The sequence below is a fragment of the Lagopus muta genome, chromosome 1, assembly GCF_023343835.1.
Source record: "Lagopus muta isolate bLagMut1 chromosome 1, bLagMut1 primary, whole genome shotgun sequence".
Classification (NCBI taxonomy): domain Eukaryota; kingdom Metazoa; phylum Chordata; class Aves; order Galliformes; family Phasianidae; genus Lagopus; species Lagopus muta.
In genome coordinates, this window is record NC_064433.1 from 117,284,132 (window position 1) to 117,572,489 (window position 288,358).

Consider the following 288,358-nt stretch of genomic DNA (forward strand, 5'->3'; position numbering starts at 1 on the left):
CAAAAATGAATCTTACAGCTTGTCTACCCTCCAGCCTTTAGTTAGCTGGAACTGGTTTTTACCATTATAGCTGCTCAGCTGCAATTAAGAGGGCATCAGAGTATTTGGGAATTCCTTGGGCCATTAGTTTGAGCAAGTCTAATTACGCCAGGAAAGTTTTTTTTTTTTTTTTTTTTAATTCTGTCCTTTTAATTACCTAGAAGCAGTTTATTTGAGAGGAAACTATCTGGATTGGTGAGAAATTTGTGTTTATGGGTACCCACTATTTCAGTGACACAACTGTAGCTTTTAGTCAGCGCTGTACAAAACCCATCAGTTTAGCTTTGGTGGACCATTTGTGAGAACTGCCATTGTTTCATGCAACTCTGAGTGGTTCATAGTTTTGTTTCATCCACAGAGCCAACGGCGGCCCTGTTCCAGCTGTATGTAGCTGATGTAGGTAAGCAACACTGTTTTTATGAGAAAAGCCATTGGTGTTCTTTTCCCAGGGAAGCTGAGGTGGATGCAGGCTCCTGATCCTGTGTGGTGACACACTGGAACAGGTTGCCCAAAGATGTTGTGGAGGCCAGGTTGGATGGGGTCCTAGGCAATCTGCTCTGGTGGGTGGCAGCTCTGCCCACAGAAGGGGGCTGGGGTTGGGTGGGCTTTGGGGTACTTTGCAACCCCAGCTATTCTGTGATTCTATGATCTTCTGAGCTCAGGAGACTCCAGATCTGCAGCTCCTGGCTTTTGCTCATCCACATGCAGTCCAAAAATATGTTGCTGACCGCAGATTCCACCTCACCAGTCTAAGGCTAGAAAAGTTAGAAGAAAATTCCTGCTGTTCAGAAAAGGATATCTTGCTTTTGATTTTATTACACAGCTTTTGTGTTGTGCCAAGCTGCTTTTGTCCAAAGGCAAGACTTTCCCTTTGATTCTGAAGACAGCAAAGTGTTTTTGAGCCTCCAAAAGACTAGTTAGAGGAGGCTTGCCATTGACATCAAATAGCATTAGATCCAAGGAAGATCTTTCTGAAGATACTGTAAACAATTCTGATTTTTTTTTCAAGCCCTACATTGTAATATAGATGTTTGCATCACATCTGGTCATTCCAAACTTTTTTTTTCTTTTCTTGAATTTAGAATTAATAGATTTCTCAGGTGTAATATAAATGCATAAATATAATGCTCCAGTACCACTTGTGGGAATGCTTTATCTCTGTATTTTTAATAGGTGCAGATATTGTCAATATTTTTTATTGTAGATAATCGTACTGAGACCAGTTAGCATGCATTTATCTTGAATACTATTTATTATCCATTCTGAATCTTAAAATCACATTTATTTTTTTATAATTCAATCATTAGCTTTTCTGCGGATTGGCTTTTTCAGAGAGCAGAATTTCCTGCATGTCCTGAGTCTTTTGTCATTGTTTCAGTTATGATGGAATTTACAAGAGCAGTTCACTCTGTGTTTTTTTTTTCAAGGAACAGAAGCCAGCCAGGTGCCATCTGGACAAAGTGCTAACTAAGCAATATTACAAAAAAGAAGAAAGAAAACTTTGACAGTGAAGGTAAGCAGCCTGTGCTTATCAGTCCAGTAGTAGCAGGGCAGTCACATCCACAGCTGCTATCTGTGACTGAGTAACCACACTGGTGGAAAATACTGAGAATGGAGTAAAGAAGGCTGAGCATCTTTTCTCAAAACACTCAGGGCAAATTCTGTCAGTTCTGTTCTTAGTGCGTCCTCCTTGACTGGTGTAAACTCTGTTACAGTACATGAGTGGAAATGAGGGTTTCTAGCTCAACTGGTGTGCAGTGATTTACAAGGGATGCTTGCTTGTTGTTCTTCGGTGACTGCAGAGTGAAAAGCTTATTTGATGAACAATAACAATCTCTCAAAAGGATAGTTCTGCTCTCCCCACTCTAGCATGTAAAATACTGCTATACATTACTGGGGTCTGGATAGTCAACTGTGGCTGACAGTGTGGACTGTGCAACACCAAGAACAATGGAGAATACAAGAGGATGTGCACTTCTACTATAGAGGCAGCCACCTCCATCACCTCTAGTGATGGAGAATGTGAACAGCACACAGCAGTTTTATTCAGCCCTACAGTGCTGGTGTGGGTGTCATGGAAGGTCATGTCATGGACACATCTCAGGGGAATGACGTGGGAACCGGCTTTTCTTTCAACCTGATGGGCAAATTAGAAGATAGGCAGAAATCTAGCAATATTGCACATCAGTGACAAGTGGCTTGGGCTTGTTCCCCAAAGGAGTGAATGACTGGCTGGTGATATTTCAACAGGCCTTTTTGTTAGACTGTCATGCACTATTGTTTGTGATCTTGCACTGATTTTGATTTTGAGGAATGATCAGAGAACAGTCCTGCTTGGATCTTGATCAGTTTCATGAAAAAGCAAAACTTCTTATTTGTATTGAAAGATCTGAAAGCCTTTATCACTTAATTTTTGAACTCTGAAGAAGGCCTGAGTCATAGTAGTGTTGGCAAACTTGAGATGCACCTTTTTTCCTAGGTCTAGGAGCTTGTGTTTACCTGATTATCACTGAAACAGTGTGCCATAACCAGAAGCTACTCTGGATATATCTATGATCTAAGAGTGGTATCTCAGAGACTAACTACACCATTATGTGACTACTTGACATCCCTAACATTCAAGTCAGCCTAACCTGTGTGATGCATATTACTGCTCAGAGCACTCAGTGCACTTCAGATAGAGCCTCGTTTTTGCTTGCTAAATAATTAAATTTTCATTTTTACAGAAATTTTTCTGTGCTAAATCTAAACCATTGCAAAGCTAGATGTGTAGTCTAAAGCAGGCTTTGGGGAGTTATTTCATATATTTCCGTCATCTGTTTCAGGGCAGAATGTGTTGCCCTCTAGAGTGTGCCCATCTATCTCAGTTGACTACACAGGGACAAAACCTGCTGATTTTAGACTACAAAAAAAAAAATAGACAGCTTCTTGTGATGAATCTCACCCTTAGTGTACTGGCTCTCAGTTTGAAGAAAACGGTGATGCAGGGGCAGGAAAGCATCTACTGAATTCATACACAACATAACACATCAAAATAATTGTCCTTGTGACCTTTTCCTTTTTGAGAAAGACTCAGTCTTGCAGAGAGTTAACTCTCCCGTCTTGCTGAAAGCTTTCAGCAGCAGCAGGGGTTTCTCTACAGCTCATGGGCAGTATGCAGCACTTCCCAGGATTAGGACTTTGGTACTCCCATGCTGCTTCTGACAACTTAAAGCATCTCTTGTTATGAAAGACCACAAAAGGCCTGGAATTGATTTATGAGCAGGTGGAGCACGTAGACACACTTCTGAGAGCAAGGCCTATTGTTGTAGCTGTAAATTACCCGATTAAACATTAATCCTAACCATGTGGGACCTGGCACACCAGAGGTGTAATTATTTAATCTGTAAATGTAATGACTTTAGTACTGTAAAGAACCATCCACCTCGTAATGGGCAGATGATGGGCAAGCTGCAGACACAGATTTGCACTACGAATGTACTTGTGAGCCCCATCACAATGGATCAGTTGTTCATTTATTTGTTTTATTTCTGACTGGATGGCACACGTGCTCTTAAAATTAAGCAAAGGAGAACAGTAACACGTATCTCTGCAGGTAATAACATGGCTGCTAAAAACTATCTGCAATTTTGAGCAACTAAGTGCTATTCAGTTAAGTACAGATGGTCAAGTTGTGAAAAAGCTTTTTTGTGGAGAAAATGAGCCTCCCTTGTTTTTTGTCCAAACAGTTAATTTTGCAATTTTTATATAGCTCTCTCAATTTCTGCTCGCAAACGTATCTTCTTCTGACCTTTGGTAATTATACTATGTAACTCATAACTTAATTGACTTGCAGAAATAGGAGGAATCAGCAAATATATTCTTGCTTGCATTGTAGCTTGAATTCCATCTCCTCGACTTAAAAATAGTATAAAATGAAATGGTCTGTCAATAGGAATGAGTTCTGTTTTTTTTTCTGTTGTGTTCAGCGATTTTTTTAAAGCTTTCTCTTTTTCTCTCTCCTTTGTCCTTCTAGTTTTAACTTAACTTAAAAGTTAATTGCCTATCTTAACCAACTTGAAGACACCAGTTTAAATCTGCAGGAGTCTTGTTCTAATTTGTTTTTCCTTTTTAGGGAAGGGAAGCACAGCTAAAATTATCACACAATTTGAATCACAAGCATAGAAGAGAAATTGCACTGGGAAGAGGGCAGCAAACTTCAAACACACAGAAGGCTGGTATTCCAGGGAGCAGCCTTTATTTCCAAGTGAGCAATAGACATGACAAAAAGTAATGAACTTAATTTGTAGGAAGACAACAAGAAAAAGTTTCTAAGCATAGATGAAGTGAAGGACTAGAATACATTTCCTGAGGATGATACTATTAGAGATCTCTAAGAAGAAACTAGATGGGCATCCGTTAACACTAAGTTAGATGTGGTTAATTGGACACTGGAGGCTGAGGTCCCTTCTTCAGACTCCATGATGTAGAGCTTCCTCTTTGCCATGAACTCATCACTAGGAGGGTTGGGCTAAATGAGTAAAATCTCTTGTTTGGAATCACCTATGTGGGAATAGACAGTTGAAATGAGGGTGATGAAGGTAAGTGGGATATCCTGTTGGCAGTGCAGGACGACTTTGCTCTGTTTGTGCTCCCAGGGCTTCAGCTGTGGCTGTGGCTGCTCTCAGTCCCTGCAGCACCTTCCCATCCAGTGCCTGAGGATTAGGGGATGAGAAATTACTTGTTACTGTGCAGGTAAGTCCCCATTTATCAAGTGGAGCATTTACTGGCTATCAGTGAGCAGATCTTGACAATGTTTATTTCTTTGAGTTGGCCTGCTCCTGAATTTTATGCAGCTTAGATTTTATATTACTCAATCAGCAGATCTGATAGAGGAAATCTGCACAATTAAGATGATTAATTTTCCATGCCACCTGTCTTAAAGTATATAAAGTATACCTGTTCTGCCATGAATGATAACTACAGATGATGGATCAGCAAGGATAGGCCCATGTTTAACACTTTAGTTTGTGATTTTGTTATAATCTATGACATGACTGATTATGCCATGGCCTGGAGCAATTTATTGAATTAATGAATTACTTACTAATACATGAGCGTGATTAATTGAGATGCCTGTTTGGATCCTATTCTGCGTAATGAAGCTTGAGCACTGACAGATGCAGCCTGTGGGCCTGATTCTGTCTTTCAAGAAATGATGGGAAGTCACATGGGATTATACATGCTAACAAAGGCTGCAGGACTGTGTTGAGTACAGTCCCAAGAGGAAGATACCAAGCATCTCTTACTTCACCTATCTGGGAGATTTGCAGCCAGACATTTCTCATGAGTGAAAACATATTGCTCCTATATTGCTACCTTGTTTGCCTTTTCCTCCTTCAGCTCTTACTTTTCTGACTGCTTACTGTGGTTTACTGCCAACACCTGCATTGACAAGTCAAGACTGGTAAACACTGGTGTGCCGTGGAAGACTGGTATGGGATTCAGAGCTGCTGAAAAGAAAGCCTTTGTAGTGCCTGGTTGGGCTTGTTCTTGAATATATGTGTTTTCAGGAGTGGTACATTAACATTACAACTTTAATAGCACATGGGCAGAGGGATGGGAAGGCCTTATATCCTGGGATGGACTCTATCACTCTTCTCCTCAGCCTGGCCTGCATCACCACTGTGCCAGTGGCAGGTAGCTGTGAGTCAGAGGCCTTTGCCTGTCTAAATTGCTTCCCCTGTTGTTCAGATGAACTGTGGAGGAGCTAATCTGAGGAAGGTCAGGAAATCTTGCTGGATGATAGGAAAATTGTAGGCTCGATACCTTCCCTCTCAGAAGGGTGATTTAGGACTGCCTTGGTAGTAGTGAGTGGTGTGAAGCAGCTTGAAGGAGGAATCAGATCTCTGTACACTTTGCTTGTGTGGCTTCTGGGAACTGGAGAGTGAGAAAAGGGGACTAACAGCTCCATGGTCTAATTATCATGCCTGTATGGAAGATGTGTCTATGGATCATTGCTATTTTGCTGAGGAGCTGAGTTGTAGTAATGACTAGAAAGCCACTGAGCATATTGCTCCATGGGGCAATATGCCCATTTCTACAAAATGGGCCATTAGCACTTGTGGCACAATGAAACTACTGTTTTTTCCAGGCCCTCATTACAATACCTTAACTTTAATTTTCCTTTTGCTATCTCTTTTACTGAATTGAAGGAAAGGATGTTAGTAGGGTGGTCAGATAGTAAAGCCTGATGATAAAGTTTGGGCTTAACAAGTTATTTTCGTCTTCAGAATAATTGTGGGCTTGAATTCAGCTGAGAAAGCTTTCTTTTTTACTGAACAGCTTTACTTAAGGTGCTCCTTGTTATCCACTTCCATGCCAGACCCATTTTAAGCCTCCCACTATTTTTCAACACAGTCAGCACCATGAGCTGTGCATTTTTGGCAATGATGACCAAGACCCTGCATGCCACACTTGTAAAAACCTGCACCAGTAGGAGTGACCCACTACTGCTGTTACCATTGCTGTAACACACTACCCACCACCTCAGTGTGTTCACATCTACTGGTTGCTGTCCATAAACATTCTGCAATGTATGTTGTGGGCCAGCAAAATAAAATAGGAGCCATTACTTTTGGAGCAGCTTTCATACCTGTCATGCCAGAATAGTTGCTCTCAATTGGTGTGGCATTAGAGCTCAGATGAAGTCATTCATATGAAGTACTTCATATGGTCCTTTCAGACTAGGATCCCAGAGCAGAGGATACTTCCCCTTAAATTACACCAGAAGTTCCTGCTCAGCCTCCCTTCCTCCTACTGTGACTGCATCTGAAGCCACAGTGCTGTTAGACTGAATGGTCTCACCATTCTGGCCTTTGAAGGAGAAGCAAGGTGAAATGCATGAGGCAAAGCTGTATGTCAGAGGCAGTGTGTGGAGTCCTCCAAATACCCCTCTTAGGCTGCTGAGATTCACTGATGATAACAGAAATTTGAGAAGCCTGCATGACTCATGGTGGCTGTTTGGATTCCTGTCTGGAAATCAGGACTGAGAAATTCAGACTATGCATCTGTTAATGAAATGATCTCTTGAGAACAGCTTTGCATGTGAGGGATGTTTATTTTGCGTGTATAATTTGTAAGGCCGCCATTAACTTTTCTCTTGACCCCTATTCCCAGGATGGTGGAAAACAGTTTTATTTGCAAATAGTATATTTCAAGGTCTATGATTTGAAAAATCTTCTTGAAACAGCAATGCAAATACTGAGCACTGTCTCTGAGGTCCAGAGCTTGCACAGTACTTTTCTGATTGTATTCGTGTCTTTGAGTATTCTCTTGTACAGATTCCCTGCAGCAGAGATATTGAAGAAAGATCCCCAAGATTCGAAGTTTAAATGGCTGTGGGAAAGAGTAGGGAAAAGTATTTGGAGGAGAGTGGGAATCGTAGTTTTCTTCTGTTGATGTGCTGTATGGAACAATGGAATCTTTTTTTCGCTCTAATCCATGTGAAATAGACATTCTGTGAATTTGGAGGCTGAACAAAATACCCAACCAGTGAGATAAAAGCAAATGCAAAAGGAATAATCTCAACGAAAAGAAACAGAATGATAACCAGAGGTGTGCAATAGAGTAGGATGGCAGTTAACTGCACGAGCACAGCTGTCTGTGTTTGCAGGGGATTAAATGTCCTTCAAAATGGATACAGACCTAAGAGCAATCACTTAGTGTGGGTGACCCAAAGGCATTGAAAAAAATGTTCAAGGTCCTAACAGCACTCAGCTCAAATGAAATGCTTTGGCTCATTATTAAGATTTTCAAAGGTTTGCAGTGAAACAGAAATATCATTTTATTACAGTATTTTGTTTAAATCAAGTCACATAATATCAATGATTTGGGGGTTTTGCGTTAAACGATTGACTCCCCACTAAATCATATTTCAAAATTTTGAATCTTAAGCATAGATGAGATTTATGGGATGGAGTTCAGGGTATATGGAGGAGGAAAAGAGCAAAAAATGTGTGGGGGCAAATAGTTCTTCGAATCTTGTGTGTACCTAAATCACCTCACCAGGAAGGGTGGTTAGGGATGGAATTTGAACTCTGGATTGGAAAGAAAGAGCCATCTTGGGTCTGAGGAGGAAGATGTGTTTTGGATTTAGGATGAGAATAATCCTAGAATGGCTCGAGTTGGGAGGGACCCCAAGAATCATCAAGTTCCAATCCCAAAATAATGAGAATAATAACACACCAATATCCTCGTTGTTGCTGAACAGTGCTTATACAGAACCAACAACTTTCCATCTTCTCGTGCTTCTCTGTCAGTGAGGGGCTGGGGGTGCAGAAGGAAACAGGAGGGGACAGGACCAGGATAGCTGAACCCAAATAGCCAAAGGGGGATCCGATACCATATGTTGTCATGCTAAGCAATGAAACGAGGGGAGTTGGTGGAAGGGAGTGCTGCTGCTGAGGGACTAGCTAGGCATTGGTCAGTGGGCAGTGAACAATTGCATTGTACATCACTTTTTAAAAATATCTTTTATCATTACTGTTATTCTGTTCTATTGAATTGCCTTTATCTCAACCTACTCTTGCCTATCCCACTGTGGGAAGCGAGCAAACGCTGTGTTACGCTGGGCTGCCTGCTGGGATAAACCATAAGGCAGTGTTGGATATCAGGGTGAACCCTCAACACTACTTAAGAGGTGTGTGAGAACAAAACTCCCAATTTCTACTGCATGGCCATGGAGCAGACTCAGATGCACAATCAAGAAGATACAAGACCTGATTTCAGATGCAATAGGTTTCCTTCTGCTGCGTTTCTTATACATCAGGCACAGATTCAAAACATGCATACTGTTACAGTTTGCAGTAGTACCCTCTGGATTCTCATCCCATTGAAACAACTGATAACTACAGAGAGAAGCCACTGAAGTGTGTGACTTGACCTACCTTAGCTAAGTCAGTGAAAATAGCAAGAAGGAGAGGGAGTGCTAAGCCCCCTCCAAGGTGATGCCTTGGTTCTGCTCCCTCTGCTCCACCAGGCTCTCCCTGGCACTGTGCTTTCTCCAGGCTCTGAAGTACAACTGTGCTTTAAAAACCCCATAGATCCAGAGGCATTTCCCCCCTGCCTTTATTCACTTTATGTGCTGATGTTGCTTTGTAGAAAGAAGTCCTCCATTGCAGAGTGTGTTGGAAGGGAGGTTCAAGCTGCACCTTCCGTATGGAGTGCTTGAGAATCAAATTCACTTTGCTTTCATGAGCTATCCTGCTGCATGGGCAAGCAAAATATATTACTCCCCACGGTTGTGGGTTGCAAACACATGAGTAATGGCACTGAGGAGCTATGAAATAGCTTTATGTATCATCAAATACTGTGAAGGATCAGAAAACCCAGTGAATACCAGGGTGTTCAGGCTCACAGTCAGGTTTCTCCTTTTCAATTGTGCTTTCCCCCTGTGGCGTTAAGAAGTCAGATCTCTGAGCAGCAAAACCTCCTCCTTTCTCCCACTCTTACTCTGGCTTTGTTATCTGCAATGGGATGGGTTATGACTGTCTCTCAGTTTGAGATCTGGAGAATCCCTTGCCCTGAGATGGAGAGGAACCTTCCAAACCCAGGGGAGGACACCTGACTAACGGAGTGACCAAAGTGCCTTTGTCATCTGCTTGGGGACATCAGGATGCTTGACTGAAGGGGAGCCAAGACCAGATGGGAAGATCTGGCCACCCATTGGTTTCAGAGAAGGCTGTGAGCCTCTGTGTTTTCTCAAAGAGTCACAGAAGATCCATTTGGTGGGGAAAAAAAAAATCACAAAAATAACTTCTCAGCACAGTGTCAGATTGTGCTGGGTAATGACAATATCCTATGTTTCAGGGAACTCCCTTCTTCCTAAATCTCTGCAAAATGACTCAAGGAGTGTACTGCAATCAGCTGGGGATTGTTGCCATCTGATAGCTCTGGAGCATCTGTCCTGATTGACTATAGCACCCTTGATCTCTGCAAGTAAGTATAGAAGGAGAGTAATATGCCAGCCTGAGCAGAAGTAGCTTTTTGCAGTGATAGGGACAACCCAAATGTGAAGTGTAGTAGTGATGATTTTGGAAGAATGCATCCACAAGAACTAATAAATCAGTCCAAAATGCGCATACTGCATCAGTGATTAGTGGCAGCACCAGGTGGATGTATTGCAGCACCTCCAGCCAAATTGTGCTGTCCAAGGTGGTGAGCTCAACTTGTTACCAGCTTCTCCTTCACTTGAAGTTGTGTCTGCATTGACCTTTCTGTCACCTTTACCAGCAGACATTTGCAGCTGACTCAGAAGCTGCTGTCTCAGCTGAGAATGCCCTGCTTTGTGAGTCATGCACTGTCTCTACAGGCAAACTGCTTAAAGGGCATGGTTGAAAGTTGGCCGTTTCTGTGCTCCTTAAGCATCATGCTGCCAAGTGGATTGGAAAGTGTCAGTAAATGTTGCATCGTATATGATTATTTTCCTGAGTATTCTTCTAAAGGCACTTCCCACATCAAACTACCTTGCTCTCTGATTCTAATTTACATATGTGCTTGATGGAGAGGTGGAAAAGTCCTCCTTTCAGGCTGGTCTTGTGATGGGTACCGCTAATGTGTCAGACAGTGACTCATCACAAATTTATTTGATTTTGTGAGGTTAGGCTGCATTTTTCGAAGTCCTCCCAATGGCCATAGTTGCTTACTTGCACATCTGACTTCAGAGGAATTATCAAGACCCATAGAATTCTCAAGATTCATAGATAGGCACTACAGAGGAGCAGCACATAAGAGACGTCCGCTTATTCCACGTGGTAACATCTAAGCTCTGCCAGTCATTAGCAGTCAAAATGTAATAGCATTCAGTAATGGAAAAGGTCACATCTCTGTCAAAATGTTACTAGAAGCACTTTTATCTCGTATCATATCCGTATTTGAACTACACATGCATGTATACACACACACATACTCATATATAAATATAATCTGTTAGGACGAGCTGATGTCCTGGGTGTATCAATCCTAAACATTCATGGCAATGGCTGATGTTACAGGTACCAAGCAGAAATCATGAATATTTGTGAAAGTCCGATGAAACAAATACCTTAAAAAGTAGTGAAGCAATTTTCCAAGACTATGGAGAGGAAACAGTGAAAATTCATATCATCAAATGAACCTGTATTCTTCTTGGTATTAGATTTGGTTGAATAAACTGCATATTTTTCTTGTAATTCTTTTAATTGCCAGGCACCTAATTTTTCAACACTTCATGTGTAATTATAAAAATGAGTGTGCTGTAACCTTTATGTACAAGCAAGATGATTAGCCTGCTGTCAGTCACAGTGGCCTTTGTTGTAGAACTGCGCATGGCAGATTTGTTACCTAAAATGCTTTGTCTTTCTGCGAATGAAGCATTGGCTCTTCGGGATGAGATTTGCTAAATAAGATTTCACAGAGATGTGGTAATGAACTTGAATTACTTTCTGGTTTAGTAAAAAATTTTAAATCTGTTGGGTTTTGCTTGGAGACGGATTTTTTTTTTTTGGTTTTGTATTTTGCAAATGTGTCCAAAATTATAATTCCTTGCATTTCAATCAGAAATTGGCAACAACGGGTGTTAAGCACAGAAAATTAAAAATAGTTGTGAAGATATGTAAAGAATTACTGTTTCTCATAGCAGTAATGGAGAGTTTAGGGGAGGCACTGAAGATGTGAGACTACTTTCCCCAGTGTTACCTAGAAGAACTCTTCTCTCTGCTCTAAGCTTATCTGGGATCCAGTTGATTCTTGCTATTTCATCAAATATTTCTAGTAAACTCTGCCTTTGAATGGAATAATCTCATCTGGGAAGAGTGTTCAGGCACTGGAACAGACTGGCCAGAGAAGTTGTGGATGATAGAATCATAGAATGTCTTGGATTGGAAGGGACCCCAAGCATCATCAAGTTCCAGCCCCCCTGCCCCATCCCTGGAGATGTTCAAGGCCAGGTTGGATCTAAGGAAGTCAACCCTGTCTGTGGCACAGGGGTTAGGACTGAATGGTCCTTAAGGTCCCTTCCAACCCAAACTAGTCTATGATTTTACCATTCTTCTGCAGCAGAAGCAACTAGAAAGTGGTAATTTGTTGTTTAAGTATACAACTGAGGCCATTAAAGTGGATGCTCTTTCCCACAGTGAGGGGAACCCATCCCAAAGCTGGTTGAGTAGCATGCGGGTTTGGTGAGATGCGCCTGGTGACACCTCAACAGCATGTGAACCAGTGTGAGCTTGGAGATGGAACAGGTAGGTCTTGCTGTGTTAGCTTGCTGTTATTCTCCAAGGAGGGCAGGGAAAGGTAGGCCCTGCTTCTTCTGGATGCAATAGAGTATAGCATGTGTTCCTCCAAATGTGACATATGGGTGGCTTGCCATTTTGCTAGTTATGAGCTTGTCTCCAGTTTCCTGGTGTCTAGACAAGCTTGGTTACAAATGGCCTAAGGAAAAGCTGTGCAAAGTGGCTATTCAGAGTGCATTAGTATGGAGCCTGCTGTAAATTGCATTTGGAGAAGACTCACAGCCTTCTTTGGCAGTGAAGGAGGCTAGACATATGTAAGTTCAGACAGCCTGAATGTCCTCCAGAGATTTTTAAGCCTGGATAAAGCTCTATGGCTATTAACTTTGTGCTCTGCAATAGAGGTAAAGCAAAAGGGCTTGGCCAACAATCCTGCACCAGGCCTCTCAGTCTTGTTTGGGACCAGACATGTCTCCTTTTACAAAGAATTCCAGTGTGTATTTAGAAGATGCAAGTGATAAAGAATACTTTGTATTCCTAAGTAAGCTGTTTCAATGATTAATTACCTGCACAGTTAAAAATTCACACCTCATTTCTAACCTAGCTAATGTCTAGCTTCAGCTTCCCGGTACTGGGTCTCTAACAGCTGGTAGAAAAAAGACACGAGATCCATCTGTGTCTCAGTGAAGCCCCTTGTAAATTGTGATCAAGCCACCTTTTAACCTTAGATGAACTGCACATATAAAGATGCCTTTCACTGCAAGGAGAGCTTTTCATGTTTTTTTTTTTTTCTTGGCTCTAGTCATTTCTGAGGGTCTCTCCTGGGTTATTATCTCTGGCAAGGTGACTTCTGGGTACATGCAGTAGCTCTGTATGCTATTCCTCAGTGTTTCCACATTCCCACTCCAGGGGCTAGGAGCCAGGCGCCTGCAGCAGCCTGAGAACCAGGAGCCTGGCCGCAGAGCAGGGGCCAGAAATGGGAAACCAGAACTGGCTTTGGTGGATTCAGAGACATTTTGACATTTTCTTCACCTTGCTCTTTGATAACAGGTAGGGGAAACCTTCCTAAAGCTTTTCTGGACAGCGGAAAAATATTGATAAAGTCCTTAATTTGCTCTCTAGAAATGCTCTATGATATGGAGGGACAGCTAGATTTAGGAGTAATTGAGGAAAATGGGAATATCAATCCTTTTTACTCTTAGGCTTGGCAAGTATTTGATTGTCCTCAAGCAGCATATACCATCAACATGAAGATGCCAGTTACCTTTGGTTTGGTCTGACTAGTATTTAGGTGGAGATGATAGCCTCCCTGAGGTTTGGTGACCATGAATTTGGTTGAAAAGATCTGGAAGGCCATTTTATCTAAGATCTTTTGACTAAAGCTTATCAGAAGCTTCATAGCCATCACAGGGGCTGTGCCATGCGATAGGACCATGTGGATCTAGACGTGGACACTGTGCACTTGGGTATTGCCTCCACTGGCCTGGAAGGAGGAAGACTCTGTGCAGGCTCCAGCCACCACGTGCTTACCTGGGCTCTGCTATGGCTGCAGCAGGCTGCATTTGGAATACCTTTTCTACTCAGCAGCTCCAAGGGGCATAACTGCAAAGCTCCCCATGGGTCTCTGGTGCAGAGCATGCATGGATCATTCAGAAAACGCACTCTGTTGAGAAGCATTGCTGGTGTAATTTTGGGGATCGTGAGTGGGCATGGTATGGCAGGATATTAGCAATTCTTTGTCTCCTGGGATTAGCAAGGCACATAGCTATCATGCTACTCTCCTATGCAAGTAATTTGCACAGATTGATGAAATTCAGGTGAGAAACCTGTGTGCTTTATTGTGGGTAAAAAAGTGCCCAGGAATAAGCAGTCTGTGAGCAGAAGCAGCTGTTGCTGACTGAACTGTTACTTGCTCTATGAGTGAGCTCCAGAGAACTTTTGAAACTGTGAGATATTGGCCCAATTACTCTTGGTGTGTTAAGTGGGCTGAAGGTGTAGAATTGGTTTTATATAGCAGAGGCTATAAAGTCACTGTGACAGAGTGCATCAGATTCCACCTGCCACAGCAAAGCCCTTACTTTCTTTTTCTGGGCAGGTGTGAAAAGCCCTGTGGTAAAGTTTTCAAATTGCAAAATATCACCAGCTGCCTGGGCAAGAGGTGAATATTACAGTCGTGTTCTCCTGACTTGCAATTTGGTACTGAAGGCAAATGGCTTTCATTTCCTTGTCAGTTCCTGAGGTTGTATCTGAGCCTCACGGAGAGGTGACATGCCTGTCAAACGTCATGGGAGAGACATAATGTCTGACAGCAGGGCATGGACTGCACTGTTTGAGAACCTGGGGCTGATCATGTTGTCACTGAATTCACCCTGATGTGTGGGATGAGAGACCCTGGGGACAGCTGGCCGGAGCCTTCCTGTAGTTTGTTAATGTTGTGTCTCAGTGTCAGTGCACTACACATAGCTGTCTGCTGCAAATCCCCTTGGATTTCCTTTAAACAGGGTAAATGTGAGCCAAATGAACTGGCTGGTCTTTTTGTAAGAGTTTGGCTGAATTCATTTTTGTGTTGACTGCAAGTTAGGCCATGCAGACAGCACACTGTATGTGCTGTGATGAAATGTCTTTATCTATGAATGTTCAGATGCATGTAGAGAGATGCTGAATTGTATTCTCAGCCTTGAGAATTGAGAGATGCTGAATTGAATTCTCAGCCTTGAGAAAAGAAAAGAAGACTGAGAGGGGACCTGATCCAGGTCTATAAATATCTAAGGTGTGGGGGACAGAATGGTGAGGCCAGACTGTTTTCAGTGGTGAGTGGAGACAGGACAAGGGGAAACGGCCGGAAACTGCAGCATAGGAAGTTCTGCACAAATGTGCGCAAGAACTTCTTTACAGTGAGGTGACGGAGCACTGGAACAGGCTGCCCAGGGAGGAGGTGGAGTCTCCTTCTCTGGAGATGTTCAAGACCTGCCTGGATGCCTACCTGTGCGACCTACTGTAGGGAACCTGCTTTGGCAGGGGGTTGGACTCGATGATCTCTGGAGGTCCCTTCCAACCCCTACAATTCTGTGATTCTGTGATTCTGTGATTCTGTAGTTTTGGAACTACTTATCTAGAAACTAGTGTTTGTGCTCAGATAAACAGGTGCCTAAATGGCATTGGAAAGTCCATGGTGAATGAACAACAAAGTGTTAGGATATCCCTGTTTATCGATACTAGCAGGACGTGCCTCTGCACCCTCTCCTCACTTTTCTCTCTATGGCATGTCAAGCTTCCCCTTCTTCTCAGAGCAATTTGTGCTCAGCATAGGGTCAAACACTTCAAAAAGGAGAAGTCTGAGTATTTGCCACAGGAGATTTAGGGTCTGAGACTCAGATACAGAGTATAGATGCTTGGACTGCTGAATATACACTTGATGCTGGACACCTCGGAGCTTGGTGAAGGCACCATGGAGTCATTTCTAGAAGAGATGTTTTTACACTGAAAATACTGACTGTGAAGATAGTGTTGTAGGAATCAGGTAAACACCTCTTTGCTGTCAAAGGCAGCTTTCTGCTCATCTGGTGCACCCCCTTCTTAGCTCTACACAGCAGGTAAAGCCCTGCTTCAGTGCTTTGGCTTGGAGCTGGTCAGTCTGCTTTAGGCATTCCTACCAACGTGTCTCCAGTATTTCCTCTTGGCTCAGTGAGGTGTCTGCCATAACATTTGGTTATTGAGCAAATAACATCTGAGAAGATGTTATTGCCACGATCCCTCTGGCCTGGATGCCAGGAAGGCGTCTTGTTTAATGGAGCTGAAATACTGAGTCACTGAAGAAGTTGTTCTTCTGTGCCTCTTTTCTCTCTTGCCCATTGTGTTTGGACATTTTTTTTTCTTGTCTTGGGGCGAAGCCTTTTGGATGGCTCTAAAAGTGAGATGCAAGAAGAAACAGCAGTCACTTCCCTTTTTAGTCTTTTCTAATAACTGTTTAAAAGAACTTGCAAGTGGATGACTTGACAAGAGCAATGAGATTGACACTGATGTAGGAGGGAATATTACCTGTGTCCCTTTCAAACCCTTCATTCCACATCCATTTCATCCTGGTGACCAGTGGCTAGTTCTGTTGAGGACAAATGGATAAATGGCTCAGTGCTGTGACCTCTTGTGGCGTGATGTGTCTCAATAGCTCTCATCTTGAATTGCTTCAGGAGAACTAGGACGGGGCTTATTTTTCATCCCCTCTTCTTACCTTATTGTTCCTAAAATGTTTTCAGGCCTTCATTGGTCATCATGAAGAGAGGCACACACTCTTGCTGTTTTGAGGTGATAGAAAAAAAATGAAGGGAACACCTTTCCAAGCTGCCTGTTAAAGGAATTTTTGGTGGCAGCCAGCGACGTAGAGCTGAGGAGGTGTATTTTGGTCAACTCAGACATTTTTCTATGAATCACCTTCTCTTTTTCATTCAATTCCACTCTGCTCCAAGAAGCCATCAACAAACTCAATAACTCAACAGAAACAAACCATATATATGCTCAAGAACAGACCATTAAGTCTGTAGCATCCTGCTTCTGAGCTGTATAGCAGTGGATTGGTTCCATATAGTTAGGGATCTTGCCAAAGACTTTTCAGAAGTGACTAATGGTTCTGTGTGCATCAGTTCTTGGCACCTGAACACCCACCCCCTGAAAGTCTCATCCATTATACATGCTGTTATATAACAAGCAGCCCAGTCCTTCCTCATCAGGGCAGCACTCTGGTTTCCAGGGGGAACAGATTAAGCCTTTAGGTTTCTCTCTCCTTACATTTGCCAAGAGTGTTCCAGAAATAGCGTCGTCCCTACGTGCAAATCCTCAAAATCCATCTGGATATCTGTGTACTGCTTAGGGTAACTTCAGTGTTAGGATCATGCAGAATTAGAGCAGATTTCTTTTTCTTCTCTTTTTTCTTTTTCTTTCTTTTTTTTTTTTTTTTAGCAATGCTGGCAACATTTTATCTAAATGCCATTTCATTTTAAAAATATCCCTTCCTCTGAGTTGTTTGGTACATTTCTCTGGGTTGCTTGCATAAATTTAGGTATTAAGAAAAAAGCAGAATGGGTTGGAGAAAACCAAGACAGCGCTCTTTACCCACTTCTCTTTCAGCAGCCAGCCACCATTGTTTAGCACAGCCCTTCTAGGCATTTGCTGTGTGTTTTTCCAAGCAGAAGGAGCAAAGCACCAGCAATTGCTGGGATGATTGGGAAATTCATCACTGTGTTCAGCAGAGCCAGGAACGTACGTCAGGTACTTCGAAACCACCCTGCAGATGCAGATAATTTGGTGTGTTGGAAATGAAGAAGATTCTGATTCTGATCCATTTTCTTCTTGTCCATCCTTACTACCAAACCCAGATGTTGGCCTAGAAGGTAGATTACTTCTGTAGACTGCTTCGCATTCCAGGAAGTCCAATGCTTTGGGATGCCTGCTGGCCAACTTCCTGGACTTTTCTCTGTATCAGTAAACTTGTGGTCTGTCCTTCTTCCAAGAGAAGACATAACACAGTTTTGCCCATATTTATAAGGTTCCACAGGACTGCTCTGCCTAGTGTGAAGCTGCAGAGTCTGGAAGTCATTGTCCGTTTTGTGATGAAGCCAGTCTTGTATTGCAAGCACACTGTTACATTAAGCAAATCATCATCAAACATATCAGAATGGACTTCACTAGTTAGTTCGCTTACATAAACTTAATGTGGAATGGCCAGTGTTTTTGCAAAGCCAGTTGATAATTATCAGCTGAGCTTGACATTTCTGCTAATGGATTAATACAATTTATTGTACTGTGGAAGAGACCTTTCCTGTAAAAGAAGCCAATTTCACTTTCAGTTCTAGTTGGAAGATAATACCCAGCATTTTTTTTCTAGACATCTTCATTTAAAGTCAAAGATAATTTCAAATATGATTCACATTCTTGCAAATCTTTGATCTTTTGCTTGGCCAAAAATACAGTTATTTACTTTGCGATTAATCTGAAAACATCTCTTTTTCTCTTTAGGTTAGCTGTTACCCTTTAGGGAGATAAGATTGAGGTTCGGTCTACCATTAATTCTTTTTATAAACACCCTCCAATGAAATACATTTGAAAAACACACACAGAGCACTTCTTTTCCATAGCCACAAATCCATCATACTCTGATTAGCAGCTCATATCTGGTCTCTCATCTCCTTTACAGATTGTGGTGTTTGACTGATGGATAAATTTTAATAGTTGTTTCAACCTCCAATACTAGGAAGAGAAGGAAAATTTTCTAACAGGACAGATTAGTGCCATGTAATGCTTTATTTTATTTACTTGTTATTGTCAACGACAGTCAAGAAGACTACAAGCCTGATGTCTAGGAGGGAATTAATTAGTTAATGAAGAATGGCTATGCTATGCCAAAGTACTATCTTTTTTTTATACCAATTGGTGAATAGTTCTTATTGGAATCTAAGGCTACTGAAAGCAAATCCAAGAAGTCTTAGCAATCAATAGGTGTGTGGTTATTCTTACAATATTTGCAATGAAGCTATTAATGTTTTTTTAAAACTTCAATGATTTTTCATACTCCAAAATATCTTTGTTAGGCAGATAACAGTAAAAATGTTTTTACTTTTGGTAGTTATTCTTGCTTGCATTTTCACTGCTGCCGTGTTCAAGCAGTAAGGCAGGTTTTTTTTTTTGTTTTTTTTTTTTTTTAATGATTTTTTTTTTTTTAAATGCAATTATTTCCTAAAAAATCCTGCTGGCCCAAAGTCTTAAAAGCTTTATTGCATGACATTTATGTGTAAGGACAAATTTGATTCATGATTTTTGAAACAAAATAAGCACTCCTCTCTTCTTACACTGTTTGTTATTGCCTGAGTATGTCTACTAAATGGGCAGATTTACTTGATGTTCCATGAAACAAAGCAACTAGGCAGAAAATGGCATTGTCTGCTCTATGTGGAAGAAAAAACTTTCTCTTATGCAAAGATTTGAACTAAATCTCTTGCCTTTTGATTGTAGGGACACATCTTTGGCTTTTACTGGGCTGTCCTGGCTCCACCTGCAAAGCTCTGTGACAATATAGACTGCACTGCCTCTTTTTGAACATGAGTGTAAAGTACATAATATGGTTGTACAATGTTGTCAGAAAAGGACATGCCCACATCATTCAAATTAATGTTCTCATCCAGAAGTGGCTAGTTGGTTAGATATTAGAATGATTGCTGCTTGGCCAAGAGAATTTTGTCTTTTTTTTGCAAGACTTTTTATCATGGAACTGTATTGAATATCTAGTTTCCAGGAACTCAATTTGATGTTTCGGAGGATGACAGATTTATTTTAAGGAGCTCAGATGTGAAGCCCATTTTTCCTCTCTCCCCAGTAGAAAGGATTAGCTAGGGGAATCAATGGCTAAAGGGAAGGCTGGATTCACCATCCCTTGATATCTTCATAGCCTGAATGGCAGGCAAAAAAGGGTTAGCTGGCTCTCTCCAGCAGCAACTGGGTGATGCTCTGTGGCTTGTATGATGAACAAGAGGATCTTGGCTGCTCCAATGGCCTCTTCTGGCCCTCAGATCTAGGAGCTAAGGACCAAGCATTCTCAAGAAGGTACACACTGTCCTGTACGTGGGTACTGCACTTTCCTGGCCTGATGTTACATGGGGCAGCAGTGCCCCAACGGTGCTGAAGACTCTTGGGCCAGGGCAATGAGAAGAGCCAACAGTACAGACTTTGTACAGAACAGGGATGCTTCTGCCCTATGCAGGCGTGTTGGCTCCCTCTGGAAGTTGTGTCAACTCATAAGTTATTCTCCTCCTGCCCTTCGTATTTTCTCTGTTTCATATTGTTCCTGTCAGTGTCTTCTTTGCCTCCTCTCTCTTGACTGTCTTCCAGTTCTCTCCTAAATCATCCCACTCTACGAAGTGGTATGCCTTTCCCTTCCCTAGGGTATCCCACACTACTCCTGTGCCCCACCACTTCCCTCTCCTATTTCTGTCTCACCTTCCCTGGAGAGCAGAAAGTCTAGCTTGCTACTTTGTGCTTATTTGCTAGGATTGCCTTTTAGGTTAGTGCTGTAGGAATACACAGAAGTCTGTGTTATTTGACCTGTTTGTTCCTGAGTGGGCCATAAGGAAGTAAGCACGCAAAGCAGAGGTAGGTCGATCCCATTTATCTGCATTAATGCTTGGTTACATCCTCATTAATCCTTGGTGTTGCAGTTCCACTGTGGAAAGTGTGATTAATAATAACAACAATAATAATTTGTAAAGATTTTTATGTAAGGTGGAAGGGGAAGAGAGAATTGGAAACTGATGTAAGTTATTGCCCAGATCATAAGGCTGAAAGTTACTCTGAAATTAAAGTTGTGATGAAAAGTTGTTTAGTTCTGTATTATTCTGTCTTTGCCTTAGAACAAAGGTTTCTCTTCAAGGTCATCGCTTGCACTTGATGCCTCTACAAACAGAGGACCGTTTTTCTAATCAGCTGGTCTGTTCATCTAGAAATGGAGAAATAAGTAGTTCTGATTATGGTGTTGCATCCTGCAGAACATCCTTGCAGGAGCAGGAGAGGCAGTAGTGCAAGCTGGGGTTCAGCACTACCTTTCTGTATAGGGTCCTGGTTGTGCTTCCTCTACCCAGTGAGAGAGGAAAGAAAATAATGTCAGCAGAGCTCGGAGATCTAGTCTCACCCTTGCAGTCTTGGGTTTAAGAGAACCTGAAATGTTTTCTGAAAGACGTACGTTGTATCCCCACCTTGGGCTTCAACAAGAGAAGCAGCAAGAGTCGCTCTGGTGTCCAAGACTTCAGAGTATGTACATGAAAACTGGTTAAGGGGGGAGGAGACAGAGGAAAAAGATTTTAGCCATTCCTTCAGACTTTTTTTCCCTAACATTATTATTTTTCAAGCTGACGATTTGGATCAGAAGATTTATTTTGTTTCTGAGTTGTTTCCCTCTAAAGCCAGTAGATAGGGAGTGCAACTGCTGGCAGATGGCAGCATGAGCCCCTTCCACCCCCCTTCCCTTTGCTGCATATTGGCTGCAAAAGTGCACGTTGTTCTCAACATGGGGACAAGGGACCTACACCAGTCAGTTTGGAAAGATAATTGATTGACTTTGAGCTGATGATTAGCACTGTGACTATCATGTTTGATGAAAAAAACAGTGACTTTCCCTAGTAGGAAATTGTAGAAATGATGTGGAAGTGGTAATTTTTTTTTTTTTAGAGCATCTCTAAAAGTGAACTAGAGAGAGAGAAAGAGAGAGAAAAGGGAGAAAAGAGATTGCAACAGAATAAAAAGTGACTGTATCTATTTTCTTTTGTAATATTTGCAATTGGCTTTAGATATTGGGAGATTAAACTTCTGTTTTTAATGATATTTGCCAGAATGACACAAATTGTGCTCGTCTTTTCTGCCATGCTTTAGTGGCACAGGAGCCTGTGTAGCCCATTTTTTTTGCAGCAACTTTAATATTAACAGTGATGTGTGCGTCACTGGGAGTGCTGTGGCAGGTAGGAGAACACGTCCTCTTCTGGGAGAACTATGTTGCTGCTCTCTATTTTTTGGCTATGCTCGATCTCAGCGCAGTGGTACAAGTATATATTTTTCTAATGGCATGATTTTACAAGTGAGTTTGGTTCAGATTCCCAGTCAGATACAGTTCTAACTGTATAGGTGTTTAACCCCGTGTGTATCCTCTGTGTGTACAACGCATATTGGCGTTAACAAACATTTTGAGATCTTGAAATATATTTTCAGGCCATGCTTCTGACAGCAGTGGAACTCTTTGCACATGCAGTGGCGCGGGGATAAATTGGATTTGATCCTCAGAAGATTTTTGATGCACCCTATTTTTAAGCTTAAATGAGAACAGACTAAATAAACTGTGCAGGAAATGGGGCGTATACAGGAGTGAGCTATTATCACCTATATTCAGAGACTTGTATCCCTAGGGTATCTTTGCAGTCAGTGGAGGTAGAGATATTACTCCAGAGATGACTCAAAGCACTTAATTTGGCACCTCAGGAGACTAGTCTTGTAATTTAGGTGCAAGAATTAGGTGGTGTGAATAGCCCTCCCTGTTTTAATTCCTGGATGCAAGTCATCCAGAAAATGGTTGTTGCCATGCAAATAAATAACAGGAGCACAAACAGCACCTGTGACTCCAACAGGGACTCCCTACACCCCCTGGCAAGCTAACTAACCTCTGCATCTCCATGCCACAAAGCCAGGACATGAGGCTCTGCAGGCTTTCTTGAGCCGTACTCATAAAACATTGGCAGCACACCCTCTGATCCTGGGAGGGAAGTGGGGAGAGAAGAGGAAGTGTTTTAACAGTATGCAGCTGTTCAATATCTTCTCTGTTAATGGGAGGTGATAAATACAGCACTCCTTGGGAAGTGGAATACTGCAAAATGGGTTTCCCCCATGGGTGAGTGGGTGAGGAGGAAGGGCAGGAGCGGAGGTGGATGCACATATGAGTTTGAGGCAGCCAAGCACACTGCTGAGGCAGAGAACAAGGAGCCTGGCAGAGCACATGGCGATGCTGCAGCAGCAGCTCTGCCTAAGGGGCTGTATAGTATGGCAGGTTTGGAAGAAACTGGCTCTAAAAGGACCCAAACGCCCTCCATCTGCAGGTGTTCTTCTATGAAGGGAAGGAGAACACAGTGTAAGCATACCACCTTCCCCTGGAAACAAGACTAAGCTTGCCTGTGAGTCCCTGTGTAACCCCATATGGTCTTTGTCCCAGGTGTGTCCCAGTGCACAGAGCCTGTCAGCATGCTGCATGTGTGAGTTGCCCTGCCAGGGGACAGCTTTGCTTTGCAGCTGCATCTATCACCAGTACAGGGACAACACTAATGAACCTGGTGTCCCTGCTGCAGCCGCCAGCCTGAAGTTGTGCCAAGCAGGATGGTGGCTGCCATAAAGCTGCAAAGGTGTCAGCACTTGAGACTGAAATGTGCTGGATGGGAGTATACTGAAATTCATCTCTCAGTGCCTTGAACTTGAAAATTAAGTCTTTTACTCTTAGAAGTCCCTCTAGCAAAGAAAACTGGACTCAGCGCCCAGCAGGAATCCTTGCTGCAGAGCAGAAGGTGAGTTACATATTTTTTTCCTGCTGTTTTCAGCCTCCCCAACTTTCATTTTTGTCAACTGACTGTGAAAGGTGTTGGTTGTCTCTGAAGCAGTATGGGCAGGCTCATGCTGAAAGGCTTAGCTCTCCTATGAAATGCAGAGTGGGAGGACTGGCACAGAGCTGAGTTTGATTAGTATTGAGCGTAAGTTTTTCCTTGACAAGGCTTTGGCACATCTCTGATTCTTTACTTCTCTGTGCCAAGTCCTTGCAAGACATGTACTGAATGTCCAGTGCCAAACAATCCTTTTAAATATTAATCACTAAGAAAGCGCATAAAGTCTGTGGTGCAAAAACAGTGTGTGATCTGCTCCAAACCAAAACAGTGCTGGGCCACACTCAGTTTTTGTTTCTTGATTTCTGTGTTTTCCGTGTTTTAGATTTTCTTCCTCTTCCTATTAGCCATTAGTCCATGCAGATCAGATGATGTCTGTCATAAAATCATAGAATCATTTGAGTTGGAATGGACCCTTACATGTCATTAAGTCCAACTCCCTTTCAATGAACAGGGGCACCTACAGCTTCATCAGGTGCTCAGAGCCCCGTCCAGTCTCACTTTGAGTGTCTCCAGGGACAGGGCAGCCACCACCTCTCTAGGCAACCTGTGCCAGTGCCTCAACACCCCTACTATAAAAAATGATTTTATGATTGTATGCTCTTCAGTGCCAAGATCTGAAGGCAGGAGATCCTTCTGATTGGAAGCACTCAGTGCTGCCAGGGAGGGAGGGGACACTCATGGACACCAGCCCTGGCCTACAGAATGCCTGAGCTGCTCTCTCTCAGCAGCTATGATAGGCAGGGCTTGCTCTCCTGGTGCCTTCTCAGGGCTGGTACTCTTGCTTTTTATATCTTCCTGTTCTCCTTATTTCAAAAACATTATTCAAATGTGTTTCTGATATTCTGCATGCTCTTTGATGCTCTGGGATTCAGTTCCTCTTGGGACACAAAATCGCTACCATATTCCCTCTTATTTCTGCTCTCTGGGATGCTGTTACCCATAGGAAATCAGTTTTTATGGCTTTCCTGTGTGAAAGTTTGGTTGTGTTTTGCAGTAGAAGTTTCTAATATCGAAGTATAGGCCCTTTCTAAACTTACAGCCTTCTTAGAAAATGGTTGCATTGGTTGCTTTTCACAATAAGATGTGGAGGCTGAAACTAGCACAAGATAGGGCAAATATTTTGCTTAAAAGCAGAAACTGGAGTTATGACTAATCCAAGATAAGGCAAATCTGCAGGGTAGGCTTAGCATAGGACAGAATGATCATGATAATCTCTAGCACAAGACAGAACAAATGTGATAACCCTAATCTCTAGAACAAACGCAATAACCTTACGAAATATTGCCCTCCATAAAGAAATACAAGATATACTTAAAAACAACAGGTTGGTTACAGACCAAATATGGAAACATTCCTTAGTAACTGCGTCGAGAAGATTGTGAGCCTGGGATGCTCAACCAGTGAGTAAGTAAGAGAGCTGATAACGTGTGTTGGGAGAAAGGATATATAATGGTATTTTGCTGGCAGGGCATGCGTTCTCTCTCTTACTAAAAGAGTGTGCATCTGTCATTGCAACTGTGAATAAAACATGCTGCCTCACTAACATCCTTCCCAGAGTCAAACTTATTGACTGAGAGTGTTTCTCAGGCGTGTGGGGGCAATGCCTTTTAGAAGATGTGAAGCCATGTCAGCCTTGTTTTACAGGACAAATGCAAAGCATTTGAAGCGAAGCATAGAACATGGATTCCCCTGCCTTTGTGCTTCGACAGTGTCTGAAGCCTGCCAAAAAGTCTTTGAATTTCACTTATGACAGAGGAGTAATCAGATTAAAATTTGCCTTTCTCCTATTGGCCTATGAAACCTTGTGCTCTCTGAGGCTTGTTTCTGTTCAGCTGGCAACGTAGAGGAAGCTGCTGCCCAGCCTTCACCATGAAATTCAGTTTTGCTTGGCTTCAGAACAAACTCCAGAATTTTCAAAATGTCACCTTTGCAAAAATTGTTGGGTGGGTGGAGTTTCTGAAATTTTCATTTCAAAGTCCAGAAATGTGTTTTTCCTGTCTCATGTTTTCACTTCTATTTTGTTATAACTGGCACTCTTTGTGACCTGCCAATGGCAGTAGAGAAGTAGTATGTCCTGATCTTCTTGATTATTGCACTGGAAAGGTAGAAATATTTTAATTCTTTTTGTGTTTTTGCCTAGGGGTAATTTATCACAGGGATAGCCATGTGAGACCAAAAATGTATAATAAACTCTTCAATTAAAATTTGAAATCACAATGTTTCATTTTAATTGTCACATACGAATACAAATCAAAGTGAACAAATTTCATGTAGTATCAATTTTTAACGAATGCCATCTTTTACCAGAATTTTGTTGCAGTTTTACTCCTTGGCTTCTTGTTAGAAGTTGCAGTTCAAAGCCATAGGAAAACCCTACGGTATTCTACAATTTGATAGAGTTTTTTTTTTTTTTTTTTTTAATCTAAAAACGAATCAATTTTTCTTAAAAATGCAGCCAAAGAAGACAGCAGATAAGTGGAGATAATGCACATCTATTTTGAGCAAAATTTTGTTTGAGTTTTTCCATTGTGACCCCTCAAAATACGTTTTATTTATCTCTGTACTGTTACTAAAGCTGCTGTAACAGCAGGATAATCCTTTTAAAATGCAGAAGTTACACTGATGTGATGAGAGTCCCAAAACCATTTGTTGTGGAAATGCAGTCATTCTGTTTCATCCCAGTGTCCTGACTTGTGTGTCCAAGTGAAGTGAGGTTAGCTCACACATGCAGGTTGTAAAGTAAGTTTCAGGCTGACAAAGGTGATGGAGACAACTAATAGTGTGGTCCAGCTATGGGATATAGCTGTTCACTATAAGTGTAACCCCAGGAGCATATCACTGTCATGTTGTATTTTGGTCTGCAGATGGTTTCTGTGGGACTACCTCCAACAGAATGTGTGAATGGAAAATTCATTAAAAAAATTTCAGTGAGCTTTGCTGAGAATAAGGAAGCATGACTTCTATGCTCTTGTGAGACCCCACCTGGAGTACTGCGTCCAGTTTTGGGGCTCCCAACACAAGAAAGACATGGAACTGTTGGGGCAGATCCAGAGGGGGACCATAAAGATGGTCAGAGGGCTGGAGCACCTCCCTTACAAGGACAGGCTGAGAGAGCTGGGGCTCTTCAGCATGCAGAAGAGAAGACTATGGGGAGACCTCATTGCAGCCCTTCAGTGCCTGAAGAGGACCTACAGAAAAGCCGGGGAGGGACTTTTTATAATGGCAGGTAGTGACAGGATGAGAGGAAATTGACAGAGGGCATATTTAGACTAGATATTAGGAAGAAATTCTTTATGGTGAGAGTGGTGAGACACTGAACCGGTGGCCCAATGAGGTTGTGGATGCCTCCTTCTCTGGAGGCATTCAGGGCCAGGCTGGAGAGGGCTTTGAGCAAACTGATCTAGAGGGAGGTGTCCCTGCCTATAGCAGGGGGGTTGGAACTAGATGGCCTTTAAGGGTTCCCTTCCAACCCAAGCAATACTATGATTGTTGCCAAAATATCTGTGTTTGACAGTATGAAGTGGAGGAGGGGAGAAATGTGTGGAATTAGTCATGGTAATGCCAGTGCTATGTTAGATGAAAGCATCTCTGTAGGTTTGTGTTTTTCAAGGTCTGTACATTGCTACTTTGGACAAATGACATCTCCAAGACTCCCCAGTTAAGTTTGAAAGATCCAGCATCTGTTCATCTCTACTGAAGTAGTTTCACTCTCTTACATCCTTTCAGCTGCTTGCCCCTGCAAATTGTGAGCTGATCAAGTCACCTGCTGAGGAGGAGCACTGGCATTCTCAGCCTCTGGCAGAAGGAGAGGAGATGGAGGTCTTGGGATTTACTCTCATTCTCTGTCTTCATGCCATGTGATGAGGCCAGCCATGGGTTTCAGGGAGCAGAAGGCCTCTGGCTGGAGCACAGCCCCAGCCAATGCTCTTTGTAGCATTTCCTGGCATTGAATACCCCAAAGTTATAGGGAAAGCACTTGGTTCTTGCTACTGGAAGATGGGAGCACCATCACTTCATAAGGCCTGGGAAAAGTTTGACTTTCCCCAGGAATGTGATTAAAAAATTGATCCCCTCTTCACCTCCTCCAAATAGGTTAAGTGCTGAACTCCTTCATGTATCTGATATTATCTTTCAGATGCTGTTGCCACACTCAACTGGGATATTTGCAGTGGAAATACTCCAGGAGAAATTAGAGCAGTTTTGGTAAAAGTAAATATCCAGAACTCAGTCTCCTCTGCATTGCATTGTGGTGGTATTTGGAAAGAATAAAACAATGTGTGAAAGAAAGAACTCGGTATAAACAGGAAACTTCTGTGAAGCAGGACAAACTGGGCTTCACAGCTCTGTGCAACTGTTCTAGCACAGGAGTTAGTCATTTGAAAGCCACCTGCAGTGCAAAATGCCAGTCAGCTGCTGAGGCTTCCTCTGCATGTCTCTCTCTGCTGCTGTCATGAGAGTTGTACAGCACTGTTCCCTAGCTTCTCCATGTCCTGGTATGCTGGAGGCAGGCTTTCTCACCCTTTTAGTCAATATCAGTCAATAGAAAGTTCTTTGTGCCTTGTTATACTGCATGGTTGGCATGCAGGTGTGCGTATGTGTGCACATACTTTTCAATTCACTTGCATATGGTTGTGCAAAACAGACTGAGGATGTTCTCATACAGCCTCAAAACAGGAATATAGCCTTAGATAAACAAGGGAGAGAGGACTGGGGCAGAGGGAAGCTTGTCTGTGTCTATTGCAGCATCTGCTCCTCAGAAATGGGCTCCTGCTGAAGAAGGTCTGCTCTGATGGCCTGATAACCACACTGGGTGTGCTGTCTGTTCTCATAAGCAGGGACCCAAGGAAACTGTACTGTATACATACTATATATATATATATACATATATATACATGTATATGTATATATATACATGTATATATATGTATATATACTACTACTGTATATATAGGGCCTTCCTGCAGCTCCTGGAAAGTCCTGTGCCCTCACACTTTTTTTTTTCTGTTATTTTTTATTTTTTAATTTTTTTTTTTCCCCAGAGCCCTCTAAGAATGACAAGTGCTGATTATCCAAATAGATGCTTGTTGAAAAATATTCTCCTCTCCACAGAGCAACTTCCATTTGTACTCTGCTTTTCAACAGGCTTCCATTACCTTTGGGGTACTGATATGTTAGCAGGATCCCATGTGATAAGAAATATGCATGCTCTCGGCTTTATAAACTTACTTCTTATCTCTAAACTAATTTACCACTTTTGTACACAGAGATGCATTCCCTGTGGGGACAGGCTGAGAGAGCTGGGGCTGTTCAGCCTGGAGTATGAGAGGGCTGTGGGGAGACCCGGGAACGGCCTTTCAGTATCTAAGGGCAGGGAGGAGAGGCTATAAGAAGGAAGGGGACAGACTCTTTTGCAGGGTCTGTGGTGATAGGACAAGGGGAAATGGTTTCAAACTGAAAGAGGGGAGATTTAGATTGGGTACAACGAAGAAGTTTTTCACAATAAGGGTGGTGAGGTGCTGGTGCACATTGCCCACAGACGTGGTGGATGCCCCGACCCTGGAAACACTCAAGGTCAGACTGGATGGGGCTCTGAGCAATCTGATTCATTGTCCCTGTTCATTGCAGGGAAGTTGGACTTAATGATCTGAAAGTGTCTCTTCCACCTCAAACCATTCTATGATCCCACTTCTGCCACAGGGAGAGTTACCCTAAAAAACCCTAAATGCTCTAAAATCGTACTGTAGCCTACCTGGAAACAGTTGATGTTCACTTGCTTTAGTGAAGTGAGGCTCTGTGATCAAGATGGAGAGGCAGACAGATGGCTGTACCAGCTCCTCTGATGGCTGCATGTTATCCTTCGAAATTGCTGTCTCTCAGGCAAAGGATATTGAGTTCTGGCTTTCACACACATTGGCCAGGAGACTGTTAGACCAGACAGCTAAAATACATTGGTGGGATCAAAGATATTCTCCCTGGAAATGTGCAGCTGCTAAATAAATAATGAATGGTTTTCTTAGAAATTTGGTTTCCTTCTCTAGGTGGTTGAATGTCTTTCAGGATTCAAATCCTCTGTCTGTGGCCTTTGACTAAACCCTGGAAGCCTGGTAGAAAACAGAACAAATTACTGAAACAAGCCCTCCATAAACAAAGCAGCAGCAGCACCGTTTCCCCTCCTACTGCAGCATTTTCTTTAGAATGCTAGATAGTATTTGCCAGATTTGTACATATGTCTCTAAGGAACTCTGAAAACACTTTCAGAAATACCTGTCCCTCTTCCAATTATTTCCGTTCAGTAAGTAGCACTATTGCTGCTCAGTGGGGTCTGAAACATTAATGACATTTCCCAGCAGGGGCCCAGATGGATGAGGCAAAGTATAAAGAATTGGTTTAGCCATGGAAAAAAGCATTGAAATCAGAAATCTCAAAGTTATGGTAAGTTTTGTAATTTTATTAGTTAATTTAACAGTTCATTTAACAACTGTTAATAATTTTTTGAAAAATAATTCTTCTCTCTAATTAGAAACACTTAATATTATATTGGTATTCTTATTTAAACCTCATGGTTATCTTCCAGTATGAAAACTGTAAATTTAACTCTTGATATTGAACAGTGATCCCCACCATTTTGAATTTTATAACATAACCATTAGATGTTCTGTGTAGATACCATTCTTAAACTATTACAACCTTATATCAGGGGAGTTGGAACTAGATGACCTGTAAGGGTCCCTTCCAACTCACACAATTCTATGATCCCATAGAAGAAAAAAAATTAACCTTCTATAAACTAAAGGTTTTTTTTTCTGAAGAACTTTCAGGTGTGTTTACTTGAAACGAATTACTCTACCTTTTTTTGTTGAACTTGCATGAACTCAAATAGACTTTCCAAAATTTCAATTAATGTTAATCATCTAGAATTTTAGAAAGGAAGGGAATGATCTGTTTTGTCAATGGAAAATGATCCCATCCCATCCTATTTCCTGGTTTCATGAAGAAACAACCGAGTGCTTTCCATACGTATATTAAGTAAGCTCTGTTTATTTATACTTGTGAGTTTGTTCCGGCTCTTATCCTCTCTCCCCAAGGGTGGGAGCTGTTTGAGCTGTTCAGTTTCTGAATTACAGTGGGCTTTTCCCCCTTCTAATCTAAATGTAGCTGTCACTCTGTGTTTATATGGGGAAAGGAAAAATGATGCTTGCAGCATTGTACCTTGCAATCAGAGGCTGATTTGATGAGGCTGGCAAGGGCCTTAGTCTTTGGGTTTCCACTTGGACATCAAAACAAATGAGAGAGACCTTCATGTCCTGAAAAGACAGTCTTTGTCCTCATGCAACAAATTCCTGCTGCATCTCAGGCTTGTTTTCCCATCTTAGCAGGAAGCAGGCAAGTCTTTAAGAACCTGAGTGTGCAAAACACTGATTATCCTAAGGTTCTGGAGAAGAAGTGAAGTCTTAGATGCTCAGTGTTTAACAGGGTGGATTTTTACTGCATTTAGTGTACCTGTCCATGAGATTTTTTTGTTTTGTTTTGCTTTGATTTTGACAGATTTTAAGGCTTTCTCTCTTGGTATCTCATGAATATGTTATTAGTAATTCAGGTACAGTCTTTTCACTAAATTCTCCTGAACTGTTGTAGAGTAAAAAACATGCAGCTTTATTGCTGCTGCATAGAGGCGAAGGCCTGGAGCCATCTGATCCTATCTAGTTGTAAACCTTGCCAGGGCTGCTTATACAGGGATAAAAAAGCAATGGTAGGAATAAAGGCTCTTGAAGTTCTATACAGAGCAAGGGAGACTGAAGGCAAGGAGCTTCTGGGCTCACTAACCTGAGATATGCAGAGAAATTGCTTTGCTGGCCATTTTATCTGAAGAATGAAACAGCCCTTAAAATATTTAGGCTTGGCGCTGAATTGTTAATAAGCTTGTTGACATGAAGTTAAAGAGATTTGGGAAAAAAACAACATATGGACTAAGTTATGATAAGGACAGGGTGCCTCACACTTGCAAAAATATTGAGATTGTTATACGCTCAGTGATTACATGGAATTTCTTGAGAGTGTGTCTTGTCTTATTACCACCTGCCTTTTTGCAAGAGGAACTCAGGATAATACTCTGAAGGGAGATCTCCTGCTGTTTCTTAGTATCAACTTGCAACAGGAAAACTTCCAACTTGCTGGTTGGAAACAGCCCAGCACCTGGAAGTGCCCATGTTGTCCTGGCTCCAAGCTGTATGAAAGGCTGCTTAGCTTAGAGATATTATCTCCATGGAAGTAAAATGTCCCTTTTTTAATTTTTTTTTTCTTTCAAGAATCGTATGAGTCACTTTAAGTCATGCTTTCAGAGAAAAATTAGCAAAGTAAAGGGCTAGGTTCTTGGTTATTTATTAGCAACAAGGCCACAATACAAAAATATGAATGAATAAATGAATTCAGACGTACCTCACATCTACATCTTGCTGTCTGTCACATAGGGTTTCTTTGTGGAAGCCAAGGAGACATTTCTGTCCCTGAGACTTCTGTCAGATTTGGACCTCAGGTGAGACTTCCCTGTGTCCCTTCTCGCTGATACTGCGTAACAAGCTTTTCTGCTGCTGAATGCAAGCATCTGGTCAAATAATTTCAAAAATCTTCAAACCCTTATCCAACCCTATTTTTTTCACTCTAATCTGCCTCTTAGTTTAATCTGGTATCTGTTTTCTTTATATCTATTAAAAGGATTTTTGCCTTTTTTTTCATACTTTCTTCTTCCTCAATTGAAATGCAATTATGCATCTATCATATAGCATTTGTCTAAAGCTTGTCATAAAGGTTCTGGAAAAAGTTTAGATTGTTATTTGGATACTAACCTGCTGTGGATAGTAGCTATAACACAGATGCAAGGAGTATGGGACACAGAACAATTATTTCTCTTCAGTGATGTTAATTTTAGGGATATGTTTTTTTCAGATCCAGAGTGGTCCAATCATATTTATGAATACTTTTGTGTAATCTGAAACTTGCAGATTAGCCTTATGCTTTATAACAATGGAACATCCTGTTATCTTTACACACAGTTTTATCCTAGCAGTACTTAAATTTATACTAAAAATTTATACTAAGATTTAAATCCAGATCTTTAAAGAAGGAAAAATATTGTCCTGAACTTAAACTAGACATCCTGATTACCAATAGAGCTTTTATCTGGTTTTCTTGCTTTTGCCTCTACATGGATTCTCGTAGTACTTTATGACTGCTGCATCCCTAGTTCTGTAAATAGAAATTTACTAATGATGTCACCATAACTTTTCTAATGAATATATTCACCCCACCTTTAAGAGCTGCTAATAAATTTTGACTCTTCTAGCACATAAATCTGCAATATGCTTGCAGTTACTTTCCGAAGTGAGAGAAGCATATTGCTTACAACTCACTATCATTCTTCCAGGCTAGTTAGGGTAAGAAGTTTGAAGATATGATTCATCAAGATGTAGATGAGATGATGCTCTCAAATTCACCCTTGGCTCCATCTCTTAATATTTCCACTAAATGCTGAGCTGACAGCTCATGTTAATGCACAGGCTTTGAATTTTGCCTTACTGTTATGGGACTTTGTTAGCTCTCTGCAATAGTAGTAGCTTTTTCCATAATAAATAACTAGTTTAAAAAATTAATGTTGTATGAGGAAAGTTGCTGGAAAAATAGCATGTTCCTGAGAGGTCAGAATATAGTTCTATTGGCAGAAAAAGAGTCTGGTGTACTGTGCAGAACATTCTGTGCAAATTAGATCTTATTTATCTGTCAGAAATAATCTTACACATAGGCTAATAGAAACATGATTTGGGAAAAGGCTGAAAGAGAGGTTGTCTGAATAGGTAGGCAAGGATATAATTCTAATTCCTTGCTGTAGGAAATACTCTGCATTTTCTGTAGCAAATTTTAGTACACATTTGCTTCCAAAACATTGACCCCGGTAATGAGATGTTAGAAAAAGAGTGACAAATAGGAAAAGAGAGAGTGAGAGAGAGAGAAAACCTTCCTGAATAGCACTTTTGGTCTTATTAATAAGTGATTACTTCTTGCCGAGGGACAAATATATAGAGAAATCAATACTAATTCATTTGGATCACTCAACATTTGATACGATGTACCACAAATTCATGCTGTGTTCCTGATGGCTTTGCTAGGGGTAGATACTTCAGTAATTAAGGTACTCCATGACTTCCTTCTTGAAAACCAACATGAAGCAAGTGAATTTTTTTTTGACCTGAAAATGTTATTTGCTGTTCAGATGCGTTTGAAAGCTGTTAGACAAGGCAAAATTCTCTGAGATCTTGCTAGTAGTAGGTGCATTTCTCACCTTCTCTAACCTTAGGGTGGTTCTGTGTGACCCTTGGCAACAGGTTGAAATTTATAAATTCATTAGTGATGGTGGTAGATTCCTAGAAGCAGTAAGGGACATAAAAAGGGTTGAGGACCTCTGTTCTTTCTGTTGACATGGGTTGGAGACCTCCTTTTTTTCTGTAGAATTTTTCACACTTTCTATACACAGTCGGAGGTATTTGCAAGTCTCATCACTGATACAGGAACTCAAACCATTTTTTTTTTCTGGGCTGTCATTTCTATATTTAGCCATATACAGGCTGTCTTAAAAAAAAAAAAGGATACCACCATCGTTAGCACTGAAGAAAGCTTAAATGATTTGACTAAGCAGGATGTGGGTGGTGGACTTATGTGAGTACTGCTCAAACTCGTTCAGAACAGATTTGGCATCTGTATTTTCTCACAGATTAGTTGGTACGATTAACTTTGACTTGTGAGGTTGTTTATGAACTGTTTACTTTAAAAAATAGCTCTGATTGCTTAGGTTATATGACATTCTTTTTTCCTCATCGAACTACTGAGAACTTTCTGATTTAAAAACTATGAAATAAAGGCCTTGTGAAAACATTTAACAGCATATTACATTCCATCAACTCTTGTGAAAAGACTTCTTTTTCCTCATGTTCAGTCAGAACTTCTTGTGGCTTAATTTGTACCCTTTGCCTCTTGTCCCATCACTGTGCATCACTAAATAGAATCTGGCCCCATCTTCTTGATATCCTCACTTCAGATACTTATATGCATTGATTAGATCCTCCCTTGGGCCTTCTTTTCTCCAAACTGAACAGGCAGAGCTTCTGGCAATGCTTTTCTTAAGGCAGCCAAGGATACCATTGGCCTTCTTGGCTACAAGAGCTCATTGCTGGATTATGGTCAACCTGTTGTCTACCAGGACACTCAGGTCTTTCTCTGCAGGGCTACTTTCTGGCAGGTCAGCCCCCTGTATTAGTGCATGGGGAATACCTCCTCAGGTGCAGGGCCCTGTACTTGCCTCAGTTGAAGAGATTCCTTTCTGCTCATCTCTGCAGCCTGAGTGAGAGAGATCCTTCTGAATGGATATCAGCTGCTCTTGCCAGTTTTGTATCATTAACAACTTGCTGAGGAGATTGCCTTATCCCTTTGTCTGAGTTACTGATAAACAATAACAGACCGAGCAGTGATCTCTGGATGATACTGCTTAGACTCAGTGCCACTGATTACAACTCTGAGACTTGCCATTGAACCAGTTCATGCATATGAGGATATCATGGGAGACAATGTCCAAAGTCTTGCTGAAGTCATGGCAGGCAACATCCACTGCTCTTCCCTCATCTATCCAGCTAGTTGTCCCACCATAGAAGGCAATTGGGTCGATTATGCATAATTTCCCTTTGGTGAATAACCTATGCTGACTACTCCTGAAAACCTTCTTGTCTTCCACATGCTTAGTGGTAGCTTCCAAGATGAATTTTTCCATCATCTTTCCAAGGATTGGCCTGTAGTTTCCTGAGCCCTCCTCCTTGCCCTTTTTGAAGACTCAACTCCAGAGCTAGGTGTGCAAAAATGAATCATTTTTGTTGAATTTTAAACCCAAGTGGTTCTGTTCAGTAGCAAGGATTTGGTGTGAAATATTTTACTGATTCTGCTTAGAGAAAGCTACATTTCAAATAACTTTAGGACATAATTCAGTGTACCAATTTAATAATTACTTGATTAGAATATTGATTCCTGTGGAAAAGGCTTCCATTTTCGACATTTTAATAGATGTGAAGGACATTCCAATTCACATGCGAGGGTTGGAGTTCAGGGTTTGAATTGTCTGAGGTATATATTTCTCACAGTACAAAGCTCTTTTTACCATGCTCTGGTGTAGATCAGATCTCACTTTGAAGGCATAACATAAAGTTTACTCCCTTGAGATTTCTCATGTTCCAAGTGTAGGCTGGTAGAGCTCTCTTAAATACTTCCCATATTTTTGTGTATCAAATTGTTCTGGAAATGCACTGGGTATGTTCTTATCACAAAAAAATAGCAGTGAGAATTTTTATAATAAATGGCTGAATCAGTATTTTATGAGGGCCGTTTACATTAGATGAATACTGACTAATCTTACGCCAAAGCACTCTCTTTTGGACTATTAGCAAAATAAAAAGCTCATATGTTTTGATATCTACAGTCTAGTTAAAGATATCGGACTGAAATACACTGGAGTTAGATACAGCCATATTTTCATATGGGATTTGTCAGCCAGAAGTGCATGGGCCTCAGGAAATGAAATAACAAGCTTAGTAATGGTGGGAGCTTAGAGGGGGAATATGGTTAATGTAATTAGCAAGAGTTTCAATCAAGGAACAAGTTCATCTTACAAGTGTTCTTCCACAGAGAAAGCCCTTTCCATGAATGACTTTTGCTGCCCTGGCTTCTTGATCTTCATGCAGAATTAACTAAGACTCATCAAAATTTCATGGCCTATAAGCTAAGCCACTTCAGTTTAGTGTCACCGAGATGAAATATTGAAGTGTGACCATGGCACTTGGTAATAAACATTTTAAAAGAATAGGTGGGGAAACCTGTGGTGCTGAGGAAATAAGCAATTGAGAATGTATCAAAGAGGAATCACAAGAAGGAATTTAGATTCCAAGGAATGAAAGAATTGTGTGGAAATAATTAAAAGAAGAAATGTCATACTAACCTTTTAAAATATTAAAAAATTAATATATCTGAAATACCATCAAAAACCCAATCCTATAAACAAATCTATATTCATGGACCATCATGTCTGTCTTAAGAGTGCTCTTTAAAGGTGCGAAGCATTTATCTGGTGACCTAGGGAGAGCGTAAGAGAAGATGTCAGAGGAAGTTAAAACTACATGGAGAACACTGAAATTTCCTGATCCCCTTTTTAATTCTGGATTAAACTTTGGATTAAATATTAATTTATAGCCTATGGTAACACCCAGGATATCTTTCAGGAAATTACATTCTGAAATGCCTGTTTATAGCTGACACAAATCTATTTAGCAAGCTTGTTTATCAGATTTACTTACATTTCTCCACAAGTGAGAGGTGTTGATAGATGTAACGTGTCTGCTAAGCTCCCAACAGCTGTTTGTTGTGCTAGTAGTGCACATGAATGCTAGCTGGCAAGAAGTAAATGATTGATTATTTAATATCAGCTTTTTTTTTTCTTTCTGTGAATTTGTATGAATATGTCATCACCTTTGGGGATCATCTTTGAGCAACGGTCCCAAGCCATCAAATACTGCTGGTGCTCCACCTCTGTCATCTGGCAATTTGCACACAAATTCTGCTCAAAAACCATTGGAAAGCAAGTTATAAATCCCTAGCTGATGCCTGTGAAGTGTGATGTGGCATTTGTAGTATTTCTGAATGTAAATCATTCATAATCCGGTATCAGACTGAAAAGAGCAAATGAGTTTGTTTCTGTGGTTAAAAAGAATAAGGTATTGATTACCATAATGAATTAACAAGTTGAAACCTGATATATGTCCTCTGAGTGCTGAGAGCTCTGAACTGGAACAGTCATGTATTACACATTAGTCTCATGAGATTTAAAAGCAGTTGCGCTCTAAGAATAGCTAGTTATTAGAAGAGTTCTGTAAAAATGATTTTAATGGCTTTCACTGCAGGGCTAGAACAACTACCAACCTGCAAAAAAATGAATAACTTTTCATTAATTAAGATAGTTGAACAAGAACCTGTCTTCCCAGTTTTGTTGTGGGGAATTATGCTGGGTGTATTTTTGATGTCAGGAAAGTACAGGGCAGTGTGAATTATTGCAGGATGGTGGAGGGAGATAAAAACTGCTTGGCACTTCCCAGGGCATCTGCATTGAGATGGTCAGACATTGGCATTTTATGGGACTGAATTTGCTGTGTGGTGTGGAAACTTATAGGGAAAATGAACCCAGATATCTGGGGTTGGAGTGCGGGGAGTTTAAATCCCGGCTGATAAGTTCTTTAACGGTGCTTATATCTGCTTTGGATTTTCTCTCCTTTTTCTCTCCTTTTCTCCCCCATCTGATGAGTGATTTCACCAGCTAACAGAACAAGATTATGTGAAAGAGCACTGGTCTGAATCAATATCCACCTTTAGCCAGCAAACTGCTTTCAGAATAATACTTTCAACAGTGCTAAACCTATCCAGGAGTCTGGAAACTGTGAAGGAACAGGGCGAACGTTCATTCATATTTTAAAGGAACTTCTTTTTGACTGTACTTACACTTACTCCCTGTCTTGTTTATGGAAATGGTTTTGACAAGTGGTTTGTTGGCAACAGCATCCATGGAAGTTAAAAAAAATATATATAGCAAGTACTGCAAACGATGATAGATCTCATTTTTCAGATCCACGTTAGTGCCTGCAAGGAAAGCCATGAATTACATTCACAGTCACAGAAAGAAAACACATCATTTGATTATTCTGTAAACCAAAATGCTTTTATTTGAAGATGCTCAAAACTTCCAAGTTATACTTCGCTGATCAATTACAGATAAGAATTTTCCATCCAGGCTATTGCAGCTACTTTGCACTGCACTTATTGTGGTAGACATTTTGAAAATTCAAAGAAGGTGTTGCTGGTAGGCAATTTGAAAACTCATATGTGTGTTATGAGTTGTTTAGCTGGCCTTATGAGCTATAAATGAACTTTTTTCTTGCTTGTGTATTGAAAGAAACAGCTGGTAGCCCTGAAGCCAATGCAGAGGTTTTTTAGTTTTCTACCCAAAATGAAAGCCTTTTTGCCCCTCTTTAACCTTTCAGTGATAAGCTTTCATCTGGAGGACAATGTTGATTCATGGTATCTGATGGTAAAAATTGAGTTCAGTCCTTAAGTCATGAGGGACAAAGTAATAGAACAAGGAGTTTGGCAAAATAGAGTTTTCTGGTGAATTCTAGTGCTCAGCAGGACATGATAGAAGGTGAGGAAAGTTTAGTGAGTGTTCAGGGAGTTTTGACTGGGTGGAATTTCCCTCTCTCCCCTTGACACATCTCACAAAGTCCTCATCTGATCTGATCTTGCTTGGGTGCAGTGTCTGACCCTAGAGAAAGTTGGAGCCTTATAAGTTGTTTATGGAAGCTCTTGGGCTCTTGATGACTTTCATGTGTGGAGATTGGGAAACACCTGGGAAAGCTGCTGCTGTGGTTTTGAGAAACTTAAATTTTCTGAAGAGTTACTTATTGGTGACATAAGACAAATTGTTCTATAAGGGCCAGATGTTTGCAACTTAAAAATAAAGCCCTTCTGTGGGTGTCATGTTCAGTTGATAGACAGTGCTCTAAATAGGCTTCCTTGAATGTAAAGCATTTAAAAACTAATTCAAATTATAAAAATCTGGCGGAGATTCTGATGAACATTACTGCTTCTTCACCTTGCTACCTTGTATTTTCTATTACTATCTGTTGTAGGCACATTTCTCACACGTTGAAGTGCGGTTAGTTCATGATGTGTGGAATTATTCACTGGTGTATCTGCCCGAGGTGATGAACTGATGAGTGCTCCATCTTTGTCTTCTTGGCTGGGCACAACACCAAAGGTGGACAGGAAATGTCTGCTGTCTTTCTAGCTTGCATCCATAGATGACCCAGTCCCACTTCAGACTGCAGGAACTTTTTCATTTGACTTCAGCTGAATTGATTTCTGACCCAGCATTGGTCGAATCACGTGCCATCCTTGTGCACGGCCAGATCAGTCAATATCATTGTGTGACTTTCCTGTGACTAATCCTTGATCAAAAAAGTTGAAAGTGGATGAAATGTTCTTTTTCACTTTGATTGCAATAGGAAATAGGGTTTCAAATAGAACAGCTCAGTGGAAGTGCCCCTTGTACCCAGAATTGATTTGGAATGACAGTGTAAATGGGAGAAATCTTGGCACGGCAGTGTTCACATTCATACCAATTTCATAAGATACAAGTGGAAAAGCGTTTTTTTAATTAATTCACATATTTTATTTTTAAGGGGATCACCTTGCTTTATTTTCTCAGTGTGACCTGGGGCTATTGCAGATTGGATGAGGCTTTGGCTGGAACATTAATAACCCTGCAGAGCAGTGATCTGGTTGTGCACTGTGAATCGCTCATTTGTTACTGCAGCCAATGTAGATTATGCTGCTGGTTGATGGAGTTGCCTTCTCTGTGTGAATCAAAGCACCCACTCATTTCCACTTCTGGGAGGAAATTAATATCCTATTCATGTAACTGTATATTGCTTTTAATTGGTTTAATATTAAACTCAACTGCCTGAATGAAATGTTGTGGGAAGTTTGTTTCTAGAAGGCAGTTTGTCTCTGGACAATTACAGAGCATTTATTTCTGTGTTATTGAATCATAGGAGGGAATATCTTGTATAGAAAACAATATTTTCAGGGGAATTAATGACTCTTTCAGAAAACAATAAGCATTTTTTCTTAAATAATACCGCTGACAAAAAATGCTACCATCAATTTGCGTGGTAACTCATGTGTCCAGTAAAAGTGGGAAAATACTTACGAATTGTACATCAAGAGCAACCAGGGAGAACTGGCAGCTTGAAGCATGCAAAACATCTTTGTTTGACTTTATCAAAGTCAGACCCATTATTAACTTCTGATAACAGAGGTTCTTAGAGGCAGAAAGCCCTGCAGGTGGGGGCCTTTCCCCTTAGTCACCAGCACTGAGATGCCAGCTAACTGTTTTCCCATGAACATCATAACGGAGGGCCAAATTAAAATGGCTCTGCCAGCTGCTTGGAGCTGCAGTGGGAGGGTGGCCTTTGCTGCTAATTTCAGAGTGGGGCTCTAATGACAGCACTTATGTGGAAATGCTACATCTGTGTGCTTGAAGAGGTCTGCAAGTGCCAGTGTGGATGTTACAGTATTGCAAGTGGTGATAAAAAATTCAGTGCATATCTGGGTATTTCCTCTCAGGATACAGTGCTGCTGAACAAAGTTTAAAGCTGTGCTCAGATGATCTGTAGGTATTAAAGATCCCACAGCTTGTTTTGTAAAACGTGGGATATCCTGTAATCCTTGGCACATTTCCATGTACATAGGTATGTCTCAGGAAACTAAATCCCCCCCTGTGTTTTTAATTCTGACAAAGAAGAAAGGCATAAATTCTGAGTATTTAGAAGAGAACTCAACCTATTCTGCTAAGAGTACTGGGACTTGCAGGTCTATGTATATCACCTCAGTACTCCTACAGTGATCCCAGTAATGTGCTTCTGGAGAAGTCGTGTCTTCAGCAAAACATCCCGTCTTGATTTACAGACCTGTAGAAATGGAGAATCTGTCACATCTGCCAGATTTCCTCACTGGCCAGTATCTTCCCCTTTAATACCATGTGCCTAATTCCTGATCAGCCTCAGCCACCTAATAATTATTTCTTGACATGTTTTCACTGGTAGAGAGAAGACTCATTAAGGTTGGAAAAGGTCACTGAGATCATCTTGTCCAAACATCCACCCATCACTACCATGCCCACTAACCATGTCTCTCAGTGCCACATCTCTCCCACCTGGCAAAGCTTCCCCATGAAGCTCCTTAGATACTGTGATCAAGTGACATCTTGATCTTCTTTCTGATGAATTTTTAAAGTGCCTTGTGGTGTGCTTAGCTCCAGCCCTTGAATCATTTTTGCAATTCTTTTCTGAGCCTTCTGCATTTTTAAAATTTATTTTAAAGGTTTTGCAGACTTGGTGTGATACATAGTAGGGGGAGAGTCATATGTAAGCACATATTATGCAAGTGATATATTTTGATCTGATTTCATCTTAACTACTGTATGAAATAAAATGGAGGTACAGCCTTTCACATATTAGATCATATTTAAAATTAAGATCTCTATCCATGCATCTGAAACAACTGTCTTGAAAAGGTGCACAGTAATGTAGATAATGAGTGTTGTGCTTTTGTGGCCAGCCCACAAATATTGAGGAGTTCCTGTGGTCTGATCTGAAATTTGTATTTCTTTTTGGCAACATGTATTAAAAACAACTCTTTCAAGTTGACCATGAAATTTTCTGAAGCAAAAAGTTTTGTTCAAAAAATGCTAATGCAATTTTACACTTCTTACATTTTTCTCCATTTTCTACTGCAACTAATTGCAGTGCTGGACTGAGTAATCTGTAAATGAGAGTACATATCAGTTGGTAAGATTTTGTACATTAACAAAGGAAGTTTGCTAATGTACATCTAATGGTAATGTACAGCTGAATTCATCAGCCTTGTTTGTAAGGCCGATTTGAAGTCACAGCTCCCACAGTGAAGATGCAGACTGGATCCTGGACTGATACAGGGAGCCCCATCTCCCAGTGCCTCCTCTTGAGTGGGCAGAAGGAACTGGTAGGTTGAGAAAGTCTGAAGATGGTGAAAGCTGGCCAGGAGGGTGCGAGAGATTTAGGCAGGAAGTCAGAGAATAGGAAAGGAAAGAGCGGGAAGGAAAGGGAAGGGGAAAAAAGCATGGCTCAGCAAAGAGAAAACAAAAAACCAACAGAGATGACAGCAAAAACTGAAAGGGAGCTTGAGATTTCATGGGAGTCTGGTGTGACTGGGACTGGTGATGGGGCAGGTTGGCCTGCAGGGAGGGAGCTGGAAGGAGTCAGGGCTGATGGAAAGAAAACATTTCCACTGCTTCAGTTCAGCAAATGGATGACTACAATAAGCACCCAGCTGTAACCACCTACAAAGCAGATAAGTGCCACTGGCTATGACTGTGACACTTGCATTTGTCAGGCCCAGGCTGTTGTGCCATACCAGCCTGGACCAGAAAAAGACACTGCTAGAGATAATGCAATGCAGCTGAAGACACTTGCCTTATACTACGTCAAAACTCAGCAATGGTATCTGACACACCAACTGATTCAGTAGCTCTCTGGCCAGGACTGTATGCTTTCAGCAGCATTGGAATCAGTGAAGTCCAGAGTGAAGATAGAGATTGTCCTAGGCTTTGGTATCACTACAGACCACGGTGGATTGTACTGAAAGCAATGGAGGCCTGGCGGTATGTGGAGGGTGCTTCTTGAGCACTTTGAATGGTGACCACCACTGCTGAAGCCTTGAGTGTTGTCCTCTTGCTTGTGCTCCCCGTCTGCCATTGATTTGGTAGATCTGCTCCTTGGTTTCTTATTTCCTGGGCAAGATGTAAGTTGCATAAGAAAAGTCTGCTTCTTTGTACTTTGCCCTGTATGCAAGCTGGCACTGATTCCTGATGGGAGAAAGGTATAGAGTGGTTTAGAGAATTGCCTTTGAGAAAGAAACCACTAACAACATTATTACCCTTCAAACCTCACTCCACAGACCCCAGCCAGCCGCTTCTGCCTATCCAGGTTTAGATGGCTCCTGCTCAGCTTGTCTTTTTCTCCTAGCATGCGTTTCCAATGCCTTCAACCCATGCAGCAGCCAACTGTTGCGACTGGGCAGTATTACTGCTATTACCTTCTTCTGCTTGGCATGCATGGTGGTTGTGTTTTCTCTTGAGTTACAATTCTTAGTATTTTTTTTCCCCTGTGTGTTTGTAATGGGGCTTTAAAATTGTGCTCCATTTCTGCCTGCAGCCAGTTTGTCAAGAAGGAGAGCCAAGGGACACAAATTGTAGTGAAAGGGACAAGACGGGGAGAAAGTTAGGACTGGGTTGCTGTACTGTCCCCTCCTGGTAGAGCTGGAACATCTAGTTCAAGCTGAAGCAGTTGGAATGTGACTGACTGGGAGAGAGTGGATGACCAACAAGTTGTAATGGAGAAGGAACTCATGTGAGTTTTGGAAAAGGACATATGCTTTCTGGCTTTTATGTAACCATCTCAGTCCTCTTGCTTCCTTCAGGTAGAGGGGTCTTGTGCTGACATCCATGATTGTATGTGGGTGAGCTGAGAGAGTCTTGCACATGCTATCTTAAGCTGGAGCAGGAACCTCTTTTCCCCCCATCTGCCCTCTCCCTCTGGACATCAAATTTCTTCTATAATCTGAAAATGTGTATCTGCCTTCCTTCTTACAAGGAAAGGGTGGAAGAATGTGCAGGAACATGGAAAAGGCAGTGAACTATATCACTCTGTCTGGCTCTAAGCCTTCCCACTGCAGTGATTCTAAATCAAGGAATATGTTTGTTTATTTTCGTTGTAACTTTTATTCTTTATTTGGCATTTATTAAAATTCTAGAACTTGCTTTCATTGTAAATATATATGTAGAAAACATGGTGATTAACCAGCACTTGTTAGGGAGCAAGGAAGCTTGTGAGATGGTTCAATTTCTGTTTGAAGAAGTAACAGAGGCTTACACCGGTGTCCTACTGTGAATACCAAGACTTTATTTTGGACCACGTAAGGGTAAACTCAGTTAGTTTGTGTACAGATAATGCAACCATATCATCAAGGGTTGCCTGAGCTATCCAGATTACTTCAGAAAATCACTGCAGATACTGCTGCATCTTCCTTTGGCCTTGTACTGCTCAGGTAGAGAGCTTTCATCACGCAGGCAGCATTGTAATACTTGTTATTCAAGCTGTGGCCCTTTAGTGTGCATAAATAGAAGACATCCCTGCTGGATGGTACTTATAAGGCGCTTTGCTACGGGAATGTACTTTTCATTTTCAGAGATTGAAGTAGGCTGCTGATTTTGTTTGTGTTACCCTGCTGAGTGATGACAGGAGAGCTGTTGTGTCACCCTCGTTCCCTTCACCCTTGTTCCCCCCTGGAGAAGGCCGCAGATGAGCTTGTTTTGAATGCAGATGCATGTGAAAACATTGCCAAGGAAAACATTTTCAAAGTTATCCAGGAAAATTGTAAGTGAGACAGGGTAACTGAGCTGGCATACCTTAGCTATGCTAAAATGGGTGAAGAAAATCTCAGCATCTAGGAAAAGTGGAAGATTGGTCTTCAGTTCCAAATCAAAATGTGTACATTTATTTGTTGCATTTTGGAAGCACAGTCATGAAAGTTACTTTTTCTTAAAATAATTGATGTTTCTCCATAGTACATTGAATTTTTTCCCCTCCCACAGAGAATACTGCATGGAAGAGTAAGTGTTTCTTTGAGCATTGCTTAGGAAAAAAAGTTATTTAAAAGAAAATGCAAAGCAAACGAAAAACTTGTTCTGCTTCTGTCTTCTCATAGTCAGGCAGTAAACCAGTCTTCAAACAGACTTTTGATTGGCTGACAAGAGGTCTCTCCTTCAGGTGCAGTGGCTGAACACAGCTTGATCTTAATTGTAGCAGATATATGTTGGAGATATGTACTGTGCTTTCTATGCAGGCAAAAGAGAAGTCTTGAAAACTGCAGGCTGATCTTTGGGAGAGCTCAAATGCTGAAGTTTTAGGCAGCCATAGGAAGCCAGGGATGAGCACAGGGTCTGGTGTATTTTGCGTAGCTCACGGAAGCACTTTGCAACAACTGCAGAGCACCATTCTCCTCCCAGGGGCTGGTAGAGGGTGGTCTGCCACCAGCACAGCATGTTTATCACCTGTGGTTTCAACAGCCCACGTGGATAGAGGGGGCTGGTATGCTAGCTCAGTGCTATCTGGGGATTTGTGCATTTTGTCCACTTTATTTTTAATATTGTGACATCGAAGGAACAGGCCAGGGTGGTTTCCCTGGCCACCGAGGCCTATTAATGCCAGATACTTTGAAGTATCTTGTAGACTGGTTATGATCATAGAATCATGGAATAGCTTGGGTTGGAAGGGACCTCAAGGACCATCAAGATCCAAACTGATGGAGGTAATGATTGTGATCAATCTGTATACAAAGTTCTTTAGCCTCAGACAGAGATGGGCATGTGTTGGTGAGGCAGATACACACGGTAGGATTTCTTTCCACCAAAGTGTAAGCCCTGATCTCATATTAACTTCCAGCACTATTTCTTACAAGTCTGTGGCTGCAGCAGTGCTGTGTTCAGTCTAATCAGTTACGATAGCCAGCACAGATGAATTACATGGTGTACATGGAAGTGTAAGAGGACTGTCTTTGAGATATACCAATTCCTGGCTCCTGACTCCTACTGGTCCAAAATCTGCAAGTGTGATGGATCCTGTCTTACCCCAAGGCAATATGCCTAAGTGAATTAGCCATAGCATCTTCCTTTTTTGGGGAAAAGCCCTTCTTAGTTCCCACTGTATTTATACAGAGGCTTTCCTGACCATGTAAACCATTGGACTGCTGGATTAAAGTAGACAGAGCCACCACTTACTCTACTTCTTTCAAGGCTGGTCTGACTGGTGTGCTCTGAGACAAGATATGACTACCTATGACTGACTGAAGTAGTTCAGATGAGGCACGCAGCAGCCTGTCATGACGTTTGTGCTCCTGGACATGTACATGGACAGATAAATCCCATGGCAATTTGGCTGCTAGGCCCTCCTGAGCCTGTGGTTTGACCACTGGGAGTGGGAATTTGGTGGGAATTGGGTCTTGGATGCTTATCATTTCATGAGCATTTGACCCCACAATGGTAACAGTCCATGAAGAAGCCATTCTTCATAGGTTGTCATGACAATGGGTCCTATTCAAGACTTAAGGGTGACAGTAATTGTCCTGTAGGCACTCCGTTACCAGTTACTTTGCTCAGCTAAGGCTTTAGCCCCATGTTTGTATTGCCAGCAACTTTAGTAGGGTATAATGAAGTTGGAACTGCCTTTCCATTTTATTCAGAGGTTGGGCCAGAGTTATGATTGTAATTTGGACCTGATTCTGAAAAGAATCTCAGATCTTTGTGATAGGGCACATGATTTAATTTAGTTTAATTTAATTTTGACACTGGCAAGATTCTCATTTAAAGTGTACATTTCCAAGTGTATAAATCTATAGGAAAGACACTGGCTTAGAACCTTTAGTAGGCAGCCTGTCATAACTAGTGCCTATTAGTTAAATTAATGTAACAGCGTGCACTTTCAGTGCTTGAGAAAGAATCTGCTCCTCAAATATAAACCACAAAGACCTACAAATGATTATTTAATTAAACTCATTTTTTCTTTTCAGATACTTTTTCTGAAATTTCCTTCTTTCCTCAGGTATAGCATTCTTACAAGAGAATGTGAATTTAAAACACTGAAATCAAGGAAAGTCCAAATTGTGCTGTAATGAGACCATTAAAACTTATTCAGTGCTCCTCTCTACTAAGTGAATTTATATTTTTTATATAAAATACAGAGGAAATTGAACTCATACATCTGTCGTGAAAGATGAACATAAAGTCTTCACTAGGAACTGATGTACGTAAGCAGCACATGGGAATTTTGTTCCTGTAGTGTCTTTCTGAATTGCCTGGAAACTTTATGAATTATTATCACGTCAGAACATCTTAAGTTTCATTTCATTCATTGAAATCTACCCATTTTGCTTCACAGTGGTTTTTGAATGTTTCCAGATAGTCAAGAGAGGCCCAGAAAGTTCAGGAATCTTAGGATGCATCTTGAGATCATGTGAATTATTGCAGGTACCTTCAGTCACTGAAGCACAGTGAATTATTCTGGTCTCTTCCACTTAAATCCTGATGTATAGGAATAAGAGCAGCGTAACTCCATGGTGGGATCTTTGTCTGGTGTGTTTCTGGAACTAGCTACCCTAGTCTGATGATTAATAAAAATATGCTTTTGCCAGAGAATTCAGAGCAGATATACCCACTGTACATCTTAGGGCCTTGTGCTGTTATTACACAATTAGCAGAAAGTATTTAACATGTTTTATAAAGGCCACCATGGATGTTTTCTACTTCGTCAGGAGTATAAAAAATGGTTGTTTACTCAAAAGATTAGAAGATCAGATTTGGGTAAGAAATAGAAATTTGTAGCCAGAAATAAATATGTAGCATGTCCACTGTAGGCTTTACAAATGTGCTAAGTACATTGAGTTAATTGGTAATTAGCTCAGGGTAAAGCCTACAGATAGTCTAAACATATTGATTGCCAACTCTTCCTTTTCCTGGAACAGAATCACGGTGCAATGCTGAGTTGAATTAAAATAAAAGAGTGCTACAGAATATCTTTTCTTTTGCAGACTGATGACATTTTCATGGTGTGGCATACAACTGGAGAAGGACAGTAGTCTTAAGGAACTGTTTAGAGGCATGCAGCACATTTTGTGTTCTAGAAATCAGAAAGAGCTGTAGGGAGCAAAGGAGACAGGATCACAGTGAAACTGTGATTTTATTATAAATGGCCATGGCTAGAATTGCCCTCCCATATCTGTGAAAGGACTGAATTACAGAAAGAAAACAAATTGTCCTCAAAGAATATGTTTGCCAAACATTGGAGCTCCAAGCTGGGGCATAGGAAAAAGGAAAAAATGCCTGCTTCAGGAAACCACAAATGCCAACAGATAAGTGTTCTGGGAAACCACAAATGACAGAAGATGTGTAAAGGACTGCTTCATTAAGTTATATGCTATCCTTTGATTTGTTCAAGAAGAGCGCTTATCTGGCTTTTTTTTTTTTTTTTTTTTTGTAAATGAATATAAAAATCTGTGGCATATCTCAATGAAAAAGTAGGTTGATGAGAATTCTAGTTTATTTCCTTCATTTTACATGAAGGTGATTGTATCCTTCACTGCATTCACACAGAATGGTAGACAAATCTAATACAGTTCAGTCACAAAAGGTGAGCCTTTTCTCACTTAATTTTATATGTGTCCACAAAGCAGAAGTCTGCATCTCAGCCAGTTGTCTGGCCTCCTTTATGACTGTGGAGACAATGGAGAGGCTGGAGATGTTTCTAGAGAATGATTCATTTGCTCTATTTCAGACATCTGTCCGAGGAGGAGATGAATTACGCCCTGGGAGCACCTATTTCTCCTTGACTATAAAGAAAGCCAGACAACTAGCTCAGATGAAGATGTCTGTGCTATAATTGTCTAAGATCAAGCAAAATGAATGAGATGTGAGGTGACACAAATTAACATTGTGTGCACCCTTGCTGTGGCACACTTCTGAAAGCCTCTCTCTGCATCTCTAGTACATTTGCTTGTACAGCCAGATGGGATTTCCTTTTCTTTAGCAAAAGTGGCATGGTTTCCTAATTTTCCTCTATAGGTTTGAAATGTAAAACCCTGGTGGGCACTTATGACCATAAGAATTTCTGGCTTTTGAGGTACAGCCCACTCCTGAGGAATTCCCAAGACCTCTTCTGACCGGAAGAAAGGTGAAGGGGCTTCCCACACCTCTTCAGGTTCTTGTTAAACCATTGTGGGCATTGCCCAGTGCTTCTGAGTTGCTGTAATGAGAAAAGCTATCTGCAGGCCTAAATATTCCCATTCTGAGTAGCTTCCACCCTCCTCAAACAGCATCCCTGGGTGTCTTGATTGAGTACACTTTCAGAAAGTTCTGTGGACAACATCAGATAAAACAACAAGCAAAGTAGAACTCAGCTGCCTGACTTTTCAAAACATGCTACTGAGATATCTGAAATATTGTCTCTTGCACAGCCTTGCTCCTCTGAGAGATCCAGAAAGGAGTTCATTTTCATACTCTGTATGTACTTTTGCTGCTTGAGATATTTCTTCCTGCTTCTCATTAATGCTCTTTCCAGTCCCACAGGGAGAGTGCTAGGTAAAGTGACCAAGAAAAGCTTTCTTGATGCTCTTCCCAACTTCATGAAATATTAATGCACATTGTATTTCTGCCTTTTGTTTATTTAATATTTGCCCAGGAAGGGAATGAGCTGTCCATATTGCTTTCCATCAGAACTTACCAGTGAAGAAAGAGGGAACAATATAACTTAGTATCTCCCTTATTAATATTTTTAATACAACAAGACAAACTCAATCCGATCCCGCTATATATCATTCTTGTTATATATCATCTTGCAGTGTTTGATGTGGCTTTCCTTTCTGTGGCTATTAGGTTAAAAAATGCTGCAGCATTTTTAAGATAAAATCCTGAAGTTGGGTGGTACAATAAGAGAGCTAAAATATCTTTTTGACCACATGGTCCTTTGTCTGTGTTGAAGAATCACAGAATCACCAAGGTTGGAAAAGACCTTCAAGATCATCCAGTCACATTATCACCAATAGTACTCACTAAACCATATCCCTCAACACAAAATCCAAACGTTCCTTGAACACCTCCAGAGTGAGTGTGAGACTACTCCATATCCTTCTGTCTCCTCAGCTGTTGTCCCTATGTGTGGTGTGAGAGACCATGGAGAAACAAAGAACCACAGAATCATCTAGGTGGGAAATTACCTACAGGATAACCAAGTGCAACCACCAACCTGACCCACTGTGTCCCATCACAATACCATATCGATTAGTGTCACGTTCACATCTCTTAAATACCTCCAGGAATGGGGCCTCCACCTCTTCCTTGGGCAAGCTGTTCCAATGCTTGAGTGATGTGTTGCTCTGGAATTGAGTATAGCACTGGGTTCTGTGAGAAGTGCTCAGCAGAAACACTGGGACTTCAGTTACAGCTCTGGTTTCTATTTCTTGATGGGAAATGATAAAGAAGGCAGATGAGGTTGGTGTCATGGATGCATATTCCTTCATCTCTTCAGTTTCTCTTGTTGGTAAGGATGGACACAGAGATGGATGAGAGAAAGGAGTGCAAATTAAGTGGCTTGATTTTTTGAAAATCTTGGGCAATTTTTGGAGTAATTTAAAATAATGTTATTTAGTACTTTTAGTACAGCTCAACTTATTTAGAAGCCACCACTGCAGTTAGATTCCTGCTGTAAGTGGATATACTGTCTTCTGCTACATTCTTTAATGCCAATGTGATGCACATGGTGATCTACTGCACTTAGAAAAAAACCTGTAATAAAATGAAGTTTGGAGCTAATTTTGAATGAATGCAATGGATGGCATTTCCATCCTTGGTTAATACTTAGATGTAGTCATGCTTCTAAGCAGTAGATTTTTCTGTAACTTTGAAGCCTGCCATATTTGTAATACTTGTGTTATTATTATTAGTGATAACAGCAACCATAATAAAGTAGTAGTGTCAGAGCTAAATATGCCACTGAGATTCAGACTTTTATTATTGCTATTAATGCAAATTTGTACTTAGTCCTCAGCTGTTTTCCCCAAATAGATGCTGAGCTTAAATACGAGGGCCAGTAAACTTTCACATTTTCTCCAGCTGCCTTGGCAAAGATATTACCAGTGGGAGCCAATGAAACATTTATCACATGTTACTCCTACTGTGCCACTGTGACATTTTTCTGAACATGGCTGTGTAGAGAATAAAGGTATACTTATTTGTTTAGTTTGTCACATCATTATTATAGATTAAATTATCTTGTGCTAAGTGGCATATGATAGATTTTCGTGTTTAATTCTCAAAAAGATGCTTCATACTGTATACTTCCACTTTTCACTCCTGGCATTGAATTGGCCTGTAGTTGACACAACCGAACCATTTATTGCTTTCAAAATATTATACTTGCCAACTGGTTATGGAAAAAGAGTGGTGTTCAGAGCTAGGACAAAGATTTGCCCATTTGTTCCACATCATTAAAGACCACTGTTATATTCTTCATGGACATTTCTCTTTGAAGAGGAAAAGCCCACATCCACCCAGTTGCTCTGGGCATAACTATTCCATTTTGTGGCATGTCTTTGCTTTTCTGTGCCTTCCCCAGGAGGCAGATCACACACCTGCTGTCCGTTGTGGCATGAGGCAGGGTGGCAGTGGCAGCTGTGTGTGTGATGGCCACATCTGTGGATCTCTCCTAGGGGCATTGGTCATCTTCTGCTCTGCTGGCACCATGGAGACCTCTGGGACAGGGAGTGATACTTCATCTATTTTGTCATGCAGTTGCTTCTGCAGGGTGCTAGACTGCACGTTCTTTAATTTGTATTCTTAAGCAGGAAAAGGAAGAAAAAAAATTAAATCTGAGATTGTGTGATGTCAGTGGGATGGAACATGCACTGTGTGGAGGGATGTAATTAGGACAAAGAGGGAAGAAAACCAAAAACTTCGCAAGAACCTGAGAACTAGGGGTGTTTGAAGAGCAGTAGCAGCTGCCTAAAAAAAGTGAAAAAAGTTATATGGGGGAAAGTTATATTATTTATTCAGAAGTACTCTTTGCTACTTATGCAGCCAAGAGAAGACATATCTGGCCAACTACAGACCTGGTTAGAAAAGTCAAAAAAAAGTCCTTAATTGCATAGATTATGCAGTGAGGGAAGCAAAGGAATTCCATCCAATGTGTCTGTCTTTTGTAAGGGAACAGTTGGGGATGGTAAGGAAATTGCAGCAAAATTAAACTAATTCCTAGCATTTATCTTCATCGCAGAGGACAAGGGAGGCATACCTGCTCCAGAGCTTCTTTTTTTTGCAGGTAATAAGGATGAGGAACAATTTAAAAATGCAATTAATCACTAGTGCCAGACGGTATTCATCCAGAAGTTTTGAAAGAGTTTAAGAGTCGTTCATCTGTCAGCAAAAGTATACGAATTACCATTAAAACCAGCTACCATAAAGAAGGACTGGAGTGTTGCCAGAGTTACAGTTCCCTTATTAAAAGAAAAAAGCAACTTCACTTTACTACATTACTGGTTAAATTAGCAAGAAAAATAATTAGGGACGTGTGCAACGCTTAAATGATCACCACAGGCAAAACCTGTCTTTTCCCAAATTACTTAAGGGAATTGATTACCTAGTAGGTGAGGGCAAGATGGCACATGTGAACTTTGGAATAGCCACTGATAAAATGCTGCACTGGAAGGTGAGAAGCCAAGTCCATTGTGAGGTAGAAAGCAATTAGAGCAAATAGGCAGAGCAGGAACAAACCCTCAGCTCCGCATCTGGAGGGCATCAGGGTGAACAGCTCCAAGCTGAGTGAGTGGCCTTGACTGGAAACTGGAAATCAAGCAGTGAGCCTGTCTACACTGTCCTTCCCTGTCAGCAGGAGGATGCTTGCATGCTTTTAGGAACTTTACATCATTTTTAATTTCCTATAAGTTTACTTTGGAGAAGTAAAAAAAATGGAAAAAGGGGAAAATACGTGACTCTGAAAGCTGTCGGATTTGGATTTTGGGTTGCAGATTTTTGGTTGGAAATATTTGTGCAGCTTCTGATCTCCTGAGCATCAAGGGGTGTTGCCTGCCAAACTTTGCCTCTTTCTCTCCTGGTGTGTTAGCTCCCTGCAAAGCTGCTGCTGATGAGTGCATGGAGCTTACAAGATCCCTACTTTCAATGCTGCCTCTCAGGTAAGCCACGACTTCTCAAACTTGTTTTTAGCTCCCTAGGGACTCATCTGCAGGTGATAGATCTGTGCCTGTCCTTCCTGTTGGAGTGAGTCCTGCAATCTTATTTTTGATCATGTCACTGATTCTATTTGCTAGACATTTTTTCCTGTAGGTTTAGCAGGCTTGGTACCTGCCTACATTTCTGCAAAGAACCTGAGAGCAAGAACCAGATGTGACACAGATGCAGCCTCAATTTCTATCTACCAGAAGTATCCACTGAATTTCTTCTTCAGATTTTCAGCAAGGGTTACTGTGCACAAACTGTCCCAACAGGTTTTGAATAAAGACTGTCGCCCAGGAATGAGCATTCTTCTACTAGCTGTTACATATGCCTCTTCAGCAGGCTATGAAAATGAATACCTACAAGGCATGATTATTGTTGTTTGATCGTCCTGGAAATTCTGCAGCTGCAGAGATAGGCCTCTGTATGCATTTGAGCAAAATTGTTTGTCCACGTCCTAATTACACCTTCTAATTATGAGTAATTCCAGGCACAGGCATAAGCTGTTTTCCTGCCATAGACGTTCCAACAAGATTCAGACATACTGTCAACATGTTTTAGCAGTTTAATTGCAGAGCTGGAAAGCAAAGAGTTGCAAGCTTTGTTCTTAGGTTGGCACATCCCATTCTCAGTGGTGACGGTGCAGATGCTGATTGTCCAGTCAAGCTCATTATTTGGGCATCCTCCATGGCCACAGGTAATAGGCAGGTGCCTCAACAAGATGGACCCAGACACCGTGGGATGGAGTATTAGGGGTGTCTGGCTGGATGCCTTGCTCAGGATGGGCACTGAGCTTTTGGGTAGGCGGACTAGGTGACATCAGTTATACCTTTGTATGACTGCATCTATGACTCCAGTATAAATGCTGCATCCTCCTTGTGCATCACAATTGCTCATCTACTTGCACATCGTAGCTGTACTTCTATTTCTCTTTAAGATCTTCATCAATGAAATAGATAGTGGGATTGAGTGGACCCTCAGTACGAGAAATAGGATGCCATTCAGAGACCTGAACAGGCTGAAGCAGTAGGCCCAGAGGAACCTCAGCAGGTGCAAGGTCTGCACTGGTGAGACCTTAACTGCAGTACTGCATCCAGATGTGGAGTCTTCAGTACAGGAGAGACATGGACCTGTTTTAGTGCATCCAGAGGAGGGCCACAAAAATGATCCAAGGGATGGAACACCTCTTCTCCAAAGACAGGCTGAGAGCTGGAACTGTGCAGCCTGGAGAAGAGAAGGCTCTGGAGAGACCTGAGAATGGCCTTTCAGTATAAAAAAAGAGTGTTGTAAGAAAGAAGGAGACAGACTTTTCAGCAGGTTCTGTTGTGACAGGACAGTGGGACATGGTTTCAGACTAAGAGAGGGGAAGTTCAGATTGGAAATAAGGAAGAAAATTTTTACAGTATCGGTGGTTAGACACTGGCACAGGTTGCCAGAGAGGTGATGGGTGCTCCATCTCTGGAGATAGTCAAGGTGAGGCTGGAAAGGGCTCTGAGCACTCTGATGTCGCTGTGGGTGTCCCTGTTCATTGTAAAGGAGTTGGACCAGATGACCTTTAAGGGTCCTTTCTAACTCAAATCATTCTATGTTGTTGACTCAGTGATGAAGTCTCCCAGCTGAGGCCTTTTCTCCAGGCAGTGGGCATCAACAGCCTCTGAAGCAGCCCCTGTGGAACCCCCCACAGCACTGCACCCTCTCCTTTTTGTCCAAATGAGAATATTTCAATAAAGAGGAAATAAAAGTCTTTAAATTATTTTCACTCTGCTGACACAGATTCATTAATGTAAAGATGACGTCAGAATACTTATTCTGAACAAGACAAGTGGAAACATCACTTTCCTGTTCTCTTGGTGGCAGTAGGCAGCAGAGTTATCTGTGCTTTTACACTCAGTATTGCTGGTGACTGATGCACAGCACTGCATTCCCAACAGGGCCTGCCTTTTTCTTGCGTTCAAATGAAAACTGTTTTAAAGCTAATTTTCATACACTTTCAAAATCCACTTGTGCCATGGTACAGCTGGTGTCTTGCATTAACAGCAAGGTGTTTTTTTATTTTATTTTGGCTTGTTGAGAGCTTAGTTCTGCTCTTTTACTGCTTTGTCACTAGTCATCATAGCAAACCTGCCACTTCCAAAATCAAGGATGGCACAAGTGCAGCTGAACCAATTTCGTTGTGCTTTGTTTCCAACCCCCCAAATCCCTGCTAATCTCTTCAAGACCCCAGATTCTGCTGCACGTAGGAGTTTTCCTACCAACGTGCCCTACAAAAGGCTCTTGTGTGTATGAATTATGCAGACCGCTATGATCATGTAGCTGAAGTAGAAGGCAAACGATTCTGAAAACAAGCTGCATAAAACTGCACTGTGCCAGTTTCACAACAGCATAGTGAGATTTAACAGTAATTAATTAATATTTCATACACAGATTTCTAAACCTTGAGGAGATGCTTCATATCAAAATGACTGATGCAGGCCCAGTGGATGACCCTCTTGCACTGTCTGGAGAAGCATCAGGCAAAGGGCAGAGTGAATTCCTCCATTAAACTTCAGTTTTCTACTGTCTGTAGTACTTCGTCCTTCTGCCTTGCTAAGATCACCAAATACCTTGCTGTAGGAGGGAGAGCAACACAGTTTAACGGAAATTACCCACTGAATCCAAACAGGAAGGGAAATATGTATGTGTATGTATAATGTATTATATACACAGAAAGTAATTGTGTACGCAGCCATTGTGGGCAGGGAGACAATTCCTGCTCTTAGTGGGCAGGCATTAAGAGCAGCACACCTGCCTGTTACATCTATGAATAAAATCTCTGCGGTTCTTCCTTTCAGTCTGAGCATGTGTTTTCTGGAGCAGCTGTCTGCTCTGGGAGAAGAGCAGAGAGTCACCCTGTGGTGGTGACTGCTTAATTTACATTGGCACCGATAGCGCTCACACAGGCCATCCCCTGTGCCAGCTCCTGGCACAGCAGCGGGGGAATTCAGCTGCTAGAGATAAAGGGAAGAGATTCCTCCTTTGCTTCACATGGGCTCTTGCTACACTGAGGAGAGGTTCTGTTTGAAGCAGAGTACAGCAGCCAGGATGTTTACTGGGGACAAGGTGTCCCCTGCAGCCATGCCATCAGAGTCCCCAGGTATCCATCCTGATAGGTGAGGGAAGCCTGAAGCACGGTTTTTCTTTGCCCATTTTGCTCTTCAGCTCTGCATTCCAGCATTAAGCTCTTCCTTTCTCTCACCTAGACAGTTCTGGAGAACTGCTGCTGATGGCATGAAGGAGTCCTCATCTCTTGTCTTTGTTTTCATCAGACACCACTGGGAGGACACTAAGGAAATCTTGATATCTAATTTAGTTTGTCTGGGAAAGTATATATCTAGACCTGCAGGCACTCAAGGCCAGGTTGGATGAGCCGTGGGCAGCCTGAGCTGGTGGGGGGTAGCCCTGCCCACGGCAGGGGTTGGGGCTTGGTGGGCTTTAAGGTCCCTTCCAAACCAAACCATTCTGTGATTCTGTCTATGTCTAGGGCTTCCTCCTACTGTATAAGCACTTTACAAGGTTCCATTTCCAGCCTTTAATAGAGTGCTTAAGGCATGGCTGTCCAACCTTTTGGCTTCCCTGGACTACACTGAGTGAAGAGGAATTGTCTTGGACTGCATATATGTTGGTCACTCTGAAAGTAATGCCTCCTGTTTATTTCCATGGAAACTACAACAGCTACAAAGAGCTGTATGAGATTATTCTTTTACACAATTGTCTCAAAGCTTGCTGGGGACACAAATGAACAAGTCCAAGCAAGTCCTGGGCAAGGGCTGTGAAATCCTTTGTCAGAGGGACACAGATGGACAAGGCCAGGGGCAACGAGATAGAAAAAAATAAACCACAGATTAATAGCCAGGAAGCAGTCTTTTGTGTGGGCTTATCTCGAGGAAGATGGCCATCTCAGGAGGTGCTGCACATGACTCTTACCCAAGTGCCCAGGAATGCCACACTGTCAGAAGAAGGATAAAAAGGGGAACTACAACCATGAGGTTGAGGTTTTCTGGCAACAGATTCCTCATGAAGAAGAAGAGGTTTCTGACATAAGAAGCCTCACAACCTGCCTCTCTCCCTCCTGGACTTGCTCTGCGCTCTACCTGCATGCTGAAGAACGAAGGTGTCTGCCATCAGATTCCTCACTGCGGAATTCCTGCATGCTGACGGACTCTCCTGGGCCTGCTACCTGAGTCCTGCTGCTTCCTCCCAGACTGGCTCTGCGACTTCTTCCTGCTACCTGCTTGCTGCCCAAGGCCAGCCATGCTGCTGCTGCTCTCCCCCCTGCTGCTTTTGCCTCGGACCTTCATACGGCATGCAACGGGACGCTGCTGGATCCTGGTGGTGACTATCCCCACTTCACGCGATTCTTGCTTCTTTCACATCTTTTCTATCGCCCTCCTTCTCTTCCCCGTCTCCCCGATTAGGATTTATAATAAACTGGTTGGACCAACATTTGAACTGTTGTTTCTTAATCTCACACCAGGTATGTTATATTGAAAGAACCTCCTCTCCCTCCTATAAGTTGGAGTGAGACAAGAGTGCAGTAACACTGCTTGATAGAGCAAATTCTCAGCTACAAAGCATTATTTTTCAAAACAGTCAGTCACCACAATTAGCTATGCATTTTTGCCAATGATGAACAAGAGCCTGCATGCCACACTTGTAAAAATCTGCATCAGCAAATGTGACCCACTTTCACTGTCACTGCTGCTGAAACACATCATCCACCTCCTCACTATGCTCACATCCACTGGTTGGTCTCTACAGACATTCAGCAAGCGTCGATGAATATCAGTGGGTGCCATTTTTTTCTGCATGGAGGAATTCAGTGGCACACTTTTATTTATATTTACTTCCATGTCAGATGAGATTGTGTCAGAGTGCCCCTTTTCTGCCATCTGTCACATGGGCAAGAGAATGTAATGGGATATTTGTGGGAAGGTTCAACCTATATGCCATGCCACCGACATCTGCCTTGAATGTTATGGACCAACATCATAAAATAGGAGGTGTTACTTTTGGAGCAGCCCTCATAAAATATACAATATAGCTAATGTATGTAAGTAACAAAACATTTTAATTTTTAATTAAATTAATTTTTAATTAAAACATAAAAAGGGAGAGCAACAAAACCATAAAACTAGCGGGACATGTGATTCTGTATTTCTGAAACTAATGCTTCAGTCTGGTTCAGTGGCAGTGGCTGTGATTCTCAGTATGATCTCAAGGGGTTAATCAGAGATTTTTGCTGAATTTTATTTTTCCTGTGCTTTAGTCATGAAAACAGTTGTTCACAAATGTATGTACTCCCAAAAAGCAATGACATGAATAAGGTGTGGCTGTGAAGTGAGGGGTATTTCTCTCTGCTAGGATAGGGATTATAAAGGTCTGGTAAAGAGATATGGTCAGATTTTTGAGTTGAATATCTGATTGCAGCTCTGTGCATTCCATTTGAAAATTTGCAGCTACTGTATTTATGTCAACTGAAAGTGGAGTCACAAACATACAAAAAAAAAAAAAAAAAAAGATTCTTTAGCCATCTTGAAACCTGATTTCAAATTTCTGTATCAGAAAGGAAAGCGTGGCTGCTCATGACATCAAGCTGTGGGGTACAAGCACACCAGAGGGATAGGATACCATCCAGAGGGACCTAGACGTGCTTCAGCAGTGGGCCCAGTTGGACTTTATGAGGTTCAACAAATCCAAGCGCAAGGTCTCCCACCTGGATTGAGGCAATCTCCACTACCAGTACAAGCTGGGGGATGAAAGGATTGAGTGCAGCCCTGCTGAAAAGGACCTGGGGGAACTGGTGGATGGGAAGCTGGATATGAGGCAGCAGAGTGCCATCTTAGCCCAGAAACCATATCCTGGGCTGCATCAAAAGAAGTGTGGCCAGCAGGGTGAGGGAGGTGATTCTGCCTCTCTACTCTGTACTGGTGAGGCTTCACTTGGAGTACTGCGTCCAGTTCTGGGGCTTCCAAAACAAGAAGGTCATAGACCTGTGTGTCCAGAGGAGGGCCACAAAAATAATCCAAGGGCTGGAATACCTCTCCTACGAGGACAGACTGAGAGAGCTGGGGCTGTTCAGTCTGGAATAGGCTCCAGAGAGACCTGATAGTGGCCTTTCAGTATCTAAAGGGGAGCTATAGGAAAGACTTTAGCAGATTCTGTTGTGATAGAACAAGGGGAAATGGTTTCAAACTTAAAGACGGTAGATATAGGTTAGATATAAGGAAAAAGTCTTCTACAGTGTGGGTGGTGAGGCATTAGCACAGCTGACCATAGAGGTGGTGAATACCCCACCCCTGGAGACAGTCAAGGTCAGGCTGGACGGGGCTCTGAGTGCACTGATCTATCTGTATGTGCCCCTGTTCATTGCAGGGGAGTTGGACAAGATGGCCTTTAAAGGGTCCCTTCCAACTCAAACAATTCTACAATCTGTTCACATGCCAGAATGGCTGAAAGGAGTTATTGAAATTGCCCGTGACTATCAAAAAGAAGCACATTTGATGTTTCTAATTCTCCATCATTTGCTAACTGCTGCTCTCATTCAGATAGGATGATATGCAACCAGGTAACAAGTTCAATCTCATCTGCCTCAGATGGCCAGTTGCAATCCACTAGCAATTACCAATAAATAAGGAAAATGAATAAATTAAGAGAAGCTGTGAGTACTGTTGTTGAATTTTTGGACAGTAAGTAGTCAGTAACACAGTATTTTATGATAATTGAGATTCATGAGTATATAATTACTAGACAAAAAAAGCCCGATAGCTCTGGAATTTGTGAGGAGTGTGAAGTATAAAGTCATTAATTTCAGCATGGGTGTTTGAAGTGTTTTTCTTCCCATATGTCTAAATTGGGTAAGATGTGAATTGGATTGATTTGCCCCTCAAAACAAGAAGAACAATGGAACTGGTTCCCAAGTTTGACATCCATTCTGTTCGTCTTAAAGTACTGCCTTTCAAAATATATGGCAGTTCTAAAAGTACAAGCCATATCATAAGTTCCAACCATAATACTCCATCTTTGAGTGTTACATATACAATTGAGTGCATGATAAACTTCTGTCATTACAGTAGAAGAATTAGCCGCCATATTAATTAAAATAATATTTCTGGTTTTCTTCACAGGGAAAACTCTGTTTTCAGTGGTATAGATCTTTGTTTACCCTCTCTTCAGATTTGTTTTCTGAGCCATGGTGAAAAGCCGGTAGAAAAAAATCACATAAAACATTTTTTTCTATCAGAAACAGTGGTTTCATCCAAATAGAAATTTGTAACATGAAAAAAGACTTTGATGAAATTGTGCCTATGAAAAATGAAAAACAATGTGTGATTCTTCTTGTGGCTGAGTCAGTGTGAAACACCACAGGGTGTTCCTAGGCTTCCTCTGTGCACGAAGGCTGTGGAAAGTACAGCCTGGCAGGGCATGTTGCCCACATGGGAAAACAAGAAGAAAAGGGGGACACAACTCCTTGAAGGTCTTTGGCAACTGGGGTAGACACAGAGATTAACACTGACTCATATAAAGCAACATATTCATTTCAGGCCAGTAAATTAACAAGAAAAATCTTTGTTCTTAGATTGCCAGTAAAGGCTTTATTTTAATCCAAAAGTTCCAAAAATTCTGACTCACAGTTGTGCAAATTTTTCGTTTTTTCCATTCACACATTCCATCTTTGTCATTTTTGCAGAGAACAAATACAACACAATCGTCATCTTTTGCAGCATGGAAGTCCCATGTCTTTGTTCTAGTTCCTCTGCTGTTAAATGAATTTAGTGACAGCACTCGCAGCATTTTCATTTCTTAAAATGGAAGGTAGGACAAATCTGAAATGTTAGCAGCTCATAGTATTTTCTTTCTCAAGTCAAAGGATGTTCTCTTACAGTCATATGCTCAAAATTCACATACCCAAGGCTGATAATGCAAATTTGCTATTGCCTTGCATCTTGCTTGAGTTATGGAGCCATTCAAAACGAAGTTATTTCAGCAGTAAGTTGGAACCAGGATTTTTTTTCCCCATTTACCCTCTGATGTCTTGTAGCACAGGCTACCAAAACCTTCACACAAGGCTTTATACAATCCACACGAAATAGCAGACTATCTTCTCAGGCAACCCATGTATCATAGAATCATAGAATGGTTTGGATTGGAAGGCACCTTTAAGATCATCTAGTTCCAATCCTCCTGCTATAGGCAGGGACACCTCCCTCCAGACCAAGTTGCTCAGAGCCCCATTCAGCCTAGCCTTGAATGCTTCCAGGGAGGGGGCATCCACAACTTCACTGGGCAACCTGTTCCAGTGTCTCACCACCCTCACAATAAAGAATTTCTTCCTAATATCAAGTCTAAATATACCTTCTTCCAGTTCAAAACCATTTTCCCTCACACTGTTGCTACATGCGCTTATAGAAAGTCTCTCCCCAGCTCTCCTTTAGACCCTCCTTCAGGTACTGGAAGGCTGCTATAAGGTCCCCTTGGAGCCTTCTTTTCTCCAGGCTGAAGAGCCCCAGGTCTGCTCTCTCAGCCTGTCCTCAGAGGGGTCATCTCTGATCATCTCTGTGGCCTTCCTCTGGACCTGCTCCAACAACTCCACGTCCTTCTTGTGTTGAAGGCTGCAAAACTGGATACAGTACTCCAGATGGGGTCTCATAAGAGTAGAGTAGAGGGGCAGAATCACCCCCCTCAACCTGCTGGTCATACTTCCCTTGATGCAGCCCAGGGTACGGTTGGCCTTCTGGGCTGCAAGTGCACACTACTGGCTCATGTTGAATCTTTCATCAACTGACACTCCCAAATTCTTCTCCTCAGGGCTGCTTCTTACCCAAAATAGAAGGGTGGTTGTTGTGGGGAGGGGGACACAGGTAATGTCTTCTAAAGACTGAGATATACCCTCTGCCTGCCCAAGCCCTGTTCTGAACAATAGCTTGTATAGCTCCCTTGAAATCCTCATTGCGTTCATTGTGGAAAATTAGATTATTCTCCTATCAGTGAGTTTCAGCTGCAGATTTCTATTTAGTTCATTAATGTGCCTTGAAGTTGGATGGAATCAGGAATGTATTTCTCACTTTGATTGAGTAGTTAGGGTCGATACTTTCTTGCTTTCATGTTACTCCTTTTAAAAGACTTTCAGCTGTGTTTTTGAAAATGAAGTGAGTGAATTTATCATATTTAGACATCAGAAAACACCACATGGGAAAGACAGCTCCTCTGGAATCCTAACGGGCTCTCAAGAATTATCCTCTGTGATTATCTCCACGTCTGAAGGACCATATGTCACAGGCTCTGTAAATGGCATCTGGTTATATCACACAGAGAGGTTTCTCCTATCTATTTTGCAAGCAGCTCAACCCAAACTGGTGAACAAATCCCTGACTATAATGAAAGGAGCTGGATTCCTTTGAAGTGTGTTATTGAAAATGATGTATTCTGTGAGCCGGGTGCCCGTTTTCCCTTAAGACAATCTAATTCTCTTATTGTTACGTGTTGTGTCATAAAGGACACGTGATAAATCGGATGAGTAGCTAAGCCAGTATATCGGGAAAATAATTATGAATGATCTTTTTCTTTTCTAATTACAAATGTTATTCAGAAATGGGAGAACCCTTTCAGCTCCATGATAGATCAGAGTACGTGTAATCTAAGAAGGCAGTAATCTTTTAATGGTCATCAAATGCCACTTCATCAAGCAGTACCATAATTACCTAAACAGTTACTATAGTGATCTGAAATTACACAAGTCAGCCGGATAGTCTGTTTTAGGTGATGGGGAATTGTGATGCTTTTCTGCAAGCTCCTTCTTCACTCAGTTCAGCTGACTCCACAGATCTTACCTTGAAGGTCTTGCAGCACTGGGGCTACCTGTGTGCTGCCTGCTAGGTCTATACGCTGATTATGGCCCTGCCTAAGCATATAATCAGGTGAAAACTGGTGATCTAATCGCAAAACTTAAGCAATATAGCCTTCCCTGCCTCTAATCTTCATTGTAAAATACTACATTTCAAACCTTTCCAGAGGAAAGCAGCACATACAACGCTTCATATTCTCCTAGCTGAATAGTTTTTCTGTGGGTTTCCATAGGTTGATTGTGGCTGATGTTTATATTGGTAAGTCCCAAAATTTTGGCTTGCACAGAAACACGTTCACTGTTTGATAGATAAAAATGATCAGAGGAGTGGGTCTGACTCACCTCTTATGTTCAGGTGAATTAGGAGAAACTCAGGCAAGTTTTATGGATATCTCACTGTGCAGAAACAGAGCAAGGATGCAAATGTCCTACACGAATACTTAAAGATAGACAGGATGCAATGTCATAAATCTCAGTCTAATGCAAATGGTGCTTCATGAAAACATGCCAGAAGGATACTGGAAAGAAAACCTTTACTGTGTTAAATTTATGACTTTTGGTTTGGTTATAACATTTCTTTGGTGGCTCTCTGAACTTGAGACTGAAGACTGCACTCATCAGAAATGTGCTGCCACACCGTGTGTTTTTTTGTTGTCCAGGTAAATTTGCAGTTCCGGAGACATCTAAAAGGAAAGATTTGGTACCCATGCCTGCCCACCTCCCTTGCTGTTTCTACCCTTACCTTTCTGAGATGAGTCCATCCTTGTGACTATCCCCAGCTTGGATCTGCTGACCATCTCCAAGGTGTGGTTGGGACAGGGCCATCAGGAGAGGTGCCTGCCTAAGGTCCTGCCCCTGCCTCCTCTGACTGGCAGACCTGGCAGCAGGTATTTAGCTGGGTGAAATTGGTTTGAAACATTTAGCACAGGTGAATGAGGTAAAACCCAAGCCTGAGCATTGAACTGTCAGGCAACAGCTACGAGGTTTTAAAATGAATGCAGAGTCCAAACAGCGAGACTGTGAAATGAGGAAGATTACTGTAGCGTTTAAATTAATGTATTCACAGAGATTTATACATTTACCACAGCCCTCCCCTACTAGCACATATACATGTATGGGTATAAATGTGTGTATTCCAAGGTTGAAATATGTATATTACTCATTATTGTGAACACCTCACCAGTCTTTTGCCTGTAACCACATCTAGCAAAATGCTGTGCTTAACAGTAATTGTCATTGTAATTAACATTGATCTGTAAGATGCCTCTTACATTTAATGTTAGGCTTCTGTGACTCACTGGTACTGATACGTGATCCACAGTTGCATAAAGAGCCTGTGTAATATATGGCCTGTCATCTCTAATACATTTTGATGCATTTTTCTGTGTTTTGCTATTTTGGGGCTTCTATCTGGTTTCACAGACAAATGGCCTAATTCTCTGTTCTTTGTCATTTATTTGTATTTCATGCAATTTTTTTTTGCACAGATCTAAACTAAAGAAAGGAAAAAAATCACTCTGTAGAACCTCAGCGTCTCATAATAAGAGGCTGAAACCAGCTCTCATAACTTTCATTTCAATCAGCCACAAGAGGAAAGGTTTAGTCCATTTGTTTAAAATATTTGTCTTTTTCTCCCTATTGGTAATTTCCTAGTGATTTCTTATAGTCGTGAGGAAATGCCTACTAGATAGGTACATATATATTTGCTTCAGTACACACAGACTCCTTTGTACGGGAGTCTGAAATCTGTCACTGTTTACTGAGTGTGCAGTACCACCTTAACTGGTCCAGTCCAGCATATGTCCACTCTCTGAAAGGACATGGGGAACTTCTCACCTTGCACTAAACTCACTTTTCATCATAAGGAGCTTAGAGAATTCACTCGAGAGTTATCTCAGAGGGACCAGAAGAGAAGATTAAACAGCTTTCAAGCTTCAGAAAAGTATCTGGTGTGGTGGGCTGAGGCTTTGGGGGATGTAGGTAATAAACTATGTGGATAATTTTTTAATTGAAATATTCAAAACAGCTATGTGGAATACATGGGTATTGTATATTAATGAGAGCTCTTATGTAAGAATTTAAACTGTTCAGCTTATACCTGGGAATTAATATTTTACTCCTTTTCCCCTACTAGCAGCTGATTATGGATCTTGAGATTAGCTGTGTAAATGCATCTGGGTGCATGTGCAAGTAAGTATACATGGTATTCATATATGCTCATGTATGTTTGTACACAAACTGCAATCATGACAGCAAGAAGGGGCAGCCCTTGCATTTGGTTTGCCTCTGAGGATCATGCTTCATTCAATACTCTTAAATGCAAACTCCATTGACTCACACGGTTCCTCTTCACTGCCACATTGGCAGCTACCAGTTCCCAGCCCTGTTTAAGGAAATATCTAGTGTGCTGGGCTTCTGTCACTGGACCTCCTCAGTCCTTAATAACTCCCAACTAGCCACTACTGGGGTATGGTCTGCCTCCTGACCCTGGAGGCCAAAGAATTGTTGGTTGAATCTTGGCTGGGATAGAAAGTAGGATGTGTAGAGGACCAGCAGCCATTTGAAGGTTTGACAGGTATCTGTTGTGCTGTCATCACTGGATGCTAGTTAGAAAACCTAGTCAGTCTTAAAAAAAACATCTTCAGTTTTCAAACTGCTTCTTGACAAAAGTGATGTAACAAAAATCTGCAAGTAATTTCACATGACAATGAGAGCTGAACACAGCTCTGCAGTAGATAAGTCCTTTTAGAAAGTCTTGGTAGAGAGGAAAAGTGACTCCCAGAAGCACCAGCTATGAAAACCAGATGAAATATGGCTGGGAATTCTGAAATATTCAACATGTTGGTGATGTATTGGTAATATGGCTGATAAATTCAATGCTTTGGGTACTCACACACGTATGTCCTCACCATTTTTCTCATGCATGAACATAAATAGTTTCCATTCTGGTTTATGCATGCACAAACTTAATTTTTTGCTAACTCTGGAAAGCCCGTGGATATTGCTAAAGTAAGTCTTGCCGAATTGACAGCATTGCTTTGGGAAAAAAAAGTTGCTAGTTCAAACACAGAATTGAAGGCCTCTCAAATGTTACACTGCTCATTTCCCTGAACCTGCATTCACCCAGCAATCACCCAGCAAGTTCAGCAAATAAATGCTTGAAGTTGATGAAGATGATCTGCAGGGGTCAAAAGCCCAAAGAACAGGCCCTGAGCCATTCAGCCAAGCACTCCTCTAAGTACAACCTTTAAAGATGAGTTCAAGATCTTGACTGCCTCAGGACCAAACTATAGAATTAGCAGACCTTCTGTTGGCATTTGCAGCAACAACACAGAGATTATCAATAGCGTGCTCTGAAGGATCGTTGCCACTCATTCTGTCAAGGGTCAAGATATGATACCACACATTTTCAGGGACCCAACATTAAATCCAGAGGCTGTGAGCAGAAAGCTGCTGTTTCATCCCATTTATCATCAGCCTACTGCCATCAACTTACTTTGATGCTTACAGCTTTGTTGGGAAGCTAAAATCCTGTGAGGTGTTGAGTGGGGTTGAGCCTATTTAAGGTCAGTCCTTTCTGTCTTCAGATCAAATCACCATTGCTGAAGGTCTCCCTTTTTGCTGCTTACTTTTTTTCCTTTAGAGAGATGTATCAGTGTCAGGTAGTGATTTATCCCTGGACTGCATGAAATTTGTTCTGGTTTATAACATACCAGTATTTTGAAAAAATACATTTAAAATATATTTATAAAATATAAAGACGCAGAACAAGAGCAGTAGAGCTATAACTAATTCTGAAGTGTTTGTGCTAGGGAAATAGGAGACCAGAAATGGTTTGCTTTTGCATTAAGTGATAAATTCAGTAACACTGGGAAGGGTGATTTAGTCTTATCTGCGCTCTCTTTCTTTTAAGCTGATTATGCATAATCTCTGGAGAAGACTGATGGAAACCTTCATCTAGAATTCTGTAACATCAATAAAGCCATCCAAGAACAATTTTTTCATAGTAAGCTCTCAATTTTCTAGAAAGCAGGGCATAAGAGTGTAGAAAAAAAAACTGGAAATGGGCAGCCCCGGCTATATATAAAGATGTGGGGGCAACAGACTGGAAAGCAGGACCACAAAAGGGATCTGGGTATTCCTTGCAACTTTGGATATTCGATGAGTCTTTGATTTTATGTTTATTTTCAGAAGGTAAACCTTCTTGTTCGGAAACATCCCCAAACTTCCTGGTAAATTTGTGTTTACCATCAAGTCATGGCATTAGTCATTGAAAACCCCTTTGCTGCTTATGATAGCTTACTCTTTTTTTCCCAGCACACTTTTAATTCTAGATGTCTATGTCATTTTTACCCAAACATTTCTCTATAACAACTTCTCACTGAATGACTTCTGAGTGAAACCAACAGCTCTGTGGTTACATTTTCTTACTCTTCTGCCAAAGTAAATCTGGATTAACTCCCCAGAATTTGCTGAAATTGTTATTTCTTTAGGAAGGAATGGGAATTTAAAATCCACATAGTCACTGTAATATATAGGACATTGCTCTGTGATCCACTTTCATTTGGCATCAGTGCACGATGCTCATGATATGTTTTGAATATTGCAACTGAAATGGAATGAATTATAATTGACCCACTCGGGCTAGAGGTGCTAGCTAGCTTGCTTGCTTGCTACTTTTATTAACCAGTTTTCCCCTGTTTTTTCTCTTTCTAAGGAGAAAATTGATACTTCCTTTGAAAAAACATTATGAACTCAGTCCAGTTTTTTGCACTGAATTATGTATGGAGTCACCATAATTGCAAGTATCAGTCAATGCCTACACTAAAATGCAAGGCTAAACAAGTAATGGCTTTAGGTAAACACACATTTAGTCATATGGTGGTTATGGTAACTGAGTATGCATTTTGTATGCACAGTGGGATGAATGTTATGACAGCTTTCACAGCTGAGTTCAGTTCAGACAAGAATGTTGTTGTTCTTCCAGGATTAGCCTAAAAAGAAAGTGGTTCTTCTACTTTGGTCTTGTCTTTTAAGACACATTGTATCTCAGACAATCATAGATAACCAGAATTCTCCCTTAGTCTGATCCTGTCTGAGATATGCTCACATGATTCTTGACAAATGTTTAGCCAGTTCTTCAAAATCTTCAACCTGAGAAGTTCCACAACCTCCTAAACTACCAATTGTGGTGCGTTACAAACCTTACTGTTAAACACCGTTTTCCCACTATTGTGCAGTTCAAGTCTTCCTTGCTGTGTAATTTGTGCCTATGTGATCTTTCCATAGCACTGTGACACAGGGAAAAGGTGAATTCACCCTCTTTGCAACAAAGCAATCTGTTAGTGTCTCAAAAGCAGTAAGAAGCTCTGAGGTCAGTAGAATAAGGATCAGACTCCCAGTTTTCATAGAAAAGGGTATTAATTAGACATCATTTTGGCAGGAGAAGGTGGTCCTTTTCTACTGCCTTTATCGTTACAAATTTTAAATCACTTCAAAATTCAGCAGGTAAAAAGTCTTAGATAGGCTTTCTTTCTGCAGAGTGTGTAACTGTAAAACTTGAAGCCTTATCAGAAGCTTCCTGAATGATGGCTTGCATTTATTTTGAAAAAACATTTCAAATATATTTCTTGTATTTATGCCAAGAAGAAGTAGAGGAGGATTTTTCCTTCACTGTAATAGCTTATAGGGATTTTAGTTTAGTGACTCCCTTGGCGGGTACAACATTAAGAAGACCGATGTGAGATACTCCTGTCTATGTTTAGGCTCATAACTGAGACAGGAGATCACAGAATCATAGAATGGCTTAGGTTGGAAGGGACATTAAATATCATTCCAAACCCCTGGCCATGGGCAGAGTTGCCACCCACTGGATCAGCGAATGGGAGCCTCAGTGCCCCACAGCGTGGAGTCTCCAATTACTAAGACCCTTCACCATTTGGTGGCACTTGTTCCCACTTGGGTACTTGGTTGGACCGACCAAGATTGTCTCTTCCCAGGTCTGAAACTTTATCCACATCCTTTTCTCTTTCCATTCCCAGGGCTTCATACTGTTGCTTAGAGGGACTTCAGGGATAAGGGGGAGACTCCTCCTTCTGCTCCAAGCAGAGTCTGGGGTCTAGTCTCCCTCTCCTTGCATGTTTTTGCTGTTTTTCTCCTCAGAGTTAGAAGCTTGCTTACATTCTTCCCCTTGCATGGACTTAGGGCAGGGCTGTCAGTCTGCCCTTGTCATTGCATGATACCATGCATCAATGTCTCTCTGACTGCTGGTTACTTCTCAGATTAGTGATTTCCTCGTATACCTGCTCAAAAAGTTTGTCAATATGGGCACATTTGCACTCATGATATCCCCCTCTTTCCTCAGATCCCTGGAGGACTTGCAGATTTCCCTGCAGCTGAAGGTCTGGACAGCTCTGTTACTCCTTGAGAGGTACATCTGGTTGTAGGCATTAGCACAGAAAGGTTGTGGCCCCTCTGTCTGGGTTTCTGCCTCAGCCTGACCATTGTGGTGAGTGCTCATTATTTTTATTTCAATAGAGTATGACTCCCTGCTGCTCCTATATGAGAAGAAAGTTGTCCACCTCATGCTCTTGTTTTCAGGACCCCCTCACAATCGTGACTCCCTGCTTTCTGCAGAACATACCTGCAGTGGTGCTGATAGCCTTGAAAAATGACCATGAGATGGAAGACTATCAAGCACAAACATCTGTCCAATAAGGGATTGTTGAATGCTTGTATAGGATGGGTAAAGTTGTACCCAGAATGGGAGGAAGTAATCCCTGACTGAAAAGAGCCAAGAAAGACAAAATATAAGACACCTGTTAGGGTGGATCTGGTCTAGTGCCTGATGTAGTGGTTGGCAACTCTGCCCATGGCAGGAGCACTGGAATTAGATCTTTGAGGTCACTTCCAACCCAAAACATACTATGATTCTATTCTACATAGGCAAGGTGCTACCATTTGTGAAGCAGGATATACGGCCATGCATGAAGCCTGTTCTCAAGACAAAGGTTTTTAAAATTTATACTTCATTTAGGCTATGGTTTTCATAGCTAGTGTGAATGCAAATATCAAGTGAAGGACATTTATAGTCACTCCCTTTACTGAATACATTGCGAAGATGGGAATGGCATAACTTCCAACTTGTGTTTCCCACTCACTCAGACAAATTTGCAAGTAGCCTTCAAGTTATTTGTTGCATGCTATATGTCAAGTCACTAACAGAGGTGGGAACAGCAGCCTTGCCCCCAGGTGTGTTTCTTTAATCATTGGAGTGTATATCTTCCCAGAGCAACGAGTTACCACTTCATCTGTTTGTTGCTACAAGAAATATTAATATTGTAATCATGTCTGTCTTCTCAGAGGAGTTGTATTTTATGGCAGCAGTTCAATACTGCTCAGTATTTGGAGTTAAAAGAAATACAAGAGTTGGGGACTTCAAAGGCCTCCTCTGAAAAAAAAAAATGCAAAAAGCACTCACTGGAAATCATCTGTCTCCTCAGTTTAAAATCAAAGCAAATACACACACACAAATATTTACACATCTGCATATTACACAAGAGATTCAATTGAATGTATATGTGTTTGTCTTTCCAGGAAGTGGACCTTGCCCAGTAAAGAATACATTACCAAAATGTTCCAAAGCTAGTTAATGCAGATATTGTAAGCTTATTTTACATGATGGCAGATGGATACAAACAGCTTATAACATTAATTTTCTTACTGGATCTCATCTGACAAAATCCCCAGTTACTTGCAGTCTCTCATGAACCATCACTCTTTTGCAGATACGCGCCTAATAAGCTTAAATTTCGAAAATGAATATTTGCACTTACCAATATCAAGGGAGAGTTAAAATCAAACATTGCAGTCTTCTGGGAAAGTCAGCAGTAATGCACTGCTTTCAATAATCAATAAATCAACCAAGCAAATCTCCAGTCTGTTCTTACAAGCGGATATGTCATCAGGTGAAGCAAAGATTTGCCAGAGAAACCACTAAGTAAACGCTTCTGCCACTTAGCAGTGCTTTGTTTTGCATTGTCAGCTGCAGATGAAAGCACATGCATGCACAGTCCTGTTTTGCATCCCAAACAGAGACAGTGCCTGGAGCAAAGCAATCATACATTGCCCTCAGTGGGTTGGGCTGAGGAGATACCCTCTATATTCTCTTTCTCCATCTCATACTGTTCCATCTCCATTTTCTTTGCGCCTGCTGCATTTTGTATTTTGCTGCATTTAAAATACTAGGGAAATGCTACTGGACTCTTTTACAGGCTATCAAACATTATAATGGTCTTACACCTTGCTGATCTGCATCCACCTGTGACAATTAATGCCCCAAAAGCAGCTTTCCTCCATAATAAATGTCCAAATGAATAGCAAGAATGTGAGCTATCTACTTGCAACAGTACCATCATTTTCTTCCACAGTATCTCAGAAAACACATACCAGAAAATAAAGTCTTACTAAAATATGAAAGAGCTTCATCGCCTTGAACAAAATACATTCTGTGCTGTGCTGTTTTTGTGCTTATACAGCAGGTATTGTGCATTTACTAAATTTTGTTTGAATCCTAGCTTATGGATTGAGACCTAAAATCCTAGGTAGTCAGCTAACTGCCCCTAAGGGTCAAATACAAAGGTTTAGATGTACATGTTATTGCTATCCCCAGCCCCTGTTCGCTGACATTTATTTTCCTTACTGTAGCTGCTGAGCTTTGCCTCTGTCTCAGAGGGAATATGAATGACTCATTGTTTATCGATAAAAACTCCTTTTTCATTCTCTAATTCATCTCTCTTTTTTCAGATTCCTTCCCAGTGAATGTGGCAAGAAACCAAGGAAGCAGACACGCTACTAACATTGAGGTGCCCTTCTGAGAGCTGCCTCCCCTTCACAGTCAGATCTGCCAAGATTATCAGATGGACAATGTGGACTCTGATCATGAACGTGCATTCTAGGATGAAATGTGTGTGCTTTAAGCAGCTGAGTTGTGCCTGCGAGTGGTTGAAAACAACAGGGGCTTGTAGCTGTGACAGATGCTGTGTATGGGACAGTAGTATAGGTATATAGGAACCTTGGTACTGTGGGACATGAGCAACGAACTCAAAGCTGGAGGCAGTTTTTCTCTTTCCCCTCCTAGCAGATACAGCAGATACACAGGATACAGAGGATCTGGCAGCTGCACCCCCACTGCATTGCAGCTGATGCCACAAGAGCCTATTGTCACATAGAAATATATGTTGCTGTTGGTGATGGCCTGGAAACTTTTTACATGATCTTGGAGTCTTTTTGTGACTCATCAACTAACCTTACCTGATGGCTTTATAGTGTTGGTATTTATCAGTGTATACTTGTTCTGTCTTTTCGTTCTACTTTATCTAATTTTTGTATAGAAGGCCTCCCTTCCATGACCTTTGCCTTTTCCTCCTCTTACACCCATTAGCTGCTAACTGCCCTCATCAGAAAAGGCTAATTTCTTTGTATTGGCAAGACCAGGGCCTCATGAAATCAGAGGTGAAACTCTTGTTGAAAGCTGGAGTAAAAGTGACTTCTTTTAATCAAAGGACTAGAGGAGAAAAGCAAAACAGAAGATAGAGACAGTGAGTTCAACCTATGGCAAACTCCAAAATGATCAAAAGCTGACAAAGAGCTCCAGTCTTCCTAGATATTCATGCATCCAGGGTGACACGGCTGCTCTCAGAACCAAAGCCTATTACAGTTACCACCCTCTCAATAGATACCAATCTAATTATAATGTTCCTTCAAATTTGGAGTGTGTGGGCACTAGGGCTAGTTCACTATTGGCTGCAATATGATTTTATTTTCAGTGACTGGTATTCATTGGTCACTGCACAAATTTCCTTCCAAAGTCATAATTTCTGAAATGTGGCACTTTTCATTAAGATGACAAATGCTGGCATTTGGCGGGATGTGGTACTGATTGCATCAAGCTCTGAAATAATGGCCAGGAGCAGAACAACACAGAAGCCAACAGTGCCAGGCTGGATCTGGATGCTTCCCTAGGGCTTTTTTTTTCCATTCTCCACTGTATTTCTGACTTACTGTGAATAAAGTCACTTAACATGCTGATTTGCTGAACTATCTATCAAGTGAATTGTTCAAAGCAGAGATGGGGCCAAATGACATAAACAAAGAAAGGGTACTGTTCTGAATGACAGAGGCAGTTCTCCACCTGCAAGGATTTTATTACCTACTACTGCAAAAGTGGGTTTAATTGAACAGTTTCAACTAGATGAAAGAAGGGGTTGGAGACCTTTCTGCAAACATACACCACAGGGAAATGCACATTTAGCAGTCCTGACTCTTTTAATTGCTAGTGAATCTGGACATTATTTTTTAATCTCTCATAGTTCTCTTCAGTGAACTCAACCAAAAATCTCTGGTTCTGATGAGGAATCCAAATAGCCATGTTCTGATAATCTTGTCCCTGAAAAACTCTGTGAGAGTCCACTCTTTTCTGTACAAAATGAGAGATCATCCCTTATGCATAAATGTATTTAATATCAAGGAAGATACGAGCAATTAGGCTGCCTTCTGCTCAAGACTACTAGAACAGTCAAAGCAAAATAGTTGTGGTGCCTTGTGAGCTCAGTAGCCAATTTGTTTCCTTGCCTGACTGTTTTTCATCCAACTTTTTCTTGCTTCATAACAAATGACTGTAATGTACATATATACGTATGTAAATGTCTGGGCTGAAAAAGTAGAAAATACTGCTAGAAAAAAAAATCTATTGCTTTTCTTAAATGATCAAAATTGCCTTTTTTTTTTTTTTTTTTTTTTTTTTTTTTTTTTTTTTAAATAAAAGCTTCCCCCAGTGCTGTAGAGATTCCAGAAAATAAACTTTTTTTTTTTTTTTTAGAGAAGATATATCACTTTCTGGACTGAGTTTCTAAATGGTGTTTTTTATACTGTTGAAAGTAACTGGTCTTTGTCATCCTCTAATGAGAATCATCTCCTACAGAAAGCTCTTTGAGATCTATTTATGAAGAATGCCACCTAAGAAACTGATATTGATTTTTATTTAGTAACTTTGTTTATGCATTTCTGGCAGTTATAACTCTTTTATTACCTCTAGACTGAATGGCTAGGCCTCTTAATATGTTGCTGTGGCTCTTGTTTTCCAAACATCTCTCACTTTTGTTGCTCTCCCCTGAATTCTTGTTATTTTCCTCTTTTTTGCTTTGAACTTTCTTGTAGTGCTCCAAGACTTAAACAGGTATTCTGCAGAATAAGGTGTATTAATGGAATATAATATTCTGCAGAATAAGGTTATATTGCATAGAAGGAGAAAAATACAAAGTTTAAGAATGAAAACTAGAGGAAAATAAAGTGTGAAGGCAAAAAACATGTAGAACTCCGAAATGGACTGCCCCTTATCTTGTACTAATTCTTGTTGACTGATTACTTGCTTCTCTAAAATTTCCACTTGTGTCATTACTGGAGAAAGAAATACCAGGAGAGACTGGAGGGGTAGATGATGGTGTTTCAAGCATTGTGAACCACATCACTGCATCTAAGAAAGGATGAAGAGATGTGCCTCTACAAGAGCCCTATGCTGCGTTGGGTGCCCTCTCAGCACAAACAATATTTGGATTAGTTTGACTCTTTCTCTTCTATGTTTTGATGGTTGAGCCAGGTGACCATGGAGGCACTTGGTACGCCTGGGAACTCTGGCACCAACCCTAGCACAAAAGGTAGCCACTGGCACTGGAAGAGTGGTAGTGGCTCAGTGCAGCCCAGCTCTTCTGGCAGCCAGAAACACTTGGGAGTGAAGATGAATTGTAGGAGAAAAAAAAACACCTCCAAAACGCAACCTTTGTGATCACACTTAGTCTGTGTCATTCTTGGTAGAAAAAAAGATGAGGGATGGAATTTGACATGTATTCAATGAAAAATTTCAAACAACTTATTTTCAAACTCTGAAAAAAACTTTCTGGGTACTTTGTGGATGTGAGTGCCTGTTTAGCTAATTACCTGCTTAGAAAATAAATGTATATTCAACAACTGTGAATATCCATACGAAAATATGGCAAACTTGTGTTGCACAGCAGTATGTGGAGAGGTACTGTATAGCTACTCTCATCTCTTTCCCTATGTCATCCCAGGAACAAAAGCCAATGGTAAAGAGACACAGACCTCAGCTGATCTGGTCTGATTTCCAGCAGTAATAATAATAATAAAAAAAAGTAGACACTACGTCAGTGGCTGTACCCCAGTGCTCTCCGTACATCACCCAGGCCTCAGCCCTCTGAATCACATGGCTGATGGAAGCCTTTACATCGGCCAGCTGATTTCAACACTACAAATGTGGGCAAATGTGGGCCAACTTAAATGTGTGTAAAATAACATTAATAAAATCTTTTTGTCCTTACTTCAAAACTACACTTCAATGACAAGCCCTGCACAGGCTCCGTGTAGCACACCGAGAACCAGTCACTATTCTTGCTTAAAGCTGCAATGAGGCCATGCTTAATTTCATGTTGATACTGGAGACACAGGTATTGAGCCTCAGCAAGACTGCTGTGCGAAAACAACTGTTTTCCACTGAAATTGTTCAGTTCTCTGACAGGATCAGCAGCCTGCTTAATCCCTGAACATAAAGCTAATTGGATTGTCCAGATACAAGATATGATCTCTTATATTCTCAGAAATAATTATGGAATTACAACTTTTGTATGGATTTAGCTGTATTCTCCACCCTCACTCTTTTAAAAGAATTCAATCCTATTTCAGAAGATAAAATTGAAAGAATGAGGAAGGTATGCACTTTGACTCTATCTTAATAAAAGTCTGATAGGAAGGTTTAATTAAGAGAGAGAAAATAACCAGGAGCTATCACAGTACTTAAAGCAAAATAGACCTGGTGTAAGTGAAGTAAGATTCACAAATGTGATTCAAAACATTTCCTTGCAGAAACAGAGCAGAGTTTCCCACTGGAGCATGAGAAAAGATCTACAATAGCTGCTCTCCAATTTCCAGCTATGATGGCAGTTCCTACCCACACCTTCTCTTCTTGGGTCTTGGCTCACAAGGTTAAGAAAATTTCTTTCCAATTTTTATCTTCCTTGGACTCACTGCATTTGCTTTCATTTCCTGTGATGTTGTGCTGCAAAGGTTTTGCTGTTGGATATTCTTTGGTGATTTAAACACCTGCCATTTCAACTAGTCCATCTCATAGCTCTTTTGCTGCTTTAGAATAATGGAATGTAAAGCTGATAAACCCACCGTGTTTTACTAGGCTCAGATATTTTCCTCTATACACCGTCACACAAAAGCAAAAAGTGGGAGGAAATGAAGAATGAAGAAACTTAACTTTCCTGATCTGATAATATCTGTCTTCTGTGATGACTTCTGTGTGTGCTGGTCTGTTCATGCATACATGCATCAAGCCTCTCCCACCCCAATAAGTTTAGTTGTACAAAGCCTCAAAAAATTCATGAGTATTATATTCAAGGGATTTTGGAGCTAGAAAAGAGAAATCCAGCTATCTTATACATTCACAGTTGCATCTTTCCCTTGAGCTTCCCAAGTTTTCAGTAGGCAGGCAGGCTTGCTGAAGGAGTTCTAGGAAACAATTCTGTGTCACTTCATGCAATAGGTGCGAGACTCAAAAAATGCTACTCTTCATGGGGATGGTCTTGAGGAATCTGTATATAATTGTAGATCAATTATATGTAGGTAAATTATTAGTTCTTTTCAGATTTTAAAATTCAAACTTAGAAATTCCTGTTGCTAGGATATGTTTATATTTTGAATCCAACAGTACTATGGTGACGTTTTCATGCAGCACTGAGCATAATGAGAAGCTATTGTTAAGATTCCTATATGTTGTTACATAATGTGAATCTGTTGAGATTCCTAGATGTTGCTATGACAGGAATAAATAGTAAAACAACAACAACAACAAACCTCATAAATTTATCTTTAGCTGACAGACTAGTTTGAAAGTGGGGCTGTCCACTCAAAGGCATCTTTTGCTCAAATTGGATTTTTTCCGTTTTAAGGGAGAAGTTTTAAAAGCAACAAAATATTCCCAGGATAATTCACACACAGCTGACTGAATAATTCATCATGAATAATGTATTTAGATTTTGCCTCTCTCTTCATAAGGAGATTAGGATATTCTCAGATACATTCATTATTCAAACTAATACTGAGCTTTCTCGTCCCCTCTCCATGGGCTCAATTCTGTCACCTTTACTCAAGTAACATTTTGTGTGGGGAACCATGTTGATTTTAGTGGCAATTCCTGCGCAGCATGGTATGAGAGATAGCATCTGGACTTAAGTGAATAGGTTACAAGCATTTGTGAATATTTGATGGCTGTACTTTGAAGCTCCTCCTGCACAGGATTGCTATGCAAATCCTAGAAGGTACTTTTGTTAGCTCTCATAATTAACCACCGCAACCCCAATTTATTCAACATACAATTCAAATTTTGATTGCAGCTGAGAGGCAAGCTAATGTCTTGTTTTCCATGAGCATCGGAGCTTTGCTTTGAATGTTTTGCTGTTTACAGAAAGTGAACATAAAAAATCAAGGCTAAATGAAGGCTAAAAGAAATGTATTTGCACGTGCAGTCATTCAGAATTTCTTTTGTTACTAGTGTTGTGTCTGGAGATTGCCCATAAGCATTTTTTTCAGCACTGAAAGTATGCAGAAACTTTCTTCACCTTCCTGTTCCTTGTGACTGCAGATCTTTCTAGCAAATGTTTTTAATATATGCTTGGCCTATATTGGGCAAGATGAAGCTTGCTTCTTGGCTTCCAGCAGCAGAGCCTGAAGGCAGAGCTACAAGCGCAGATCATGATGTAGCTCTACTGCAGTATGCTCTCCCAGATGCTCTGCAGCCACAAATGCTGGTGGCTCGTATGCTGGTTTTTCCCTCTCCATGGCCTTCCCCTCTCCCAGCTCACATCCTGTTCCTCCCATCCAGCTGATGCTACAGGAATAATTTCAGTTCTGTTTTACTGCCCTCGGCAAGAGTAGGTGTAGGATGGGGTGATGGCTTCCCATTCGCTCCCCAGGACCTACTGCCTTCTATGCAGGTCTCAAATGAAGAACCCAAGTTATCCAGGACTTTGCGTTGTTGGCAGAGGTGAAAGGGCAAGGAAAGACCCCTGAAAACCCTTCTCAGAAACCACGTCTTGGTTGACAGTTTTGTGTTTCACAGCTAGCAGTTTTAGGCTGAATTGAGTAGTCTGTCTGAAAGAAAAGGATGACCTTTTCCTAAAAGTCATACCATCTCTTTCAATGATTGGGTTAGAAAATCATTTAAGACTCTAACAAGATTTCTCATTCTGATGCAAGTTACAACAATATTGTTAAGCTTGCTAGTGTTCATTGATGGATACCCCTGCCCTGCAATTTTTGTTTTGATAAGACAAAGACCTGTGTCTCTGAACTAAGGAGATAAGGAAGTTTTGCTGAGTCTTTGTACCAAGCAAATAGGAAGCGCTGCTTTGAATCAGTCACTGAATATGTAACATATGTAACACATGTAACGACTTCTGCATATGTAACACAAGTAATGTGTATAAACTGAAGATCTTTCGTGTAAGCTACGCGTGATTACCCCCATGCATCCAGTGCTGATATTAAAGAATGTCTGCTTTCTTACAAACACTCCAACTTGAGTCTTTAGAGAGTTTTGTGATCAACTGTCTTATGGTATCAATCCTTCCTGAGTTCAATACTAGGACTACCTGGAAGGGGAAGATTTTAGACTAAATATATTCAGTGTTTTTACATAGAAGTGTAAAATGTTTTATGTAAGAAGACTATGCGTGATTTCATACACCTCCACTTTTTTTTCCTATGTGGGGGAGATGAGCTACCTGAAACATTCTGCCAGTGTGAAGTACAAACCCTGCAACAAATTCTTTGAAGCAAGGCACCATGCCTCCAGCACAAGGACTGCAGTCTTCTATACAGTGGAGAAAGTGCATCTTACCAATACACTTATTTACAGCTGATATGCTTGCAGTGTCTGCGCTAGAAAGTGGTTGTATGGTTCCATTAAAACAAAAGCCAGCCTTGAGTTGGCAGGTTTCAAGTACTTTGAACCCAGTCCAAAGCTTAATTTGATGGACAGGATTGGAAGAAGGCAGTTTAGTCTGTGACAGTAAAACAAATACAAATAATCTCCTGGCTCTCTGATGGTGTTTACAAGAGCATTAAAATGATTTCCCACTAATGATACACAGCCATAAGGATTGCAGCACTACATCATCAGGGTAATGCTGCTGCCACTGCGGTGTACATCTGGAGACATCCAAAATGAAATGCCAGTAGAACAACTGGACAGTGACCAACACCAGGAATAGTGATCACCAAAACAGAGTCAAGATACTCTTGTTGTACTTTCAAAAAGAGAGAAGATAAATGCATGAAGTGTGCCTTCAGGTTGACACTGCCTTGATGCTTTTGTGATTTATTTGTTCTTGTTTACCCAGCAGAGATAAACCTGCTTTTAAATGCATCTCCTCTCTGAATGGCCTAAGAAACTGACTCCAAATCAGGCTCCTCATTTCTTGTGTTAATCCATAATGTGCTTTCTGTACAAAAGTGCTCTTATAGTGCACATTTAGGTTCAGGAGGATATTAGAGATTTACTAATTTTGGCTTGATACTATGGTAATAAAGAAAGTTTAAAGCTTACTTTTCTGTAACACAGCAAAGCAATGTTCAAAAGTACTTTTACATGAATATATTTTGCATAAATGCTGTCTCAGAAAGTAGAGAAATTGTGTGAACCCTCTGGGCCTTTGCTCTGCTATAATTCAGGCTCTCATGTGACAGCAGTGCCCTTTCTCCCCTCTGACACCAGCAGTCATCCAGCTCAGAGGGAACACAGAAGACCCTATTTCCATTTGCCCAGGACAGAAGTTGTGTTAACCTTGCAAATGCAGTGAATGTCAAATTGGTAAAATGCTGACTTGCTTGTATCTGCCATTTCAGTCTATTTATGCCATGGCTGTATGTTAAAGAGCACTGTAAACCACTTATGATTTGACCCATTCATTGCAAACGAAGCAAAATCTGTACACAACACAAATCATAATTCCAAATGTCAATAGGTTGCAGATTGCTCCCAGAGTATTTTTAATGAAAGATGAACAACAGACTCTTATCTCATCAATAATCTACTTACTAATTATATTAATAGTACTGAGCCTTGCACCTCATAAATACCAGTGGATGTTATGATACTGGCTTAGCCATAAGTACTTGATGGGTTATAAATTACTTTAAATTATCATTAGATATGAGTTTCAGTGGAGCTGTACTAAAAAACTCCTCCCAGTAATGTCCCTACGATAAACCAGGAAGGCAAGGATTAAACTATCATGTCCTAAAGAGTTGTTATAAAGCTAGGGCATTCATATTGCTTAGAAAAAGGCAAAGAGTCAGGCTAGAAATAGAAGATTTTGCAATTTAGGATTCCCTCTGTCTTTAACTTTCCTGCTTTGGGGTGAAGTAGACATAACTTTATGCTTGTGACAAAGGGGAAGATACTGAAAAGGATGATTAGTCATATAGCCACTGGAGTTACAGGAAATTTAGCAAGAAATGCTAAAGGAAATAGAAAATAATTACAGTTTTTACAGATGAATTTCTCTGTGTTCATCTAAAGCTTATTTACAGTGACACCACCCATCAAGGTATTACTTCTCCCACTGCTTTTTTCATGGGCAGACTGCCACGTGCCAGTGACTGGGTGGCTTCACTGGGTTTGCCATGCTGTTTTTGTAGCTGTCCTGTGCATGCCATGAGGCAGCCAGCAGTCCAAGGTGACATTGGGTTTATGGAAGTCAGCAGCAGAAACAATAATAAGTGCCACCACTCCTTGGACTCTTTTTCAAATCTCAGCATCTGACCTGTTAAACAACAACAAAAAAAAGTCTGCTATTACCAAGGAGTGTAATTTTGAGTTCTGTGCTTTCTCTGCTGGTAATAGCCAAAATTAAGAACAGTTCCTGGGTTCCAGCTCCCCTGTCTGCTCCAGTCTGTTGCCAGGATTTGCACTATGTTGGGCTGCTGTAGCTCATGTTCCCTTTGCCCTGAACTTCCCTCTACATTAACTGATCACCAGGATTAATGCATTCCTGAAAGAAGCCTGCCTCTTTGACAGCTGGAGACAAACTCATAATAAATACATAAAAATAAACATAAATAGTTAGAGCCACAGCAGATTTTGATGGCAGTAAAGAAGGGTTTCCTTGATGCTTTAGGAAAATGAAAGCTCTATCTTCTTTCGCTGTCATCATTAGAGAGCCCCATTAATCCGATCTCTGAACATGATTATCATTTATATAAACACAAAATATGCTGCTTTAACTACAAGCCCCTTCCCCCAGCTTAGTACCATTGAAAATAATTGCAGTGAAAGTGCAGATTCAGATGACAATAGAGCATAAATTCAGCAGCTGGTGTGATGGAAGGAGGAATGCTGTTTCCAACTGCTTTTCTCCAGGTCAGTTGCTCTTCATCTGGCACCTGGCTGGTGAAAGAAACAACATCGTAAATGGCCATGTAGGGTGGAAAATCACTGTGTATAGGTCTTCCTGGCCCTTATATTCTATGGGACTTGACAGAGGTGACTGATGTGAAACTGGCAAAGGCTCATTGCAGCAATACAATGTTGTACATATCTTCTTAAAATATGGAAAACGATATAGAAATATTAAATGACTGACCAGCTATAATTGTTTGGCTAGCAATAAACTAGAATGATGTATGTTAAATTTTATCCCACCATCCTAAATATACATCCATATAGCAAAGCAGCAAACCCGACCCAACACTAACATTGTCCAATGGAGTTGCCATCTCTGGGAATTTGCTGAATCTGATCACAATAACATCCAGCTGTCTTCTATGCCAGATGAAGCTATTTTTTGGCTCCAGATGAGTTCTTGGGGGACAACTGAATGCTTCAGACTTCTGTGAAGCAAAATATTTAGAAATGATGTACAAGTGCTGTATGCTTTATGCTTGTTGACTTTGCATCTAGCTTTGCTCTTAGTTTGTAAGTGTTAGATATAGCGCTCACTTCCCTGAGCTCCTCATAGTTCTCTGACAGCAGGAAATGAGAATAATGCTGGTTTAACTGCCTGCCTCTGAGTTTCTCCTCCATGGCAAAGTGGACTCCTGCCCAGGTGGCACAGCAGTAGTAATTCTTTGTACCCATGGAAGCAATCTAGTGTGAGAAATATGATGGAGAGGAAGGGACTTTGCTGGAATAATTCAGATGTTCATGCCTCTGGCCCAGCTTCTTTACACGGCAAGAAACTGGATACCCTGTAGGGTCTTCTGGGGAAAAACCAGATCAGAGACTGAAAGAGGCAAAATGAGGAATGAAATGGACTTTTCTTGACTTTCCCTACCTCTTTGACCACTCTGGCAGCAGCTTTAGTTACAGATTTAGACTTAAACCTGCTTACAAATTGCTTAGTTCCTCTACGGACTGTTTCAAGCCAGGTGCTCTGACATTTTTCCTTGTGGCATGGGCAAGATCTTATGGTAGAGACTGAACTGAGTAAATGACCAGTCTCTTCAATATCTTCTGGGTTTTCTCATTGGACTGCTCTTTGTACACAGATCATTCAGTACAGAAAAGAGGACTTTATTTGTCTGATGGACCAATTCTACTGCCAGTATGGTAAACAATACAAAATCTGATGGGCTGGCTTCAGATTGTCTTCAGAAGATAACATTTAAGACAATGTTATAGGTGTGCAAGGAGAAATCTTGTCCTGCCTTCTCTTTCTCTTGTTTCACATTGCCAGATTTTTGGTCCCATTTTTGTTGCTTTCTTTTTGGTATAGGTGAAGGGCTTGCAATCCACACCTAAAAACCCCCACAAGTTTAGAGGCAGAAGCACAAGCCAAAATTTGCCTGCATCTCTTCTAAATCTCTTCTACTGACAGCATGAATAAACCAGTGCAGGTACAAACCTCCCGAACTGGGTTTTAATAACTTTCCACAGAGAACAAGGAAGTCTCAGTAACTATCTGGTCCTTTCTTTTCTCCAGGAATAGTGCAACTTCATGCTGTCTTTTCCCTTGGGCAGATGGTGATTTGGATGATAACCTTGCAGTCAGTCCCTCCTGCTTAGCTTGTTCACATCATAACAGGGAAGTATTTGCCATGTGGTTATGCTGAACTTATTTTTAAGGTATGGATAGCAGGGCTGTGTTGAGGTGAGCTGTTCAGATTTCATCTAAAATCTTAAAAATAGCACTGAAAAGAGGAACTTGGAATAGCTATCTCCGTCTACAGTGTACTTTGCATTTCCTTTCACCCTGCAGCCCAGCCTATCACTCTCATGTGGTGTTATGGTTGCTATAGCATATGTTAGGTACTGGACCACTGCCACTGGTTTCCAGTGAAGTAGCACATAGTTACTGCACATAGCCCTTCTGATAAAATCTTGTGTGTTTCTCTGCTGTGATTCAGTAAACGGTATCCATCTTGTAGGGCAAAGATGAAAGAGTGCCTGAGATAGATGATTAACATATCTAAATCTTGTGATGTTCTGCAGGTACCTTGAAAAAAATAAATCAGAATTGATGCTTTTGCTGTATGTGAGGAAACATGGCAGATACAAATCTTTATCACTGGGTAAATTTTAAAAGATCACCTGTCATCTGAATGTCAGTCACACATACACACACAAAAAGAGCATATTAAAAACTATCAGTAATTCTTTTATACTCCTTTTAATCTTCATTTCACTTCTGGTCTTTCATAGTGAGTTCAGATGAGGTGACGAACTGAGACCTTAAATAGTCTCAGTTTCTCTGACATTTCAGGAGAGTCATGGTTAAAAAGTTTTTAAAAAAATCCCCAAGGTTCCTCCTGTCTTTTGTACTCATTAGAACTAAACTATGTCAGGTGTTTCTGCAAATGAATAGTAGCCATTGTCATTTCAGTCGACTACTGGGAGTACTCAGAATTACTTTTTTTTGTGAAGCAATAGTGATCAGCGGTAAATAGTAAGAGGGAAGACAGGCAGTCTTACGTTCCAGAATGATAATAGTCTTTAACCTCCTCAAAGATATTATAATTACCAGGTAGACACAGTTGTAATCTGCTGACCTCACTCCGAACTGTTTGGGTAACTGCAGATATGTTTATAAGACTTAAGATTAAAATCAGAAAGTCACGTTATACTGAATCTAGGGTAACATTAAAGTCTATTACACCTGGAAGATCAAAAAGGCCAAAGCTGCAAATTTTTCAATACAGTTGATTAAAGCAGCAGCAACAATTGTAGTAACAGTATAAAATGCTCTCCTTTTTGACACCATAACTTGAATTCTCAGAGAAAATGGGTTGTAAGTGTCCCCATACCCTGTGAAAACCACTCCACTTTCTCAGAAGTGCTTATTAACCTGTATCTTATTAAATTGTACTTAACAACTATATCTTTTGTGTTGTATTTGAGAGACATGAAATAATTATGCAGAAAAAAAAAAAAAAAGAAATGGAATTACTGATACTTTATCAGTGCACATACAGCACATGGCATGTGTTTTTCTCATCCACGAGAGTGCTTTTAGACCTGCTGAAACAAGGGAAATATATAAAAAAATGCCTTCCAGGTGAGTGTGTGTGGGGACTGAAGATCTAATAGACTCTGAAGAATGATACCTGTGGTGTATCTTGACACAGAAACTCTGTGCAAGCATTCAGCACATGCACTGAGTTCCCCATTTTTTATCTAAGTCTTTGATGCTTTTTTATAGTTTTTAATGCTGATGTGGCAAAACAACCTCAGAATGTACAAAACCATAGCAACTGCCCCAGGAAGATGTATCTGGAGACAAATAAATGTTCTCTCTGCTGATTTTACTGCACTTCTTCTCCTCCAAGCTAATGATGGTAGTCCTTCTACCAGCAGGTTTTGTGGTGGGTAGGAGTTTTAAAAGGGAAACAAGCCCAGTGGTATAGAGGAACTGAACATACGCTGAAACCTGAAGTGATTTTTTGGGGATAAGTTAATACCACCCATTGTCTGCTGGTTATTTCTTGGATCAAAAGGTCTGTGGGACAGTAAACACTATCATAGAATTATAGAAAATTTGAGTTAGAAGGGATCCACAAGGATCACGGAGGCCAACCCCTGGCTCCACACAGCACCATCCAAAATCAAACCCAATGTCTGAGTGCGTTGTCCAGACACTCTTTGAACTCTGGCACTGGGGGCCGTGCCCACAGCCCTGTGCATCCTATTCTATGCCCACCGCCCTGTGGTGCAGACCCTTTCCCTGACCCCCAGCTGCCCCTCCTCTGACACAGTTCCATGCTGTTCCCTCAGGCCCTGTCACTGTCACACAGAGCAGAGCTCAGCACTCTGTGTGAGGAGCTGCAGCCACCACCAAGCCTCTCCTCAGCTCCTCTGCTCTGGGCTCAGCAAAGTGAGGGCCCTCAGCCACTCCTCATTCATCCTGCCCTCCAGACCCTTCATTATTTTTGTAGCCCTCCTTTGGATTCTCTGCAGACTCTGCTAGGCACTCCTGTTCTCAGAGGAGCATGAGGTACCAGTGCTGCCCCCTGTGCCCACAGTGCTGTCTGATGGCTTATCTAGGGGCTATGCTGGTTTGTCTTTCAACTGAAGTTGGTTCCAGATCGAAGGTGCCTTTCTGGTGAAATTTCGGCTGAAAACTGATGTATCTCTGTGGAAACTTTCCATTTAGCAGAGCCTGCCTTTCTGAAAGAGAGAAATAAATAAGTGATGTGAATGATGGTTTGTATGTCGTTATTGTCAGCATGTCTTAGAGTCAATAAAACCATACACGTTCATTTCCTTGCCATCTCCTTCCAAATACATGCAGTCATGCTGCTCTTGCATTTTTTTAAAGAAGAAATGTACAAAGCTGCTTCAAACACCTTGTGTGGGAATTGTTAATTTCCAGTGCTTACAGAAAATATCGGTGTAACGAACGGTGTGAAATTGTCCAATTATTGTTTACTTACCTTATCATAAAACTTCCTAAAGATTTGGAAGTAAAGCAGCCCCACAGGGATCCCTTCTGACAAACGAGGCCCATCTTTCTGCTATGAAGGAGAGGATTTGGTGAAGGACGAAAGTGCTGCTCAAGGACTGGGTGCAGAGGTGAACGCACACGGGCAGGCACTGCAGCCCACTGTAACCGCAGCGAGTCTGAGCTGCCTGCAGTCCGGCTTTCATGTTTCAAAGCCTAGCTCGTGGCACGGTTGCTTTAATGCAGAGCCTCTGACATACTGAGGGAATTGAGGAGTTATTACCTCTAAGGAAAAGTGTTTCAGAGCTGAAGGGAACGGTGGCAATTTTTGAGTGGCATTGCAATTTCACCCGCCGTATTTCTGGGACGCCGGTGTGCTCTTGTGCTCTGGGTGGGGGAAATTGCAACTGAGCGTATCTCTATGCATCAATCACAGCCCTCAGCAGCCTGTAGGCTTTTATTGCCAAACAAAGAAATTCCCCGCAGAAAGAAGGCTTGTGCTATCCATTTGTTCAGATAAAATCTGCTTGCGATAATTTTTCCACCTGCCCCATCGATCGGTGGCGAGGAGAGCTAGATGTGATACCCGGCTCTCTCGCGGCTGCCCACACAACGCTAGCTGCGGAAGCTGGCAGCTCCGACCTGAACGGCAATTTCTCTTTTTGAAACAGATTAATAGACGAGCGGGTTTTATTGCGTCCAAAAAGAGGGAGAAATCTATATTAAACAAAACAAGCCCTGCACACAAAAGCCTGCTCGCTCACCCCCGCCCCGGCTGCAGGCATACCCTCCATCTTCCCCTCAGCCCCTCCCAGCAGCCGCCGCCGAGGAGACCCCGGGGTTTCCCTAGCAACAGGTGGGAGCTGCGCGGCGCCGGGGCTTCCCCAGCGGCGCTCCCCGCACGCCGGCGGCGGGCCCGGGGCTGCCCAGCCGGGCAAGGCTGGGGCATGCGGCCTCCTCAGCCCTACGGGGCACGCTGGGCGAGGAGCTGCCCCCGGCCCGCAGCGGGAAGGTAAGAGGCGTGCTGCCGGCGGCGGGGGGAGCGGAGGGGACCGCGGGCAGCTTCCCGCTGGGTTTCCAGTGGCAACGTAACGCCTTTCTTACAGCTTCCCGTTCCTCTTTCCCCGAATGGCAAACCTACAGCACGAGGAGGGGAACAGAAATAACGTGTTCCTGAGGAAAAAGAAAAAGAAAAAAAAAAAAATCTTAAGAAAACTAAAAAAAGGATCTTTAAAAAGGATCTTTAAAATCAAATTCTCCTCTTTTGAAATTCGCCTGTTTGTAACAGTAATGCTTCGTTAGTGCATGCTGCTGAAGTTCAGCATCAGATTGTTTTTCCAGTAAAAGTCCTCAAGAAAACGTGACTGATGGGTGACCTCAGGCACAACAGCAGCAAAAGGGCCGCGTCATCTCAGGCAGAGGTCCACACTGACCTTGAATTTCAATTCACAGGGTTTATCCACAGTGTTTTTCTGGCAGAGAAGATTTTTGCACAGCACCGTGTCCCCGTGTTTCTTTGTGTTGTGTTTGCAGAAAAAGGGGCACAAAGCTCCCCTGGTTTTATTAAAATCAGAAGCTGTTTACAGTTGTGTGGCTACAGAGATGTTTCCTGATAATGTCAAAGTCAGTTCAGAAGGGAAGTAATGTGTTGCCTTGCATTGTTTCTCCAAATAACTTAGGGTGCGATAACCAGATAACAACATTTCTATCACACCCTCTGTTAAGTGCAGTTGTTGTGTTCCCAAAAATAGCTGGTCCTCAAGTGTGCCTGAGGTCTGCAACATGGAGGTCAGTTCTGTGCTATACATGGCCTTTTCTGTCAGACATTTTGCCTCAAAATTGTCACAGGCTTTTCCTCTGCCTTTATCGCCCTTACAGCTTTGCATCATTCTGCAAAGCAGATGCACACTTACAATCAGAGAAAGAGAAGCCTGTAATCAGAAAGTAGACAGCAATACTTTGATGCCAGAGAAAAAATGTTCTGAGGTTTGAAATAAGGAAAATTATCACTTTTATGGCTTCTGGCGCAACTCCATGACTAAGTTCCTAAGAAATGTATCTGTTAAATACTGAACAAATATCTCTTTAATCCCTCCACACAATCACTTTTAAAAAAATTTATTTTAAATTTTTAGTGACTTACAGTAGTTTAGCATTATCAGGATTGCTGATAAGAATTAGGCTTTCTTACTGTGGGAATGTCTTTGCAAAGAGGGCGTATGGTAAATGGGCAAAGCTTGGGAGAAGCATGCTTCAGTGGGAGCTGGGGCATTGGGGCTGTTCCAGAAGGAGCAGGATGCTTTGCCTTGCGCTTAGCCTTAGGCATGGACATGACTTACTCCTTCCCTCTGTCAAAAAAGCAGCTTTAGAGGCTTAAACATAAACTCAAATGGCTGCTAATAAGACTGTTCCGACTCCTTATGCATTTCAAAATGTACATGCCATGTTTCAGTCTTGAGCCTTCTGGGTGTTTCTATCTAATTAGGCTGGAGGGCCTCCAGTTTGAGATTACCTATGTTGCTTGGTGCCCAATTTCTTTATATGACTTTGGCAATAAAGCAAATTACCATGGGTTTTTGTGCAAGCAAATTAGGGACAGATGTAAGCATTCTTGTAAGCCCTACTCCTGCTTTCTCAGCACTGATTGAATTATATTGTTGTTTGGTTCTCTCTCTATAGAATGACAACGTGCTGATTATGGCATATATGTAACTAGGGGTGTTCTGCAAGATGCAAGGCTTTTAAATACTTTATCATTTCTTGCTTTTTTTTTTTTTTTTTCCTAAGGGAGAAACTGTATGTTTTCAAGAAAAGTTCCCAGTTCCAGATTCAAGTAATGAAAGAGAGGAAAGAAACCCGAGCTGAACTATGTATAGCACAGCAACAAGTGCTTTGGCTTTGTTTAGGTGTTCCTAACCACTTAGAGTAGAATGAAAAAATCACAATACTTAGCACGTGAATTGGCATTTAACACTATGAAGTATTTTTCCACTGGTTGGGGTTGCTATTTATTACTAAGGAAAAAAAAAAGGCTCCTGTGCATTGAAGAATTGTGAAAAGACTGTTATGATTGTCTCCTTGGCCATTGCTAAGGAAATAAACCAGCTTAATTCTCTGCTTTGTTGTTCATATGCCAACTTTTTGAATACTAGGTACACTTTTAGGATGTTATATCTGGTATTGTCAAGCCAAAACTTTAAGTGAAATCCTATTTCCAGTCATTGGGACAGCAAACTTTACTGAAAAGTGCTTTCATCTTGGATGCTGGGAGAACTGGATACATATTCAAAGGTAGATCTCACCTTATATGAACCATAAACATATTTAGAAATAGGTGTTAGAATGTGATTTGAGAAATGCTAGGTGGCAGGGATGAAACTGAAGCATTAAGGTACTCTTCTAAATGAATTAAGCCATTTTTCAGGATGGTATCAAGTATCTACAAATCTTTTTGTCCTTGGCATCCTGCACTCTTACATAACTGAATGTTGATTTTAAGAGCCTAACTTCAGACATCAGTGGATGAATATTTTAGGTTAATTACAAAAAAGATAGTGCGCTCCAGAAAACATCAGCTGTCACAGCTATAGTTTTGGAATATTAGAATTTCAATTTAGAAATACTGCATTTGAAAACAGAATTCTTCATGACCTCATTAGGAGGGCCTAAGAATACCCATCTTCTGACAGTCTCCTATTTAAATATGGCTTCCTATATCCTAGGAACCCTGAACAGGTTCCCCTGTGACAGCTCTTCAGAAATGTTCTGCCACTGGGAGAGTAAGAAACGGTGTACCTTTAAAAGTGTCTTCTACCTGTTCATCTCCCAGGTTTTTGCTTTTGATTGGGCAGTTTACAGAACCCATTTTATTTCTTTGAAGAAAAGCAACTGAAGATGAAACACTGTTACTAAATTCTTAGATTTAGACCTTACGACATTAGCTGAACGGTTCCACGTTAAATACTCTAAAATACTCTAAGAAATTAAACACCTCTTATTTATAGGACTTGAAGCCATATAAACTCATTATTCCTAACACTGCACACATTTTGAAAGAGGAAAAAGAGACCACGTGAATGTCAACTAGTGACAAATGTGTACATCTAACTGAAATGCCACACAGCCACCCTTTGTATTAAAAGGGAACCTTGTATTAAAAGCATTCCATTCTTTCATGAGCTGCTGAGATAGCTGAGACAGCCAATCCTCTCTGAAATGTCTTTTTGCATCGCTAGAGTGTGGAGGAGGAAAAAGCAAGAAGGCATTGCCTGGTGGCAAGGGCAGCTGGAGAGGCTTCGTCTTGAATGCTCAGAAATGGATACATCAGTCTTGGTGAGGCTCTTGTGCCTTCTCAGTTCCCTTCCCTCCCCAGACATTGCTGAGAGATAACCTTGCAGTGTCTTTGAAGGCTGTGTAGGAACCATATACCTGGAGTCTGTATCTATTTAGGAATCCAGTAGCATGCGTTGATGTATTCTATGTTCATTAATTTTCATAGAAAACAAAGTGCCTGCTCAATAATAGAATGTGTCTTCAAAAAAAGCTGAGCTACTTTTCATGGAAAAACTAACACTTTAAAACTCCTTTGTCATCCAGAAACACTCCAGAGATCAACATAAATCTGCAAGTATTAGCCATGAAAATGGATCTGTTTTATACTCAGATGTGAAGGTGAAAATGCAGGTGTTCTTGTATCAGAGAACAGACTTAGGAGACCTCAGAAACAGCAACTGGGTCCACACAATCTTCTTTGAAATAGTTTTCTATTTATAGAGGAGGGCTTCAGAAATATTTCAAGGTAAATCAGAAAGGTGTTTTCCTGTGTTTCACAGTGTAAATGAGACAATGAATGCCTTAATAAGTTAGGCAAGGCAGTGGCCTCATTTGTCAAAAAAACAACAAGAACTGAGATGACAGAATTACCAATATTTTGAAGGGAGAAAGCTTAGATCAGAATGAAGCATTGTACTACAGTGGGTTAGTCGCTCTGTCTGTTGGTCTCAGAACACTGACCTGAACTCTGATAAAGCATTTGGGGAAGAAGTGCTCTTAGAGACCCATTGTGGATTTAGTGTGTTGTTACAAATAAAATGCAGATGGCTTTTTTTTCTTTTTCTTGTGCTTGTGTGTGTGTATAAAATGGGAGTAGGGCTTTGTGGCTCGATTAGTTGTTCATTTTTTCAGCTCTTTTGGAAATCATTGTAGCTGTATGTTTGGCTGTCATGTTCTACCTCTAATTGGAAGCTGGCCAAGTGGACGGCAGGTGAGCCTGTTCTTTGGAGGTCTGGACATGATCCTGCTGCTCTGGGCCCTCTGCAGTATTACTAAACCACAAATAAACTTCCTGATATATTTTTAATGACATTATGGTTTAAGAACAATCAATTTAAGCCTTCAGAGCATAGCTGTTGTGGAATAGAAAACAAAATCCATGGGCATCTAGCAAATAATGCTTTCTAGCTAAAGAAAGGCTTGTTGTATCCTTGCATAGCAAAAGGAAGGGTGCTGGGATATAGTATAGTCAACAAACTACCATTAACAAATACAGCTCTTCTTCTGTAATGTCTGACACATACTGGTTAACAATCTCTTTTTCTCACTCGATCTGCATATGATATTTATTGAATTGTGTAGAATGGTCTTGATTTTGGGATCATACCTTGAAGATGCTGTTTGAGTTGCTACATATACTGTGTATCTCAGCTGGCCAGACCTAGAAATTATTCCTTAGTTTAGTGAGGATCTGGTCAACTTTCCTTGCAGGGGGATTTGTAGGCACAATTGCTGTGGTGTGTTTGCAGAGGAATGTGGGAAAAAGTAAGCCGTGTAGAAACCAGCAGTGTGGGAACTCTGCATCTGCAGGATGAGCCTGGAGCCTTCCTGGTCTGTACCACTTTCCTTGAGAAGTTGAGTGACGTAGCCATGGGATTTGGCAGGATCAGCAAGAGGCCCCCGTCTGTGCTTTGAGCCTTTGGTCACTAGCAGGCTGCAGGTGAATTCTTTTAGTGGAAAGATGGGAACTCGCAGGGTGTGTGTGCAGATAAGGCTCTTACTTTTTGGTGTAGGTCTGTACTGAGTGTTGTCACAGCTGTAGTCAGAAGGATGTGTCTTTTCTTTTCTTACACTGTATCTGTGTATGATGTACAAATCATGAATAAGTAAGTAGGCTTACGTGATCACAATTTTATTGTTTGCTTCTGTTCTCACTGTTTTTTTAAATTAATAATTTCATAGTGCTGAAGACAAGTTTCAAGACAAAAAAAAATGATGAAAGAGTGTCTTTTGTTTGGTCTAAGAATGTTAAACACATTAAACCAAGCAAGGAAAACCCAACAAATAAAAATTGTAACAGTGGAAATCTCTTAAGTGAGGAGACAGGGTTGTGAAAGTTAACAAAATAAAAGTGAAGGACTAGGAAAAAAGACACAGAAATCTCAATGACAAACCAAATTACTATGGTTTAGTATGGTTTTTTATGGTATAGTATGTTTTTTTTTAAAAGAAGCATAATAGGAATGTCAGAAGACGGGAACGGACCATTGCTGATTGAGAACTGTCCATTAGAATTAGAATGAATTGAAGTACTTCTTCATGTATAAGTAAATGGCCGGCTGCTGCTTCTCTACTGCTGGTGATCATGAAGCAGTGTACATCCTGCTCTACCTTTGTTGTGCTAGAATTTTCATTATGGGCATTATTAAAACGTTTGGATGTGACAATAAATAACCTAAAAGTTTTTAAGGAATTCGCCGAAGAGTTTTGTGAGTTATGAAATTTGAATCTTAGATATGAAATAGAGAAATTGTGGAGAACCAAGACATTTGTCACCAGTGCTTTTTGAAAAGGAATCTTCTGGATAATTACAAGCATATCAATTTGGCTGCGGTCCTAGAAAAAAAAAAAAAAAGCAGCAGAAATCTTCGTATTGGGTGGCATCTAAAATTCCACTCATTATTTAAGACCAGTCACCCGTGATTTTTGGAAAACAGATTTTATCAAACTCACTCTTTATTCCTTTCTTTATTCTCTTACTGGAGAGAGAACAAATATAATTTGACCCATGCCACAAGACTGAAATAATACATAATAGGCTTCTGCAAGGCATGATTTTTTGGTCAAGTTGCTAGACTGAAATGGAATCAATGCAGTGTTTCTTAAATGGGCTAAAAGCTGGCTGTCAGGCTATGAAACATGACTGCAAATGGGGAATCTTAGTTGAGTATGTGCATTGCTGTTGGATCCTATAAGAACTGGTTATTATCAGTAACTAGGTAGCACTTTTAGCTGGTAACATTGGTTCTCCATAGGAATGGAATATTAAGGGAAATTTAAGAAAGAGGATTGCTATCTGATGCAGTGAGGTCTGTCAGTGTTAGTAAAGCAAGTGCAAGTGGTAGTGAACCGTGAATGAGGTTTTAGTGAGCTAAGGCAGCTTGCGGGTGCATGCCTGGCAGTACTGAGTAAGAGCAGAGAAATATTTTGCTTATGCAATTCGTATTTCTACAAATGAAACCAACATGGCTTCAGAAAGGAGAAAGGGGAGTCAGTACTGCCATTATGAAAAAGGAATAGGATGAATTGAACTCCAAGGTCAGTGTCTACTGGACTAACAAAGAGAGGTGGCTCAGTATCGCTTGCTCAGTTCATGTACCAATTCAGGTTCATCACAGGTAAGAGCATTTTTCAGTGTAGCCAACAAAGGCATTAGAAAAATTCAATGTTTGGAAAGCAGAACTGGAGCCAGGCAGGGTTGCCTTTATAACAGCGAGGTAAACCAACTCCTGGAATACCAATATCAGTAACAGTGTTATTTAAAGAGAAATTCTAGTTCAAAAGGAGTTGTGATTCTGGGAAGCCTTGCATTTTTTCAGCTCTGCATTGTTAGCGGGCTCCTCTCATGTAGGAAAATACTACTTAATTCAATCATTTTTGTGTGCAATGCTGCCTTTCCTAAAGGAGTGTGGGTCTTTTTCTTCAAGGGTTTAATTGTTTAGGAACTTCAAAGCTCTTCTTGGGCATCTGAACATGGATGAAACTTTATTTTAGTCTCTTGCTCTGCCTAGAATTCGTATTGAAGACGCTCTTCACTCTTGTTGCTCTCTTACCCTGTAAGCAAGACTTCCTAAATTACTGGGACAAAGAAAAAGGGAATTTAACATATTTCTTTCTGTTATTCTGTTATTATTCCTGAATGTTGAAATGGTGTGTGGCAGAATGCAAGAACAACTTCAGCATTGGAGCTTGGACATCTTGGTTAGTCAAGGGGATTTCAGACCAGGCTCTGCTCTACTCAATGACCTCAAGAACCAGTAAAATTTAACTTCTAGGAAGTCCATTGCAATTAAATACAGTCCAGAGTATCTGTCCATTTTCTGCTTATGCTCTTCTGTACTGAAAGGGTTTGGAAATAATGCAGCTAGAACAGTTAATGTTCATATGCATTTTCTAATTGCTTTTTGTTGATTAAAACACAGCAGTGAAAATTACTTTCCAGTTCAGCTCCATCTCTTTTGTCTACTGGATGGATTTATCCTCCCATTCCACTAAAACTGAGAATAAGGAAGCTGGCCTGCTTTGCAGAAGGCTTTGAAAGGACAGGATCAGATCTCCTAAAAACAAAGTATCTTTGAATTTTTGCCCCACCTGGAGTACTGTGTCCAGGTGTGGAGCCCTCAGTACAAGAAAGACATTGAGATTTTGGAAAGGGTCCAGAGGAGGGCGACTAAGATGATCAAGGGGCTGGAGCACCTCCCCTATGAGGACAGGCTGAGGGAGTTGGGCTTGTTCAGCCTGGAGAAGAGAAGGCTGCGGGGTGACCTCATTGCAGCCTATCAATACCTGAAGGGAACCTACACCCAGGAGGAGAGTAAACTCTTCAAAAGGGCTGACGACAGCAGGACTAGGGGAAATGGTTTTAAGTTGAAGGAGGGAAGATTTAGGTTAGATGTTAGGGGGAAGTTCTTTACTAGGAGAGTGGTTAGGCCCTGGAACGGGCTGCCCAGGGAGGTTGTGGATGCCCCGTCCTTGGACGTGTTTAAGGCCAGGTTGGACGGGGTCCTGGGCAACCTGATCTGAATATGTATGTTTGGTGGCCCTGCTAGGCAGGGGGGTTGGAATTACATGATCCTTGGGGTCCCTTCCAACCCGGGTGATTCTGTGTGATTCTGTGATTCTGTGAATCTCAGGCTGCTTTTGTACTCACTGGGCTCTGCTGATGACACCACAAAATACAGAAGTTGGGAAGTACTCAAGAGAAAATGCATAAACAAAGTTCAGGTCTTGCTTTAAGAGCATATTAAGAATGTATTTAAAATGATGATGATAAATTCTTACTCCAGTAGAATTTATTTGAATTTATAAAGCTTTAAACAGAACATCTTACCCTTCATGCTTATTCTTAAAAGCAAATCCACTTTTTTCTTCCTAAGACTGTACAAATGCTTGCATTTTTTTCCTATTCCAGTTACTGCATCAGAAGCCTACCATTTGCTCATCAATTGCATCTTCAATTCTCATCCTCAGCCTACCTGTTGCAGCAGCTTACAGCATGCTATATATATTCTGCAGCAGTTGCAGTAATATTTTTACTTAGTTGCTGTTTGTAATATCAGCAGGAGCATCCCTTGTGCCTCTCTGAAGTCTTGGCTCAGAATGATCCTTTCTCTCAGTATCTGGCAACAATTGTGTTTCCTGTAAAAGCTGATCATTTTTCAGCAGACTTAGAAAGACCACCCAGTTGCATTCTCTTGCCTTCCTCCTGGCTGTGCTAAGATGTGTTTTCTTATTTTAGATTTGGTTTGGAGGTGTATGTTAAATATATCTGTGTCTTTTATATATCTGTGTATCTAAAGGGCTGTCTGTTACTGAAATGGGACTTAGTGTAATGAGATCTTAGCCTTTTGTTTAGGTTTTCAAGTGTTACAGTCTGCAAGTTACCATTCCTGTCTCTTTTTCTTCTTTTTACTGTGTTTTGCTGAAGGAGTGAACATGACTGTCCCAGTCATAGCCAGTACTGTCTGTTTTCTCACTGAGTAGAGCAGAGTGTTCCTGCTGTACATGACTATATGCCCAGCGATAGACAGTGTAAGTTCACCTGAGGAGACATCTGTTTGCCTGTCTGACACCTCTGGTCTGTAGATCCTGGTTATTAAAGAGCCTGTATTAAAGATAGTGGCTTATATTTGTCTACTAAGGTTTGCAAATCTTGTTGAATCAGTTTGATCTGTGTAATTGCTAGTATCTTTCCAAAGACACTGGTAGGAAGTGGTATGCCATTAACTATTATCTGAAATATTTTCCCATTTCATTAACAACAAGCTTAATTAGAATTCCATAAAGGACAGTTTAATCTCTTTTTTAATAACTGCACCAACCTGCAATACTGTAAATCAAGATTTTATCATAATTCAGCAATCTTGCCTTGTTAGTTAAGTGATTAATCATCTACTGTGCTGAAAAGAGGATGATATTTCCTCTTAAACTTGCAGCTCATCCACTAGCTAGAAATTGAAGATGTTGCCTATCAGTGACTAATATCTTAAAATCCTGTTTCCATGACACATTGCTGTTGGCAGGAGTCCGTCTTCTGCAAGCTTCCAAGGAAAAGTGTGAAACTTTCTGAAAAAAAAAAGTCAAAATTTCACTTATTACTCTGAGTTGTTTGCACACAGAAATACATCCAATATAAATTTTATTATTTTATGTTTAAATTTAAAAACAAGACAGGATTTATTTGTCAAGTTTACAACTAATACGGTGAAAGACACAAAACTGGTCAGAGTTATCATGTGGTTTGTTAAATAGTGATTGAACTGATGCAAGGCTTGTATTTTTTTGATGCAAGAACAGGAGTGTATCATGTAATCTGCACTGTATGATTCTGTAGTACATAAGGTCTGATCTACTGGGGCTGCTGTGTCCAGATGTGGATTCCTCAGTACAGGAAGGACATAGACCTGTTGAAGCATGTCCAGAGAAGGGCTACAAAAACAACCCATGGAATGGAACATCTCTCCTATGAGGACAGGCTGAGAGAACTGGGGCTGTTCAGCCTGGAGAAGAGAAGGCTGTGAGGTGACCTGATAGCGGCCTTTCAGTATCTAAACCGGAGCTACAGGAAAGAAGGGGACAGACTCTTTAGCATGGTCTGTGGTTATAGAACAAAGGGAAATGGCTTCAAGCTCAAAGAGGGTAGATTTAGGTTAGATATAAGGAAAATATCTTTTACAGTGAGGGTGGTGAGGCACTGGCGGAGGTTGTCCAGAGATGTGGTAGATGCCTTCTCCCTGGAGACTTTCAAGACCAGGCTAGATAAGGACATGGGCAACATTATCCAGCTGTGCGTGTCCCTGTTCATTGCAGGGGAATTGGACTAGATGGCCCTCAGAGGTCCCTTTCAACTCTAAGGATTCTATGATTGTATGATTCTATGATAAATTGTACTGTAATTCACTTCGGTGTGTACTGGCTTCTCCTGTTGGTGCACCCCTCTTCCCTTGCCCTGAATGTAGTACTAGGACAGGAGTTTTGCAGGATCCAACTGGCTGTCTCTGGCTGGCAGCCCCATCTGTTTGCAAGGAGGCTACTGTGGGTTTGACACAGAGTGACCAATCTTGATGAAACAGAAATACACGCCAGTGGCGTACCTGTACATGCCAAAAGTGAAATGCTCATTAGGAGTCTTCTGCTAGCAGCCTAGAACCCACCCACAGGCACATCAATATTTGGTATGTCCAAATGCTATGATAGATGTCTCCTAAACAGAAGCACTGAAATTATTAGCAAGATGTACAGTGTGTGATACTTTGCCTTTTCCACAAACACCAGGGTCAGAACAGTAAAGAACTGCAATGAGGTCATAAAAATATTCTGTTTTTCCAGGCTTTAAAGATCAGCACTATTTGTCATGGAGCAAAATGGCTTGACAATTGAACTTCTGTTCCCAGAATTGTGTTTAGGAAGTGCTCATGAAACTTGAAAGACTTATGAGTGATTGTAAGCAGCTGAATGGAAACAATAGACTTGAGATAGCTGTTGGAGATGGGTGGGCCCCACATTCAGTATATCTGTGCTGTTAAAAGTTTGTGTGGCAGGTAGGCTATGGCAGGAGCTGTGGGACGTTAGGCTTTTGTGGTGTGTCACCTTCGGTTCCAGCTGTGCCTTAGTTGCTCACACACTCTGAAGAAATACATTGAACTAAGTGCCTTTTACATGTATTCTTTTTTTTAAAGAGGCTGAACTGTATCTTCCAATGATACAGATTCACATCTAAGAACATGCTGATTGTCATAGCTTTGACCCCAGCCCACCGTCTTAGATCAGAGAAGTATATGTTGCCAGCTCCAGCCTGGTTCAGAGAGCATTAAAAAAGATGGGTACCTGTGCATATGTGTTCCTGTATATGTTTATGGCTAAATGTTTTATTAACATGAGTACAATTAACTGAAGAAAAGCTAACTCTGGAGAAGCTGTCTAGGAGTGAAGATCTTTCTTGTTCAAGGGCAGACAAACTTAGAAAGAGATAAATTTTCTTGATGTCAAGACCTCACTACTCAGAAGATGAAGAGAAGATACAGGATGGGGGAAACAGGATAGAAAAAAGCAAAGTGGTGAGATTGTGATTGTGGTAACTGAGGACAGACTGATAAAAGGAAGAAGTTGCTTATAATTTACTGCCCACTTACAAATTACAGAGGGAAAGAAATAGCTATTCAGCACAACCTGATATGATAAAGGCTCTTACTAACAAAAAACTACTGCTGTTTTGTAATTTTATGTAACTGAATCAGAATCAGTAATACGTTTTGCTTCTTTCTTTTAAATTCAATTGCCTTTGGGTAGAAAATATTTCCTATTGTCTCCTAAACTCTTAAGTAGTGCTTCTGCAAATGCATGAAGATGTACTCCGCACAACTTAATCACAACTGCAATCTAAAATCTATATTCTGAAATTATGTTGTCAGATAAATTTCATTAGAAGACATGACAAGCTAAAAAGTTAACTGCATTGAAAAGACATTAGATTTAAAGATTGTTACAATGCTAAATTACGTTCTTACAGTTTTAAAGGAAATAGTGTGTTGGTCTATAGAATAATGAGAAAATTTCAGTTCTTTAAAGATGGTTCTGGAAATACAGTAGGTATGGCTTAAAAGCTGTTTATGAACAAAATCTTTAATGTCTCTGTAGTAAATGCAGTGCATTCTGTCTGCAAAAATCTTTTGTGGCTTACTGTTAGATCTGAACACCACATAATGAAGAGTTCTGTGTGTGATGAATTTTTGCGTAATTGAAAGCCCAAATGAAGAAATTGCACCAGTTATAAATAAATGGATGCTCTGAAGTTGGTATACGTGATGCTTTTTATTTCTGCAACCCTGAGTATAATTTCAAAGGAACTACAAAAGACAGAAATAAATTGCAACTACTGTCACACTCAAAAGGTCTATGTGACAAAAGGCAAGTGAAAGAAGAAAGCAGACAGTGAGATCAGAAGAGATATTTTTTGCAAGAAAGAAGAGACTTTAACCAGGCTACAAGTGAAAATGCAGTAAAAAATTACTGGTCTTCAGACCTGGGTGCCTGAAATAGCTGAGGGAATCCCATTGTCTAACAAGTCTGTGCAGGTGGGGAAGGACTGCATCTGATTTATTGCATTTTAATTTCTGTGTCAGTTGTGGTACGTCATTTTCAGAAAAAGAGATTTGATTATCTGTTAATTCAGACAACCCCATATGGCATTCGATTTGCAACTGCGTATGACCTAGCACATTTCACTAAGTAGCTGATAGTGTGAGGAAGGGTAAAAGCTGTCAGGTCATTCTCCTGCCACGCTGCGCGTCTCTGTGGGATGGGCTGCAAAAGAATAAGCAAGATCTGCGAGTCAGGCTCCTGCCACTATGATAGGAATTAAATCAGTAGTGGATGAGCATGGATTTTCCTAGTCCATGTTTTTCAAGGAAGTGCTCGTATGACAAGGATTTGATGGGTGGAATTGATAGACTGCATCCGAGTAGTGCTGTAGAGGAGCATAATCCCTGGTACCCTCAAGTCTCCAAGGAGAGCAAGACAACAGAATTAACTATTAGAGTGGATTTGCTCTGTAGTGACAGAAATTCTTGTATCCATGCTGGGAACAGATAATTGATGTAAGAACAGATAGTGCAGACTTTGGGATCAGATTAGTTCAGATTTTTTTTTTCTATTACAGCTATAAAAATGAGAGGATTGCTCTGAAAGTAATGCCTCCTATTTTATTATGCTGATCCTCAACATCAGAGGCAGATGTTGGTGGTATGGCAGCAGAGGTTGAACCTTCCCTCCAATATCCCGTTACATTGTGTTGCCATGTGACAGATGACAGCAGAGAGGCACCTTGACACAATGGTGTCTGACATGGAAGTGCAGATGAAGTAGAGGTGTGGAATTGAATTCCTCTGTGTGGAAAAAATGGCACCCGTTGATATTCATCAACGCTTGCTGAACATTAATGGAGACCAACCAGTGGTTGTGAGCACAGTGAGGCAATGGATGATGCATTTCAGCAGTGGCAACAGTGACGGCTGGTCACCTCTGCTGGTGCAGGTATTTACAAATGTGGCATGCATAGCTCATGCTGGTGACTGTATTGAAAAAATAGTGTTTTGTAGCTGAGAGTTTTCTCTTTATAACAGTGTTATTGTGCTCTTTGTATCTGTTGTTCTTTCCATGAAAATAAATAAGAGGCATTACTTTTGGAGCAACCTATGTAAATATACTGTATGCTATTTTTGTTTCCCCTACAGTTGTTAATGCTGGAAGTGTTATCACTTTTGATTTTCCCAATTTTTGCACTCTTAAATCTGACATAATTATTTTGTCATCTTATGTTCTCTTTGAGTCTTTAAATAGAAAAAATATCATTGGTAGAATTTGGTTGGAAATTATATTCTTCCCTGACAAGTTGAAGGTGGCATTCTTTAAAGGAGTAATAATTTTTGTTGGGAAGCCGTTTTCATTAAGACCTAGTTTGAATAGCCAGTTAAGCACAAGAACAAGTGATGAGGAGTTTTCACGTATGCTATGCAGAGATGGTTCTGTATTGCTGTTGTTTGACTTCCCTGCGTGAAAACAATTCAGCAATTCTGGCATTGGTATCTGACTCCAAATGTCTAGAAAGTCATCTAGCTTTGATCTGCCGGCGGCAAATGATGGAGTGGTGCTCTTTGGAGGGCAGTCTGATGAATACTTACTCCGGTAGAAACCACTGAAATTGAAAATAGCTGGAATAACTTTCTATTTGTGGGATGAACTCTGTGTTGCAGGCATTCAACCATAAAAATTGTTGAAAAACCTGAAATTTTTAGGAAGGGATGGTAGTTCCAAAGAAGTAATTGACAGATTTTCTTTGGCTTCTGTTGTACAGAAATTCTCATTTCATAAGCTCTTGGTTTTCAGCACACTTACCTTATTTTTGGACTGAAACTGTCTTAGTTTTGATTTATAGCAACTGCAGTTTTACAATCTTTTTGTCTTTTGTTTTACTCAACATCAAAATCATGAACAGGGGTGGGATGTCTATTTTTGGTGTCTGCATAATTTGTAGGAAGCACAGATGTGACTCAGGCCATTCGCTACCTTCAGTTCCCATCCCAGTTAGGGTCACGGGGATTGAAACCCACACAGAATTCTTAATTGCTTGTAATTGCTAAAGAATATTAATAGGGTAAAGATGGAAACCAAAGATCGGTGACATTCTCCACTTCTGTAGCGTAAGCCCACGACAATAGCAAGTTCTAAAGCCTGTGTCTTTATTGTCCTTGAAATGAAGCTACAGACTGAGAAATACAGCAATAGATATATAGCTGTTAGGTATCTGAATAGTATTTTTAAGAATTGTATGTTGGTACAGGTATGTTCTTGGAGTTCACTGGTATCCTGCTGATTAGATACTGTTATGTTACATAATATATATGTATGATATATGTCTTCTGTTCTTACCACAAGGTTTCCTGGATAAGGTGCATTCTTATCTACTGTGATGTTAAATTCCTACACTGATCTTCTAACAAACCTGTACGTTTATTTTTGTGCATATGAAAAGCCTTAAAGTAGCTTAAAATGGGCTGCCCCCTTTTGGAGACAACCAGACTTTGTTTCAATGGCTTTTAAGAGCAATCCTGAGGAGAAATACCAATAATCTAAATACAGCATCCTGAGCAGGGCAAGCCACTGCAGTGCAGAACATAATTCATAGAAAGCATTTGACAATAGCATTTTTGATGATTCATTCTCCTGACTCAAATGGCAGAGAGTACCAGGCATGGCAACAGTATATTTTTGTTGTGATGACCCTGGAAATGGTAACAGGTTGCTCTGATGTCCGTTCTGTGCAAAGTTGTGATGGGTGGAGGGGAAAGAGGGGAAAAACGCAATCAATGTTTAATCAGTAAATGAAGGAATACAATATAAATTAGTGGAGGATATGGAACAAATGCCTATTCTAGGATAACTGATGACCTTTTACACATTTGGCTGATAATGATAATTTCAGTTGCCACAGGTCACACAGTATTTTGTAACATCCTAAGTGCTTCTGTGGGATAGGGTTGTTTTCACAGTGATATGTCTTGCATTTGTATGGCCCTGTGCCTGTTAGCAATGGGGCCCATTTGAAGCTATGCACTGCCAGTCTTCCATAAATTCTCTCTGCCCCATGAACACTCAAGTATCTGAAATTGTGCTTGGTTTTGTGGCATTATTTTTCCTTTTGCAGGGACATTGATTTGGGCCTCCCATTTCTGCCTGGCTGCTTCTGCCAAGGACCGTGATGGATTTCAGTAGCTTTGTAACACTTTTATCTTTGCCAGCTTCATCTGAAAGTAGGTTGCATGTTTAAATGCATGGGGACGGAAGCACCAGTGTTTGGACAATCCTGTTTATGAAGAAATCCAGCCTAAAATGCATCATAAGTGTCATTGTAGCTCTTGGTAACAGGGTTAACACTGATTTCCTTAAAGAAATGCCATGCATTTGGGAGTTTTGCAACTTAAAGCGGCAGGCATATACCAGGTGTTCTGTGCCTGTATTCGCATAGGATGTGGTCTAGCCATGACAGCTCTCAGCATATGACAGATCTGTGTCTGGTGGCATGGTGAGTCAGAGACTTAACGTGACTGAAGAGCAATGAGATCCCTTCTGCAGGGTGCTTGTACACATGCTTTTCATCTGGAGAGAAGCCCTTGCCCAGTGTGCTGCTAAGGAGGCCTAAAATAAGAGAATGTTCAGCCACGGGATGGCCAAGTTGCTGTGGTAGCAGTACTCAAAGCATGGTGAAGGACTGATCAGAGGAGCTAGGGAAGATGTGGTGACATAAAGGCTGAGATCCTGCCCTGTCGCTGTAGGGAGCTCAATGGATTGCTCAGCCACAGGAGGTTGGTGCCGGCATTATGGACAGACACTTGAGGTGAAGTGGGAAGTCGTGATATGTTTACTGGCTATTGCCACTCCGCACAGGTCTTCAAAGGATAGCTCAGGCTTATTTTTGTGCAGCAAAGCATAAGAAGATCCTTGAAACCCAGGGAGGGTGGAGGGAGCTGGGATGATACAGGTTCCTCCCCGTCTTTAATTTTGTACTTTCACTTCTGTCTCTGCATTTGTGCACACTGACTTCATAAATACACGGCAATCCATAAGCTTTACATAGTCTTTCCTTCAAAGTTGGCTTATTCTGGCTGGAGAGTCTTCTGCAAGACTAGATGAGTCACAAAAAGTAGCAATATGCTAAGTTAAATACAGTAAATGATTTATCTCCTCTCCCTCTGGTTTGTGTTTTGAAATGTACGCTGCGCGGTTTGATAGCTTCCTACCACTGCTGCCAGGCCACCTGTCCCACACCACGTCCAAGTCTTTGTCTCCAAAAATACCACTGCAGCTCAGACAAACAGCTTGGCAGCCATGCCTAGGGAAGACCTTTTAAATGACAATCTCATAACGCCACAATGGGAGTGAAGGATGCGTTATATATCTGACGCAACGCCTGAGAGCTGCAGAGCTGGAAATACCACTCCACATTTAAAATTCAAATAGGGAATTGATCGGCGTCTGAAGCAGGCATTGTGTGGCTTTAACATCGTACTGCTGCTTTCTGTGATATAGGTTGCTTTTTTTCTTTATTTTTTTAAATTTCTTTTTTTTTTTTTTTTTTTTTTAATCAAATCTCCATCTATTAGCTATGGCGAATTAGGCTTTAATCACTTGCCACAAACCTAGCAATTTTTCTCTGCTTACTCCTGCTTTCCTGCCTTTTAGTGAAGCTATTGTGTTAATGCCATGTGATGGCTGTGGACTGAGACTTAATGTTTTCAGAAGAGTATGATTAAGTGCATACAGACGAGTAAGCAGGTGGCACACAGAGATTTAGGTCTCCAGGAGCAGTAGAGCTGCCTCTATGATGATATTATTATTAGTTTGGTTTACATGGGCTGTATAGCAACAGTCCAGAAGACCCGCAGTGGCTATACCCATACTGATAGCAATGCTGGACTCAATGTGGCTATTCAGCATGGAGCCCTTGACTGCCATGGCTGGACATTGAAGCTACTGATGGCCCTGAGACTGGCCCATGTGGGTTGCTGTCACAGTCTCTGGGGCTACAGATGTTTAACTTCTTCTGAGAAACAAAGAGAAGGTAAGAGGATGGAGTTTCAGGTGCTTGGGATTTCTTGAACTGGTGTAATTAAGCTCTTGTCTATGGAGCTGCATGGTGGAAAAAAACAAGTGGGATGCAAGACTTGGTCAGCAAGCATTCTTATCCTTGGAGAACTGCATCATCAGATGTGGATGACACATCCTCTCCACTGTGCTATTCAGGAGCTACTTTGCACGCCATTGTGATGGCTGTCTGGGAGACTCTGGGCCAAAGCCAAGATAGACTGTGAGAGAGATGTGGCAAAGGCACTTTGGAAATGCACAGCATTCAAGGGAACAGCATCAGTTCCTTCTGGCTTAGATGTGGGAGGCAAAACTTCTCATGTTTCTGCCTACGTGCAGATAGAATAAGCAAGTACGTCTGTTAAAACAAAAAAGGTCTGTGTTGCTTGTTTGGTTTTAAGAAACTTTCCATCCTCCTATTGAAATAAGTCCTTAGGGTAAAGTGAGCGCAGTTGTGATGGTTTAATATTGTTGGCTTCTGTTTCTACTAAGGTTACATAATTGCTGTTTTCCTGGGAAATGAAATCATGGAAATGAAAAACTAAATTCACCAGAGCATATGTAGGCACAACTTTGATTTCAGGCACCTGTGTGTGCCAGTATTTAATTTGGCACAGGAAAGGTAGCATCAAAACGAATATAAACAAATAGCACAGGAATAATGGAACAACTGGCATTCAGACACTGAGATATAAAAGCAAGCACATCACTCCCCAACTTATAAAACTTCACAGCTTATAGCTTGTGGGAGAACAAGGCTAATACAAGATCAAATAAGGAGGGTCCTGTGCAGAAGGAATGGCAGGGGGTTTGGGAAATGCAATTGCAGAAACCCGACAACTCACACCTGAAATGAATTGCAAAGAGCGTAGGGCAAGCCACAACCAAAGAAGAGAAGCTGGAAGGCTGTTGGACCTTTCCTGTGTCTCGCCTTGGTAATTATCTCTTGTTTGCAGAGCTTCCATTAATTGGAATGCATTTCCTAATGAAATTAGGCTGGCAGCCAGTATTCAAGTCTTTTTACTGCTAGGGAAAATTTGTTCTTTCAGCATCTCAGCCATTGATTTTTGTTTGTGTTTTCATTCATCATGAGACTGTTACGTGCCAAAAATTCCATGCTCCATCATATTGACTTGGACAGTATGAGTTATTTGATTTATTCCTTTGCTCTCTGCTCTTGAAAGCTGAATTCTACAGCACTGCCCCATTTGTAGTTACTGAGTTATGTGGTTCTTCCCCTCCAACACCTCCTTTTTGTTTTGTTTTAAACAATTGTTCTTTTAACTATGTTATCTATTAAGAATGGCAGTGCAAAGACCCAGGGTAAAATGTAAGGTTTGAAATGACATTTGTGTTGTGAGATTTCTTAATTTCAAAGGATTCTCAAGTTTACCTGGTTTATTGAGAGTACAGGAGCTCAGTTATATCAGTACACAAGAGCACAGGTCTTTATTTTTATTTGAAGAGACATCTTTCTCAAAGTGAAATTGGTGCAAGTATTGCATATTGAGCTGGGAGAGGGCAAAACCTGATCAGACTACAGACAGTTTTTGACCAGTGCTTTCCTTATCTCTAAATAATGGTGGGACTGCAAAGATTATAGTGCAGATTATGATGTTATTTGTATATGGTGTCCTCTTAGCTTCTTCAGCCAGGTTGGGACTAGGCATTACTCACGGGCGTGCAAACAGCCTTGTCTGTCTTATTTGATTTATTGATAGTATCTATGTATATACCATATCCATCAGTCTGAGTTACTTTCAAGAATTAATCTCTCTGCTACATCTCCACTACACATGATATATACCTGTACTGATCATCCAGCATAACAAATATGAATCTTATAAATTGTATGCAGCCATTTTACAACAGACTTTAAATAATTGATCTGCTTTTCTCCTATCTCATTAAGCATGTAGGAAGGATACTGAGAAAGGATGAAGGTTAGATGAAGAGAGAATAATTTGAGTTATCTCTGGCTCAGTGTGATCAAAAATATGGGACTGGTTTTAAAATTAGTTTTTGAAAAGCAATGTGCTAAAAATTCATCTTTACCTCTTTGATGTTTCTGTCTTATGAATGCAGTCAATTTACTTTTACAGGTTTGTCTCAACACATGCTAACAGAAATGACTGTGAATTAAACCTTAGTCATCCACCATCTCCAGCAGCTAGAAGTGTGGGGATAAAAACAGCACTGTAGGACCTGCAACTGAAATCGCAAGAGGAAAAAAACATACATTTTAGCACTTTATTACAGTTTCTGAGACGCTGACATTGTTTCTTTAACTGTCTAAAGTTTCTCTCTGAGAGTGTATATTAGACTGTATGTATGCATGGAAGCTCACAATTTGTGCTACTTATTTAAACGGAATTAACTTTCTTAATTGTATTTGAATTCTTTTTTCTCCTTATGCCTCAAACAGATTTACTTCCTGTTCAGAAAGCAGATAATGCAATAGTAGTCATCTTCACAAAAAAAGACTCTTACTGGTAGAAGCTGCATTAAGACATTATGCTAAATAGCCAAATAGCATGTCTGTTATGGACAATGTAAAGAATTAAGTGTTGTTGCCAACACACTGATGGTGAGTGTAAGGAAACTGTTATGTCACATCTAGAATGGATGATTGAGCACCTGGTGGAGGAGGTGGCTGGCCCAGGAAGCATGGGTGCAAGCAAGTCACCTGTGTTTCCCCAAAAGACCAGAAGTCGTGGACCCTGGATCCTTCTGGGTCTCCCAGCCCCACCTGGGCTCATGTAAGGGCTAGCCTCCAGAAAGAGGGAGCTGCTCTCTGATAATGAGGACTGCTTCCTCAGGAATGTTCTGATAGCTAGAGACCCTATCACCAGTTGGGTGAGTTCATTTTTTTTCATATATGTGATTACTGACATCTATTATGTGATTACTGACATCTCTAATTGCCCGGTATTGCAAAGAATTTATCAGAAGCAGTTTCGCTGCTTTCAAGGACCAATAGTGAGAGAGAAGGTCAGCCAGCTTCCCAGAACTGCTGGGCTGAGACTGTGATCTCTGTGTAGCACTTAGAAAATGGTGTGTACAAAGGGTATATGTATCAAGAAGGACTTCTGGACAAGTTTAATGGGATGTTCAGCTGGAGTATTCCACAAAGAGAGGTAGATCTCAGGTGAAGATAAAGATCCTTTTAAGATTATTGGAACAAAGGAAGAAGGCTTTAGGGATGTATATATAAGGGCAATTATAGAACATGTCCTGAATTGGAAGAGACTCACAGGGTCATTGAGCCCACTCCTGGCTCAATGCAGGTCTGCTCAGCAATCAAACCATATTTTTAATAGCATTGTCCAAGCGTTTTGTGAACTCTGATTGCTTGGTGCAATGGTCACTGCTCTGGGGAGCCAGTCCTGGAAAGGGAAAGAAAGAAGGCCAAGCGTATCAGGATATTTTAAGTGTCCTCTTATAACTCATAATAAAAGATCTCTAGCTGTACAGGTAACTTCCTGAACTGCTCTTCTGAAGCAATATGATTGTCAGCTGCTTAGTGTACAGTATCAGAACTGCTTTAGATTTTATGGCCACACAAATGGACCATTGGTTCATTGCAAACAATGGATGGCATTTTCCTCTAATGCTAGAGTTGATTAAATTCTCCATTGCAGTGGTCTCTAACAAGTCTTGGCACTATTGGGAAGCTCACAAATAAATATCTTAGTCAACCACATTTTCAGGCTATTAATTACTTAATTAATTAATTAACCAGCAAATAGTCCTCAGCACTCCTATCTATAATGAAGACATTTTTCTATGTGTTATTTAGTTTTTTCATTATTTACTCCCTTCTGGTCTTGGGAGATGGTAGAAAGTCTGTCAGGCTATAGTGTGTAGTGGCAGTCTTCTGTATGTAAAACAAGCAAACTGGCTGTCTTCTTTTCCTAAAATGACTTTCATGTATTCTTTCTCTCTCAGTGTTCAGCTGGTACCTGTCTTTCTATTCCCAGCGAAGTGGCTATAGCAAACAAGGTGTGCAGATACAAAGGAAAATAACTGTAGGAAGGACACAATATCTTAGTGATGCTAGAAATACATTACCATTGGGGAATGTGCTTATGTATGCTACTGAAATGAGCAACTCTGAATTTAGGATCTGGAATTCCATGACTGCTGATGCATTTAGAGAGCAATTTCTGCTTTTTCCTATGACTGCATTGTATACCTGTCTTGGATGCTGTGGATAAATATGGAAGAAGAGAAAAATACAGATGCACAACATATGCAGGTGTCTGAGACTGTGTTGTGAGACTCAACTAGTGTACAAACAGTGTGGGAACAAGATCATGTTTGACTGCTGGAACATTTACTTTTCCCAGCAAAGCGTTTATTTGCTTTTCATTATTATTAATAAATAGAGAAAGGACACATATTTGTGTTTTGCCTGCTTGTCTTTCCCACAAGGTGTTTATCTTTTATGCATAAACCCACAAAATAAACCAAAAGTCAATGTTTCAAAAGAATGCCTGATGGTGAGAAAACAAAATTAGAGCTGAGAGGATTCCTGTAGGATTTTCAATACCAAGCAGTCCTGCAGAGGACCAGCTGCCACTTTGCTTTCACAGTATGGTACAAGTGTGCTCCAGGGCATCACAGGGAATGGTAGGGGTGCTCCAGCATTGTCCACGTTGAATGATTAATCACATCGTACTTGGTGTCAAACTCCACTTTTCTTTCTGAGGCTGTGTCCCAGTGCTGTTATGGAGAGGTCTTTTGATTCTCCTAACCTAACAGGCAGATAGTTCATTTTTAAATAAGTGATAGTTATCATACCTCGCTCTAAATTTTTGTCTTACATTGACCATCTCTACTTTCAGTTCTTTTCCACTGACAGAAGTTAAGCAAAAGATGGTGTCAGGGTACTGTGTGGATCTCCTTTCTGATGCAGACTTTTTAAAATAAGTTTGGTACAGACATATTTAAGTCTGTATTGTGGAAAAGAATTCTAGTACATGTTCATCTTTAGAGCAGCAAACTCATCTATGCTGAGGGAGAGAGTGGGAAGAAGATGATTTGGAATTGAAGATGGGAGCCCTGTAGAGTAGAAAACTGATCTGAACTGAGCAATAGCAGCAGCTGGGCTGTTGGTGTTGAATGGTATCCCAGGAAGTGGTCACAGTGCATCATTCATGTGGTTTCTCTATGCTGACCCAACAAATTGTGGAAAAAATGGGGTATGTGAACTGAACCATGACCATATAACAATAATATAACAAAAATAACCACGACCCGATAACAATAATATATCATGTGAATGATATATTATTGTTAATGATGTTACCCAGCACAGCTGTGACTCAATGCTTTCCCAAGCATCTTGAGATCCTGACAGGCACCAGCAGAAAATGCTTGAAAAATAAATTTGTCAGGTGACAGGCCTGGTTTGACATTATAAACATGAAACATTTCTTGCTATGGGGATTCTTCCTGAATTCTTTAGGCTAATGATGACACAATGGTGTCTTCACTGGAGACAAGATGTGGTGTGAAGGAAGTTTTTTTCCTTGAAGCAATTAGCTGCAGACTTCTCCAAGTGGTGCTCACTGAAGGGAATGGCAGCTTTTCATGTGCTGCAGGGATCTGCAGGGCTACTGAGGTAGCCGTGTCTGAGACAACCACAGTGGATGACATACAGAATGGCTTTTCGAAACAGCTGATCAGAAAGCAGTGGAGATTTTTAAATGAGGTGAAGCTCAGTCCTCAGATCTTTTATTTTGCATTGAGACTTCCCTTCTCTTGCTGTGACCATTGCATGCCTGTGGTTTAGGCCATGCAAACAGTGGCTCTTTTTTTTACTTTTTTCACCAGCAAATTGTTCCAGTGTTTTTGATAGTAATACCATGGGTTTTCTAACTGATTTCTTCTTTGAGAGAAGAAATTTTGGTGCTCTGAGATGGCAAGATATTTTGTAGGCCCCCCAGAGAATATATCTGTGGACTTGCAGATCTAGAGCAGACCGTAGGAGAATGCAGAAAGGCATAGAAATGTGGGAAGTCAGAAGCATCTTCAGACAAACTTTCATGTTTTGTCCCAGTACCCCTTGTGGGACAGCATCCTTGCGAGGGCTTTGATACTTCAGCACAGAAGGGCTGAGCCTGATGTATTGGTGCCGGTAGGCCTAGATGTGCCAGGGCATGTAGGCAATGTGTTCTAAACTCTGCCATGAAGAAAGAAACACTCTTTGTAGGTTTTCTGCTGTTCTCCAGTAGCGAATTGCTGCTTCTGTAACCTTTGTTTTTCTTCCTGGAATGAACTGTGTGCAGCATCCAATGCTCTGTCATCAGGATTACATGCTGATATCAACCTGATGCCTTTCTCTCTTTCTCTGCTTTTTTCTTAGTACATGGAAGCCATACCTTTTAGCAGCTGCTGTGTCCATCTTGCCCATTCACCGTTAGCCTTCCTTGTATCTTCCTCCTCACCACACAGTGTGGACATGCTAGACTATTCCAGAGCAAAAGAGTCATAACAAAAAACTGTAGAAAATAGTATCTAGGTGCTTTTTTTTTTTTTTCTCTTTGTCTTTTTTTTTTTTTCTTTTCTTTTCTTTTGGGAGGTGTTTCCCCAGTCTCCTGGGAAGGCTGTTGCCTCACTGACAGGATTGTGTCTGTTAGGCATGTTCTGGGAGCATACTGTGGTAGGAGCTTTGCAGTTTCACTAGCAATGAAGCCAGTCTTTCCCTGGGCTCTGAGAAGTCACGGGGTAGTAAAATGTATTCTTGCTCTTCCTCAGCGCGGAGACATGGGCAGTGGTTGCTTTATGTCCCGTGCCTGGTCTAGTATTAGATATGGATATTGGTGGCTCTTCCTGCAGCTGGGGGGTTGGAGCTTGGTGATCCTTGAGGTCCTTCCGACCTAAGAGATTCTATGATTCCCACCTGAATACCTTCATTTCATATGCTGAGTTGCGCCTGAGCCTATTCCCTTTTTTTCACTGATTATCCACAAAGTTAAAAGGTCCTGCCAAGGAAGCAGTGTATTTTTCTGTGTCAGGAAGCAAAGTGCTTCTGTCCTACAGATCCATTTACTCATCAAATGACAGGCTGTGTGCAGACTGAGTTGGAAGAAGCTGCTCTTGTTCCACTGTCATCATCCTATCTCAGCTGGCGGGGAGAAGCTGCTTGTTTCCTACCCAGGAGAGTTAGGCAGGTGGTCAAGCAAGCTCCACACCCTCTATGACAAAGCTGATCCTGGTGCTTCTGAGTTTCTGCATAATGCTCAGCCACTAAGTTCTCATCAACTAAGGTCAGTCGTTTGTTTTTTGTTAGCCAGACTTAATGTTCTTGGGATCCAATTAAGAAAAGAAAACAGAGTGCTTACAGTTGCAAGTTTTTGTTGTTGATGCAATAACAGAGAAAATGCCAAGATTTTTGGGGAAAAGAAGATACGGGTAGTATTACAACTGGGAATATCCAAAATCAGTGGAAACTTTTGGCTTTACATGTCCTGTGCTGTGTATGTGGACTATGGTAATACTATTTTGCCCAAGGGGTTCTTATTGCAGCAGTGAGCTCCCTTGGAAAGGATAAGGGCACCATTAGTTTTGCATTCAGTGTAAAGGCATGAGGCAAATGGGAAACTGATCCATATGTGAGACAGCAAGCAGTTAGAAGTTAGCTTGCAGTACTTTTGTACCTTGACAGGCTTCAGCCCTGACCTTCCTACAGATTTGGGCAGAGAGAAGAAAGTCTTAGCTGAGGGATAGTGGTCCCACCTGCCTTGATGTCTTATAAGTTTGTCTTCAGCATAAAAGACAGAGCAGCAAAAGATAATTTGCCTCCAATTGCTGCAGAATACTAACTCATAATTGTAAAGTTCAGTGTGTCTGGGTTTCCAGCGTAAAAGGAGAGGGACCTCAGTACACCTACAGTGCAGTGGCAGTGGTTCCTGGGGCTACAGCAGCTCCCCCTGCCTCTGATGGATATAGGGACACTTGCCGGTATGTATCTCCTTGGTGGCAGGAAGCGGATAGCTGAGCCGGATGATTTCCCATCACTGCATGTCAGGCCCCCTCCCTGGAGCAGGTCTGGTCGCTTCCTGGGCTCGAGAAGCGACCAGCTGTCATGACTTCTGCAAAAGATTACAACTCCCTGGCCTTTGGTCAAAACTCAGGCTCAAACAATAGCTGAACGTCTTTGGAAATTGTTGAAGCCAAGGGCAATGTGCATCAGCTCTTCTCACGGCACTCATTTTGTAACAAACTTTCTCTTTTTCGTTATGCATAAAGGGAGAAAAAGAAAATGGAAGTTTGTCTTTTTTGGTGCACTAATACGTATGTATTTTTTGGCTGATGATTCTGGATGTACTTGGCACATTGACCAAGGTGAAAGCAAAATCATCATCACATTTGATTTCTGTGGATTTTTTTTTTCTCCCCCAAAAAACAAGTCTGTTGCCTGAAATCAGTCTTACTTGCAAATCATGTTTATCTTCCTTTTAGTTTTAATACTGAGTCAAGCAGAATTTTGGTCAAAATTTGGCATGGAATTTACTCACTGGTCTTTTCTGTTCTTCTCAGTATGCCTTCATTGTTTGGAACTGGAAGGGTGAAGATTGTTGTCTTCACTCAAATGAGTTTTTTATTCATTTGTCAGTGGAAAAAGCTCAGACTTCTTACTTTATTGGTAATAAAAATGCAATTTTCCCTTGCTTCTGCTGTGTATGCAGTATATTTTTACAGTACTGCCTCCATCCTGTTCTGAATACGCTAGGGAAATTGTGACGTACTTGCTCAGAAGCCTGTGGGACTTCCAAACTGTTTTCTGTTTTGTTATGTTTGGTTTGTGTGTTTCCTCTTTATAAATTTATGCTGAAGGTGCGTTGCAAACCAAACTGTATCCAGTGCAATTGTAAAGCGAGAAATTTTCTTTTCTAAGCAAAACCCTTTCCTTCAATCAGTATGCTAGGCTTGAGGTCAGAGTTAATCCTTATGTCTTTGAGCTGCATGTCAGAAATCTGCATGTGACAGCAGTATGTCTTTTAGCACATTAAATGGTGTTTTTGAGATTGCCTGGATGTGTATAGTTTCTCATTTCTCACTGTTCCCTTTGCAATGCAGAACAGCCTTTTCTCTGTTTCTGCTTATAAACCAGAACATGTCATTCATTTGTATTCTCTGTTCCAGTTATGCAGGCAAGTATCTATCCTTTAGTTTGCATCCAAGTTGTTTGCTTCCTGGAATGTATTCTTTTTCTTTTCTCCCGAGGGTTCGTAGCTGTGTTTCCTATATAAGCATAAGAGTGGGACATGGATCAGAAAGCTCTTTAATCCAGAAAAGCTGTCTTCTTTCTTCTGGTCTAAGTAGAATCTTAATGAAAAGTCTCAAGCGAAATGACTGAACAAACAGACTTATAATTGTCATTGCTTTTGGGCCACCCTTGAACTACATTAAAATCATTTTCTACTTTGGTCTTTCATTTAGTGTCTTCTTTACCCTCTGGCTACCTTTCTTACCCCTTCTTCCCTGCAGAGCAGGGTTGAATTGTGTGCAATACTTTTGTGTGAGTTTCCCAGTCGCAGAAGTGTGTATGTTTGCTGAAAGAATATATTTTTTAATTTTAAATCCCTGTCTTGGCATTGCCAGTTACCATATGGAATGAGTTCTAATAACCAGCCAAGATATAAATAAATTCAGCAAGAACATTAAGAGCAAAAAAGCCAGAGAAGTCCCTGATCTTCCAAACAGGCTGTCAGGCTTCAACTTCATTGCAGTTGGGAAGAGAAAAGTATCTAGGAAGAACAAATGCATGCAATTAAAATGGCAGCTTTCAAAGTTATATATGTGAGACAGACTCTGTCAGAAGATGTTTCCCCCCACCAAGTCTCCAAAATTGTATCTTGTGATCTCTCATCCTGACTGTCCTGCTGTTTGTAGCACTACTGTTGAAATTTCAGCCTTATTGTTGGCTGGTATTGTTGCATTTTCTGTGCACCTTTCACTGGCCTGTGGTTTCTCATTTCATGCACCTCTAACAAACTACAGTGGCTCCAGAAAGGCACATCAAATCATACCTAAGTGTGCATGCATGTCGTACCAAATTTTCCACTGATGCCCAAATCTTTGGGAACTTGGGTCTTATATAGTGTTACATGCAAATGTTACAGTCTAGTGATCAACCTGTGTTATCTTTGTGTAATATGCAAAAATTTTGCTTGGAGAGAGCAGAATTAAATCTGCTGAGCCATCTCTGATTTAAAAACAAAACTCTTCAGAGTTCTCCTATGTCCTGTTCCAGTTCTAGCTCTTCTTTGAAGGTGCTTGTTGGCTTGCTCTATCTGTACTGCAACAGCAATGTGGTGATTGGTTTCCTTGAGCTGAAAGCAAGGATTATCCTGAATCTTCAGAGAATCTGCATTTGCAAGATTCCACGGCAGAGTTATACTGCCCTAAAAAAAAAAAAACCTCTCAGTAATCAACTTTGTGATGAATAGTTGTAGATAAGTGGCAGGGTCAGGATTACCTGCTCTCCAGTGAAGCTGCTGCCAGAGATTCTGTGGAAGTGATGAATGCTGCCAAAAACCAGCATATGAATGAACAGCTCAGAGGCCCAGCAAATCCATGGAGTTCACAGCAAAGTATCACTTTCTCTCCAGATGGTAGCGAGTTCCAAGGAGCTGGTTCTCATTTCCACACACCGTGACACATGCCCTGAGGTTGTCAGGATTCTAATGCTTCCAACAGGGTTTTTGTTAGACTAAGTGTTTTTAATTTTCATCATTTTGGGGAAAAAATACCTGTTTTGCTGGAAAGAAACCTAGCTGAAAGCAGGGCTCTGTGTTGATGTTGTTTCTTCTTCTTCTTCCCCCCCCCACTAGGCTAATACACAGCTGCTGCTCCTGCATCTTCCTTGAATGGCCTCATCACAACACCCTTAGAAGCAGGAATGACTCATCTTGATGGGGGTCTTCCTGTTGGGATACTGGAAATAAACAGTTTCTGCAGGGGACTTAAAGTACAGTTATTCTGTACACAGGATGATGGAACTTGAGGCTTTGCTGGGTGAGGAGAGGCTGCAATCAGAAAACTGTCAGATGCAGCAGAGAAGCCCTGGGGGAAGAGACGAGCAGGGTAATAAGATATGTCCAGAATGTTTTTCTGTTAGCTTAAAATATCGTGGAAATAGAATATTGGCTATCAGTTAAATCATGCAGAGACTTGGAAAAAGACTTGGAGAAATGTACAGGCATTATGCAGGTTTGCTACAACAAACACACAAAATACTGCAGCTTAGTAAAGGACCTTGACTGCTGACAGCAGTAAGCATCCTGCATATCTCCCTCTACCATGGGCTTCACGTGTTTGTTAGAGCAAAATAGATAGCAGGAGTACTGAGCAGTTAGTCTTGGATTAAAAGCTCACCTCTTCCCTTCCTTTTCCCTTGCCTGTTGAGATGCAAGTGAATCCTTAGGAATGTCCTTATGGGAAATAAATTAATGTGCACTGGATAACATGTAGCAGATTTGTGCACATACAACAGTCATTCATTTTTTAGCATAACATTTAGAGCCTCTGCTCATACGTACTGCTGAATATCCAGCAGTGCTAGACAAATGGCTGATAGACTTCTTTTTGCACACACACATTTTGCCTTGATTGTTTTTTGTTTTTATTTTTTATTTTTTTTTTAACTCAGGTATTGCTATTACAGGGAAACTGAAAAATTGCAAATTTTTTCTGATGTCTATCAGAGTTCGTCATGTGTAGCTCTCCCCTGCTTGATGCCTCATTCTGCTACTATATCCTTTCAATTTTTGCAGCATCTACTGTTTCCCGCTTGTCTGCCCATCGCCTCTGTGGGCTCTGAGGTTCAGAAATATGTCCTAGAAGGGAGAAAAGCATGTAGGACATACAGTAGGCTGTTCTGCGTCATAAGAACAAGCTCTCAAATGCAATCTTGTGGGGAAGATTTTCACAAAAGAGGCAAATATTTGGCTGTTCTTTGTAAGATGGAAGCATAAAATTCTGGAATGCCTTCTTGCCTTCTGGCACCTGGCTGCTGGATGTTGAACCATAAAAGAAGTTCCCTGATTCAAGCTCTGGAAAGATGTTTTCCATGTACATTGTAAAACCTTGCTCGTAAGTCATTGTGCTGGGACTGCTGAGTGCATGCAATAACTGGAAGATTGTTGGAATACACTTGAGCACTCAAATCTATATATGACTTTTAACACAATATTCTGCTACTACTGGTTTACTCCTTCCATAACAAAGTGTTAAAGGAAATGTGTGGCAGATGGATTTCATGGGGGATGCTTCTGTTTCTCAGCAAGATACCCATGCAGCCTGCTCTTCCATTTTGCTGCAAGGGAGCAGTTTGAGGAATTGACTGTTATCAAGGGAGAGGAAAGCCTGGATATGAAGACAAAAGGCTTCAGCTTCATAATTTACGAATCCAATGTACAAAGGAGTGCCAATTTTGGAGCAGGCTTGTGCTGGAATGCTAGGACCTTGTGCCTCTAGAGGAAAGAGGAGTTCTGTGATGCAGTAAAGCCCACAGAAATTGAGCTGCGTTCCCAGGGGGCTGTAATCCACAATGCAAGTGTTGTTGCTGCTGTTAATATATGCACAATATAATGAATATTATTACTATAGTTAATCATTTTCATTATAGTTAATGTACATACAAGTAGAAGCCTATTGAAAAATAAGTTGTAGAGTAATGAAAAGAGCAGGTATTACGCAGTCATTGTATCTCAACAAAGCCCAGTGTTGTGGAATTTTACCCATCCCACAACAAAATAATCATAGTGTCAACCAGCAAGTGCAGTTGTATGGTTGTTGCATTAAATATTGCTCTATGCTTATAAGCTAATCACAGAATGACTGAGTAAGTACAGACATTACTCAGAAAAAAAGTGTTAGAACTTGACAAGGAAAAATATAAGTGGTTCTTTGTAGTCTCCCCATAACTCCTTTAGATCAGATTTAACTTTTTAACTCCTGGAGATGTATGAAGATAAGTGTGTTGCTCAAAGGTCTGCGTGATTTGTCAAAAAATGGAATTATTGTTCCTTTCTCTGTTAGGTGGTGCCGTATCACACTGTTACCAAGTAGCAGTGCAGTCTGTAGTGTGAATATATTAAGGTTAGATTCTTAAAATGTAGCATTATTTATGGAGCCTTGTTCCGTAAATACTTGGCATAGGTGCTTCTATTTGAAATCTACCAAGCCATAATTTATATTTGGGCATTCAGCATTATCTTGAGTGTGGAATTCAAATTTACATTTATCAGAATTCTGAGGAGAAAAACTATGTAGCAGTGTTGCTTCACATCTTCTATTGAATTGTGTGGATGATTTTTTTTTCATGGAGAAATTTTTAAGAGCTTGTATAACACAAGCTTCCTTCCTCTCTGGCGTAATTAATTTTATGGTAAGTTGTGAAAGATGCATTTCATTTAGCATACTCAGAAATACCTCCCTTTTAAGCTTAAGCTTACTAACCTATTCCATCACTGAAACTCAAAAAACACATTCTCAGAAAGAGCAACAACAAAAACAACAACAAAAAACTTCAGATTAAATACTCTCCAAAATAAAGGAAAATTTGACCAATAATATTCCAGTCTAGTTCAAAGGCAAAGCTTTAGTTAAGACTCCTTTAGAAAATTACTGAGATTTTTTCTTTATTTTTATTTATTTATTTATTTATTTATTTATTTATTTATTTATTTTAGGACACGATTCAAAGCAGTAGCTTCTTCAAAGAGGGAGAGAGAGAATTCATGGTGAGGTACAGGATAAAATTTTATTTTTCTCAGGTGTAGAGGCTGCATGGGTCGTTAAAACAAAAGATTACACGCAGAAAAAGAATGAATTTCAGTAACCAAAAGAAGCTCAACATCAGCATTGTGTCTCTGAGTCTCTTCCAACTCTTTCATCTTAGTTTAAGATAAGTAGCACACTGGATAATTGGCTTTGGCAAGTGAATGACATTTCTCTGCTTACATCTTCCTGATTCTTTCATCATCACAAGAGGGGGTTAAAATAACTTTTTTTTTTCTTTAATTAAAAAAGATAAAATATTTATATTCCCTATCTCAAAGGAAGAAAAAAAGACAAATAATAATAATTTCCTCTACTTTTATTGATGTCGCGGGATGTGATTTGAGATCTCTTAAAGTAAATCCTGAAACATCTTACTTCTGAGCAGTGTGGACTCTACCTGCTTAATGCCTCGGTTCTCATAAATAATTGAAATGAAGATCGTGCATGTATCCTTTGGGGTCTCAGCCTGTGAGTACCAGTTGCATTTCATCCGAATGACACTGCTGACTGTAAATAGAAGTGTAGAATCATTGAATTGCTCAGGTTGGAAAAGACCTTAAAGATCATGCAGTCCAACCACAACCTAACCATCCTACCCTAACTAACAACCCTCCAAATCATGTCCCTGAGCACCACATCCAAACATTAAACACATCCAGGGGTGGTGACTCAACCATGCCTTGGAGCCTATTCCAGTGCTTAACAACATTTTCTGTAAAGAAATTTTTCCTGATATCGAACCTAGTAGTGTTTTGTTGATTGGATTTGTGTGTACTTGAAGCCTTAAGTTGTACATATATATTTTTTTCCAAATCCTAGTGACTACGCATACTATAGTCATGAATGTCAACAAGGAAATGAAGTTCAACTGCAATAATAGTTACCGAGCTCACCCAGTATCTAGTTTCTAAGCAGCAGGTTGGGCTTGACTGTTACTGCTTGCTAAGATGAAATGACAACCAGGAAAATCTCTCAACCCAGGAGGAATCAATAGAAATAGTAATGAGGAATGACTGATTGTACTACTGTTCCTATTGAAATTGATTACAAAACTCCTGATCTCTCTCTGACAGAGAAGAAATAGGCTTTTTGTTTGGTATAACGGGTACACGTAATCATCTGAGTGATGGCATCTGTTGCACAAGTGTTGCCACAGTAGGAAATAGTAAGTTACTATGTGTGCCTTGACCCAAAGAAAAAAAAGAATTTACATCAAGACTTTCATGATAACAACTACAGGAATCCAACCCTGCTTCCCCCTAACCCTAACCCCCCCCCAAAACTCAAACAGCTTTCACACTGTATCAGCAGCCTGAATACAATATCTCAACTGGCATTAGGGTTGTCATGCAAACACTGAAGTGCTTACACACTTTTTTCCATTTTATTCAGATGTTTCAGTACTATCTTTAAGCTATATGGAGAAAAGGGGAGAAATTATTAAAATGTTGAAAGATCTGCTGGTTTTAAACATGAAGGGAAGTAACCCTGCTTGTGGCAGGGAACTAAATTATCTTTAAGGTTCTGTCCAACCTAAGCCATTCTTTGGTCACTCCTCAGGGTGAATGGGATTCATTTTGACAAACTTTACTACAGCCTGGAGGTGTCTACCTCTCAGCTATTCTAGGTTCCATGTTTCATCAGTTGAGAAAAGTAGACTCTTTTAAGGCATGACTCATAATCTGTTTCAGACACCTACTCCTGGATAAGATGTCCATACAAGAGGCAAGGGTGTCTGGCTCAGATGTATACCATCTATGCTTGGCCAGATGAATCTTAACTCAGTATGTCTGTGTTGCAAACTGCCAAGAAACAGGATAAATTTAGCAGCAAAGAAAAAAGAAGCTTTCAGTAGCTAAGTCAGGTATTTCCATCTCTACTGTGTTATTTACCATATGATGGTGTCCACCTGACATATCAGAGTGCCTCATAGAATCCATAAATCAGTTGTCTTGTTTTCCATGACTGCCATCTCTAATTGCAGCCATGGTGTGGCTGGGAAAGTCTGGAAAATACTTAATTTGCAATAGGAGGCTAAGGAAGCCAAAGTGTTTCTGTACATCTATGATGTACATAGATCTGATAGGAGTTAGAGGGTGATATTACATATGTAGTGGTCAAACTATTAGTCCAGTTGTGGTGCTGATGTTTTAAATGCTTCTGAAATTATTCCAAAAGATGCTGCCTATCCAGAAAGGCGAAGAAGCTCAGTGTTTTCATTTTGGCAAAGAGAAGGTTAGAGCATTCCTTTATCATGGTGTAAGAGCTGCTGCAAAGAGACATTTCTGATACAGGATGGCAGTTCAATATAGTGAATGAAAGCATGATGACATTCAGTCTTTAAGGAAAACCAGATTAACTCAAACTACAAAAAGGAACATATTTTTAACAGAAAGGCTAAGTAACTGCCAGAATAAGTTTATCGAGGAGTTTAAAAGAATTTCAAGAAGAATCTATTAAATTTAAATATGGTATACCAAAAATGATCTCTTACTGCTTTAATGGAGAAATTAAGCAATGAAGTGCTATGCCTGTGAAGAGAGACTAGGCTCTGAAGATATCCCTTCTGGCCTAAATATCTGTTCAATGGGCCAAACTCAGTACCAGATCCAAATGTCCCATAGTTCTGGGAAATGTATGTTTCGGATAGACTTGTGCAGCCTTTCCCATTTCCAGTGCAATCACTATCAATCAATCATCTGGTCCTATCTTCCTCACACTGTGATCCTTTAATAGATTTGTAGATCTGAGCATATGCTCAATGAACTAGCTTTCTTTGAATTGGACTTGTTATATAGAAATGTAGATAAGAGAGCTGTGGAAGCAGAATGAACTGGAGCTGAAAGTCATGACTGTGAGGTATGTGAGGCTCTATGTCCTGAATGTAGACTTGAAATGTTTTAATACTGATTCTCTCCTAGCTTTTTTTTCCCCCACTGTACCAGAATAACTTTGGTATGCCAAATATAAGCCTCTCATTTAATTTTGGCAGAGGGTGAATACTGCTTTTACACTTCAGGCAGCAGATGTAGGTCTCCATGCTAGGAATGTATTCTATCTTGGCTTCTTTTAGTTGAGGAAAAAATTGGAATTCATGCTTTGCATCACTCTGAAGGATGCTATAGTGATGGCTAAAATTATGGGATATGAGGATTTGCCAAAAGTTTATTAAATGATAGGTGCATCTAATAATCAATCTTCCCCATAGCCTCCTCTTCCTTTTTAAAGCCTACCTCTATACCTTCAGTACCAATGCTAATGTGAATTTCTCTCCTTCCCTCTCTTTTTCCTCAGACTTCAGCTAGACTGTGAAAGATATTGGCCGTGACTGAATTTATCATCCTGTGAGATAAATATGATTCTCATTTTTTAATATTTTTAGCACACACTGAAGTAGAGTGTTTCTGTTAAAAAGCATTGCCTTAAAATTGCATATAGTCCTCATGGTTTTGCTCTGTAGATGTTCTCTTTGCCCTGGACAAAGCATGAAGGGCACACATTTGAAATGAATTCTGAAAGACACCTATAATATGTTCCTGTGTCTTTACTGAGATGCTAAGAAGGGGAATACATCTTGGAAGATGTATTGCAGCCAGAGTACACAGCCCCTAGAGAAATGTAGCAGCACTGATCATATGAACTAGTTTCTGAAACTGATATTTCTTTTGGAGTGGAAGCATCTTTTGGTTTTTGCACGATTGGATTTTCTACTTTGTAATTAAATAAAAGCGCTTCTGCGGAAAGAAAGAACAGTTTAAAGAAAATTTATAGAGGATGAAAAAGCCCTGTTGTAGTTAAATTTAATTTTTTTTTTCACGGATCTCATTAATTTCTCTTTGACAGAATGGAAATATCAGTCATATACTACAACAGCAGTACTCTCATTTGCATGACTGAGAGGTTTTGAAAAACATGTTGTCTAGAAGGCAGCCCTTTTGCATGAAGTCTGCAGATGACTCTGCACTCTAGCAGATGAACCCTATGGTATGTGGGAAGCACTGCTGCTGTGTCAGAGGAAAAGTACTGCCCTTCCTCTCCCCTTGCAAGCCCCTGCATTCTGTGCATCCCTGTTTGTCTCCCTCTGGTCTGGTCTATCAGCCTTCCTGGCTGGCTGAGGGTGAGCCAAGGTTCCAGTTCACTTCATGCCTGCTTCTGCTCTACACTGTGGAGGTGGATGAATTCTTAAGTCCCTTTCCTATGCTTTCTTTTCCTAGGGGTCCTCTTTTTCCTTGCCAAAATGCCTTTTGATCTGCCTCTTGCAGCCAAAACATTCATGAAATGTGCATGGCCCCTTGCAGTGCACTTACTCCTTGCTGTCAGCTTTGAAAAAGACAGCAATGCTGATAACTAAAATCTGTTGTGGTGTTATCAAACAACAGTAGAGTCTGGGCACTGGAGTGGTTTTCTGGTGGAGTAGGGCTTACACTGCTATATTCCATGAGATGGAATATTGACAAATCACAAGAAATAATGAGGTACAGCTGAGAAAAAATTAGATGTGATTGTGCTCTTTTTATAGCTGTATATGGAAATACCAGAGGGGATGTGCAAGTAAGAGGATAAAGTTAAGGCTTTCACTGTAATAAAAGAGCAGTTCATAGAGTCTGAAGTTTTCAACTCTTGAATTAAACATATACTGTACATTTTAGTGCACTAAAATAAGCATTATGGCTATACATCAGATTTGAAGGGTGATGTGAATTGCACCATTAAAGAACATCTTTGCATTTAGATTTGTAACTGCTATTCTGTCAAAACATAACTGCAATTTTACTCCCCCTTGCTTTACAGAACCAGTTCAAAATTAAGAGAGGAATTTAACTCGTATGTTTAGCTTGCATATTATCAGCAAACATTGTCAGTAGCTTGGGAGTCATCTGTCCTAAGTTTGGTGTTTAAGCCTGAGACAGTCCCCTAAGCTCCCTTTGTAGGCAATGGAGTGAATAGACAACTCCAGGAGGTGATGCCTCTCATAACAAGTTAGCTCAGATAAGGGAGATAAGTTGCTTTTTACAGGTGCTTTTTTCAACTGTCAGCTAGAATAAAGGACTAGGCTAGGATTAGATCTTTGTTTATTTGTCTTTGTTAGACATCTCAAGTTAAGAGGATAAACCTATATTTTGTGGTAGATCAATGGAAGATCTATCGGGTTATGTTAATTTTTATGAGATAAGGTTAATTTGTTATAATTGCAATTCTTTGTAGTAATATTGTTGTTCTGCAAAAGAAAAGATCAGGGAAGGTAAAGAAAAAGAGCAAAAGTTGAAACGACCTAATGTAGGATTTCCCAGTGCTTGTTCAGATATCTCTTTCAGTAGCAACAACAGCCCTTTGCGTATGGGAAAGGGTCTGGTAATGGGTCACCAAGGTAGTTGGAGCCTAAAGCACCTGGTCTGCAGGTGCTAACAGACTTATGGGTCTGGTCAGCAATACAGAGGTCTTCAGTGGAAAAGATGAAAGGCAGGGTGATAACTGATAACAGCTGATGTCTATTTAAAGTTCAGTTATAGTGATAACAGAGGCAAAGTCTTCCTGACAGAAGCAAACAATATGGTAAGGAAAAATGGTCACAGCCTGAGGCTTGGAAAGCTCAAGGATGTTAGGAAGAGATGCATCACAGATGCAGTGGTGTGGAACCACCATCATCCCAGAGAGATGGTGCAGTTTCTGCCCTCTGGACTGTTCAAGTCAAAGCCATGTCAGAGCTGCTCAGGTGGCTTTCTTTTCTTTAAGTTGGAAACCAGTCTTTTCCTGTGTCGTTCTACCCCTCAAAATCTGCAGCCTAACCCTGAGCTCCCATTCTCAGCCCTGCTGCATTTCTAACTCGGTGCAGAAGGTCCTTTTGAAGCATCGGTGCAATATGGTAGTTCACTGCTACTGTTCCTTCATCATGGTCAATTTTCAAATTGCTCTTTATATCACTGTATCACTCCCTGTATGGCACAGCCCTGTGACACCTGGCTTCAAATTCCTACTGTGCTGAATATCAATCAAAGATCTGAAATTAGATTTCTTGTATGTAATGTGTTTTAATGATTAATCTATTGTCTTTTTATTGGGAAAATCAGAAATGACACTGTAGCTTTCTCCAGGTGGGAAACTGGTTTGTGGGATGAAAAAATTGTTAGCTTTAGATGTGAGCTGGGATTGCATAATCTTAATTTCTTGTCGGTAAAGGTACCTCTTAAAAGTAAGCTACCTTGTAAGTCTGGTCATTTTGAAATGATGGCAACTCATAAGGATTTGAGGGGAAAATTAATGAAAGGTGAGAAATGTGGTTTGGAAAAGCACTATTTTACCATTGCTGTTCAGCATGAAAAAGCACTTTGAAATCCTTCATAACTTCCATTAAATCATCTTGAAATGTTCTTCTATGTCATTAATCCCAACCTATTTTCGAAAATACAAACAAATGCTACTTCTTCTGAATGTTATCACTTCAATCCCTCATCACACTGAATTCACTCAAGGAAATGATGTTTCCCATTGAAAGATGGGAAGATAAGTCCATCTCTTTGATATTGGAATGAAGTTATTTATTAATTTTGTTGCATTAGTCATATCATTCCTCTTGACTTGCAGGCTAACCATTGTATGATGTATATTTTTAAATACCAATTTATCATGTTCAAGGCTTGGAGAAATTTGTGGAAAGAACTTGTGAGTCTTCAGTGGTCCATCAACCTTATACACTGTTCTAGTTCTTTACTCTCAGAAAAGTTATATTTTGCCAATTTTAAACTGCATTTTTATTTTATTGATCTCGCCAGTAACTATATTACTTGCAGATTGCTAGCATTGCATTGTGGTACTGAAAGTTATGCATTGTTGCTAGTAAAATATACCAGTAAAAAAGTATGTATTAAAGGCAAATAGAAATCTTGCATAGTCTGTGTGTTCTTAAGACAAAAGCATACTGGAAGAGTCTTCCTCTTCCTTTTTTTGAGCTTCATCAACACAGCAATCTGTCTCTGTCACACGTGGTTTCTATTTTACTTTCTAATGACCTTCCTTGCATAGGAACATTCAGGCTTTGGAAAGAGACAAAAAGAAGCAGAGACGGGGCGTGGGGCTTCTTTTTGCTTTTGTTTTGCATAGAAGGGTGTACTGAAAGAGAGCAAGAAAAGCCAAACACTTCCCAAATAACATCAGGCTGGAGGAATGGTTGGTACGTTGGAGGGCTGGACTTCTGGCTGAAATGGGTTGATGGGGTCCTCCTGAAGCGAAATAACAGCAAAGTCCTGCACCTGGGATGAAACAACTAATCTGGAAGTACAGCCTGGGGGGTGGTGGACCATGAGTAAAACATGGGCAGAATGGCATTAGAGCACGGGCATAAACCTCAATAGTTATTATAGAGGAATAACAGAGTCAGGTGTATGGGAACTGTTGAATCATGGCCTGAACTTCTGATTGATCAAGTGAGACAAGCAATGAGTCAGCCATGGGAGCACAGGTGAAAGCAATTCACCTGTGTGACTGGAAGGAGTGGAACCTGGTTCCACCTCTCCTAGACCCCATTTAAGGGCTGACTGCCACTGAAGAAGGATCTCTGTCTGGAGACCACTCCTCTTGGAGTCTTTTCCTGTACGCCTAGGACACAGGTAAGCTTTTCCATTCATTTCCTGATTGTCCTTCTCCGATGTGATAATCTTTCCAACTATACACTCTTTAAAGATCAGTCTAATTTCTCTGTATATTTGTCAATTATACATTTGTATATTTGTTGATCAGGAGATTTTTTTTCAAATGGGAAATATGTATACCGATTGAGAACTGGGGTTCAGATTAAGTTGCTTTTCCCCTGGGGACTTGACTCCTCTCCACGAACTATAGATGCTAAGGACAGCAACTTCTGAATGAGGTATCTGTGATTATAAAGCTAGGCAAGGTGGATTTGGGTAAGTTCTAGGCTGGACTTTGTCAGTAATACTGCAATCAGGATTAAAGCTCTAGGGAGTTTACACTTACATTTCGCTCTCATCTCAACTACATCCTTTCGGCACAGCCTGGATTTTAATGACTCACCACTACACTTCTAAATGTCAGGCCTGGACTTGTTAAGTCATATGCCTTCTTCTTAAGAAAGGAAACTAATTTATTTTAAATAGTTAAGCTTTAAATTTACTCTTTTTCTTTTCTTAAACCTACGATGCTGCAGTCTGAGAAAGACTACGCTTGATTGTTGCAAGCGTATGGTCCTTATGTGCTGAGCAGCAGTAGTATCAACAATTATTCATCAAACATGAGAGGTGAGGCCAGATTGGCGTATGAAAATACTCTGAAAATGTAAGGACAGCTACCTCAGCTATCAGCTAAACCAGAGGATAGAGAGTGCTGTTTCAGAGTCGTATCTAATGTGTTTTGTGTGTGCTGATAGGACCTCACTGCTGGCTCTATCTTGTTTGTCACTTGCCATTGCTTTTTAGTTTGTTCTCGGGTCATCTGTCCTGTCTGCTGTGATGTTGGTAGTCAGCTAGTGCTAGAGCCATAAGAGTGGTGGAAGGTTATCTTCTGTAAATGCTCGTGTCTGCCAGCACAGAGCTGCTACTCTGCCAATAGATGGAAGGGCCTGAGGCACCAAATCTCCCTTCAAGTATGTTTGTGCTGTGGTTTAGCTGCCTGGGCACTCTCTGAGATGGTATTTAGCCCAGCCAATCTCATGTTGACTGACAGGCAAATTTTCAGTGCATAAAAGCACAGAAGAATGAAGAGCCATATTTTTGATGTATTAGGAGTTGTAACCACTACTGCAGCCAGAATGTAGGCATACCTAAATAAAGGCAGACTGACACCCTAGGTGTGTCTTGACTGGACTTTCCCATTCCCCCAAACCTGGGTAATAGTGCTGTCCTTTTCTCTCCCACTTTTTTTTCATTGTCAGTAGGGTTCAGATTTGAAAGGAATGGAGCAGCATCCAGGGTGTTTGTTTTCAACTGCATCTAGATATGGGCAGTGAAGATTTCATGATCTCCAGTGAAGAAAAAAAACCACAAAACAAAGAACTCTGCAGCTCTAATAGCTGGTGTGTTGTTTGAGTTTCATTTTTAAAGGATTAAATACTACAGAACAGGGACAAAACTCTTGAAATCATGACCCAACTACATGCATTATCTGGCAGACTGGAAGATAATGACAGATCATTCATAAAATGTACTCTGTTTCTCTTAGTATTTTAAAATAAAACATTATTCTGCATTGAGCTCCTGAGACGAGAAGCAATTTACAAGTGCTGATACATTGCTATTCTCAAAGCAACAAGGCTGTCTACATCATCTTGTGCACTCTGCATTAGGATATAAAGGATTGTGCTAGGATTATATACTGAGTGAATGCTAGACTTTTGATCTTTTGCACTGCTTAGAATTGAACACACGAGAAGCACCTTATGGTGTCTTTGTCATCCCTTGCTTCACCACATTAAGGGCTTTAGCACAACTAGTAGATGTAGACATGACTTGGATGGTGGTGTGATGAACGGGACTTGAAACAGAGCATACTTCATGGAATGGGTTGTCTTCAATGAGGCCAGCCTGGGATGGGCTAAAAGTTGTAGTGTTATCCTTTGTGGCATACTGACAAGCAGATAAGGATGGAAAGCATAGCTGGTCCCCAGTGTGGAGTAACTTTCTCACTCATCATAATTTTTTAATATAGGGATGTTTACCCTTGGAAAAGGGGAAAGGAACTCTAATGGCTATGCAGGTTGAAGGATGCCCTCTGGTCCTACCCAAGTATCCCACTCATACATTGAGGTTAGCATTGTCTGGCCATCATTCTGGGACTGTATATGATATATGTGGAAAATTCATGTGGTATCTGAGGATCACAGTGGATGCTGCACAGTTGGCCACGCAATGGTCAGTCTTGACTCACTGCTGGAAGAGATGCAGTGCAGACTTGGTGAAGGTACACCTGCCTCTAGCCCTCCAATGGGAAGCTGTTGGATCAGGCACTCATGGCCAATGAACAGCATCAATTGATCTGAGGCTGGATGTCACACAGCAATGGGTTTGAATAGCTTTTGCAAGAGCCAATTGAAAGTACAGTCTTCAGAATCTTAGAGGAGCGCTATGTGGAGAACAGCAAACACCTGTCAAGCTCCATTTTGTTTTACATATTCATAACTTGTTAGAGCAGGTCCTGCTCTGTAGCTGTAATGACCTTTGTGTGTTCTACATTTATTGTTCTTTGTTGCACGGAGGCAGAACTGCCAGCTGCTGAAATCCCTCATGCAGTTGTAGTGGTTCTAGTCCCAAAAGTAAAGAAAGGCCTGAATGTTTAGTGTAAAATGATGTGTTTATTGGCAGCCTTGCTGGGTAGCCACAGCATAGAACAGGCAGAATCTGTTCTGTCAGAAGAGTTGCCATAAAGGCTGTTTTTTCTAGAAGTGGAAATCAGATAAGCATGCTTCTATTGACTGAGAGAAGACTTGTGCAAATGTCTGCCACATCTAAGCCAAATTTACAACCTCTAAAATAGCTAGTTTTCTGGAGCCTCAGAGGTTTAATGTGGTAAAGTCATTAGAATAACTGCTAATGAGTTAATTACAGTGGATTCATTAGTTAAAATTTCTGCCAGAAACTTGAATGTTGTAGATAGCTCTACTGACAAGTGACTTATGCTGCTGGTCAGATCTTTGTCTGATTTATGATTCTCCTCACAACTAAATGGAGTTCTTGCCTGATTATCTCAATATTTAGTTCTAGTTTTATCTTATTTATAAAAATTAACTTTAGGTTTTGAAGAGACTTCCTATGTGCTGCTAGAGTGCTTTGAGCTGCTGTCATTGAGCTATTTCTGGGATACTTCTCTGAAAGGGACCTGCCTGTATAACAACTATTCTTCTCAAATATAGACAGTTATCAATCACCCTTGAAATCGGAGGCGTTGAGAGTTCCAAGGAAAAATACATCCGATCTGTATCCTTTGAGGATAATTTTGTAAGAAACAACAAGGATTTTGCCAATAGAAAAAACCACAACTGTAATTCAGTGCTTGAAATCTTTCCTTGTGGGAACCAACTTAATCACTTGGTACTTAAAATTCATATCTAGAAGTGATCTTTCTTGGTTTTTAATTGAAAGTTACAGTAGTTGATTGGAGAAATGCATACACTGGTCTCTTTCTTATAAATGGCAAATGTATATTCAAACCTCAGCCTTCAAAACCAATTTAGATGCCAAATTTCAACTTTGTCAAAATGTTTTTCCCTGACAGAAATTATAGATGTAAGTGTTGAGCCCTTTGGAAGCTTCAGATTTCCTGAATTCCTCTGGTAAATCTTCTAGCTCTTGTGCCAGGTTTGTTTAAATACTTTCTATTAACTTTTTGATTAAGCTCAATGAATATCTTCTTTCTACCTTGGCTCAGCAAGAATAACATTTCAATTTCTCTGCTGTCCAGATAGATATACCCTTGACCTGAGGGTTTAATCATTATTCAGGGTCTGACAAGCTCTTTCCTTGGGAGAAGGAATTGATACAGTTGGTTTTTTCTTCTCTACAAATCTGTTATTTCACACACCTACAAAATCTCCTCTCTGAACAGAGTAGGAGTCTAGTTTTGCTCATAGTTCCACACCTCTTTCCAGCATGCACTACATCTGTAAGAGTTTCTCTCATCTTAAAAACTTAAGATCACACTAATTACATTCCTGCTGCTGACACTTTCGTGGGCTTTTGTTGCCTCTCTCCAATGTGTGCGCAGGCACGTGTGCAGGAAGTACTGAGTCACAGCATTCAATCCCTGAGGAAAAGCTGTCTGTCCCATCTTCCTTCCACCTGCTTCCATTAGCTGAGTTTCAATGGAAGCATATAATTCACATGATGAGCTATTAAAATTATTTTTCTTATCTTTGTCAGTTTACTACCTTTTAGAGAAATACTTTGAGTAGTGGTGAATCAGGGGAAACACATACCTGTCTTCAGAAGGCATTGAATTGTCCTTGTTCCAATGAGTCATTATTTCCTCTTGTGTTTAGTTATGCCTTCTACAGTAGGCATTTTATTGTGATTTCTGTAACACACTTAAGAAAGCCATGTGAAACTTGCTTCAAGTACCTGATGTGTTTCAAACTTGGGGCTAAACAGGCTTTTAAAATTGTTCTATAAATTGCTTGTATCTTGAGTATGAAAAAAGAGGGTCAACATCTAAGAGCAATGATCTACGCAGTGAGAATGGCAATAAACATGTGGCTTCCATCTAGATGTCACTGTGAGACTCTCAGAGGTCTTTGAAAGGTCATGGCAAGGAGAGGTTACCAAGGACTAGAGGAAAGAAAATGTTACCTCAAGAAAGGTAAGAGAATATCTGAAGGGCTTCAGCCTAGTCAGATTCTATTATTTGTTTTGACAGAGGAGAAATTGATGGAGCAAATAAATCATAGAATATTCTGAGTTGGAAGGGATCATCAAGTCCAGCTCCTGGCTCCGTGCAGGACCACCCAAAAATCAGGCCATGTGACTGGGAGCATTGTCTCAATGCTTCTTAAACTCTCACAACCTAGGAATGTGACCACTTCTCTGAAGTGGTGAGTTCTGAGCCAGTTCAGGGCCTGACTGCGCTCTCGGTGAAAAATCTTCTCCTCGTAACTTGGAAACCATTTCAAAGCATGTTAAGGACAGGAAGGTGATGGGAAGTAGTCAACAGGGAAGAGACAGCTTAGGGGGATCTTATCCATTTGCATAATTGGATAAGGGAACTAAAGAGTAGGGTTGGAGTAGGGAACTAAAGAGCATAGAGGCAGGCACCTCTGTGTGATGCCCTGTGATCGGCCAAGAGGAAATGGGCACAAACTGAAACACAGGAAATTGCATTTAAATGTTTACTCTAAGGCTGATCAAACACTGGTTGCCCAGAGATATTGTAGAGTCTCCATCCTTGGAGATACTCAGTGTGTTAACTGGACATGGCTCTGAGTAACTGACTCTGGGTGACTATACTTGAGCAAGCAGTCTCCAGAGCACCTCCCTGCATCAAGCAGTCTGTGATTAAAAGAGTAAGATCATTTTTGCTTTGTTTCCTTGTAAAAATGATGCTGCAATCCAGGCATGCATACCAGTGAAGGTTCATCTGCTGTTGATGACTTTGACATTTTATAGTTCAGTCCAGCGGCTTCGATATCCACGCTCGTGTTGAACTGACAAGAGTGAAAGGTATCTACTTACTGAAAAGGTCATTTCTGGTATCTTTTTGCTTGAGCCATAAGCAGAAAAGCAATCCCTAACTAGAGTGCCTTAACTTCAACTTTGTGCATGTGTTTGTGTGTTGCTTTTTTTTTTTTTTTTTTTTTTTTTCCTGCCAATATGTTTTTCTGTCAAATCCTGGTTCATGAACTACTCAAGGGAAATGTCTACCATGGGTTTGGCTGAGCTACTCTTATCTATCATTTTGGAAAAACAGCAGGGCTGTCTGCCATTGTCACATTAGCAGTGCATTAGAATGTGCTGGCAATAATAAAGCAAGCTCCATTTGCACATTTGCTAATAGTTCTTTCACAGCCACTGTTATTTTCTTGATAAACTCCAATAGATCAGTAGGATGACAACTATTATGCTATTTAGTTGCAATTAATCAGTAGTGCTGTTATAAAATGCTTTGGTGGGAGCTGCAAGGTAGTTATGTGTTATTGATCACAAGCACCACTGTTCCTGATGATACATTGCCATAGCTATGGCTGCATCACCACTGGTAAGTGGTGCACAGTTTGTTAGTTCTGTCCCAGAGGTACACACTTTGCTGATTCCAGAATTGGAGGGTGTGCACAATCATCACAAATGCTATTTTTTTTTGAGATAATACTATGAGGCAATGTCTGTAGCGGATGCTATGGAAGTGTAAGGAAAGAAAGTAAGGAAGAAGAAAAAGATTTGTTTGAACAGATGACTGTACAACAAGAAGCCTGTACCTGTCCAACTTGGATTCATACTGGCTGGCATTTCTTTGTGTCAGGTTTGTAATATAAACTCTAATGTGGGGATTTTCTACCCTGGGTGGGATGCTGGTGGAATACAGCCATGGGCTGTGGGCCTCCAGTCTTTAATCTTCAGAAGCTGAACTCCTGGAAAGGAAGATGGGATTATGGCAGCTCAAGGTCATGGTCTTCTCTGTGGCACATTGCATACTTCCAGCTGATGCATAACCAGTGTCCGGTTGATGACTTTGTGCTCCTGATGCAGATGGTAAATATGCCACAGCTGTGGCCAGGCTATGTAGCTTTCATCACAGGCCCCCCTGCGATTGCACCCTGTTATTACTTTTGCATAAAACTTCAGTGTGCAGACTTTAGTCCTAATTGATAATTGTCAAACATTTCAAGCTTTCCACAGGGAAATGCTGCATGCCTCCTGCATCCCATAGAAATCACAGGGCCTGGGTGAGCTTAGCATTTGTGGAGGTTGGACTATATGGGTCTTCAATGTCCATCAGTCCACCTTAGTGGCTCCTGCAGTAATATCAAAGGCTGCCACAACACTGTATGAGAAGATTTTCAAAGATGAAAAATGCTGTCTGTGGAAATAAATGAAATAAACCTCAGCTATACAGAGCTGAGTCTGAGCTGAGAGCTGAGAGTGGCACAGGATTTTTCATATGGAGAGTTTTTTCCCCTGTCTGATAGCCTGAAATGTTTCAGATTTTGTTTCAGGGAAACATTCATTAAATCGTCATAGTCAGATATCTGTTAGGTGGTGGGTGAAACAAAGTTTATGAGCTGATCCATATCCAGAAATGTTATTAAAATCCAAGAATCTTGTGTAACATTTCGTTGCACAGATACCAGTTATTGCTAGTCCCAAGCATTTTTATACAGGCTAGGCCTCCAAAGTCATAGTTATTTCTTCAAATGGAAATTGCCATAAGCATGTTCAGCAGCAGCTACAAAAATACTGTAAAAATACAAATGTAAAAAAAAAAAAGCCTCTGTCATCCCAAGAATCATGCTTCTCCAAGTGTTAGTTGCTCTTTTCCATTTTGCACCTGTTTCAGCTAACTTCCCATTACATGCCTATCTATTTCCTTGAGGATATAGGAGGAAACAATAGTATTGCCAGTGCTGCTGCTGGAATTTAAGTATTCAAGAGCAACAGCCAATACCTCCACTGGAGTGCAAGTGCAGAAGGACAAAGAAATTTGCTGAAATACTACTTTGCACATTTTGTAACTAACAGCTCTTGTATTGAAGCTGAGCACTGAATACAAGTAGAAACTGTCCTTTGTGAAAGTCTCTTCAAAGAAATTGCAGGTGGTGCAGAATCATCAATATTTACAGTTTGAAAGCCTACTAGTAAAGTGAATAAGAATGTATGGATTGAAGAGCCTTGACTTGCAAACAGGTCCACTCAACTGGTCACATGAATCCAGCAAGGGATCTCGGTTTAAGATTTTCATATGAAGTTTTCAATAGACCTAAGAAGGGCTTTGAAAACTTATTTATAGACAGTAAAGGACAGAAGGGATCAGCAGAATGGTTGAGTCTGACCTCCTGCATAATCCTGCACCTCCTCCACAGCAGGACATGAGCTGCTTTTTGTAATGAGATGAAGTGAAGCCAAAATTTGGAACGCTGGTTGCTGCTGCTATTTGAGTTGCTGTGTTGTGCATATGCCTCCCTGGATTTGGGAAATGACCCTGTGAAACTCAGGAGTATCTGGACACATTAAATTTATCTCCTAGGAAAGTATAATAAGCATTTCTAAAGCTAACATGTTGTGCATGAAACAGGAGAAAACCCACACTTAAATTTATTGCCACTGGGTCTCAGAACCCTTCTGGTGGGTGAAAATTTTTTGGCTATGGAAATGTAACACTCACTGAGGAGCTTTCAGTATGAAGGCAGGATGCAGCACAGTGCTGAGATGCACAAACTAACTTTAAAATAGCTGGGTCGGATACCAGGAGTAACAGAAATACTGCTGGAATACTGAACACTGAGGTACTGCTGTTTTATATTCCTGCTTAAACATTTTAGGAGTTGGTGCAGAGACAAAAATCTATATATTCAGTCTATTGTTAAGAGCAGGGTGAAAGTAAAATGATTTTCTCCTTTACCATAGGCTAGTTACAAGCTTACACTTGAGGAAGTGTCTTTACTGAGACATCAGCTTCAGAAGGATCTGGACCACAGCTAATTGTGATTCTTTTCTCAGTGTCTCTAGTGGCACAGGCTGTTCCATAACACCTCAGGGAGGAAAGCTGCAGAGCATGATTCTGCCTCTAAGACCTCATAGGAATGTTTGGAGATCCTTCTAGAGGAAGTGATTAGAATCTGCTAAGGAAAGAAAATAAATTCTGGCTGGCATGTATGGGGAGATGAAGAGAGAGCTCCTGTATGGGAACATCATTCATGATCCCAAAGTCAAAGGCACCGGAGACAAGTAACTCAACATCTCTAGAAAGGAAGTTAGTTCATAAAAATTACTTACATATATCCATTTGTGGCGAAAAACAACTGTGGTGGTTTTTTTAAGTGCACTGTCATAAGAAAAGATCCCACAGCTGAGGATATGAACAAACATGGACACGCCTTAAGGGTGACGGAGGTTGGGTTGGCCACTGGTAGCAACGTATTTGAGATGCTCAGTTCTTTCCAGGACATACACATATTTGCAGGGAAAAAGAGAGAAAGTGGCTGCTGCTCCTCACTGATCCAGACACAGATTACAGGAGTGGATGTAGTTGTGGCAGCAGAGGCAGAATCGTGCTCTGCAGCTTTCTTCCCTGAGGTGTTATGGAACAGCCTGTGCCACTAGAGACACTGAGAAAAGAACAGAATCTACAGGAAATCGGTTAAATGCTTCTGCAGTCTATTCTACAGCAAATTAAAAAAATTAACTTTTTGCCTGTATGGATTGTACAAGTTCATTCATTTTTTTTTTTAGCACGTTCACATTAACTGTATGTATTATTGTTGTGGAATGAGTAGATCTAATAGGAACAATTTCCTTACTGTCATATGTTGCACAGCTATGGGGGGGGGGGGGGAATAAAACTCCCACGTTTATGGAAGAATTATAATGAACCGACTCATATGAAGGTTGCTTTTATACTAAAACTAAGCAAGTTCTGTGTCTCAGGTTGCTCAATTAAGAGTCTTCTGAAAGCCCATACATGAATTTCAACTCAGGATCAGCGTTTGACTTCAGGTTTCTCAAGAGGCCAGTTTCCTTCAACACCATTGGCAAGGTTTTTTTTGAATCCCATACTGCTTTCACATGTGCTGTTTCAATTCTCTTCTTAACTCTGATTGATTTCTTCTTCACTTTGTCCTTCGGAAGGATCTGTCTACTTTCTCTCTCCTCTCCCATTCCCTTCTAAGTTTCCACAAGATGCCCTTGGATATTTCTTCTCTATCCTTTTGTTTTTCCACCCCAAATTAATTAATTCTTAAGACAATCAACAGTGATTCTTGCATTGACAACTTGCAAATCTATATATTCTCTTATACAGTCTTGTCTCTTTCTTTCCAAGCTTTTGGCCCATCTCTGGCTCTTACCAGTGGCTGTCAAGTTCAAGGTGGTTCTCTGTGTAAGCTTTTATGCTCTTTTCTTAAGTGGATTGCAGTGAACAACACTATCCTACCACCTGCATTAATCAAAGTGAAAATCTGACCCAGAGCCTTTTCCCATTGCTTTTAAATTTGTATGCAAGACTTCCCCCTGCAAAAAAGATCATGAAAGCTAACCTCCCTGTTTTAGATCAAGAGTCCGTTAAATCTGTATCCATTTTGATACCTTGCATCTTAAATTCTTTTGAAGTAACGATGAATTTGGAATAATCTAGATGATTTAGAGTCAGTCTTTTTCCAAGATCTACTTGCAGGCAGAATGAAGCAGTACTCGAGAAGAACCTAGTAAATAGTCTGTAGTGATTTTTTTTCCCCGAAAATTAATGATGTCTACACAGTTAAACCTTTGCTGCTTAAGTTGTCCCAGTAATTAAGAAATAGTGATTGTTTGTGAAAATTAGGGTTTAACAAACTGAGCAAGAGGAGGTTACTTTACAGTTACTGAAGTTAAAATTGCTAGTTCCTGGATCTTGTGTTTTGTCTTATGAATAGTTCTGAGTTCGTTATTTCCTGTAGCAGTCTCTTAAGCTGGCTTTGAGGCAGTGGTCTTGACATACCTTATCTCACACATAAGGATTCTTTTCTAAGTGGTGAAAAGTGTTGAGATATTTGTGTAACTTTCAGATTTTGAATTATGGCAATAGATGAACACTAAAATTTTTTGTTGGTTGAACTATTATTGAAAACACACTTGTGCCATCAATGTGATGCTTAAGAAGATGATATACTGTTGACCTGATGTCAGTTCTTGTGAGTTGTGGCTTTTTTTCTTTTTTTTTATGGGAGTCTTCAGAAGATGGAATATAAATCTGTTTTAAAGATGAAATTGCTAGTTCAGCTACAGCTTTCAGCAGTGCTTTCCTGTACTTGGACTGCTTTTAATATCTTCTTGTTATTTCAAATAATCTAAATTGGAATTCACTCAGCAGCTTTCTTAAAGAGTAAATGGATGGCCAAGTCAGGGAAGAGAGTCTTAAATAAGGAAGTCATGTCAGTCATCCAGACTGTAAAGTATTTTCTACAGAAGTATTTGCAATATATGGAGCAGCAGTGACAGCGGGGAAAGCTTTGTAGCTGCTGGACTGCTGTGCCAGAGCTTTCTGTGCTCCAGGCCAGGTCTCTGGTAAGAAGTAGCTATTTGAGGAAGCTTGGCTGGTCTTGGTGGTTTTGGAGGAAAAGCTGGAAGAAGGCTCTGCAGAGGCTTCTTACTTGTGCTTGGGAATGACTTAAAATTCAGGTCCTTAAGCTTGCTACCCAACTGGGCTACACCACAGTAGTGTTGCAGCTGCAGTTGAGCTATGCCAGGCTCTGATGGGGGGGACTCATTTCTCGGCTTCAGACCAGGCTTATCTGGTGTTCTGCTCAGTCACCACGCACGTCGTGGTGGAAATGGGCTTTTGCCAATACCGCTGCCTTTGTTCATCTCAGGTTCCAGTTCCTACCTCCCTTTTCACCGTAGTACAGCCTGCTCTTGCTGCTTCCTAATATGCAGGACCAAGGAGCGCCATAGCATGTTTATATGGGGCACAATTACAGACACCGCTCCCTCACCGTGTAAGTGAAATGACAGGTACCAGAATCCTCATTGTCTGAGAATAGCTCACTGGCTGTGCCACTTTCAAGGCTGAAAAACTGAGGAAGAGAATCAGAGACAATGTCCATTAAAAATGTTGCAAAGACGAAACAAAGTTACATGTGCCTTGCTCAGGCACTCCTTTATTTCAACTTGCTGACTTACGCTGCTAGCTGGTCTTTCTGTGATTGCTTTACAGAATTGCATTTGCGACTCTTTATCATAGGCTGGTGTGGAAATCAAGAATATAGAATAGGTTCCTAAGGGTTAGAAAGATAAAAGGCTATAGGCTCTACCTCAAGAAATCAAGAACTACTCAATGTGAAAGTTGAGAAAAGTATGTCAGAGGACGAGTAATTCTGCACTTGTGTGGCTTGCTTAATTCTTTCTCTGTTTAGCCATTGTGGATCATTTGTCATGGACCATCCAGTGTTAGAAATGGGCTCTTGATATGATGGAACATTCCTTGATGTGGATAATATTCTGCAGTACTGGAATAATATTCTCCTACTTATGAATTTTGGGGGTGTTGTTGTACAGGAGCTGTTGCTTTTTTGCAATAATGCTGTCTTCATTTCTCTCCAATGTGGTCTGATGTTACTTAGCTGTTGCAATCAACACAGGTGCTATTAGTTTATTCCTCACCTGAATGCTTGTAAGCAGTCAGCAGAACCAGACATATTCTCCTGGGGGAAAAACATGGAATTAGGTATGTACTCACCAAAACTTATTTGCACCTTCAGGGGTACAGGCACAATGTGGAAGGTTGCTACATGTTTGTCCACATGATATTTGGAAGGCAGTGTGGCCCACTTCTGTTACTCAGCCTCCTAGGAAAATGATAGCTTGTGCTCCCAAGAACTCTGTGTATTCCTTTCCTCCTTGTAGTGTAGGGTGGGAAGTTAGAGTCTAGGAGGTGTTGATCAGGAAATAGAAATGGCTCTCTTTTACCATTCTGTTTATTTTTGTAACAGTATTTTAAGGTGATACGCTGGCAAGTGGCAACTAATTCTCACACATCACTAAATACCATTAATGTCAAAAGAAAACAGAGTCAAACACAAGTAGAAATGTTGTAAAGTTCAGTCATCATGGATGTCATGAGTCATGTTGTGTGCTCCTCAGCCACACTTCTCAATTACTGCAAAAGCCACTGCTATTTTTTAACTATATCTGTGACATAGAAAATACACTGAGGTTAGTGTGAGAGACTGCCATGGCTCAGTGCCTTAAATTGTAGCCATAAAAAAAAAGGACAAGCAAGGATTGAATCCTTGCTGGGAGATAAAAGTCACGATCCATCAAATTAGAAATGTGCTGGCAAAACATCTTGTTTTCTTGGTGTATATGACAGGGCCATAGTTGATTGGTTAGTAATAACATAAGAGCGTGAAAATAGTGCTGAAGATGTATCCTAGCATTACTTTGGCTAAGAAATATGGCTCCTGCTTTCAGGTGTATCCTTTTCTATCACAATGTGTACAGCATCTTTACTGTACAAAGTCACCAGACTAGCTTTGCAATAGTGTTTTTCATTTCTAACAGCATATCTTTTTCTAGGTTGATTTTCACTGGCTGCTGTAAGGGTTTTGTCAAATAGTACATCAAATGGAAGCCATGTCACCTATGCTCTCCCTCTCTCTGCGACCTAATTAAAGTAGATTGGAAAGAATCAAAGGCCTTAAACAATCAAAATGCAAATAGCTGGGGCTGTCCAGAACAGTTGTTGCAGAACATGATAAGTGCTCGAAACAGGTATTGCTGTTTGAATATCTAAATTGCCTTAGTAAACATTATAAGGCCATTAAAGGCACTCTATTAACCCTCTGAATGATTGTTTTTTTTCTTCTTTTGAATTACTGGCATTCCATCTTCTGAGAGGGTTCTATCCGTGTAAAGAGAATTAAAGCAAATGTGTATTTATGATTGGAAAACGACACAGCTTAAAAACATAAACTAGATTTTAAGCTGTTATCATCTGTTGAATTTTACTAAAATGAGTATAGCTATGCTCATTTACCACAGGCACAAAGTGGGAGGGAGGCACCTGGCCTTTCTTTTCCTTTCTTATCTATGTAAAAATATGAGGATTATAAAATTGTGTGTATTCCACTTAAAAATGAAAATTAAATTAAAGTTCAGACTTGCAAAATATTGACTACAAAGTTTAAAAGAAATAATGATGTATATATGAAGATGGTACTTAGCCTAGTACTGCCTTTTTCCTGTTCTCCCTAGGCATTAGTCTTTCCTGTGCTTTGCTCAATTATCTTCATAGATTTATAAAGATTTGTGAAGATGATGTCTTCACAGATGGAGGGTATTTATAAGTGCAGTCAGTTTATTCTTGAGATCACAAAGGCCAAAACTAGTATTGCAGTGCCATTCTTTAGTTCTTAATATTAACTCACAAATTACAGGGTTGTGGTGTTTGATACATGCTTGGTCAAGGAATTTTGTTGCCATTAGAAGTTCCTATTAAAAGTAGCCCACTTCATAGTATGCATCTGGAACCATATGAAAAAGCTTTATTTTATTTTTTTTTATCATTATGGTGGTTAAACACTGGCACAGGCTTCCCATAGAGAGTGGGAGGTCTCCATCCTTGTGGTACTCAAAACCCAATGTGGTGTTGTCCTGGGCGACTTGCTCTAAGTCATCCTACTTGAGCAGGTTGGACCAGATGGCCTCTAGAGGTCCCTTCAATTCTTGATCATTCTCTGATTCTGTGGTTCTGTAACCTTAAAATAAAAAGGCTCTTCTTGTTTTTGTATCTTCCCCTCCACCTTCCCCCCCCCATTTTCAGATTGAAGTTAGGAAATGTGTGGGTGTGTGCAGTGTAGAAATTCAATGTCAGCAACACTGTCTGACAGGTTTTAAATAGGAAGCCAAAGTTTGCTTCACCACTTATACTGAAATTTAGTTCCAGATTAAGAACCCTATAGGTATATGCATACATGTAAGGAATATGTCTAAAATTCCATCATGATCAACATACAGTCAGCATGGTTAGTTGGTGACACCTTGAGAGTGATTCAGGTCTTTATAGAATAGAAACCTAAGGGTTAGGGAGGTAATTCATCTGCAGACTCCATTAAGCCTACAGCAGGACCATAGCAACCTACCACACGTACATTCATTTGTTTTAACCTGTAGCTGAAACCCTCTCAAATCATCTCATCAAAATGAGTGAGAGCATGTGAGCTGGAAAACAAACCTATCTATTCAAAGTGGAATTTGGCTAAAAGAGAAAGAGTAATAGGAAGGGTATTCTGGTAAGACATGCACAGTAATTTAGGATGTTTGATTGGTCCAGTGTTTGTGTATTTTTACCTGCTCAGAGACACTACAACTTCAGCGGTAAGTTGCTCTTTCCTCGGACATAGATTTAACAGTGATTTAACAGATGGGCTTACTTGCTCTAACTATTGATGTATTTATGTTGTTATGGTTCAATCAAGAAAACTTGGTTATAAAAGAATTTCCGTTAATCTCTGTGGTCTCTGCGAAGTCTGCAGTTACCACTGTCTCAGTAGAAATGCAGTGCCTATGTTAGCCATTATTTGGTTCAACTGAGAAAATCTTTATTTAGTCCTCTATCATCTCCTGATCTGTGGCAAAAAAAGCGAAAAGAGAAAAAGCTCCAAACTCTACTTCTGCAGACCTAGTAGGAGGATTCATCCTGGTTGTACTCTTAACAGTTAACTGAATTGCAGTGATGTTAAGTTGTTGTGCTTGTTTCACTGATTATTACAGTACTTTCCCTATCTTTCTATTGGTGACAATTCTTGCTGACTCCATCTTTCTACCTGCTATTATTTAGTAGTCCTTTTATTTTCTTTTCTTTTTTTCTCCATAGCAGGACTATGCTATACTAGTACACTATTAGTGTAGTAGTGCTCTACGTACACTGTTTTATGCCTATGGAAATTTAAGATCCTGATCTAATTTTTTTAGATGTTGGAATAGGTCTCTGTAAGCTTCAGCTGGCTTTGGATGAACTTTCAGCCTTTAATTGTGCTTTCTGATAAAAATACGTAATTACATGTGTTGAATAACTTTCAGGTATCCAGAATCCTCTTTGTTAATTTCATTATAGGTCTTTTGCCCATAGATGTATCCAGCATGAAAAATGGAATTTCCCATCTGTGCAACACTTATCACTACTTTTTTTTTTTTTTTTTTTTTTTTTTTTTTTTTTTTTTTGAGGATGTACTGGTATACTCTAAGCACTGTTTTGACAAAACTATCAGTCATCTCGAGGGAGAGGGGAATCATCATGCAAAGGTTGTGGATCCTGCTGCCTTGAGAGACTCTGAACAATTAAGGATGTAGTACAAATGTTTTACTCTGTTTAGAAATAGGAGTGATAAAAATGGCACTCTGTGCTTTTACCAGGCTTTGTTGCCAAGAAGACATTGTACTCTACCATAAGTTCAGAAACCACAGGCCAAATCAACCAGACTTAGAGCTGCAGTAAGTCATTTATAAATCTCATTAAAAAATGTTGGGCTGATATATCTACATACTCAGTTTGTTATGTGTAGCCATTAAAAATTGCTCTCTCTCATGGAGAGAGAAAACCTCTTTTCATACCGTAAACTCCAAAGAGATTTTCTTAGCTTTAAATGGTTAAGATCTGACTAAACACTTCATGGATTTTAGAAATATGTGTCGTAGCCCATGAGGAATATCTGACTTCTGTATGCATACTCCATGGCTCAGGAACAGGATTTCCATTGATTCTGGGAATATGCAAGTTTAGATTCATTAGAAATATTACAGTGACTTCTGCATGTATTTTCTGTATTATTTGCTCAGACAGAGGGTTGTAGGTTATACTGTCACTTTCCTGCTGTAACAGGAGGTAGTGAGAAACAAATGCAAATTTCATTATCCTTCATCTAACAAGCTACCAATCTGACTGTTTTTACTGAAGATACAGGTCTTCTGTATCTCTTAACTAGATAATATCTACTAGACTATAAAGAAATGTGTTCTCCCGCATGAGGGATAAACTTTGGTTCTTTAATATTGCAGTGGAATAGAAAAAAATTAATGTTTTTATCCACCATCAAGGAGGTGATTTCTGCATTAAAACTCCAACCATGTTGTGCTGATTGTCTTTCAAAGTTTTGAGTGGATTCTGTTACTCTTTTGACTTCTCTTGATATTTAATTTTAGTGATAAAATGTGCTACCATAATAGTGTGTTCCTTCAGTAACTGCATGCTGACATCCAGTGCCAGCAATCCAAACAATTAGTGTTACATAGGAATACTGAGCTTTATCATATGTAAAGAAACAGTTGGCAAGGAAGTACATGGAGGTTTTCATAGATCGAATGAAGTTACCATATGCAGTAATGTTTGTATGAGGGGGTCACATCCTGGACATCTGATTTCATACCACACCATTAATTTCAGCTGATGTTTGGTCAGCTGCTAACTAACTGAATGCAGTATATGGACTGATAATTTTCACTGTAATGGTCCTTGAAAAAGATGGATGTATGATACGTGTGAAGATGATGGAACAGTGAGGGTGTGTTAAGAACTCAATAATGGAAAATCTTGTTTTTTCCCAGGAGGGAAATTGCATCAGTTTACTGAGCAATCTTACAAAAATATTAAAAAAACATATATTTGAAGCAACTTGGTCACCTGCAGGAAGAATGGTCCCAGGTTGTAAAGGTGTCAGTCTGAATGTTAGTACCCTGTGTTGCCCTGACTGATAGAATTCAGGAAAGCGTGATGTGCAGAAAGGACTGAAGAGTACTCAGGTTCTCATCTTAAAAACTATAACAAGTCTTTAATGTAGCACCAGAACGAAGATACCCTGCCAGGCTTGTCACCAGCGCACACCTGGTTTGTTGTTAACTTGTTCCAAGCTTCTCAGAGAAAGAGCTGTCATTATAGGGGCTACTAATCATCCATAATACGAAAGTAACTTCTCTGTGAGGCTTTTGAAATAAGCTTCTTTGTGACAAAATCATGAGCTTATCAGTCATAGGGTTGGTGCACTTCATTCACTAAATGTTGCATTCTTGCATTTGTTTACTTTTTTACGTGACTGGAAGGTGGTGAGTAGGTTGGGGGCAGAAGGGAAGGAGGAAAATGTGGCCTTAGAAAGTACTTGAAGATTCCAGGAAATTGCTAGGCTGGACTTGTTAATACTTGTGAAATGGTTTCTGACATAGTCTTTCAAATGGAAAAATGAAATTTTAGAAGGATGATAGTCTTTTGTCTGCTGAGGAAGATGGATGGGTATGACTTAAGATGTCATGTATATGAATGGTGCTATAAAGGGATCGTTCTAATGACATGCTGTAAAAGACAAGTGTCAGAAATAAATTATTCTTCTCATCTGATGATACTGATGATAACCTACTCAAATTCCCCTGACACGTTTCCTCACCTAAAGTTAAAAGCTTTCCCCTAAAATGTTTAATGGCCACAAAGGTCTTTGTTGTGCATTTTCAACTCCATGAAAAACATTGTTTAGTGGCTTGCATAAGAACAATTTTGCCTGCAATTAGTGTGTTTGCATACAGGTATACAGACTTTGATTAAGCAAAGGAAAGTACTTAAGTGCATGTGTAAGTACTTCCCAGTGTGGGAGTAGTGAAGCTGAAATATGGAAGAAAGTATTACTTGATAAGTAACAGAACTGGTAAGAACAGTTCAGAGCAGCAGATCAGCCCAAAACTCTGGTGGGGTTGGAAATGAGTGTACGTAGCTGTCTCTGGAGATACCTGCACTAAAGGCACACCCTATATGTGCAACTCACAACCAGTACTGTACAGTACTTTTTCTGAAGGAGCAGCACTATAAAGACATGGAAAGAAGGACTAAGAGACCAAAAATAATATGGGTGGAGGTAGTGACCTGTCAACAGGTATTAATCACTTGCTGCATAATCACAGAATGGCCAGGGTTGGAAGGGACTTCAATGATCATGAGTCTCCAACCCCCCTGCCACATGCAGGGCCACAACCTCCACGTTTAATGCTAAACGTGAATGAATGGCTTACTGGTGAGCATGAAAGTGAGGGCCTGCAGGCTGAAGATTCATAGAAACATAGAATAACCTGGGTTGAAAGAGACCCACAAGGATCATGGTGTCCAACCCCTGGCTTCACACAGCACCTCCCAAAATCAAACCCAATGTCTGAGAGCTTTGTCCAGACTCTCAACTCTGGCACTTGGGGCCCTGCCCACAGCCCTGGGAAGCCTGTCCCATGACCACCATCCTCTGGTGCAGACCCTTTCACTAACTTTCTGCTGGCTGCCAGAGCACACTGCTGGCTCAGATCCAGCTTGCATTACTCAGAACCCCTGATTCTTTTTCGTGGGGCCGTGCTCCTGCCTCTTGTCCCCCATTTTTTAGGTGTATCCAGGGTTGCCCCATCCCAGATGCTGGATTTGGCATCTGCTCATGTTAAATTTCATATCGTTCAGCTCTCTGGTCTGTCAGGATGTTTCTGCAATGCATCCCTACCCTCAAGGCAGTCAACAGGTCCTCCCAGTGTAGTTTCATCTGCAAACTTGCTTAGTATGTGGGCATCCAAGTAATTGATGAAAACATTAAAGAGAACTGGCCCTAAAATGGAGCCATGCAGAACTCCACTAGTGACTGGCTGCCAGCCTGATGTAGCCATATTTACTCTAGTTTTTTGAGCCTAAATCATCAGATAATTGTTCACCCATTATATTATGTTTTTATATAATGATATACTGGACTTTTTTTTTTTTTTTCTAGAAGGATACCACAAAAAACAGTATCAAAAACATTGCTGAAATCAATTAAGAATGCATCAACTGACTTCCCTTGGTCAGCTAGATGTGTAACCTTGTCATAAAAGGAAATTAAATTTGCTAAACAGTACTTTCACCTCATGAACCCATGTTGGTTGTGACCACTGACTATTTTCTTTTGGGTGTTTTTCGATTACTCCCAGAATAATCACCATATTTTTACCAGGCATTGGAGTGAGACTGACAAACCTGTAATTACTTTACTTGTCTGTCTTGAAAATTGGACCAATGTTCACTAGCTTTCATTTGACTGGTACCTCTCTAAATTTCTAAAGCCATTAAAAAAATAAGTGAGATATGTCTCACAGGGGTATCGGTCAGCTCTTTGAGTACTCTGGATGAATATCATCAGACCTCATAAACTTATATGCATCCACTTAGAGCAGCAAATCCTGCATAAGTTTGGGGTTGGCTAGGATTTTGTCAATGCTGTAGTCATGGTCCTCCAGCTCAGTGCTCTGGAGATCCCAGAACCTATCATCGATGTTGAAGAAGAGGTGAAGAAAGCATTAAATGCCTATGTCTACAGGGTAAGGAAAGCTAACCATACACTGCATTGCATTCTTGTCAGTGGTTTCTCCTGTAGTTGCCCACGATTATAAAATTTGAAATGTGAAGATGCTGTTTTCATGCAGCTCAGCACTGCAAGGGCCTCATGGGGAATGTTGTGTCCACATGTGGGCAGCAGCCCTCTGTAGAATGACCCCCAGAACAAAGGGACATTTAGGAGCACAGGCATGATCATGATGGTACAGGGACACCCTGAGAGGCTGCAGCTCATGCGCAGCCCATACTGGGAAAGGGAAGCTAAGGAACAGTGTGACAGGAGGCCATTAATTGTAGAACAATAGAAAGAAATGGTAATTTACAATGTGACAGCCCCCTGTGATTCCTATTGCTTTGATGGAGAAATTTCGTTGTGAGATTAAACACAGCTAAAATTAGGGTATTTGAGAAAATGAACAGGTAGGACAGGTCTCTAAGTATTTGCATTATGGTTTGTGTCTTGTCTTTTCTCACTAACTGAATTGGTGATTGCAGGTTTATGTTAGTTGACGGTAAATTAAGTAAAATGATGCTGCTTTACCTTCAACAGAGCGGTGCAAGAAGTGATAGGCTAAATTGCAGTCAGGGAGATGTAGGCCAAGCATTTGCAGAAGTTTTCTAATGGTAAAGGAGGCTGATCGCAGACTGGATTTCTGAGGGAAGCTGAGGAGTGGCTGGAGGATTTCAGAATGGATTAAATGAACTTCTGTCAAGAACAATTTAGAAGAAATTGATCCTGCCTTTGGGACAAAGAGGTGAATTAGATGACCCTCTTGAGGTGCTGCTGAGCCCTGTTGCTTTGATATCTGTGACACTGACACAGTCTTCCATACTCCTGGGAGAAAAGAGGATACTGAGCTTAATTATTGGAAGGTGGTTTCAGTCAGCAGGAGGTGTTTTCTTAGAAGAGATGGTTTAGATGGCTTGAGACAGAATGATGGGAATAGTAAATAGGTGAACGGTACAATTAAGTGAGGTTATATAATTCAGTAATTGCAGTTAAATTGAAGTAAAAGTGAATGGCTTTTCATGTGACATAGCAGTGGCCATATATCTCAAAACAGCCTTCCTTAATTCAATGTATATTAAAAAATCAGAGCCTCAAGTGCCTGTAGGTTATTCTGTGGGCAGGGAAGTGCTAGCCTGAACGCAGTGTAAGAACTGGGGGGGCATTGTGGTTGCACTCACAGGCTCCTGAGGCTGCAGCTGCTTTATCCATGGTGATCACTGTCTCCATCCTCTGACCCAAGCATCTTATGGCAGTGCTCCTGTAAAAGAGAAACAATACAGTTTCATCCTTCTGCCTACCATATTATCACAGACATCCGTTTTGAGGTTAAGGCCATGTTGGCTTTGAACAGCTGCTGATAATGAACACTTGGTTAGAGTTCTGCTTTATTTGCAGGTGACTGGGGCATTATTGTTAATTATTAAACCTTTCCTTGTAATAATTATCTTCCCCCCCCCCCCCCCTCCCCCATTTTATGGTGAACAAGCATTGCAGTTATTTCCTGTAACCATATTTATCATACTAATTGTGTCTTAACAAGGAAGAACCTGGATCTGGAGGAGTTGTCTACCACAGAACAATTTTGGAATATAACTTCCTTTAGTAATGAATACAGGCTTTAATGACTAGATCTGCTAGGTGCTGTATTTATCATGAAGACTTAAATGCGATAAAAATTCATCATATGGAGGCTGGCTTACAAAACACAATGAACTGCAATAGTAAATATAGAAATATGCAAATAGAGTATGAACAGATGCAACATTTCTTCCTCTATTATACTTTTGCCACACAAAGGAGTTAATTCATTCTCACTCAGTTTTACATGAAATTGGATGTGGATCATGGTAAAAATGCTGCTCTGAGGTTGTGGCTTTGGGAGGAAGACTGGATTTTGGTTGCTTATGCATCCTTCCTGATCCCTTCCTCCTCCAGCAATATTTCACTGGTTGCACTTCTGCAGAGCCTTTTGGTCTGGCTGCACCCTTGACATCTGCTGGGTTTGTGAGAAGGGAGCAGGGAACTGGATCTGATATCTCACTTGTGAGTGAAAAGAAAAATTGTGTTCTGCTCCAAGCCACAGATCTGTCTGCAGGTAATGAATGACCTTACAGATAAATAAATTATAATACTTTCCTCCTACTTCTATTACTTTGCGAAGATTTTAATACAATAGTTTCAGTACAACTAGGGAAACTCAACTGAATATTTTGGAGAAAGTAGCCCCTTTGGTTTGGCACAATGAACAATCCACTTAAAGTTTTATTGAAGTATTCAGTAAATATAGGTGAAAGTGTGGGTTGTTTTTGAAGTCTTACATATGAGAGAATAGCAACAAGTAACCTCTGCAGACAGGAAGAGTGAGATCTGAATTTTTCTTGTCTCTCTATGCTCAGTAATTCGAAAGTAGTTCTTACAATGATGTGATACTAACTATTCAGTATTAACCAATATCCATAGAAGAGTTTCTCAGAAAGACTAAGTGAAAAATAGTTTTTCAAACATATTTGATAGTATGTGCTGTTTTTTTTTTTTTTTTTTTTTTTTTTAATTATAGTGTTTATTTTTAATTAAATGGGCAATGAAGAGAGGAAAAAGTATATTTCAAATATTTCTAGCTAGCTCAGAAGAAGCAAAGAGGGCATTCATTCAGCAACACATCCACACTACTCAAAGTTAGCAGTGAAGTTGATAATTGCAGATTCCGATCTGGTGTGTATGTAGCTAGAAGTTAATTTAGACCAGTGTTTGGGTGCTAGGATTAAAGGTAAAGAAACACATTTGTCAGATGTAAAAGGTAGGAGAACAATATTGGGGAATGAGCTGGAACAAGTTAGACTATTTTTATACTCATAATGGTACTTTGAATGACCTTCAGTAGTTCTTTCAGCATCTTTTTCATTTGCAGATGAAGTCACCTAGAAGCTGCAACAACTAACTGGAGTCCCATCTGTCTGAGCTGAGCTTTATTGTAGATTTTCTTGTCTTTCGACTCCTTGTGGTGCTGCTGTTTTGATGGAGTGTGGCATGTAGACAGTGGTCCACGTCCTGTGATGTGCATGACCAACTGTCACAGTTTTGTCTGGGATATAGCTAATTTTCTTCATAGTGACTGGTAGGGTGCTGTGTCTTAGATTTAAAATGAGAATAATGTTGATAACACACCAATGTTCTAGTTGTTGCTGAGCAGTGCTTACACAGAGCCAAGGACTTCTCATTTTCTCATGTTCAGCCTGTTCAATGTTCAGCCTGGAGAAGAGGAGGCTCAGGGGAGACCTCATTGCTCTCTATAACTTCCTGAAGGGAGGTTGTAGTGAGCTGGGGGTCGGCCTCTTCTCTCGTGTCATTAGTGATAGGACCAGGGGGAATGGCTTCAAGCTACGGCGGGGGAGATTCAGGCTGGACATGAGGAAGTATTACTTTTCAGAAAGGGTGGTCAGGCACTGGAATGGACTGCCCAGGGAGGTGGTGGAGTCACCGAGCCTGGGGGTGTTCAAGGAAAGGCTGGATGTTGTGTTGAGGGACATGGTTTAGTGGGAGCTACTGGGAATAGGTGAACGGTTGGACTGGATGATCTTTTAGGTCTTTTCCAACCTTGGTGATTCTATGATTCTATGCTGCCCTGCCAGTGAGGTGCTGGTGGTACTTAAGGAGCTGGGAGGGGGCAGAACCAGGACAGCTGAACCCGAATGTCCAAAGGGGTGCCCTGTACCATATGGTGCCATGCTGGGCAATGAAACAGGGGGAATTGGCTGGTGAGTGCTGCCACTGCTAAATGATTGGCTGGACATTAGTAAACTGGTGGTGAGTAATTGCATCGTGCATTTCAATACAGAAAGGACATTGAGGTGCTGGAACAGGCGCAATCAAGGGCAATGAGGCGTGTGAAGGACTTGGAGAATATGTCCTATGAGGAGTGACTGAAGGAACTGGGGCTGTTTAGTCTGGGGAAAAGGAGGCTGAGGGGAGACCTTATTGCTTGAGGGGAAATGGCCTCAGGTTGTGCAAGGGGAGGATATCAGGAAGAACTTTACAGAAAGTGTGGTTAAGCACTGGAATAGGTTCCCTGGGGAGGTGGTTGAGTCACCATCCTTGGATGTGTTTAAGAACCATTTGGATATGGTGCTCAGGGGCATGATTTAGCAAAGGGTTGTTGGGGTAGTATGGTTAGGGTGCAGTTGGACTTGATCTTTAAGATCTTTTCCAACCTGAGCAATTACACGATTCTATAATCTATTGTTTTATGACTGTTATTAGTATTTGTTTTACCTTTTATCTCCCATTTATCTGTCTTTATCTCAACTCACAAGTTTGACTTTTTTTCCTGACTCCCTTCCCAATCTCACTGGGAGGCAGGGAAATGATTGAACGGCTGCGTGGTGCTGCCGGGTTAAGCCACAGCATCAGTTACAAAGTGAAATTTTGAGGTATGAGACTGCAATTGTGAGAATGTGAAGAAGGCTCTCTTTTTCTCGTGTGACCATAGCAGCCATGATGTGGTAAGAGCTGGAACTGGCTGTTGTATTATTGTGGAAGTGATTCAAAACTCTGGAAACGTGGGGAACTTGTTTCTGTTCTTGGATGTTGGAAGAGGTGGCGATGATCAGTAATAATCAAAGCTGTGCAGCCCTGTCTTTTTCAAGATGGCAATCAGATGAAAGTATGTGATACCCTTGCTGCGTGTATTGCTGGTTTCTGCTTTGGAGAATCTTAGACTATTCACATTCTTCTGACAAAATGGGCTCTGTTTTCACACTAAAATCTTCTCTTGGTTCTCTCTGTGTATGTGTTTGACAAGAATTTCAGAAAAGATACATGCAAGGATCCTAGTGATGGCTACTTTGTAATGCTTCAGTTTTAGACTTGAGATTTGGAGCATTATCTTTAAATATTTTATTTCAAATATCTGGGAACCTCCTTCTAAAATGGTGTTATTGTTTTCAGACATTACAATTCTCTCAATGTGGAGAGACGGTCACCAATAAATGTCCTTAAAAAGATACAATATAGCAATTTGTTCTCAGGCTATTTTATTTCCTTGTTCCTGGTTGGATTTTTGGTCTCCTGGACCTTTGATGGAGAACTCCATGACTTATTTTGCATCCTCCCACCTTACGTCCTGCTTGTGCTGTAAAATGCGCGTCTCATCTGTGCTAACAGGAACTTCAGTTCTCTTGGCTGAGATCCATAATCCTAAAACCAGAAGAGACATGTTTACTGCCTTTGCTCTTCAGTGTGGTGGTTCTATTTTTATTTTCTGTGTTGTTGTTTTGTTTTGGGTTTTTTTTTTTTTTTTCGTCAGAGGAGTGTGTATGTGCACATCGCCATTCTTGGAAAGCTTTTAGACAAGAAGTGTCACACTCCTCCACAGGGGTGAAATATGGATCTGTATTCAGCCACTGTAGTGGGCTAAGAGAGCGATCAGAAAGGTTTCAGGCTGGCAGCACAGCAAAATCTTCTGTTTCCCAGAGGAAACACTGCCTTGCCATGTGCTTCAGCCCTGAGTGAGAGGTCAATAACCGTGCCAACTCAATCGGGCAGATTCCCAGGGGCGGCTGCGCAGCTGCTGTTTGTTACCTTCCCATCTCCTCTGTGCTATTTTCTCTCTCCTGTGGTGTTTCCTGTGCTTTTCTTTTTTTTTTTTCCTCCCCCAAACTACCTCACTGCTCTTCAAGAAGAGAAGGAAAATATTTATTGACTGGAATCTTGGTAGTTTAGTTACATAGGAAAATTTTGAAATACGTTGCGTTTTGTTTCCCAGATAAGAACAGAAGCGTTGTGTTGTTCCTCCACCAAGTCAGCAAAAATTCAAATATCAGTACCCAGAGGGAAATGTGAGTGTCTGGGCATGTGGCACTGCGAGTGTGAGCAGCACTGTCGGCACGTGGCCACTGCTGGTGTTAAGCACTGCAATTTTGTGAGGCAGCCAGGAGGGCATTGACTGAAGAGCTGCCCAGACCACTCGAATTCAGCAGCCCTGAGGATGTTACAGACAATCCATGGGACACAATAAAAGCTGATGATCTGCCTCCATATTTTTGTAAATGAACAGGGTGTGCTAGGTAGCTTTAAATTGATTAGCCTTTTATCGGTTCTCAACAAATCATGAGGAGACTGATAACAATCCATGTAAGCTATAATCCCTTCATTCTAATGAATGCCGTTCAACATGGTTTTATAATAAACAGTTCATTTATTTCTTTGATATCAGTTTTAATTAAATTACAAATCCATTTGATAAAGGCGACACTGTTGTCATGGGCTCCAGTAAAACATCTGACTTTTGGCAGAACAACATACTGATTAGAAAAATAATTACTGCAATGTGACATCCATATAGCATATAGTAAATGAATTTAAATGCAATAATTAAGACGCTTCAATGAGCAAGTTCTGATGCTCAGTTTGCAGTGACTATGTTTGTCCTTAGCAAGGGTGGGAGATGAGGAAGGTAGGGTAAGGATGCTCACATTCTTGTCCACAATTTTTTTATTCATTTTTACCGGTGTTGAACAAAATAATTGCTGAAGAATTTATAGAGAATGAGACGTTAATGAAGAATTAACGAAGGAGAGGGGTTACTTAGAAGTACCAGGGTCAAGTACCAGCTCAAATTGAGCTTCAGTTATGGGGTGGTGTCTGAAATGACAAATGAGGTCCTAGCAAATTTCAGTGGGATAAATATTGAATGAAAATACAGCAGTGCTATTACTGCTTTGGCATTAATGAAGGCACTGCCAGAGTACTCTGTGTAATTGTATTGTCTGCATACTTTAACAAGGATGGCTAGCTGGGTAGAGTTAAGAAAAAAATCACAAGGTCTTGCAAGGAGGGAGGAAAAAAGAAATCTAGCTCACTGAAGAGGAAATTTAGAAGTAGATAACTTGCCTATCGGCAAGAGGCTGTCTCACAGTAAAAATGTGATGAGTTTAGGAGATATGTTATGAATGGAGAACTGGTAGCTGAAGCTTGGGAGCTGCAGGCTGCAGTGTGGACAGTGAGGACATCAGCTGGAGTAAAAACTTATTAGTCTTTTCAAGAAATTGTACATTGTCCTATGAGGACATGGGAACTTCAGATGTAATTATTAAATCTTCCAACTGTTCTCATCCTGTCATTGTCAGTTTTTTTTTTCTAAGGCAATAACAGTGAAGCCTACAATTCCTATTTGCCTGCCCATTAGCTTGAAATAATGTAAAAAAGCCATACACACTTCTTTATTTGTGATAATTCCATGGGTTTTTTTTGGTAGTTATGCCAATGATTTATTCAGTCATCTTGTACTAGAGCATAACTAGTCTGTACAACAGGAATAACTTACAACTAATAAAAAAAAAAAGTTGTATCCTCTCTTTTTCTGTGTGTGACAAACCTAAACTTTTCTCATTTGTTTTCTATTTAGTGACTGTGCAGGAAATTGTAATAATTAATTTGCATTTACCAAACTGTTTTAATTGCCATGGTTTTCCTTGTAAGTGTAATTGCCATGGCATTTCTATTTTCAGACTGCTCTGCACTATAGCTTTCATGTTGCTTTCCTGCCTCTTTGCATTGTGCTGTGGTTTTCCAACAATGCACTGAGGATAGTCTTTTAAAAGCAGACATTACAAAAAGCTCTCATATATAGAACTGTTGCTTCTTTTTACTGGCAAAGCGCGTATTTAGGTTCAGCACATTGCTACCTTCTGTTGTGTTGTAGAATAATAGGATCATTAAGGATTGGAAGAGACCAGTAAGATCATGTAGTCCAACTGCAGACCCATCGCACCATGCCCACTAGCCTTGTCCCTCAGTGCTACATTTTCACAGTTCTTGAACACCTCCAGGGATGGTGACTCCACCACCTCTCTGGGCAGCCTGTGCTACTGCCTCACCATTCTTTATACGAAGAAATGTTTCTAGTATCAAACTTGGGTATCCCCTGGTGCAACTTAAAGTCATTACCTCTCATCCAATCCTGTATGAAAAGGACACAGAGCAGTTCCACAAAGAACTTCTTGGCAGATGTTGCTTGTGGTTGGCTCCACATGCTACACCTGGGTGATACTGGATTTGTGCGATTTACAGCTTGGGAGAAGAGGGTCTCGTGTTCAAGTAAGCAATGATTCATGCCCAAATGAGAACAGATTTCTCCCAGATGAAAGTGATGTCCTCTTCCATTATTTCATGACAGCTTTGTAACAGTTTTTTTTACCATCTTTAAAACATTTTTGGCACAAAGCTTATCTGCCAGAATTTTTCAGTTGCTGACCCTGTTGTTTACCTCTCAGATTTACTGCAAGTTTTCTGTGATTAGTATTCCCAGCCTCTGCCCATTAATATAATGTCCAGAGTTCCACAGGCTCCATCATTAGTAATTTTTATAAAACCGTGGGACTCTGCATTGAACTTATTTCTTCTGTCTCATCACAAATATTTATCCCAATTGTCTCCATAAAAATTCTGAGTCATCTCCAGTGCTCTGCTTATAAAATTTTTTTCTGGAAAAACACACGCATGCAAAATGAACTGAACAACAACAACAAAAATCTTTCCAAAAAGAAGAAATGCTTGCATCTAACTGAAAGTCAAATCCTTTATGCATAGTGCACTTATTTAATTAAGTTACCAGTGATGGCAATTGTGGGACCAAATAATTTTTAAATGTTCGTTGCTTTTATAGTTCCTCATCTCTGTTAATAAACTTTCTAGTATTCCTGTGATATTTTGGAAGGAAGCAATATACTTTTACAATCTGTGGCATGTGCTAATTACCCTGCTTATTCAGAAATACTGACCTAGCTTCTTGTTGGGCACTTAGACTATGTCTAAATCAGGGACATAACCAGGGATTTTTCTCTCACCTTTCTTTATTTTGCAGTGCTTGGGAATCTGCAGGGAGAAGTTGTGCAGATCCTGCTGATTCACTCTTGCAGATGCTAATAGTTAAATACATCCTGCCTTCAAGGATGTGGGATGGTCTCAGCAGGAAGCAAACAAAATTAAATTAGGTCTGGTCAAACTGGGGTAAATGGACCTTTTTTTTTTTTTTTTTTTTTTTTGCTATTATTTTAAACACCAGAAAACCAACATGGAGGCATTTTATATTGTATGTAAATTGCTCTGAAAGTAATGCCTTCTATTTATTTCTGTGGAACTACAACAGATACAAAGAGCACAATTATACTCTTTGCAAGAACACTCAGCTACAAAACATTATTTTTCAACACAGTCACCACCATTAGCTCTGCATTTTGACCAGTAATGGACAAGAGCCTGCATGCTGCACTCATAAAAATCTGCATGGCTGTCTGGAATGTGTTTGTCTTTTACATTGCTGTTGCCAGTGCTGAAACGTATCATCCACTGTGCTCACATAGTTTGGTCTCCACTGTTTGGTCTCCACAACCATTCAGCAAGCATCAGTGAATGCCAACGGGTGTCATTTTTTCACATGGAGATATTCAATTCCACACCTTTGCTTCATCTGCTCTTCTGTGTCAGACACCATTGTGCTGCCATTGGCCACATGGCAACAGAATCTAATGGAATATTGTTGGGAAGGTTCAACCTCTACTGCCATGCCACTTACATCCACCTCTGACGTTGTGGGCCAATATTATGTAGTGGGAGTCATTACTTTCAGAGCTCTCGTAGGTATGTTACAATTTTTTAGATGAAGACTGGCTGTTTAGTAAGGAAACAAAAGAAAAGATGGGTTAAAACAGCAGTCTGCACTTCCGTCTAGGCCAACTATCCCAGGAAAGATGGTCTGACGGATTTTTATGAAAGGTGAAACACCAGTTTTTCTCAGCCTAGTGTGACTTATTCCAACTCTGAGAGACCTTTTTGCACCTGAAATATTAATGAGAGGCATCTGAAAACAATATAAGAGCTAGCTGCAGATTGAATGTGAATGAAAGTATTATTATAAATATACCACAGTCAGGTAAGATAGATAGAAAAAATTTAACTTTGGGAGTAGGTTACAAAAGTATTCACAGGTAACAATCCATTTTCTACAGGAAATGAAGATAGATTGAACTGAATTTAGTGCCCAGAATATTACTGCAACATGCTATGTCATCAACACTCAGCACCGTTGCTATAGCAGAAGAGGGGGTGACAACAAAATAAAGAGACAGAAAGATCAGTGAAAATGGTTCTTCTCCTCCCACACGTTCTTTTGTTATGGGATTTCTCTCCAGAATGTGGCTGTCCTTCTATATAAATTCATGTGAATTTTGAAGAAAGGTTTTCAAGGGACAGAACAGATAATTGGGCTCTGTCAAAATAACTTGCACAGTCTTAAATTTGTTCTAGGTAGAGTGGGCTGGAATTTCATCTTTGAAAAACACCAACTGTTTAAAATGCCCCCTTTTTAACAGGGAAACATTAGGATCAATGTTCTTTCCTTAAATAATACTTTTTTTTTCTTCTTGTAAACCTAATGAAAGGCAGTAAAATATTTTATGGTAGCTGGTCCTGAAGGTACATGATTCAGAATAGGAGCTGAAACTGAGATCTCTCCAAGCATTCCCAGGTGAGCTAACAGAGTTACAGGCAGTTCATTCTGAACTATGCCAAAAATTCAGGCTATTTCTAAGAACAGGAATGTTACCATCTATCAGAGCCTCCTCTCCAATCCCAAAGATGCACAGAAAGGATTAAAGCTCCCACAAAATCCACTTTGGGCTGTTTAGCACCACATCAAATATTTGCAGTATTTGCATGGACACCATCTAGAAAATCATAAGCATTCCCTTGGAAATTAATTCTTTCCTATCTGTACCGTAAAAGAACACAACATATTTTAATCCCTTTTTACTCTAGGAAAATCCTTCCCTGTTGAGATTTAAAAGAGAAATCTGTCCCAAAACAGTGATTCCAGAACAATTCACAACCCTCTCAAACTCCCCAGCACTGTTTCAGGAATAATTGACAATACAATTACATCATCAGTGATATTAAGGGCTCTATTTCACTGTATCTTCAGTGTCTTATGATTTAAATGCGGCAGGTATTTATTGGAGTAAATAAAACCATACAGTAAATCCTTTGTAACATTGTGAGGTGGGGAAAAGAGATAATATTTTCAAAGGGATTCACCTGGGAAAAAAAAAGGCCATAGTTAAACTGGGTAAAAAGACTTTCCCTGCAATAATCAATCATCATGCAGCAACCACATGCTGAATTTTTAGATGAAGTGTGTGATAAGGATGCTTTGTTAGGAATATATATCAACAAGTCAAGCACTCCACCGTCAGAGATCCTGATCGTAAATACAAAGTGATTCAAACCCCAGAATTCACAAGATGTCATGGGAAATTTTCTTTCCTTACATTAAGTTTTTAACAGGTTAGCAGCATAGTGGAGTCTCAGTGTTGAATTGCAATCATATTTTAAAATTCCTTACTGTGCAGCGCAGAAACACAGTGCAGAGAAGCTGGGCAGGGAAAGCTATGCAGTGATCTGGTATCTGGGCCAATAGCTGCTTCATCTGCAGACTTCTGCGTCTATTAAGAATGATAAATATTTAAAAGCTCCATCACCAGCTCCAATGGGAGGGAACAGAGAGATCTGATGTTCTGATTTGGCTTCTTATAGAGCCAACTTTGTATAACGCCACAGAAGTTGCTGCCAACTGCACTGATAGTACCAGCCATTGAATTGACAGATCATGTCTCGTTATTACCAGAAGATGCATAACACTGTATGGGTACTCCTACTGAGAGTAAGGGTAAAAAGCTGGCTTTAGTGGATGCAATAGTAAAGTTTTTTTTTTTTTTGTCATCAATGGGATCGGGGTATGAGGCCCTGGGCAGCCTGGTCTAGTATTAAAGGGGAGGTTAGTGGCCCTGCATGTGGCAGGGTGGTTGGAGATTCATGATCCTTGAGGTCCCTTCCAATCCTGGCCATTCTGTGATTCTGTGAGTTCAGAAAACATGCCCTACTGCATCATTCCTTAACGTATACAAAGGATGCTCCAAAAGTAATGCCTCATTCTTTATTATGTTGGTCCATTATGTTGTGAAAATAATGACTCCTATTACATGATATTGGCCCACAGTGTCAGAGGTGGATGTTGGTGGTATGGCAGTAGAGGTTGAACCTTCCTGCCAATATCCCATTGTGTTTTGTTGCTGTTTGACAGATGGCAGCAGAGGGGCTGTCTGACAAAATGGTGTCTGAGGTGCAATACCTCCATGTGAAAAAATGGCACCCACTGGCATTGATTGATGCTTGCTGAATGTTTGTGGAGATGAAACAGTGGATGTGAGCATAATGAGGAGGCGGGTTGTGTATTTCAGCAGCGGTGATAGCTGGTGCAGATTTTTGTGACTGTGACATGCAGGCTCTTGTTCATTGTTCATCTTGTTCATTGTTCATTGCTGGTCAAAATGCATAGCTAATGGTGGTGACTGTGGAAAACAGTGTTATGTAGCTGAAAGTTTGTTCTAGCAAATAGTGTGATTGTGCTCTTTGTATCTGTTGTAGTTTCCATGGAAATAAATAAGAAGCATTACTTCCAGAGCAACTGGTGTACATTTCTATCGTGGATAATGGCCTTGATGTGGTCTATGTCACTGAAACCTAGCAGAGTGAAATATTGCCCTTCCCCCACTTTTGACTGTATCATCAACTTTGCATTATATCAGGTCATCTAGGAGCTGCTGCAGTAATCCTTCATTCTTATTCTAGCTGTCCACTAGTGGCCTCTTATGTTTCATCAAGTGAAACACTGAAATAACAAGGTGTGTGTATTTATAGCCTCATTGTTGATTAAGTATAGTAGCCAGCTTCTGAAGAAGCTGTTGGAAAATAGGGTCTTAAATCAGAGCTCATTTTCTCCCTTCACCTGGGATGACAAAATAAATGAGATATTCCTAGTAGTGTTGTCCACAGCTGGATATAATAAGGAGGATAAGGTATGGATATTTGATTGTATTAATTAGCTGTTCTTTATTGCTACACATCTGTCAACTGGTGACTGCAGCAGCTTCTGAACTTCATTACTTTAAGAAGATATCTTTAATTTTTTCATTGGTTTCGTTTTTGTACTGACCTTCCACATAGAATGATATGTAGTAAAATGATGTCTTGTTGTTCTGTGAAATTGTCATTTAACACCCCTCCAAAAGAAATAAACAACAAAAACAAGAGAAAAAAGCCCTCAGAACCATTCCTACCAATGAAGACAGAGTGCACTGCAAAAGGCATTTTTACAAGGTAGCAGCCATCAGACTGTGCAAGACATCTGTCTCCTTCATTTGGAGGTGTATCTGTGTTGTTCACAAACTGTCCTTTGGCCTCGTTTTCTCAATTCTGTAGCCAAAAGTCCAGCTAAGATCAGTGAATAGAGCAGATGCTAAAATGCCTCTGTGATTCCCCTGACAGTGCTGTCATCTTGCAGCTACAGGTGTTCTTTACGGCCCAGAGCCAGTATGGATGCTGTGCCCATTCCTATATTAGGGTGCTGTAGGAAGGATTACCACGTTGCTTCCTCTTAGTGTGGAGGTTTGGGATGAAGCAGCCAGAAAATCCTTTTCTCTCTGGGAACTTGGGGTGGTGGTAGCCCCAGGTGCTCAGCATGGTCTGTGCGTTCAGCTGCTGTGCTGCAGCTCAAGGAAAACCATACTCAGGTCCATCTGCTCTTTATTGCTCACCAACATGAATATTACATCTCTTGCCTCTCTAAAGAATATTCAGGCTTCCCAGAAGCTCTTTTTTTTTCCTTCATTTTTTCTCCCGTTGGCTGAAGGCTATTTGCACCTTGCTGAGAAAAATGCCTGACGATGGAAGGCCATTTCTCAAAAGGGGCTGCAACAGAGATCTCTCCAGTCACTCTGCAATCTCATTTCATGCCTCAGTAGGGTATGAGCTGTTCTTGCGTATTCCTTTCCTACTTAGCATTTTCTGTCGTTGTTTTCTATGATTGTGATGTGTGTGGTAAATGTGGGCTGAGGCAAGAGTGGGCAGCTTTTTTTTTTCTTTCATCTCTGAGGGAATTCTCAGTGCCATTGATGGCTGCTCTGCCCCACCTCAGTTGTCTCTCCTGGTAGAGTCCTTACCTGCCTTAGATGACTGTTTTCTCTCTGTATGTTTTCTCAAGAGATTTTGATGGTTTGGCTTTACCTATTTGTGTTTTCTTTCTGTTTGTGCCAAGTAACAAGAAATAATCACCTCATTATCAGGAAACTATGTTCAGTTTTGGGCCCCTTGCTACAAGAAAGACATAGAGGCCCTGGAGCATATCCAAGTAAGGGCGACGAAGCTATGAAGGATCTGGAGAACATGTTCTACAGTGAGTGGCTGAGGGAGGTGGGATTCACAGAATCACAGAATCACAGAATTGTAGGGGTTGGAAGGGACCTCCAGGATTGTTCAGTCTGGAGAAGAGGAGGCTCAAGGGAGACCTTATTGCTTTCTATGACTCCTGAAAGGAGGTTGTGGTGAGGTGGGAGTTGGCCTTTTCTCCAGATAATGATGATAAGACGAGAGGGAATGGCCATAATTTGTACCAGGGGAGGTTCAAGTTGGTTATTAGGGAAAAAAAATATTCTCAGAAAGTGGTGATGCAGTGTCACAAGCTGCCCAGGGAAGTGGTGGAGTCACCATCCCTGGAGGTGTTCAAGAACCACGTGGATGTGGCATTGAGGGATGTGGTTAGTGAGCATGGTGTGACGGGTTCGTGGTTGGACTACATGATCTTAGATGTCTTCTCCAACTGTGTTGATTCTATGATTCCATGGAACAGGAGATCTTTAATTTGTTTAATTTGTTTAATTTGTTTAGCACATATCATTTGCTTAATTATTGCAAGAAGGCTGCACAACAGCGCTACTATAGTAATGTTATGGCCATGCATTAAACCTGCTTTAGATGCCCGGTTTATGGTGCTATATTCTTGCGGAAACAGATCCTCAGATCCTTTCCCCAGCTTCCTTTCTATTAGCAGGTTCAAAGCCTGTCCTGCCCCAAAGCAAGTAGTAGAGCCTATCCACAGCAGAGCTAGGAATGCTTGCTTCAGGCCCCAGAGCTCTTGTAATAAACAGTCAGCCTCTTGCTTTAGTTCTAAAGTTATGAAACTTTTTGTTTACTCTCCAATAAACTCCTGTTTAGTACTCCTGTTAAATATAGATTAAGCCTAATGCTTCTTGTACCACTTTCTGAGTGTTGTTTTGAATATAGGTTACCTTGGCCTGCCTAACAGTACATGGAAATTGGAGCATTTCTACCCTCTTACTGCTCTAGCAACTTGATGGTATGTTTGTTTTTAATATAGAAGATGTAAATCCTCCTGGTCTGAAATGAATAGTTTTTGAGGCTGGGTTTCTCTGTTGTGCGGTTTTCTTTTTCTGCTCTACAAATACTATGTATTTCAGTTTGGGACTCATCAACCTGAAAATCCAGAAGGCTGGGATGAAATGAATATTACTGAGAAATGATTAAGCAGTGTAACAAATGCAAATTAAGTTTCTGCACTAAAACATTGCCTAAATTACTGTAAATCCTCATTTGATTAACTGCTGTGCTACAGGTACCTACTTTTCTGTCAGTGAACCAGAATATATTAGAATGTTTACCTTCCAAAATCAGCTAGTTGTAGGCGATATCTGTTTTTTAATGGAAATGAAATTAGACCATTATTGCCAGTAATGTGCTAGAGACACCGGGGAAAGTGTTGCCATCAATGTTGCCATGTTCAGTTTGAGTATGTAAATATTACACAGGAAAAGAGTTGCCTGGAAGGTTACAGGAGAAACATCCCATGAACCACAACCTCTTAAGGATGTGGCATGAGAAGAATGACAAAAGCTGAGAGCAAACTGAAAGGGCAAAAGAAGATGTGAAGTTTACATCAACACTACAAGTTGAAGTACATGTAGATGCAAAACAACTGAAGTGAGTGCTCACATCACCGTTAAGTGACAAAATGTTATCTAAGGCCAAAAACAAGGCAAAATTCAATGATGGACTGATGGACTGAGCACACTTTATAACCAGAAATACGGTGTTTCTTGTCACCACTTCCCAAACAGTAATTTTCTGATACTCCTAGGACAGATTTTTCCAACATTATCTCTCAGTAATAACAATTCTACTCTCCCCCTTTGTTTTTCCTACATATTCTTTGACTGAATCATGTCAACATATGTGGGCTCTTATTTCTTATTGTCATTAAAATAGTTCTGTTTAAACAAGATCATACAAATACAGTTTGACAAAGTGCATAGGAAGCACACAGAAGAAAGGAGAAATATTTGTGTGTTAACAGAGAACATTTTTACACGGAATAGAGGGAAGAGAATGCAGGCTGTGGTCTCAGTACTAAAAACAAAATGACTGTGTGGTAATGTTTTCCCATTTTTGTGGTTTCACTTAAACCAGTCATAAACATTCACTGTGTCTAGGCCAAAAGCAGAAATATTTAAAGTCTATGAAAAGCCCAAACTGTGACATTCACTAGAAAGAAATGTGTTTGGACCAGAACATTCCTCTAATTGTCTTTTGCCCGGCTATGGAAAAGACCCCAAAGGCTTTTGTTCTCATTCTGTTTCATGGATTAAGGAATACATTTGGCTAAAAAGAAAAAAAAAAGCTTTACATTTTCCTTTGTTTCAAAAAGAATAAACGTATACTGGTTTTCTATTAAAATTCATTATAGGAGATTTAGCCTTTCCTATTATTTTCTCAGCCTATTGTGCATATTTTGGAATGACACTACTTTTTATTCTAGTCAGAACCACATTTTATATTTTCTGGGAGGAAGCAGAACTGGTTGAACTAATCTGACACTGGGAATACTCTGAAGAAGTGAGGTTCCTAGCTGATTGCTTAGAAGTAATTAATGCTTCCAGAATTGTTTTGTCATGCATACTCTGATTTAAGAATAGTATTGTATTTGTAGATGCGATGCTCCCAGACCACATTCAATGGCAACACTGTATAGTATGAAAATACCCTTATCTCCAAACAAAATAGTTTGCATTATAAGAGTTGTTTTATGTAACTATGTCCCAGGTACTTCAGTTGCTACAGCACTGCTGTTCGGGTGGAACGTCCTTTCACGGGCTGGCTCACTCAGCAGTGATGGCTGTAGGTCATAGGAGACATAGCAGTCTTTACAATTCATTATAAAAAAATACCTAATAGAGAATTTTCTGGAGCTGAGCTTCTTGCCATTGAATCTCTTTGCCCAAATGTGGGATAGTGGCACTTGCAAAGTGTGCTAAGCAAGCAGAGGCAGTACAGAGCCATGAAGTGGTAAGCACTTCCAGAAATAATAATTCCTGATCTAGCTTGTAGATGTCAGATTGGGAGAGTCTTTTGTTTCTACCTCAACAGCCAATAAAGCAGAAAATGCCAATAAGTCCTGCATGCAGGACTTGTGAAACAGTTCGATGGAGTTTGTAAACATCTGATAGAGATGTGGACTGTAACAAACATCGCCAACTGTGAGTGTAAAGCGTTGTGTTCTCATATATGAAAGATATTTGTCCTGCTGACTTTGTGTAGCCCACTGCAAGTAAAGAGGCTATGTTCAAGCAAATGTCTGCTGCCTCTCACCTTCATTCATATTTGCGCGAATTTGTCCAGGTTAAAAATGGCCATAACTCAATCTGTGTAATCAGTATGAATTTCTATAATATACCTATTTAGGTAAAGAAAACTTGAACCATGATAGAAATTAACAAATTAGCTAAGGAGAAAAACATCTTATGTGAAGGTTGGACATTGCTTAGATGTTCAATCAGAAGAAATGACCTTGACTTGTCAGGCAGATAATTCTGAAAAAGACTGGATCACCTCGGATAATGAAACTGTCTCTATTCTTCATCTGCTAATGGAAATGAATCTTACCTTATCCTCATGCTATCTTATCTGTTCAGGTAATAAGCCCTGGGAACAGGACTGTCACTTAAGAAAAGTATGTTCAGCACTCAGTTTGTACAAGGGGCCTTTAAACACTAGGGGCCACAGTCACAACAGGATGTAAGTACTTCTTGCCCATTGTGTTTAATTGAATATATTTGTGGGTCTTTGTCCTATGAAATATAAATAAACTGTTTCAGGAGAAAAAACTTAGAAGAGTGTTTAAAGAATTGTGTTGAAAAGGAAAAAGAAATGGCAGAAAGAAAGCATAAACTCTGAAAGATGTGACACTTTTTAACAGTAATATGTAAGTTTCCAAAATTTATACAGACCAGAGAATATGCAGAACCAATGCTTACAGTGCATTTAAGAAGATGCTAGTAGGATTGCTTCATTCATTTATTTTTTCTTTCTATTATGAAGAAGATCACTAAGATCTGCGATTTTCAAGGATTAGAAGATAATCCAGGCTGGCCGAAGAATGTAACTGCAGTATGTGTATGAGGAGGCTTTTTCCTGCTGCTGTGCTACTCTGCGGGCAGAGCCTAAGCCCGAAGCTTAATCATGTGCTGTGGTTAAGGTCTTGCTAACAAGTGGATTGATTATGTAGAAAATCTCAGGCTTCATGTTTGAGCACAGTACTGAAATAGATAATGTAGAAAATAAAGATGATCATGGAATTCCACTTTGAGAGGTCTGTGTCATTGCTGTTGCTGAACCAACAGTTGGCAAGTGTGGTCTCATAAAGCAAAATTCTTCATAGCCCATAAGGATTGGACTGAATTTATTCTGCTGCATACTACTCTGTATTCTATGGCTTCACACTTGGCCTGACTGGGGAAGTAGTGGAGGGCAAGCGTGAAGTAAATACATTGCTCAGCTATTGCTCTTCCATCTTGAGCTGAAGAGGGCTGGCTCAGATCTCTAACATTCCTACACTTCCATGAGTATAGCCTCCAATAATTATAGACTAACACATGAAACCTTTTGAATGTGAAGACAATCATGTTATTGCTTGTGATTTTTAGTCCACCTGCTAACAGTCTCCTATGGCGGAGTAGGGAGACTCATGAAATCAGATGCTTCAAGAATTTGTGTGCAATACATAGACACAGAGTTGAAACAGAAAGCTTGGGAGAGGTGTACAGCCATTTTTTTCTGTCAGGACAGATTTCTGACCTCGTTTGTTTTATTCTCTTCGGACAGATATGGGTTGTTTTTACTTACTGCTACTGACCATCCTTATAAGTTAAAGGATGGGAATTTAAAGTGATGTCCTAATGATGAAAAGGCATAAATTTAACTTCGGGGAAATATTAATTTCACTGCCATTCATGGGAATTTATACTTCTACCTATTTGAATCCTAGGATTCAAAGAAGAAACTAGCTAACTAGGTGTTCAAAACCTGCCTGAAACCAGGCAAAGAAACAGCTGTTGTGCTGCACCATTACTGGAAATAAAGGCAATTCTCCCATTTCATTTAAAACTGTGGACCAACAAAGAGGGAATTAGAAGTGTTTTGTTTGCTATTTTACTTCTTATCTCTCAAGACACTTCATTGAATCAATGTTTTATTCAATACTAATATAAAATGAAAAGAAGAACAACAAAGAATTGCTCTAGCAGTTCAGGTCTGGAAATCCTATTAAATTCTATTGAACCCTGCAGTCAAACTGAAGCTTTGTAGAAGCAGATCCTACACAGAAGGTATCAGGTAGCAAGATAGCTCTCCATTTTCTCAGCTGACGCTTCTGCACTGAAAAAAACGGAGTCGTGTTAAAAATACAAGTAGTAAATTTGCCACCTTAATTTCTTAATATGACAGCAGCACTTATCTATTCAAGTGTCTTTCTGCACTATTAGGGAATTATTGCTGTGTTATGCTGGTGTGGTTCAATGAAGCTGTGACTGAAGTGCATAGGTCCCTTGTTTAATTATTTGGATACAACACATCATAGCTGTAGAAATCTGGCAGTGGTGAATAACATTATCATAAGGGAACAATTTGTATTTCAAAATATATGGTAGAAAATTTTAGATTTGCAGATAAAAGGTACTATTCCAACTGTTCAGGCAAAACTGATTTTCTTCTTCCATATAAATATCACAGTTCCCTGGAAAACTATCTTTTATAGATGTATCTGTAAATAGCTTCTCAGTCACAGTAGTGTGATGTCAGATCTACAAAAGTTATGGTGTCCAAATAATAAGCTTGATTTACTTTCTGGATGTATAAATTCAAACATGTTCTTTCCAAATCATGACAATTTTTCTGTAATCAGAAGATATTGCAAGCAATTTCATTGTCACTTAAACTAACATGCACAAACCTAAAAAGCACAGACAAGATAGCTTTCTGTTCTGTAGGGAAAATAGCCTGCTGTTTGAAATAGGTGTAAATTTGCTAGGATATGTTGGTGCTCTGGTGGAGCATCAGATGAAAATCAGTTCTATGCATCAAGTTTGCTCAAGTTCAAAATCTTCCTCACTGTCTTACCAGTTCAGATTTTCCTCCTTAATCTTATCTAATTCTTCATTCATCTTTGTTGGATGTCCAGCTAAGGAATCAATTCAGATTCCATTTTTCTATCAGTTAAAAAAAAATTGTAACATTGGTAGTGATGGAATATTAATATTAAAGATAATGTATTGTAATGATGTTCCTTAATTTTCTTGCACATAATCTTTGAAAGGTGATTGTGCATTTTCTTATTTTATTATATTTATTTATTTATTTGTGTGGAATAGTATGTGCAAAATAGTATGTGCAAAAATAGCTGAAAGTGATTCTGGAAGTAGTCATTACAAGCAGATGTACTGAAGGTTTGTTTTTTTTTCACCTGAGTTGAAGCATCAATTTGGTAAGTCAAATGTAAGCATGGGAGGGTCTGGCTTTGTTGTTCCAACAGGACCTAATTGTTCAAAAGGTTAAGTTTCAGGGTTATTTTGGTTAGTAGGGATTTTCATGCTTCTCTTTTTGTTTTTGTGTACTTTTGGTGGGAGGTATTTTGGACTAAATAACTACATAGCAGATAATTAATTTTGCTCTCAGGACCAGTGATGGCTTGTTATGGAGAAACCTAACACAGTTCCTGGTCAACATTGCATGTAGTCTATTTCCAGGAAAAGGGACTTTTTCAAAAAACAGCTTTCAAATACGGATATCTGACCTGGATTAATTGCCTAAACCTATCGTGACAAACAATAAGAAGGGACATGCAGTCCTTATTTGCAGCAGACATCTTATCTGAAGTGTCTTCCAGATAAAAACCTAGGTACTGGCTACTGTAAGCCTTCTGCTGCAAATTAATTACTTATCTAAAATTATGTAGATGCCTTGGAGTGCAGATATTATTGAAAGACTGGTCTTGAGAGAGTGGTTCCAGACCAAGAAAGGTGCGCCATTGCTTGGGGTAGCCTGCTATTCCTAGTGGCTGCAGAACAAAGAAAGGAACATCTTTACACGGTCTTCTTAAGTGCTTCCTTGGAGCATTTGTGGTCAGCACCTCTCCTATGAAGAAAGGCTGAAGAAGCTGGGCTTGTCTGGGAAGAAAAGGGTCCAGGGAGAAATCACTGCAGCCTTCCTGTACTTGAAAGGAGTCTATAAAGATGAGATGTCTATAAAAGATGACTTTTTATGTGATCTGATGGTGACAGGACTAGGGGAGAATGATTTTTAACTAAAAGAGGGGAGATTCAGGTTAGATGTTAGGAGGAAATCCTTTACCCCTAGGTAGTGAGGCACTGGCACAGCTGTCCAGAGAAGCTGTGGTGCCCCATCCCTAGAGGCACTCAAGGCCAGGTTGGATGGGGCCCTGGGCAGCCTGAGCTGATGGGGGGCAGCCCTGCCCATGGCAGGGATTTGGAAATATAAGATCTTTAAGGTCTTTTCCAACCTAAGCCATTCTATGATTGTGTAATTTGCACTCTCCTTGGATTTTAAATGCTGTGAGCAGTTCCTTTCCCCTATTACAAAACTGCTGTCAAGATTGAAGAGGCTGCAGCAAGGAACATTGTAAGTGCTTAGGACTGTGAGGATATGACTTATGAAGACAGATTAGACAGACCTAGCTACAGGCTGTAGTATATTAGACAGCATAGATAAATTGAGGCTAAAAGGGCATCTCACAGTGGGATGAAATATACTGAAGGAATGCTATAGATTGATACCTCTCTGTGCTCTAAAACTGGCTGCTTCAAAAGTGAGAGGTTGTATACCATGAAGATGACAAGTAGACTTGAAGACAAGCCTTTGAAATAGAATGTGTTCATATAAGGGGAGACTATGTAAAAAACTGTATGATCAGCAATAAATAAAGATTGTTTGAGAGGATATTGGATTAAAAGTTTGAAAAAGGGAAATAAATACATAGTTCCAGATGAAAAAGGGTAAGAGGACTGAAATAAAATAAACTGAACCCCTCTTTAAGAAAATATATTTTAGTTTTTATTCCCAATAGTGAGATCTTCCTTTAATCTTGCCTTACTGACCTTGTACAGTTTTTACTCATGTTTCAGTGAATGTGGCTGAGTTTTTTGCTGTTAAGGTTCCCCCGGGATATGTAAAATAACTCAAAATTGTAGTGTGTTAGAAGGATTTTTGAAATATTTTTGTTTTAACTTACTACATAATAGCAGTTCGTACACACATTTTACACCTAAATTAAATGTAATCTGTTTACCAAGGTTAGCTTATGTACCTGCAAATAAAAATCTTAATCTTCCCTATTGTAATGGAAGTGGTAAGTCATGGCCTGAATCAGTGATTGAGCACCTAGTAGGAAGGCAGGCCAACTCAAGGGAGCTCAGCTGCACACAATGCACCTGAGTACCAGAAAGGGTGGAGCCAGGATCCACCTCTTCCAAGGCCTCATTTAATGGTTGGCAGGGGAGGTGATGGTATTTTGTTGGAGATCCCCGTGTGCCTGAGGCCTTATAAGGATAAGCAGGTATTTCCTTTGTTTCTGTGTCTATAGCATTTGAGTATGCCCTCGCCTGATATAGTCTAGGACTTTGCTTCTATGCTGTCATTACTATGCTTTCCATTGCATTACACTCATTTGCTGTCACTTATAATTTCAAATCATAAATAAATTATAAATAAATAACGGTTATTTGTAGAAAGCATTGCTTCTTTCCTTCTACTGCAGTACAAGAACTTTTTCTTATCCCACTAACTTTACAAGCAAGCCTATTGTATGTGATCTTTATTGTGATCTGCTATACATGGTTTCGAAAAACTCAACTCAATTCTAGTAGTCATTGTGCTTCTTAGTAACAAGGTACAATCTTCTTCCCCAGGGGTGACTATTTGTAGAAACAGCTTCTTCTGTTTTCTATGTCCTCAGCTTGCATCAGCAGGTTCAGGATACCTGTGATGTGGTAGGATGAAACCTGAGAGATGGCAGCACCACGTGTTTTCTGGTTCATCCACTCTGAGTGTGGGAATTATAAGCAGTGAATTGCTCACACAACTGCTCGCTTACTTCTCCTCCTCAACAGTATGAAGGAGAAAACAAGATGAAAAAGATGATGGTTGACATAAAGACAGGAATGTCACTTACCTGTTACTATCATGGGCAAAACAGATATGGAAAATTAGTTTCATTTATTGTCTGTTAAAATAGATTTGGGTGGTGAGAAGTAAAATAGATTTGGTGGAAGACAAAAATAGGGACGGGGTAAGTCCATGGCAGCTTGCTCCTTCCTGCTTGCCCTGCTCTAGCCTGGGTCATCCCGTGGGCTGCAGTCCTTCAGGACAAACTTGCTCCAGCACATGTTCTCCGCAGGCTGTAGCATGGATATCTACTCGACTGTGGTGTCCTTCCCAAGCTTCAAGGGCATCTCTGCTTTGGCATCTGGAGCACTTTCTCCCACTCCTCGTTCTCTGCCCTTGATGTATGCAAGGCTGTTTCTCATGCAGTTTCCCTTGCTCCTTATGTGGCTGCATAGCACTTCACCCTTTCCTAAATTTGTTTTTCCAGAGGTGCCACACATGTTGTTGAGAGACTCAACTATGCCCTGGGGAGAGCCGTAGGATGATAAAATTTGTTGGGTTGGAAGGGACCAGAGCCCGGTCCAGCCTGACCTTTATTTCCTTTAGGATTCAGCTGTAGTTGAAATTTCCTTTTAAACCAAAAGGAAAGGCTTTCTATGGCAAAACACTTCTTGAAAAGTTAAATGTTTTTTAAATACTTCTGCTTTGAATATTCATTGAATAAATCATGCGACTGCTCCTCTCATTTCATTGGAGAGGTGACCCTGGTTAATCTGGTTATATATTTCTTAAATTAGTTGCTTAAGCGCTGCCAGATATCTAATTAAGTCACCAATTATTATAAATATTCTATTCTCAAATGGCTTCTTACATTAGTAAATAGTTCTCACAAGGTCGCTGATTCTTCTACCCGGTATATAAAAACTTTTCACTTTTTTTTTTTTTTTGGAGGGGGGGGGAGGGAACAATGACAGTAGGAGATCGAGGCATTACACCATTACACTGAATCCTTGTGCTTAAAAAGTCCAGTAAGTATCACAACTGAAAACATAGTGCTTACGCTGCCCATGTGATTATTTGTACAATATGATCACACTAGAGATTAATTCTGCATCTCATTCACCTCTGACAAAATTTGTAACTGGCCTGTAATCATATTCAGAAGGAAAACTTTATGTTCTCCTCCTTTAAGAATATAAACATTAGAATACAATTTAAAATAGTGGGCATTTTTACCTGCTTCTGAAATTATAAAACCAAAGTTTGCCACCAGTCGTGTAATGCAAACTTCTTATCCTATCTTATCCTGTTAAGTTTGTGTACCTGCTTTTTTTCCCAAAAAAGAAGCGTTTCATTTCTTTTCTTTTGGCTAAGCCTGGCATGCAAAGCACAGCAGCTGTGGTCCAAAGATAGTAGAATTATGGGTGTGTGTTTTGCAAATGTGGAGAAAGAAATCCAGCCAAAGATATTTCTATTATCTTAGAAGTTGCTACTCAATTTTTCTAGTGTACATAAGTACACAACAAAATACAGAGGCTCTGTTCTCGTTTCCAGTATTCTTTTCATATATATATCTCTAACATAAATACCAGTTCAATATTTCATTTTCCAATAGATTATTAACATTAATATTACATTTTCACTTGCATTTGCAACATGTTCATCTCAGTGGTGCATCAGCTTTGCAGTTGACTCTTTCATCCCTTCAGAGGGAATGAAGCAATCTTTGCTCCAGATTTTTTTTTCCCCACATTTCTATTAGTGCATTCTCTCTTTACTGATACAGAGGATTAGAGACAAAAAACGAATACAGAAAGAATGAGAATAAAACAAATACGAAAAATATGGAGACAAATATATGAAATAAATATAGAAAATAAAGCTCAGGAGTAACCTTTTTTGGATTATCATACTTTTTTTACAGAGGAAATTTGGGAATTACGAAAAGTTGGTTTAGGAAAAATGATGCTAAGACAATTTTCCCAATTCCTTTTGTGCTACTGTGACAAATAATATTTCTTTTGCAGTAATATATTATGAAAATTTTTAATTGCATCAACATGCAATTATGAATGCTGTTATGCCAGGAGACCTGGAACCTACCTCCTCCTTGGGCAGTGCTAATGTGTGAGGGTGAGGGTTTGCGTGAACACTGCAGCTCACTTAAGGTCCTTGTCTTTATCTGGATTGTGAAGATTCATTTTGTTTATTAAAACACCAGTTTTCCTCATACCAAGTATTTACGCTCAAGCAACTCTTGGATGTCAGGGGGAAATTCTTTACTATGAGAATGGTGAGGTGCTGGAACAGGCTGCCCAGAGAGGTTGTGGATGCCCCGTCCCTGTAGGTGTTCAAGGCCAGGTTGGATGGGGCCCTGGGCAGCCTGGTCTAGTATAAAATGTGGAGGTTGGTGGCCCTGCATGTGGCAGGGGAGTTGGAGATTCATGATCCTTGAGGTCCCTTCCAACCCTGTAATTCTGTGATTCTGTGAACTCTTGCAGTCTCTGGGCTCTTTAGAAGAGTCTGTCAAGGGAGAAAAGTCAGTCTGGACTTCTGTAGCTGAGAGAATGAATTTTTCCTATGGGCTGACTAGCATTTGGAGGTGCTTAGTAGCCAAGAAGAGAACTTGTGATGATGGAGCCCAAGCTAGAGGTATGTTTCTTAAGTGAGTGAAGTCTGTGGGATGAAACCAGGTGTTGGTGTGAAAGCTGACATCCTTTTTTCGCCCAAAGCAAAAAGCCAAGACAGAATACATCTGAATAAGGATGAGAGCTGTGACTGATGTTGTGCTGCACCTTAAAGTATAGGTCTTCTGTACAACAGCCTGTGTGTGGCATATGCTATTTCTTCTTCCATGAATTATGCAGTTACATGCATATTGAAACGCTTGTTTTTCCCTTCTGTAATTCAGATGCTTTTTGTTTTTTTACTCCAATTAGGTGCCCAAGTCTCTTTGGAAGCAGACTTTTTTTTTTTTTTTTAATAGGAAAGAGGCTCCATTTGTTTCATATACAGGCATGATTTTGATTGTTTCCTGGTAAAATACCACCTGCTTTCTTTGCAAAGTCCAAACAGCCTCTGGATGGAGGGCGGAATTTATAAACTGCTATAGCTAAGACAAAAATACCTCATTCTCCGCTATCACAAAGCAGAGACAAATCAGGTAATGCAGAGAAAATATCCTTTCTGCAGCTTAAAGTGAGTGAAAAGCTCAGATAAACTGTAATTCCAAATAATTCTTAGTGGCAATACAAACTGGACAGGAACCTCTTAAAAGGGAGGTATTGTATTGCATTTTGATTTCAAAGGCTGCTAAGCTTGTAATTCCTAGTGGGGGAAAAAAAAAGTGTCACTTAAGGATATTTTTAGTATCTACAGGTGTATTTTGCTGATGGTAGTAACTAGTGATGTGTCAGAATATATGTTGATGGCTAGATATTGAAGGAGAGCACCAAACTGTATATATTATCACATTTGATGATCAGCAGCTGTAAGCACGAACTAACATAAATTAAATGTGTATCACATTTTTCTGCACCCTGGGGAAGTGCAGAACAAAGTCATGCAGTGATTACACTACCACCAGCATGCCATTAACAACTCCAGATGGCAGCACTTTAACTGCAAACATTTCCAGGTGTAATGAGAAGGCTAAAAATAACTAAACAGCGAGCCATGACCTAGTGACAGTCTAATTTGCAAAAGGAATGAAAAGACAACAGGACTTTTAGCTGCAAGCTTGTGGAGGAAATGGCTTGGGCCATGAACAGACTCATAAAAGTACAATCTTTTCCTGAGGAAGGACGTATGTGCAATCTGTCACTTCTTTCCACATAATGGATAATGAAGATAAAGTGTATGTTTGTTCATGTGCTAAGCTGGTACATTCTAGCAGGTAGGAAAACGGTAAGTCAAAAAAAGATGAACCATTTTCTGGTAAGATTTGCCGTCAATGTGATAGAAAAAATAAACCTTAGTGTTTATTTTAGCAGACTTATTCTCTGTTTGGTTGGTTAGTTTATTTGCTTTAAGGCAAGGTATTGAAATTTCTGTATATGCATTAAGAATCAAGGATTTTTTTCCTTTTTTTTCCTTCTTGCCCTCAGGAATTCCCGAATAATTACCATCCATTTAAGTCTGAACGCTAGATGATAATTTTATTTACACTGTCACTTAGGTGCTAACAATCCTTGTATTTATAGATGTGAAGTGGATAGGCTGCTATTGGACTTAAATAGAAGTAGTAATTTCTATCAAATACTTGCAGTGTGCTCAGAAAAGTTATCGAGACTAGAACATAGGCAAGAGTGCAGAGTGCTGCCAATACGGAAATATATGACAGAAATGGAGTTATTTCAGGGAGAAACTATTATCATTTATATAAAGTTCAAGTAAGTCAATCAGAAGTAACTGCTTCCTACCTGTCTGCCAGTGGATGTGGCTATTTGGTGAAGAGCTTCTTCTGAGGAAGAAAGAATATCTTAAAAATAATCCCATTTTCTCCTGTGGTCTGTAAGTTTCCAATCTGCTTTAGCACTAACATAACTCCCTACAGACTTACGTGGGCAGGATTCTTTTTACTGCAAGCGATAAAACTTGGGTGACTTCAAATTGTCAGTAGTGACTTTATTAGTGTGATCAGTATGGATCCTGAGCTGTCTATAAGGATCATACTTGCATGTTATAATGGAAACAGTTTGGAAAGTCTGTGCGAGCAAGCACAGAGAGAAGTTACCGTGATTACTGCAGGAACACTGTGGGTGGTTCAGTCCAGTCTAGTTAAACCTCGGCCTCTAACTTCAGCCAGCTCCTGAATGTGCATTGCAAACAGCCCCCAGCTGTGCTGCAGTCCCCTCTGCTGCAAATTTGGCCTTCACCATTTCACTTACACTGCTTCTTGTTGTATCCCTTCCTCCAGCATGTAGCCCACAAAAGCAGGGTCTCTTTCTCTCCCTCAGCACCAGATTTGAAAGCCATCGTTCCCCTCAGGGACAGCATGCTCATGATACTGTGACCAGTGTGTCGTGTGGTCAGCAGCCCTGTGTTGGCTGAGACAAGGAAGAGAAGCCTGTCTATCAGTAAGATCCACTTTTTGAGATAGTGGGAAACAGTAAATTATTCAGAGGATGGGGATACTGGATGATCTCCCTTGTGCATCTCTACATTTCTAGCTTTCAAGGCAGGTGGGCAGAAGAGATGCCATTCATGATAGCTGTCTTTCAAAAATAAAAAAGGCATATTAAAAATATGATTTTTCTATTCTGAGCACTGACAAGAATGACTTCTGCTGCTGTTGAAAACATCTTAGCTAAAATCCCATTTTGCATGGCCTGGACATTCCCTACCTGCAGCAAGAGTTTGTCAGGAACTCATATATTTCTGCAGGATTGAAGAACTCAGGAAAATTTGCTGAATTAAGTAAGGGTACGTCTAAGTCTGACGTACCAGGCTCAAGAGGAAATCGAGCAAACACCAACACTTGGACTGCTTACCCAAAGTTACCCTTGTACCTTCTGAAATTTGTTTTTGGTTCATTTTTCCAATGCAGGAAGGGAAGTCAGTGAGAGGCTTCCCTATATTAGTCTTAATTAGTTTTGAAGATGTAATAGTTCAAGCACTCTGTGATAGGCAAAAATTTGTATATATACACAGTCCTATCATTGTGTTAAGAGTTTATTATTCAAATATGTTCTTTTTGGACTCAATTTTTTTTTAACATCCAAAAGAAAAATTGAGACTGATGATTTTTCAGGGTTCTTTCTGTGAATTAATGTCTCAGTGACAGAAAATGTGGCTGCTTGGATTTGTTTGTCATGAGGAACAGCAGCCTTCATTGTATATTGAATATCTCTGTCTCTGCAGAAGCATTTCTATTTGGAGTTCCAGCCCGCTTTCCCTTTTACAGCCACAAGCCTAAATACTGGAAGATGTTTATCATTTGCCACTTAGAAATTAGTATTCCACTCTCTCTTCAGTGCCTATGAAACCCTTGTAATGCTGGAGTTTCACTAAAGTGGAAATGATTGTACCAAGGGAAAAATTTCTCTCCATCAGGTTTGAAGTGTGTGCCTCAGGGACAGGGGCATCATCTTCCTTTTTGCACACAGTCACTCTTCTTATATCTACACCAATTACAGGGAAGGTTCAAAGCTTGACTGCGAGTTTGTTCACATTCAAGCCTGCTGAGAACAAGCTGTCCCTTCCCCTCAGCAGACTCTCATCTCACACTAGAACTCCCTTTCGTTTTCATAGCTGCAAAATACATGGAAACTTTCTCTTTTGGCCAAAGGCTTTGAAAAGACATAATTTCTGGTTAGTTCTGCGTAACCTTTCAGATAATTCCTCTGAAAATAACCTTTTCTATTAGGCTGTCAACTCTTTCGAGTTTGTGTGCACCATGAAAAATTTTGGATGGGCAACACCAGGTTGTTACTTCACATGTACTAGGAGAAAAGCTCTCACGTGTGATGACTGATCTCTGTTATTGCTGATTTCTGTTCTGTTCTCTGTTCTGTTGTCCCTGTTCATTGCAGGGGAGTTGGACTAGATGACCTCAGAGAGTTCCTTTCAATTCAAACAATTCTATGATTCTCTGATCTCTCTCCACGTAAAGGGAGAGCAGATTAAAAATTCAGTTTGAGTGTTTGAGTGAGAATGAACAATGTTGGAGCTGTCTTAACATCTAATATCCTCTCTGATAAAAGTGTTTAGGAGAATGGCTGCGTTTAGAGCTTCTTCAGTTCAGGTCATTTTAATTTACAAATGATAATCCTCATCATGTTCTACTGAGGAGAAATAAGGTAGGTTGTCAACATGGGTTTGTGGTGTTTGGCTGCACCATGGTAATCTTCTGTTTCTACATGAAGCAAAATGAGTTTCTGCTAAAAGCAAAGCAATCTCAAACAGCAGACTTGTTTCTTGCACTGATGCCCTCAGTTAATCTTAGCTGGGTTTTTTTTTTTGTTGTTTCTTTGCCTTGAATTCATCCTGTTAGGAAATTCCTGAGAACCTTCTGGGAAAAGGCAATCCCAAATTAATTGACAGCCACCTAATTCCGTGCAGGTAGTTGTTCACAGAGTTTCACAGCAGCGTATGTTTCCGTTAGTTATTGGTAGGTGAGAAGTCAGCGGAAAGGCAAATATGCTGCACTGCTGTATTGTAATCTGGCAAAAAGTACTTTACAAGTTGGTTACTTATCTGCTGAATGCTTCTTTTGATTTTACAAAATTCACCCAGATTTTTACCGAACAGAAAAAGCTTCCTATATCAGCCACTTTTGTGTTGGACTTCTAGACTTTGTGTCTAACTTGGTGGTTTAAGTGAAAAAGAATGTAGCAAAACTAACTGGAAAAAAAGTGAAGTCCTCATCCACTTCTGATATTTATAGGAGTATTGCTAAACATTATTATACAGCCCTTCTTTATCTGAATCACACGGTGAAATATCTGGCCTACAAAATGTGACCGGCTTTGCAGTTTCACTTATTTTTAAGGAAAACCAACCCAACAAAAACCCCACCAGAACGTAGCACTTGAATGCTCTAAAATTACATTTTGCTTAGGAAAAAATAATACATTAGTTACTAGAAAGTTGGCAGGGAACTGAGGTGAACTGAGTGGAGTTCAGCTGATCTCAAAAGACTTAAAATTTTAACAACGTAATTAAACTTTCACTGAGGGGTGGGAAAATATCTTTCCCCTTAGTGCTATGATCTTACTGCACATGAGGAGTTGCTATTTCCCTTGCATGACACCACTACTGTATTTATATCATGCTTGAAAATGTGATTTTGAGGGACTTGAGGGTAGAGGATATGTTCAAGACCCAGCTGGAGTTGTGTTAGAAAAACTAATGCAAAATTAACAGTTCTTTAAGACATTAGATGTTCATTTAATACATTTGCCTGGAGAAGAGAAGGCTGCGGGGTGACCTCATTGCAGCCTTCCAGTACCTAAAGGGAGCCTATTAACAGGAGGGGAATCAACTCTTTACAAGGTAGATAATGACAGAACAGGGGGAAATGGTTTTAAGTTAAAGGAGTGAAGATTTAGGTTGGATGTCAGGGGGAAGTTCTTTACAGAGAGAGTGGTGAGGTGCTGGAACACCAGAGAGGTTGTGGATGCCCCATTCCTGGAGGTGTTCAAGGCCAGGTTGGATGGGGCCCTGGGCAGCCTGGTCTAGAATTAAATGGGGAGGTTGGTGGCTCTGCCTGCGGAGAGGGGTTGGAGCTTGATGATTTTTGGGGTCCCTTCCAACCCAGGCCATTCTGAGATTCTATGATTAGTGTTTCTTGCCCATGTGTTTTCTTCTTACTCCTTCTATGAAAGTCCAGACTAAGTAGTTTCTTCAGAATCTACTCAATTGGATACTTTTTTTCTTGTGGTGGAGCCAACCTGTTCCTCTTTTGGGCTTCTTAAAGTACTGGACTGCAGACTAGGGAATAGTTAAAATATTCAAGGTGCATGCACTAAAAATCTCATTTGACATGAGAATTTGATATTGTATCCAAATGATTCAGATAATATATGAGAATAAAGGGAGGAAAATGTGTTAGTAAATAGATACTGTGAACAGTACAAAGGTACAAATTCAGTGCAATAAATAGCAAAGTTGTTCACTGAAGCCACATTTTAGCCCTAACACAATATACTGCAAGACATTCTCCCTGTGAAGAAAGCTGCAGTTGTCTTCTATTTCGGAAAAGAATAGCGTTTTAAAAAATGTCTGTGAAATGTTTGACATGCCGTTACTTTCTAATGCTGTTCCTTGCATGAATTTGTGACTAAGCTTTTTGGTTGAATTTTTCTCCCTACCACAGAATATGCACATATACCAGTGAATGTATTAATTCAAAACCTTAAAACACTTAATTTTTTCTTTCTTAAATGCTCTCCCAACTCTGTTTTGACACCTTTTTTCCTTACCTGCTGAGATGCAGAACAATTTATGGGATTGTCTAGTTCCACTTGGCATAGCAAATCGTTTTCATTTCTCATTATGGTTAAGGCAGTTTAAGAATTCTCATTGTGCTCTGCCTCTTAGTTCACTGTTAATTCATTTTACACAGGGCATGAGAAAGTAAAGCAAGGATAATACCAGTTTGGAATTCCGAAAAAAGGGATTGCTGAGTTTATACTGCCACTGAAGAACAAGTAATCTCAACAGGTTTCATATGTTAAAACAAAAACAAAACAAAAAAAACCAGAATATTGATTTTTATTTTTATTTTTTTACTTTTGTCACATACACAGTAAAATGGAGCCATTTATCTGAAAAAGTGGATTTTCACAGTTTCAATAAAATGCCTTATTCATATAAGCAATAATAATACTGTTTTGTCTTTGTACTGTACAGTAAAATCCTTCAGAGTAAAACTCTGAGGTTTAGAGCTATTTCTTGTAGCAATGCTTAGAGTTTAAGCTAAGAGAGTTTTCACAAATTACTGATGAAGAAAAAAGTAGTGTTAGCCTACTGTGCTTTTTTTTTTTTTCAGGAGATATTTTAATGATTTAAATTTTCCTTTATTTTCCAGGTAAAAAACAAACATCAGATAAACAAAAGGGCGTAACTTATCCTACAGAGTATTTTCTCTGCAAAATTAACTTGGGTGACCAAAATTGAGTTGGCCTTGTTTGGGGAGAACAGCACCTTTCTCATTAGTGCCTTCAGTATAAATCCACTGGCTCTAGTTCTTCCCCTAGCAAAATACACTCCATTTAATGCATTGCAACGTGACATTCGAGACAGCAGAATTTTGGTTATAAATAAGTAAGGGCAGGAGAAGGGTGTCAGGTTGTTTTCTCTGGTGTGACTTTTTGGGGACCCACTTACTGCTCACTGATGCGTATAATTGCGCTATCTCACAGTACAAAGATTGGGTTCCTTTCAGATAAAAGAAAAAAATCACTAAAAAGTAGACTCCAAGTAGCGTACTTGATGTATATCAGCCACATCTGGGTTGTTCAGCCACTGAAACCAGACCACAGAAAGTTTGAAATAAAATTCTCAAACGCGTATGGCATAGGCAGCAGAATCTCTGCAGATCCGTTGCTGGTGCATCGTTCTGCTTGCTAAGGCAGACATTGTGACAATCTCTGGGAGATCTTATGTATGCATCAACCCCAATGCCTTTCCACCTCAACTGCAAAACTAAGTTAAAAAGTAAACTTTGTGTTACTGAAGAGGAGACCCAGTCAGATCCAATCTGTGCCAGACAGCGCACACTGCCTACAGAAGTATCCTGCAGTGATTCCAGACAAAGCAAAGTGATGCAGGTAGGGGCTCAGATATGCTGTGTTGTGCAGGGTGCCTAGGTATCTACTGCTAGAAGAAGCAGCTGTTGATGTGATAGGGTAGGGGGCTGTGGAGGAGGACCTGCTCCTTTTCGAGGCACTCTGGCTGTTGAAATCCTGCTCTGTAAGATAGGCACGGGGTCAGTCCCTTCCTTCTGGTAAGTATCCAGGGAGTGGAAAAGCTGAAAGGGTGTCAGCTAAGAACCTCTGCCCCGTGCTCTTTATCTGAGGTTTAAGTGAAGCAGCATGGTACTGTCTCACCCTGCAAGCTTTCACTCATCCCCAGATCCCATTCCTCATGAGGAAAGGGGCTGCTGAAACTCAGAGAAGGTCTTTGGCAAAAGTCCATCCTCAAAAGCTGCTTCCCTTTCCTACCACACAGCATCAGCTTGATGTGGCTTAGAGGTGCACAATTTCTAGATGTCACAGGAGGGGTGTTGACCAAGCTCTGCTCTTTGAAATAGGTAAACAATATGCATTTCACATCAGTATGAAAATATCACTATGGAAGTTTGGTCCATGATGTAAAATTGTGTGTAGGGAATGCTACATCCTATTGCTTATTTCTTGACAGGTACTATATTGTGACAAGGTGTGCCAGCAGTTGATGGTTTAAATAATTCAAGATGCGTGTAAGAATTGTAGGAAGTGCACATTCTGAAACTGGCCAGATTCCTTATTCAGAATAATCTCCCTGATGGTTTTGGATGTTTTTCTTAGAATGCATTATCTCCAAATTTATGTATTTATTTTAACCATAGCTATATTGATATCTACTGCATAATTATTTGTATGGTTCTAAGCAGTGGATTTATGAGTTAATGTTACTTTGATTTTAAAAAGTGCTGGTTGATCGAATGTTGACAGAAAGGTTCACATTAGATCTGAAGCATTGTTTCACTGATTTAAACTCCTTTTTTGGCTACTTGTCTTATTTCCTCCAAACTGAAAATGTGTGTATGCACGTGCTTTGAAATCACCTTGAATAATTCAAATTCAAGCAGAGGAGAGCTGCTGCATAAACGATAATGCACAGTTTGTCTGAGGACCTAAGTACTGCAGTACTACAGATAAGAACATTCAATGAAATGAAACCCATTCTTGCCTACTCTCAAGTATTGGGATCACCACTCAACATCCTAAGTTTGGCACTTCTAGTTTTTAAAGACTGTAGTGAATTATATCCCCCTCTTCTGCAACAGAAATCTCATGGGAGGAAACCTCATTCCTGTGAACTCTTCCTGACCCACTGGTGATGGGCAACATGAGGATGTGAAAGAATATTTCAGGAAGAATAGCAACTGAGGAACAGTAACAAGGCCTAAAGAGCAGGAGATCCTGTAAAATGCAGACTTGAATGAGTATGTAGTTAAGCTTATCTTTGGGTGCCATGCCTCCTTCCTTTATGAGGAAAATAGGCCTGGATACCAAGGAAACTTTGAAATCAGTTGTGAGTGGAAGGGAGAAGAGATGAAGTCTTTGAGAAAGAAAGACAAGTGTGGTGTCCAGTGAAATGTACATCCTAACTGTCCGAAAATTTTCTTCAGTGTAGTCAGAAAATTAAAAAAAAGAAAAAAAGAAAAAAATGTTGCTGCTGTTTCCTACTCCTGAGACTTCTAGGATTTTCTTTGTGATGACTCCTTGGCTGCTTATACAAACCTCCTGAAGGTTTACTTTTGATATTTTACCTCGTGGTCATGTCTAGAAGATGCTCCATCAAAATAAAATTTTATCATTTTCAGAAGTTTATGAAGCAAAGAATTGGAACAGCTTAAAATACACAAAATATTCTAACATCACTCAGTAGTTTAGATATAAACCTGAAATACGTTAAGTAATAATAGGGCATTGATATTTACCACTTGAAAGGGTATCTACTATGCAAATCGGGCTTCCTACAGGACAGAAAAGATTAAAAGCAAATAAATTTTCCTCCTGGAACTTCCCCAAGCAAAATTCAGATAGTTTCTAAGAATATGATTATAGGTGAAGACCCTGAGCATCAATCAATAGAAGATAACCACTGGCGGTCTTCAAATGGCATCATTTACAGAAAATGATTGAGGAAATATCAGCATGTAGCTCTTCTATTTCATTCTCATAATTGTGTTGCTAATGTTTATTTGCTATTACTGTGTGAAAGAATTCCTGAAGCCAAATATCAATTTATTTTGAGATCTGAGTTTAAGAGGGTACCAAGCAGGGGTGATTTACATTTAGTTAAAGTCAATATTATATTTTTCCAGCTGTGTATAGGTTGGCTGACTAAAACTAAGTTTAAATGATTCTTAAAATGTTTGCTGATCTGAAGGCACCTTCCTCAGAGAGAAGCTTAATCTGCATAATCGTGTACTTCTATATGTACATGTATCTAAATAACCATATATAGTATTCCATGTATTTAAAATTAAAACATACCTGCTTAGAGTTTTGTCCTGTTCTGGTGAGATTTGATTGTAGCTCTGATTTTGATTGATTGCTGTGTGATACAATGACAGTAATATATGGCTGGATACAGCAGAAGGTACATCTGCATAGCTCCGGGGGTTGATTGCATTAGGACAGAGTGAGCAGGAGGACAGAAAGCTTCTTGTCCCTCAAGCATGTTTTAAGGGTTAGCCCCCTTAATTATAGCTCATGACATGATACTGACTGGTCCTCTGGGTTAGATCCCAGGAGATTATAGGGTAGATACTCAGTTCCCATGTTGTGCAAAGTGTGGTGCAGTATCCTGCAGGAGTTTAGGGTCCAAGGGCAAGTCCCTTGAACTCCTCCACACAAATGGTTTGTCATATGTGTTTATTTTGCTGGGAGCTAAACAGAGACTGTCTTCTAGATTTAGCAGTTGTGGATGAGTCAGACTTTCATAGAAGCAGCTGCAGTGTACGTAGGAGTTATGCAGAAAAAGCTAGCCAGTGTGTTGGTAGCAGCAGCTGCTAAAATACGTGATGCGCCTTACAGGTGAATGGAGGTGGTGAACTGGTAACACTGAGATACTTGGGCAGCTTCCTCAATTCTTAGTATTCCTAATGTAAGCTCATACTGAGATGTGGCCAAATTTTTCAGTGTGATTGAAAAACCACTGTGTGTGAAGCCCCTGAGACACTGATCTTCATTCTCACCCTCTCTCTTCATGTATTTCCTCTGAGTGCTCCTCACTCTTCTAGAACGAGGGGCTACTCCATGAAAGCTGTTTAAAATAAAACACGCCAAGCATTCATCTGTAAACTAAGTGAAACCCGAGCTTGTCATAACTTGAAATACGAGCAAGCTAAATGAGATTTGAGATTTATGGGAAAAAGGTGGATAGGAGCCTATTATCCAAGGTGATATGAGTGCAGCCTCCTACTTGGGTGGCCTGTAAAGTGAGCAGGGCATGCAGGAGGTAAGCATTATTTTTTGCCTGTCTTGTCCCTTCAGTCCCATCCAATATCTGCTAAGAGATGTCCTCAGTAGCAGGACATCGGTTTGGAAAGTCACAGTGATGTAACCCAGTATGTTTATGTTTATTTTGCAAGCTTTAAGTAGAGGGCTCAGTGCAAGCTGAACTGACAGTAAACACTCTTTTTTCCATTAGAAGCTATGTTTTTGAGGTTTGTGGGAAAATGTTGGCTTTCCATTTGCTGTATTATTTCTTTTGTAGTTAGCATTCTACCTCTCAGATACCAGCTCAGACCCTTTCCTGGACACAAATAGATTTTTTTTTTTCTTTGATTTAGTGTTCACTGTATTGCATAAAGGTTTGTAGTTAATCTAAAGCAGGTAGGAAGAACATCTACTAAATATTTCTGTATTTTAGATGGAGCAATAACAGAATAGAGATTGAGACATACTGCTAAAGATAGAATAACGTGGTGTAAGCCTGTTTGGAAAGAAAGAACTATGGTGATGTTTCCATCTGTTATGAACATAAACCTCGATGTTCTGTTAAACTATGAGCCTAAACATTTCTGGGCATTCTAATACAGAACCTTGTACAGAGTATATGCATCTCTATTCATTTCTGTTACTGTAACTGGGTTGAATCTCTTGGTTTTAACTGTTCTCCTTTCTCAGTTGTTATTGCACAGAATCATCTGTTAAAATGGTGGATTAAACAATAGGCAGACTTTAAAGCAATGAGGGCTTTTCCTCCCACCCACACTAATATCTGAAAATATTCCTAAAATTATTCAGAAGTGAAGCTTTTTATGGCAAAGCTCCTAAGATAGATTGTTTTCCTTTTAGAAGAGTGAGTCAGTTTTTCATATGCTGCAGCACATTCAGTTTGTGAATACTGCTTTCATCTTTACATTTGTGGAACGTTGCAAAAAGCTGCCTGTTTATGATTTGATCAATATAACTTGGCTGTAATGCTGTACTTTGTGGGGGGAGCATGTTTAATCATAAAAGCTGAACAGCACACACTGTCTAATACCTGAAAAGTCAAGAAATATAATAGTTAGCTCCTTGCTAATTAAATAGGTCATGACTGACCAAGAATCAACCACGGTTATCTGTGATGGTACCGTGAAAAATGCATTGTAATTAGGTATCACAGCTTGAATATGAATCATCAATATTCAACAGATGTATTCCACTTTGTTAGTTCCAAGCATCAGGCAGATTTTCACTGAAATGGAAAATCAAGTAATAACAAAAAAAGGGGAAAAGCAATTGATACAGTGATCCGCTATTTTATTATTTAAGAAGTAAATATTTTTTTTATTTATTATTCATTATTCCAACCTTATTTTAAGAATGACTAAAATGTTGTTCCTAAGAATATAACTAATTTTAGGAAAGGATGTTTAACACTGAAAAATGTTTCCATCAAAGCTTCCTGTCTTTTTCTCTTCTGCATGGGAGACTCTGGTGTTATCTGAATGTATGTGAAACAAATTCACCTCTACCTCATGCCCCTCCTAAAACTGCCACAGCTGTCGTGATGCTACAGAAAACATGGCAGTAATTACACAGCCAGTATGCAGGGATTAGTGCTTATGGTAATGTTTGGGAGCATGTTATGGGTACAATATGCTCACATTGTCAGACTATGTGACCCACAGTTCCAGTTATATTCCTTCTCACTGTCACATTGCTGCAAAGTTGTGCAAAGGGGCAGTACTGGAAATTCTGAAACACCCTTTTGTTCAAATGTTCATTGCAGTTAAAGCAATTCCTTTCTCAAAAGTTGATTTTCCTACCTAAATGGGAGTGAAGTGCTGGTTGGCACTGATGGTGTATGTATGGCATGTGCTGGTTGTGTTTAAATTAGCAGATAGAAATGATCCTACAGAGGTAAGTTGAGGTTGCAGAAGACCCAAATTCCACACTGGAACCTTTCTGTGAGATTCACTTCCCTCCCCTTGAATGATGATTCACAAGCAGACTGAGTGCACCTCAGTTTAGTTTCATCCCAAGCGAATGTGTTCTGCATGCTTAGAGGCTGCCCTGTGGTAAGAAGCAAAATGGAATAAAGGGGAATGCTCACGAGAGGCTCTCCAAAATTGTGCTGCTGATCCAAGCTTAAATACTGTCTGAGACACATCTGATAGAGCTCAGGTTTTCAAACTGAAGTAAAGAGAATCAGTTACACAAGGGCTGTGTTTGGGCACATCAAAAACAGTATTTCTAAACCATGATAGACTGCTGACTCTTTCATTTGCTTGAGTGGCAATAACTGCTCTGTATTTTGAAGTACAGTCTACAGTAGACTTTGGTCGAAATGCTTTTAGCCTTAATATAGCTCTGCAGTTTAAAACTCAGTGACGATTTGCAAAACAAAATCTCTTCAGCTTCAGCTTTCAACATATTGTGCCATTTTTAAAGGTAAGACAACTTTCCCACCCTATCCTGCAGCAGAGGCCCTGGAGATCTGCCCAAAGCTAGAATATGTAAGTACATTTCTGTGCATCTTTCCAGTCCAGGCATGGTGCTGGGAGAGTGGATCTCTCTTACTGTGACTTTGAATAGGGTGAATGAATGATGTGATCTGCCTGCTGGATTTCAGAGTTAGAACCCTGATTCTCTTATGTCCCTCAAGTTGAAGATCTCATTTTCATTTCTTTAACATAGCTCTCTAGCCTCCTGCTGACTCGAGCCTTTCTTCCTGTGATAAGAAATGCTGTCTAGATATCGTTGTTTTACACATATCCTTGTTCAGGCTTCATTACAATTTATTATTAACTTTATTAAATCTCTCATATGTAAGTCATGAGCAGCTTACCAATCAATGTGGTATCAGAGTGAGCAGCTGAAGAAGTCTGTCAGTAATTTCTTCTCATCTGATTAATACAAAATGTTAAAATTATGACAATTTATTCATGGCACTCATATTTTTTTTACATCGGCAACATACCTTTCACACTTCTTTCCTTGGTAAAACAGTCTTGCTACCTACTTTAATCAGATAAATGAGTAGCTAATCACTTATTTCTGCTTTGTAGCAGAAATGGGTAAAATGATCAGAGTTTGGGAATTGCTGTTATACATGCAAGAGATGCATAAAATTATAATTATACCGGTATAAATGAGATGTCTCTGAACAAAAAAAAAGTATGTATTTACTTCAAATAACCCAAAATACAGCTATTGTGCCACAGCATCATAAACTTACTTTTTTGTTATGAGTATTTTACTTTTAAGTCCCTAGATCTTATGTAAGTGGCACAATTTTAAGCATGTTTGCCCTTAAAAAGAGTTTTAGATTTTTATTCCTTTTTAATATAATGAGATTTTTGTGTATTTTTTTTTTTTTTTTTAATTTTAAAATAGATTCTTGCTCCAAGGGGTTTCCAGGTTCACAGCACTGCAGGCTGAAATCTTTTTTACATGGAGTACTTAATTGGGTCAGTATTGAACTCTGAGTTCAGCAATCATTGAAGTTCATAGAGGGCCAATCTGAAAAACAATGCAGTTTAAACTTTGGCAGAACACAGTTGCATAGTATTTTTTTAAGTATTATTTTGAGTTTGATAGATCTTCAGAACAGGTTTTTCAAATATCCCTGTACGATACTTGCATGTACTATATAAAAGGTAGTTTATGGGGCCGTTTTGTTTCAGCGAGGCTTTCCCTCAGGCACGTTAGGAACAAAAAGTTCCAGACTCTTCCAGGTTTCTCATGTCTCAGGTAGAGTATTTCACTTCCTTCACCTATGTTTTACACCTAGGGCAGAGCCTCTCCTGCAGTGGCTGTCCTTTGCAGCCTTAAGGTGTTCTCACATCTGCCCCACTGGTGGGAAGCAGCTCCTGTGGAAACTTCTTGCCTCTTGGCAATGCAATCAGGCCGTACGACATAGAATCATAGAGACACCAAGAATGGAAAAGGCCTCTAAGATCATCCAATCCAACCATTCTCCTACCACCAATTTTGCCCACTAAACCATGTCCCACAGTACAACATTTCTCGAACACCTCCAACGTCAGTGACTCCACCACCTCCCAGAGAAGAAGTATTCCCTAACATCCAACCTGAATTTCTTCTGGTGCAACTCAAGGCCGTTGCCTCTAGTTCTATTGCTAGCAACATGGGAGAAGAGTCCGAGATAGCACTTTTTTAGAATTTGCCATATTTTGCATCTCCCCACAGTGTACGTAGCTAAAAGACAAAGCAGAGGAAGCAATGCAAGCCTATCTGTCTAAAATTACTGGTAAGGTAAGAGGGAAGGGCCAAAGGACCTTGCTGTAGATTTTATTTCCCTGAATTATGTCTTTGTAACATTTTCCTTCTTCCTCTCTGATTTGATGATCACTTATCCCTGAGTGCAACCACTGTAAGTGGTGATGTTAATGCAGACTCCCTCGAACTGGAAAATACAAGCTGATAGCGTGTCTGAAACCAGAGAGACAGGCATTTCCCAGCTGATTACTCAGGGATTCTCCACAAGAGCATCTTTCTGTTCAGGTCATTCCTTAATTTCTTTTTTTTCAGCAGATCCTGATTAAAATTACCCTGCCTACAGTCTCTATTGCATGTCTGTCAATTATCTTGTCAGATATGGGTTTTAATAGCTGATTTGTTTGTTTGAAAGAAATACTGAATATATTACAGAAGTTCACCTGAAGGGATCTAAATATATTTATTCACTGTCCACAAAAAAGGTGAAAATTATAAATAATGTATAGTAATGTAGCCATTTGTAACACTTGTAATTAACTTTTCTATATCGTTCTATGTATAGGATTGAATAATAAGACTGCAATTATTTGTGTTTGTCTCCTAAATGGCTTCCAACTTATAGCCTGAGAAACATATACTCAACTTGGTGTCAGACAGTTTTGCATTGTCTTTGGACTCTGAATAAAATATCTGTGGGAACACTCAGCTCCCATCATAACAGTATGTGAGCTGACCATCTCATTGAAGTCCCTTTGAGAGATTTAACCATGGAATAAGATCAGAAGAAGCTTTATTCAGTGCTATAGTTCACTTCCCTGCCATGCAGGAAGAATACCCGATGGTACATCTCAATCTGCTTTAGCTGTGTTGCAGCAGGATCAGAGTCCCAGTCAAGAGCCAGACAGTAGCATCCCATTATGTTTGGTTTTATTCAGATGTAAGCCAAGAAACTGAAGGTTTTTCTACAGCTCATGACTTGGTGATAGACCTATTTCCTGCTTTTTTTTTTTTTTTCAGGCGAAAACTACATCATGTATTGTGGGAGCATCAAGGATACTGTCTTGTCTGTGCTGTTTAGTAAATGACACAGTGCTCCTTGGTAGAATATAGATGTCAGCATGACTATTGAAAATATCCAAGGGTGTCACAAGTCCTTGCATGCAGGGGAGAGATGCCATACTATTAATGATCCTTTCTTTCACGAGCAAATGCCAGTCATGGCACTGGGAGAAAAAAGGCTGGGAGAGAAATAAAAATAGCGTTTCATTAAAAACAACCTTGTCAGCTGTACCTATGTCATATTAGAGTTGTTTAAATAACACTGTGAATTCCTGAGGAGAAAAGAATCTGGAGATGCAGCTATTATTTTTGCTGTAGTGTGGCAAGGGCTTTACTGCGGTGAATAATAACAGCTATGTTTATGGGTAGACCTAAATTAGAAGTGAAAGAGGTTATTCATTCATTGCAAAAATCCATCTTAATGTGCATATGAGAAAGTTTAGGCAAGTTTTTATTTCTGTTTTTGCTTTTAGGCCTGTTTCATACTGTTCAGAATCTTTTTAAAATTGGAAAATTCCTGTGGATCAGCAAAGTTTTAAATGATTTCTGAGTTTCTTTTTGAATTGTCTCTTCTAATTGGCAATTACAAGCTCAGTAAGGGATTTTGCTCGTTATGAAGTGCCAAATCGATGCTTAAAATGAAATGATGTCTTTTTTCTCTTCCTTTTTACCTAAACATTGGTCAACGTTCATCAGAGAGTTCCTTCACTGTAGCATCTGAGAGCCTTGAATATTTGAAATTCAGAAATATCTATGGCATTTGATATAACAGGATGCTAATCACTGTCAGACACCAACTGCTAGAGGGTCAGTCATAGTGATGTCCTGAGCTACTCTTTTTGCTTTCTGTAGGGTTGTGACTTTGGGGACTACCCTGAGACTGATTCTCAGTGCAGCTTTTATGGCCAGCAGATGGTTCAGTGAAGCACTTCTACTTTGGAGCTCCCCACACAAGCCCAAAGCTTCAGAATAGGATGTGCTTACATGTATTCCTCATTTGGTACAACCAGGAGGTTTAACAGCTCCCTTCTGCTCTGTAGCCCTCACCTGTGTACTGAACAACTTTAGTGGCTGTGTCCATGTGGCGTTTGCAGCCCAAAGAACTATTCAAATACGTTCAATATATCTGAGATGAAGATATATTTATTAAACTCTGATTTTCCCTTCTCCCCTTTTTGATGAAGACAGAATTCCTATTGCAGACCAAGAGAAAGATGGCTGGAAAAGTAGCTTATGTTTTTAGTGGCTTGGGCTTCTGTCCTGGCTGAAAGGGCTTCCTAGGTGGTTAAATGATTGAAGGTGTGTATTTGAACAAGCACTCATCCAAGGGTCCTACAACACGGTAATGTACACCATACCTGAGATGTCTGTATGCTTGAATAGCTCGTGCATTTAGGTATAGGAAGTTTAGAAGAAGTTTTCCAGTCTCCTTACCTAAATGTGACAACTGCAGGAGTAAAGAGAGAGTGAATGATTTACACCTGCTGTAAGGCGTGAGTAAGGAGAAATAAGTTTGATACACTTTGAATTAGGTAGAGAGCAATTAAATAAAGCCACCTTGCAGAAGTGACTGATTTGCTTGCCTGGAAATATTACTTTAAACACAAACAATGGAGAATAGACTCAAACAGCCTTGAGATTAGGCTTTGTGAAGAGACACCTTTATTTATTTGAAAAAACTAATTCCGTTCTCTTTTCTGTATATATAAGAATGTGTGTGTGAAGTGGTCCTGATAGATTTACTTTGCTTTCTTTGGTGTCATTTGCTGAGAAGGAAAGTGTTTATTTTGAACCCATTTTGAACTTTGTGTGTTAGTAATTTACTCAAGAAGCTTAGCCATTAAAAAGCTTTCATCTTCCATCAGTATGGGTCCTTGAAGCTAGAAGTCTTCTCAGCAGCATGCTGAGAATGTCAGAAGGAATCTATCCTTTAGTACTTCCCCTGGATGAATAGGTGTGGTGTTTAGGAAAATGCAATCTGAAAATCTGGCTAAGGAAATGAAAAAGCAAACAAGCAAGTGATTTATTTTTAAGGAGGAATGGTACCTTGGACACTTAATGACCTGAAAAAAAAAGGGAAATAAGACTAATATAATAAGACTTACTATGTGGTAAGACTGCACGTCAGCATTCAAACAGAAATCTGAAATTCAAGATATGTAATCCTAATGCACCAAGAAAAACAAATACTCTGGGCTTAGTTGTTTCTGGCTTCAGGAGAAGCAGCTGAACATTGAAGTAGAAGGCAGATTACCAATACAAGCACCTGTAATTACAATCACATTTTTCCCTTAAGTAAAATTATCCAGTGACATATATTGTCTTTCCAGCTGTCTCTTTTAAGTAGAACCAGGCCAGTATTTCTAATGGGCAGTAACACTGCAAGACGCTCTTGGAGTTTTATCATCATGTTTATATTCCTTACAGAATAAGGCAAGTGAAACACAGTTTCCCAGTACTAGTCGGTGATTCTGAAGGAAAAAAAAGAAGTCAGAAAGCGTTGCAGGAAGTTTCAGGTGATTGATACAAGAAAAGATAACATTTTCTATAAATTCAGTTTAAAAAGCTGGTGCGTAGTGATGGGATCAGGCTGGGACACAATAGAAGTGCATGCAGGCTTTAAAGTCAAGGGTGCAGTGAAGGCACTGCCAAGTTATGTTAATGAAGCTAAACATATTTTATTGAACATATTTTATCCTGCCTTTTCCACATCCAAGCCCAATGTTCGTTAGAGGGCTCTGGTGCTTGACAGTTAATCTTTGCACAAAAGCACATGGTGAAGTAAGAAGTAGATTTAAATCTGTCTGGAAGTAAAGCATTACCACACCATGATCAGAAATGTAGGGTGGGTGATGTGGTGGTTTGATGAGTTCTGTCCTTAGGGTGCCTCATTTTCAAGCCGCCATTCTGTGAAAAACAAGGTACAAACCCACGTGCATCAGGGCAAATCTGTACACAAGACAAGTGGCTGTGTGCTGTGAATCACAACTGCAAGTATAAAGAGGAACCTTTATAATTTTGCTGGGTGTTGTGGATGTTTCTTACTGTCCTACATATTCCTCTTCTCTGTAAGCTTGCTCACAAGTCCAGGACTAGCTAGCTGCCCACACTGACCATGCTTTCATTTGTCATGTCGCAGCCACAGTAACAGCAGATCTAAGATCTTTGCTGCTGTCTGCTAATACTAAACAGAAGAAAAAAAAAATGTTGATTCCAAATTAATCTCCAAATTCATAAGAACCCATTTGCATGTATCTGATATGAATTTCACCATTTATATTTTTGAAACAGTGACAGTAAATTTTAGCTAGTAAATGATCTGTGAACATACTTTGGCATTCCATGAATGTGTCATAACCGTTCAGTTAAAGGCTTGTATTTAAGCCTCGTAATTGCTCAAGCACTAAAGGCCACAATTATTTCTTTGGTAATTCAGGTCTGATTGACTAGATAAATCACGTGGACTGTTTCTGCTTCAGGATTTGATGCCTTCCTGATCCACAGAGATATTTCTGAATTAGTACATGAACATTTCTGCCATAAATAGTCATAAAAGTGATGACAGGGATATGCAAAATATTTTTTTTTATTTTCACAGCCCTTCCTGGAATGAAATATTATTTGTAAATTAAACTGTAGATTTCTTTGAGAGTTTTAACTTATGAGTTAGCAGGTTCGGTAGCTTTAAACAAGCTGAAAGGTATAATAAGCTGAGTTACTGCTTCACCTTTAAATAATCACATAGAAACCTGTGTTTCTGTAGCTAATGGTTAGGATTTCTGTGCTGCATGAACATCAGGTGACAAATAGGGTACATGCATGTTAATGCCTACACAACTACACAACGTGAGACCACTGCAGAGAAAAAAACAATCAAGTGAGAGCTAGGTATCTGGAAACAAGTGTCTCAGAAATGAGGCTTTGATACCAATGACAGAAGGATGTCAATGGGTTCTAAGAAGTCCCACAAGACTTGTCAGACATGCCATATTAAAATTAAAATTTAGTGAATGAGGATAAAACTTTAATGTGTCTTCAATCCCCTGACCTAGATAAAGTTGTTAATTTTTGATTTATAACTGGGTATGGAATTTTAATCTGCATTAAAAAGAGAAATTTTCCATTTCAGTGGAAGAATTTTCTTTTAACACTGGGAGTCTTACACCAAACTCTACTAATGTGATGTACTACCACCAAACCAGTACTGAGTTTGGGCTTATCTCTGGCCTCCATACATACAAAACTCAGTTATTTGCTCTCTCTGTACAAAATGGATTGTGAATATATATTCAGGTGTCAGGTGCCTAACAAGCACTTCAGTTTTCAGTTTTGAAATGTGACTCTCGTCTTCTTATGAAGACTCAGTTTTTCATCGGTCTTTTGCTTCTCCTCTTCCAACTCTCTTCTGCACTATCAATTTGCTGGGAGGTCCTATTGTATATAGACATCCAAGACACACTTAGAAGCATTCCAGTTACGCAAATCAACACGTGTTTTGCATAATTCTGCACCTCTCTGTTTAATTTACTGGATTTTTTTTTTCTAAGTGATGTGTAATCTTAGCTTCAGAATGATGCTGGAGAATCATTCAAACTGCAAAGGAGAGTCTGACCCCGTTCAGAGGTGAGACATATCTGGGCACTGTCCTCCTGCTGTGCAGGTTACTGGATGTGCAGCGGACAGCCTGCACTTGGTTTTGGGGTATTCAGGATTTAGTTTGGAGTATCTCCAGCAGCTGGATGTAAAGCTAAAACTCTACAGAAGCTCCGATTTTGCTCTCTGTTTTAAAGCTAGAAAGCTTATAGCTACACATTATGTCACGCGTCTTGTGGTACATTGCAGTGCTTACCAAGCACTGCAGAGTTTGAATGTATGTGGTATTCATCCCACGTTAGCTCCTCCTTGAGAAGTTTTTATCCCAGACAGACTTTGCTAGCTGTATCTTGTTGCATTGCTAATCAATGATGTCCCTCTCTCACAGAAGTGCTGGTCTCAGCACTGGGTGTTCAGTGATGGCATAGATTTCCTTCATTCTCATCCAGCGGAGCTTGCACTTCTACTCATGCCTTTCTTACTTCTTCTCTGTCTAGGCTTCTCCAGCTGCATCCTTCTAGCCCATGGGTGTCCAAACTTTTGGTTTTCCTAGGCCGCAGTGAGTGAAGAACTATCTTGGGCTGTGTATAAAATATGTACATCACAAATAATGCTTCCTATTTATTTCCACGGAAAATAAAACAGATAAAAAGAGCACAATAATGCTATTTCATAGAGCAAATTCTCAGCTGCAAAACACTGTTTTTCAGCATTGCCACTGTGAGATACGCATTTTTACCACTGATGAACAAGAGTCTGCATGCCATGTTTGTAAAAATCTGCACCAGCAGCAGTGACCCACTGTTGCTGTCCCCACTGCTGCTGTCACTACTGAAACACACTACCCACTGCCTCAAATCCACTGATTGGTCTCCAGAAACATTCAGCAAGTGTCAATGAATGCCAGTGGGTGCCATTTTTCCCTAGTGGAGGAATTCAGTTCCACCCATTTGCTTCATCTACATTTTCATATTAGATGAAATTCTGTCAGACTGCCCCTCTGCTGCCATCTCTTGAACAGCAACAACATGTGATGGAATATTGGTGGGAAGGTTTTTGATAAAATTTTACTCTTCCTCTACTTCATCCTTGAAAACAGTTGTTCACAAATATATGTATCACCAAGAAATGATGACACGAATAAGTGATGACTGTGAAGTGAGGTCTATTTCTCTCTGCTAAGACAGGAATTACAAAGATTTGACATAGAGGCATGGTCAGATTTTTGAGTTGAGTACCTGATTGCAGCTCTGTGTAGTCTGTTTGAAAATCTGTAGATAATATATTTATGTCAATTGATGGTGTGAGGTAGGGGGTGGTTGCAGGGCAGGCCAGGCTGGGTTGTGTACAGCTGTGGGCTATGAGTTGGGTGTGCCTACTCCAGCCTCAGCACAGAGAGATACAGAGAGAAAAGAAAGCAGAAAGATAAGAGTAATAGCCACCTGCTGTGGCACTGACTTTTGGAGCCAATGGCCCAAAAGGAGTATGCCACGGAGAGTAGTTTTGAGGACCACAGTGAGGGAAAGGCTGATGCTACTGCTTTGTGTACAAACTGTTGGCAATATGAAAAGAAAGCAGTGTTGAGCTGAGCTGGAGAAGACCGTGCGAGAGCTCAGGGTGAGCAACCGCTGGTGAGATGGGCTTTGGAAGATCCCCCAGGCATCATGTTCCTTGGCAGATGTCTCCTGTTGAGCCCCAGCTATTCATAACAGTGACAAACCTTGAGGAAGCCAATTTATACATGCGTGTGGGTGGAATACATGTGCTTGTATAATGAGTGCATGTTTGTGCAATGCACAAAACCATAGGCACCATCTCCAGAGGTCATCTTTGCTAGTTCATTTTGAAAGCTGCTTCTAGAGGTGAATTCCTACCCAGCGCATCTGGAGCTTGAAGCTCGTGGAGAGGAAGGTGGAATGTGTGGGACAGCCACAGTGTCACATTGCCCTCTAGTGACAGGCTACCTCATTATGTTGGTTCTCACACCTCAAGTTGTACCCAATGTTGCCTTCATTGGGTTTCTAGATATCCAGACAGAGATGGCATGGCAGCAGTGGACATGAACATGCCATTGAATATGGACTTGGGGAGTCTTGAAGCTGAGATTTGTTTCCATAAAGCTGCTGAGAACAAAACAAAAAAAAACCAACAGCCCCATCATGAGTTCCTAGCTGCTGGTTCCAAGACCAAATAAATATCTATTTACAATCTGTGGACATTATGAAGTCAGCCTACCAGAAGGAAGGGAATTTGCCTCCTCAGTGGCCATCCCACCATTAACCACCATTGTTCTTTAGAGCAAAAAGGGGTCGCCAGTTAAAGCTTCTGCAGTACCAGATGCAACTCTGTTCTCACTGAATAGAAGTTAATGAAAATACCAGATTTTGGTGACACGGCCAAGCAAAATCTTTTTCTTTTTTACTTTCTTCTTCTACATAAAAATGAGCAAGTTGGGTCTGATTTCATCAGCAAATCACAAACACCTTCTGGCAAAGAAGGGATTTATATTCCCACCTACGAAGGTAAACAGCAGTTTATAATGGCTATCAACCCCAGGTTTGTACAACAGCCTCATTACACTAAAACATTACCTTATCTTTTGCTTAGTTTCATACTGCCTTTGACTTGTGAACATTTCTTGACATTTTCTTATGCTATTGTGATATTATTTCTGATAATTAGAAAGCTGATCAGAGAAAAAAGATTGTTTTCATGATGTTTTTTGAAGGTTGTACATCCATTTTTTTTCCACAGTGGAACAAAGTCACAACCTTATAGTTAGATTATGTGAAAATGTTTGAAGCAAAATGTCAGTTTTCAGATAGAGATAGGAAATATTTTCAGACCTTTTTAGCTTCCTTGTTTTCCTTCTGAAGTTGGCATGGACCATGAGGAAAAAAAATCCTCTTATAATGTCATTGGAATGAATGCTTTTCTGCAAAACGTTTTAGACCTAGTATAAAGCATTCTAACCTACTTCAATCTACATGACTATTCCTATGTTCAAAAGTCCTGCTGAAGAGAAGCTCATTTTATAATCACTGTTTACATTTTTCGATGTGACAATTATTTTTTTTAACTCTTTCCAGCTTTGTGCCTGAAGATTGAAAAACTGTGTCCTTTGCACTTTGCAGGCAATCTGAACACACCATGAAATCAGAGTCCCGTTGCAGTCAGTTGTAAAACCAAACTTCTTTGAACAACAAATTTCAGCAGTGCTGTTATCTAAAAGGTAATTACATTCTTAGTCTTTTTTTTTTTTTATTAAATTTGATTAATGTTCTGAACTCATTTTGCGGATTCTTCTTTTACCATGCCTTCTTGGATAGTATAGCAGCTGAATAAGACCTTGTTTCCTCTTTAATAATGAACTAACTCCCACTGCACCAAACAGAAACTTCTTGTTCTCTAGCAAACTACCAACCGATCCGGGAGAAGAACTTCAAAAAGTTAAAATTTTGACTCGCCATCCTTGCAGCATCATTACAGAAAGAGGGACTTTTTCAGTTACTCTGTTCATTACTGAGATGAGTAGGAGTAAGCATGACAGATATCTTAATCAACAAACAAGCAACTTGGGACTGAGAAGAATTGGTTGCACAAAAAAGCAAGAAAATAATTATATCCATGTGCCAGCTCTGCCTTTTACCTCTAGCTGTTTCTGTCCTTTCTAGTTCCACTGGTTATAGGAAGCACTCCTTTGAGCATGCAGAGGTGATACTTGATTGTTTCAAATTGAAGTTATGGAAATCCATTTGATTTTATGTTTTAATTATGAAGGCACATTTAATTTTAAAGTTCCTTCTATTGCTTATGCATTTCTACTTGGTTATTATCTTCCTAGCTTCACAATAATACATTTGATTGGATGGGGTCATCATTCTGTCCAGATGTGCATGTGGCAATTTTTTATCCATGTGTGATAATCCATAAATAAATAGAAAATATCCGATGTTGGGAAATTCTCCTACACAGACTATTTTCACTAGGCTTCAGTTTTTCCTCAGAAATCCAGTGTGACACCAACAGCATTTTGCATATGCTCACATAATCTAGCTCCTTCTGAAGTAGTTTTAAAGGACTGGGCTGTCTTTCCAATAATTTTTTTGTTCTGCTAATCTTTACTTGTATGCTATGGCCATTCATTTGTAGCACTGAAAAACTGTGAAGCTATTTTTCTAATATTTAGCTCAGAAAACTCAAAGAAATGTCCTTAATTTTTTTTAAACAATTTTGTTTTGTTTTGCTAAATTCTCCTTTTAGTATGCAATGATTAAGCTTTGTAAAGTCAAAATCAGAAAGGGGAGCAAGTTGACATTTGTATGGTGATTTTTTTATATTGTTGTGTCATTGGTGCATTTGAAGGGAATTGAATCCCTTTTGGAGGACTCAGAGAAATGAGACCAGTTTCTGAAGACCAGGGTTGCCCACCCAGAGGCAGCACAGTTTGTGAAGGTTGCCCACCCTGCACTGATGGGTACGAACATATTGTGCTGGGGCCACATCACCCACTTTTCACCATAAACAGTAGGAAGTAGTTTAAGCTGCTTCAGATATGTTCGCGGTGCAGACAAAAAAGCAGTGACTGTAAAGTGGCTGCACCCTGATGAAGGAACCTGGAAAAAGGTGTGTGAGGAATTACAGTACTAATGCTTATAAAATATAAATTAATAAACCATAAGTTAGCACCTATCCTATGGCAGTGGTTAGCGCCTGTATCCATGCTAACTTCTGTGGGGAGTAAATTGCAAGTCTTTATTCTGTTCTCATTTGGTTCTTACTTGGAGCCTGTAAAGCTTCTCTTGACTTTAAGGGTGGGGAGAAGACAGTCTCATCTCTCCCTGTTTCCAACCAAGCACTTATTTTTCACCTCCATCTGAGGTGCAAAACCTCAGCTTGTTAGGAAAGTCTGCCTTGCAGCAGAGTGTCTGAATGTACGAATCTGCTCACAACCACAGCTGGAGTGGCTTATAGTGAAGACAGGTCATGCTGGGATCTTTCACTTTGGCACCAATTATATTTTTCTATGAAAGCACAAGAGAAAATACAACTTCACGATTTAAAGTCAATAGAATCTGCAGAGCATAGAGCAACTTGTCTTTTCATATGCTGCTCTTTGTAGATACAATATGTTAAGAACTTAAACTCATGCCTAGCCCTGGGGCTTAGTTGCCTATCTGTACTGTCGGATCTGTCCAACTAAGAGAAAATCATCTGAAGGTAAGGCCCAGGAATATTTTGAAGAAAGTGCTGTTAGGGTAAGCCCTGTCAAGACTTTGTTATGATGAAACAAACTTCTTAGTATGTGATGCTTTAAAACAACAAAATGAAATATACTTCATGGGCTTTTAAAACTTTGCTGCTTAAGGTAACTCATAGAATTTACTGGACCTCATTGAACTTCGGAATAACAAACCTTGTAACTAAACAAAGAGTAATAATGAAATAATACAGAACTGCTACTGGATTGATGATGCTCTTGCTCAAGAACTATGCTGTTTAAGACCTACGATTTCTTTAAGCTTTAATAGCATATCCTGAAACTTTAATTATTAAATATAACACTGGACTCAGTAGGGTTTCTGAACAAGTGATCATAGTATCATAGAATCATGGAATCATAGAATTGCCTGGGTTGAAAAGGACCATAATGATCATCCAGTTTCAACCCCCCTGCTATGTGCAGGGTCGCCAACCACCAGACCAGGCTGCCCAGAGCCACATCCAGCCTGGCCTTGAATGCCTCCACGGATGGGGCATCCACAAGGGCATCCTTGGGCAAACAGTTCTGTCAAAAATTTTACTAAGGGTTATGTTTAAGCACTGCTGAAGCAGTTTATTCATTTTGTTTCCTTTTGCCCACGAGCACAGGTGGAATTTGGCTGCTTTGACTGTGCTTTGCTTTCAATTATTAGACTCATTCTAAACCTCAAGAAAACCTGAAACAGTAGTTGAAGCTCAAGACAAGAATTCCATAAAATGAGATATGAAATAAAAGCTAAGGTTTTTTTCATTGTCACTGATATGCAATGTTGTTCTAGATCATTCCTGTTACTGCTTAGTTTTCTGCAGTGACATGTAAAATCATCATAATTTTTTAAATAGTTTTGCTACTCATTTGGTGACTAATTCCAGATCAAGGAAAGGACTCTGACTCTTCATCTGAATCTTTCACAGAACTTGGCCTTGTTTGATTTCTACTGCTAGCAAATGTTACTTCAAGAGAAAGTACAAGCTGTGTCATATGTAGTGGAGCAGTATTTTGACTGGATTGGTGAATTCAGATGTTTTCTTCCGCTGAGTATGAATGTGAAGTGTGAGCTCATATATGGTATTTACACCACCTGAAGTCAGAATTAGTGGGTATTTGCACTAGAAGTGCAATCGACAGAACAACGTATGACTCACTTGATCAATCACAGCTAGCCAGTGCCACTAAAGCAATAAATATTGAACACTTCATAGAATAGCTCATGATGCATCTGGAGATAATAATCTCCCTCCTAGATAATTGTTTGGATAATTGTGTTGTATAATGGTTTTGGATAATTATCTGAGTAATGAACATATTTAGAGGAACTGTGGTCTTCTCTTACAATGTAATGAGTATAAAAGTTACAAATTAATATGATAATCTATTGGCTTTGGTCAGTCACTCATTCACTTCAAATTACAGTGGAGCAAAAGAGTGATTGCCTTTTTGAATTAAACTGCTTTAGCAAATTTGGTGTGCAAACACTCGCATTTGAACCCCTACTGCCCTGTTTTCTGTTTTCTTTACCTTTAATTTTCCATCCAGGGGCTCAAGGCAAATGGCCAGTTGTGCTTTATGGCTAAGTGGCAGCATGATCTCTGCAGTAATATCAGCTTTATAGAGGCATGTGCTCAGCAGAGGTCCAGACTCTGTGCTTTTTCTCTCCTTTGTGTGAGGATTTTGCTTTTGCTGTAATTGTTTTGGAATTAGATTGTGCTGTGGAATGAGTCATCTGCACAGACCATAGACCATGGGCATCTTTGCAGTTTCTTTTCTCAAATGATAGCCTCACTGTTTGCCTTTTTTAGCTTGTGCTGAGCGCTGCTGTGGGGTACCAGAGGTAGAGCAAGGTGACTGTGTGGTGCTGCCACCAGCTGCCCTGGGGGAGAGAGGAGAAGGGAAAAGCAGAAGCCCCTCTCCTGAGATATGTACTAAGGCACCCCTGGAGCTCTTCTCAGCCCAGCTTACTGAATTAAAGTGACTGAAAGCTCAGCTGAGTAAAAGAAAAAGAAAGAGAAAAAAAAAGAAAAGAAACACAAGAAAAAGCCATAGGCTTGTCTTTGAAAACGCCTTCTGAGTTCAGTCTAAAATGTCTCTCTGCCATGAATAAAAATTTATGCGCAAGAACTATGAAGGAAAGTAGCTGGGCAAGTGTGCTGCTTTTGCACAGCTTAGGAACCGTGGTGTCTATCTAATTCTCCAATTTACGAGTGGTGGGGAGAGTTCTCTGTGGTAGTTCAACTGAAGTGGATTCATTTTCTGGCATTACCAAGCCTGCTGATGCATGGTTTGTGAACTCCATGCTAATCAACATTGCATGCTTCATGTGAAATTAAAAAAAAAAAAAAAGCTGTTCATAAGCCACAAAGAGTATAACCCTGAACTTTTTCTGTTGCTTTTCAAGCTGTGTGCTCTGCAAGGGGCAGGTGGATGTGGGAGAGGGAGATGCAGGACTCTGCCAAGCCTGTCCCCTCCTGCCTTCTTACTCTCCTTGCTACGTCCATCTCTGTGCCATGCCAAATCCTACAAGCTGCCTATGGTTGACAGTTCTTAGCTGTGCATAACCCTTGCTTGCTGTCTTGAAGTGCCAGGACTGGGATGTGTCCAACTTGGGCTAAGGGCAGAGGGAGCATGTCTGTTGCCCTCTCCCTTTCTGTGTGCCAGGGATGATGCTCACCTGATCTAAGGTGGTCAGCACTGGAAAAGAGGTAGCACTTCAGGCTGGTACCTCGCATGAAATACTGCTGCAGCACTGCTCTTCCTTTCTGCACTATGCTTGTGTGAAATTGTCATGCTGCTGGACATTGTGGCCATGCCATCTTGTCCTATTGCTATTCCCAGATAACAGCAATAGGATGAGAGAGAATGGCCTCAAGTTGCATCTAGGGGGGCTCAGGTTGGATATTAGGAAAAACTTGGAAGGAGTGGTGAGACAGTAGCACAGGCTGCCCAGGGATGTGGAGTCACTGTCCATGGAGGTATTCAAGAACAGTGTAGATATGGCACTGAGAGACATGGTTAGTGGATATGGTGGGGATGTGTTGGCAGTTGAACCAGGTGATCTTAGAGGACTTTTCCAACCTAAATGATTCTGTGATTCTATATGATTTGTTGCCTAACAGAGCCATGGGGATCCCCTGCATCTGGGTGTCCCAGTGGCATGTTGCTGTGCGCTGCAAAGTTGTAGTGTGAGTTAGCAGGGTGTACACATAGCCAGAGATTTGATGTGTTTGGGTAGGAAGGTTTTCCTGGCATAGTTTGAAAGCAAAGAAAAGGCAATCTTATAGCACCATATATGCTGAAGCATTAAATACAAGATTTTTTTCCCAGTAATCTGAAGAACTAAATTACTGTTGCCACATATTTATTTACTGTTCCTTATCCAGTCTGAACTGCTAAGATTTTCTAGAAGAAAGGCTTTTAACAGAGAAGGTAATGTAAGCACTGTTAGAAATAATTATATTCTTCTGGTTTACTGCTAAGCTAAGCAGGTTTTAATTGTGTTTGATTCTTTTGAATCTGTAATGCGTTGACAGTATTGATTCACTCTGTAGGCATGTATGTGGATATTGTTATATTCATGCAGTAAATTTTTCATTACTAAACAGGCTAAAACCAACCTATGAATTCATGGCAATCTTATGCATTTGCTGTTTAATTCTGTTAATATTCCTGATCCCTTGTGTTTTCATCTGCACTGGCACCATCCACTTCTAATAGAAAGGCAGTTGAGCTACTGATGAATGATGGGCACAGTGGGACATCTGAGGGTTTATATATAAAAACCCTTACTCGAGTTGCTGGGTCAGTTCTTAACATGGATGTTACACGACTCAGAAAGTAAATAAAATTTTGAACCAGTGAAGGCTTGTTAATGTTTAAGCCTCAGCAAAGAGTTGAGGAAACACTTCTACAAGAATGGAAATCAAGAGAGCAAAGTAATAAAAACCTTTCTAATGTATGTTTTAGGGGAAAATGTATTTGGGAAAGCAAATGAGAAATGCTGAGAGAAGGAGACATTCCCATTTAAAGCTTATTTTAAAATATCAGTTATCTGTGCACTTGTAGAACTGCAATTGAAGTACACTATCCTCAGTAGTACTACTTTGGATGTTGCTTCAAGGCATGGGGGAAACATGGAAAATTATTAAATTATTAAAGCGGAGGGCTGGTGTTCTGGCCTCTTTCTTGGAAGCAGAGGGCTGTTTGTGAGCTGCCACATCTCTGCGCCCAGGGACCTCATTTTTGTGAGGGCTTCAAAGCCCACCTGAGCAAGGAAACCAGGTAGGCTTCTCCAGTGTTTCTTCCAAAGAGACTGTGAGAATACTTGCTACTCTGTGAGGCTAGAGCTAAACTAACTTGTTGGAATTCCAGCTCCATGCTACAGATTCCCAGGATTATGCTGTGTGGCTGAGTGTAGTTCAACAGCTTGTTGCAGGGGAACCAGTTCCTCTGGCAGTGCTACAGGTATTGCTAGAAGCTGGTGGTTACTGAAAGAGTTGAGAGGCTTTAACAAAAATGTCTCTCTCAAGTTCCACTGAACTGGCACTGAATTCACAAAGATGACAGTTCCCTTCTTTTTTCCCTGAGGAAGACAAATAGTGTGTTTGACCCTTCTCCTCCTTGCAAAAACCGCACAGAAAAGTAATTGGATTGACAGTGTGGTATTCCTTCCTTCCTGTGCTGATAGGATAATAATACAAAACCCTCAGAAGCATTCTGATAACATTCAGTAAAACTAATTTAATAGTCATTGAATTCTTGAAAGTTCTCATTAGGATGCAAAGAGCAAATATCTGTGTAATTTGAGCATGGGCAGCTTCACAGTGAAGCATGAGGAACTGATGTTGAAACTGCCTGTTCTTCATACAAACAAGACTGTATTTATCTGACTTCATAGTGACTTACTGCAAATCCATTTGGAAGAGTTGCATTTGAGGGAGTAGAAAAAAATGTTCACGTTGTTTTCTTTGCCAGAAATCTAACATTGTATGTGCAGCTGTATATATTCTCCGCCATACATTAGGCCTGATCAAAAAGTATTGCACTCCCTCAAGCTTAAATTCGGCTGCTTCATGTTGTGCTGCTGGTATTGTTCCAGTTCATCATACGCTGAGATGACTCACACTGCATGCATTGTGGTATTTAACATAATGTTTCCCTCTTTTTGAATTAGTCTGCAGTGTATGATGTGAAATACAATTCACAATTAGCACTTCAGCACTATTGAATCCAACTTGAAGTGTTTTGATGGAAACAAAAGTCTGTTTTATTCATCAGATGTCCCTAAACAAAGCAAGTTATATCAATAGCTGATAGTGTATGATAGTATGGTATTAACTGGTGTCTTTCAAATACAATCACATTTAAGAATTGCTGTTTCATAAGCCACTAGCAGTTGAAGAACTCAGTCTCACCTCTTTCAATACTGCTGAATTATAGTGGGCTTGATTTGCTCTTGGTTTATCCCCATCACTTACGTCAAGTGCTAAGAAGTGGAGCCATGTCTCTTTTTGGAGATGCTTGGTAATTACCCACCTTAATCAGGCAATAGAAAACTTAGCAGCCTGACTGGGATGGTGCAGGATTGTTTTTCTTTGTGAGACAGCCAGAGTTGTAGCGATGTCCGTGGTGATTGCAGAGCCTTTCTCAGCTTGGCATTTAAAGCAAAGGTCTTTGACAAGGCTTCAGGGGCAGGAAAAAAACAGCTGCAAGAGCTAAAGAGAAAGCAAATAGTGCATGTACACATTTTAAATGGATACAGACTGTGCTGAAAAAAAGAAGGCATAGCTCTGAAAAATGCTACAAATAGAAGGAATGGATGGAGGCGTGTGGAACTAAAATAAATAAATAATAAAAAATGAAGGAGAGTTAGGTTAAGCAGTGGGGAAGAGGAAATGAGCGGTGATCTGACTGACCATTCCTTGAAAGCTGTGGGAAGGAGGGATAGAGGGAACACTGTGGAATCACCAAATACAGAATGGAGTTTAACTGGAGGTTAGCTCTATATATCACTTCCATATGCAGTGCTGTTAGTTCAGCAGTGTGTCAGAGCAGTAGTGCTGACAGGACTGTCTGATGAACAGCTGCCCCTGATGGAGACTCTGTGCTTTATCTAAGACTAACTGCGCTTACACACTAGGTAGTATGATGTCTTATATGTCTTATATAACTTTGAACTAACCAGACCTATGTGAGTCTTCTGGTAGAATTTGTGAAGTAGTAAGTCTTTTAACTTTTTGATGTCTGCTGAATAAAATAATAGGACCTAACAGACAGACTGTAGGCTATTCAGTTGAGTTGTCTCTCACCTGTACTGGGGGTTCTTTGCTCCAATTCAAGGTCCTATGTGTATGACATTTCTGGTGGTTTCAATCAAACAGTTTAGTTAGGCAGTACTTCATCACCTTCCGTTACAAAAATACAATTATTCTACTGGCTTAAACACCACATGCATGTTGTCAAAGCCCTTTGTTGCAATCTAAACTCTTAGTATTTCATTCAGTTCATAGAGAACATATTTTCTTTTGTGCCTTGTAAGCAGCCTTCTCCAGATAAAACAAATTAAATCTGTTCAAGTTTTCTTCATGGATCATCTCTCTTAGACTTTACTCATTCCTCTCTTCTAGATTCTTTATTACTGGTCCATATCTTGAAAGATGATGCCTAACACCTGACACATCAGACCTGCTAAGAGTGTCCAGTGGAAAAAAAAAAAAAAAACTGGAAAGATTATTTCACATCTCTTAGAGATTATATTACCGTTTGCATTACTCAGTATAAGGACCATTAACTTCTATAGCAGTAGGCTAGAAGTGAGTCATTTTCTGTTTGCAGCTTGTGGATCTTTTTCGACGTGTCTGCTGCCATGGTTGGTTGTTTCCCATGTAGTATTTATCTATATTAATCTAGAACTAGAGTTTACACTACTGAATTGCATTTTTACTGGTAATTTCTTTGGTTGTCAAGAACATCTTACGTTTTAATGTCCCAGTCTTTGCAGTCCTGCATGTCCTGTTGCCATCTAACAGAGACTGACCTCTGTTAAAACACTTGGGTTGTCAAGAAAATACTGAATGTACAAGGCCGCAGTAGTACTGACTGGCTAGTGGGGAACTCTGTTTGAAGACTAATTTGTGTGCTTTAAGTCCTCAGTATGAAGTGTACTAGAGCAAACTAATGAGGACAGTGAGAAAGCTCAATTTTGATCCTAATCAGGATCAAAACTGAATGCAGATAAAATTGTAAAAAAGTGTGGAAGGTAGGAAGAAAGTGGAAATTACTGGCTAAGTGATAGAATGACTTGGAGATTCCAAAACAAAATCTGCTTCCTACCTCTTTCAACTATTAGTTGATGAGCCCTGAATAGTATCTTCAGTAATTCAAAGGATCATGAGGGCTTTTAAATATCAGGAACAATGTATTTTTAGTTGTTCTGCAACCAGGTAAATGCTATGAGAAAGCTCATTTAATCCACTTATGAGATTGACTTGGAGCCAGAATTCAATTAAAAAAAAAAGGCATGAATTATTACAATTAGTATGACAATTAAAACCCTATGATGACTCAAGCTTAAATTATCAAAAGCGACTACAACAGCTTTGAAGCAGAGGAAAGATCAGTTTGTGCAGAGAGCAGATAATAAAGTGGATGTCACTGCTGGGAAGAGCTGGGTATACTAAGTGGTATATGAATAAAGAGTGAATGCTCTTTATCTACACTGTGTAAGTCTCAGATCAAAATATGCTGTGGTTCAGAACATCTTTAAGGTGTACGGGCTCCCTCGTTTTCCTCTGATTAATTTTGCTTTAGATCCAGTCCTTTCAGAAGATTCTTCTAGTTTGTTTAATGTATTACGGATGCTTTCTTCCTAATGGCTAAAGACTGTTTTTGGCTCCATGTGAACTGGGGAGCCTCCAAGGATCTGGCTGAAGAAGAAATTTGCCCATTCTCTTTAATGTTTGTACAGTCTGATACAATTTGAAAACTCCCAGTTGGAAAAATAGTTGTTTCTTACTAGTGGTAAACAATTACTAATTTACCAATAACATAAATAATACGAAGAAGTTCTGTATGTCTCGAAATGTCCTGTGAAGATTTTTTTGCATATGCCTCGTGTAGTATCCTTCTCATTTGCCCTGAGCCTTCCAAAAATCATGTGCTTACTCCATGCTGATGATTTGGCCTCCGTCACTGTGGAGAGAGAGTAGAAAGTCTGCAGGGCAATCTAAAGGTCCACAAGATGAATGAACTGCTGCCTGGAAGTGCATGTATCTTTCCCAACCCTTCTCCAAAAGGCTGACAACAGGCCAGGCCTGACTTCAGATGGCTCAGGTTAGGTGCAGATGAGTCTGTCCTTGCTGCATGCTTCTAATTGGCACCTTACCCTGTGAGCTGAGCTTCAGGGTTCAGTAGCTCTGAGTATTCATACTAGCTAATTCTGAGATCCAGAGCCTTTTCTTTTTTAAAGGCTGCCAAATGATTGGGAATGGGAGGGAACAAAGAGATACCCCTCATACTGCAAACTACTTGCACATCTGACTATATAGCAATGGCATAGTAAACAATATATAAAAAGTAAGAATAAAAAGGCAAAAGTACAAAATGTATCCCCTGAGATCTGAGACTGCATTTTATTTGAGGCATTAATTTTCTGGAATTATATGAGCTGATACTTACACTGTCATTTGCAAAATGGCTTTGCTATTACAGTAATTTTGGTGGAAAGAGTCATTAGTTTGTCTCATAATCAGCATACTCTGCATGTATAAGCATTAGGGAGCATGCAGGTGAATAGGGGGAGCTGTTAAATATTCTTTCTGCTATGATTCAAATACAAAATAAGATCTGAGGTAAGAGTGTTCCTTTGCCTGGGAACTCCAGGTCTCAGGGGCTGAGTGCCTCCAGCATCTTCTGCTGGAACCAGGCTTGGGAAAATTTCATCTCTGATGTAACATTAATTTACCCCCTAAAGGAGGCAGGCTACTGATAAGTAGGCATCACATGTTTTGTATCCATCTGGCAAAATAGAAAAGTTGTCAAGATTTGTTCTACAACTGTTAAAGAGAAACTTGCTGGTACTGAACCCTTTGGAGCTGCTTTCATTCCTTCAGCACCCACCAGTCCATTCTACTTACTTTCCTTGCCCGTGACCTCCTTTGCCATGATGTTAAACTGTACATCCTCTCTGAAAGCTCTGAGTGTTCAAAGTAGTGTTCTATGTCTGTCTGCATCATGACCATTTCCTTCATTTCTGTAAGATATCTTGGCTTTTTACTTCCTGTTTTGCTCGTGTTGTACTGGTCACACATAAAGTCTTTGTGCTCTATCATACAGTCTGACTCAATCTGACTTTTCCTTCCCATAGCATATCATAGCATAGCACAACATAGAATAGCATTGGGGCCATCAAAGATCATTGAGTCCAACTACCTGACCATGTTAGGGCTAACCAAAAGTTAAGCATATTATTGTGGATATTGCCAAATGCCTCTTGAACACTGACAGGCGTGGGGCATCAATGACCTTTCTAAGAAGCCTGTTCCAGTGTTTGACTGCCTTCATGGCAAATAAATTTTTCCTTATATCCAGTCATAATGTACTGCTGCAATAGCCTTTGACTTAAGAGCATCTTATTTGTTCATCTTACAGCATACTTGTGAACATGAAGTTAGTTCCTTCATTGCTTTCACTTCTTAAGTACTTTCACTGAGTTCTTCTTTCTATATCAGTTATCCTTGACATTTAATGCGCTTAATTCTCTAGTCTTATCTGCTAACTATGTGTTCAGTATATAAAGTGAACACTGTTCACAGTTTGAACTTAGTTTCTGGCTTGTCTCTAGCTGCTGTGCTTTTAATAATCTCTCAGCTCCAACAAATTGATGTTTTTGCATTTGAGGATATTGGTTTGATTTGGTTCTGATGAAATTCTCTACCTTTTAAAAGTCTGATTTTAACGCAGTCATTATTTCCTCAGTTGTAGAAGTAAGAACTGGAGAATTTTATAAGCTACAGATTTCACTGGAAGACACATTTCTATTTTTAAATAGTAAATCTGTCTGTAAAACATCACTTCCAATATAACTTCCAATTGGGGAAAAATGATGAAATTGATGAATATGCCTTTTTCACTCTCAACTATTATTGAAATATTGCTGCTTCTCATTTAAAAGTACTTCTCATTTTCACAATTGATATTCTAATAGAACAGAATATTAAGTCAAAATCTGAACAATATATATATGTATTTTAAAGTGGACCATTTCAATTTATCTGACTATTATTTTTTTATTAAATCCCTTGAAGAAATAGAATCAAACTTTTCTTTTTGTCTCTGTTCTGAATGAAAATAAATCTGGTATTTTCTAGTAGAATAGAAAGTTTGTGTTCACAGCAAGATGTTCTAAATTTATTTGATTAGTTTTGTAGGTTAATTTCATCTGTCAAGCAACTTGGAGTAGATTCAACATAAAATTGGTCACTAATTTCAAACATATATAATGTTTGTCAGCACTGGAACAAGGAGGTAGTGATTTTGCCCATAGCTGCGATTTTTTGGGTTGTTGCTTCCTGATTTCACAGTTAGCTGTGTCTCAAACATACTGAAAGTTTGTTTTTTTTTTGTTTTTTTTTTTTTGTTGCTCATTACATTTAGTTTACTGCTATTTATATTTTCTTAGTTTATGTATCTTCATGAAAGATGTTTTTAATCCAAATTTCTATTATTTTTCTGTAACTGATTATGGAAAGCAAAATTGCTTTTAAGTAATTAAGTAATGAGACCAAATTTCCATCTGAATTAAGTATCTGTGATCTTGTTGATGAAAAAGAAATTAAGAATGAAAGAAAATATGTGATGGGGACCAGAAAAGGCAGGTCCAAATCTTGACAAAAATGCTGATTTTTCAAGATATGATGAAAAATTACAGAATTTGGAGATTCTAAAAATGTAAGAAAAAGGAGAATTATTTAGTGCAATAGATGAATGCCTCTTCCATTCTTAGCAATTAAAGCCCTGGCCCATTGAAACATAAAGCAGCTGGGGAGCTGTCAGCTGTGTCATTATGTTATGACTTGCCAGAAAGAAATTGGGGATTGTAGTGATGTATTGCCTTATGTTTGTCTACATAGTTTCCTTATTTCCAGTTTCACATTTCCACTTGAAATTGACTTCATCATTTTCATTTAAGTCTTGCTTGTAATAAAGGATTTAAGACTTTCTGTGAAAAGTAGGAAACAGTTCTGGTCGAAATAAAGATGACATCAGAATCACTGACTATCTCTTTACTCTAATTTTTGAGATTACCTACTAGAAATTCAAATATCAGTCAAATGTGATGAACACAAATGACTGTGAGACCAAGGAAAATGTAGACCTTAACTAAAGACATGCAGTCTAACACATGTAATGAGAGAGGACTGCCCTTGGAAGAACAGTCCTGCGTGGTAAATTGGGAACCAAAAGACTTCTACTGGCTTTTTTTTTCCTTCCTTCTTTTTTTTTTTTTTCATCACACCAGAGCCTGTGCTTTCCACACCTCCAGGACTGTGGTACAATTTTGAACCCCCATTTTACTGTCTTGTATTGAGAACGTTTCCACTAGAATTCACTGTTCAGTGGAATTCAAAGGTAACTGTTTTGGTATCTGTTATTATCTAGACAAAATGAAAACCCTATTATAAGGCATAGAAGTAGCAAAAATTTAGCAAAGTTCGTCCTTTTGAAACACCATTTATCAAGACAAAGTCACTTAATCTCTTTGGGCTATTTCCCTCTGCCTTCAACATGGATATTCTTATATGCCTGGAAAATGAGTACGTAAACTATAACAAAAACATCTATCTTCAACTTTTGCTTTGTTTTTTGCTATGTCCCTGCTGAGTTGCCCTTCCTGAAGCTATCTAGGGAGACATTCTTTCCCCTCTTGATTTTTTTTTCATTAAAATCTTTGGTGATGAGCACTGTCAGAATGCATGATTTTTAAACACAAAGGGAACACTGGGAAAACTGGAAGCATTTGGCAATGAAGCATTCAGAGAACACTGGTCACACTGCAATTGCTTGTCTGTGGATACTGTTGACTGACAGGAAAATTATGCTTGCTAAAGGATAGTCTGATCTTCAAAGAGAATTATGTTTACTCGGATAAACATGATTTTCAGAAGCAAGAGCAATCAAAAGCCTTTTATTTTGAACATTCATTGTGAGAAAAATTCTTCATGGCTATTATTCCATTGTATGTTTTGTTAAACAGTTGGTGTCTTTAACAAATGGCATTTTCTGTTTTGCTTTCTTGTTTTCATGCCTTGACATTTAATATAGATCCTGCATTATAGATTTCAAAAGATCTGCCATTGTTCTGACATAAATCCTATTTTATGGGATGAAAAAAAAAACCAACTCTGATTTGACTGCAGAGGACAAGGAGTGAGGCAATGTTTTGAAAACATGGCATTGCCTTCTTTGAAACTTGCACCACTGAAACCAGTTACTACCAGAAAGGTATTTCATGACTTTTTCCTTTGGTTCCTTTAGCAGTGAAGATATTAATACCAGTCTGTGCAGAGATTTAGCCACTCCGGTGCTTATTAAGTCAGTGGTACCACATGCATATTTACCATTGAGGAGCACAGGAAAGCATTTTTCTTCTGATGAAGTAGTATGTATTTTCACTCTGTTTGTATCATCTTTAACTTGATATTCATCAGGGATCTTCACTGTGAGGCTCTCCCAGTTATAATCACATCTGCAGTGGTCATATTGAAGTTTTAGCAGCTCATAGTTTCTCTAAGCCCACTATTCAATGCCAACATGAAATCTCACATATCAGTTACCTTCCTACCTCAGTATTTTTCCGTATTCTTAGCCAAATTAGCTCCCGGTGTAGAAAAACCACTTTAAAGAAACTGTTAAAAGCATCATTACTTTGTATAGTAAAATTACTAAAAGCTGTCTAGTTAGAGACAGTATCACAGGGAACAATTGAATGGCCCATTCTATGCATAAGCAAAGCACAAACAGCATAAACATAAATTTCAAGGTTTTTAATTTTCTTTTTTTTAAGAAGTGAGAAAGTACTTTAAAATGTCATTCTTAATTTAAGACTTTTGCTAGGTCATCAGCAAGCAGGCAACAAATGGAAGGGCAGCCTAACCCCTTGTTTAAGAGTAAGGTGTGAGTTTGTCTGCTTTCAATAAGTCTGTGGATTACATAGCAAAATGTAGTGATTGACAGAAAAAAAACAGAGATCCTTTGAGAAGTCTTAAAATCCAGTTTCTAAACTTCAGCTGCCAAAGGTGTTGTTTGATTGCCCCTCAACTTGTGCATCTCTGTGGATGCAGGTGGTGACCACAACTTATGTGGCTTTCCTGCACCTATTGTGGACTCCATCAGCAGCAGGTAAGGCAGAGCACCCTGTGATGATTATGAAATTCATGAGAGTGAAAACCATTTGGGAATATGATTCAAAACAAACTGCAGACTCTGTAAAGATCCAGTAGGGCTCGGCATATTGCATGCAACATGTCAATTTAAGGACTTCCTTAAATACATGCTTTCAGTCTTTACCAACACAGTTTAACCTAGATTAAATTTTACTGATGCCTTGCTTGTGTCTCAAGGAATACTTTCCTTATATCTGAGCCTAATTCTGAAGCAATTCAATTGTTTTATTCACGGAAGCTGCACTTTTTAGCCAACTTTTTCAAGCTGGATTGGGTAAAGACTTCTTTTTTGTGCAGAAAACAGAAGTGTTCTCCTTGTTATTCTGCAACACTTTTCCCTTTGATAGTGATCTTTTTTTCTTGACTTTTTGCTCTCTTTCGTGGACATTGTTATTTATCAGTACTGCACTCCATTAAAAAAAAATACATTTTTCTGTTTCTAATTGTGTTGTTTGCTGGGTGTTAGCCAGAATTTACTATCTGGAGCAGACAGCAGAAACTTACTTTTGGTGCCATCTGTAATATAATATTGAAAGGCTGAAGATCTACTGCCGATCTCTATCACTACTCCTTATAAATTCTTTTCCTCTTGAGATTCACTTCCTCTGTGTCCCATTTTCAGTCCAATGAGCCAACTTCTCACTTCTTTCATGTTTCTGCACTTTAACCTTTGATGAAGTGCTTGGCTAGATGAAATGTTCTATGATAGACTCTCCATACAGCTAGATCAGGCTGCCTGCTCCCTTTAGAAGGCAGATCTGTCTCTGCTGCCTGTTCCCACCTCCATCTGGGGCTAAAATGACACAAAATGCTGGGTGTTTTTGAGGGGAAGGTGTGCTGAAGAGCTCTAGGACATGAAGAACTCAATGTTAGTCACAGCATTAAAGTTACCTCTAACACTGTTAAAACTCTATTAGTCTAAAACTTATGAGTATCTTTGACCCTAAACCCACTTGAGGCCCATCTTAATGGTTTCCCCAACTGTCTGATATCTGTCTGGCAGGTTAATGAGCAAGCAGAAGAGAGAGCTCCTGTACTTCATGGGAGTAGTATAACAAGGCTGGGCTATGCTTCTCAAAGCTTCTAATGGTGGGACCATCCCCAGTCCAGATGCTGCTCACCAAGCCCGGCACAAGATTTGCAATGTGCAACCCCCATGCTTAGTGTTGTGTCCGTGTTGCTACTGTGAAATTTAAACATGGGTCAAAGGCATATGCTTCCTTGTATTTGTAAATGGGGCTCCAGCTTTTGAGAAGAAATGTTTTATCTACCACTGCCAGAGTATGAACAATCTAAAAATTATTTTCTTCTGGATCCATTGATTTTGTTCAGAAAGATGTTTTGCAGCATCTACCCTCCAATCCTTTGCTTGGAGCACCCTTACGCTCTGATGTATCTGTCCCTTAACACAGTGTCTTTTCTCATGATAGATCAGGTACTTTTTTCTTCTTAAAGCACATGTCTAGGGAAAGAAGGGAAAGGGAGGAAGGAAATAAACAAAAGCCCTGCGACTTCGGGGAGTGTGTGCCTTCTTATTTTCTACATGTGGGATACCTTGGAGGGGCACTTTTGCAATTGCTGGGGACCGAACTGCAGACTTTAGCAGTAGCAGTTCCTAATGACACTGCCATCATCTTAGCTTGTATGTTTTGAAAGTTTTTGCTCTAGAAATCAGTAGGACCTCACTTCAGAGTGAGGTTCTTTGGAAAAGCTTATCTTTCAGGAAACAAAATATGGCTCTCATGGTGAAGGAACTTGGGCAGTGTGGCTATCAGATCCCATGGCTGAGCCTTTTTCTGTGCCTCACACCCTGAGACAGAGCTGGAGGGATACCACTGGGTTTGGACTGAAGGGAGTGAGTGGGGAAGGGGTGATTTTGAATAAAGTACTGGTATTTTGGGGGAATGATTTAGAAGATTTTAAGTATGCTGAATCTCACAGAAGTTGTCAGATGAAATGACTTTCATTTTTTCATTGATATTGGACCCACTCGCTTATGTTGAAAATAAATATTCATATTTTATTTTGGTATGGTCCCAAAACAGTATCTTGCAACAAAGCATTGTTCTTTTTACAAATGTTAAAGTGTTTATGAAAACGAATCAATTAGTTAGTGAGCAGAATTGAATTTCAAATGTGAAATGAGCTACTCATGTTAGGTATAGCCATATATAGAAATGATACGCACTCTGCCATAAATTACAAAAGCATTCAATGCTGAAATGCTGAAACATGACTCACTGCATTTGGAAGATTTGAAACACTTTTCATTTGCATGCTTTGAAAGATGGCTAATAATTCAGACCTAGTCCATGAAAAATATAACTAGAAAGGAATGTTTTAATGACCTAACAAGAGTTTGTGTCACTAATTTGCTATTGTTCAAGAAGCTGAAACTTTGGCATAAGAAGTCCTGTGCAGGTAAATCTTTAGCTCTACAATGGCATCTCCAGATAGGCAAACAGATCAACCTTTCAACTTTTCAAATTGCATGGACTAATGATAGATTTTAGAGCTCATTTTTCCAGAAATTAAATGTCTATTTAATTTTGTTTTCAGTGATAAATATTCTGTCATTGGTAATCCCTTTCAGTACTGATGTACCAGCAGTGATTTCAATTCCCTTGTGCATTTTTTTTCTGTTTTCTTTCTTCCTTCTACTTTCCATGTGACCAGAGAACTCTCAATTGAAAAGACCACTTTTCTGAACAAAACTCTATCTATTGCAGAAAAAAACATCATGATTTGTCTTGAATAGATATAGAAGGAACTTCTGTTCATATAGATGACAAGTAATTTGCTGATATACTGCATTTTTGTCAGGTGATGGTTCAGTCCATAGGAAATACTATAATGATTTATAAAGTACAGTAATATGTAAAGCAGTAGTACATAAAGAGGAAAGCACTGCAGTTCGCAGCAGCATAGAAAGCAAAGATGATGTCTTAGGATGATGTCCCTTGCCATCCTTTCTGTCTCAGCATATAGTCTTTCAGGTTCGTGAAGAAACATCTTAGAGCCAGCAGGATATCTTCACATTGTTCCTGATTATGGATCTCTTAGAACCTCCAAGGCCTGATTGCTGGAAATGCTACTTCAGGCTTGAAGGAATATAGCATACTGTAAGGATGCAAAAAAATGGCAGCTCCTGATCAATCTAAGAACTCTTTCTAGCCAGTGTGTCTCTGGCTGCAGGCAACAGCAGATGCCTCATCATTAGAGACACGAGCACATGGCAAACAAGAGCTGATGTTTCCTTGGTATATTCTCCCTGTAACATGCAGATTTCCATTCTCAGAGGTCAGATTGTGGTTTTCTTGCAGCCACCAAGTGCTACCTTTTTCTATCAGAGTATCACTGAAGCCACAATCAAGCCATAGAGGTAAGATAACTTTAAATGTGAATTTCACACTCTAAGATTCATTTCACTCAGTGTATTGTAGCATCTTTTCTTTCTAAGCAGTCTCGCTTTTTATGCTATGCTGTAAGGCTAATTATTCTCAATTTATTTGCACAGCCCTGCATTTGCCATCTATTATTCCCAAAATATAAAATGATCTGAATTCTTTTATATCTGGCTGCACTGCCTAATTATTCCTCATTTGTTTTTATTCTCTTCCAATTTAGTATCATCTGCAAAGTTGAAATCATGTTTTCATATCATAATTAGACCTTTAAGAACCTAAGAAAACTGCTTGGTGAATAAGCATGCAAAGGGTTTGTTGTTTTTTTTCTCCTATTCTCATTCTAATGGAGATTTGAGGAGAGACAATAAATTAGAAATGCATGAAATGATGAGTTAAGAAATTCAAGTTGTTTGCCTATGGGCTGTAATGTTACAGCAGCCAGAAACGACACAAAAAAGTAGTTATGATAAGGAAGTTGGTTAGGAGTGACTGATAAGGATGTAGAAGATGAGTGGACGTGCCCAGCTCCTCACCCACTCTGCTACATTAGAATATGTGCTTGTTTGGACAGGGCACCTGCATGGATGTGTCAAGGTGTAAAAGTTCCCTTCCTGTTCTGCCCTACTAACAAATAGTCAATGTGCAGAGGACAACTGATTACCAGCTGTGGCTTTGATGCAGACTTAAATTTCTACCTTTTAGAAGTAATTATACCCTTAAGGTTAGAGATTAGCCCACCATTAAAATGTGGCTTACAGTATTTTCTGCATCTCGGAGATACACATATCTCACCTGAAGAATAGGGAAGATACAGGCACACTCACTGCATGACAGAAAAAGGCTCTTTTAATTATGTTACTTAGCATTTTGTGGCAGAAATTAAAAAGTTTGATGTTTTCTAATGCCAGCAAGGCAGACCAACTCAGTAACCTTTATTTCAGTCGTGTATATCTGGAAGACTCTGTCTTAAATAGAATAAGTACCACAGAAAATGATTTTTTTATATTTTTTATTTTTTGTATGCCTTTGGTTCAAATAGTAGCAGTTGAATGCATTGTTTAAAGTTTTATGGAGCTGTAGGTAATTCAAATCACTACAGTCCTCCTTGTGGCTTTCCAGTACTTGAAGGGAGCAAATAAACAGGAGGGGGAACAGCTGTTTATGATAGGGTGGATAGTGATAGGACAAGGGGGAGTGGTTTTAAGCTAATACAGGGAGGTTTAGGTTAGATATGAGGAGGAAGTTTTTCACACAGAGGGTGGTGAGGCACTGGAACAGGTTGTCAAGGATGTTGTGGATGCCCCATCCCTGGAGGCATTCAAGGCCAGACTGGATGTGGCTCTGGGCAGCCTGGTCTGGTGGTTGGCAACCCTGCACATAGCAGGGGGTTGAAACTAGGTGATCATTGTTGTCCTTTTCAACCCAGGCCATTCTATGATTCAGATTTTCACAAATGTGAAAATAGGGTGAAGGATGTTTTGTATCAACAAAAATCTGCAAGGTGTGCTGAATATCTCTCTTCATGGTTTATGTTTCAGTTTGTATTCCTCTGACCAAGATTAATGTTTGAATCTGCAAAACTTTCATACAAGGAGCAAATGTCCAGGTATAGATCAGCTCTGAAACCACAGGGATTATCCCTCTTTCTCCTCATTTCCAGGTGGTGGTGTTCTGCTACTTATACTACACAGACATGTAACCATCTTTAGCTGATTTCCAGCAGGGAACCATAGAGCCTTCCCTTTGTGAGTTTGGATTGGTGCAGACTTTGCACCACGAGTTTATGATGACCTTGCTATCTTCCTCTTTCCACTTCAAACAGAGCTCAGAAAAGGCCACCTGCATTAACCTGCCCCTTCATGCTGGTCCTATGACCTTGATTCTGTTGTGAGAAATAACATTAGGGGAGACAGACCATGAGAAGTAAGCTATGGATTGACTTCAGCTGCTTTGGTGCTCCTGTGAATTCAGGCATGAAAAGCGAAGCTTGTTTTGCAAAGTCACTTTCACTGGAAAAGGGAGTGACAGGTACTTCTGGGAATGAGATTGGGTGAGCCATCACACCTGAGGAGATTATCTGAGTATCTCTGGGTCTGACTCTGATTTCCCCTGGTAGTGTCAGTCAGAAACAACTCCTCCAAATTCAGAATAGTTGCACTAGTGACAGGATTACCATACGGCATTGGAAATCAGAGTCACATCAGGCCTCCAAGAAGGGATGCATTTTTTAATTGCAGCCTATGGTGTTTTTTTGGCCCAAACTTTGCAGGCATATTCAACTACAGGTACAGCTTAAATCATTTATATGTATTCTTGACTGACAAGTCAATCAGTTAATGTCCTGCCTGCAAAATTATGCCCGTGAGTATGTGCAGCTGCTGTTTTGAGTGAGCAGAAGGGACGCGTTACTTTGTACTTCAGTGACTTTTATTCTTCCCTGCAGGATGTCCAAAAGAAGGAATACATTTCTAAAAAGTTGTTTGATCCTAATAGGATGGGATATTTAAAAACAGTTATTAAATATTATCTCTGCAAGGCAAGGTTAAGGGCATTTGTGTAACTTTATGTTTTTCCCTAAATCTATCAGACATTACTCATAATTGTAGTTTGAACTACAAATTCATAAAGTTTAGAATGATGACATTTCCGCAAAACCAATGATGTTGCTGGGCCATGGAGTCATTTATCTTGGAATGCAAATATGTTCATGAAATGATTGCAGTGAATACTTTAACGTTTGCCTCTGCTCTTGGACAGATCACCCTGAAAATGCATTACATTGTTCTTCAAATGCATAGCTGGTCTCCTAAATCTCATGTATGCTTTCTCTTCCCTCCTAGATGATTCAAAGATTTTACAAGGGAGTAAATTATTCACAGATTATGGATTTTAAGAAAAAATGTTCTTTATTACTAACACAAAGCTTGTATGTTTCATGTTTTATAGTATGCTATATATATTTTAATTCAGGAACATTTTCCTGAATGTTCCTAACGTTTCTCTAAATACTCTGAATAACTGGCAATGAAACCCAATGCATTACAGGAATCTTTTATTCTTATGTCATTAAAATGCTAAAGCAACTCCAAGAAGTTAAGAATTGAAGTCTAAAAGGAACAGGGACTAAGAGGACTAAGAGACAGGATAATGCCATCTGAATGATGTAATTTTTAAACTTGGAGAAAGGAACTGTAATCTTTATGATGAGAAAACACATTTGAATAAAAAGTTGTGTCAACAAGGTTCTCTCTTTTCATTTCTAACATTATTCTTTAGGTATGTTTTTTTTTTTTTTCTAGTTTACCAAAGACTGCACCCCATACTTTGAGGTGTTTGTGAGGCAACATCGATATGTAAGAGAAATACCAATGTAAGTTTGTATAAATTTTATCTGCAGACATGGTTAAATATAATTAAGTAGGAACTACATAAAATTCCCCCATTACACCTGAATTAGGTTGAGAGGGATGTGGAGTAGTTTTGAAAAAATTAGTGTAATTTTGGACTCTTTGTGATGCAAGTTCCTTCAGATTTCATGGCTTTGTCACACTTGAAATGGTGTGTACAGAGCTGATCAGCCATAAAACTATCTTTTATTTGAAATTAAATGTGGAGAAATTTAAATTGTTCTGTGTGTATACAGACATAAGTAGCTCATCTTTGGCAGCACTCAGATTATTTATACTGCAGCTGCAGTAAATTTGAGTTGCACCAAATGTAGCTCTCTAAATGTCAGCTCAATTTTCTCAAGACCTACTTTTCACTTGTTATAAATATTGCTTGTTACAGATGCTCTTCAAAAGGGAATGCCACTCTGGGTGCAGTCAAAGTGTGCAGAAGGGATATGGATCGTGACAGAACAGTTATTTATTTTCTTCTAAACAATGAGCGAAGTGACCTTAGTCTGCATTTAAGGATTTTGAGGGTGTGGGAATTCACCTTCTCTATAGGTAGGTATGCAGATTACTTTCCCATAACTTCTGTTTACTGCAGTTATTGTTAATGTAAAAGTTTGGTACATAGCATGGAGGTAAGTCCCACGTCACCATTTTTTCTAAAATTGAATTACTACAGTCAAGAAAATGTTCATTAAAAAACTGGTAAAGGAAAAGTGAAAATTTGAAAAACAATTTATATAGCCTTCTTAACTGATGATAATTTTCAAATATCTCCAAATACTGTCTTTGTGTGTATGTGTGTGTGTGTAACAAAAGCAAGAAGAGAATTCACCATTTATAAGTTAAGGTCTTCAGATGCTGCCAAGCAACTAGATGGCCCTTAATTTACAGCTGAAAAATGAAGAGTCAAATCCTGCATCCTTTTCAGAATCTTATGAAATGCTGAGCTCAGACTCAGTTTAAATTCTTACATGTTTCATTGATAACAGATAGAACATTCATCTCTATATAAAGAAGTTGGATTACAATAATAATTGATTGTAATTTTCTTGATTGAAGAGATGACAATTTTCTATTTTTACATCAAGTGACAGTACAGAAATTAGGAGAATTTGTGTGCACCTGGGACAGACTTGGAAGAAAAGTGAATTATCTTGTAAAATGGCTTTTGAGTAGACAGATAACTATGAAACTTCAAAGGCTGTTCTGTCCCCAGTTATGCAATTATAGCTGGTTATATTTGCTTGAGTTTGGTGGAAAAAAAAAATCTATGTTCTTAGCTATAGAGTTTTTAAGACACCTGTTATCTTTGTTATTCCTTTTGATGTGAATTCCACAATGGGGCAATGCCAGTGTAGCAGATTTTGCTCTGAATCTGTTTTTGTCTTCCGGATATTGTTGATCCTACTTACAGCATGTTGATGTTTTCATTTCTGACTAGCCACCTTTAATTAATGAAAGTCATAGCTTCACACCATCATAAATCAAGCAAGTAGGTGTCCTTATTTTTAAAGGGAAGAGTTATTTTTCATTGGGGTTTAACTGGTTACTTGTTAATCTAAACCTGGCGCTGGTTAAATGGGACATTAATAACAGGATGAAATATTGAGTTGGGAATAGCTCCACAGAACTTGCCATAGCCGTATCTTATTTCTCCTGCTTCACACATTTCTATCTGAAATACTTCCAAATCATTTCCCCTGCTATGTTAAGGGTCTAATTTTTATTGATCTTACAGATTACTCATTGAAATTTTCACCAGTTACCTCAACACACATTAAATTATTGCCATGGTTTTCTTGTTATTCTAACTTCAGTTATGCTTCATTATTAATCAAAAACTATTCTAGCGAGACAAGAAATATTGTAACTTAACAAAATTATTGCCAAATGAGACACCTGGTTCTTCTTCTGAAAGAATTTAAAGAGGAGATATGTAATGCAAGTGCTCTGAATCCATTTCCAGAGCATTTCTTTTCCCACTGTGAGCCTTGGCACTGTGATTTCCATGGATTTATTACTCTCTTTGCCCATCCTCAGACTCCAGAGAAGTCAATGGTGGCTGCTTCCAGAGCCTACTGGGGACATGGTACAGACTGATGCTGCTGATGTAATACCCTCAGGCATGTTCTCAGGGCTAAAGTGATCCATGTAGTCTGGGGAGAATTCATGGTTATTGATATACCATTAATTGTACCAATTGTAACTTTAAAAATGGAAGCAGAAATTTCTTTGTGTTATGTCCATACACAGAAAAAAAGTAATTAGTTTTGTTTTTTAGCAAACATTCTGATTTAGTTTCTCAGAATCTAGGAAACTTGCTGTGTACTTAGCAGTACTAGTCCTTTTACCTACATGGAGATTTAACCTAGGAAGCCTAAAACTAAATGGGAGGAATATATATATATATATGGAGTAGAAAAGAGAGTGAAAAATAAATCAATTAAACTAGAATATTCTGAAAAAAAAAAATATGCTATGCTGGAGGAACAAGTACAAATACTTTAAGTGTTTGGGTTGGCTAGGAAACTTCATTGGAATTAGATCCACTTGAGAGCATGAAAAAGCATCCCTGCTCTATACAATAATGCCACAAGTCTTCAGCTTTTGTGATTGATATTAATGCAGTATTTTGCTCTCAATAAAGAATGTTTACATTTCAATTGTAGCTTCCAGCTTGAGCTCACAATTCACATTTATTTTGTAAAAGAGTTAAGTTCCATTACAGTAAAGCCCAGTTTCATTTTTCATCTTGAGTGTGCCATGTAAACTTGATTTCTTAAGCATATTTTCCATCTCTGGTATTTTCTTATTAGACTCAGCATATTATGACATTTTCAAGATGCTTTCTATTTATAACTTAACATTATACAATGTCAAGAATAATCAAAAGCATAAAGAGATGACAGAGAAAAATCCCATTTAATATGATCTTTTCAGGTCACAGTTCTGAGTTTCACTTAGTATGCCTGTTTTGTGAGCTAAAAATACCTTTTTAGCAAATGAAACATACAAACAAAAGTTAACAGAAAAAGGACATGATCACATAGCTACTTTATAATCACAGGGTCTTAAAATTCAGTGCTAGGTGAACTCATCACAGATATCTCAGGATTGCTATCCAGTCGTTAGAGTGACTGACTCAATGTATTGATATACCATCAGCTAATAATTCCTCTTCTTTTTGGACACCATTTTATCTCATTGTTTTTTTCATATGGTCTTCATTTTTTTTGTCTTGAGGACAAAGAGCAGCTACGGCTGCTCTTTATTATTCTGCATGCCTTTATTGGATTGAAAGAGGTACTATCCTCAGAAATCTAAATCATTCCTGTTATTTTGATACAATGACTTTATGACTGGCAAATTTTGATTTAATATTTCTTCAGTTTATTTATATACATATATACATCTTAAAATAGGTCCAATTGCTATTTCTATCAGCTGATTGTTTCACTGTTTTTACTTTTAGGATTATGGCTCCACTGAGCTTCAGCCTGTCAACTATTTGTGTATAACCAAAGCATTTATCTGATAGATAAATGCTGAATCAGATAACGGTAGTGCCTATTTGTGCTCAGAGTTGGTGTTACCATTTGAATCCTTCATTATGCCAGTAAAAAGAGAGCAAAGCGTATGATGAAGCTGTAGAGGTCTTGGGCAAATCATCTCTCTGATCTTGATTGGCTGTGCAAGAGGATAATTATCATCTCCCTTTTTCTTTCTCCCTATGGAGCTGATGGTGCTTCTGGTTAGGCAGAGTAGAAAGAGACCTTTAAACCATATTGCCAGTTCATAGAATCATGGAATATCATGAATTGGAAACGGGACCCATAAAGATTGAGTCTGGCTCCTGGCTCCACACAAAAATCGGACCATGTGTCTGAGAATATTATCTAGATGCTACTTGAACTCTGGCAAGCTCAGTGCTATGACTGCTGGCTTGGGGAGCCTGCTCCAGTGCCCAGCCACCCTCCAATGAAGAATCTTTTCCTAATATCCAGCCTGAATCTCACCTGACAGCTGCAACATAAGAATGCCAGGAACCTTGAAACCTTCATCTTCCCTTAATTCCTTAATTCCCTATGAAATACAGATCCTGCACTGAGTGTTCTTGGGGGACCCACAACTTCCAACTGTATCTGTGTTTCCAGCAGCTCTGCTTTGCTCTGCTCCTTTCCTCTTGTTACTTGATAGATACAGTGGGATCATGCAAGTATCACAAACCTGGTTGTGATGAGAGGAGTGGTGGTTGACATGAGGATTGTCAAAGAGATATGCAAAAATGGTGAATAAGAGTAATTTATAAGTTACAGACAATTAAGCTTTAGTCTGACATGGACCATTGTGTGGATACTCATGGTAGAATCCATAGTCCTGAGTTAGAGTCTAAGTTTCCTACATGGTGTAAAAAAGATTATATGATTCATAACGGTATACACAACCTTAAGTAGGGAGCTACCTAAGGTAGCAATAGCAAAGCTCTGAGGACCCATATTTTATATCCCCACCCTCTCTGAAATGCTTAACTGTACATTTTTCTCCACACATGATTTATAGTCATGTAAGTAGGCACTTAATTTCTTCAGAAAACAAACAAACAAGCAAACAGACAAACAAACAAACCCAGACAGAGAGAGCAAGAATTAATCTTCTAACAAGAAGCCAGAGAAGAAGTAGGTGGTGATTCCTCTCACCTCCTCTTCACCTTCTTTTCATATGGGAACAGAGTACATCCCATTTTAGTCCTTTTTTCACTTTTAGCACAAACTCCATCTGACCTGGAAAGTTTTCCAGCATATCGGCTGCTTTTGAGCATAAACACTTTCAAACTCTGACCCTGAATATATAGCAGATTGCACAGAAGAGTTAAATATGCAGAAATATTGAGACAAAAGTTAGAGTAATTCTGATTTTTCAGTATAGGTCATTTCCATGGGTATAGCAGACTTTGTGTTTCAAGGACAATTAACTTGTTTTCTGCTAGGTATGCAGGAAATAATGCATGGAAACATTTGTAGCAGATACTGTTGTCGAGGACTGTCCCTTTGGAAAGTGTTCCTCTTGCCAGCTGCTCTACGGAAGACATCTTGCTTCTTTATCTGTCTCAGTAAGTGTGAAAAAACAAGATATGACCCAAATTAAATACATAAGAAAATTACTGTGCAAACTTAAACAAGTCTCTCTGAAAATTTTAGAAATTGATCAAAATAATTTGGTTATTTCTTTACTTCATTGTAAAGAAATTTGGAGTCAGTAAAACAATTGAAGGGGAGGAGAGTTGCAAGCTTGAAAATAGAAAGAATACAGACAAAATGGTGAGCATAACAAAATGGATACAAAAGGGAAGTTCTCTGTAGAAGAAAAAAGGCAAGATTGGAGTAAAACATTCAAGGAGGATGATGGTGTGAACCAATGAGAACTACAGGTGTGACTGTTGCAAATTGTGATAGACTTGTTGAATGGCACTGCTTGGAATGAACAAGTTTGCACTGCAGCAGTCTTAAACAAGGACCTGCTACAGATTAAATAATGATCTAACAGTAGACATAGCCATTCAAAAATAGTTACCTAACAGATAAATATATAAACAAGTATGGATTTAAATTTGGATAGTCAAAGGCTTGCCTTGTGTTATGATGTATCATGTTGATAGGTTGTTCACCATAATGACTGCCTCCTTGTTTATTTGGACACTAATTATTGTTGGTAGCATAGTTTTGCCAACCTCTGCTAACTGCACATGTATATGTACAACCACCTCCTCTCTATCTGCATATGGAGAAAATGTTTGTCAGGGAGCAGTTAGATAACTGATACAGAACTAATAACACAGGACTTACCAACAACCTATAACCTATGTTGGGGAGCACCAGGCAGGTGCTTGGTGCATGGTCTGTGCAGAAATTCTATCATGGAATGCTGAGATTTTCCCATGTTTGTAATATCCTATATATATGCATTCACCCCAGCAGCAGCTTCCAGTTCTGATTACAGTAAAAAGTTTTACAGTTGTCCATTGTACTACATGTCTAAGTGGACTGGGTGGGTCATGTATATTATGCATCCTCTTATTCCAGCATCTGCACTGCTAGTAGTGATGCTCAGAAGTGCTGCTAGACCTGCAGACTGTTGCCTCTATCTTACAATAACCAATATCACAGGTACAAGGTTGTTAGCGTGAAGCAAATTTAGATTTTCCTTCTTTCTCTGTGTGTTATTAGGGATGGCTACAGATGGTTCTGTTCTATAAGAATTATGAGAGTATATGCTTACATATGTGCAAAGCATGTGAATGTCAAGTGTAAGCTAGACTAATTGGAATAGACAACCTTGAGTTTACCTAAAGTTCAATAAAATTACTTATAGATGAAAGAAAATGCTTCATATGAAAAGGGAATATTGAAGATATTGATGATAAATTAATGATGAGCAAAATTTAGACTTTAATGTTGGTAATAATGATTCTCAGTAACAGCATAAATGCAGTAAAAATAAACAGTTTTAAAAGCATGCATGTCCAAAGTTATCTGTCAAAACTAGCTTGCAAAGCAATAAAGAAAAATGAATGAGAGATATTCTTAGTTAAAGAAAGTATTGTACAGACCCCAGGTTTTCTTTTCCATGGCATAGGCATTTTTGAAAATAAGCTGAAGGTCACATCTGGAAGACAAGAATATATTTTCCCACAGAAGATAGTAAAGGCTTTACGGTTGTGCCAGAGCACATAGTTAAGTATATAGAACCATTAAAGTTTGACAAGGCACCTGATCTAGATGAATAACTTTCCCTAGTTCAAGAGGAATCAGTAAGATGAGGGAAGAAAAGCCTGTAGAATGCCTTTTTTCACATCTTTTTAGCAGCCAGAGAAGCATAAAAGGACAAAAAGACTGTAGTCCATATTTTTACAAGGAGGATAAAGAGAGAAATCTGTAGGATATGGAAAGAAAAATCATTGCTGTTTAAAGACAAGATAATCAAACTTGAGGAAACAACTTGATTTCTTTATGAGCAGTTCTGAATAGTTACAGAAAACTAAGCTGAAATACATGAATATTTTAAAAGTATTTATGTATGTAGGCATGCACAAAATAGATTACTTTAAAAAGCTAGGTTGAGATAAACATGTAGAACTGCTGAAATGAATTTAAGGTGAGTTTAGGAGAAGGAAATAAAATGTAAGTTAAAAGAGCTACACTTAGGAGGAGAAATAAAACAAGTGAGGCAGAATTAGTGGTCAACACTGAATGCCACCCTTCTGTACAAGACAGGAGTTACTGGAAAGAGCTGTTATAGCAAAAAAAAAAAAAAAAAAAAAAAAAAGGAAACAAATATAAAAATGTCTATGTAAAGTCAATATAATGATTTTAATACTATGCTGCTAAGAAATCATGAATGGTTCATTTAATTTAATGTAGTAGATGAAAGCAATTAACCCCACGTTCGGGAGAGAAACACTGAATATCAATCAATAATATGAGCTGAACCTAGAGATAAAACATGATCTGCATAATGCTTGGCAAGATTAATAAATCAGAGTACATTTCTATGTATAAACATACCATATACCTTCATGTAATGTGATTATTCTTAAAAGTGCTATGTGTAGAGTACCAGTCTATCCATCTGCTTCATTTTGCTGGGGATCTCTGTCCTGTTCCCATTCTTTGAGCAAAAATAACCTTCAAGTAGAACTTGAAAATTTTTTAATGTAGCTGTAGTTTATCTGTGCAGTCAATCTACGCCAAGCTTGTATTTATCCTTTGATTTTTTCAATGGTGCCTTTAAGTTGTGGACAAAATCAAAAAAATATGTTCCAGAAATTATGAGTTATGCAAATCAGCCCAAGTGAAACAACAGCCAAACCTTTAGACCATATCATATTTTCATCTTCATTCCACATATGTCACATACAAATGATTCTAAGAATTCTCAAGAGAATTTTATGGTGTATTTTTATGGTGTATCCATACATTTTTGCTTGAAAAGCTTTGTCTTTTGGCACTGTAAGATCAGTTATGTTGAGGGAATTATCCCTTTTAAGAAGGAAAAAGACATAAAGCTCTCAAAATTAAGTAGAAGATCAGCTCGTCTCTAGTAAGTATGTCACAGTTAAGTTAATAGCCAGTTGAATGCAGATCTGCAAGGTCAGAAAAAAATGTGAAGTCCTATGTAGTAGCTAGGAATCTTCTCTTACAAATATTGTTACATGAAGCTATAGCTGCTATGCTGGAAGGACTATGCATTATTGAGCTTCACAGCTGTGATGATTTCAGGTACAGGAGGGATGCTACAGACGGAGAACTGAAAGCTTCTTACAGAAGAAATTTCAAAAGAAGTGACTTCAGTGTTTGTCATTTTTATAATTTTTTAAGGTTGTTTAAAGCTGTGTTGCTGGCTTTGACTCTTAAGTAAATCCGAGATAATGAGAATTTGGCAGAGAAAAATGGTATCTATTTTGAGCTGTAAATTTGGTTGGCAGTACCCACATGCTGAGTTGATGTATCCACAGGTTTAAATTCTCTTCAGTGAAATTTTTCCATAGCTGATATAAGTTTCAAATATACTTTATTAAGATTGCTGTCTAGAAAAGAAATACCATCTTTATGGAAAATGTATAACAAAATTATATCAAAATTACAACTCGAGCTCGAGCAGTGTGCTTGCCCACTGCATTATCTTTATACTTTAACATTTTTATTTATAGCAACAGTTTTTATATGCATCCACAATAAATAACATGCTTTCCAGGCAAATACATAAGATGGGCTGGAATCTCCATTTGTCTGCACTGTACATGCTCATTAAGATTATGGTAAAGTGGGTATAAAACACTTCTGAAAAACAATGCAAATGATGTATGCCTCTTTGCAATGAGACAAACGATTACATGTGTTATTAGAGCCATAACTTTATGCTTCATAGTCATCCAATTTTGATTAAGGAATCATTTATTTAAGAATAATTCTGCCTCACTGTGAAGGCATTTTTAATTATTATTATTATTTTTTTTTACATTCAAGTTGTGTTTTTAAAAGGAGGAAAAAACCAAATGTACAGTAAATAGTAAAGTTTTGTAAATACAAAATAGTAGGTCAGTTGGGACTGACGTGGTGTAAACAGCACAGTACAAAGCCCAACATTTTGCTTTCCAATAGCAGAAGTACAAAATGCAACTGATGGATTCTGCCTTCAAAGGTAATAATTGAAAAATGCTTGTGCCCTCAGAGGAAACAGTGGGAATTTCTACATTGGACATAAAATCCTAAAAACAACACAGAAGGCTTACCTTCCAAACACTTCCAAAACACTTTCTGTGGTTAATTCCATGTTCATACATACTATGAGATCTTTGATTGCTCCTGAAGTATTTCTGCAGTTACATGCAAGAACTCTAGAACCAAGTCAAAATAAAATGAGAAAGAATGCAGAGATTTCAGGCTTTTAGCTGGGATCAGATGGCAAAGAGACTTAAATTTTTACTGCTACTAAGCTAAAAAAAAGAAAAAAGAAAAAAAGAAAAAGCCCAAACTTTCTATCTCGGTTATGCAAGTGTTAAGAGTAAAAATGGAGATTTTTTTTCCTTTTTGGATTCTTGAGCTGAGGAGTAGAATAATAGAATCCTTAGAGTTGGAAGGAACCTTTAAATCTAGACCACCCCTGTACTGAACAGGGATGTCCACAACTTGATCAGGTGCTCATAGCCTGTTCCAGTCTGGGCTTGAAAGTATCCAGGGAAGGGACATCCACCACCTCTCTGAGCAACCTGTCCCAGTGGTTCACCACCCTCACTTTAAAAGATATTTTCCTTATAACCAAACTAAATTTCCCCTCTTTTAGTTTGAAACCATTTCCTCTTGTCCTTTCACATCAGACCCTGCTAAAGAAAATGTCACCTTCTTTCTTGCATCCCCTTCAAATACTGAAAGGCCACCCTGAGTTCTCTCTGGAGCCTTCTGTTCTCCAGGCTGAACAACCCCAGCTCTCAGCTTGTCCTTGTAGGAGAGGTGTTCCATCCCTGGGTCATTTTTGTGGCCCTCCTCTGGACACACTCTGACAGGTCCATGTCTCTCCCGTACTGAAGACTCCACATCTGGATGCAGTACTGCAGGTGAGGTCTCAGAGCAGAGTAGAGGGGCAGGATCACCTCCCTTGACCTGCTGGCCACTCTGCTTTTGATGCAACTTGGGATACAAAAGGTTTCTGAACTGCAAGGGCACACTGCTGGCTACGTAAAACTTATGCTTCCTGGCATGTAGGACTCAATGCCAGAAGGAAACAGTTCTTAAATATACTGTAAATTGAGGTGTGTGACTTGGAAGTGGAGCTGACATGAGGCCTATGTTCTTAAATGCATTTTCAACTCAGTGTTGGCTTGGGTGGCTCCTGCAAGCAGTCATCAAGCCTTCAGTGGTCTGAGCTGTGTGGTGTAGCATTTTGCTGAAGGGTTCCCTGCCACCCAGCTATTGTGCGCTTAGGTTACTGAGAGATTTATTATGCTAGAGTTTGCAGTCCTGACAGAGTGACTTAACATATTTAAACCTCTATTAGGCAGAGTGTGTATCATATCATGGCTTGCTTTTTCTCCAATTGTTGCCACTGTTTCAGTGAGCCTGCAGGGCACATTTTTTTGAAAGACAGATATGCTTTTTCATGTAACACCCCATTAAGTAAAGCCCTTTAGCAAGGACAAAAAGCCTTTGCAGATTCCCTCATGACATGAAATGTTTACAGACTGAAACACAAAACCTGCTGGTTTGTTAGAAAAGGAATGCAAATTCCAAACGTTCCCAGATAATCTGCTGATTGCTCATTGATTTTTCTATGGCTACATGTACTGATGTGCTTGCTCTATTTGCTTCTGTCTGATATCTCCCTTAAAGTGCTACTACTGCTTTGTAATCTGCTCATCATGACTTTGTAAATACTTTTCAAGCCATAGTTTTTGTGTCAAGTTCGCATACTACATAATGTGTGACAGGGCTGCCTCTTGGACAGGAGGGTGCCATCAAGAGACCTATGCACATGGCCAGAGTGTGAATGCAGTATTATGGGATGGCAAGCAAGTCTTTCCCAGAGAATGGCGATCTGAGGCCAAAGATATGGTCTTTGCACAGTAGAGTTTTGTGCATCTTGATTTTCTCAACTTGCAATATGTGGATTAGCAAAAGGCAAAAGAAGCAATCAAAGAAGTGTATCAGGATCAATGTACTGCAGGACTGGAGGGCAACTGAAAACAAACTGTACACGTGGAGCTGATGGCAAAGTGATCAGTATCTTCCTGATGGACCTGTTTCATGTTCCATGGTCTTCAGCCTTACCCAGCTGTTTTTTTTCTCATTTTTCTCTGCCTGCCAAAACATTCCAGTCTGTCTTTTACAACCTCAGTAGAATTTATTTCTTCCCACCTGCCATGCACAGGAAATTTAACTCAGAATGATGAGATGCAAATATTATGCAGGGTTGACCTTTTCGTTTGCAGGGTAACTAATTAGCTTGACAAGTAACATGCTTAGTAAAATACGTATATGTCATTAGATAATCCTGCCTACCTCCTTGAGGTTGCTTCCTAAAATACATTTTACTGCTGTTGCAATTAACTGCAAACTTGCTACTGACTTCAGTATGGGCATGAGTATAGGCCTTTACCAAATGCATAGTAACTTAATACTCATTCTCTGATCTAGTAGTGTAAGTAACCACATATTTACTTCTTTAGTCATCCTTTTGTACCACGGTGTAGTGCTGGTTGAGTACCTTTCTTAGTTCTGCTTACTTTTTTTTTTTTTTTCTGCTATAGGACAGGATGCAATATGTACTATTGACAGGAAAGATATTGAAATATAAACATTTTTAAAGTAAACTTGAGACAGAGATAAAAATTTCTGCGGTGGCCTAAACTTAAGTGAATGTCTGGGTATGACGTGAAGATGCAACTGGCTGAGCAGCTTCTTTTGTTTAAGCTGTGTGATGGTATTTATGTGTAGACCTCTATGCTACAATCTGCCCTGTGGCTGTGGTTTGCATTGCTACTTTGCTACAACAGCTAGGCAAAGAAGTAGACTGTTGTGGCCATTATTTACTATGGTGAGGCTGGAATTCTGGATTCTGAATTCTGGAATAGGGAAACACTCTTGCATCCTTCACTGAAGGGGAACAGAAGAAGTGGATTGCACAGACATGAGAGGTCAAAAAAGTAGCCAAGATTTGACTGGATCTAGGACAACAGAAAGTGGCTGACTGTTGAAAACACAAAGCTCACCCTGGCTTGCCTTCAGGAATCGTTTATGACCATGAACAGATGTTCTCAACCACAGTGAACTTTGAATCCTGCATGAGTTGGTTTCTGATGTAGGATGATTAGCTTTCCCTACCTCTGGATTGCAGTGCACCTCACAGTATGGTGTGGCAACAGAGATAAATAGTAGTTTGCTAAAAATGGTAAGCAGCGGTACTTTGCAATTCTAATTAACTCATCCTATGCTAGTCAGCATCCTTCACACCATAGCAATTAACAGGACTAAAGAACAGTCTCACTGGGTGGAAAGTAACTGAGAATAGGAACCTGTGACTTGCTACAGCAGAATGTATATTGATTTCATATTAGTATTTTTAGTTGGCCTGTTCTCTTTTCAGATTTGTTTTGAAAGATGCTCTTGTTTTTACTACAGAATACATTAGATAGCTGCCTCATTGGTTGTGTGCTTTTTTTTTTTTTCCTTTTTATCCACTACTGAGCCTGATGATGCCAATAAATCATCTGCTTTTTCTTTCTTTATTATTATATTGTTCCTTGTCAATTTATTGCCTCTTTGCCTCTAATGAAGCAGAGATGGGAGCTTACAGATGGGGAACTAAATCACAGAGAAACTACGTGACTTTTTACATGACCTGTGCACACAAAAGTAATAATCACTCTTACTGACAGGTGCAGACACTGCAAGCATCTGCAAGTGTTGTAACAGTGCAACACTGTAAGCACTTTAGGTATGTTGGCAATGCTGGTTTTGTGAAAAGTTCTGTTTTTATGAGAGAATGTGCGAGATATTAACATAGTTATTCTTCTCTTACATTTTAACTCATGATTAACCTGTTCGGTTGAGGCTTTATGTACTTTTAACCCCTCTCCTGGCAACTGTGGGGTTGGATTGGTCTTCTCCATCACTATAGTATTGTTGCTAAAGTTGTACTGGTTAGGGGTTTGGGCATAGTGCCTCAGCAAAGCTGTTTCTTCATGGAGCCCTCTTTAACCTACCTGCTTACTTTCTTCTTCCTTCACATTAGCTTTTTTTCATCCCTTTCAGACTTTTTTCTTTCAGTCTCCCTCTCTTTTAGCAGTGTCTCTTGTTTGAAGTTAACAAGTCTTCCCCCTCTATTGAAACATTTTGTTTCCTTCTTTTTTCTTTCCTCCTCTTGGAGTGTATGTCGGCTGGCACTGATATCCTCTCCCATAGAAATGCAGTAGATTGCTTTGTTAATTCCTAAGACAAATCTTTTTTCTTTTGCTCTTTCATTCAGTTTTGACATTTATGCATTGGGCAATCATTCCCCAGTGTGCTCAGCACAGTCACTGGAGTTGTCATCAGACTTTTGTCCTATACGACCGCTACAAGGTAGCATTTCAGCTGAGATCTTGTCATTGTTAATTGCCAAAACTTATCATGTTTTACCTATATATCTGTAACAGGACTTGCATGGGTGTGGGAATAGTTCTTGAGTAAGTTACTTAGCAATATTAGGCTAGGAAGTCAGTCTTAAAAAGAAACTTGTGGGAGCTTGGCTAGGTAACACAATTTATAAGCAGGTGGCTTATATGAATATTGTTGCCATATTTTCAAAAATTAGATGTTGAAAGAAGATTACTCCAGGTGAAGTGAGGTCCCCACTCTGAATAAAACTCTGGGGGACCCTGTAGTTTTTAATATGCAGGGAGCCTTCTAGTTCAGGGTATGCCAACCACCTGTAATGAGATTGAGCCAGCGTGAAGGCATTAAGCATATCCTCCACATCTTTTTTTTTTTTTTTCTGTGAACTTGCCAGTATGAATCATAGGGATGTATTTTATCAAACTTTGCTGTCATGCTCTGTCAGTAACCAAAGTGTTTGGCTCTGTCTCTGGAGGGAGGAAGGGAGGGAGATGGAAGGACAACCCAACATAAATATCTTAGTAATCAGTTATTATGGAGCAAGTGATTTAATTATGATTCATTTCAAAACTGCACTTATTTACTTAAGTTAAATGCTATACGTATATATTTATATATAAAATTTTAATCTTAAATTATTGATCTTTATCCAATGTAAATTAAACTGATTTTTTTTCACAGGCATAAATATATCAAAATTATTCTTCTGAGGCCTGATCTTCTCCAGTGAAGATTTCTGACCTGTAAAAATGCATGCGTCTCTTTTATGTTAATAGAAAAATTAGTAAGAAACATAGGAAGTGCTACCAAAAGAGTTTCTGAAAGGTCCTTAGTCCGTCTCTTTTCCACTATGCTTTATTCCTCAGGATTATTTGCCTGTTCTTTAACGAGTCTCACTATTACAAATCTGTGCTTTAATATTGTCTCAAGTAATTTGTAATTACAGTGTTTTTAATCACTGTAACAGAAAACGCTTTCAAAAAACCAAAAAGATATTTTTCTTGTTGTGGTATGGGTTATGTGGTATTTATTTAGTGGAGGTATAAATAGTTACTCTAGCAAATGGGAGTTAAAAGTTAAATTAAAATCTAAGATACATTTCCTACCAAATATATAATATGGCTCAAAAGGCTGGAAATATCTTGGAAGAACGAGAGGGAATATGAATGAAATGGGAAGTACAAAGTAAAAAAAAACTTTCACCCTCAAACTAAAACCCATGCAATATTTTTTTTTTCGAAAGAAAGAGCCTTCCTTTACTAATAACATTGCCTGGCATCCAGGCTTGCTATAGCAATCTCTTTTCCCTGCACTAAACAGATTAAACTGAAATTTAGCCTAGATTCTTGGAGATTAACATTTACTAATGAGCAGATGCACTGCTTTTCAGATGTGTCTAATTGTGTGAACTACAACTAAAGCACTATTTTGAGAATAGTGAATTGATTTCATAAAGCTTCTCCAATTTTCTCTCATAAAAGCCAGCAATGGAAGAAGCATCTTAGGGCCTATGACAGCCAGGGAGCAGCCTATGATATATTACTGCATCTGACAAGTTTGCTCTGAGTTTAGGCTCCAAACCTTAAATTGTCTAGTAGATACCCAAATACTTGCATCTTTCTTTCTTACATACCCATAGTCAGTAGTTTACACCAGTGAACCACTCCAAGCAGAAGAAATAGTCCTGTTAGGGTGGGCAAGGGCTAATGTATGAATCTTATAGCTTAGTAACAGGTTGCACAAATCACCCTAGTAAGATGTGAATGACAGCTGGGAAAAGCAATTCATTAAACATAATCACAACATACCAAAGAACTGGTGCCTAAACTAAAAGATTCAGTACAGGAAGAAAAGATTCTAAAATAGGGTTGGAATGGACTGGCTTCTGCAGATCAAATGTTATTATCGTTTGCAGCACTGCTTTTGGGAAGTCTGCAGTGCTCTGGCTAAGCATCCCAGCTGGTCAATTACCTCACTCTAAGCAGCACAGGGGAAGCAGGTTCCCAAGGATCAATCACCATTACCTCCATCTCTTATCCCATGGGGCAAAAAGTCTGCTGGGTGCCTTGCTTCTGCTCCTACTTGCCACTGCAGCAATGGAAGTAGCAAGACCAACAGTTAGCAAGAGCTAAAATTGCTGGTTGTTGTATCTAATGTATCTAATCCTAGAGTATTTCCATTGTCACAATCAGCACTGTCTGCAGAACAGGAGAAAAAGTAAATTAAGAAACCTTCAGTTATAATCCTGGAATAGGAACTCCGAGGTCATGCATGTACATTGTTTATTAACCTCAGCAGTTGACAATGATACCTGACTCTAGGGTCATACACATTATTTCTTATGTGGTTTTCAAAAGAGTGAGAGACAGCAGATTCAATATTCTAAGCTCAGTGTATGGTAGCATATTACAATGCATTATGCATTTAGCTGTTTTGTATCCATCAGGTATTTCATAAAGTGATGGCAGATGTTGGAAATTTCTGTTGGATTGCAAAATATAAATGTGCAGTATTGAATACTGGAGGATACTACATCATGTTTGAGTTCCAGAATTCCCATTACACAGTTATATGAGTGTGTGTTGAACAGCATTCAGCAAGTTGATTATCAGTCTCTACCAAATAGACACTGCTCTACAAAATATGCACAATACCAACATTTGAAAGGAAGAGGTGGCCTTAGTACTGTGTGTATCTTCCTAACACCTATATGGATCAGCAATCTGGCCATGGGATAATTAACTCATTTTTTCTTGCTTCTTGGCTAAAATATCTGGGGCTCTTTGGATAGTGAAAACTACTGCAAATTTTTCCGTTGCCTTCGCTAAAGTAGTTTGGCCAATGTGCAGAGCTGAACTTCCAGACAAGTCTGAAAGTTGTTTTTGTTGTTTTTTTGTTGTTGTTTGTTTTGTTTGTTTTGTTTCATTTTGTTTTATTTTCCAGCTTAGTAAATGCAACTATTCCCTATGAGCAATACTTTTGGCTTGGAAGAGGGTACAATGGCTCTATTAAATATCTTCTAGTTTTCACATACCTCTCTTGGGTGCTCTTTTACACAGAAAATGGCTATGTGGAAGAAATTCTGGAAGGGAAAACCTATTATCTGGTTTGAAGCAGGCGCAGTGTAGATGAGGTAGGCCTGGATGTCTGTGCTTTGTCTCACTTTGCAGCACCCTCCTCTGTGGGAGCGTTCAATCCCATTAGAGACATACATGCCTTGTCTTCGTGGCTTTGATCCTCAGACTCTGAAAACAAAAAACGAATTGGTGTCAACTGCTGCAGTGCTAACTGCTAGGCTAAATGAAAGAGGAGAGTGGTTTTGTGGGGATTGCAACAAGTCATACCCCTCTGCAAGCAGGATGAAGGCAGGGTGGGCATATGAGAATTTGCTTTGTCCTGATCTGTGGTGTCAACACGGTGGCAAAAGAAGGGCTGGTAATTCGGACTGGATGACAGACCTCCTTCCATGATACCAACCAGCCTATTGCACATGGAGCTGTCTGCCATAAGCCAGAGCTGTCTAGGAAACTGCAGAGCTGGTGTAGTGAGGATCAGGATATTTTCCCATAAATATTCCTTCAGATAAATGTAGCGATGAAATAATAAAAGTAATTGGTTCTTGTAGCTCTTTCTTGAAAACAAATTGCACTTAAAAACAAGTAGAGACTTCCTTCTTTTTCAGAATATTATTGAAAATTAATAGACCATCTGAGTCTGCAGTATCATAAACCCGCATTTTTTTTTCACGTACCTGCAGCTTCATCTCCAGCAGCTCTCCATCTGTTTGCAGGCTGTTTCCTAAACCAGTGTGATGCCTCAGGTGCAGGAGAGGAAGACAATAATTAACAGTGTAGCCTGCAGAATCTTAGGGAGCAATTAATTTTAGTGAACGGGTGGGGGAAGTAGAAGAGGGAAAGTATGCTTTGCACAAGTGTTTGTGCATGCAATTGGAAAGATGTACATATAAATACATACACATCTCCCAGGAAGATTGTTTTCTGCATTCAGGCTTTCATTCTTTTGCAGTGCTTTTTTTTGCACAGAAACTACTTGAAAAAGATGGTGCCATCTGCACTGAGGAGATTAGGGGGTGTCAAGGAAAATTCTTTTTTGCTTCTCACCTTCCTGCCTCTCTCCATCCCGCCCCTGGAAAAATCCCAGCTTTTAGCCTGTCAAAACAGTTTTAAAGCTGGTCTCTGATGTATAGAAACCTGTGAGACAGAACCCTGACAGCTACACACTGTCAGAGGAGTATGACTGCATAAAAAATACAACCATAATACTGCTGAATAAAAGAACAGGGAAATGTTTGAGGCTACATTAGCATGTGGGGTAGTTTTTTTCATGCATATCTATGTACATAAACTGATCAGGGAATACTCAATTTGTGTATGGGAAGACTATTTCACCCATTTATACAGAGAGAGATTATACCGTACATACACAGCACTGAAAATTTAAGATTTGCGTGTCTAGGGAGAGATTAAAAATGAAATCCATACGATTAATTAGACTTCTCTGCCTCCCTCCCCCCCCTTAAATTTGGGTCCTGAAATTGGAAAACTAAATCCATTTTTAAGCTCTTAAAAGCAAGTAACCTGATTTCACATATGCTGAGCAACTACTACAACTGCTAGTTTCTGTTATGAAGACTGTCTCTATTTCTGAAAAGGGACTGTCAGGAAGATCCTATAGAATCTCCTCTGACGTGCCTAGCTAGCAAATAGCCAGGTATGACTGCAGTGCCTGATGACAACAGCTGCAGATATGGGGAAGTGGTACTGAGCTTTCTGATTGGCTATGTGATCTGCTGGGAGGAATCCAGCAGAGACACAGAGGCAGAAACCCCATCACACAAGAATTATTTTTCAGCTTTGACTTCTTTACTCCAGTTTCATATCCTTCTGTCCCTACTTCTTCATACACTGCTGCCCGTACTGAAATCAGAGGATATTTGAACCAGAACCAGAATAAGCCCTCTCTGTGTTAGTTTGGAAAGGGGGATGTCACAGGTGTGACTGCTCATTTCTCACAGCATGCAGTGTATTTAAAAACTGATACCTCTCCCACACGCAGTAAGGTTTGGTAAGGGGGCTGTGTTAATGAAAGGCACTTGAAACCTTAATCTTGACCCCCAAAAGGTGGTTTCTAAATCTTTAACTTTGTTCTGCAGTTTTCTAATTGCACAAGCATCAGTGCTGCAGAGAGGCAATAGAATGCCTCTGGTGGAAAGCCAGTATTGCCTTCATCCCTTTGGAGAGCAAATTCATTTGCCCTTTTCTTTTCATGTCCAAACAATTAAATAAATTAAAAACAACAAAATGTTCTGCTCTGAGCCACTCGCAAATGTTTTCAGGCAATAAAACAAATGAGAAACAGTAATCTAATGCAAAACTGATTTGTGCATGTTTACATAGAATCACAGAATCATGTTGTTAGGAAGCTAAAAGGTTTATCCATGCTCTTGGTTCTGAGTTGATGTAAAAATATGTGCTATGTCTGTGGAAACAGCTGCATGTAGAGGCAGCTATTGGCTGGCTGCTCTGCATACCAAAAAAAAAACAAAAACAAAACATAGGTGTATTTTTCTCTTCCACAAATTCAGGCTATTACAGCAGGGAACACTATAGAATGCCTTTCAGGATGTGGGATAAGGGACTGTGCTATGAAGACAGAAGTATTTTACTATAAGGAAATGATATTCTGAGAAAGAATGTAAACTTGCCTGGAGTTTAAGGAGTAGATTATGTCAATATCTGCATATTGCCCTCTTGCTTCCCTTCATATTGCATTGGTCATGCAGTAGCTGTTCAAAATGCTGTCTGTAAGTAATATTGTTAACTATAGCCAAAGGTTGGGAAAAAAATATCATTTTGGAATTTGATTGCTTGCTCACCAGGAAAACAACGTGAAGCCAGAAAATTTGCCAGGATATGTAAAGAAATGGAATTCTGTTTATTTTCACTACTAAACACGACAAAAGAATTTTGCATATAGTATCTGAATCTCAACACCTGCAATACTTTGAATCCTACAGTCTCACAATATAAAAGAAATCACAATATGGAATATATTTTGATTATTATACGCAGATGGCATTTCATAAAGGTATAAATATATATTGAACAGTGGTTTCTATGCAAAAAAAAATTTAATCCTCGTCCTGATAAGAGGACAACTTCCCATGTATGAATTTTGCGTGGATATAACTTCTGTAACTCAGCTGTACAGTCTGAGAATTGCCTCTGCATGTGGAGGAGGAATGTACTGTATTCAGTTTTTTATCACTCCTTGTCACTGCAGCTGTCACCATACTGACGTCCCATGGTCAAGACTGAAAGCAGAAGCCCTACACACACAGGCAGCTGGCCAAATGGATACTGAACAGAAAGGATGGGGCTCTCTTAATTCATATTTTTAAAACAACTCATTAGTAAATTTACTCTATCTCATGTCAAGGGGCTTAATGATATTTCTTGAATGAATTTCAGTCCGTCATGCTGCAAGAAGATTTTCCCCAGTACTAAGCATTCATTTGGATCATAGAAGACAGTCTAGGTATCGACCTTCTAATGTTTAAGGTACCTCAGAAAGAGTGATATAAGTCACACTGGTGAATAAAGGATCAAGGAAGAAAGCTGTAGTGGCAGTAACACTCTCAAAAGAGTAATCGGGGAAAAAAAATCAAAGCTTTCTGGGATACTGGGTAAAGCTTACCATCATCAGTAATCAACAAGGAGTCTGTCAGAGGAAAAACCTGTGCAGAGGTGGTTGCTGAAAAGTTCATGTTTGAATACAGAAGTGAATAAAAAAGAAAGAGCCCTCCTGGGCAGAAAGTCTGTGCTGCCAGAGAGCACAGCTGGGGACTCTGCCCTTCCTGATTTGCTGCTGTCTACCAAAACAGCAAAACGATGCCAGAGCAAGGTGTATTCTTCCTGGGAGACAAGACTTCTGTGTCTGTTTTTGGATCTTTCTATTACCTGAAGACATAAGTAAATAAAGAAGATAAAAAAGGAGTGGCAGAATGAAATTTTCATTTCATCTAATTGAAAAGACTGGTATCTAAGGAGGGATGTCTGTTTGGTCCTGCAAAAACAAAGCTCTTTGTTTACACCTCTACCAGTGGCTCTTAGCTATTGTATTCCCTGCCTCCTGACCTACAGCTGTTCCTTAGCCATGCTATGTATATCTTAGCTCATTTAATCTTTCTTTTGAAGTCATTCCCTCCCTCTCTTTGTCATCTGTTTGGCTTTTGTCTGAACTCCTTCCAGTTACTCCTGGCTTGGAAATAGCCAGGTCAGGGTTCTTGGAGTGTACTCTCAAGAAAATGTTATCAGGAAAGACTTCCCAACCCTTTTCTTCACCCAAATCGCCTTGGTAAGCTCACAGGCACACAGATGGCCCTGGTTCCTCCCTGCTTCCTTAGTCTATTTCAAAGAGTTCACACCTTGGGGCATCTATTGAAGGAGCTATAGATTGCACTGGCTTGGTTGTACTCAATCAGAAGAGTGAGTCCAAGTCTAAGACAAGATATGTTCGAGAGGTGGATGAAATCCCATAACAGAAATAATCTTATATCCTGCTCATCATTGGGATTTCTTCTGTCCTTACCAGCTAGAGAGTATCATATGTAGTCATTTACACAGTGTTAAATATGAAAAAAGGGGGAAAAAAAGGATGTAATCATTTATACAGCAAAGAAAAATCGTCTTGGGGTTTGGAGAGCACTTTGTTGTGTGGGACCAATGTATCTGCTTTTGGGAAGGACTGGGAAAACATCCTCAGGAGAGGTTTAATTTCCTAACTGAAAATGGCATAAATATGCTTTCAAACTGAGCACATATTAACAGAAAACTATTCAGGTAGGACATCCTTATATGAAAAGATTCTGTAGCAGTATTTCAGACAGGCAATTATTACTGACCAGTGCACTTCAAATACTGCAGGTGCTCTTTTTTTTTTTTTTGAGAACCAGAAGGCATTCTGCAGTCTCTGGAGCATGAGCTAGGAGCTAGGCTAAAGGCTATAGAGGACCCAAAGGGCAGGAGGTACCTGTGCTTAGGCATCTGAATCCCAGGCAGATGTTGAACAGAGCAAGACAGAGCTTTTTGGCATCCTTTAACTAAAATAAGTTGTTGACATTTACTTATGAATATCTACATATTAGATATGTATTAGATATCTACATTTAGATATTAGACATATCTGACTGTAAAATCTTCACGTTAATCTGAATCCTTCCTCTAATGTCAAATGTCTAACTCAGCATGAATTTTCCAGACTAGATGGAAAGAGATTTGATCTCATGTAAAGTCATTCTGATTTCATGAATTTTCTCAATTGTCTCATAATTAGCTTCATCACTGTTCATTTTCAGACTTTGAGCAAGGTAAGATGACTGAGCTTGATATCATCCCTTGTTGTCCACCTAGTATTACGCGCAGTGCTGTGCCACCAATGAGCTGATCTCGTAGTACAACCATCATGGCAGGATGTGGTAGAGGCCAGTTGTCTGAGGAGTGGGGCACAGAAATATGCAGAATGGATAAGTACCTGCATAGTTCCAATTCTGCTAGAAAATTTGCAATTTCAGTAGCAGCTGATCACACCCTGCTGGAGCCATATTCTACATGTCTTTAGATATACTCTAAATGCCTATAGAGATGTTTTTTTTTATAATAGCAATAATGAAGCTGATTAATGTAATGCAAGTGAGAGACTGGTCTATTTCTGTAATGTCGAGATAGAACCTTTTTAAATAAAATGAGCTCCTGCTTCAATCTGCATACTGCTGAGCCTCCAGAAAGATGTGAGGTTTTATGAACTTCAGGATCATCCATTCTTTCTCTTTCTCTTCCTATCGCTCGCACCCCATCTGCCCCTCAAGTCAGCTGCACCTGTGTGCCCTGTCCTTCCCTTTCCTCTTCAGCCTGAAGGATTCTGTTCTCATTCATCTCTGACCTGCTGCCGTTGTTTGTGCCCTCATTCAGGTCTTTGGCCAGTCAACTCATGCATACTGCAACATCCCAAGATTTTCCAACAGCTGTCACCAGGTGTTAACTGGAGATATGCCAGGGTCTGTGAGTCTGAAAGGATGCTATGATGAAAAGGATTAATGAAAACCTGTTACATGTGGAAAAGGCTTTTCCTGTTTAGCAAGAGAGGCAAAATTCACTCAAAAGCAGAAGGTCAATGCAAGGACAGTAATTAATTTAATCACGGCTTGAGAAATAAAGATAAAAATGAGTGGTGACTTTTTGCACAGGGATAAATTTCATCCGGGGATATAAAATCTGGACAGGTCTCCTTGGGGACATTCAGGGCTAAGTGGATGTGAGGCAGCTCTGACCAAAAAGCCAAATTGCCCCATTTGTGTGGCATGGGGAAAACCAATGTGATCTGTCTGACGGTGGTCCAGCCTCCTGTGTGGGTGTATTGCTTCCAAACAGGGTACAGCATATTTCAAGACATTGCATGTGGATGGAATTCCAGTTTCTCAGCATACACTCAAATGGGCGTACCACACTACTATACAGATACACCAGAAGTGAGCACTGCTCATACTATCTTGAGCACACCACACAAGGGCACAACATGAGATTGTCCTGTGGAGCATTTTAACTGTAGGACAGAAGTAATTCTTCAGCAGAAGGAGTTACTCAAAGGGAACTAAAGAGCAGCTCAGCTGTGAAATAAACCCTGAGGCAACTTTGAAGCCAGTCAAAAAGAAAAAGTGAAGGATCTAGCCTTAATGCCAACACAGGCACAGATGCCCCTGTTGTGTTTCAGTTCCAGGCATTGCAAATGATGATTTAATTGCTGGGCCTCTGTGTTTGTGCTTCATCCACTGCAAAGAAGAAAATAAGAGGGAATATAAATATAGGAGCAGACATGCTGGTTGTAGCTAAGCTGTACTGAAATGCCATTTACAACCCAATGGCTTTATAATGGGCACATCTGCCCACCTCACAAATCCACTAAAAAATGAACGGGATTTGTAGCATTCATTAGGAAAGTTTCAGCTTCAAAATAGAAAAAGGTGTTCAATGCTGGAGTTTTGAAGCTTAGCTGCACAGTTACTGGTTCCTTTCTTGTGATCAGTGGATGTGTACTAAATCCTGCCATCAGCAGGCACATTTTCACTTGCCTTCTTTCTGCACCCCTACTGAGATGTTTATTCCCCTACAGCTGAAATCTGGCTTTTAATCTGCTATGGTATCCTTGTGTAAATCAAGCCATCTTTAAACTAAATGCACTTGACTTAACAGACATTTCCATGAACTTCTCATCCTTTTTTTTTTTTTTTTTCACACGCTCTGAGGTTTTTCAAACTGGAGCCCCCAAAAGATGAGAAATATTCACTGCAAAACTTTACACAGATTATATCACGTTAGCTTGTAATTTAGGGCTGAAAGCGGTCTAAGCTTTCCACACTTGAGCCTCTTACTTCATTGTGAACACCTCAGAAAAGCTGAGAAAAGGTGAGAAATTCCTCAGTATAGAAGTCTTGTCTGTAATATGAACATGGCCAATTCTTGTCTTGGGATATGTTCATTCAGCTGTCCCACAGTTTCTTAAGGCAGCCTAATCCCTACAACAATTCTACCGTTCTTTGGCAATTCCACCTACCTGCTGCTCCCTGTTTCCATGTCTCTAAATTAAAATTGCCCCTGCTTTATCACTAGCAAGCTTCCTTCATCAGAAAACAGAAGTACAATTAGTTGTCCTGATCTGGAGCAAATAGTGTACTTGCCTCTTGGCAGTAAGGAATTAGCTATGTTTCAAGTTCTATGAGGAGTGTCTGAACACCATCTGTACTTCTCTGTAAGAAGGTTTCTGGTGTCTACATGTTTATACACCTGGCTTTTCCTTCAGGCTCTGTTTAGCTGGTTTTTTTTTATAGTGCCTTTCTGTTCATTGTTCTGTAATGCTACCCTGAGCAATCCTTTATCAAGAAACGGCTTATCTGTTCCACTATTGGTTTCTCTCTGCCTTGGGAGCATGATTTCTTCTGAAAAGTGCTTTTTTTTCCTATGCTGATTTCTATTCTTCAAATAAAAAGAAAAAACTCACCATACCAAATCAAATATACGCCAAATCTCCAAAGCATCAAAAACATGTCTTGTGTAGTCAGAGAACAACCATGATCTAAGTTAAATAACAGACAGGCAGAAGTCCTGTCTCAGCTTTACTGTTCTTAACAACTCCTGGAAGACCTTCAATGTTCAGGGATACCATTTGCTTTCCATTTTCTTATACACAGATTCCTGCACTATCAGCTCTTTGCAGTAAAATGGAGTGTACCGTGCTGCTTTACAAATACCCTTGAGAAGTGTATTGTGATAGTGGGCTTTGTTAGAGTACGCCAGTGTTCTCCTCTTTGAGATTACTATGCCAGTAGGAATGACATAACTAAAAGCAAAGTGAAGTATGCATTTGCAATGTCAAAATTAAGTTAGACAGTCAAAAAGACTTGCAAAAATGTGGGAACTTAGAAAGCCCAAGATTGTATTTATCCCTATTATCAAATCCAAGAGAGCCCATGGACCTCCATCTGTTGGCAATTTATAAAACTGGATTCACTATGCATGGGCAAAAATTCAAATCCTGCTTGCATAGTGTGTCCTCAAAGTCCTGGGTGGTAGAGGGATGGGGACCCTGAGATGACAAGCTATCCTTCTGTTTCCATTTGGAATCAAAGACATTCCCACCCAATCCACAGATTTCTTCTTCTTTCCTAATACATCACTGGCTTTCACCCACTGCTTTGGAAATCATGATATTCTTTGGCAGAACCAGGACCAGTTATTGCCTGTTCAGATGATAGAACCAGCTAATGGCTGCTTTGGTCTTTGATTAGGCACCCAAATTTAATTTCTGTACAGGAAACTAGCTTCAGCTCCAGTTAGGTATCATCCTCAAACAAAATAAATACAGCCATCAAATGATACAGATGAGCCTAAGGTTAAACATCTCTCTTTGTGCTTTAGTAGTTGGATAATTTATGGTCTCACTTGTACATCAGAGACTCAAAAACACTTGCATGAACACACAGTTCATTATGATTGCAAACTTGTTTCTTTGTAAAGAGGGAGAAGGAATTTTTGGTGCTTATGGTGGGTCTCTGGAGGCTATGCCTCCATGTACAGATAGTTCAGTGCCATAGGAAGAGATCTGGTCAGTGGACTTGATGTGCCAATTTTTCTCCATTTCAGGTTTACTTTGAACTAATACCAGTCTGGTCCAAAGGACAAAAAGGTCATTAGCACTTGGAGAGCACTACGTATGCTCCTTGATCCCATCTTCCTGTTTAATTTAATTTGAGTAAGAATCTGGTTTGTATCTTCTGAGACCTTTCCATCACATGAATCAAACCATGCTAAGTGCAGCAATTGAGAGATTTGCCTTCAAACTCTTGCTCTTGATCTGAATTAGAGCATGACCATAGACATGGTTGGCATGAAAATAAACACAGCTGCACTAAAAAGATTCATTTAATGTCAGGCTCCCATACTTCGGAATTTGTGTATGAACTTCTGAGAAAGCCCAAAATGTTGCAACTTGCCCTTTAGCCTCTTCTGTAAAAATGTCTGGATTTATTATTTCATTGTTTTTAGTGTTTTGCAGATTGCAAAACACAAAAACTCAGAGCATCCTCATTTAATTTAATAAATTAAACCCAAATAACCTAAGAAATTGAATTAAAATTGCCTCTAATAAACTATGTAATTATACAGGAAAATGACAACTTCAGTCCAAATGTATTCTGAATTTGTAGATCCTTTTTCTGTGATGTTCACATTTAGGTGCTGCTGTGGTTTTACAGCATGCTCTACATTTACTAAAACGCTTGCTCACCAAGCATTAAGAATATTTCTGTGTATGCAATATTTAAGAAAACATGAATTCATTTTGGCTGCTTTCTGTCAAATAAGCAAATCTAATTCAGCTTGCTTCTGGATGACGGAGTAGCATTTTAATACCCTTTTTGACTTAGTGTAACTAACTTGCTATTAAAAAAACACAACAATATAAAGCTAACTGAAAAATATTTCCAATCTTTTATTGCACTCTCTATAAATCAATGTAAAAGAGAAGCGATAAAAATTATCATTAGCTGGAAATTACCTTGGCTGAAATCTAAGGCACAGAGCTCAGCTAGAGAAGCTAGGTTTAGAGCAGCCGAATGGAGTTTCAATTAAAAATTATAAATTGGAGCTGCAAGAGTGGGCCTTCTGGCCTGGTGAATGATCTTACTTTCACATACATATGTAAAAAGGTCACCAACTTCCTGAACTCACAGAGATTAAAAGAAATTGACTCCATCTCATATGGTCTTGAGAGAAAAACAAGCACTTTGATACTACTCTTCTGAGGATGTAATATTGTGGTTGAATTTCCTATCACAGGAAAATGTATCCTCTTGTTTGCGGATGTAAGAAGGAAGGAACAGCTAGCCAGTTAAGAAATGAATGGTATCAGAAAAGCCAATTAGTTAAGAAAGTTTGACAGAGTTCAGAATCACAGTTCTGACTTCTCCAATGCCATGAGCATGGCAGGTTCCTTGGAGGGTCATACTATTCCAGCCTGGGTCTTCCATGCTCATTGGCCCACTCCAGTCTGGTCCAGTCAATAACTTAAATTCTCAGTTTCAAGGGGGATTTCCATCTGCTCCCCAGACTCCTCTGAAACGTCTTATAGTTCCTAAAGCTGGTTCATTTCCAGTAATGGTGATGTTGGTGGAACGGTAATTTCTATGAGGACGTGTTTTGCCAAACCAACTATATTTACTTAGGCTTTTATCTTTCATCTCGCAGATATATTATGGCAAGCTGACTGATGAGTTGAGCACACTTTCCCATGTAAGGTCAGCTTTCTCAGTAGCAATGGTTTCAGGGTCACTTTTCATATAAATGAATATTCCATTTCTGAGACACAGCTAGAAACCAACTGCAATGAAGAGTTTGCCATTCTGCAGCCAATAGCTGAGTACTTTGTACTTGGAACATAAGGTTACCTGATGTTTTCATTAAAAGCCACATATGTGATGATGTAAGACATTTTGAAAGCAATGGACTTCTCTCAACTTGCTTCTGTGTCAAAAATGACTGAACAGTCTCTCAGTGATGCTTTTTCCTTTGTATCTACCACTTTGCCATAACCCCATGTGTTCCCAGACTTGTTTCAGTTAGCATATAGCTTGTCTGCAACTTCACTTGTATGTGTTACCTTCCTAATGCTGATATAGTCTATATTTGTCAAAATACCATGGCTAGATAAGCTTGAAATAGTAATTTTAAAATAAAAAAAAAAAGAAAATCTCTTGATTACAGAGATGGAACCACTGCTAAGGAAGCACCAAAGTAAGCCAGATAAACTTATCTCAAAAACGCATCTCCTGAAGCTGTAGCTGAGCACTTTGTGGAATGCTGCCCTGGTAGCTGTGGATGAGGATCAATGGAGTGGTTCCCTCTGAAGCAAAAAACCCTGTTCTGGTTCACCTCCTTCCTACAATACCTGTGCATGCCATTGTGTGCAAATGAATCTTCAAAGCACTTTATTGGAAGGACTGCTTTTCCTTTCTTCTGGCCAATCAATTTAAGGAAGATTATTGTATCCTGCTTTGCTTAGATCTGGCTGTTTGTGCAAATGCAAATGATGCATTATTTGAGCTTGTCTGTGACTGGGATAGGCAAAGTCATTTTGATGCGTAGATTTTCCATCCTGGATCTGTTTTGGAAGCTGAATTGCAACCTTTCTGTCTTGGACTTGTGGAGTGAATCTTTTCTTGGTTCCACAGCAATTTACAAAAGATTTAGGATGTCCCTGATAGTCTTGCATTAGGTACCATTGTAATGCCATACTTTCCACCCACCATTGTAATTTTTATGACTCCTACCAATCATAATATATAGTCTTCTGCCCACTCTTTCAAGCCATGTCTTTATATAGGAACAACTTTATATTTATTGTTTTTCCCTCTAATTAACGCATACTTATATATACATATACACAGCTTCAGATAAAATGAGGCAGTAAGTGGAAGGAACAAAGAGACCTCTAGTGATAGGACAAGGAGCAATGGCTTTAAACCAAAGGAAGGGATTTTTAGTTTGTAAGGAATAAATCATTTACTCAGAAGGTGCTGAGGCACTGTCACAGACTGCCCAGAGAAGCTGTTGGTCCCCATCTCCAGAGGCATTTGAGGGCAGGTTGGATGGGGCTTTGGGCTGCCTAACAAAAGAGGTGTTGAGCTGGTTGATCTTAAGGTTTCTTCCAACTCAAAACATTCTATGATTCTATGAGCTGGCTAAATACTATTTCTTTGACTCAGCATGAAATTTTGTTAAATGATGAGCTCAGGAGGGTTGTTCAGCAGGAGCACTGAACTGTTGGAAAGAATATTTAGACTATGGTAAATAGGCGTTTTGAAAGGTAAGACAGTATAATAATGAATAATATATATCACTCATAACAAGAAGGTTGTCTAAGGGCACTAATGATGTCAGCTTTATAGAACTGGAATCATTTTTGGTTGATTGATATAGATAGACAGGCAGATATACAGATAAGTAGATGGATGGAAGCTAAAGCAGATTTCCATGCATTCTAATTCTCTACTGCAATTTAACAGCACAATCAATAGTTCTGAAAAGGGAAAGGCATTTGCAATGCTAATTGCAGTTGGCAAGCGGGGGTGTATGCTGTGGGTGGAAGTTAGCTGTTTGCTGAGGGACACTTCAGAGCTGCGCAAGTTCTGATGCTTCTATTTCCTTTTATAAAATAATTATCTGCTGAGCCCTCAAACGACTAGGACACAGGAATAATGTCTAAATCGGAGAAATCAGGGAGGGTGATACTTCCTTAGGTGATTTGCTGAAAGGTTTTGCTGGTAGTCTCAGCGTGGCTCCTACTCAGGTGAGAAATACAGTGGAGAGCTGCAGATCACGGACCTTCTTGGACCAAGTTTTTCTTAGCTTTATAGGTCTGCAAGGGCCATCACTTCATTCATAGATTTGTCAAATATGTCTAGCCTTTTCCAGTTTACTGGTACATTCTTTTCTGATTTCTGAATAATAAATGAATATTTTTACCTGTGATATGACCTGAATCTGCCAGCCTTATTTAGCCTAGTTAGTACTCTATTCCATGCATGTAGGTTTGTTGGCCCCAGTGGAACTTCTTGCAGAATAAATCATAAGTCAGTGTGACATAGGATGACAAAACAGAGCTCTGTCCTCCTCTTTTACTCCTTAAGATGGGACAAATGTTCTCTGCACTCCACAAACTGACTCTACATAGCGAAAACATACATTTGTATATATAAGACCAGAGTGTGGAATCTTTCAGGAATAAGAAGAGGAAGAAAAATAATATTCTGGTGCCAGGTGTTATTAATGCCAATTCTCAAAAGTGTCAGTGATTGCTAGCCATGCGGTAGCGAGGAATAGTGAAAGCATCTAACTCCTGGCATTCTGCAGTGTGCTTCTGACCTCCCCTCCTGTGGGCTATGCAGACACACTGTGGGTCTGGGTCTGCTCTTCAGTGAGTTACCTTGTGGGATAACATACTGGGTCTAAAAATGTAAATATCTGTGACACTTAGATGACATGTATGGGAAATTATAAGAGAAGATTAATAGTAATAACCGTGTTATGCATTTTGTGATTCCTTTTTGCTTTCTTTAATATTTTTTCTTTAACAATAAAGAGGTGAAATTGTTGTTTGTGGTTTTATTATTAATATGCAGATATGAAATTTCCTTTCTAAGTCAAATCATGATTAGTTTTTTCATTTTCCAAAGGAAAAACATTTTTCAGCAAAAATAGCAAAACCAAAATATTTTGTCAACTTCTGACAAATTCAACAAATATTGATCAGAAAAGATGGAGAAAACAGAAAAAATAATTGATATCCTCTTTGCATTCCAGTACAGTCTTCTGAAGCTAACTTTAGCACATTCAACTTTTCAAACCAGTAAAAGAAGATATAAAATAAATGTAATAATTTATCTCAAAGCATTTTAATAATTTCCAACTTTGCACTGAAAAATCTTATCACTTTTTTTTTTTTTTTTTGGTCCCAGTAAAATGTATTCATTACCTGTAGCACTGTGTGAGCATAATAACTCAGTGAAGGAGATATCTATTACTTTCAGCATATGAGGTGCCTTGCTCCAGAGGTAGAGCCCTTTCTGTAACATCTGGGCAAAGCTGCAATAACTCAGCTGATGTCAGCAGATGTACTTTGAAAATCAGCACAACACAGCCACAGAGTGATATCAGGGAATGTGCCAGCTGTGAAAAAAACCTGCCAACTTCACTTCAAAACAAGGGATGAATAACTGCAATATAGTACGTAGTGATGTAATGGTGTGAATCATCTTCCTTGGCTTCTGTATAAGAGATTTTAGTTTTAGTTATTTGTACCCCAGTGTTGTTTGGTATCCCTCAGAAGATTGAGTCCTTCCTTGTTCTGGATGTGAGATGTGAGATGAGGGTGGTGAGAGGACAGAACAGGCAAACATAAGTGGCAGAAGCGGCATAACATGGTGGCATTCAGCATTTGGGCTGTGAAGAGCCACCTACCCCACAGGTGTCTAACAGTAAACCAAAGAATTTGGAACCCCTGGTCCTGAATACTGATCCATTTTTCTTAAACCTCTGCTTCTGTGCTCTTCTTTGCAGATTTTCTAATTTGGTTTGTAACAAGATAAATGAACTCCAGGCACTTAATAGACTAGCAGAGGATCACTATATCCTGTGCAAATATTGAAAAAAAAAAAAAAAATAAATCAATGAATAAATACAATTGATGGCAGTTAAAAAAAAACAAACAACGTTGATGAATTGTGATGGAAACTGAAAAAGTGGTAGTATTTCTACTTAAGTAAATGCTCCAAATTAACTCTAATGAGATATGTCTCATTATCTGTAACACATAGGAATGTGAGACTCCTTTAAAAGACTTCCTAATGAGGACTCATCACTCTGTGGAGGCAAATCCAATCCTACATAAGTTTAAACACTTAGAAATGTTTTGGTGAGAAGATACTCTTCCAGTAGCTAGCCAGACATTCCAGCCTAAAATTTGACGCACTTCAATTGTTTGCATTTATTCATAACTTCATTATTTCTAACAGATTATTTGAAAGTTATCATTCATCCATATAGAAAACTGTGGAATTCATTAGAGGATTATACACTCATTTTAGGCTAATCTGTACAGGTACAGATTCTTTCTTCTAAAAACACTGATTACTTCTTACATTTTCATAGACAGCCATGCATTATGGAGACTGTGACTACAAGGCAGTACTATTAATATTCTTTGATGTATATATTCATTAAAACAAAGCAAATTCACACTTTTAACAGCCAGATACCAATGCCAAAGCTGTGTCAGTGTGAGGGATGTTAGTTTTTTTTTGGTTTTGGCACGGGGGGGTTACAGTATGTTGGGTAGTATCTAATCGATTAATGGAATCATAAGGCGGTTATTACATTGTCCTGCGTAATGTGTAACAGTAGGTGCTGGCAGTCAGCATTTGAGGCTTGAAAAAACCTCTGGAGGAGAGGCTGGGACTCCCCTCCGTATGCAGCAGAACTAGTCTATGATTTGGCACACTGGTGAGGCTACATCCATTGGGAAGGACTGTGGGATGCCTCAAGCCACATAGTAACTCTGTTTGGTTTGATTACCTTTCCAAATAATTGCCCTCTCCTGTGATACCTCTTAATCCTCAACTCTGCATTTTAGCCTCAGTTGTACAGAGATATTTACGTGACTGCATTGCAGTATGTAGATGGCCTCTGGCTGCTCCACGCATGCCTGAGTGCTATACTGAGCTTGTGGGCAACCTGAGTTAACTTTGATCTACCTCAGGCATGAGATGTTCAGGTATTCAACTCAACCACTGGCGAACAGGCTACTGAACCTGCACTGACACAAAACTATCCTGCTTTTCCAGACAAGCAAATTATTTCATTTTTGAGCACCTTGAGAGGCTCCTTCTGCATCTGCCGTAACTGACAATCACACTGCACTTTAAAGAACTTCTCAGGGCTGGCAGCAACAGCAGGGATTTTTGCAAAGTCATTTTTTTAGTGCAGAGCCTTAAAGAATGATCTGACACAGAGTACAGTGTTGATAACCCTTACTCTGAGAATGATAGGCAGCTTAATTTGGGAGAAAAAAAATCAGTAAAGAATGTTTAACAACATCCAACTTTCTCTATAAGAAATCTGGAAACCCCTGATATGTTGGGTGAGAGTTTGTTATATGTAGCTTTGATTGCATTTTTCATTCCCTAGTATGATTGATGCCCTAATTTCCCACTCTTTGTGTATTTCATGGATTTTGGGCTGCTATAAAGATATAGAGTAGTGGTAAAAATATGCTAGCAGATTGGTTTAAAATAAATATTATCCATAATATTTGGACCAAATGAAGAATTTTCTGTTCTGGAACATTCGTTATCTGAAATAATTTCCAGAGAACAATGACAATATGTTTAAATTTCTCAGTCTGATGAGTGTCCATGTGTTTCCTTTTTGACTCATCCAGGCTTATGCCCAATGCTGAGAATTTTTAAAGGAAAAAGGAAAGAAGTATGTTTTACAAATCTAACAGAAGGGCAGTTAATTGGCAAAAGTTATTCAGCCTTCTCTTGATCATCTCTCGTCCTGTTATCATAGAATCATAGAATTATAGAATAGCTTGTGTTGGAAGGGACCTCAAAGCCTACTCAGTTTCAAACCCCCTGCCATGGGCAGGGCTGCCCCCCACCAGCTCAGTTGCCCAGGGCCCCATACAACTTGGCCTTGAGTGCCTCCAGGGATGGGGCGCCACAGCTTCTCTGGACAGCTGTGCCAGCACCTTACTACCCTCTCAGTGAAAAAATGTCCTCCTATTATGTAATCTAAATCTCCTTTATTTTAGTTCAAACTGTTCCCCCTTGTTCTATCACTATCAGATTGTGTACAAAGTCAGTCTCCCTCCTGTTTATAAACTCTAAATGCTGGAAGGCCACGTTGAAGCCTCCCCTGAGCTTTCTCTTTTCAAGCTGAACAAGCCTAGCTCCCTCAGCCTTTCTTAAGAGCGGTGCTCCAGCTCTCTGAACATCTTTGTGGCCCTCCTCTGGACCTACTTCACATCCTTTGTGTGTTGGAGGCCCAACACAAGTGGTGTATCAACTGCACCACTCAGCTTGGTGTTATCAGCAGACTTGCTGAGGGTGCACTCAATCTCAGTATCCAGGTCATAGATAAATAAGGATGTGATGTGGGACCATATCAAAGGCCTTGCAGAAGTCCATGTAGATGACGTCACTTTTCCTTTGTCCACTGGTGCTGTTACTCCATCATAGAAAGGTGCCAGATTGGTCAGGTATGATCTGCCCTTGATGAAGCCACGCTAGCTTTATTGGATCACCTCCCTTGACTTTCATGTACCTTAACATAGCTTCCATGAGGATCTACTCCATGATTTTCCCATGCACAGAGGTGAGGCTCACTGGCCTGTGGTTCCACAGGTTTTCCTTTCTTCCTTTCTTAAGAATGAGAGTGGTGTTTCCCTTTTTCCAGTCACCGGGGACTTCAGTTGACATCCATGACTTTTTTAATATGATGGAGGGTGGCAACTTCATACTTTCCTTTTCATTTTCTTTTAGTTCACTTAGTTCTGTTGCAAGGTATCATCTGTCCTTTTTAGCTAATTGTTTCAACAAGAAGTAGGAAATTGAAGACAGTAGAACATGAGCTTGCCACTATTGTGGCATTGGCTTTCATGGTATTGCATATATTTTCACAGCTTCTTGGTTTTGTCCTTTTCTTAATAAAGAGTTTTGTAGGATAGGGGAGCCTAATCACTGTGCTACTTAAATGATGGATTCCGTTATTTTTTTTTGCCTTCTCTACATTGATGTTCATGTCTCTGTTGTATCTTGAGTGAGCTCACTGTAAATTTATTCAGCTAATGCCACTGCAAATGCTTGTCTAGACACTTGGCAAATGCTTGTGGTGTGTATTCAGATTCATCCGAGTATAAGCTGTGAGCCCATGTGTCCTGGAACAAATGTTTCAAGCTATCATTTATATGATGATAGTTAATTTAAATTGACACAATTCTGAATTGTCATGGATGTGTTAACCCCCAGCTGTGGGTGCACTTGAGGGAGAGAAAGTTGTTATGAAGAATGTTGTCTTTCTAAAACCCACATAGTATTCCCTTGCTTCTGTCCAAGTTTTATTCATCTCTGATGTGACACAAAGTCATAACAGCTGAGGTGGGGAATGGACAGAAAGCCATTGAGGGCAGCAGCTTTCTGGTGCCTTTCTTAATCTCCATCATGATTCTGATGGAAGGAAACATCTTTTAGAATTGATTTACTGTTTCTTGCATTTTGTTCTGACTACATTCTCCTGTATAAAAGCCAGAGATCAACTTAATATCAAAGAAATAAAGCTTACCTTGTAACAGAGCAGCTGTGTAATAGAGAGTGACTTTCTTTCAACCATTTCCTGACTAATCCTCTGGAGCCTTCTCAACAGCTCCTCATCTTCCTCCTACCAGAACTTCTCCCTGCTTACCCCTCAGATATCTTCTCTGATGTTATCTCAGGCTGCAGGTAGTGGGACTTGATTTTCACATCCTGTCACCTTCAGAAAGATTGGAGTTGCCTGGGTTACAGATCCTATGCGTGGAAAGATGGTAATTAGACAGAAACCCTGCAGGCTCCCAGGTAACTGGTGCATACAAGGCTTTTGTTACGTTTATCCCATTCCACCAAGCCTGACATATTCTGTTATATCATTTGCTTCTCTAGGTGAACACGGGCCCCTCATTGCTAAAGTGTTCACCCTAACTACAGTTTTCTTAATGCATGTGTTTTAAAGACAGTGGGATTTTATCTGTTGGTATAGCAGGCTCAGTGATTGTATTCCTGGTTTATGTTGCACTACTGGAGACTACGGTAAGAAACAGATATGTGTATGGGTCGAAGGAAGTGATGAAGGTAGAAAGGCAAAAAGTTTCTCCTCTCTGCTGTGCTCCAGTAGCTGAAGGCCCCCTGTAAGTGCATAATGCAGTCATTTAACAAATTTCCTTGGCAACTGAGGCAGGCGGGCAGGGCACTGGCTTTGACTTGTGCATTTGACTTTGCAATTAGGCCAGAGGGATTTATTTTCAATTTGCAAAAGCCAATCTAATTCATCAGCACAGGAAGCTATAGGGTGAACGTTCAGACAACTAAAACTGAACATTGTATTCTATTTTGGGCAGAAAATCAGTGCCATATTGTTAACTCTGATGCCAGTCAGCAAGGGGAATTCCTGCAGTATGGACTGGAGCTTGTTAGAGGCCAGCCCTGCCCAGAATTATGTGACAGCAGCAACTCCCTCCAACCTCCACTGACACTGAGCCAAGATGTGGTATTTTGGGTGTATGGGTCAGGGTACTAGGGGCCTGCCATGTCTTTATGTGGTGTGAGAGCAGCAGTTGGAGCTGAGTGGGCTCTGTAGGTCCTACTGAATCCCCCTGTGCCTCAGCAGAACTTACTAGCATGGGAGTGGTACCACATGGATGCACCCAGAAAGTTCAGGTCTGGATATGTGCCCAGGCTGGTAAGCCCACTAGGAAACTTTCTGCAGAGAGCTTATACTTAGAAGGATTACACCTTGTCAGAGCTTGTAGGAAATCCCATGACTGACTTAAGATGGCACGGGGATTTCTGGATGCTTCTGCCTTGGGCTTCTTTGTGCGCAAGGGAATACAAGGGCTGTGCAGACAGCAGCACAAAATCTGCTAATGTCTGGTTCAGCTCATTAGCCTGGGCCAGGTGCCAGCCCAGCTCCATCCAACTCTGCAAACAGCTTCTGCAAACAGCATGGTCCTGCTGGTGTGGCACTGTATATGAATGAATAAAGCCCACCAGACCCAGATCCATGCTGTTTGAGCTTGAGATTTGCTTGGGCTGCTCTACGTTGCTGTCAGAACAACTGTAGATTGAGTTATCTATCCCTGCATTATTTATTCATCACGTGGCACTGGACCAGAACAAAGCTAGTATAGAAACTACTACTCTCAGCAACAAAAAGCCTATGAAGTGTTGTGCTGGGAGATAGTTGTGAGAGTAGATATGTTCAAAAATTTTTAAGGTATTTTCAAGAGTATTTGATTTCCTGAGATTGGATTTTGTAGGTGAAGATTAGGAAGATGGGGAAGATGTGAACTAGTAGTTTGAAGTGGAACCATGAACAGACTGCTTGCCTTGTGGCTCCTAACAGGTGAAGGAGACTCACTTAAAGGGAGAAATTTGTATATATCTCAGTATTTGTCCCTAAATATCTTCAAATTTGTCGTTGAGGAACAACAAAAATTTATTGAGGAAAATATGGCAAGAAAAAATTGAGCCTTTGAATCAACAGAACAAGGACAGTAATCCAATAACATGTTCCCCAGATTTTCCCAGATACTGCTGCCATTAAAAAACGACAAACCCACCAATCTCATAGATTGACATAATGGGGAAAAACATTTTTTTTTAGATGGCGGTCAAGGCCTTCCGTTTTGACTGAATATTATTTAATCATGTAAAGGGTATCAACTAAGAACTAAGTCAATTCTTTAATTAAATCTACAGCAGTTTCTATTTTTCAACATATGTGGGAAAAGGTAGGGTCAGATAAATTCCCTCAGTTGAAGAATTTTCAAGTTCCAGATGGGCTGCACTTTAATTAAGTTCCTTTTCTCCCTTTTCTCTGCTGAGGTCCCACTCCATTACAATTTCAAATCAATCTTCAGTATGACGTTTCAGAAAAGAGAGCTCTGTGTGACTGTTAAATGATTTTTCAGGAAGCTGAAATCCTTCAAAACTTCTAAGTCTATACGCTGTGGTGGCAAAGGGGGATGTTGGGAAGGCAAAATGAAGATTTTGAATGTGGGATGTGTGTCCCATCTGAAGGCTGGTGCACAGAGAAGGCTTTTAATGGAACTACTTCTGTTTCTGCTCTTTGCCAGCTGTAGTGTGACACTGGGGATCTGCTCAGTAAAATGATAATACTTGCATAACAAACTGTTTGTCCCTGGCTGGTTGACAAACTGAGAGCAGTGGTATCGCTTTTGAGCAAGAGCCCAGAATCCCCTTGTTGTCATCCTCTTGTGCTGAAATAATTGTTAACCATGGAAAAACAGCATCTATTTCACAGGTTACAGACAAAAGAAGTTGTAAAATTATGAGAGGGCCCAGGTCCTTGTTCTCCTCCGATCTGACTTCTTGAGTGTGGATAAATCTTCATGGTGATTCTGCACAGTTCAGGGAAAAGGCTGAAGGAAGGCTCTTGTCACTCGTGGAAGCCAATGCCACTCCTTCTTTCCCCATCAGATCAATGGAAATGTGCACAGTAGCATGCCAGTGGGTAAAATTGGCAGTTGTTATGTGTGTAGTGGTAATAATTTATGTTTCCTATCAGCCCAGGTTTCAAGAGAACAGTACTAGCTAAATAGGACCTGATTATTTAGGAAGGCTGTATTGGAAAGGCAGGTGAGATCCATGGGCATCTACACCTTATTTTAAAGTCGTGACTTCATTTTTACTTGAGAAGGTCAGAATTAAGACATGCAGGATGGCAGCAGACTAGTAACACCTAAACCAGCAAGTTGTCTTAGAGTTTGACACATCAGAGAAACTGTGCCCCAGCATGTCACGTGTAATATCAGACAATTATTCAATCAAGTTGGTCCTTAAAGTTTGTATTTGTTTTTCTCTTTGTTTTGGTTTAGTTATTTTCCTTTCTTCCCTTGCCACATGTAGGATACCTTCAGTCTCCATGGGTTTTGTGAAAGCTTATACTAGGTCTTCAAGTGATCTAATTTATTGAGATTATTACATGTACAGTTATTGAGATCTTAGGGGTAATGCTGCTGCAAATTTATTTTTGTTTTGTTTTGGTTCTTAATATTATTTCTGCAAGTGCTACTACTAGCAGTGTTACCTCTGGAACAAAGCAAGAGGAAGCTTTGAGTGGAGGTGTAGTTGTCTTCCTTGTTGAAAGAGAGTATGGAAGTGCTGCAGTGCAGAGATACTCAAGCTGGCAGTAAGCTAGTTTCTTTGGGTACTGGAAGCATGCTGGCTACAGCAGAGTGGAGTCCAGTATGTTCTGATTTTCTTTGCCAAAAAGCTTAGCAACCTGGGCAGCAATGAACTAATAACAGTAAACAGCAGCGCCTGGATGGAATTTTATGGGGGAGTTTGTTGTTCTGAAATTTTTCATGTTCCCCACACTGCTACCTCTCTTGCTCCCATACTCTTTTATCTCTCTTTTCTAACTTCAAAGGAAAAAATGAAGGAAACAAGGACAACTGGATGCAGAAGCTGTGTGCAATACATCATCTAAGATCAGATGCTTGACTGCAGCTATTTCTCACACAAAAGGTCTGTGCAACAATTCCTGTTTTAGGCAAAGCCAAATCCTTACACAGAAAAAAAAGTTAGGAATAGAATTTAATAAGAATATAGGGCAGATTGTGATGGTCAGGTGCAAGTCTTAAGCATGCTGCCAGCAATATATTTATACTCAATTGTTTCCTACCTCTTGTCCTCTTCCTCTTCATTTACCATGCTTTTCTCCTCCCATCTGTTTTGAGCACCTCTCTTTCCCCACTCTTGTATTCTTTTAAGTCAGAAGTCACCCTTGATTTTTCCCCACTGGTCCTATTTTTTGCTATCCCTTTACCCAAATCTTGTGCTTCTGTTAGAGTTGTTGAGTACATCTCACCAATTATGGTTTCCAATCCCTATTGACCTAGATAGGATACATTCCTCAAAATACATCCCGTTTTCCCCTCCATTATCAGTGAGATCTAGCCAATTTCACTTCACTGTCCATTAGCCATCTGTGAAATTTGGTCCTTCTTCACAGCATTATTATTAATTCTTGTCAGCTTCTCCCTCTTTTTTTCTCCCATATCTGGAAATTTCTCATGGTTTGTTAAGTTAGGTAAACCTTGAGCCATGCTCTAATAGTTGGCCAACTTACCATCACAGACTGGAAGGGAGAAGGACTAGTGACACAGCTGCACAAATGGCGTCATTCAGACAGCCACTGAGAAAATGTGGGAGAAATGAGAAAACCCACAGAACTTTGTTGAATAGGAAGACATGGCAGGTTGATCTGTAGACAGAAAGGACAGTCTGCAGAATAAGAACAGGGAAGAGACCATATACTAGAAGAGAGAATGGGCCATGAAGCTCATCAGCTTCTTTGAAGAACGATGATAAAAAGCAGAGATGGAAAATGGGGTGGCAGGAGAGGAGAGAAACATGGAACCATAGAATCATTAAGATTGGAAAAGATAACTAAGATAATCTAGTCCAACCACCAACAACCCATCACCACTGTGTCCACTAACTCAACTGGAGACCATTCCCTCTTGTCCTGTCGCTGTTACCCGGGAGAAGAGGCCAACACCCACTTCACCACAGCCTCCTTTGAGGTGTAAGAAAAAGCAGGGATAAATTTGGCACAAATAGATTGGACATCAAAGATGTTTTTGATCCAGAGTATGGTGAGAGTCCAAAATGTGCTCCCCAAAAGTATTTTTGGCCAAATCTGCAATAACAGATAGCGAGGTTTTAAATGCAGCTTGGTTGAGGGGATGAAGGTGAATGTGGATCCTTGCTGTCTAGCTGTCTCTGCAAGGTCTGTCTCCTGTGTTCAACTTGTGATTTGCCTGCAATTTGGTACCTAATTATTGTGCCAAAACATCCAAATTCAGCAATAAGTTGCTTATCTTTCCTTCCTAAATAAATAGCAAATATAGAGCAGAACTTTTGTTTCAAACTGTTGTTTGTTTTCTATGTCTTGAAAATATTTTTACTTAAAAAAAAATTAAAAAAAAAAACACAACAAGGGACTGAAGTGTAGAAGGAAATAATTTCTTTTTCCTGAAATTTTGAAGTGTCAACCTCTTTTTCGCTGTTTAATGCTGGCAAGAATAAACAGTGAGAGAAAACAGATTTATCTTTTCCCCTTCTACTCCTTTCTTTCTTTCCTCTAAAAAACACCAACAGAAAATCTGATAGACTGCTGTAGTTTTCTGAGGTACTAGCTCAAGTGTTTATTCCCACAGAAAGGAGGCTTGACTGATGTTTTCTTTAACAAAACATGTGTCTTAGGCATAACGTTAAAAAAGGTCACTGGACAAAAATGACTTGTAGGCTAGCATACAATACCTAAGAAACTTAAAGCAACCTGCCTTAAAACAGAAAACTTCAACCTGAATGAAATGGAAGATATTTGCATTTAGACCCAACCCAAGCTGGGCATATGGAGGAGAATAAAGTCCTGAAAAACACAAAACATTTAAAAAATGTTAATAGTATTTTAAAAACCCTCCTAAATACAACTGAATAATTAAATACTTATTTTTCCTTAGCATAAAAAAAATGCATGAAGGAAGTTGTCTCATCCCACTCAGTGGATTGTGAGAAACGTGAATCTTTGAAATCTCACTGGATAGAGCACTCCTTGCTCTCCAGAGGTCACTGGGGCAATGGAGTCAGACCATGACTCAGAGGAACAATACAAGACAATTTATTGAGCTTTCTTACTACAGCTAATCAACTACTTTGAGACAAAAATAGGCAATTTTCTAACAATTAATACCATCATGGGTAATGGTATTTGGCATAGGTGTTATTTCCTTGTCAACTACTTCAAAGCAAATTCAGGCAACATTAGTAAAGAAAAATGAGTAAACGAAGAGTGAGAGGAAGGAGATTGAGAGATAGAGGGAGAGAGAAATAATTTAGAGGTAGATGTATTTCACCACTCGTGGATCCAGTTTTATCTTGAGTCTGGGGTTTTGATCTCTGAGTGGTGAGCTGACAAAGGTAAACATATGTGTTCACTGTTACATAGTCTAGTTAGTCCAAGCCTGCCCTTTGGAATGGCACTCCACTTGTATCTAGAAGATTCAGGAGTTTTTGATGAGGGTCTTTGGTGGCTGTGCACCCCCTCTTCCCTTTTCCTGATGTTTATCAGCTGTAAGGAGCCATGAGAGGAAGTGAAGATAAACCATGCTTCCAAACTGAGCATGCACAGGTATTACGGCTTCCACCTTGAGTAGTCAAAGCTCCATTCTTTCATTCTCAGACGGTTGCTAAGGCTAGCTTTGAGCCAAGAAGTTCCTTGTAAGGCTCAGACAGAAGTATAAAAAGGGAAATGTAGAAATTTAAAATTTGTCTCTTTAAGATCAGATTTAGATCTTTGGCATTTTGGCATTCCATTCTTTCTGGAATTCCTTGCAGAAGAAAATTTTGGATGGAGATAGAAAATGAGGATAAAATATGACATTAATTTGCACTGGAGTAGCAAATATTCGACAGGAGTTTCAGGTCGTTAATCTGTCTTCTAACTGAGGGAACTACATTAATAGCTTATGGGATTTACAGGGCACACATCAATTTAATAGTTTACCCTAAGTTTGGAGAAAATAGGAATGGGCAAGAAGGTGGACGATATATGATATCTCTATGCATTAAAATCAATAGCTTCTATTTAACCTTTGTCTCTTGTCTCCAAAATGGAAACAAACATATTTGCCTACCTTATGCTAATGCAAAGAGAATCATTTTAGTTAATAAGCTTTACTTGTGTTTCTGTGGGGTAGGGACTGGTTTTTTTAAGTGTGAAGTCAGTACAGACAAAAAAATATTTGTAGTGAAGCAGAAGATCCCTGTAATGTCACTGTTTCAACTGCAGCATGTTTTAAGCAGCTCTTGTCATGGGAGTTCTGCCTGTGCACTGTAATTAGTCACTGTGTTTTTAAACTGTAGTATTTTCCTGTGTTCTGAAGCAAGGAGGGAATCCCTTTTTTGCTCCTTGTTTTTGGAGATATGAGATACCTTTGAAAATGGAGAAAAAAATACACTGTGCAGTTTGCAGCTCATTTGTGAAAAGCTTCAGAACTAGAACTGGGCAATAATACCATTCTTAATAGTTGAAACTATCTCTACAGGAAAGAGTCATGTTAGTACAGTACCTATAAATCAGTTTTGGTGCTGTGCATCATCAGATATGCAACCTCTTTTAATGTGATAATTCCCATAATTTGGGTACTGACCTTGTTCTGTGTTGTACAGACTTGTAATCTGTGTTTTTTTCAATGATCCCCACAGGTGGGATATTTCTAATGTGAAATCATGCTGTGAGACACCTCTGAGTGTGCTGGGAAGACGGGATTATAAATATTCATTGCTTTTGCAACCTTGGGCTATGAATGTTTCAGAATTTAGAAACTAAACAAAACTGGATCTAGTTAGAGGGAAAAAAACAGCAAATACAACAGCAAAAAAGCTTTGGTAAATCCAGGTGATGAATAAAGCAGAAAGGGCGAGAAAATGAGAGTTTTTCTGCTAGGTTGATTCTGAACTAATGTGCCAATTGCATCAGCTCACATATGAAATTTGTAACAAAAACAAGACAGGCTGGATTTCCCCTCTTAAAAATGAAATAACTGTTCTGTAGCCTTGTTTCATCACTGAAGAACAACATGTTGCAAGCTGTCGTCACCTCACGTGTCCGAGGAACAAGTGTGGGTGCCACCAGGCTCTCCTTATCCCCAACCCATGGTGGGACCTTAATTGCTGACAACACCTGTGGTGCAGCCAAAATGTCATGCACCCAGAGGGGAAAAGCCTGTCTTGAATCACGTACGATGCCACTATAAGTTCCTTTCAGTGGCATGCCTGACAAGTGAGAGATGAAGGGCAGTAGAAGATCACTTCATTCTTTTCTGGCTTAACTTGTCTAGGTACAAAAGCAGGACTCATTACCACTCAGCCTCAACATGTACTCTGTGATGAGCTGTAGCAAGGCTCAGTCCTCAATCCTTCTTCCTGGGATTGGGTGGAAACATGTCTTTTACTGTTGTTGTTTCTTAAAGAGAATCTTTGCAGATAGATGATCTCCATGGAAGGTATAATCTTTTATTCCTTTCTCTGGGCACTGACAGATCCCTGGGTTTATGCAATGTAAGTGGACATGCAGGATTGCAGGCTGCTTCAGGGTCTGGAGGAGTACTGGTCTGTACCCAAAGTTCCTAATCCTGCCTGACTCAGAACATAACAGTTTTCCCACTGCATTCATTCCCATATTCATTTTTATTGTGCAAAAATAAAGTTCAACTAGATTGATGTCTCGCTTGTGATTTATTATGCAATACGAATTCAGTGGGAAAACAGGGATAGCCACATCCGGGAGGGACCATCAGGAGGGGATTTTAAGGTTCTGTTGTGGTGGAACATGGTAGCAATAGAAATTAAGATGAATTCAAAATGTAGATCCACCTCCTCACAAACTGTTGCTAGTAAGTTTTTTTCTCTATATATGAGATTCTGGTGTTGCTGGGAAAAACCTAGAGGAAAATTTTCTGGCAGAACAGATGAAAATGTGATAATTCTTCATGACCTGTTTTTTTTTTTTTATAAGATTATGGAATTGCATGAATCACTGTGTATTTCATAATGATAGGAGCAAGAAAATGCCTAGGTAGATACAGCTGGGACAGTCAAGTCGGAAGGTGAGTTTAGGACACCTCCCTCCGTCTCTTTCTATATCTTTTTGAGAAGAAGAATTTTACTGAAGTCTTCTGGAGAGCATCCTAATGTCACCTGAACCTCAAGATCCACCAATGTTACAAGGATTTAACTCCCCACCACGTTCCCAGGGGAGCTCCACTTGAGATGGGATACTGAGGGTCATCAGTCAGAGACATAGAGGGCACTTATAGGATGCAGAGCATTTCCTCTCTTATTTATGCCACAACATCAATTTTCTATTTTTTCCCCAGTGTCCCAGCAGAACTGCACTGGAAAACCAAACACTAAAATGCTGGAGATTTTTAAAATTATCCTTTTAACAAACATTACTATTATGAACTAAAAGGGGAGGGGAAAGAGGGAAATATTTTAAGCTACCTTCTCTGCTGGAGAGGCAGTGATGCCTTATCATCACCCTTTTCATGTGAGAGACACAAAGCACAGTAGCATCTGTACAAGATACTTACCTTGGTGCTTGTGGCTCTTTAACAGAGCTAAGTACACCATCTTTCAAAACATATATTGTGTACACAAAGTACAAAGCTAGCAGAGAAGTGGTTACACCCATAAAAAACTTCTCCCCTAAGATCTTGTCCCCCACCTAAGCTTACATAGTGACTCATGCATTTACATTCCTCACACTTCAGATGGCATCTGCTGCTACACATTTGTTGTAGGATCTGTCTGTGAACAGCTGGTGACAACCCACTTCCTCTTGCTTTCTTCGGTAGAGATTTTTTCAGTTGTTATTGTTTTGATGTGAAACCCAGTGTTGGAAAAACAAGCCCATTTACCCTGATTAGAACCAGCCTTTTAAGTACATGCCAATTAACAAACCATTTGTTATTCTCCTAAGGACCAAGGAAATACTTTCCTTTTCTCTGATTTCACTTTGCCTCTTTTCACTTTATTTATTTTTTTCCCAAATATGATACCACACATATATAACAAAATCAAGCTATTTTTTTTTAAATGGAAAATGGTCTTATTTATCTTTTTCTCCTTTTGTCCTTTGTAGCTGGAGACAAAGGAATCCTTTGCTTTCTTTCAAGATGATCTTAATTAACCTGGTGAAATAACCATGCCATATTCCTAAGCATATAGAATCTATGCCACTAATGGTGAGTATTATTGACGTGCCTTCTGGAAATACAAACCCCACACTGTTCTGAGTTCAGCAGGGACAGAGGTTTTTGTTGCTTTTTCTCTTCTGCCTTCATAGTATGGTATGATGCTGCTGCCAGGTTAAACCTCATGGCATACTCACATTTGAAACAATGATACAAAACAACAACAAAAATGTGATATATTTTAGTTACTTGGTGTCAATTCTACTATCAGGTCTTACAAAATTAACAGACTTGGTTTTTTTAGCAAAATTAGGAACGCTTTAGTTTACACTAGCCAAGCACGTCCACCAAAACAGAAATTTGCCTTTAGGGTTTTGATCTCAACTCTGTCAAATCATAGACGATGTTTTATACTTTGCAAAGAAATATGTACAAAAAACTGAGCTTAAATTAGTTACCATTATTACATTGTTTCATCTCATCCAGCACATCTAAATTTCCTTGCCAGGTATCAGTATTATTACTTAAATATTTTGAGGAATTGCTAGACTTTCAAGTATGACTGGCTTGTTTCCATTTTTGAAAAGACAATTTGTTGCCTCAGATAAATCTGGAAGTAGCTGCTTCAGAAGCTTTGTATAATCCTATTTATAGGACGTACATGCAATAAAGCTAAGGTCTCCTCCACTTTAAAATGTATCATGTATTTGTTACTAATTTGATGTCTGGAACTTTCTGTAGGAAATTTCCCAGGCTTCTTCCTACCCCTTCTTACAATTCAATTTGAAGTTACAATCTATGTTAATTAGATAGTATTGTGCCATTTAGCCTTGTGAGTGATACCTGTTCTCATCTTCACCTATACACCTGTCCCTTAACATATAGGTATACTTATGGTACATTGCTATTCAGCTGTTCTGAATCTCTCCACATGAGTATCTTTGGCAGCTGTTGCATTACTCTGAGGTGAGTTTTACCTTATAAATGCCGGAGGAGTATCTGACTGCAGAGGAAGACATCTTCTTGGAGGGTCACATTTGCCTTGTACCATTTCTAGATATGTTGTTTCACCCTCTCTAATAAACAGCTCTTCGGGCCTTGAATTTAAATACTGATTAAGCACAAATTTGTTGCCAAACCTGCTTTTTTTTTTTTTTTTAATTTGTTTGTTTCCTGTGGTGAGAGTGTATTTCAATCACTCTGCTGCTCAGGGGAAATTGAAAACAGGATTTGTTTTGAGTTCTCATTTACTTTCCCAAGATGGATCAGTTGAAACCTGTTATAACACTAATGTACTTAAAGATGTATTATGTATACTTCGTTAAAATGCTGAGGGAAAAAGCTTTACTTTTGCAGTTGGTTTGGCCTGATGCCAGGATTTTCCGTGAAGCTGTACAAAGAAGCCAGAAGGGAATTATTCACATATTGATATGCATTCAGCATTACTGTACTCATTTGCTGTGAACCTGTGCCCTTTTTAAAGTATATTGGAAAAGACAATGGGGGGTTACAAATGGGCTAAAGGTACGCACTTTCTGTAGAGCTGTGCTAATCGAGGGCTGACGTGAAACATTTGGATAAGCCTGCTCCCCAGGTCTAATGTCAAAACAAAATACTTGTGCATTACAGAAACAAATAAAAGGTTTCTCATTGCCTGAATTGCGAGTCCTAGTATAAGCAGAGATGCCAAAACCCTAGATTTTCATTTTTTTGCATTGAACCATAAAGGTTACTTTACATGTAATGATGATATAGTTCTTACTGTATTACCTGTAATTTCCACTTGAGAATACCTCAGTGATTCTCTGCAGTTGAATGCATAATGTCTCAGTCCCTGGGGCAGTATTGGTAACAATTTATACCGTGGCAACCTATTTTATGGCTGATCTATGAATAGCAGTGCCATTTGTCACATAGTTGAGAGTTCTGCCTGTTCAACATAGCTGATGACAAATTTTAAGTTGAGATAGTTTTATCCTTCAGTTCATAGTCTTTCTCACTGCTGTATCTTTTGGTGCAGGCTTACCTTTTTGCGCCCTTTACAGTCTCCAGGAGAAGACTGATCTGCAGATAATTGGATATTCAACACCCATGTTTCAATTATCATATTATTTGAAGAATCTGGTGCTTCACTTAATGTTCCTCAAGTAGTTTTCTTGATTATTTACTATTGAAGAGCTGGGGTAAACTTGTTTGCTTCTCCTTTCCTCTCTGCCTGAATTTGATTTCAGAAAGCAATCTCAGATAAAAGAGAGAGATTTCAGAGTCCTAATCACATGCTGCTGTTGTTGCCTTTGTTGCTGCAAGTGGCAATGTAGTGCATAGTTTACCCTACGCTGTATAAAATGCCAAGAGCAGAATACATTATTTTTATTGTGATGCAATTTTTTTTTTGGTGAGTGTTTTCCAGAACAGACATACATGATGGTTGTATTCATCATGAATTTATCTATAGTATTTAATTACAAGAGTTCTGCATATATATAAATAATGTATTAGAGGATTTTGTGGTGATAGAACAGCTCAGGGTACATATGACAATATCTCGCTTCTGTCTCTCTCCTGTCAATTACCCTAGAGTCATACCACTTTCTTAAGTTTCAGGTCAATAAAATAAAATTCAAAGCAGAAGCCAGCATCTGGTGAGACACTAACTTCATTGCATGACTTTAAGAAGTGAATATATTCTTCATCACCCTTTTCTCCTGACAGAAGAAGATTATTCTTCTGTTTTTGCTTTTACATAGGGATTTTCATGTTCCTCCAGTATGGCTTTATTTAAAGAATTTGTAGGTCTTTATTTTCTGTCAGAATGTAGAGTATTTCCCTTTGTGTAGCGATGAGGATAAATAGTTTGTTTCATCTGTAAAATTTGCAGATATGAAGAAGAAATTCTTTACTCAGAGGGGCATGATGCACTGGCACAGACTGCCCAGAGAAGCTGTGAATGCCCCATCCCTAGAGATGTTCAAGGATGGGTTGAAAGGGGCTTTAGGCAAACTGATGTATATGGAGCTGTCCCTGCCCAGGTCCCTTCCAACCCAAGCCATTCTACGTTCATAAAATAGAATAGAATAAAATAGATAGAATAGCTAGGGTTGGAAGGGACCTCGAGGATTATCAAGTTCAAACTCCCTCACTGCAGGCAGGTTTGTCAGCTGCTAGATAAACTCTAGTAAAAGAGCATCTAGTGATTGTGTTGCCCAGGGCCCCATCTAACCTGGCCTTGAACACCTGCAGGATCGTATGAACATGAAAAAATAGCAATCTGATTATTCACTCCTAATTTTACTATTTATTCCATGTCATCTGCCTCCTAACAGATCCACTGGCCCCTAAGCTGCAACTTGTCACAAGCAAGAGACAAACACTTGGAGAGCTTTTCCTGTTTGATCTTTACAGTCAACTTTACTTCCCCCAAAGACTTCCAATTATCTCATTAAACAATGACTCAGAATGCTTATATTGATACAGGTGCCTTAATTGGTTAATTTATGCTATTGCCAGCCCAGATAAGAGTTTATTTCTCTGAGACCTCCTTAAATAATCACAGCTCCTTCTAAACTATGGTGGTGATTCTTAGCAGGCTGATGCTTGAGCATAAGATTTAGACCGGTTTGCTAGCATCTCTCATAATATTCTGATGCATGTTCAGCTATATGCACATGCTGCTCAGCATTTTTTTCTACCTTTGAATTTCTAGCCTATTGGGTTTTAGTTATAACTCTGTGATTATACAAAACTGACCAGGTGCTTTTAAAGCCAATTTACAAGAAAAAAAATCCTAATAATATTACTTTTTTTAGTAGCACTCTGAAGTAATTTAATACTTTATAGATGCAAACAAATTTAGCTGCGGTTTATCATGTACACATTCATTTGTGGATGCTGCCTTGTGTGTGACATTGTTTTCATTATTGACTTTTGTGGATGGAAATAATAGGTGGATTATTTACTGAATTGTCTTTAACTTTGTATCAACCAGAATAGCTTATTAAATATGTAATAACTGTCACTGATGCAAGCTGGGATTTAAAACCAAGGTGAATGGAGGGACAAATGATGGCCTAAACTCAGTAATCCTTATTCTCAACATAGCAAAAAAATAGGATATCTAATCTTATAAATCATCAGAGAAATCAGAAGTAAAGGAAATTAAAAACAACAACAGCAATAATTTCCATGGAAGCTGGTTTTCCTGGGTCATACAAATCCTTCAGTGAGCTGCCAGGCCTATGATTTTTCCAAACCTTCTTGATCAATGTAATGAGCCGGAATTTCTGCCTTAGCCCCTGGAAAGAAGTTTCCAAAGCACCTATAGAAGAGCCAAGGGTGCTGTTCAGGAACCATGACAGTTATCATGGTCTTGACTTCATCTTGACCTCAAAGGTCATATCTTGCTTCATCTTTCTCCTTCCTTTCCCTTTGCTAACATGATATTGAGAAGTGCCTTCTCACCTCATTTTGCTGTATTTACTGGGCATTTTGCAGTCCGGATCTGCTGTAGAAGACAGTGTTATTTCTAGTTCATAGATGTAATATTCTACTTGCTGAAGGCTGCAGTTTGTAAACAGTAAGTGTCTTAACGTGTATCTTTTGAATTGCAGATTAGCACCCAATATGCGACAGTTCTGATTTTCTGTTCATTTGAATGCATTTGCTTGTCTTTTCAGAAGAAAAAATCAGTTCATAAAAAGTAAGCCATTTCTGCCAGCCATTACGTACAATATCTATTTTGCCTTGTCTCACTGATGTGGCTCAACTGTATGACCTGATGCCTCCCTGAAACAAGCTAAAAGTTTGGCAGGCATATGCTTCTAAAGTGATAAAACAAAGGAATGTGATTTGACTGGAAAACCCCTATTCACTCAAAGAAGAGAGCGGTATCTTCAGGTGACACATTCCAGCAAAGTATCTTTTTATACACATGAACTGACAGAGAAAATTTGTATGTAGCTTAGTCACCCTTTAGCTGAATCACCAATCTCTTAAAAAAGTAGTGTGGTTGAGATGAGGGTGTTTATCTTCCCCTGTAAAAATCAGATTAAATGCAGTGTTACAGATATCCTGCAGAGGTAGTTTTCAGTATAGGCAAGAGCCTGTTTCTCCTTTTGGATAATGGTTAATATTTTATATCACTCAGGTAGCATCTCTGATAGACTGCGTGCCAATTGCTGCTGTGCAATAGAAGGAAATAATGTCATTTCCAAATGTACCATCTTCAGGGACACTGTTTCTGAAATGATCACAGAATGGTGTATCTTTTCCTTGCAGGTGTGAATGAGCTACATAAAACTAGTTCCTCTTCACAAAAAGTGTTGTACCTGCAAGTAAATATCTGCATTTTGGACATGTGCATTGGTGGGAAAACCACCAAAGATGGTGGCTAAGGCCCCGGAAGGGCTGTCCTTCCCTCAAAGATAGCGGCTGGAGCATCCCAATTCTTGAGCACAAGGCAATTCATGGAGAACGCATTTTGCAATTCTGATTCTCAAGAAATTCAGCTGGGGTCGATTCCCATTTTCCAAAAGGTCCACTGAGATGTGAATTCTATATTTCTGTGGATATATATGGTAGTACTGGAATTTTGATTCCTCACATACACTGTGTATCTTTTTGTCTTCCACAAAAAATGAGTCAAGAAAGAGGGTAGAAGAAAACAGATGAACCAGCCTGGCTTACTTTATGGCCTATCCAAGGCTTCATCTCATTGTCAAATTACAGCAATTGCCAAAGTCTGAGTGAATTTCAGTGGGTTCAGCATAATCACCATGAATATCAGAACTGCTGGGTTCTTTTGTCTCCTCATGGATTGCATTTGACAATGTAAATAAAAAAAAAAGTACAAACAAACAATAAATCAACAGATGTTTTTCTTGCCTCTTACATTTCTTCTCCTATTTTTTACATATCTACAGATATGTGAATGCAGACTGAAGATTTACCCTCAGATGAGACACTTTTTGGACCTCTCTCTTTTGGTCACTGTTTTCATGACAAATATTCTACTACTGCTCAACTCCAAGGCTATTTTTTCTCTTTACCCATCTGCTTTTTCTACTATAGGAGTAGCCCTCAAGATGTCATGAACTTGCTTTGTGGTACCACACATTTGAATTGCTGACCTTGCAGTGACAGTACTTGTGAGATTTGCAGATCATTTTATGCAGTCATTAAATTGATTGCTGTGAAAGTTTCTGAACATCTGAGTCTTCACCAAAAGCAACCTCAAGCCCATTACTCATTAACTGCATTTGCTTTATAGCACTTATAGCTAGGAAACAGCACTGAAGGTGTACTAGGAATTTCAGTTCATTCCTCTTGCAAAAGACAGTGGAACAACTTTATCCTGCTACATAAGGTCTATCCCTTCATATACTCTATTGGAACTGAAATAAACCCAGAATGTGCCATGCACTTTCCACATTCCAGAAGAATGGAATGTCCTTTAGCATTAGAACAAGGATTCCAACTAGCCACAAAAGGTATTCTATATTTAGAAAAGACACTTCCATACCTGAGGCTTTTTTGAAGAAGTCTGTCTTGGAAAATAGTGGAGAGTGTGCAGGAGATATGGGGAGCTTTTTTTTTTTGGCTTGCTGTTAAGCTGGGTCTATCTTAAGGCACCCATTAGAAGTTGATAGGACAGATGAATGAGCATGCTGCTAAAACACCTGAATGGGGAATATTAGTGAGATAGCTCAGCAGGAGTATGGATGAGAAAGAGAGACCAGGTCATAGTGACAGAGGTGGTAATGCTATTGTGTTTTCTGAACAAAAAGTAAAGCTTATGTGTCAAGATCTGCATGGATTTATACACTTCGTATGGAAGGCTTTTTTTCTTTCAACTATGTTTTAATGGCTCTATTAGCACTTGCTAAATTTTGAATATTGTTCATTTACGATATTTGCAATCCACCCCCATGACTCTTCTATAGCTAGTCTAATACATGCTGTGTGTGTATAATTGCCCATTATTCCATTGAAATTACAGGCAGTCACATCATGTGCATTATTTTAAATGTATTGTCATCACATGTGTCATAAATTATCAGCTTTGGAGCTACTAGCTGCATGCTTCAGCAACAGCGGGATTACTGGATGAATACGATGTGGAATACGACATAAATATTCATGCAGAGACTGTACTCATGTTCATGAAGCATTTTCAGACTTGAGGACTCCATCAGTTGCCAACATTTCTCAAAGATGGGAACTACACAGATAACTCCCTGGACAATTAATTATTCATTCATTTTGCATAATCTTCAAGCTTAGTTTCATCCGTTGTTTAAAATGCATGCAGAGAAAGCCTTTTGTTCTGGAGGAAGTGAATAGCAGATGAGAAGCTTCCTGGAAGACTGCATACTTTTTACCTACACTGAATTGTGTGGGTTAAAAAAGGTTTGTATCAGCAATGGGGTACATCCACCAGAATTGTCAGCTCTCTGCTCTTTGTGGTTGTTGTCCAAAGTTGGCTTTGGTAGAAATATGACAAATAAAATGAAAATAGATTTATGAAGTTTCAATAATCTGTCATTTACCTTCTTGTAATGTTAAGTTGGAATGGTACTACTGTCCCCAAGTCCACACATGAGGGAAGCTGCAAGGCTTGGCACACTGACTGACATGAAGCAAGAGTCTCCTCATGCAATCACTGACTGTAGAGAACCTTCACTGTTATCAACTCAGGGTCAGCCCTATCTAAGTGTCTGACTGCCATGTATTTCAAGGGGAATTACACCTAATGCAGCACGGCAGTCATGAGCTAATGTTACCTCTCTTTTGGCCCATAATAGCTAACAAGGATATAGTAGACCACGATCATGTACACGTCAATAAAGTACTTCAAATAACTAGTACTATGCTTAGATTGTCTATGTGGAGATGCTTCTGTTAGGAGAGTGTCCATGTTTTGAGACTGAAATGGCAATGCACTCTGGAGCAAAACTACATGTAATTCATAGTCCTTTCTTTCCTATGCAAAAAGTTATGAAAAGACAAAAAGAAAAGTTTCTAGTAGGTATGATTTCCTTTTCAAATGGGGCTGTAGAAAGTACAAGAGGCAAAAATAAGGCTGTTCAAAATCTTCTAAATGGTTTTGTTCTTTCTAGTCTGCCTAAATGCCTGTGTGATAGATCATCTGCTAGCTACCTTGCTGACAGGAAGGTTTGATAGGAGGCTAGGATTTTGAAAGGTCTCCTAGGTATTATACACAGAAATAGATCTAGATAACTTATATCTGCATTCTGTAAATCAGGGCTTAAGTATGTGTAAAGCAGAGCATCATTCTAGAGGTCCCCAACTTTGGCATAATTTTAGTCAAGGGTGAGCTTGCAAGCAGAATTGGTCTGGCTGGTCAACTCAGGTGGCTAATAAGAAGGAAAAACAGAATTTGGTAAATTGTGCAATTTGGTTTCAAAAATGGGGATGTGCTGAGCTCACTTGCAATTTCTGCCTATGGTGAAGTGCACTGCGATTGCAGCTGGTCTACCTGCACATTCATTAGTACAGAAATCACTGCCCAGAAGTGGAAGATCTTTCCACAGTGCTGCTACAGGCAAGATCCAGAAGCAAGAAATGCTCTCTGTCTTCTCAAGAAGAGACTGTTTCTATCTGTCCCTTGAAGGTGATTAGCATTTTCAGCTGGTTCAATAACCCATTTGTGCCAGAGCAGTGCAATAGGAACAAAGCATGACTGAGAGCTACATGCTATAGTGCTGTTTAGAGCTTACTTTTTGATCTTCCTTGACAACTATTTTCAAAGGCACAAAGAATGGACATTGCTATTTTACCTGTCAGTTCAACCTTGTTTACACAATCAAGGAAACATTTAAATGTGCTGAGACTGTGGATTGCAGCTTTCTTTACAGTTCCTTTTTTTTTTTTTTTTTTTTTTTTTAACTCTGCTAAAATTGTTCCAGTAACTAATTGATTTTCATAGAATGTGGCATTTTCTTTCATCCACACAAGAAAGTGGGTTTCTGAGATAGAGCAGATTTCCTGATTTGCTTTTTCTGTGCAGTGGGCAGAAAATGGTAATGAGGAGAACGCGATTTCAAGCCAAATCTCAGCAGAGAACAGTTCTTGGTTGTAGTGGCATCTATGTTAGCATGAGTAGCATGAGTCCACCCCATGACTTTATCTCATTCTTATAGAGATGACTAGGAGTTTACCACTTTCAAGCAAGCCTTAGTGACTGCTGGACTAACTTCTGTGGAAGCTGTATGTTGTTCCCACCCAACACACATGGATGATGCCATATTCACACCTTGTCTTGAGCTGAAGCAGTATGTCTGCATGAAGCTTTCCTTTACCTAATAGTGAAAATCATAAATACTATTGTTTACTTTATGAAAATCCTGTGAATGCTCTACAGACCACAGCACTGATGAACCTCACTACAGGTGGGATACTGGATGAATGGTCTTATCCAGTACTGCAGTGCCCAATATTCCCAGTATCAAAAGAGAAATCAGATTGCTATTAACTTTTCTAGTACTTCTAGTAGTATCAGGAGTCTCCAGGGACAGGGCATCAACCACATCTCTTGGCAGCCTGTTCCAGTGTCTCACCACCCTCACTGTAAAAGGCTTTCTCCTTGTATCCAACCTAAATCTCCCCTCTTCTAGTTGGAAACCATTTCCTCTTGTCCTATTACCACAGACCCTGATAAAGAGTCTGTCCCCTTCTTTCTTGTAGCCCCCCCTCTAAGAGGCTGCTATCAGGTCTCCTCTGAGTCCTCTCATCTCCGGGCTGAACAGCCCCAGATCTCTCAGCCTGTCCTCATAGCAGAGGTGTTCTATCCCATAGAAAATTTTTGTGGCCCTTCAAAATCCACTTGTGGATATGTTGTGGCAGAGAATGACGTGCCACTGATTTTCTGAACTTGCAGTGGTTACTGGTAAATCCATTGTCAGCTTCCTCCTGGCTGAGAATGGTGGTTTTCATGATTTCATTACTGAGCTGATTTATCTTTGCGTGTTTTTCTTCAGTGTTCTGGGAGCAGATCCAAATCCACACATTCTTATATAGCAAAGCCAGACATTTCACAGCACTTACAACAAGAGAGCAAGGGAGCACATGCTCCAAAATATGGACTACTTGTTTCTTCTACTTGTCATTTACTGGACAGACCACTTTTGGTTAAGGTGAGTGATCCATAGATCTATCTGTTGCAACAACCCTAAAATGCCCAAGGCATCAGGTGCTGCACCTGCCTCCCTGATCCTAGCTTATCTCCTTGTCTGCACTTTGTGAGGATGCCTTCATCCAGGAAGGATACCTTTAAGTGAGATGTATTTTCAGACTCGAGTGTTCCTGTTTTGTTGACCAGGTCAGATTGGCTGGAAAAGGCCCTGGCTTGAATGTGCAGTGGTAGCAAAGCAGGTAATCAAAGACAGGGAGACTCCTTGGAGAACCAGGGCTGGCAAGTAAAGGGGTTGTAACCCCTTGTTAATGAGGCTACCAATGCTGTAAAAAAACAAGGGGAAAAAGAGACTCAGAGCAGCAGGAAACCAGATGACAAACATTTTAAACCTTTCCTGTTATCTTGGTATATAGCTTAGATCCTCATACAGAAACCAATGGGGGAAAGAAATGGCACCAGAGTAGCAGAAAATCTATTTCACCCTCTATTTTCCTCTTTTCTAATGTGCTCTCCAATACAGTTATGGCAAAGGTACTGAACAGCAGCAGGAAAGAATACAGATGATGATTGAAAGAAAAAGGGACTGCACTAAATGCTGCCCCACTCAGTGCCTCCCTACTATGAGAAGTAATGTGACTCAATGTGCATGATGATGTGCATCTCACCTATTTTAATCTCAGGATTTCAAGATTTAGGTTGAACTCTTTGATTTCATGGAAATCTTGGGGTAAATTGAAGGCACGGCCAATATAGAAGGAAAAGAAACAGGAAGGGACTAATCAGAGATGAATTTCTTTCAAAGACTGTTCTACCCAAATATCACAGAGAAATGCCTTAACAAAGGAGATCTTCTATCAAAAGAAAGCCAAAGTGAGATCATAAAAGAAATGTCTTAATATAAGATCAGTAGAAACATAATTATTCCCAAATTTGCTATAGAAAATCAGATGAGGCACAGGAAAAAAAATGTGCCTAGTTATCCCTGAGAGAATGGTAACTGCAGTTACGTCAGTGCAAGAGTTTGCCTCCAGCTCAAATCTTTTCTAACCTCTCTTTTCCCCCAAGCTGTCTCAGGGTTGTCAGCACATGCTGCCTATCTGACACTGATTCAAGAGCTGGTCAGAGACTTTGGCAGTGCTGATGATATATGGAAAGTTCAATTTGTAAAAGGTGAGGCCCACGCCATGAAAATAACATTCCTTCAACTCTGAGTTTAGTCAACCCTTATAGCTCTTGGGAATCAGAATAAGCAGCACATCATTTTTTGGAGGCAACCACATGAGTCATGTGGCTTATGATGGCTAGACAACAATTATTTTTACACTGAAACTCACTGATCTGAGACAGTGGTGTATTTTAATGTTATAGGGCTTTGCTGTGCTCAGCTGAAGCCCCAGTTCCTTAGAGTTATGACTAGAACCACTTGGTGATTTTCTATCAAATCATATTAAATGGACAATTCTAACTACAGCAAAGAGTTTAGATGCCTCTGAAAAGTGAAATAGTTCTTCTAATCTTTGAGGTCAGTATAATTTCTAGCTCCTGAAATGAGTGACTTTGCCACAAGATTTGACTTTTCTTATGTATTGTTTACAGATTTATTAAGTACTGTATGTACATCTGTGCATTAATGAATCTGTAAACAATGTTATCTACATATCAGTTATGCAGAGGAATCCTATTTTAAACTGCATCGAAGAAAAATTACATTTATATATGAATGGCACTGCAAAATATCTTGGCTCATAATTTTTATACAGTTTGGTTCCAATTTCATGAAGCTGTTCTGCTCGGTTAAAAAGCACTAGTACTAATTCCTAATTCAAAGTCCACTTGAGGCCATGAGCAAGATAGATTTGGGTGAGTGTTTTTGCTGGACAAGAGTTCACCAACACCCAGTGTTACAAGTGTATGACAAATATGAGGCAGAGCTGGAGCAGCATTTGCATACAAAAATGTTTTCAAGTTAGTAGGTTATACTCGCTGTTTCCAATGCCCTGTGTTATCTGGATAAAACTACTGATTATAATGAGCCTGCACAGCCTTCTTGAATATAGGACCTCAAAACAGCACGGTTATTCTATACATTAAGTGCCTACTGGAGCCATCTGTGAAAATCACAGCCACTTTTGTGCTGTCAAGTGATAAAATTTACAGCAGCTCTTTTCTTAGGCCTCAAGGTAGGGTAACTTTATTATCAAGGAGCCAGAACCAGACTCACAGCTAATGTCTTGCACTTCCCACAGTAGTGTTCCATGGCTTGAGGGGGAATCTGAGCTGAGAATAAGAAGCTATTGGAACAATCGTTTACTGAGTCTGTGGTCCAAAATATTGATTATCCTCCAAACATTATCATAGTTGTCACTGTGGGGCAAGATAAGGGGAAATCCATGAAGTTTTGATTTTTAAAGGTCAGCACACTCAAGGTTTAAAATAACTGTGGGTGGAATCTTCACAGAGATTTCTCTAAGAAAGGGATAAACCAAAAATGTGGCTTACCTGCTCTTAACGTAAAATACTTATGTCAGTGTTCTCAATTCAGGTGAAATTAGTTTGTTAGCACAACTGCTCATAACTGCATGTTCTTTGTATTTCCAACTTTGAATTAGCCTGAACTTCTAAAAACTCTTCTTCAAGGGAATGTCAAATATATGAAAGTATTTGATGGTGCATTTTATTATCTGTCCACACTGAAAGTGATGTCGGATGGCCTTATGGAATGGGATTGTTGTGAAGCAACCAATGAACTACAGAAGCTTATAGCTTATCATCTGCACTGAGGAAGGTGAGAGAGATTCTAGAGTCAACAGCTGTATCTGAAAATCTCTTTATTTCCTAGTTGGGCAGATGATAGGTTTCACCTTACTGTCCTACTATTTTTTTCTATGTTGACAAAACATATATTTCACCTGATTAAAAAATACTGTTCATTGTATGCATAGAAACAGATCATATCCTTGGGGTTTTCTTTTGACATAAAACAGATTTGAAAAAGTCAGAGTATTTTCAACATAAATAGATTATAATTTGCTCATTGTACATTGGAACAGGCTGCAATAGAGCTGGTGGAGTCACCATCCCTGGACGTGTTGAAGAAAAGGGTAGATGACACACTGAGTGTCATGGTCTATCTAGGATGGTCACCAGGCATGGGCTGATGGTTGGGTGAGGTGATCTTATTGGTCTGTCCAAACTTAATTCTAACTCAGAGAATAAATAGAAGATTACAAGCCAGTTAAAAAAAAAAAAAAAAAAAAAAAATCAATTCCTGGGAGATCTGTAGGTCCCTGTCTTTAAAACTTCAGATGGAATAACACTTCCTTCTTTTGGGTCTTTCCACACCTGACAGAGACTGTCTCATTTGTTACTGTTCTGCTTAATATTATACACTCATTGAATTTTTTTGTGAACTTTTGAACACAGCACTAGGATCTTTTCTATTTATAGGCCTTGGTCTGTTGAATTAATCAGTCATGAACTGTCGCCTTTGTTTCGGCGACCCTGACTGAAGTCTCCTTGTGGAAGCGTTCCGACAGCCCCGGCCAGTTTCGCATGCTTTTCATGACACCAATATGGTGAGCGGCAAAATGGCATTAATTGCAAGGAGCACACCCTTCTTAAAATTTTCCCCATGCCTTAGGGCTACTACCATTGTCTCTGACCAATGGACATGTGGCATGTCTTGTTTCCTCCTTATTTGGTCTATCCTGTTCTTCTCTCTTATCTTCAGGTCATTTGTTGCCATGGTTTCCCAGGGGCCAAGGGGCCCCTGTCGACCCTGGCGACTGCCCCAGCCCATTCAGTTAACTACAATGAACATTTATTAAGCAACTGTATTTTTAATTTTTTTGCTCCACAGAATACATTAATTTTTACTTGAGATGTGGTCACTTTTCAAAGAAACACAAATAATGCAAGCTCGCTCCATTTAGGTAGGTGGCCCAGCTGATCTTCTAGACAGCTCTGCACTGTTCTCATCTTGCTTTTTTATTTTGAGACCTGAAGAGGAATCATTAATATCATCTTCTAAAATATAGGAAAAAATAGGAATAGATGCAGAGTCTAAACTTGCTTAAGCCATGGATTCTCACATACTGAAAATTTCCTCACCTTCTTTGGCACAAGGGAACTGATCTTAAGTTCACTGTTATTGCACCATGCAGAATATTGCATTTATGGGGCTGTTTCCTCTCAAGGAGAGAAAAGCCATTGTTCATCTTCATACTTCCATGCATTGGATGAATTTCTGGCACTGAGAGAGATACAGAAAAAAAGCAATGTGCATACTTACATTTCTTAGCTCTTTATATAGTTTTGTAACTATCTTTTTTTGTTGTTGCAACACTGACCCTGAGGTCTATCTAGGTGGTCACACCACTTTGTGTTATGGGTCCTTAAGACTTGCTGGTCAAACACACCTCGGTCAGGAAGTACAGGGCTGTGAAACTCTAAAACAGCAGCAGGTGTTGAAGCTTACATGGGTGACATTCCTCCCTACAAGTCACTTTAGAATAAAATGCCATTTTGATTCTGGAAGTGGAGGCTTCCAGATGTCTTCCACAAATGATGCAATTGTGTCTTACAACATACAGTCACTAGAGTTCAGCTCCATAAGCACTTCTAAATTTCCAGTGTACACCTGAAACTTCCCCTTGAAATCAGTAAGGTAACAGACACTCAATCACAAATCCATGGTAAGCTTCATAGAGGTAAGCAAGTTCAAAATCTGTTGGTGTCTGATATATTAAAAATTATCAAAAATCACTACCTGAAATTTTCTGGTTCTAGGAATGTTTGTGGGGATGCCTGGAATCTTCTCCAGACTGAACAATTCCAACTCCCTCAACCTTTTTTCATAGGAGAGGTGTTCCAACCCTCTGATCATCTTTGTGACCCTTCTGTGGACCCTCCTCTGGCTCAGTGTTCTAGCTCTGCCTGCTTGCAGTTCCAAAAGTGTTAGAACCCACTTTATACTTTGTGAAATTATCCTGGATTTTATTTTAAAAAATATAAAATGACAATTATGATGGAATAAAGATAGGACAGGAATGGGATAGGACAGGACAATGTAGAACAGAACAGGTTTTCAAACATATATTTGTGGTTACCCTGAAACAATAGAGGACTAAAATGTGTTTTCATACTAGATGGCATAATATCAGTAGGTGTATTACATAATCACATTTATTCAAAGAACTGCTGGCATTTCTGAAGGGTACAAAGGGTGCCATGCTGTAGTTTATTCAGTATTCTGAAGTTATTCCATTTGCCTTATTAGTTCTTTGTTTTCATTGCCTATATCCCTAGTAATTTTCACTCTCTAGTACTTCACATTAGGAAGTCTCTGTTTTCATTGTCACTGAGTTCCAGAATCATTTGTTCCCTACAGTAAATTTTACTTACGGGAATGAATATACCATTATTTTTCATGCAGCTCCTAGGATCTGAAGAAATCATATAAAAGATGCCAGTATTTTGTATACTGGATACTTTTGCTAAGATGTTCAAAAAACAAAGAGGAAACAAAGTTGAAAGGCTGTTCACTGCTTGACCCAGAAGCTCCCAATGTGTGTGCCACACAGCTCAGTATGTGTGCCTCTGCTGGATAAACCTGTATTAGCAGCCAGTAGCATCATCTACATTTGACTGGCTTAGACAAATTCCTTTTCAAATGGCTGTTTCTCACTGGGGTATGTGAAGATCCCTCATGTTACAAGATAGATGTCATGTATCTGTGACCTAGAAATAGCTCAAGTATGATCTGAAAAGTCAATAGATATACAGATATTGCTCAAAAAGCAAAAATTGTGACAGTGCTTGGAAAATGGTGAAAAAATCTCCACTTTCCTGCAAGACTTCTACGATTCATTGTTCCCACTGCTCTCTGCGTGAAGAGAAATATATCTCCTCCAGCATATACATATAGATATATATCTCCTCCAGTAACTTACAAACTAGTGTGCTGAATTTGACATGGAACTGCAGGACTTAGGCATACTATTTTCTCACAGGTTTGAAGGTGAGAACTAACTGGGTGAAATGGGAACACCAGTAAGGGACAGGCTGATGACCTAATCCCTAATTGCACTAGGCTGGCCACGTGTGAAATAAATATTCTGTCTGTCTCAACTGAGGGAAAAGCATTGGTCAGAGCTTAGTTTGTTAGCAAATTCAACCATAATTCATCCATAATAAATCAGACTTTGTTGCTTCTATTACTCCTAGAACTGTTTGTTATATGTTTATTTCAGGGCTCGGAGCCTGACATAAATTTGGGGCTGTGTTTCAAACAGTGACAGTGATATATTTGGTATGACTGTGCTGGCTCTCAGGAGTGGGACTGTAGGCATTCCAAGCAAACGGAAGTTCATGTTTCCTCCTTTTTAAAAATAAAATCACCTATCATTAAATCAATCTGTGGTCGGAGCCCAAAAATATGGTTTATTACTGATCACAGAGCTTTTGAAGTGAGCTGCTGCAGAGAGTTTGCTGCAGAGTGAATTTCAATTATAGTAGGGCTCTGGTTGGATTTCCTTCCTTCCTTCCTTCCTTCCTTCCTTCCTTCCTGCCTTCCTGCCTTCCTTCCTTCCTGCCTTCCTGCCTTCCTGCCTTCCTGCCTTCCTGCCTTCCTGCCTTCCTCCCTTCCTGCCTTCCTGCCTTCCTGCCTTCCTGCCTTGCTGCCTGCCTCCCTCCCTGGGAGGTGGTGTCGATCCGCCTGAGGGTAGGGTGGCCCTTCAGAGGGATTTAGATAAGCTGGATTGCTGGGCTGAGGTGAATGGGATGAGGATCCACAAGGCCAAGTGCCGGGTTCTGCATTTTGGCCACAACAACCCCATGCAGCGTTGTACGCTTGGGGACTGGAGTGGCTGGATGGGTGTGAAGAGGAAAGGGACCTGGGGGTGTTGGTTGATGCTCGGCTGAACATGAGCCAACAATGTGCCCAGGTGGCCAAGAGGGCCAACAGCATCCTGGCCTGCATTAGAAATAGTGTGGCCAGCAGGAGCAGGGAAGTGATCATCCCCCTCTACTCAGCACTGGTGAGGCCGCACCTCAAGTATTATTCAGTTGTGTTCAGTTTTGGGCCCCTCACTACAAAAAAGACATTGAGGCCCTGGAACGTGTCCAGAGAAGGGCAATGAAAATGGTGAGGGAACTGGAGCACAAGTCTAATGAGGAACGGCTGAGGGAGCTGGGATTGTTCAGTCTGGAGAAGAGGAGGCTCAGAGGAGACCTTATTGCTCTCTACAACTTCCTAAAGGGAGGTTGTGATGAGGAGGCATTTGAACTCTTCTCCCGGGCAACAAACAGGACCCAAGGAAATGGCCACAAGTTGTACCAGAGGAGGTTTAGGTTAGGCATAGAAAAACTTTTTCTCTCAAAGGGTGGTCAGGCACTGGAATGGCTGCCCAGGGAGGTGGTGGAGTTGCCATCCCTGGCAGTGTTCAAGAGGCTGGATGAGGAGCTATGAGATATGGTTTAGTGCTTGTGGTAGCAATGGTAATGGGAGGATGGTTGGTCTAGATGATCTTACAGGTCGTTTCCAACGCTGTGATTCTATGATTCTATGATTCTATGGGAACACTGAAGTTAGTGTTTCTGTGTTGCCAGCAAATGCTTGCAAAGTCCACTAGCTACCCCTGATTTTTATTCTTGGCAGTGGCCAGTCCATACAGAAAATAATTGCGCATTACAGGCACCAGTTGCTTTCAAGCCAGAGAATTTATGTGCCAGGGTTGCTCTGAAAGATGCTGCTTCTGTTCTGTGCCCGTCAACACAAATTTCTGAAGGCAATCTGAATTTTGGTTTCCTACACCATTTGAGTAGATGAGTTTTTAAACCCAACCTTTTATTCTCCTAATATGTGTGTTTTTGGAGAGATAAATGATTAAAAACAAAACACTGGGAAACTGAATTAAGTTATAAGCAATACAGCTTGCACAAATCCTCAACTAAAAGAGATTCACATGAGATTGTTTTTCTCCTTTTTCTCCTCTCTTTCTTTACACGCAGGCAGACAAAATGGGATATTTTCCTAAACTGGTACAGATTATGTTTGCTGGCAATGCTAATAGAAAATAGAAACTCAAGCCTTTTTGTTGCACCTGCCATTTACATGAACCAACTATTCAGCATTATAAATACAGCTGTAGCCTTTTGTCCACCACAAATGACTTAGTAAAATGTGCAATGCATGTTTGGAAGAAAAAGGAGGAGCAGAAATAATTGTGAATATTGTTTATATTTTTACGATGATGCTCTGAATTAAGGAAAAATCACTGAAGCTCTGAGTGCTACAGTAGGAAAACTTGGACTAAAACAATTTTAAATCTCCTTTTTCATACCTCCTAACCTCCTTCCCTGACTGCAATAACAACATTCTCTCTGATCTCCTTCAAGCTATACACACAACGATCGCTAAAGCCATCTTTTTTGCCTTTTGACCTGATTACGACACTTCCAGCTTCGAAACATTATTTATGCTATCTTCTTCAGTCTGTTCCTTTCTTCTTTCTGCTGTCTTCTTCAAAAACCCACACAATTCTCTTCTTCCTTATTTAATCCTTCTGACATGTTTCCAAATGCCCTCATTCCTTTGCAGGTGTTTCCCAATCTTTTCTGTCAGCTTAGACAGAAATTGGTTCCTATAGGCCCTATTATTTTTAAGATTTTGCAGTGTTTAGGGATCAGATCTGAACTAGAAAATGTTCCAGAGAAAATGTGTTGCACTGCATGATTTTTAATTAGTAAGATTTTTCTAAAGCTTCCTGTGAACCTTTTTCCACTGCAAAATGAGTGGAAAGACTGCGTAGCAACCTGATGGAGAGAGACACAGATCCTGGGATCCATAAAAGCATTGCCTTTCTCTGGAATGCTTCTTTTGAGGTTTGCTTATCTTTAGCATGAGCTACAGTATAGACAAATGCAAAATTATCATTCCACATTTACGCAGATCTTATGATTATTGTATGGAGAGAAAGTTGTTCTTACTACACATTAAAAGAAAGCCTGCTTGATAAAGGTGATAATTTGGAAATATCGTTCTCTCCTCTCCTCTCCTCTCCTCTCCTCTCCTCTCCTCTCCTCTCCTCTCCTCTCCTCTCCTCTCCTCTCCTCTCCTCTCCTCTCCTCTCCTCTCCTCTCCTCTCCTCTCCTCTCCTCTCCTCTCCTCTCCTCTCCTCTTTCCCTCCTCATCTGGCTGTATAACTCTGCTGGCAAGAAAGATGTTTTTGCAGTTGCAGCAAGCCAAATTCCCCAGACACACATGTTTTCAGAATGTGCCTGTTTCTACAAAATGAAAAAGCTTTGATGAATAGGAATAGCACTAGACTTTAAGATGCACTTTATTTCATTGATGAACTTTGAGGTGTCTCCTGCGGTAACGGTTTGGTAAACTGTAATCGTTAACAACACTTATTCAGGATTTACAAGCAAGACAAACATCGCCTATTTTTTTCAGGCTGCTACAGGGATAAATAACTGATGCAGAAGGAGCAGATCAGGACTGCTGGAAAATAAATAAATAAGAATGGTGTGTGGGTTTTATAACTGCAACTGTGTTATAAAAGAAGGAGGGCATTTTGTGGGCTCCATTACATGACATTATTGCAGAGCTTAATTGCTAAAGACACACAAGGGAAAAGGGATATCATGGAAATCAATTCATATCATACAGCACTTACAAAATTCAAAAATTAAAATGTTTGCCCAAAACTTTCCATACAAGAGGATTAATTGTCAAGGAAATTAAAAGTGATGTAAGAGGAAAAGCTGAAGAGATAATCCTAGATGATCCAAAGGATTTTAAAGATATCTCTGTACTGTTAACAATCTTGTCATTAAATCTAGAATTAAATGGACTGCATTTTCCATTGGTACAATTAAGTGTATTTTATTCACTCTGACGCAGATCTGAGCACGATACACATGTTTCAGTATATTGTGCTGTATATTAGTACATGATTAGTAGTGACCAGTGTACTCCTGGTGAAGGCAACAGTCTATTGATTAAAAAGCCAAGGATGTGGCTTATAAACTATTACTTTCAGGGTGCCTGAAACAAGTACTTGAAGTCATCTTTGTACTCACAGTGATGTATAGCACCAGCTTGTATCTGCAATTTCATCTCTGTTTGGTGTCTGGTGTTGTCAGACGTTTTGACACATTCTACTTCTTTTACTGGCTGAAAAACAATGCAATAGTAAATAAGAACGAAATGAGCCAGCTGTCTTCACGAGGAAAGCACGTTAGGAAGGGTGCTGTGATTGCTCCTGATGGTTATGTTGCGCTTATTGAATCCTTGTGAATATAGTTGTGGAATTACATGACTGTAGGGATGTAGTGAAGGCCGTTTGGCTCCACATTCATGCCAGGGGTCACAGTAGGAGCAGAATGTGACAAGAGTTGATTCTTGACTAATTTCTTATTACATGCTATGTTATGGTCAGTCCAGTGCAGTAGGAATGTGTAACAGAAGTCATAGAATAAGTGCTCCCTTTCTCTCTCTCCTCTTTCCTTGTTTTTTATTACCTTCTACTCTGGTGCTTTTTTGAAGCAAATTCAGTGCTACCCTTATCTCTCCTTTAAGTTTGATGCTCCAATCAGTCTCTTCTTCCTATAAATAATCTGCACTTTCTTTTCTAAAATATTAATCTTTTGCTTCACTGTCTTGCTTCAGCCAGTTCTCTTTGCAACACAGAACACGTCTCTTCTTTTGAATGAGAAATGCACAGATCAACTTGATGCTTTATAATGTCCTAATTACTGTACTCACAGGTTGCTGGGTTATAACAGTATGCCAGAGGGTCAATGAACCTTTTAAGTAAAATGAGGAGATGCATCTTCATGGAACCTAATTATAAGGTAAAGTTAATAAAGATAGAGAAAAAAAAAGCCACTAAGAAAGTCAGATATCTTCAAAAGCTGTCAAAGGAAGTCATTTGCTGGGGCCTTTCTCAGTACTAGTATGTGGGTCTTTCTGAGCATCCCTTGGTGATACAGATGGAAGTTCTCTACTGGCAATTCCCTTGGGAGACTGAGGACCTGCAGTTAAAGATCCCAGTGACAAGACCCAGCTGGAGAGATAGAAGGGGAACCACCAGAAGCTCAACAGTCTGATTGCATGGTGTTGGTAAGCTAAGGGAAGGCTGCCAAACCAGCAAACCATGTTTGCTGATTCCTCCTCTGCTAATGCTACATGTGTGGAGGGGAGCCTACCTATTGATACATCTGCACTGGAGAGCTAGAGCTCAGAATGCAGTGAAACTGTTAGAGAGGTTTTTTTCTTATCAACTCTTTTGGAAGCAGAGACAACATCTAGGACAAATGTATCCTGTTGGAGAGAGCGTGGAGGCTGTTGAATCACAGGCTTTTACTGGTGCCATATGCAGTGGGACACCTACAATTTTACAGTGGCTTTCTGTTGGGATTTTGAAACTTATTCTGAAGTAATGGGAAAAACAATTGCTCAAAGTTAGAGTACTTCTGAATTTATGCTATTACAACAATGTTTTTAAGAGTTGCACACCTAATAAAAAGAGGTAGTTCTCCCCTTTGCAGCCTTCAGCAGAAAAAATCATGATGAAATTACTCTGCATTGATTTTCTTCAGTATTAGTGATTCACTGCTAAGAATAGAAATCCACAATTCCAATTATTGTGTTCATGTTTCTCATTGGATTTTATGTAAGCAGGTCCCCATGTGTCTGTGTAGAAACCTACTGAATTCTCAGTGTGAACTCAGATTGTATTTATGTCTTAAAATTCAGTCCCAAAGGGCAAGACCATGGCTTTGACTTTCACACATAAACCTCATTTCTTGCTTTAGATATGTTCATTTTATTCTTTAATTCTTTCATTCTTTTGTCAACAGAGCACAGTTCCTGGATCCTCTCTGGACCCTAAGAACAGATAGGATTCTTGTTTAGCATGCAAACATACCTATTCCACTGCACTTCGGTGTTTGCCAAGCACAAATACAGTATTTGATATATATGAAATTATTTGTATAAATGTCCTGACCTTTTTCCTGTTTTCCTTTTCTTTGTTTTGTTTTGTTATATTTGGAGGGTTAGAGAATGGGAATTACTAAATTGCTTGTAATTTGATTTTTGTTGGCCCAGACAATGCAGATCAACATGTATATTTAGAAACAAATTTTTGAGACAAAAATCTCACCTGTTATCCTTGTGGATATCCATGCATCATAAAAGGATTTACTGGGCAAGTTCATGACAGTTTGGCTAGGCCAACAAAGTTATTACTGCTTTGCCTGCTTGATGCTTTGAAAGCATGGAAGGTCACCTACAGCCTTCAGACAAACTTTGCAAGACTGTACATGCCTGTGGCCGAGTCCACTTAGAAAAACACTGCAGGTCATTGGCACTAATGTTCCCTGAAATTTGGAATTAGAGCTTTGCTACAGGTGATTTGCCCATGCTGCCTTCTGGCAGTGGTGCTTTCTTGGCTCCTGTTGGCAAAGAAGAGTAGCAGACTGAATTTGTGCCTTTCTTTGGGATATTTTGGGTTGTTGCTGTGACAAAGCAATTGCCTACCAGAATCAACAAATCATTTTGAACTGAAAGTGAATAGCAGCCATACAAAATCCAGCGTTAAAAGAAAGAGTTTTACTTGTAAGGTGAATATAATATTCACAATCATGTAGAAAAATGATTGGGCAGCCAAACTTGCCCAGTGGATTTGGGGTTGAGAGATTGCCTCAGGTGAATGACTGCCCTCAAATAGTAGCTGGTGAGGCTGTGAAAACAGAACTGCACTGCAGTTTCTTCTTCATCCTTTATATATATATATAAGTGGAAAAGATTTGGGCAATGAATTGTGTGTGTGATGGACTCTGTCTAATGGAGCTAAAGCACTTCAGCATCTCTGTGAGAAGACACAACCCAGTAATGGTGGGAATTATGGTTTACAGAAAATTAAAATCAATGTAATCCGTAACGCTCATCTTTGAGTAAGATACCTGAGATATCCACATTTGTAAGAAAGCACTGGGGAAAAAGCTGAGGGAATGACAACAGATTTTCAGGAAAATAGGATGTTTTCTGTGGTTGTCAAATATCTGCCGGTGTCTTCAAAGCAGCCTTTCGTCATGGATGAAACAAATCAATTCCTATTAAAAAAAATCACTCTGTCAGTCTAGAAGAAGAAAGTGGAATGGGTAGGGAAAAAAAAGGACAAAAATTGAACAAAAGCAGTTTTCTCTTTTATTAAGCACTTGGGAGTGACTTGCAGAAGCAAATGCTCTGTTGAATAAGAGTCAGAACACAACATAGCATTCCCTCATAACTTTTTTTTGTTGTAGGCTTGGTTAAATATATTTTTATATTGCTGAAATATAAATTATACTGCAGTAAGACTTGCACAGCAGAGATGTCTGTACAGTTTTACTTTTATCTCTCCTGTGCTTTACCAGTGTTCAGCGCAGCAGCACTTTTATTGGGCTCACTTACACAGTTCACAAGGCTCTGTTTATTAGCCTTTTTATGATAAATCAAAGGGCCCAGTCTCTTTGCTCTTTTTTTTCCAGTTGTTGGTGTAGCTCAACTGAAATCGCTTTTTGAATTAGGTTTGTAAAAAGATTCAGAGCTAAACTTCCACTTATAGGGTTATAACACGGTATAGTTTGTGTATCTTCAATAAATGTACTGAAGTCACTGAAGCACTGAATTTGACCCCAGGGATGAAAAAGACGCTCTTTAGAAATTATTTGGGAATGTGGTCATGCATTTTGCAAGACCTGCTGTCTCAGCCTCAATGCAGACTTGATTCAAAAAGAGCCTATCACTATAAGCCATCAGTGTTCAAGTTATCTGTACCAATATTCTCAGGCATAGACTTTCCCACACATGAATAATTCTCTTTCAGTAATAAAGCAAGGCAGCTCAATGTTCAACGTTCTGAGGACAGCAGAGATGGAAGACTGGTGAGCAAACAGCAAATGCCAGCCCCTGTCTGTGCTGAATCCATTGGAAACTCCAGTCTTCTAAGCACTTAATGCTTAATACCATAGTGAAATGGTGGTGTCCATTATTACCATGTCTGAAAAGCTCCCAGGGCATAATAGCTGTGTGGGGAAGGGTTGTGGTCATGTCTTTATTGGCAGTGAAGGAAGATAAGGAATGAGTTAGTCCTTTAGCAAGCAGGATTTATCTGAAGGACACTCATAGGCAGTCTGGGAGCTGAGTTTACCTTGAGGCTAGTCCAGTGACTTAGCAGAAAGGCCAGGGATGTTGCACAGCTGGAGGAATGAAATGAAATCTAAAAATATTCTGAATCTTGAAGGTCATAGCAAACAGAACTAACCCAAACTTTTCAGAGTTGTTCTAGGCAAATTGTCTTGTTTTGTTTTGCACTTCAGCTTTTCAAATTGCAGACAAGTTGTCTGTCTATAAGTCAAATGTTCCTAACAGTGTCTGGGCTGATAGTCTGAAATCGAAATCAATTCCACTGGTTAATTTCCATTTAATCAGCTACAGTTCTTTCAAAAGTGCACTAATGAAGTTACTTGGATTATAAATATATGGCTATTTCATCCCAGGGAGTTCCAAAGTGCCAGATCTTTCCATTCCCTTAGTCACACAAGTACCTTCTTTGGACTCCCTTGCTAAGCTTAC

At 39.8% G+C, this 288,358-nt stretch overlaps 1 long non-coding RNA gene across 1 annotated transcript; it reads left to right on the plus strand.

Annotated features, from left to right (window-relative positions):
- Window positions 1–125,885: 125,885 nt before the first annotated feature.
- LOC125697791 (uncharacterized) lies at window positions 125,886–135,026 on the plus strand. Its single transcript, XR_007378928.1, has 6 exons — window positions 125,886–125,950; window positions 129,205–129,268; window positions 129,576–129,649; window positions 130,555–130,646; window positions 132,143–132,299; window positions 134,402–135,026. It is a non-coding gene; the product is annotated as an uncharacterized LOC125697791 (long non-coding RNA).
- The last annotated feature ends 153,332 nt before the right edge of the window (window positions 135,027–288,358 follow it).